The sequence below is a fragment of the Scyliorhinus canicula genome, chromosome 4, assembly GCF_902713615.1.
Source record: "Scyliorhinus canicula chromosome 4, sScyCan1.1, whole genome shotgun sequence".
Taxonomy (NCBI): Eukaryota; Metazoa; Chordata; class Chondrichthyes; order Carcharhiniformes; family Scyliorhinidae; genus Scyliorhinus; species Scyliorhinus canicula.
In genome coordinates this window covers 80,759,216-81,047,573 of record NC_052149.1, presented here as the reverse complement: position 1 = coordinate 81,047,573, position 288,358 = coordinate 80,759,216, and the positions used below count along the sequence as shown (strand labels likewise).

General features: G+C 45.1%; 1 protein-coding gene across 4 annotated transcripts; it reads left to right on the top strand.

Moving 5' to 3' along the window:
* Positions 1–86,040: 86,040 nt before the first annotated feature.
* On the top strand, positions 86,041–276,237 carry smg7 (SMG7 nonsense mediated mRNA decay factor). 4 transcript variants are annotated; one of them, XM_038794606.1, is made up of 24 exons: positions 86,041–86,422; positions 142,069–142,100; positions 152,100–152,217; positions 165,679–165,811; positions 166,268–166,439; positions 169,388–169,459; positions 184,537–184,687; positions 186,812–186,947; positions 187,760–187,922; positions 194,049–194,205; positions 197,634–197,704; positions 199,591–199,651; positions 208,920–209,039; positions 210,065–210,491; positions 220,450–220,594; positions 224,516–224,859; positions 225,575–225,827; positions 230,033–230,142; positions 231,370–231,519; positions 258,560–258,646; positions 264,725–264,884; positions 265,455–265,628; positions 267,217–267,365; positions 273,925–276,237. In XM_038794606.1, the coding sequence occupies exons 1-24, from the start codon at positions 86,394–86,396 to the stop codon at positions 274,036–274,038; spliced, it is 3,528 nt and encodes a 1,175-aa protein (XP_038650534.1). In that variant the 5' UTR covers positions 86,041–86,393; the 3' UTR covers positions 274,039–276,237. The 4 variants fall into 4 exon arrangements, with proteins under 4 accessions (XP_038650534.1, XP_038650533.1, XP_038650535.1 ...); XM_038794605.1 differs by having other exon boundaries at positions 86,042–86,422; positions 225,566–225,827; XM_038794607.1 differs by lacking the exon at positions 208,920–209,039 and having other exon boundaries at positions 86,042–86,422; positions 225,566–225,827.
* The last annotated feature ends 12,121 nt before the right edge of the window (positions 276,238–288,358 follow it).

Sequence of the window (288,358 nt, the reverse complement as noted above, 5' to 3'; positions counted from 1 at the left end):
ACCTCAGCTCTTATTAACATGTTCTGCACATTGCACCATGTGGACATTTTAATAAAGGTGAGGGGAGTCCAATCAGTAAACAAAATAAGATGTTTATTTGTAAGAACAACTATTTACATGTGGCCCGGCTATACCTCACCAGGTCCACTCTCTGTCTCGGTCGGTTCCTGACTGGCTGACCTTTTAGACAACATGGTCATCGGCCACGTAGTTAGTGGGGGAGCTCATACTCCTCGAGTCACACATGAAAACAATCGATTCTGCCTAATGTTTCCTGTGCTGGTTATTACACCCCTCCCCCCACAATGTCCGAAGACCCCCAAGGAAAAAGATGAGGACGATGAAGACGAGGAGTACAAGAAGAAGTCAAAAACACGGATGGCGAGGAAGGAGCACAAGAAGCCAGTGTGGCCCCGGTGGCGGAGGACGATGTTGACACTTTTGCACAGACACATCGCTGCCAAGCGGTGGGACCGGGTCGGCCAATGTATTCCTAGCCGGAGAGCGACGCTTGTGGCTGGAATGTCTGGGTAGAGAACCATCCAAAGGCAGCCAAACTATGACATCCAAGTCAGAGACCCCAGAAGTCTCTGTCTACATATCAGAAGCAGACGACCAGGCATTAGGCATCTCCCTATCACGAGGCAAAGAAGACAAAGTAACCGGCTGTACGTGCCGCAAAACCGGAGCAACCGGTGGACTACGGTGGAGTTCTCCCGAGGAGCCTTCCAAGTGGCGAACGTCTGGGCATGGTGGTGATCCAGGTGACGTTTCATCAGCAGAGATTGAACATGGACCTGGTATGAAACGGGACCGGATTGACAAACAACAAACTGCAGGGGCCAGTGACGACCTTTACCAAAGTTACAGACATAAACAGCTTTGTCAGGTGCGAAATGCCGAAGGCAATGACACCTAGTCAGGCAACACACTTGTAAATGTTGTGTATGGTGCACTTTTGTGTCAATGTCGGGCAGCAACAAGCTCAACCATCTGTACGGTGCTCTCTGCCAGACATTTGACATCAAATGATAAAGAGCAGTGCGAACATGGCGAATGCCAATTGCTTTTGTGAATGCAGCAAACTGCTCACTGGTAAAAGAGGTCCCTTTGTCGGTAGCGAATACCTCTAGTATGCCGCAGGTCGAAAAAATGGTGCACAACCTTTCGAAGGTTAAGTGGGAGGTGATGGACACCATTTTGTGGACCTCTAGCCATTTCAAGTGCACATCTACCAAGATGAGAAACATAGATCCTAAATACGGGCCAACAAAATCCCGCAGCCGGGTCCTCAGTGTGAAGCTGAACCCTGCACATGGGCCGTTGCCTCGTGTCTCTGTCGATGGTGCTGCCACTGCCTCCTCCGGTGTCTGGCCGCCTGGCCTGCCAGCAGCACCATGAAGGCAACTCCTGCGGAGTCCAAGATATCATCCATCCCATGGAATATCCGTAAGGAATTGGAGAGGGTGACAGACTGACAACCAGCGGTGTCCCCCACCCTGGGACCCTCCATTCCTCATTGCTCCCCCCAATCCCCCATTTCTCCCCCTCCCCCATTCCTCCCCCTCCCCCATTCCCCATTGCTCCATCTCCCATTCCCCTATTCCCTCATTCCCCCATTGCTCTCCGTCTCTCCCATTCTCCAATTGCTCCCTCCCCGCATTCCTTCATTGCTTCCCCCTCCCCACATCCCCTGCCATCCATCACGCCCTGCCTACACACCCCCAGCGACAGGGGAGGCCGCTGTTCACTGGACCCCACACCCTGTACCCCTGACACCTGCACGTAACTTTACCTAGACCAGGCGCTGGTCCCCTCCCCGGTGCACACGCCCACCCTCTGGTTGCCAAAATGGTCCCGGTGCTGAGGCCCAGCCCCTGAGTGTTTGGATGTTGGCCACTGCATCCATTGTGTGGCTTCCCAGAGGGTTCAGGCACAGTGTCCAGGATATAGGAGCTGATCGGGATGCTAGGGAAAAACCTTTTCCCCTTTTCCCTTCCCTTCCAGTCACTGATTCCATTGCTGAAAAAACCCTGTTAAAGGAGAATGATTGCTTCATAGAAATGTTCCATTTTCACAGATGCCAAGATTGGTGTTTCAAATCACTCAACTTGTTTGTTGCAGTCTGCCCACTGATTCTCAAGTCAGGGGATAATGAAATGAAATGAAACTGGATGTATTACACTTTGCAGATATTAAAGGTTGGTCTGCTGTACCTCTGTTTCCAACAGTCACTGAGGGCGCCTCTATTCAGGCCTTCCCACACCCCATTTGGACCCCTCCCCTTCCAGGACCCCACCCTTCCAAAAGCCCCTTCATACCCGCCCTTCACCCCTCCCCCACCATTCATACCCCCCACACCCCTTCTTTCATAGGCATGGCCCTCCTCAGGCCCTGACCCTTGACACTGCCATCCGACATATGGGTACCCAAGCAGTACCGCCCTGACACCCTGGCAGTGCTCCTGTCAGCCTGGCAGTGCCAGCTGAGCACGCTGCCAGTGTCAGAGTGGCAGTGTCTTGGTGCCAGCCTGGCAGTGCCAATGTGCCAGGGGGAGAGCCAGGGTGCCAATGGCCTGAGGACTCCCTCGGTGCTGTTCCACCTGGTCCATGTCGGCCAATTGATGCCGGGAGCTGGTTAGATCTGGCATCAGCATGGTTGTGGATTCTGAAGCCCACTTAGCTGTGTGAGACTGGGTCCCGCCCATTGTGGCTAGTATCCTGAACCCCTGCTTTGCAAGATCTGGTTAGATCTCATGAGGCACTACGGACATCGGGAAGACCGCGGGAGGCCTCTCTCAACATTTACTGGCTGTGTCCCACTCTGATTTCAACGGGACGCGGACGGTAGATCGCACCCCTCATTTTGGTGTCCTTGGAAGTGCGAATAGTTCTTTCCTATCTCCTTAAACTTGGGAGAATGGGAATCGTTTGATGCACTATCAGTTACCACAAAGAAGAGAGTAGTGGAATAATCGAGGCTTTATTGAGCAAAGATGTTGTGCCTCCTGTAGCTGCCATCAGAATGGCTGCAGCACCAGCGAGCACACACCATTTTTACTCCGCCTACTGGGCGGAGCCAGTAGGCAGGGATTTACCCATGTACCTCTATTATACATGTCTTACCGTAATACATATAACACTGCTAGTGGTGACTGCCACATCGTTCAAGTTAATAGCTGATGAGACCATCAATTCACTAGACACGTGCTTTGAGATATGAACAGTGGTTTTAATCTACTTACCACAGAGCCAGCCTGTTACACGTTGAACTCTCGATGAACTGGTCGGCTGGCTCTGGGCATCGATATTTATACAGCAGTCTAGGAGGAGGAGCCGGGGGCGGAGCCAAGGGTGGAGTCCTGTACAAACTCCTAAGCATTCCCAGAGCTACTCCCCCTAGTGGTTGGGCAATGCAACTGCGCTTACAATCGTTCGGTCTCTTATTTATATCACAGTGTGAATTACAGAGTTACATTCACCACAATAGCTGAGGCATATTAAAGGTTAGTTAACTCAGCTAAAAAGCAATGGATGTTACCATGCTCCTCACGCTGAGACTTACTCAGTACTTAATATGGAAGCATGATTCGACAGTGTGGGATAGCAGCCATTTTGAAGTTTGGAACTGTATCAAATCTGAAAACATCCATTTTGCATGCAGAACCCCAGTAAACACCATCCGAGAGGTTATTTGGCCAAGGGAGGACAAAGGGGGATATTAAGAAATCAACTGCTGTTCTGTGGAAACAATCCAGGCAATCTGACAGTGCCATTACTGCAGAATTAGTGAAGAATAGGAAACCTCTCTCTCCCAAAAACCCCTGGTCCACTGAGTCTACCTGAAGAAGGGGATACCGACTGCCATCACAGTTGCTAAATTGAACCTCAAGGTTCAATCCCTTCACTTCAATCCCGGGAAAGAAGGAACTCATGCAACAGGCCTACAGTGATATCACGCGTGTTTGTCCCCTCTGCCATGTGGGTCACGTGACCCAGGTAACCAACAGGGACTGGAGTGGGGGATCACCCTCGCAATATCTGGGTTCTCTATCAGTTCTATCCTGGAAGCTGCTTGAAGCTGCAAGTGTCTGCATGGTAATTTTCTGTAAATAAACTGTAAGATCCAGGCAAGCGACCACAAGGAAGTGATGTTGGTTTGGAACAAAAGGTTTAATAAGACTTACTTAACTACACACTCGACTCCCCGAAGGGTTTTTCGCAACCGGTCCTCAACCGGGCTCCCCGGTTATGGGTTTCATTCAGTCCGCCCACCTCATCGGGGAAGATCATATTCTAGTGAGGCCACGGGGAATCTAGTGGTCCAAACCTTGTGGCCGCCAGTCAGGTTATAACATAAACATTGCAGTTGTTATTTACCAAACTGGTGAATCGGAACTATTATAGATTTGAAATGTCATCTTTTGCGTTATCTGCATTTTAAACTTTATACCTGTATTTTAGTTAATAACTATCAGATTTTTACTTACAACTTTCAATAGTAATTTTTAATAAACTAATCTTTACCAGGTTTAAGACTAAAACTTGTCTGCTGAGTTATTTTTAAGTTGAATCACTCATAAATTAAATTGAGTTTAAAAGGCACGCACACACGTGGTGCATGCCTTTTACATGATAGTAACAGGGATATTGCTCTTCACTGCATCTGTGCATTGCAGTCCTCATTCATACATATTCTTTGTGCACCTGCATGAGCTGCAAATGTATACAATCATCAGTGCTGAAGCAGAGGTATGTGCCATACACACCTTAGCTGCAGCATGCAGGTATAAGCCTTTTCTCAGAGTTCTCAGCCAAGCTGTTCACCTTGTCAGAATGCAGCAGGACATTGAACCTTTTCCTCCACTGAATCCATGTGCACTGATGGCCTCCCACTGTGCTCACTGCAGCTGGAATTTGAATCCAGGCCTTCGAGGTTGCCCCAGGTTCAATTCCCCGCTGGGTCACTGTCTGTGCAGAGGCTGCACGTTCTCCCCGTGTCTCCGTGGGCTTCCTCCGGGCGTTCCGATTTCCTCCCACAGTCCAAAGATGTACAGGTTAGGTGGATTGGCCATGTTAAACTGCCCTTAGTGTCCAAAAAGGTTGGCTGGGGTTACTGGGTTATGGGGATAGGGTGGGGTGTGGGCTTAGGCAGGGTGCCCTTTCCAAGAGCCAGTGGAGACTCGATGGGCCGAATGGCCTCCTGCACGACAAATTCTATGATGTGTTTTAATTTTCAGAAATTCCCTGGAATTCGAGGAAGGTTCCATGAGATTGGAAAATAGCGAATGTAAGGCTATTGGTCGATAATCTAAGCACAAATATATTTTCAAGGTGGGATTCTCCGTCAGCCGTTGCCGGAATCAGGAAATGCAATTGGGCAGCAAATTGGTTCCGATGCCGAATTTGCAGCAGACGACAATTTCACCACAAATTGCAATTCTCCGTCGCCTCGGCCGTGGCGTCAATGCATTCCAGAACGCACGTATAGTAAACACCCTTGGCATATCATTAGCGGGCCTGGCCCAATATTCACCAGGGCCTCCATGATTCTCCACCTCTAATGAGCAGAATTTCCAACAGCGAGGTTCACTTGTGCTTTCAATAACCATGAAACAGGCGCTGTGGCTGATGGGGGAGAGAGAGGGGGTATGAAAAGTGTCCAACATCGCCATAGTTTGCTGACAGTTGTGCCGCTGGCAGGGGGGCTTCTGCCAGGGCCGGGGAAGTAGCGGGGGGAGGTCGGGAGAACATAAGAAGAACATAAGAACAAAAGAACTAGGAGCAGGAGTAGGCCATCTGGCCCCTCGAGCTTGCTCCGCCATTTAATAAGATCATGGCTGATCTTTTGTGGACTCAGCTTCAGTTTCCGGCCCGAACACCATAACCCTTAATCCCTTTATTCTTCAAAAAACTATCTATCTTTATCTTAAAAACATTTAATGAAGGAGCCTCACCTGCTTTGCCGGGCAAGGTTGGCTGGGGGGTTGGGGTGGACGGACACAGAACACCATTGCCGTCACCTGCAAGGCAACCACACAGCTGCCTGACTGCCCATTATGAACTTTAGACCTGGGTGCCCTCTGGCCCCAGCCGACCCATCAGCTGGATGGGCGCTCTCCAGCACAACCTGTGCCATCTTGTTTGCTGGGATGGTGTGTGTGGGGAGTGAAGGGTGTCTATGCAGCAGCAGGTTGTCGGCCTCATGAGTGTCAATTGCGAATACGGCGAATCCCGCACCGTTTCATATTGGAATCGATTGTGTTCCACGTGGCACCGCTTAGCCCCTTAACAGTTGCTGAGTCGGTCCAGTTGCGGCGCCAGTCTTGCTGTCGTGGAACTCCACGAATCCCGTGTCAATTAGTCTCAGGAACGGAGAATCCAGCCATCAGTCTTTTAGGTTTCCATGCAAAACACAGTAAACAATTTATTGTTATCGAGGTTAATTGCTAAACATAGACTACATGGCAAAGAGATGGCAATGTCGTTTTAGTGACTATTTGGACTCGTGGGACTGAATTTGTCTTCAGAAGTCCAGCAGCTGGGTCTGAAAATGAGAGTTGGCCACAAGATCTGGGAAAGGATAGTCTTGGTAACAGCCAATGAAGTGGTTGCTGTCAGGGCTGCTGTCAAATTTAAGGATAGTCAAGAGCTGTCCGCTCAGTTAAAGGGCAGAGAGCCTGCAGCTCAGCAGTGTAGTGATATGCATCACTGGATATACACAAGGGGTTAATGTAAATACACTACAACTAAGTAACCACTGGAGGGAGCACCAGAGATGTATATAACAGACAAACAGGAAGTCAAGGGGCGCTCTTCACAGTGAGCAGGACACAGACAGGCAGCTCAGATGTAACATCTAGTATAAGCGCTGAAGAGAGGACAAACTCACACAATAAAGCATCCACTTCAACTGTAAGACTACGAGCTTTATTCAGACACAAGGAATAATACATGGTACCAGGGGACTCCAGGAATGCTTACTAGAAGATTACACAAGATACAGACAAAGAAAGATTGAAACGACAAGAAAACACGTACCGGACATTCGACGAGGAGAGACTTAGCTGATTTGATGGAACTCGTTGGAACTCCACCGCAGCTGAAAACAACTGGTAATTTAAGTCATAGATGGAAAATTTTTAAACAAATGTTCAAAATATATATCGCAACTAATAATTTGAACACGGCCTCTGAAGAAACAAAAATAGCACTGCTACTAGCAGGACATGAAGCTATAACTGCTTTGATTACTTGAAAGGTGACGACAACACCAAATTAGAAATAATACTCCAAAAATTTGAGGATCACTGGAACACCAATAACAATGTTGCTTTAAGACATTCAATGCTCGAGGACCAAATTTCACAGGGAATGAGTGATTCGAAACTCAAAAAAAATCATTATCAGAACAGAAAGGTTTAATGCTAGAAATCGCAATTGAAAAGTGCAGGTCACAAGAAAAAAATAACAATGAGTGTTTACCTAGAAAGAATGCCAAAGAATTTCTTCTCCACGGGTCTAAAGAAGTAAAAATGGCGTCTGAGCACATTTTAAACTGCTCGGGGAACAAAAGACGCAAATCTGCTTCTGCGCATGCACAGTTGAAAATAGCCATTTTGTGCGAAGACCGTTCTGCGCATGCGCAATTGATAAAAGACGTTTTGGACGCAGATCATTCTGCGCATGCGCACCCGTGCATGCGCAGTCAGAAGAAGATCGAACACCGTTCGAAGATGGATCTGTGCATGTGCAAGACGCGCATGCGCAGTTGAAGAAAAAGCGCACAGTCAAGGAAAATCAATTTACTTCACGAGCGTCAAGACATCAGAAGGTTTAGACCATGCCCACTTAAAGGGAAATGCCCGAAAATCACAAACAAGACTCTTAAAGGCACAAAACCAAAATATTCAACCTCAAAAGGCACAACATTGCCTGCACTTTTACAGCAGTTGAAAATAACTTTTGCAACACCCTGGAACAAGCAGTTTGCACCACCCAAAGTGAAGAGCACAATAACAAATCCGAAACAAAAAAAGATGATTGGCATATTGAGGACTACTACTCAGACATGGCTGAGTTGTTCAGATATGATCATAATAGCATCAGCAACACGGTTGAAAAGCTCAACACAACTCTACTCATGGTAGATGAATCCAATACCATGATGCAATGGCAGATTGTCGATACATTGGATGACAGCAACCTGTCAAATACCCAAGAAGAAAACGACGCCACACAGCGAGTACTGACCGACTCCATTGAGAGAGCACAGATCAATTCCACAGAGTGAACACTGCACGACTCCACACAGAGAGATGAAAGACTCCTCAGAAAGAGCAACAAAAGCCTCAACAGAGAGCTTGTTGACAGACTCCAAAGTGGAAGCAACTAAAGAGTCCATACCGAAATCCATGCATGAACAAGACCGTGAAGGTCAATCCACCTTATCTGAGCAACCAGAAGCAGACTATGAAAGTCTACCAAGCTCACGTGAACAACAAAAAGAAGACTATGAAAGTCTACCCAGCTCATTTAATCATGACAACGAATCTCACTAATTCACATTTGATCCAGAACAAACAAGCACACCAGCTTTCAAGGCAGATGACACACTAAGTCGATACCACAAGCACAGAAAAAAGTCCACGTCAGTCAACATCAGTAGTTCGACCATTCGAACACCTCGTGATGACTTGTTGGTTACTTAAATACAAGAACATTGACTACTTTCACAAAGAAATTACAATATCAACATCACCACGTCTACAACGGAAAAAAAAGCTCAACCGAATAAATTCATAAAGTTGAACTCATAAATTTTTTAATTAAGATTGGACTCATAAATGTTAATTGTCTTTGTTCTAATCATCAATATCATCACAACTTGTACATATCATCATTTATCTACCTGCTTTGTACAGTTTACTTTAACAAAGTACAGAAAATATGTAAAAAGAAAAAGGGGGGATGTAGTGATATGCATCACTGTATATACACAAGGGGTTAATGTAAATACACTGCAACTAAGTAACCACTAGAGGGAGCACCAGAGTTGGATATAATAGACAAACAGGAAGTCAATGGGCACTCTTCACAGGAACGGCATCTAGTGAGCAGGACACAGACAAGTAGCTCAGATGTAACATCTAGTAAAGTGCTGGAGAGAGAACAAACTCACACAATAAAGCATCTACTTCAACTGTAAGACTACGATCTTTATTCAGACATATGGAATACCACAAGCAGCACTACAGCGAGTACCAGGCAGGCAGATCCCAGCAATCGGAGAGAAGGTATGGGGGACTGGTGGTTGGTCAGTTGTTAGGTACAGGTGGCCATTATTTCCAGAAGGCTCCTATGTGAGTTATGAAGCACCCAAAAAGGAGGGGCAATCTGTCCACTAGCAGTGGCAACTCATGGCTAAATTTTATCTCTGGTACGGTACAGATGTGTAAGCACTCACTTTTCCTCATGTTAAATAGGGGCATGAGGAATGTGTCAGTGTTTGTTTGGAGTTAGGGAATCTAAATCTTCCATTGGCAGAATTGGAACTTCAATTCTAGCTTCAAGTGTGCTGCAAATTATTGGCTGAAAGCATGAAGACTGTAAAAATATAGAACATGTCTTCCTATAATGCTGTCTTTATACAGCAGTTTATGGATTGGGACTGGTAGCTGCAGTATTGATTCAGAGCTGGCTGGAACTATTATTCTGCTGTCAACAAGAGGGTTCTCCACAGGATTGCTTGCATTCCTAAGAGGAAGGCCTTTCCCAATGGTTGAAATATCTGAAGACTGCAAAACCATTTTCTGCTGTCAACATTTACACGAATTGCAGATTTTAAAAGGGTCTTGAAGTCAAAGAGACCCGTGAAGGACTATGAAAAGTACATTTAATAGTACGCTAGAGTGACACTAAAATTTAAACAGTGTAAGGCTGCCCCCTCCAGGAAATATATCACTGCTTTTCTCCAGAGTTTACGCAATAGAAAGCTGAAATATCTACCTACCCCGTCCTCAGCTAGGCACTCCAGTTGCACCTGAAAAGGACTAGGTACCAGCATATAATCTTTAAATAGCCTATTCTGGGATTTCTGACAGAGTCAGCGTTCTCAACAATAGCTAGATGGAAGCTCCAAAGTGCAACCCAGATCTAGCTTCCTCTTGTTTCACCAGGAATATTAGCATCCAAACCCAACCCCATATTTTCATCTTTAATTTTAGGGGCAGCACGGTAGCACAGTGGTTAGCACAGTTGCTTCACAGCGCCAGGGTTCCAGGATCAATTCCTAGCTTGGCTCATTGTGTGTGGAGTCTGCATGCTCTCCCCATGTCTGCGTGGGTCCGCCTGGGTGCCCCGGTTTCCTCCCACAAGTCCCGAAAGACGTGCTGTTCGGTGAATTGGTCATTCTGAATTCTCCAAACAGGTGTCAGAATGTGGCGACTACAAGATTTTCACAGTAACTTCATTGCAGTGTTAATGTCAGCCTACTTGTGACAATAATAAAAAGATTATTAATGCACAGCTGATGGTCACACACCAGCTGCACGTTCATCGAGTGGAACCCCTTTTGGTTTGTGAAGACCGGCCTGTCATCTGTAGGTGCTCGTGGGGCAACATGCATCCTGTCAATCACCCCCTGGACCTAGGACATCTTGGAGATGGTGGAGAACCCCACTGCCCGGGCATTCTGGTGGGCTCGAACTATATTACAATAGATGTATTGTGCCGACTGGGCATATAGCGCACGTGATGGCACGGCTGCTCCTGTGCACAGAGCTCTGTGAGATCCCGGACAGATCCCCACTCAGCGCCTGGAAGGACCCCGTGGCGTAGATGTTCAGGGCGACCGTCACCTTGACAGCCACCAGGAGCATGGGACCTCCCCCATTCCCCCGCTGTGCCAGGTGCGCCATGATCTGTCCGATATGTCGCACTGTCCGCTGCTCAGCCAGAGTCTTCAACAGCATGCCCAGTCCAGCAGGTCCTCGAATGACAGGCACATGGTACACATGAGGCCTCATGTGGCGCCTCCTTTGCACCTCCTCCTCCTTGGCCTGTTGGGCGGCCGCCTCCCATCCTCAGTGACTGTCACCTGTTCCCCTAGGGCAGGCTCCGCTGCTGCAGCTTCCTCCTCCTCGAGCAGTTCCAGCTCGTATGTGTTAGCATGGTGTGTACCCCCTTGCCCAACCAGGTCCACCAGACTACACAGTGGCCCCAGTTGTCACTGCGGACTCTGCGCCCTGGATGTCGCCGCCCCCCCCCCCCCCCCCCACCCCCCTCCCGACACTGCGGGGGTCTCTGGGCTGGCGCCTGTCCCTGCTGCCAGGGTTATCGTTGGTTCGCAAGGCCCTTGCCAGCAGTAAGCTCCATGGCTCCACAGCCGGTGTCATTCTGCAGAACCACAGGCCGTGGTGGGTGGTCAGTGGTGTGCACAGCAAGATGGCTGCTGTGCAGGCTGCGGCAATGGCAGTCCATGCCCTGACCGGCCCAGTCTTGTGAGGGAAACACCCTGGCCCCATGGCCTGTCCCCTGGTCACAACCCCCCTCCCCCACACCCGGCCAGTCCGGCCACTGTCAGGACCAGCAGCCCACGATCGCGCCTCTGCATGTCCTACCTCCCCTCTCTCCCTCATTAGCCGTGGCGCTCTTTCCCAGTTTTTGAAAGCACAAGTGAACCTTGCCGTCGGGAATATGCTCCGGTGGAGGTGAAGAATCTCGTAGGCCCTGGAGAATACCAGTTTAGGCCCGCTAATGATCTGCCAACGGCGTTTACTGTACACACGGAGTGGAACTCAGTGAGGCCACAGTCGAGGTACTGGAGAATTGCAATTGCGATTTTGGTGTCAAAAACAATTCTCCACCCAATTGCATTTCTACATCATCCAGGATACTGTTCCGATTGGTCTATTTGGGATCCACCTCAAATGGTCCCTGCTTCCTTTCAGTCTTTTTATTATTTTCTGCTGGTACTTTTGAAACAACCCCAGCTCACCTTGCTGCTCTTTCAGCCTATGGTTCCTTCTAATGGTTCCCTCTTCTGCTCACCAGTTCCTCTGAAACTTCCCACACCTGACTGGAGCCACGTTCACATTCCCTGCCTATGCTTTAGTCAATTCATGATGTTCCGGCTTGCTGCTAAACTCTCTGCTGACTGCCAGGGCTCAAACGTACAAAGTAAATAAAGCAGTAAAACAAAGACAAATTGTTTCAAATGTAATATACTGCAGGAGTTGGAAAATGAAACAATACAGAAATTGCTGGATAAAACACAGCAAGTCAGACAGCATCCATGAAGAAAGAAACAGGGGGTGCGATTTAACAGAAACATTTCTAAGTATCATTTTGAGCGTGATTGGCGGAATGTTTGTCAATGGCCACGTTGGCAAGACCATGGCCTGTATTTACCAGCACTTAGTGCCGGAAATGAGCCCTCATGAGCTTCTCGCTATTACTGGCTGCCTCGCCAGACTCATGTCCCAGCAGCTCCGTCACTGCTCACTCCCAGTCAACATACAAGCATGGCTGTGCACAGACCTGCTCCTCGCTTTGGAGATGCCGACCGGGCCAGGCTTCTGGACGCTGTGGAGGTGAGAGGGGAAATCCTGTTCCCCCAAGGGGGTCAGAGGGCCAGCAGCAGGGTCAACAATGCTGCCTGGGAGTCAGTGTCTGTCAGTTCCGGCAGCCTGACCTGGAGGACCGCAGTCCAATGTAGGAGGAAAACCAACAACCGTCACCCAGCTGCAAGGGTAAGTTACACCTCTCTCCTGGCATCAACTCCACCTGTCACCGCTAAATTCCCAACACCCCTCAGAACAAATCACTGGCTGACACCTCGCACCCTCCCCACATCCTCAGCATCTCCGGCACCTGCCAGCACAATCCCTTTGTGTCCAGTTGGGGTGCCCACACATGCCACTTAGCATAGACCCCCACTGATCCATCAAGCGTGTGGCTCACAATGCCCTCTCTTTGTCCCCGCAGGAGAAGATAGCCCATAATAGGCATGAAAGGCCAAGATAGGGGGCAGGGTACTTGAGATCCAAGTCCTCACCCCTTATGAGGAATGGACCCTGGAGGTCACGGGGCTGTCCGAGGAGAGAGCAATGACCAACAGCGAGGTTGACCTACGTCACAGAAGTTGACAATCCACAGCCCCTTCACCCAGATGACGTGTCTCAAGTCAGTTGTTCATGTCAGCAAGATGATCCTTCCGTCTCACTGGCCACATTCTCTCGCAGGATCTCCATCTGATGGGGCGGGGCCATCCAGAGTCATTCCCCCCCTTGCCACCCAAGAGAACATGTCTGAGGAAAGCTCCAAGGAGACCACCATCAAGATGTCACAGCTATCAATCCCACCTTCCACCAGCACAGAGACAATTCATGGACAGGCTTCTGGGGCACAACTGGTGAGCACCACACAGTTATTAATGCACATCAGGTGGAAGCAGCAACATCCAAGGGAGACAGCAGTCAGAGGTCTTCTGGATCCCAGGACTCAGCTGGGTCCCAGTCAGATGCCAAGCCTCTGGACAAGGTTATCCCAGAGCATATGCAGGTGCCAGCACTCGGCTGTGAGATTCAGGAGGATTTGTCAGTGAAATTCTGGTGAGTACCGAGCCGATTGGAAGAGTCTCAAACTCTCCGGGCACAGGAGATGATGCGGACAATGTGTGGAACCGAGGCCAGCACTGCTTGGGTGGCGACCGCAGTGGAAAGCCTGGAGCATGACGTCAGTGCCTCGAGTGGTGGTGCCCAAGGCATGGCTCAGTCTGTGATGACCATGTCTGAGGGCCTCAACATCATGTCCCAGTGATGAGGGACATATCCCAGGCGCAGGTGAATATTGGCGTGACACTCCAGAGCATGTCCCAGATACAGATGGACATTGCCGGGTGTTACAACACTCTGGGCGAGTGCACAGTCGATTCCAGCCACACAGGCCCCGAAGTCCAACGCAAGTAAATTAACTAATAATTTGAACAAAATTCCCAAATTCTGTGGCCCTTGGCTGCCCAATAATTTACAATCACCAGGTTTGTAAGTTTAAAGACAATTACTGTTTATTTATAACAGAAATAAAGATGACATATGCAGTAATTACAATGGAATAATGGCAAGCTAACCTACAGCCCTCCTTTTAACCACCCCACCCTCTATCCACACACAATACAAGTAAACACAGAGGGGTGGAAAGGAGTAAATATAATAGAGATTAAGGTCAAAATAAATCTATAAGTCCTTTCTTTCAATGTTGTATTCTTTGCAGTAGGCTGCCCTCTCAGCACACTGAGTGATCAACGCCACCGGTGTACAGTTGGTGATGGTCTTCCAGCAGAAACATTCATTCAGTACTCACCGGCAGTAGGATTATGTCTGGAGAGACCCTTTAGCCTTTATTAAACTGGGCTTTCCACGCAAAATGTCCACCTTTGAGTCTACTTCTTTCATAAGACTCTTGGTCTCGCATCAGACCCAGTGCCCAGTCTGTTTTTTTAATTATCAATCCTTTGCAGTTTCACTAAAATTACCTCCAGCCTTACTGGCGAAAGAAAAGAGTTCTTCCACTGTATTTTTCAAAGAGATTTCATTATATCAGAGAGGGAAAATCAGAGAAGCTACTCCCAGTTTCTGAACTGAAAGCAAAACTAAAACCCAGCCTTACTGGGAGAAAGACATTCCAGAGAAATCAGAACCAATCACCATGGGCTATCTGTAAAGCCCAGCACCTTGAGCCAGTTCATTGGCTGCCAGCCAAGTCCATCAATTTGAGTCATCACTGATGTCAGTCAAATCGTCCTGGAATCTGCTGGTTTGAATTAAAGGTTGCTTCATGCAGACTGCTTTCTTAAAGGTTGCTGCTTCTGCTTCAGTTAAAGATACAGGTTGATTTCAAGACACATATCCATAAATCATCCATAGGTCAAAATAGTAATAGCAAATAATATAAGGGGAAAACAGGAAACAAACAGGGTTCCAACATTACTAGGGTACTGCAGAGTGGCACAGTAACTGAGGAGCTCCGCTGAGGGCATTGACATCATGGTGCAGTCAATGGAGAGGGGCCAGGACCCATGAAGCCAGATGACACAGAGCCCTCTGGAGCCCACTCCAGCTGCCCCTCTATCCCACCGAGTCCCCCAGGGACATGCATGCACCGGTTTAGCTCTGGGGGCCAGTTTAGCTCACTTGGCTAGATAGCTGGTTTGTGATGCAGAGTAAGGCCAGCAGCATGGGTTCAATTCCTGCACCGGCGGAGGTTATTCATGAGGCCCGGCTTCTCAAGCTTGCCCTTCACCTGAAGTGTGGTGATCTTCAGGTTAAATCACCGTCAAGGAGGAGGTAGTTCTGGAGGCCAAACAGGCACCTGGCACCAAGGCGACGATGGTAGTTTCCAGTTCTTCCGAAACCCCTCCCCCACCCCCCTGACACCTGTGCAGCTCAAGGGTAGCAGGGTGTCAAGAACAGGGTGCCACGGCAATGCCAGTGATACTGGTAAATCGACCGGGGCCCTCTGGCTCCAGACCCTCCAGAGTAGTGTTTTTCAAACTTTTTTCCCGGGGACCCATTTTTACCAACTGACTAACCTTCGCAACCCGACCTTCGTGACTCACGCGGGCCGACCTCCGCGAACCTCGCCGGCCGACATTCGCGACCCATCATTTTCTCTTACCTTTAATGTGAGAGGTGAGCCTGCTTGGTCCTCATTGTTTGCTGCTGACAACATGAAGGAATCACAATCGCACCCAAAGCACGTGACGTCAGCGTTCGGGGCATGTGACCTGCTCTCTGCCTCACTTCAGGCAGGAAGATTACAATGAATTTAAAAATAAATCTTGTTAAAAGCCGGCTGCTGTGGCCGTTGTGCGTAAATTTGCGCAATCGAGAGCGGCGCGACAAACGGCTCTGTGACTCTCCCTACACCTGATACACGTGAAACCTCTGTCGCGTGAATATTCACAGTGAGCCTGCCTCCACACCACCTCCTATTGCCCTCCGCTCACCCTGCTTCCTGGGCACAGTGGTCCAAGATCAAACACCCCTGATGCAGACCCCGTTCAGAGGATGGGTGTGGGAGTCAGATTTCGGCATAAACTGAGGGGCACCAGAGCTTACCTCACTCTCCTGCCATCGCCGTGTATATTGGCCCATTGACAGTGCTAACAGAGGCACATCATCCTGGGATGATGTAACACAGACCCTGGAGGTTGGAACAGGGTAATGGGGGGGGGGGTGCGTATGGGGAATGGGGGGTGCAGGAGGAGATGGGAAGAAAAGGGGGGTGAGACGTGGTGGGGGGGGATTCAGTGAGCTAACGGGCAATAATTTGTCCTATGAAAATCCGGTGATGGTGGTCCACAGCGCATGCCACAACCTTGTCTCTGCCTGTCCACCATCCTCCGGCTCCTCCTGCACGTCCTCCCAGGGCTGGTGCATTATCCCCTCCTGGCCCACCTCCTCCTCCTCAGACGATGCCGCATATCCCCCCTCCTCCTCCTCCGCAAGCATTTCACCCCGCTGCTGGTCTGCAGCCTCCGCACTAGCATCATGAGCCAGGGCCTTAGCAGCTACCCCTTATCCCCCAAGAGCCACCCCATCATCTTGGGGTGGTGCTCGAAGACGCGGGGTAATCTCCGAGTGTCCCAGGATGTAACTGTCATGTACGCTCCCTGGGAAGCGTGCAGACATGTGCATGTTCCGGAGGTGGTGGTCAAACACAAGTTCAACATTCAGGAAGTGAAACCCCTCCCTGTTAATGAAGGGCACTCCCTGACGCCCAGCTGGGTGTAAGGTGACATGTGTGCCATCAATTACCCCCAGGACCTGGTGCATCGCTGTGATGAGAGAGAATCCTCCAGCCCAGGCATCTTGGTGGGCCTGGTCTAGCTGAAACTTAATTTGGTCAGTTTCCCGGGCATACAGGGCGTTCGTGACGTCACAGGGGATTGTGACCTTGGGAAATGGCTCGCAGGCCCCACTCAAGCTATGGAATTAACCGTTGCATAAAGGTCCAGGGCTGTGGCAACCTTCATGGCCACTGGGAGCGGGTATCCTCCTCCTCCAAGGTGTGCCAAGTCTGCGAGGATATGGCACAGTTGCCACACTGTCTCTTTGCTGAGATAGAGTCTCTTGCAACACTTGCTATCCGTCATCTCCTCGAAACATCAATGACGCCTGTACATCTTGGGCCGTTGCCGGCGCCGCCCCCCCCCCCCCCCCCCCCCCGGGTTCCTCTTCGGCCTGATGGGCGGTCAGGTGTACAGGATGTGTGGAGGCCCCTGCACATGGGGTGCTGCTTCCAGCCTACGTCGACACTGCTGCCGCCTTCTCCAGTGACTGGCCACCTCGGCTGCCACCAGCACTGCGAGGTGCACACCACCATCCATTTGGTATCTGTAAGGAATTGGAGAAGGGGAGGGATCGACAATCAGTTAGGGCTTCCACCCCGGGACTCTCAAATCCCCCAAGCGTCCCCATCATTACATGTCCCACCTTCTCTCAGAGTGTCATCCACCAAGCCAGTTGTGCTCGAAAATCTCGCTCTGCACACTCACCCCCTCCTACAGCATCAGCACCGAGACCCCAGACCCCTGCCAGGAACATTAGGGAGACCATGCTCAGGTGCTGTCCCCTGATCCACACACTCGCCCTTTGGTAGCAAGGGTGCTGAAACCCAGCTCCTCAGTGTTTGATTGTTGGCTGCTGCCTCAATGGTACTGACGCCTCTCGAGTTCAGGTAAACTGTTCAGGCTTCACAGTGTGATTGAAATGCTGAGCAATAATCATCATCTGAGATATGGCTCATGCACCCACAAGAATACACATGAGAATATTTTGTGTATGAAATGGTCAACAGTAACAAAGATATGAAAATCAATTGTGTAACATTCCACATATCGCACGAACCATTAAACAACAAAGAATGTCACTGTTCCATATTGGTATCAATACAAAGCGAGATCAGCTCATTTTCACAAAAGAAAACATACGGTATCACCCCTCACAGGTTCCTCAACAGAAACGGAGGATAAGCCTGAGATTTTTTTAAAACATATTTTTATTGGGGCATTTGTAGTTTTTATAATAATAATAACAATAACAGCAACATAAACACAATAAACATTTCCATCCCCATCACATTCTTCACACCCCCTGTCGTGGAAATCATAATAAAGACAAATTCCTCGAAGCTCGATTTAAGGAAATTTATTTACACAAATATATTTGCGGAGAGAGAGTATTCTAGCTGCAAAGCCATTGCACCGCACTCTGAGATTCGATTGAAGACAGCATGTTTTTATAACCTGAAGTAAACAGGCATGTTTATATTAAATAGACCTTGGAAAGTACATACGATGAAATACGAGTACATATGTTCTTGCCCTTGGTTTTGTTATCTTTCGGAGGACAATATATTTTCATAATAAGGCTGAAAGCAGAATATTTCAGCAGCATTTCATTTATGTTAATTATCCTTCCACACCCCCACCAATAAAGCAGTAGTCTAGCCCTCCCTCCCCCCCTTGGATTTCTGCTTCGATAAGCCTGCAATTGTTATCAATACAGAACCTTGTCATTGAAATGATCTGTCCATCAATGTGTTAATTGTTCCACGTATCAGTACCATTCTCTGTCCAGGAGCTGCAGCTGTGCAGACCCTCCCACACGGCGCAATCTCACCAGAGCCAAAGCCTGGCATCCACATATTGCAACTGCGCAGTTGAACATCCTTGACTTCCAGAGTGTTTAACCTGCGGTGATGTGCCAGTTACATGCAGCACTCACCGCATCAGCAATCTGCAAAAGCATTTCTTCAACGTCGTTAGCACGTGGCCCATTTGGAAGTGCCATACCAGGTCCCGCAGCGTCGTCTTGCTTGAAACCTGATTGCCTTCTGGACTCATTCATCGCCCTGAGCCCAGTGTTCCAGTACCCAGCTATAGAAAAGGAAGGAAACAGCAACAGCAGCCTCCAGGCATTTGCAGCCACCAGCAGGAGTAAGCAGCAACAACAACATGCAGCAGTGAAGTGCTATCATAACTAACAAGGTCAGTTCTTCATTAGCAATAGCCTTCAGCTGTAAAGCTAGAGGCTGCTCACAGTCAAAGGGAGTTAAAGTGGCCTTGAGCATGGAGCCAAGAGCTGGGCTCTGTTCTGAAAGGTTTGATAGGACACACAGGCAACAGCTGTAATTGCCCGTATTATGAATATCCACAATGTTTATAGATGGCTTGACGGCCTCACAGATGAAAAGCCCCTCAACAGCTACCCCACCCCCCAGCCCAGGGAAAGCTTCAGCCCCCCAACCAACCCCCCCCCCCGAGGGGTCCTGCACCCCCCCACCCCCCCACCGCTCCCCCCTCCCCCCCCCCACCCCTGAGCACTGGGGCAGCAGCTCCAGTGCCTTAGTTTACATGCCAGGAAATGGAAATGGCTACTTCGCTCCTCAGATCCCATCAGCAGCCATTGCGCCAGCTTCAAGTATTTAAAAAGGTGTACTAAACAATGCCCGCATGATTTCACGCTGGGGGGAGCCGGTTAATTCCTGGGAGGCTGTTACAGTCAACGTCAATCTCACTAATAAGATGGAAATTAGTGCTAATAGGGGTCAATGATATACACGCTATATTTGGGCAGGATCCGGAACTCTATCAGGAACAGGCCGGTTAGACAGTGACGGAGCGAATCTCGCTTTCCGCCTTTCCTGCTATTTAACCGGCATGCCCAGATCCGGGCCAGGCGCAACGCAGTGGTTAAATCGCACCCAGGGTTAACGTTGCAGGTCAAAGAACAAAGAACAAAGAAAAGTACAGCACAGGAACAGGCCCTTCGTCCCTCCAAGCCCATGCTGACCATGCTGCCCGTCTAAACTAAAATCTTCTACACTTCCTGGGTCCATATCCCTCTATCCCATCCAATTCATGTATTTGTCAAGATGCCCCTTAAATGTCACTATTGTCCCTGCTTCCACCACCTCCTCCGGCAGCAAGTTCCAGGCACCCACTACCCTCTGTGTAAAAAACTTGCCTCGTACATCTCCTCTAAACCTTGCCCCTCGCACCTTAAACCTATGCTCCCTAGTAATTGACCCCTCTACCCTGGGAAAAAACCTCTGACTATCCACTCTGTCTATGCCCCTCATAATTTTGTAGACCTCAATCAGGTCGCTCATCAACCTCCGTCGTTCCAGTGAGAACAAACTGAGTTTATTCAACCTCTCCTTATAGCTAATGCCCTCCATATCAGGCAACATCCTGGTAAATCTCTTCTGCACCCTCTCTATAGCCTCCACATCCTTCTGGCAGTGTGGCGACCAGAATTGAACACTATACTCCAAGTGTGGCCTAACTAAGGTTCTATACAGCTGCAACATGACTTGCCAATTCTTATACTCAATGCCCCGGCTAATAAAGGCAAGCATGCCGTATGCCTTCTTGACTACCTTCTCCACCTGAGTTGCCCCTTTCAGTGACCTGTGGACCTGTACACCTAGATCTCTCTGACTTTCAATGCTCTTGAGGGTTCTACCATTCACTGTATATTCCCTACCTGCATTAGACCTTCCAAAATGCATTACCTCACATTTGTCTGGATTAAACTCCATCTGCCATCTCTCAGCCCAAGTCTCCAAACGATCTAAATCCTGCTGTATCCTCATCGCTATCTGCAATTCCACCTACCTTTGTGTCGTCTGCAAACTTACTAATCAGACCAGTTACATTTTCCTCCAAATCATTTATATATACTATGAACAGTAAAGGTCCCAGCACTGATCCCTGCGGAACACCACTAGTCACAGCCCTCCAATCAGAAAAGCACCCTTCCATTGCTACTCTCTGCCTTCTATAACCTAGCCAGTTCTGTATCCACCTTGTCAGCTGACCCCTGATCCCGTGTGACTTCACCTTTTGTACCAGTCTACCATGAGGGACCTTGTCAAAGGCCTTACTGAAGTCCATATGGACAACATCCACTGGCCCACCTGCATCAATCATCTTTGTGACCACTTCGAAAAACTCAAGCAAGTTAGTGAAACACGACCTCCCCTTCACAAAACCATGCTGCCTCTCACTAATACGTCCATTTGCTTCCAAATGGGAGTAGATCCTGTCTCGAAGAATTCTCTCCAGTAATTTCCAGGGTCCCAGGTTCGGTTCCCGGCTGGGTCACTGTCTGTGCGGAGTCTGCACGTCCTCCCCGTGTGTGCGTGGGTTTCCTCCGGGTGCTCCGGTTTCCTCCCACAGTCCAAAGATGTGCGGGTTAGGTGGATTGGCCATGCTAAATTGCCCGTAGTGTCCTAAAAAGTAAGGTTAAGGGGGAGTTGTTGGGTTTCGGGTATAGGGTGGATATGTGAGGTTGAGTAGGGTGATCATTGCTCGGCACAACATCGAGGGCCGAAGGGCCTGTTCTGTGCTGTACTGTTCTAAATTCTAAATCTAATTTCCTTACCACTGATGTTAGGCTCACCGGCCTGTAGTTTCCTGAGTTATCCTTGCTACCCTTCTTAAACAAAGGAACAACATTGGCTATTCTCCACTCCTCTGGGACATCACCTGAAGACAGTGAGGATCCAAAGAAATTTCCTCTCTAGCCGCCTTCAGTATTCTGGGGTAGATCCCATCTGGCCCTGGGGACTTATCTACCTTAATATTTTTCAAGATGCCCAATACCTAGTCTTTTTGGATCTCAATGTGACCCAGGATATCTACACACCCTTCTCTAGACTCAACATCCACCAATTCCTTCTCTTTGGTGAATACTGATGCAAAGTATTCATTTAGTACCTCGCCCATTTCCTCTGGCTCCACACGTGGATATCCTTGCCTATCCTTCAGTGGGCCAACCCTTTCCCTGGCTACCCTCTTGCTTTTTATGTACGTGTAAAAAGCCATGGGATTTTCCTTAACCCTATTTGCCAATGACTTTTCGTGACCTCTTCTAGCCCTCCTGACTCCTTGCTTAAGTTCTTTCCTACTTTCCTTATATTCCACACAGGCTTCGTCTGTTCTCAGCTTTCTAGCCCTGACAAATGCCTCCTTTTTCTTTTTGACGAGGCCTACAATATCTCTCATTATCCAAGGTTCCCAAAATTTGCCGTATTTATCCTTCTTCCGCACAGGAACATGCCAGTCCTGAATTCCTTTCAACTGACATTTGAAAGCCTCCCACATGTCAGATGTTGATTTACCCTTAAACATCCTCCCCCAATCTAGGTTCTTCAGTTCCCGCCTAATATTGTTATAATTAGCCTTCCCCCAATTTAGCACATTGACCCTAGGACCACTCTTATCCTTGTCCACCAGCATTTTAAAACTTACTGAATTGTGGTCACTGTTCCCGAAATGCTCACCTACTGAAACTTCTACCACCTGGCCGGGCTTAATTCCCAATACCAGGTCCAGTACAGCCCCTTCCCTAGTTGGACTGTCTACATATTGTTTTAAGAAGCCCTCCTGGATGCTCCTTACAAACTCTACCCTGTCCCAGCCCCTTGCACTAAGTTAGTCCCAGTCAATATTGGGGAAGTTAAAATCTCCCATCACGACAACCCTGTTATTTTTACTCGTTTCCAAAATCTGTCTACCTATCTGCTCCTCTATCTCCCGCTGACTGTTGAGTGGCCTGTAGTAAACCCCCAACATTGTGACTGCACCCTTCTTATTCCTGATCTCTACCCATATAGCCTCGCTGCCCTCTGAGGTGTCCTCCCGTAGTACAGCTGTGATATTCTCCCTAACCAGTAGCGCAACTCCGCCACCCCTTTTACATCCCCCTCTATCCCGCCTGAAACATCTAAATCCTGGAACGTTTAGCTGCCAATCCTGTCCTTCCGTCAACCAGGTCTCTGTAATGGCAATAACATCATAGTTCCAAGTACTAATCCAAGCTCTAAGTTCATCTGCCTTACCCGTAATACTTCTTGCATTAAAACATATGCACTTCAGGCCACCAGCCCCGCTGTTTTCAGCAACATCTTCCTGTCAACTCTTCCTCAGAGCCATACTGGCCCTATTCCCTAGTTCTCCCTCAATGCTTTCACCTTCTGACCTATTGCTCCGGTACCCACCCCCCTGCCATACTAGTTTAATCCCTGCCGATGACATTTCAAATGTCAACGGCAAATTGTTCTGGCATCTCGTGGAGCACATCTTTGAATGGTTTTTCAACGCAATTGTCCTTTTTCATTCAGAAGGTGTCTGTGGCATATAATTGTTGAATGATTCCAGAATCCTTGCCCTCACAGTCCTACTCAAAAGTCTACTCCACATTTTGATTCCGTTTTGTGTGAAGGACTTTGTGACAGCAGTCTGGAATTGGCTATTCCTTAGTTATTTTTGACTGTCAGTGTTTCGTATGAAGTAGTGTTGTGGGCTCATCTATGCTAGATGGCTGTGGCTGACGCATGCACAACACAGCTGTTAGGTGGCACAGCTCGCATGTGGGGGAGGGGCGTTTGATGACTGCTTCATTGTAACTGACATATGTATAAATTATTTATAACCATCCTACTGACGAGCAACACATCCTTCTTTCATATGGTAATAGTAAAAAAAACAAACCAAATAGCAATATTTAAGTCCGGTATCGAGGCCAAAGCTTTGAGTGTGACGGTGTGGATAGCAGCAAGTGAATTTTCTCTGAGGGGAGTCTTCAATTATGTGCTTCAGAGTTCTGCAGCTGCATTATCAGGGTGCTTTCATCTTCCATTTCTGAAGGAGGTGGCAGCATCTATCATGACTGGTTCTGTTCTCAATGGTAGTTGTTGACTGCAGAGAACATTTGATTCTACAGAATGCTGTGTCCTCCAAAAGAAGTCCGCTTCGTGTAGAATCGTAGACTAGTGTGGCACAGAGGGAGGCTGCCACTGTAGCATAAAGGGTTAACAGCTGGGATATGCTAATGTGTGGCGTAGATGATGTTGTACCACTGACACTAGCCTATCATGTGTTAGATTCACGAGAGGTTGGAATCATGCCTAAAAGCTCAATGGTTATTCTGTAACCTATTTAAAATGTGTACTAATAAACAAGTGTGTCAGACAGATATCAGAGTACGTCTGCAGTCTGCCTAAGAACCAGGTTCCACGCCGAGAGTACAAGAAAGAAGGATCCAATCTCAGAGCATGGTGGCAGCGATGGAGACATTGATATACAAAGAGACATTGGTGTCAGAGTGAAGAAACATTTGAAGCATCTTGAGAATTTCCGATGGTAGAAGGAGGCACAGTGGAGAGAGGTAACAATGACGGTACTTAGTACACAGTCCCTGCCTTTTTCCTACCTCGGCCGCTGCCCTAGACTCGACATGTATGCTCAAGCCGTCAGAAGTCGTGTCAATGCCAGATTCATCACTCGCAATCACAAGGCAGCCTCAAACGTCACCCAAGCACAACGCAACGCCATCCGCACTCTCAAGACCAACCGCAACATCGTCATCAAACCAGCAGACAAAGGAGGGGCCACCGTCATACTGAACAGAACAGACTACTGCAAAGAAGTATACCGACAACTCGACAACCAGGAACACTACAGGCAGTTACCCGCAGATCCAACCAAGGAACACATCCGCCAACTCAGCAGACTGATCAAGACCTTAGATCCAGACCTTCAGAACACCCTACGTGCTCTCATCCCACGTAATCCCCGCATTGGAGATCTCTACTGCCTCCCGAAAATACACAAGGCCAACACACCAGGCCGTCCTATCGTTTCAGGCAATGGGACCCTGTGTGAGAACCTCTCTGGCCACATCGAGGGCATCTTGAAACCCATCGTACAAGGTACACCCAGCTTCTGTCGCGACACGACGGACTTCCTACAGAAACTCAGCACCCATGGACCAGTTGAACCAGGAACATTCCTCGTCACAATGGATGTCTCGGCACTCTACACCAGCATCCCCCATGACGACGGCATTGCTGCAACAGCCTCAGTCCTCAACACCGACAACTGCCAATCTCCAGACGCAATTCTGCAACTCATCCGTTTCATTCTAGACCACAACGTCTTCACCTTCGACAACAAATTCTTCATCCAGACGCACGGAACAGCCATGGGGACCAAATTTGCACCTCAATATGCCAACATCTTCATGCACAAGTTTGAACAGGACTTCCTCACCACACAGGACTTTCAACCGATGCTATACACCAGATACATCGATGACATTTTTTTCCTTTGGACCCACGGCGAGACATCACTGAAACGACTACACGATGACATCAATAAGTTCCATCCCACCATCAAACTCACCATGGACTATTCTCCAAATTCAGTTCCATTCTTGGACACACTCGTCTCCATCAAGGACGGTCACCTCAGCACCTCGCTTTACCGCAAGCCCACAGATAATCTCACGATGCTCCACTTCTCCAGCTTTCACCCGAAACACATTAAAGAAGCCATCCCCTATGGACAAGCCCTCCGTATACACAGGATCTGCTCAGACAAGGAGGAGCGCAACAGACACCTACAGATGCTGAAAGATGCCCTCGTACGAACGGGATATGGCGCTCGACTCATTGATCGACAGTTCCACCGCGCCACAGCAAAAAACCGCACCGACCTCCTCAGAAGACAAACACGGGACACCACTGACAGAGTACCCTTCGTCGTCCAGTACTTTCCTGGGGCGGAGAAACTACGACATCTTCTTCGCAGCCTCCAACACATCATCAGCGAGGATGGACATCTTGCCAAGGTCATCCCCACACCCCCACTACTGGCCTTCAAACAACCGCGCAACCTCAAACAAACCATTGTTTGCAGCAAATTACCCAGCCTTCAGAACAGCAACCACAACACCACAAAACCCTGCCAGGGTAATCTCTGCAAGACATGCCAGATCATCGACATGGACACCACCATTACACGTGGAAACACCACCCACCAGGTACGCGGCGCATACTCGTGCGACTCGACCAATGTAGTCTACCTCATACGCTGCAGGAAAGGATGTCCCGAAGCGTGGTACATTGGCGAGACCATGCAGACACTGCGACAACGAATAAACGGGCATCGTGCGACTATCAACAGGCAGGACTGTTCCCTTCCAGTTGGGGAACACTTCAGCAGTCAAGGACATTCAGCCTCTGATCTCCGGGTCAGCATTCTACAAGGAGGCCTTCAGGAGACGCGACAACGCAAAATTGCTGAGCAAAAACTTATAGCTAAGTTCCGCACGCATGAATGCGGACTCAACCGGGATCTGGGATTCATGTCGCATTACATTCGGCCCCCACCAACAAGCCTGGACTTGCAGAGGCCTACCGACTGAACTGGCTTGGGACAATTCACACCTCTTTAACCTGGAGTTACCTCTCTCTCTGCATCTTTGATGATTTGATTGCCTGCAGGTGCTCGCATTCCGGGCATCTCTGACTGTGTCTATATAAACATTTCTGGAACAAGCCTTTCCATTCACCTGAAGAAGGAGCCGTGCTCCGAAAGCTTGTGTTTGAAACAAACCTGTTGGACTTTAACCTGGTGTTGTAAGACTTCTTACTGTTTTTCCTACCTGTTTGACTGTTTCAAGAGCCTGCAGAGAGGCCAGCAGTGTTAGTTATGGAAATACAATGGCCGTGATTCTCCGAGCCTCCACGCCGAAATTGTGCTCGGCACGGGGGTGGAGAATGGGAATGAAAAACTCTCTGAATTTCTGCAGACCAAAGATGATCTTACTTTGGAGCAAGTAGTCCAATGTGCAAGGAAGGCGGAGTTTTGAGTATTTAATTGGGCAATAATTAATGGTGACACCAAGGTTTCACATGACTCCTTGGATTGGATAGGCTGGTGGGCAGTGGCCCCATCCACATAAAAGCCTGCAAAACAAACCAAAAAAGGTGGAAACTGCACGCCAGAAGCTAACATAACCCCCACGAGGACCATGGGGAAATCATCATTGATCTTCCTGGAGATTCGTGGTGTATGAGCTCCCAGATAGGGGATGGAGGCCAATCACCAGGAACACATTATGGACAAAGGTTGAAAGCAGGCCCAGGTCAGGGCCTGGTGAGATAAATCTTCTCAGCTGTGATTGCACTGGGAGTGAGAAGCTGTGTTAGGATCACCATTGTAAACACATATAAATAAATCTGTTTTACATTTCCTGTCAGCCTCCTCTATGTCATTACATGGCAACGAAGATCAACGGAAACTCCGGACTCGCCCACCGGTCCACCTAGCTGCCAGAAGTTCCCTTGGGGAACGTCATGCCATGCGGAATTAAAATTAAATGCTGTCATTCGGGAAATTGAACACCTTCGATGCAGGTCTGCAGGATTGGAATCAATATGCAGAATGCATGACATTGTTCTTCCAGGTAAATAGAATATCGGGGCGCATCCACGAAGTAAGTATGGTTGCCCCACAGGAAGGAAGGGGGACAGAAACCGCCTCATCAGAATAGTCACCTGGAACATCAGGGGGCTTAACGGCTCAGTGAAAAGATCCAGAGTCTTCGATCAGCTAAAAAGTCTGTGGGCCGATATAATCTTCCTCCAAGAGACGCATCTGCGGGAGAAGGACCGACTGAGGGTAAGAGAGAGCTGTGTAGGACACACATACCAGTCGTATTATGGGAGGAGGGCTATGGGGGTGACCATACTGCTCAATAAGAGGATGGCATTCAAGCAATGAGGACGATTACGGACTCAGGAGTACGATATGTCATGATTAGCGGTGTCATGGAAGGGGCACCAGTGGTCCTTGTAAAGGTGTACACTCCCAACTGGGAGGGCGCAAAATTCATAAAGAAAACATTGGCAGAAATCCCCGACATAGACTCCCAATGATTCTGATGGGAGCTAGACTTTAACTATACAGGACCCATAGACGGACAGATCCAGGCCCAAAGCAGGAAAACAGTCAAACATGGTGAGACAGCTGAAAGCCTTCATGGAACAGATGAGGCAGTGGACCGATGGAGGTTCACCCATCCAAGGGAGAAGGAGTTCTTCTTCTCCCAGGTCCACAGGGTCTACACAAGTATTGACCTCTTCGGAGTGGGACATCAGTACTTCAGTGAAAGTAGGAGCGGCGTGCTCCGCAATCGTAATCTCTGACCATGCTCCACATTACATGGATGTGAGGTTAGAGACGGGCAGGGTCAATGTCCCCATGGAGGCTGGACATGGCCCTCCTCACTGATAAGGCATTCTGTGAGCGGATATCACAAACCATTGATGGGTAACCTGCAATCAAAATGGGGATGTCTCACCCTCCGCATTGTGGGAGGCACTGAAGGCGGTGATAAGGGGGTAAATTATTGTGGTCAAGGCGCACAACGATAGGAAGGAGAGGGCAGCAAGGCAACAGCTGGTCGACTCTACACTGGAGGTGGGTCAGCAGGTACTCCACGGTCCCAACTGGTGGAACTACTTGTGGAGAGGAAAAAGCTACAATAGACTTTGACCTGCTCTTCACTGGGAAAGCAGTGCACCAGCTCCGCCAGGCACAGGGAATCCTTTATGAGCATGGAGACAAAGCTTGCACCTGCTGGCTCACCAGCTGAGAAAGCAGACCAGGATACGAGGGAAATAACTGACGTAAAGGATACGAGCAGCAAGCTAGTCGCTGCGCCAGAGCAAATTATCAAAGCCTTTGCAACCTTCTACTGGGAACTTTACATCTCCAAGCCCCCAGATGGGGACTCGAAGATGCAACAGTTCCTCGACAGACTGGACATGCTGGTCTTGGGGAAAGGTAGGAGACGGGGGCTGGAAGCACCAATAGAACTGAGGGAAGACATGGAGAGCATTAACTCCATGCAGGCGGGAAAAGCACAGGGCCGTACGGATTTCGAATGGATTTCTATTTTTTTAAATCACACCTGTACTGGCACGAGATGTTCGCTGACTCACTATCGAGGGGTACCCTGCCATCAATGCGCCTGCTGAATGTGACCATGATCCCCTTCCGGGGAGAGAGAGAACATCAGAGGAGCAGAGAAGGTCTTCGACTGAGTCGAATGGAAGTACCTCAAGGAGTGACTCAAAGGATTTGGGTTTGGGCCAGCGTTCACCTCGTGGGTAAAACTATTGTACAGTGCCCCATGGTGAGTGTACGGACAAACACTACTAGCTCTGAATACTTCTGGCAGCACATAGGCACTAGGCAGAGGTGCCCATTGTCCCTGCTACTGTTTGACCTGGCAATTGAGCGACCTGGTGATCACTCTCAGAGTGGCGAAGGAGAGACAGAGAGCATAGAGTCTCACTCTATGTGGAGGAACCTGCTCCTCTACATCTTGAAACCCCTGGTCAGAATGGAAGGGATAATAAAACTCCTAAAGTAGTTCAGAACCTTCCCAGGCTACAAACATAACCTGAGTAAGAAAAAAATCTTCTCTGTGGATCTACAGTGGGAAGGAGCAGAGCTAGGGGGACTGCTGTTAAAACTGGCCCAGACCAGCTCCAATACCTGGATAGCACATGACTGGACACAGATCCACAAATCAAAGCTGATGAGTCTGGTGGAGGAACTTAAAAAGGACCTGCAGAGGTGGAGCACACACCCACTCCTCTCGCAGGGAGAATACAAATGATCAAAATGAATGTACTGCCCAGGTTCTTTCTGTTCAGATTCCTCCCGATCGACATCCCCAAGGCCAGTGGACAAACTAATCATAGCAATTGTTTAGGAATGAAGAGCCCGAGATTAGGAAGAAGGTCCTACAAAGGAGAAGAAATGTGAGAGGTCTGGCCCTCCCAAACCTCCAGTTCTACCACTGGGTGGCTACCACAGAAAAGGTATGGGGATGGGTCAAGTAACCAGGAGTAGATTAGGTCAACATGGATGAGAGCTCCTTTACGGCCTCTCCCTCCCCCCCCCCCCCCCCCCCCCCCCCCCCCCCCCCCCCCACTCCAGATACTCAAAAAGCCCAGTGGTAATGGCCACACTCCAGTCGTGGAACCAAATGAAGCAGCACTTTGAACTAACCGAGATGTCCACTATCATCCCATCTGCAAAAATCACTCCCTGTAACAATGGGCACCTCCTTCAAAAGGTGGAGGCAGGACAAGGGGACACTGATGGTTAGTGACATGTACACGGATGGTAGAGCAGCAACCCTGGGGGTGCTCACTGGAAAGTTCCATCTCCCGAGAGGGATTGACCTAAGGTACATACAGGTCAAATACCTCCTCTGCAAAGAAACAATGACGTACCCTCAGATATCAGGATACTCATTACAGAGGATCTACTGAACGTGGGTGAACTAAGAAAGGGGAACTGTACTGATATGTATGGACGACTATTATGAAAATGAAAATGAAAAAATGAAAGAAAATCGTTTATTGTCACAAGTAGGCGTCAAATGAAGTTACTGTGAAAAGCTCCTTGTCACCACATTCCGGCGCCTGTTCGGGGAGGCTGGTACGGGAATGGAACCGTGCTGCTGGCCTGCCTTGGTCTGCTTTCAAAGCCAGCGATTTAGCCCTGTGCTAAACCAGCCCCTTTATTACAGGAGGTACGCTCAACCCCGGATGAGACAAGAAAGAAGTGGAAGAGCTAGGCAGGGAGATAGGAGGAGGACTCTGGATCAAAGCACTACACAGGGCAAACTTCACCTCCACGTGCACGTGCGCAGGGCTGGGCTAATGCAGGTAAAGGTGGTGCACAGGGCACACCTAACCAGAACACAAATGAGTGGGTTCTTCCGGAGATGGAGGGCAAGTGTGAATGGTGCCAGGGGGGCCTGGCGAACAACATCCACTTGTTCTGGTCCTGCCCTAGACTTGTCAGGTACTGGACATCCTTATTTGAGGCCATGTCCAGGGTTATGGGAGTGAGGGCAGAGCCCTACCCACTAGTGGCGGTCGTTGGGGTATCAGAAGAGCCGGGGCCCTTCATGGGGAGGGGGTTTATCGCCCTGGCCTTTGCCTCCCTAATCGCCTGCCAGAGGCTCCTGCTCGGCTGGAAATCAGCACCACCACCCAAGGCTGCAGATTACCTGTCTTAACCTGGCGGAATTTCTCAGGCTCGAGAAAATGAAGTACGCCATCTGGGGATCAGAGGAATGCTTCCACAAGACATGGAAGCCAACTTTATCCAAGACCTGCTCGTAAACAGCAACCAATAAAGTAGGAGGGGGGGGGGGAGAAGGATCCAGGACAAGTCACAAAATAAGGAAGGGAAAGGAAGGGGGGTGGGGGGTGAGAGGGGACGAAAGCACCCAAGGAAAACACAGGACAGGCAGAGGAGACGAAAACCGCCATGGACAGTTGGCTTGTAAATTACTTCCTGAACCACAGTGGCTGAAAATTTTTGTAAATACATCTGTTGGTCCTGTCTTGTTATGTAAAGTTTGCAATGAAATGCCAAAACCCAAATAAAAATATTTTAAAAAAATATATACAAACCTGTGGAACTCTGTTTCAGATCAATCATAGGTGTTAATATTGAATAACAAGTTGCCCAGACAGAACCCTATGGGAGTCCATTGTTCGGTCTCCTATGTCTACTGTTCTGAGTGCCACTGTTCAAACTTAAGGACAGTTGCAGAGCACGGAGTTGAGATGGATTGCTATCCTCAAGGTAAAATTGTAGAGGTTTTGTAAAGCAGTCCATATATCAATTTTGTGTAACACGCTGCTGTCAAATCCACAAGTGACATAGTGGTCTTGAGCTAATGCTGATTACCTGCTTCATTATTTGTTGTTAATACTACCACTTGGTCCCAGCAGTTACCAACCCTATGGAAATCTGCTTGCTCCTTGGAGATTGTTGTCGCGATGCTGAGGGTCTGTGAATTAGAAGCCTTTCTAGCACTTTGTAATAAGTGAAAAAGAAGGACCTTAGGCAGTAGATGGAAAAGGCAGTAGCTAGAAGCCTTAGAAGCACTTTTTCCTTATCTTACGAAGGCAATTATTTTAGCCCCCTTCAGAAAGTTGGAATTTTTCTGGTTGCCAAGATACCAAAGAGGAGGTCAGCCATCTACTGCCTAAGGTCCTAATCTTAGGGTCCTAGTGTTTTTAAGAATTCTGAGTAAAATATCATTTAGACCGCCAGTGTATTCCAGTATGGTTGTTGACAGGGTGAAGGGATCAGACATAGTTGGCGATCATCAAAAGAACCATAATACTTGGCATTGAAATTCTATGTTGACTGCAGTTTTTCACATTTGGATCAATTAGGATGCAATAGTCTCAGCTCTGGTGGTTTGCCTGTGATTATAAATAGAGTTTGCGCCATCCACTTGATGAAGCATGAAGCTCATACTTCCCTGCTGGAGTGAGAGAAGTTAATCTTATACACAAGGCTCTTCCACTTTTCATGTCTTGCCAGGTTCGAGGGCTGCAGTATTGCAGTGGATGTGGTTGGCTTCTTGTTCAGCAAACACTCCCGATAGAGAGCCTTGTTTTCTTCTGTCTTTCTAAACTCCTATGATGCATTGTATTTTGTACCAGTTTTAATCGATCCTATAAATCTGTTGAAGGCCGAGGAAGTTGGCAGAATTCACCTGATGTGGTGTCGATTAACTTTTGGAAGCTTTCCCAGTCTGTTTTTTTGAATTTCCATTATGGTTCTGATGTTGACATAATGATAGGAATTTCAATGCCTGTGTTGACTATTGGGGAAGTCATCATGGACAATTCTGGATGTGATGATTGACCTTTTTTTGCTGTTTATAGAGGAAACATAGGTATCAATTATAGTCCTTCTGTCACCTTGCTGAACGGAATGTACCTCAAACTTTAGCACCAAAAAGAAAAAAATTATTCTCTAGTGAAGCCCTTCATACAATTGTTTCTCTATTATAATTGATGCCTTCATAGGCACACATTGTATGTTGGCTATTACAAGTCCAAAAAGGAAAATGTGAACAGGAGTAGGCTATTCAGCCCCTCAAGCCTTCCTCGCCATTTAATTAAATATTGTCTGATCTTCTACCTCAATGCCATTTTCCCGCACTATCCCCATCTTCCTTCATGTCATTGGTATCTATCCTCTGCTGTGAACTTACTCAGTGACTGAGCATCCACTGCCCTTTGGGGTAAGAATGCCAAGGAAATTCCTTCTCATCTCGGTCCTAAATGGTCTACCTCTTATTCTGGGACTGTGTTCCCTGGTTCTAGACACCACAGCCAAGGGAAACATCTTCCTGCACATACCCCGTCTAGCCCTGTAAGAATTCTGTAAAATTCAATTAGATCACCTCTCATTCTTCTAAACTCTAGAGAATATAGTCCCAGTTCCATCAATCTCTCTTTATAGGACATTCCTGCCATCCCAGAGATTAGTCAGGAAATCCTTTGTTACACTCACTCGATGACAACTATAACCTTCTTTGGGTAAGGAGACCAAAACTGCAGACAATGCTTCACGTGCAGTTACACCATGGTTCTACACAAATGCAGTAAGACTTCCTTACTCCTGGACTCAAATCCTCTTGCAATAAAGCCTAACGTAGCATTTGTCTTCCTAATTGCTTGTTGTACCTTCATGTTAGCTTTTCTTAGAATACTGGACTAGACCCCAACTTTTGTTAGGGCACCAGACCAGACCCCAATGTTTTTTTTTTGTAAAACTGTGAGGAAAGGATACCTCACCCCAGGTGTGATGGCTCTGACAATTAAGCATCTCAATGATTTATGAATAAGAAAACCCAGGTCCCTTTGGACATCAACACATCCCAGTCTCTCCACATTTAAAAGATATTCTGCATTTCTGGTTTTCATACCAAAGTGGATAATTGACACTGTTCCACTTTATATTCAATATACTTTGTTCTTGCCCATTCACTTAGTCTATCTAAGTATTCTTGAAGCTTCTTGGCACCCTCAGAACTCATATTCCCACAAAGTTTTCTGTTATCAGCGAACTTGGAAATAATACATTTGGCTCCCACAACCAGATTATTGAATTAGGTTGGGAATAGCTGGAGCCCAAGCATTGGCCCTTGCAGTACCCCGCAAGGTTCAGCCTGCCAATCTGAGAGTAACCCTTTATCCATACTTTGTTTTCAGTCCATTAAACAACTCTCAACCCACGCCAAGTGTAATAAGTCCACGGAGGCAGACGTCTCATCACCAGAATTCCTTTTATTTACAAACACAACAGCTGACCATTCAGTTTGCTGTCTATACTGGGAGTGTAGAGGAGCTGACACTCCCTGTTTTATATACAGAGAAAGGGGTTCTCTGATTGGACCACTAATCAGGGAACTCGTATTCTAATTGGCCAATCTCAAAGGCCTGGCCTAAGTCATTACACCAAGATATGTCCCCCAATCCCATAAGCACCAGTTTTGCTTTCTAACCTCCTGTGTGGGAGCTTATTGAAAAGCTTCTGAAAATCCAAATGCACATCCACTGGTTCTCCTTTATCTATTCAGCTAGTAACATCCTCGAGAAACTGCAACAAGTTTGTCAAACATGATTTTCCTTTCATTAAATCTATGTTGACTCTGCCTAACCTTACCATTATTTTCTGGGTGAACACGTCATTTAGAATGGATTTCCAGCATTTTCCCTACTACTGATGCCAAGCTGACAGGTTCCATGTTTTTTCTCTCTCTCCTTTCCTAAGTAGTGAGGTTATACTTCCTACCTTCCAATCTGCAGGCATCGTTCCCAAATCTATAGAATTTTGAAAGGTGGATGGACGGTTGTTGACTAAGAGGAAGCAATACGTCAGGACCACTGAATGAGTGGTGATCTATCGACATGGAGATCATTAGCCCTCATACCATTATTGTTATAGTGGAAACTCCAGCAATACTGGTGTGCTTGAGTTTCATGCAATCTTCAATGTATTGTTTGATATAACCTGCCAGGCAACATTTAAGATGGTTACTGCAAACGATTAGGTAAAAACCTGTAATACTTCTTTTTTTGTCAAATTGGTCATGTGTTTCCTCAAGAGCCAGAACATCGACCCTGTTTTTTGGGTAACATTTGAGATATCTACGTTTTGAGCAAGAAATGTCTTTGATGTTTAATTGGCATAATTCGGTGGTTGGGCTATGTGTAGTTTGTTTTAGTACTGACAAGGACTGATTTTTGCTTGATTTGATACCCTCACCGGGAGATTAATGTAACAACAAATATAATGTCCTTTGAGATGTCACTAGTTCTATCTAAGATCATGTAACAGTGTAAGCAGTGAAAGGCTGCCATCATCCACAATGGCCAAAAATATTCCACAAAAAATAGAAAAAAATCATTGAAATTTTGTTTCAATATTGCAAAACAAGATTGAATGTTGGATACACCTGTAGTGTGTTAGGATACGCTCTATTGCACTTTCATTCCTCATGTAGAAAGTTAGATCTTTTGGAGTTTCTGAGGCATTCACTTAGAGTCATAGAGTCATAGAAGTTTACAGCATGAAAACAGCCCTTCGGCCCAACTTGTCCATGTCGCCCAGTTTTTAACCACTAAACTAGTCCCAATTGCCCACATTTGGCCTATATCCCTCTATACCCAGCTTTCCCATATAACTGTCTAAATCCTTTTTAAAACTTTGCTGTTGGACAGTATTAGCATGTAACAGGCTAGGGATGGGACAGTTTTCTCAACAAAGAAATTTTATTATGATAAACAAGTTTTTCCATTGGTCCCATTGTCATTCACAAGTGCACATGACTTGTTCCTGTATACGCCCATGCCATTGGCTGCAATAGTGTCACTCTTTGGCATCTTCCTGCAACTAGCTTTAGTCTGACCGAGGGCAAGTGAGACAAATCAAATGGGTACACATTTATTTAATGAAAGTATTCTCTTCGCTGATATGAAGGTGTTCATAATTTGTTTGTGATCAAAAGCATTGTGAAAGCTTGTGTTTAAATTACATTCAAAGATTAGTCTGTACAAAGTCTGCAAAAGAGTGTCTTATGAAATTATTCCTCCCTGTTCCTTTGCTTTACTTTTCCATTTTGTTTTGCTTCATCCACACATTTGTTACGGCTAGGGAAACATGCAAGGTAAATGAGAAGTTGTGTACTGGAATCCCACTAACAAATTATAGCAAGTTACATATTGCAGGGTGCATGAAAAGCAGACAGGATGTGTACTTCCTCCCTGAACTGTAAATAGGCATAATCTAACTGGCATCCATTGGAGTCATTGCAGATATGACACTTGTGAATTTAATCAACTAATCCAGTTTCACACTGGTGCATGATTCCTGTTTATCATTTTGAAACATTTTTAACATTTAAATTATTTCTACTCCGCTGTAGGTTTTTGCATCTCTGAACAGAAAGGAAATATAGAGATAACTGAGTGCTGTTCACAAAGCAAGTGAAACGGAGATCTGGAAATGTTGTTTCGGTCCACAGGATAATGGTTTTCTTCCTTTGGGATAATTTAATTTCCTCCTGTAAACATTGGGTGGAATTTAATGCTCACCCCATGGTGAGTTTGATGGTTGGGAGCCACTTAAACAGTGGCCCCTGTCCTGGCCCCATCCCGATTTAAGTCTGTGGCGACTGCCTTGCTGCCAACTGAGGCTTTTACTTGGGCAATTAATGCCATTGGTTTTAACCCAATAATATGCAGGGAGCTCACCATGCAGGAAGCACAACAAGTAAACCATGTGGCTGACAGCACTGTGGGTGTACCTGCCCCGTATGGACTGCAATGGTTCAAGAGGCTGCTCACTAATACCTTCTCGAGGGCAATTAGGGATGGGCAATACGCTGGCCTAGCCAGCAACAGGCACATCCTGTGAAAGAGTTTAAAAAAGGTATGTACTTGACAAGTATAGTCCTATAGTTGAAAGTGAAATGCGGACTTCCGGGTGCGGCTATGACTAGATAAGTCGCACACTTGGAAGCTCCTGCGACAAAGGTGTTTTCGGGCCAACTGGAGGGCCCCAAAGGTGCAGTAAAGACGAATCCCGGTGGGGGAAGGTCCCCTGAGGAGAACTAGACCGACTTTATGGTCGGTACCCGGAGTGGAGCGGCAAGAAAAACGGCAGCAGCTCCCCAAAAAAAGTGGGGGAAGAAAATCAAAATGGCGGCCGGCGGCGCACCGGAGGGGTGGAGGAAATGGGCGGAGGAGCAGCAGGCCGCTCTCCTCCGTTTTTTCACGGAGCTGAAAGTGGAGCTCTTAGAGTCCATGAACGCGACGGCCACCAGGTTGGTGGGAGCCCAGGCGACCCAAGAGGCGTCGATTAAAGAGCTGCAGCAGGAGATGACCGCGAGGGAGGAGGAGGCCACAGTCATCGGGGCAAAGGTGGAGGTGCACGAGGCACTCCACATGAAGTGGCAGAGCCGCTTCGAGGAGCTGGACACTCGGATGAGGAGGAAGAAGGCCTGGAGGGGTCGGATCTCCCGGGATATGTGGCGGAGATGTTGAGCTCCCTGATGGGGGAGGGGGCCGGTCCGGCGCCCCTGGAACTGGAAGAGGCATACCGGGTCATGGCCAGGAGGCCTAGGGCAAACGAGCCCCCGAGGGCGGTGCTGGTGCGGTTCCAGCGGCTAAGTGATCGAGAGAAAGTCCTGAGGTGGGCAAAAAGGGAGAAAAGCAGCAAGTGGCAGAACTCGACGGTAAGGGTGTACCAGGACTGGAGTGCGGAGGTGGCAAAGCGGCGGGCCCGGTACAACCGGACAAAGGCGGTGCTACACGCGAAAAAGATCAAATTTGGAATGCTGCAGCCGGCGCGCTTGTGGGTCACCTACAAGGACCAACATCATTATTTCGAGTCCCCAGAGGAGGCCTGGACCTTTGTACAAGAGGAAAAGTTCGACACGAACTAAAACCTGGGAGCACCGGCGGTCGTAGCCGCCTGGGGACTCTTGATTGAGCAAGTGGCCTTTTTCTTTTTCAGGCCAGGTCGGAACTGGGTAACAGTTTCGTGGATTGTTTGGGGTGATTTTTTTTTCTCGAACGGTTGACTTTTCTGAATATCTTGAAGGTTTCGAGTTGTTGGGTGTTTCTATATATTTGAACTGTTGAAATCTCTATTGTGGGTCGTTGGCTTCTTATGGGGTGTTTCTTCCCGTTTCCAATTTCCCTTAGTTATTTACCCCTTTTACCCTTTTCCTTTGGGTGCTTGTTTTTTGTTCTTTCTTTCTTTTCGGGTTATGGTTATTTGCGGTTATTTATACTGTTTGATGGAGGGTGATGGTTGAGCACACTGTTAGTTGATAGCTAGTTAATTATTTTGTTATTTAAGTATGTAGTTAAGTATTTATGTATTTATTTGCCATTGGGTATTTATATCGTTAAGTTGGGGAGACGGGACGGGGGGGAGTGGGCTGATCATGCGGGTCTTTCTCTGGGGTTTTAAGGGGATCTTTCACGGGCGCAGATGGGGTGAACCGGGAGGAGTCGGAATGTGGCAGGAGCAGCCGGGTCAGCGGAGACCAGCTGACTCTCGGGAGTACGATGTTGGGTACATCGCGGCTAGGAGGGGTCCTAGCCGGGGGGGGGGGGGGGGGGGGGGGGGAAGGGGAGCGGGGAAGGGGGGGGGGGAAGGGGGGGGGGGGGAAGGGGGGGGGGGAGGGGAGGGGGGAAGGGGGGGGGGGCTGGGGGGGGACACCGGGTTGCTGCTGGAAAGACCAGGGACGAGAAGGGGAGAGCCGGGGGGGTGGGGGGGGGGGGGGGCCATCGCTATGGGAAGCGGGTCAGAAAAGAAGGGATGACCCGGGGCGAGCAAGGGACAAGACATGGCTAATCGACAGGGAGTAGGGACGGGTCGCTCAGCGATCCGATTGATCACGTGGAACGTAAGGGGGCTGAATGGGCCGGTTAAAAGATCAAGGGTCTTCTCACACCTGAAGGGACTGAAGGCTGATGTAGCAATGCTGCAGGAGACTCATTTGAGGGTAGCAGATCAGGTCCGCCTGAGAAGGGGGTGGGTGGGACAGGTGTTCCACTCAGGCTTGGATATCAAGAACCGGGGGGTGGCGATTTTGGTGGGAAAGAGGGTGTCGTTTGCGGCGGCAGAGGTGGTGGCAGATAAGGAGGGCAGGTATGTGATGGTGAGGGGTAGGTTGCAGGGAGAGAATGTGGTACTGGTAAATGTGTATGCCCCGAACTGGGACGACGCGGGTTTTATGAGGCGCCTGCTGGGCCTCATCCCGGGACTGGAGGCAGGGGGCCTGATCATGGGAGGGGACTTTAATACGGTGTTAGACCCTGGGCTGGATAGATCGAGTTCCAGGACGAATAGGAGGCCGGCAGCGGCAGAGGTGTTAAGGGGGTCATGGAGCAGATGGGAGGGGTAGACCCATGGAGATTTGGTAGGCCTAGGGCGAGGGAGTATTCTTTTTTCTCCCACGTCCACAGAGTGTACTCTAGGATCGATTTTTTCGTATTGAACAGGGGGCTGATACCGAGAGTGCAGGACACGGAGTACTCGGCCATTGCGATATCGGACCATGCACCACATTGGGTGGACGTGGACATGGGGGAGGCGCGGGATCAACGCCCGTTGTGGCGCCTGGATGTAGGGCTGTTGGCGGACGAAGAGGTGTGCAGAAGGGTGAGAACGGGCATTGAGAACTATCTGGCTACGAATGACACAGGTGAGGTGCAGGTGGGGACGGTCTGGGAGGCCTTGAAAGCAGTGATTAGAGGAGAGCTGATCTCCATAAGGGCACAGAGAGAGAGGAAGGAGAGGCAGGAAAGGGAGAGGCTGGTGGGGGAGCTCCTAGAAGTAGATAGGAAATATGCGGCGGCACCAGAGGAGGGGCTATTAAGGGAGCGGCGTAGCTTGCAGGCCAGGTTCGACCTACTGACCACTAGGAAGGCGGAAATGCAGTGGAGAAGGGCGCAGGGTGCGGCGTATGAGTACGGGGAAAAGGCGAGCAGGATGCTGGCACACCAGCTTCGTAAGCGAGATGCAGCCAGAGAGATTGGGGGAGTGAGAGAGAGGGGTGGGGACGTAGTGCAGAAGGGGCAAGAGGTGAATAGGGTCTTTAGGGACTTCTATAGGGAATTGCATAGGTCTGAACCGCCGAAGAGGAGAGGGGGAATGAAGAACTTTCTCGACAAATTGGGGTTCCCAAAGGTACAGGAGGAGCTGGTAGAAGGGTTGGGGGCGCCGATAGAGCTGCAGGAGCTAATTAAAGGGATAGGCCAGATGCAGGCGGGGAAGGCGCCGGGGCCCGGATGGGTTCCCGGTGGAGTTTTACAGGAAATTTGTGGACTTGGTGGGTCCAGTGCTGGTGAGAGCCTTTAATGAGGCGCGCGAGGGGGGGGTTCTGCCCCCAACAATGTCGCAGGCCCTGATCTCCTTGATTTTGAAGCGGGACAAGGACCCGGTCCAGTGCGGGTCCTACAGGCCCATCTCCCTCCTAAATGTTGACGCCAAGCTGTTAGCAAAGGTCCTGGCAACCAGGATAGAGGACTGTGTGCCAGGGGTAGTCCATGAAGACCAGACGGGGTTCGTGAAGGGACGCCAACTTAACACAAATGTCCGGAGATTGTTAAATGTGATTATGATGCCAGCAGTGGAGGGGGAGGCGGAGATAGTGGTAGCGCTGGACGCGGAGAAGGCATTTGACAGGGTGGAGTGGGAATACTTGTGGGAGACGTTGGAAAGGTTTGGGTTTGGGGAGGGATTTATCAAGTGGGTAAAGTTGCTCTATTCAGCTCCGATGGCGAGTGTGGTAACAAATGGGAGGAGGTCAGAATATTTTGGGCTCCATCGAGGTACTAGGCAGGGATGTCCCCTATCCCCCTTACTCTTTGCATTAGCGATTGAGCCGTTGGCGATGGCACTGAGGGGTTCAGGGGGGTGGAGAGGACTGACAAGGGGAGGGGAGGAACATCGGGTCTCGCTCTATGCGGATGATTTGTTGTTGTATGTGGCAGACCCGGAGGGGGGAATGCCGGAGGTAATGGGGATACTAGCGGAGTTCGGGGACTTTTCGGGGTATAAATTAAATCTGGGGAAAAGTGAGGTCTTTGTAATACACCCGGGAGACCAAGGGGAGGGAATTGGGAGGCTCCCCTTCAAAAGAGCAGTTAAAAGTTTTAGGTACTTGGGGGTGCAGGTGGCAAAGAACTGGGGGGCCCTCCACAAGTTGAACTTTTCCAGACTGGTGGAACAGATGGAGGAGGAGTTTAAGAGGTGGGACATGGTGCCGCTGTCGCTGGCAGGGAGGGTGCAGTCAGTTAAAATGACGGTCCTCCCGAGGTTCTTGTTCTTGTTCCAGTGTCTGCCCATCTTCCTCCCCAGGGCCTTTTTCAAGAAGGTAACGAGTAGTATCATGGGGTATGTGTGGGCACATGGCACCCCGAGAGTTAGAAGGGTCTTTTTGGAGCGGAGTAGGGATAGTGGAGGGCTGGCGTTACCCAACCTTTCAGGATATTACTGGGCGGCAAATACATCGATGGTACGAAAGTGGATGATGGAAGGGGAGGGGGCAGCCTGGAAGCGCATGGAGAGGGCGTCCTGCGGCAACATAAGCTTAGGGGCACTGGTAACGGCACCATGGCCGCTCCCTCCCACGAGGTATACCACGAGCCCGGTGGTGGCGGCCACCCTCAAGATCTGGGGGCAGTGGAGGCGACACAGGGGGGAAGTGGGAGGTCTGATAGGGGCACCACTAAGAGGGAACCACAGATTTGCGCCGGGAAATACAGGAGGGGGATTCCAGAGCTGGCAGAGGGCGGGTATTAGACAACTGAGGGACTTGTTTATAGAGGGGAGGTTTGCGAGCTTGGGAGAGCTGGAGGAGAAATTTGGGCTCCCCCCGGGGAACACGTTCAGGTACCTCCAAGTGAAGGCATTTGCCAGACGACAGGTAGAGGGGTTCCCCGCGCTTCCCGACAGGGGGGTGAGTGATAGGGTGCTATCAGGGGTCTGGGTCGGGGAGGGGAAGATCTCGGACATCTATAAGATTATGCAGGAGGTGGAGGATGGTACCAGTAGTGGAGCTGAAAGATAAGTGGGAGTTAGAGCTGGGGGAACAGATAGAGGACGGGACATGGGCAGACGCCCTGGAGAGGGTCAACTCGTCGTCGTCATGTGCGAGACTAAGTCTCATTCAATTTAAGGTACTGCATAGAGCCCACATGACGGGGACAAGGATGAGTCGGTTTTCGGGGGTGAAGACAGGTGTATTAGATGTTCGGGAAGCCCTGCGAATCATGCACATATGTTTTGGGCATGTCCGGCACTGGAGGAGTTCTGGAAGGGGGTGGCAGGGACGGTGTCGAGAGTGGTGGGGTCCAGGGTCAAGCCAGGATGGGGACTTGCGATCTTCGGGGTTGGGGTGGAACCGGGGGTACAGGAGGCGAGGGAGGCTGGAATATTAGCCTTTGCGTCCTTGGTGGCTCGGAGGAGGATCTTGATTCAGTGGAGGGACGAAAGGCCTCCAAGTGTTAACACCTGGTTAAACGACATGGCAAACTTCATCCAATTGGAAAGGATCAAATTCGCCCTGAGAGGGTCGGTGCAGGGGTTTTTCAGGCGATGGCAACCCTTCCTGGACCTCTTAGATCAGAGATAGAAACTGAGGCCGTGACAGCAGCAACCCGGGAGGGGAGGGGAGGGCGGGAGGGAGGGGGGGGGAGGGGGGGGGGGGGAGGGGAGACAACAACGAAGGAAGTACGGTAGCGGTGGTGGCACGGGCAAGGCCTGCCCGAGGACACTGCCAGAAATGATAAGTTGGTCTGACTGTCGGTTCGCCGGCGGGGGGGTGGGGTGGGGGGGGACGCGCGATTAGGGGGTGGGGGGGACTTTTTTTTTTTTTGTTAAGTAGGGGGGTTTGACTTTGTTTTGCTATAATTTAAATGTAAATGTAGGGGGGGTTAAAATGTTTGTATATTGAAAAATTTCTTCAATAAAAATTATTTTAAAACGAAAGTGAAATGCAGACTCAATCTTGTGATGTTAGCTAATAGTTTAAATGGCGAAGACACGGGTTTGTGGGCATTGTTAACGGCGCCTTTGTCGTTCTCGTCAGCCAGGTACTCCACAAGCCCAGAGGTAGTGGCGGCCCTGAGGGGCAGTGGTGGCAGCACCTGAGGCTGGAGAGGGCCTCGGTTTGGGCACTGATTTGTGGGAATCACCGGTTTGGTCTGGGTGGGCTGGATGGGCGGGTTTTGGGAGTGGCAACAGGTGGGGATTGAGCGGTTTGGGGATCTATTCGTTGAGGGCAGCTTTCCGAGCTTGGAGGGGTTGGTCAAGGAGTTTGAGTTGCCCACCGGGAATGGGTTCCGGTGTTTGCAGGTGAGGCATTTTGTCCGGAAGCAGGTACTGTCCTTTCCTCACCTGCTGCCCCAGGGGCTGCAGAACAAGATGGTGTCAAGAACAGAGGTAGGTGAGGGTAAAGTGTCAGAAATGTACAAGGAGCTGGTAGTTTGGGAGGGAGCCCCGATAGGGATAGTGAAGCATAAGTGAGACGAAGAGGTGGGTAGGGATTTGGAGGCTGGGCTGTGGGAGGAGGCTCTGAGGAGGGTGAATGCATCGTCATCATGCACTAGGCTTAGCCTTATTCAGTTTAAGGTAGACCACAGGGCCCACATGACGATGGCCAGGATGAGCTAACTTTTTTGAAGGGGTGGAAGATAGGTGTAGGTGTTGTGCAGGTGGGCCTGTGAATCAAGTCCACATGGTTTGGGCCTGTCTGAAGCTTGCAGGATTCTGGCAGGGGTTGCCGACATTATGTCAGAGGTCCTGAAGGTAAAGGTGGTCCCGAGTCCAGAAGTGGCGATCTTTGGAGTATCAGAAGATCCTGAAGTCCAGGGGGCGAGAGACCCGATTTTTGACTTTTGCCTCCTTAGTAGCCTGGAGACGGATATTATTAGAATGGAGGGACTCGGGGCCACCGAAACCAAGGGTGTGGGTGAGTGACCTGGCAGAGTTTCTCAGGCTGGAGAAGATAAAGTTAGCCTTGAGAGGGTCTGTGGAGGGGTTTGCCCAGAGATAGCAGCCATTCATCGACTTCTTTGAGAACAGCTAAAATGTTAACCACTAGGGTGGGGGGGGGGGGGGATAAAAGGTAGGTAGGGGAGCTGGGGAGTGGGGTGTGGGATGGTGGGGTGTTAGGTATTCAGTTGATTTGGCTATTTGCAGCCCTGTTGTCTTGTTTTGGTTTGTGATTGTGTTTGATGTGTAAATGTATAAATGCCTCAATAAAATATTTTTCAAAAAAATAGTTTAAATGGCCAGTGTGCAAGCGGTGACCATGAGGTGCATCACAGGTAACTCTGATTCTGTTCTTGAATGATATTAGTCATGAACATTTTCAGTGTAAGATCAATGGATGACAATCAAGATTGGGATTTGTGATGCATTTATGTGCAGTGGGAATAATTGTAGCTCCACTGAGACTAAGTAGCTTAGTGCAGACATAAAATGTTCATGGTGTGTGACGTTCAGCATTTTATTAACTCTCATCGAGCCATGGTTCTGAATACAGTTTACTAAACTGGTGGAATAAGTTATCCGATAAGGTCAGCATAGATTGTAGTACAAATGTTTTAAAAAGATAATAGATGGCTTTCTAAAGGGCACAGCTGTGGCTCAGTGATAACCAACTGAGTCAGAGGTTGTGGGTTCAAGTCCTATTCCAGAGATTTGAGCTTGTAATCCAGGTTGCCGATCCAGTGCAGTACTGAGGGAATGCTGCACTGCTGGAGGCAATGTAGCCTTTTTTTTGTACTGTGAGGCCATTTCAGATAAGTGCAGGGTCCATTAAATCTTTTTGCTTGGTCGCACACATGAGGTAACGAGGGGAGGCAGTGGCATAGTGGTATTGACACTGGGCTGGTGATCCAGAGATCCAGGGTAATAACCCAGGGGAACCAGGATGGAATCCCCTCATGGCAGGTGGTGGAGACGGAATCCAATAAATATTTGTAATTAAAAGTATAATGATGGCCACAAAAGCATTTTAATTGTCATTAAAAAAAACAGGGGTTCACTAATGTCATTTAGAGAAGGAAATCTGTCATTTTTACCTGGCCTGGCCTACTTGTGACTTCAGATCCACAGCAATGTGGTTGTCTCTTAAATGCCCTCTGAAATGGCCTAGCAAGTCACTCAGTTGCACCAAACCGCTGCAAAGTCAATAAAAAGGAAAGAAACTGGACGGACCACCCGGCATCGACCTAGGGTCTGGAAACGACAACAGCAAACCCAGCCCTGTCGACTCTCAAAGGTCTCCATTACTAACATCTGGGGGCTTGTGCCTAGGTTGGGAGAGCTAATTCATAGACCAGTTAAGCAACAACCTGATATTGCCATACTCATGGAATCGTACCTTACAGATTATATCCCAGACACCACTTTCACCATCCCTGGGTATGTGGCACAGTACTACACAGTTGTGAGGGAGTTGCCTTTGGTGTCCTCAACATCGACTCTGGACTCCATGAAGTCTAATGGCTTGTACTCAGCCACAACCTGTAACCTTAAGGCTTGGCATATCCCCCCACTCTATCATTACCACCAAGCCAGGCTATCAACCCTGGTACAATGAAGACTGTTGGAGGACATGCCAAGAGCAGCACCAGGCATCCTGAAAAATGGGGTGTCGACCTGGTAAAGATACAACACAGGACTACCTGCATGCCAAACAACATAAGCAGCAAGTGATGGACTGTAAGCAGGATGTCAGGAGATAATCTGTTCAAATGGATCAATTGTCGTGTATTACCCAGATGAAGCTAGACTTCCTGGCACCCAGATCTCCCACCGTAACCATATATGGAGTAAGATTCTGTGCGGATAATACCTGGTGATGGGCACCTGGGGGTGGGTTCCTAGTGTCCTGCAGAGGTGCAATCGACAACTCTATTGGGTGTTGTGACCCCCGCCCCGAGAACCTATTGGCTGCGGACCAGAGAACTTTCTGGAAAGGCGCGAAGAGGAATATAAGAATCGATTATAAGGACCATCTCCAGAGAAGACATGGCACAGAGGCGGCAGAGGAGGTTCAACGATGGACCGGAGGATGGAAGGAAGCAGCGTGCAAGACCCACCTTTGCGGCCGGAAGCCTTGAGACAACCGAGACTCAGAGAATTGGATCCGCAGCTCAACTAAATTAACCAGCACGGGTAGTATTAAGAATCTTGGGATGATTGTAATTGGGATAATTTGGGAGAACTGTTCTTACTGGGTTTCATAATAAATTTGGTTGATTTGTAAACTTGTATTTGTCCTTTGTCATCTCTCAAATAAAGGCACCTGGTTAAAGCTTTTGAATAATAAACTGGTCGAAGTGTCTGAGACTTTTACAGATATGGGGCGGGATTGTCTCACCCGGGCCGGAGAATCGCCGGGCCGGGCGCGAATCGCCCGACACTGCCCCGACGCCGGTCTGCCGATTATCCGGAGAGCGGAGAATCCGCACCATTGGTGCCGGCGCGGTCGGCGCGGCGCTGATTGGGGGCCGCATACCAATTCTCCGCCCGAGATGGCCGTAATAAAAATCCAAGTCCTGCCGCCGCCGTCCATGTGTGGTCTTACCCAGCGGGACCTCAGCGTGCATCCATCCAGGGGCGGCCTGGTGGGCGGGTGGGGGGATCCGACCCTTGTGGGGAGGGTCTCTGCTGTGGCCTGGCCCGCATTCAGTGCCTACCGATCAGCGGGCTGGCATCTCGGGCTGGGGGCCTCTTTTGCTCCGTGCCGGCCCCTGTAGCCCTACATCATGTTGCGTCAGGGCTGGTGCAGAGAAGGGAGCCACCGCGCTTGCGGCAATCACGCTGGCTGCACTGCGCATGTGCAAACCCACGGCGCCCATTTGACACCGGTATCGGCAGCTGGAGCGGCGTAGGTCGCTCCAGTGCCGTGCTGGATCCCTGTAGGGGTCAGTATCGCTGCTCCTGAGAGCATGTTGACGCCAGCGTAAAAAGTGATGGCGTTTACAACGGCGTCAACACTTAGCCTCAGGATCAGAGAATCCCTCCCAACATTGCCCAGGTATGTCCTGTACATGAAAAGTATGACAAAACCAACCCAGCCAATTACCGCCCTATCAGTCCATTCTCAATCATCAGTAAAGTGATGGGAGGAGTCATCAACAATGCTATCTAGCAGCTCCCACATAGCAAAAATCTGCTCATGGATGTTCAGTTTGGGTTCTGCCAGGATCACTTAGCACCTGACCTCATTACAGCCTTGTTTCAGCCATGGAAAAATGTGCTGAACTCCAGAGGTGAGATGAAATGAGAGTGACTGCCCTTGACATCAAGGCAGCATTAGATTGAGTATGGCATCAAGAAGCCCTAGCAAAACTGGAGTCAATAAAAACTCCATTGGTTGGAGTCATATCTAGCACAAAGGAAGATGGTTGTGCTTGTTGGAGGTTAGTCATCTCAGTCCAAGCATATCATTGCAGGAGTTCCTCAGGGTAATGTCCGAGGTCCAATTATCTTCAACTTCTTCATTAATGACCATCCTTCCAACATAAGGTCAGAGGTGGGAATGTTCGCTGATGATTGCACAATGTTCAGCACCATTCTCGACTTCTCAGACACTGAAGCAGTCCACATGCAAATGCAGCAAGACTTGGACAACATTCAGGCTTGGGCTGACAAGTGGCAAGTAACATTCGCACACGTGCCAGGCATCTCCAATAAGAAACAATCACACCATCGCCCTTGACATTTAATGGCATTACCATCACTGAATCTCCCACTATCAATATCCTGGGAGTTACCATTGACCAGAAACTGAACTGGACTACAAAGAAGAACAAAGAACAAAGAAAAGTACAGCACAGGAACAGGCCCTTCGGTCCTCCAAGCTTGCGCCGACCATGCTGCCCGTCTAAACTAACATCTTCGAAAAGAACAAAAAAATCTTCTAAAAGAACAAGGTTCTGAGATGACTAGCCATATAGACACTACAATAGCAGGTCAGAGGCTAGGAATCCTGTGGTGAGTAACTTGCCTCCTGACTCCCCAAAGCCTGCCCACAACCTACAAGGCACAAGGCAGGAATGTAATGGAATACTCCCCACTTACCCGGATGTGTACAGCTCCACCAACACTCAAGAAACTCAACAGCATCCAGGACAAAGCAGCCCACTTGATTGGCACTCCTTCCACAAATATTCACTCCTTCCACCACCCGTGATCAGTGGTAGCCGTGTGTAGGAATTCACGAAGGCTCCTTAGGCAGCACCTTCCAAACCTATAACCATAGCATCTAGAAGGACGAGGGCAGCAGATACATGGAAACACCACCACTTGGAAGTTCCCCTCCAAGTCATTCACCATCCTGACTTGGAAATATATCGCCATTCCTTCACTGTCACTGGGTCAAAGTCCTTTGTCATGTCCATGTCATGATTAAGTGAGGCATTAGTCTCATTTAAATTTTTCGGCTCTGTTTTCTCCCAGTGCCCGGGGACTAACAGCCCCACAATGGTGCCTTGTAGCACTGGTTTCCATAAACTTGGACCAGGGGGCGGGCCTGGAGGTGCCTTGCTCTTAAAAGGTAGAGTGAGGGGGGGTCTCGAGGACTGTGTAAGGGATGAGTTGGGTGCAGTGGGGGCGGGGGGGGGGGGGGGGGGGGCGGGGTCAGGAGGCTGCGGTGGGATAGCTGAGAGGAGTTGAAAGATCGGACGGTATTTAGAAATGGCGCCCCAATCTGTGAATACTCGTCCTTCACTGGCGAGCTGAGCTTGTCAGTGTAGGAAATGATGTAAATACAGCCTTGGCAGGGCGTTCCGCGCCAAGGCCTAAACGACTGACAAAGTGTTGTTAAATAGAGGTGTCATTCTTGGTGCTGTAGGCTTCGAGAAACACCCCTCTAAACGCACCCAAAACGGGACTCTGTTTCTGTCCTGTTAAATCGTGCCCAGAGTTTCAGTGAGACCGGTTGGCTCATAGTGTTACAAGTGTCTTGCTGGGTTGTTGAGAAATCCATAGAATCTGCTTTGGTCGCATCTGTCATTTACATTGGAGTGTGGTCTGTCTGTCCACAGTTTGTTACTTCGTTCACATGTACAAAATACATGCCCTGAATATAAAAGTATTCAAAAGATATATTGTTTTATCTTTCTGAATTTGTACGTGCTTATGAAGAGAAAGCTGGGGTGAAGGAATACTGAATCTGTGAATCGTTTTCTTGTCCCCGGTAATGGGCTTGTAAACAGAGCCAAAGAAATTGCCATTCAGAGGGTGTCCTGTGTTTATTTCAGAAGGTTAGAGTTAGAAGGGGAAAAACAATGACTGGCCCCATTCTGAATTTCTTAGTGTAGGTAAGATGTCTACAGTTGTTTTCGTGAGGGACTTAAATTATTCATGTGGTTCAAAGGGATGTTTTGGAAGATGAAATGAATATATTGATTAAAATATCTAAATGGGATTCCAGGTGTGCCACGTTACCATGAAGATAGTTTGCTGGGTCATACTTGCTTTGTTTTAGGTTTATCTACCGGCTTTATCACAGAAAACAGGGGGCAGGATTCTCCGCCGGCGTGATTCTCCGATTTGCCGGCTCCCAGGGATTTCCCGACGGCGTGGGGCTGCCCCACAATGGGAAACTCCATTGACCAGCCAATGTAACGGAGAATCCCGCCGGCGGGCCAGGGCAGATATGTCTCGTGGCGGGGCGAAGAATCCAGCCCAAACATTTTACATCTGGGCCAAAATTCTCCAGCTGGTGCAATTCACTTTTCCCGCCAGCAGCATACTCTCACCCGTAGGTTTCCCGACAGCGTGGGGTGGCTTTAATGGGAAATCCCATTGGCAAGCGGCGGGAAAACAGAATCCCCACGCCAGTGTACAATGTACTGTTGAGGAACACATGGCTGGGTAACCGGAGAATCCAGACACTGGATCTGGAACAGCTTGGAAATAGGCAGAGAGAAAGATGCCAGCAATTGTGGTTAGAGCCTGGGAACAACTTTGAGAAGCAGAGATAAAATTTGCAAGAAGTTGTAGATCTATAGCAAAAAAGCAATCAGATGTTTTCTGATTTTGGATTCACTGACTGTGAGTGGAGGGAGGCCCACACTTGAACTGGGTGTCAACAGTCATGAGGTGTTTCAGAAGAGTTGGATTGTCGCCTAGTTGCTTTCCAGTAGAAGACCCCAACAAATCTCATAGCTTGGAGAATAGCAGGAACACTGAAGAGAATCAAAGTTAAAACGTGAGAGGTGTGGCAGACCTTGATTTGGTCCCAGGAGAAGTGAAGTGACCCTCAAGATCCTGTAAAGTGTGGGGGAATTCTTAGGTAGAAATAGGAGTAGAGTGGTGAGTACTTTGTTGAGATTTTCAGAATTAAAGAATAAGTGTTCACAAAATGTAGTGTTAATTTACTAGTACTTGTTTTGTTTAATTCTTGTACAGTATTAGTTTTCATTTAAAACATAAAACCTTGCGGCATAATTCTTTCAGGTTCAATTGGGAGTTCAAATTTATTTTTTAAAGTTACTAGTCTCCACCAAGATCACAACAGTGGCTATGGACAATAAGGGCAATCTGCTGACCTCCTGGTTTATGACTCCAGTTTACAACCCATGCACATGAAGCATTGTATAATAAGAGCTATGGTGCCACATGGAATGCCATCTAAGTGGAACATTGTGATGAGTAATATTTCCATTGCCTGGACCACTCCGGAGGTGCCCTGTAGTACACACCAGAGCATGTGTCGTGATTCATCATAGTCTGCTGTGTCCTGCACAACCTTGCCATTATGAGGGCACAACTCCTGCCACCAGCAAGCAGCTCCAGAGGAGCATGATGAAGAAGAAGAGGAACTGGCAGAGGAAGAGAAGAATGAGGAAGAAGAGAAGGAGGAGGAGGGGGGGAGGACCAATCATTGCAGCCCGTTAGTGGGCAGGTTGTCTGTGATTGGCTCATCAAACTGTGGTTCCAGTTACCATGACGCCAATTCCCCGTACATCAACAGTCTCACACTTTACCATCCTTCTTCCGCTGACTATCAGAGCATGCTCTGGGCCACAATGCTGAATTTAAAACAACCACAAAACAAGCATTTCAAACTTACTTTATCACACAAACTTTGCAATAATTCATACATAAAACTGATAACACGTATCATTCCCTTAGTGTCTGTCTTCAGTGAGCCTTTGTTTGTGTGAGCGCTCTAACTCTGTGACTGCAGTGAAGGTTGCTGAGCTTCTGTTGGAGAGACTATACAGATGGCCTTGCAAAATGGCATTCAGCAGCTCTAAGCCTAGTAGGCCCGACTTTAGACACCAACATCTCAGCATGGACAGCAGCAGTCCGAAATGTGTTGGAGCACAGATCATTGGATTGTTGTGCCAGCCAGCAAGCTCATTTGAATAGTGATGTCCACAGCTATGATAGCAACAGTGACGAGAGAAAAAGATTTAATGTTTTGAGTATTTTAGGGCTGTTCAAAACATTAACGTTGGATGTTATCTGCTTGTGCTGCAGTGGAAGCTGAGACATCAGATTCTGTGGCATGGTTGGGACCATGTGTACTCATTAGTCACTAATTCCACACCAGAAATGATGAATTCCATGTTCTTCCTCTGCAAGGTTGATGCCAGAGTTCTCCATGCTCCTTGACAGTGACAGCTGGCTTTCTGACAGGCCTGTCAATGCACAAAGCATTTCAGTGTGTAAAGCCATCAGCCATTTTCCCCTGGAGCAGAATTCACATTTGGTCTTGGACTCTTGGCCAGCTGAAACCCATACCATCCTTCTCCCCTGCCCTGGCTGCAGGCTACTCGTGACACATGCAGATTCTGCCTCAAAGGTAGAAAAGGAGGTATGATTGATTTTGACGATGTGAGGCTAATGGTGTAGTTGATGAGACGTGGCTTTTGGAGATGCATTCGCTGACTTTGACCACGTGTGTGAAGGTTTTTGCAGCACTGTGTCCAGTTCTCAGGGTTAGACTGTTGGCATTGAGAAGCATCTGCTCCCGCTGCCATCACATGGTACAGCTGGGGGGGCATCCAGACCATTTGTGAATAACGGACCTCTCTCTTATCATTTAGTCCATAAACGATTTGATCTCTTATTAAAGAGATCCTGCATAACGATCTTCAGTGTTGTGTCAGAACACCTTGGCACCCACCCCTGTTGTGCCATCTTCATTCTTCTTGCAGGTCAGATACTCTACCCCTACTCCAGTCAAAGTGCATCGCCTCTTTAAGAGCTAAAGACTAGCTTTAAATAGTGCAGGCTAGCAGCCTAAACTAATGCTAGCCTCTCCCAATTTTGTGCCAGCTACTCAGAGTACAGTCTTTCAACCGCATTCTGCAATCATGATGTAAATGATTAAGCAACATGAAGTTTATATGCTGCTTACATCAGAGGAGCAATGGGCATGGGTTAATCATCCCTCATAATTTCTGCATTTTTTTTCACGCTTTATCAAATTTCATGAGTGTTGAGAGAAGGACGGTTAGAAATTTGTCAAAAATTAAGAGGTTTGTCAGACCCATTGGCATTTTTCCTAAGTATTCTTGCTATGTTCATCAAGGTTCAGCAAAACTCTAGATTCTTTTCTACACAGCTGATGAGGTAATAATGAATTAGATTGTTGACAACTATTCATAAGAACTTTGCACATTTCAGTGATTTGCAGTTCTTTTCTCTATGGCAGTGTTTCCCAAACTTTTCTGGCCACGGAATCCTTTTGAATTCAAAGAGTACTGATGGAACCCCTGAGAAACATTTTTTTAAAAATTTTTTATTAAGGCATTTATGATTTTATAACAACAAATACAAATGTAAACATAATTCAGTACATAACACACCCCCAACCAACAACCATACCCGACCAACATGGCTTATACACACAGTCCCTCCATCTCCTCTCGCTGATCCCGCCTAAACTAAACTAAACTATCTTCCCGACCCACCCCGCCCCGCCCACGTTCCCTAACCCCCCCCCCCCCCCCCCCCCCCCCATATTGTATCTGCTAACCGTTTAGTTTTCTCCGGAGAAGTCGATAAACGGCTGCCACCTCCAGATGAGCCCCATCATTGATCCTCTTTGGGCGAACTTAATTTTCTCAAGCCTGAGAAATCCAGCCATGTCGTTGACCCATTCCTCCCCGATTTCGGGGGCTCCGGGTCCCTCCAAGCTAATAGGATCCGTCTCCGGGCTACTAAGGAGGCAAAGGCCAAGACGTCAACCTCTCTCGCCTCCTTGACTCTCAGGTTTCCGACGCTCCAAAAATCGCACTTCTGGACTCGTTGCCACCCTCGTTTTTAGCACTGTGGACATGACATCCGCAAATTCCTGACAGAATCTTCTAAGCTTCGGACATGCCCAGAACACGTGGGCGTGGTTTGCGGACCCTCCCGCACATCTCCCACACCTGTCCTTCACCCCAAAAACCTGCTCATCCGGGCCACCATCATGTGTGCCCAGTGAACCACCTTGAATTGTATCAGGCTGAGCCTGGCACATGATGAGGACGTGTTGACTCTGCTCAGAGCATCCTCCCACAAACCCGCCTCGAACTTCTTACCCAGCTCATCTTCCAACTTGCGCTTTACCTCCCCTATCTGGGTTTCCTCCCACTCCATGAGCGCTTTATAAATTTCCGTGAACATCCCCTCCCCCACCCCCGTTTTGGAAATTGCCTTATCCTGTATCCCCTGGGGCGGTAGAGGCGGAAAGGTCAAAACCTGCCTTCATACAAAGTCCCTCACCTGCAGACAACGAAACCCATTCCCTCCTGGTTGTTCAAACTCCTCCTCCAAATCCTACAAACAAGGAAAGTTCCCATAAACAGATCAACCAGCCTCTCATTCCCTGCTCTCTGCCACCTCCGAAACCCCCCATCCAACCTCCCTGGCACAAATCGGCGGTTGCTACAGATTGGAGCCCACACTGACGCCCCCTCCACTCCTATATGCTTCCGCCACTACACTCAAACTCTCAGCCGCCGCCACCACCGGGCTTGTGGAGTACCGAGCTGGCGAGAACGGCAGAGGTGCTGTTACCAGTGCCCCTACACTTGTGCCCCTACATAATTCCGCCTCCACCCGCTCTCATACAGACCCCTCCCCCACTACCCATTTCCTGACCATTTGACACCCAGTAGTAATTCCTAAAGTTCGGTAGGGCCAACCTCCCCCCCACCTCGGCTCCGCTCCAACAGCGCCTTCCTTAACCACGCATACAAACCCGGAGATCACCTCATTAACCCGCTTAAAAAGGCCTTTGGGATAAAAATAGGGAGACACTGGAAAACAAACAAAATTCTCAGGTGAACCGAGATCTTTATGATCTGTACCCTCCCCGCCTGTAACAACGGGAGCTTATCCAACCTCCAAAAGACCTCCTTCATTTGTTCAACTAACCGGGCCAGATTTAATTTATGTAACTGCTCCCATTCCCGTGCCACCTGAATTCCCAAGTATCAAAAACACCTTCCCACCACTTCAAAAGGCAGCTCCCCCAGTCTCCTCTCCTGCCCCCTCGCCTGGATCACAAAGACCTCACGCTTACCCATGTTCAATTTGTACCCCGATAACCGGCCAAATTCCCCTAAGATCCGCATAATCTCCCCCATCCCCCCTAATGGGTCAAAAATACACAGGAGTGGATCGTCCGCATACACCGTGACCCTATGCTCCACCACTGCCCGGACTAACCCCCTCCAGTCCTTTGACTCTCTCAACACCATCGCCAATGGCTTTATAGCCAAGGCAAATAACAGTGGGGAGAGTGGACATCCCTGCCTCGTTCCCCCGGCTCAATCTAAAATAGTCCGAACTCACTCGGTTTGTTCGCCCACTCGCTACCGGTGCCTGGTATAGCAACCGGACCCAGTCTACAAAGCCCTGCCCAAACCCAAACCGCCCCAGGACCTCCCACAAATACCTCCACTCCACCTTCTCCATGTACACTGAGAAACATTCTTATTGTGTTGAAGAGTTAAACAACAAAACGTTAATTGTCTTTGCACAATAGGTACAAACATATAAAAAACTAGTTTATCAAAGCTTCTTCTATTATATACGTGTACATTTATTGTAATTTAAAAGTTCTCGGGCGGAATTCTCCCCTACCCAGCGGGGTGGGGGTCCCGGCGCCGAGGAGTGGCGTGAACCACTCCGGCGTCAGGCCACCCCAAAGGTGTGGAATCCTCCGCACCTTCAGGGGCTAGGCTGGTGTCGGAGTGGTTTGCGCCACGCTGGCCGGCAGGGAAGGGGCTTGGCGCCACAGTGCGAATTGGTGCATGCTCGGGAGCACCAACGTGTGCTGACGTCATCCCAGCGCATGCGCTGGGGGGGATCTTCTCCGCGTCGGCCATCGCGGAGGATCACAGCAGCCGACGCTGAGGAATAGAGTGCCCCCACGGCACAGGCCCGCCCGCAGATCTGTGGGCTCCGATCGCGGGCCAGGCCACCGTGTGGGCACCTCCCGGGGCCAGATCCCCCCCGAGGACCCCGGAGGCTGCCCGCGCCGCCAGGTCCCGCCGGTAAGGACCTACTCCGATTTACGCCGGCGGGACCGGCAAAAAAAAAAAACGGACGGCCACTCGGCCCATCGCGGGCCGGAGAATAGCCGGGGGGGGGGCGCTGCCAGCAGCCGCCGACCGGCGCGGCGCGATTCCCATCCCCGCCAAATCCCCGGCGCCGGAGAATTCGGCAGCCTGCAGTGGTGGGATTTACGCCGCCCCCCTGGTGATTCTCCGACCCGGCGGGAGGGGGGGCCAGAGAATCCCGCCCTTCATATTTAAAAAAGTACTTAAGTCATATCTGTTTGTCATTTCTAATGGGAAAAGTGAGGCTGCTGCTTGGGTTCAATTGGTTAATGTGAGGAGTGCTGTTGGAAAGCTGCATTCTCATATTGGACACAGACACAAGCACACGTACACTCCCACCTCTCTCTGAGACACACACTTACTCACTCACACAGATACATACACTCATTCTCACATATCTCTTCCTCACACGCACTCATCTCTCTCTCTCCCTTTCTCTCACACACAGCACACACACCATCACCTCTCACACACTTTCACGCTGTCACCTTTTTCTCCCTTACACATACTCACCTCTCTCTCGTACACACAAGCTCTCACCTGTCAGACACACACACACTCACCCACTCACACAGGTACATACACTCACTGTCACAAGTCACTTTCTTTCAAACCTCTTTCTCATGCACCTCTTTCGCACACACATGCTCCTCTCTACCATGGCCGAGTGCCCTGGCCACTAAAGCCACCAGCGAGCCACCCCCTGGGCTGCATGCGTCGGACTGCATGCTTCGCCTCCCACTCCAGCCAGGAGAAGGTCCCCCATTACTGCCGGGAGCGGAAGAAGACTGATGGGGGGACCACCTGACCTATGACCCCCCTCACTGCAGCAGTGCAGAAGGCCCTGGATGTGGCCGGCAGCCCGAGGAGAGGGCAGTCGCCGGGGTGGAGATCGGCGGCGAGCAAGGAAATAAGAGCCTGCTGGGTTCCCTGTGATATGTGTCTCACCCCCCACCCCAACACCATCCCCACACACCGGTTCCACCACCTACCAACCTTACTACCCCCTCTCAGACGCACCCCCCACCCCACCCTTCCCAGACACACCCCCCACTCCCACCCCCTCCCGAACACAGCCCAACTCCCCTCTCGGCCTGCAGTCTAATCATGAGTCTTGTCTTGTGTCTTTTAGGAGCTGCTGGTGATGGGCCGGGGGCCTTCTGGTGCCCCCTGCCCACGCTGACACGAATGGGAACCATCGTCCCAAGACCCAGGACACCCAGGCTCAAGTCCAAGGATGACAGAGATTTACCCGTCACAGCTGTCTCCAAGACCCTCCACCATCCCAGTGACACTCACCTCGGTTGGGCACTTAATGAAGAGGTTCCTGGGACCTCTGATGCCCATCTGATGTGCACCAAACACCGGTACAGCAGATGGCGGTAGGAACACCCGAGTGGTGGACGGTCAGAGAGCAGGCCGACTCCAGGGACTAGCTGATGTTCAAAAAGGGGTCTGCGCTTCTGGAACGGGCAGTCCCATCGATCATGGAGATGCAGAAACAAAGCCAGGGACTACAAGTGGGTGTCAGCAAGCATCCAGCACCTGCAGGTGCAGTTGGAGGAGTTGAACCACATGCGGGAGCAGGAGGTGGTGCCGGCCATGCGTGCCACCCAGGCCAACACCGCACGGGTGGCATCTGCATGAAGGTCTTGTGGGCGAGGGTTTCAGTCATGGTTCAGCGTCTGCAAGGCTTGGGGCACTCTGTGCAGACGGTGGCCAAGGCCCAGGACAGAGCTGCCCTCTCACGGGCAGCCATGTGCCAGAGCCACCTGGATATTGCTATGGCACTCCTGAGCATGGCCCAGTCACAGCAGGCCACGGCTGAGAGCACTGGCAGCATTGCCCAGGCTCTGGCCGATGTGGCACAGACAAAGAGGGAAGTGGCCCAGTCCCAGAGGGAGATGGGCAGTCACTGGCTGATGTGTAACACACCCAGAAGATGGTGGCACAGCCGCAGCATGATGGGCGCAGTCTCAGATGGACGTGGTCCACTCCCTATGCTCCATGGCCGTGAGCATGCAGATACTGGTCGAGACAGCGGCAGGCATCCAGGACTGGCAGTGCTAGGTTGTGGGGGAGCCACAAGAGTTAGCTCTGCTTGCACCCCCATCCGATAGAATAGCACAGGAGGCATCGGGCACCCCGAGGAAGGAGGTGATTGGGCCTGTGCTGGTGACTCTTGCAGGAGAGATGCTGGAGAACCGCAGCACCTCTGATTCCTCCCTCCTGTCCGTGGCACATCCCATGGGCAGCGGACAGGACAGGGCAGCACCACGCCACCTGGGACTTCCTAGCAGCAGCCAGGCCCATCCAGGCCCCGTCGCCCCAGAGGACGGTGGCCAAAGGGGACCCAGGTCACAGGGCAGGAATCACAGCAGGCTGCCTCTACTCGTGGCGATCCACCAGAAAAGTAGACACCAGTTAAGTTGGCACGGGTGCAGGGCACAGTTTAGTGATAGCGGCTAGGGAACAAATCTGTATATATGGTTTCACATTAAACACCTGTGCACAATGTTAAAATCCTGCCTCGGCACTCTGTCAGAACGGTGTGAGGGGCAGGCTGGCCTGGGCTGGCCGCATTGGGGGTGGGCTTGGATCAGGGACCGCAGTTCAGCCATGCTGACCGCTCGAGTGTCCCACCCTTGCTTCCTCCCCACCCATCACGCCTGTGACATTGTGAAATGTTCTGAACACAAAGGGTTAATGTCATATCATAATTAACCACTGGATGGAGCTAGATGCAGAACAATATAAAGCACTGACTTTCAGACTTCTAGGGAGAGCTGGAGAGGAGCAGCGAGAGAGTGTAGAGTATAGTTACAGATAGAGTGTAGAGTCTAGTGTTAGTAGGGTGTATATTGTAGATTACTAGATTATTGTTTACTGTAGGAGTAAATGGTTGATCTTGAATAAGTAGTGTAAATAAAAGTTGCCTTTGTTAATGAACTTAGCTTCTTAGCGACACAGGAACAGGTTGCAACAGTTTATTCAAGATTCCAAAATGGAGGGAACCACCCCAGAGAAACCTCTGGAATAGCACATTCCTTTAACACAGCTGTCACTGTCAGAGCATTCTTATACCACTCCCTTTCCCAAGTCTCTAATACAAACTGCTGTACAGTTAGTCACTCTACTCTCCATGTCATTCTACTCTCCATGTCACTCTACTCTCCCTGTCACTCTCCTTTTCCTGTCACTCTACTCTCCCATCACTCTACTCACCCTGTCACTCTACTCTCCCTGTCACTCTACTCTCCCTGTCATTCTCCTTTTCCTGTCACTCTACTCTCCATGTCACTCTACTCTCCCTGTCACTCTCCTTTTCCTGTCACTCTCCTTTTCCTGTCACTCTACTCTCCCATCACTCTACTCACCCTGTCACTCTACTCTCCCTGTCACTCTACTCTCCCTGTCATTCTCCTTTTCCTGTCACTCTACTCTCCCTGTTGCTCTCCTTTTCCTGTCACTCCACTCACCCTGTCACTCTACTCACCCTGTCACTCTACCCACCCTGTCACTCTCCTTTTCCTGTCACTCTACTGTCCCTGTCACTCTCCTTTTCCTGTCACTCTACTCTCCCTGTCACTCTCCTTTTCCTGTCACTCTCATTTTCCTGTCACTCCACTCACCCTGTCACTCTACTCACCCTGTCACCCTGAAACCTCTGGAATAGCACATTCCTTTAACACAGCTGTCACTGTCAGAGCATTCTTATACCACTCCCTTTCCCAAGTCTCTAATACAAACTGCTGTACAGTTAGTCACTCTACTCTCCCATCACTCTACTCACCCTGTCGCTCTACTCTCCCTGTCATTCTCCTTTTCCTGTCACTCTACTCACCCTGTCAGTCTACTCTCCCTGTCACTCTACTCACCCTGTCACTCTACTTACCCTGTCACTCTCCTTTTCCTGTCACTCTACTCTCCCTGTCACTCTCCTTTTCCTGTCACTCTCCTTTTCCTGTCACTCTCCTTTTCCTCTCACTCCACTCACCCTGTCACTCTCCTTTTCCTGTCACTCTCCTTTTCCTGTCACTCTCCTTTTCCTCTCACTCCACTCACCCTGTCACTCTCCTTTTCCTGTCACTCTACTCTCCCTGTCACTCTACTCGCCCTGTCACACTCCTTTTCCTGTCACCCTCCTTTTCCTGTCACTCCACTCACCCTGTCACTCTCCTTTTCCTGTCACTCTACTCTCCCTGTCACTCTACTCACCCTGTCACTCTCCTTTTCCTGTCACTCTCCTTTTCCTGTCACTCTCCTTTTCCTGTCACTCCACTCACCCTGTCACTCTCCTTTTCCTGTCACTCTACTCTCCCTGTCACTCTACTCACCCTATCACTCTCCTTTTCCTGTCACTCTATTGTCCCTGTCACTCTCCTTTTACTGTCACTCTACTCTCCCTGTCACTCTCCTTTTCCTGTCACTCTCCTTTTCCTGACACTCCAGTCTGTGTCACACCGCTCTCACCCTGTCAATCCATTGTCCCTGTCGCTCTGCTCTCGTCTGTTGTTCCACTCTCCCCAGTTGCTCCGCTCTCACCGTTGCTCTGCACTCTCCTGTCACTCCGCTCTCACCTTCGATCTGCATGCCCCATCACTCCATGTCCTCCCGTCGCTTCACTCTCACCACTGCTCTGCACTCATTCTGCTTTCCCCATCATTCCGCTTGAACTGTCACTCCCCATCACACTGCTCTCCCCCATCGCGCCACTCTCACCTTCACTCTGCACTCATTCTGCTCTCCCCAATAACTCCGCTCTAGCTGTCGCTCTGTTCTCCCAATCACTCTGCTCTCCCCCATCGCTCCACTCTCCACGTTCATCCGGACATGGAAATTTGAGTTTTGTGTTGTTTCCAGCTCGTCCAACCTAATTGGATAAACAACTTTGCAGCATTTTTCAAATTTGTTGTATCAGTCTTGCTTGCCTCAGACCCCAGCTTGGAAAATCCTGCTCGATGGGAAATATCATGGGTTAAATATTTTTCTTTCGATTATGGCTGCATACATTCTAGATCAGATTTTCTTCTCCAGTAACTAAATCAAAGACAATAGCAGAGTTGAGCAGCTTACTCAAACATGAATTGTTCATGGTTTACCATCTACTGCATTGGAATTTCCCTGGGTGTTCTTCCAGTTTCCCACCATAATGATGACAGAGGACCATGTTGTTGTAAGTAGGATTTCCATTGATTTTTAGATCTTCAGAGTAAACGACTGGGAAATCCCCACGAATTCCAAACGAAGCATCCTAAGTTTTTATAACTAGGACGGAAAATAATGTTTCTATGTTTTTGATTAAATTGAAACCTAATAGCATTTGTCAATGGTTCCTCATTGGGTGGCTTAGAACTGACCAAAAGGATACCTTTTAAAATGTAAATGGCAAAGTGGGTAGTGGGGGAGGGGTCGGTGTGGCAGCGGGTAGAGGCAGCCTCATGTAAGGGCACATGTTTCGGGGCTTTGGTAACAGCTCCTCTGCCGTTCTTCCTGGCCCAACACTCCACAAGCCCATGGTAGTGGCAGCCCTGAGAGTTTGGGGACAGTGGCGGAAGCATATGGGACTAAATGGAGGGTCGGTGTGGGCTCCAATTTGTGGTAATCACTGGTTTGTCCCGGGGAGGATGGATGGGGGGGGGGGGGGGGGTTTCAGAGGTGGCAGGGAGCAGGGATTGAGAGGCTGTGGGATCTATTTATTGGCGGGAGCTTTCCCTGTTTGGAGGATTTGGAAGAGGAGTTTGAATTGCCAGGAGGGAATGGGTTTTGTTATCTGCAGGTGAGAGATTTTGTGTGAAGGCAGGTTTCTACCGTGCTTCTACTGCCGCAGGGGATACAGGACAAGTTAGTCTCTAGAACGGGAGTGGGGGAGGGGAAGGTAACGGAAATCTATAGAGAACTTATGGAGTGGGAGGAAACCCAGATAGGTGAGCTAAAGCGTAAATGGGAAGATGAGTTGGGAAAGGAGTTAGAGGCGGGTTTGTGGGAGGATGCTCTGAGAAGAGTCAACACATCCTCATCATGTGCCAGGCTCAGCCTGATACAATTTAAGGTGGTTCGCCGGGCACACATGACGGATGAGCAGGTTTTTGGGGTTGGAGGATAGGTGTGTAAGGTGTGCAGGAGGTTCACAATTCATGTCCACATGTTTTGGGCATGTCCAAAGCTTTGGGGATTCTGGCAGGGATTTGCGGATGTCATGTCCATGGTGCTAAAAATGAGGGTGGCGCTGAGTCCAGAGGTGGCGATCTTTGGAGTGTCGGAAGACCCGGGGGCCCAGGGGGCGAGAGAGGCTGACGCTTTGGCCTTTGCCTCCTTGGTACCAGGAGATGGATCTTATTAGCATGGAGGGACTCGGAGCCACCGAAGTCGGGGGTATAGGTTAATAATAATAATATTATTATAATTATTATTATTAGCATGGAGGGAATTGGAGCCCCTGAAATCGGGGGTATAGGTTAGTGACATGGTTGGGTTTCTCAGGCTTGAGAAAATTAAGTTTGCCCCGAGAGGATCAATGTTCGGGCTCGTTCAGAGGTGGCAGCCGTTATCGGGTTCTTCGGGGAAAACTAAACTGTTAGCAGATTCAATAAGTGGGGGCGGGGGGTGGTAGGGAGTAAGGGGGGCAGAGGGAGTTAGGTTTGTTTGGTTTGTCTTAGGCGGGAATAATGAGAGATGGAGGGGGGGTGTTAAGCACTGAATTATGTTTACATTTGCATTTGTATCTTTTGTTGTTATAAAACAATAAAATGCCTCAATAAAATGTTTCTTAAAAATTTTTTTTAATGGCATACAACATACAAGATGGAAGTAGAAAAACTGGATTAATAACTAAGATAAATTGGGTAGTTGGATGTTTAAGTCCGCAGTGCTTTCACAGGATTATGCATTATATTTATATTTAACTAATTATTTTCTGATTAGCAACTATTTAAACCTGAAGCTAACGCATCAGAATTATGGTGTCATATTGAGCTTCTGACCGCACAAGCACACCATCATTAAGACCATCCAATTCCAGCTTATAATATACCCCGATTCCATCCCTGCCTCAGCTCATCTTCTGGTGATACCTTCATCCATGCTTTTAATTTCTTTATCAATAAAATTATTTTTTTAAGTTCGTTTTTGCTGAGATCTATTCCCAACCCTGTCCTCTGTTCAGTTTTGCATCTGTCAATCTTATACAGTTGGCTGAGAACTGGTGCCAAGTGAGAGGCATTTTCAAAGCATTCAGACTGGGAATCGTACTGCACATTAATACTGAGACTGAAATTCAACCTAGATGCATTTCTCTTTCCAAACTGGGAAAATAATCTGTGTGGATATGTGTAAAAGATATTAAGTAAAATAAAATGTAAATTTACAATAGTAATTGTGATTAATTTGACTTGCTTTCCACTTATATGCCAGGGTGTTGGAAAGTGATACCAAATGATTTCTTCAAATTCTATTATTAAATGAGGGTATTTGAGAATTTGTTATTGGGATTAATGTTTCATAACAAAATGCTAAGGAGGGGATTGATCGCGATCTTCAGGGGTGCTTTTCCACCAAGTATCACCTTCAATTACAAATAATGGATGCACAGATCACTTAACTAGTGTAGAAGGCAAGTTAAAAGTCTGGTCTGTAAAAATTCAAGGTAATCATTTTAAATCCTTTTTGAAGCATGCCAATCAGTGACTTCCCAGATGATTTCACAAAAATGAATCCATGTCCAGACAGTTATTTGTATGTTGAGCTCAGTTGGAATCCATGGACTGTGATGTGACTGGCAGCTTGAAATTGAGTATTTGAAACTGCAATCAGTCCAATATATGCAATTAATATATTTTGGAATAGGTTTTGCAGGGTTTGTAATTGTTTTGCAATATTGCAACAATGAATTCTGTACGTATAAACAAGTAAGCAAAATTCCCCAAGAAAGAGAGTATTAATTAAACTCCACCTGGAAAGGGGTAACAAACTGTCACGAATCAGACGCACCAGGCTGTCTGTTTGAACCAGTCTGAACAGCACTAAAATTAATCGAAAAGGGAATCATGGTGAAACTATTACATCAGAGTACTAATGTTTTCATGTAAAGTCACTTCAGTGATGCATCAACAGACATATCTCAGCATATTGTGCTGACAACTGCAACTTGCATTTTTATAATATCTTCAATGTAGTAAAATATCTCAAGGTGCTTTGTGGCAGAGTTATCAAACAGAATTGGATACCGATCCACATTAGGAAATATTAGGGCAGATGACCCAAAGCTCGGTCAAATTTAAGGAGCATCTTAAAGGAAGAAGGAGAGAAAAGAGGTTGAGGGAGGAAATTCCAGAGTTTGGCACCCAGGCAGCCAGTGGTGGAGCGATTAAGATCACGGATGCTCAACAGGCCTGAATTGGTGGAGCAGTTTTAGGCTGGAGCAGATTACAGTTAGGGAGGTATGAGGCCATGAAAGGATTTGAATTCAAGGGTGAGAGTTTTTAAATTGACGTGCTGCTTAACTGGGAAAAAATGTAGGTCAGTGAGCACAGGGTTGGGGAGTGAGCAGGACCTGTGGATCTGCAGCAGAGCTTTGGATGAGGGTTTATGGAGGATAGATTGTTCAATGTCAACCAGGAGTGGAAAGAATAGTCAAGTCTAGAAGTAACAAAGGCGTGGATGAAGATTTCAGCAGCAGAGGAACTGAGACATAGATGAGTTGTGTGATTTTTACAGCGGGTGAAGTAGGTGTTTTTGTGATGGCACAGATGTGTAGTCAAAAACTCATCTTGGAGTCAAATATGAAACCATAGCTGCAAGGGAGATGGATGGAGTTGATGGTGGAAATAGAGTTTGTGGAAGGAACCAAAGACAATCACCGGAACTCTCCAGTCGTTATGATTCAACTTTCTCACCGGTAGCGCAGCCCCGCAGCACCATGGGCTGGTTACTGTGGGAAATCCCATTGACAAGCAGCAGGAAGATAGAATCCTGCCGCCAGCGAACAGCGTGCAGCGAGAAACATGCGGCTGGCAGACCGGAGAATCCCTCCCCAATATTTAGCTGGGGAAACGCTCTCCTCATTCAGTACTGTTTGTCAGACAAGCAGTCTGACAATGCAGAGAGGTGATGGTGAGGTAGAGCTGGGTAGAGAAATAGGAGGGAGTCTAAAATAGATCCATGGAGGATACCAGAAGTAAGGATGTGGAAGTGGAAAGAGAGCCAATACAGGTGATTCTCCAGTTAAAAATAGACTCAGATGAATGCAGCCCCAGCCAGCTGGACGACAATGGAGATGTGTTGGAGAAGGATAGTTTTTTTTTTGGAAATGTTTTTTATTGAGTTTTCATATTTTATATCTAACAAATTACAAATTATTAGAAAAAAAAACACGCAAAAATTAACATGTATATTTACAGGTAAGCATCTTCATAATAACAATTGTGGCCGTCCCCTTTAGCCGGCATACATATTTTACATTCCCCAATATGTCCGAGGCACATGTTTATAGGCATTTATTTACAATTTGGTTTTGGGCCTTAGCTTGCCATCAGACTGTCGCTTGCGGCTTTGTCCTTCCTTTTTTTTTGGAATAATTTTTATTCAAGTTTTCAACAACAAATTTTATCACAACAGAGAAAAACAGTAACCCCTCCCCTCCAATACAAAAACAATAAATTAACAAGAAAAATAAATAAGCGTAAAACCATGCGAACAAACCCCCATAATGAACCTGTAGCCCCCCCCCCCCCCCCCCCCCCCCCCCCCTCGGCTACCTTCCTCCGATTCCTGTCCATTTTCCCCTGATTCTTGGCCACCCGACTATTCTTCCTCTTGTTCGTTGCCCACAAACAGGTCCCCGAACAATTGCATGAGTGGCTCCCACGTTCTGTGGAAGCCGTCGTCTGACCCTCAGATGGTGAATTTGATTTTCTCCATTTGGAAAGATTCCGAGAGGTCGGACAGCCAGTCTGCAGCTCTAGGTGGTGCTGCTGACTGCCAGCCAAACAGGATTCTACGTCGGGCGATCAGGGAGGCAAAGGCAAGGGCGTCCGCCCTCCTCCCCAGGAATAGATCTGGCTGGTCTGAAACCCCGAAGACCGCCACTATCGGGCATGGCTCCACCCTCACCCCCACCACTTTGGACATAGCCTCGAAGAAGGCTGTCTAGTACTCCACAAGTCTGGGGCAAGACCAGAACATGTGGGCGTGGTTGGCCGGGTCTCTTTGGCACCGTTCACATCTGTCCTCCACCTCCGGGAAGAACCTACTCATACAGTTTCTTGTTAAGTGGGCTCTATGTACCACTTTTAGTTGCGTCAGGCTGAGCCTTGCGCACGTGGAGGTGGAGTTGACCCTATGCAGTGCTTCGCTCCAGAGTCCCCACCCGATCTCAATCCCCAGGTCATCCTCCCATTTCTTTCTTGTTGCGTCCAGTACGGTGTCGTCCCTTTCTACCAGTCGGTCATACATGTTGCTACAGTTCCCTTTCTCTAGGATACTTGCGTCCAGTAGGTCTTCCAGTAGTGTCTGTCGTGGCAGTTGTGGGTACGTCCTTGTCTCCTTTCGTAAGAAGTTTTTGAGCTGCAGATACCGTAGCTCGTTCCCCCTGGCTAGCCGAAATTTCTCTGTCAGTTCGTCCAGTGTTGCGATCCTGTCGTCCGTGTATAGGCCCCTGACTGTCAGCGTCCCTCCGTCCTGCCTCCACCTTTTGAAGGTGGCGTCAGTCAGTGCTGGTGTGAACCTATGGTTGTTGCAGATGGGAGCCTTGTCCGACATTTTGGTCAGGCCAAATTGCTGCCGCAGTTGGTTCCAGGATTGGAGGGTGGCTGTCACCACTGGGCTGCTGGAGTGTTTTTTGGGTGGGGATGGGAGTGCTGCCGTGGCGAGGGCCCGGAGGGAGGTCCCCATGCAGGAGGCCTCCTCCGCACGCACCCACTCGGCCTCTGGCTCCTGGATCCATCCCCTTACTCGCTCGGCTGTTGCCGCCCAGTGGTAGAATTGTAGGTTTGGGAGGGCTAGCCCCCACCCTGGATTTTGTTTTTTGTAGGACCTTTTTTGGGATCCTAGCATTTTTACTCCCCCATACGAACGTCATGATTAGTTTGTCCAGGGCTTTGAAAAAGGCATTGGGGATGTAGATCGGAATGGATCTAAACAGGAAGAGGAACCTGGGCAGTACGTTCATTTTGATCGTCTGGACTCTCCCCGCGAGGGAGATTGGGAGTGTGTTCCATCTTTGCAGGTCCTTTTTTACTGCCTCCGTCAGACTGGTGAGGTTCCATTTGTGGATCACTTTCCAGTCATGGGCTATTTGGATCCCCAGGTAGCGGAATTTGTGTCGGGGAGAAGGATAGTTAACCACATCAAAGGCCACAAACAGGTTGAGGGGGACAAGGGGAGATAGTTAACTTTGTAACAGTCACACACAGGCTGTCATTTGTGACTTTGATAGGAGATGTTTTGTTACTGTGTCGGGGCAGAAACCTGATTGGAGATATTCAAACGCTTTGGAGAGGAAAGGGAATTTGGAGATGGGGAGGTAATTTGCACGGACGGAAGGGTAAAGAGTTGTTAACTCAGGGGCGGCACAATGGTGCAGTGGTTAGCACTGCTGCATCACACCACCAAGGACACAGGTTCGATCCTCACCCCGGGTCACTGTCCGTGTGGAGTTTGCACATTCTCCCTGTGTATGCGTGTGTTTCACCCCACAGCACAAAAAGATGTACAGGGTTGGTAGATTGGCCACGCTAAATTGCCCTTTAATTAGAGAAAAAAAAGAATTGGGCACATTAAATTTAAAAAGAGTTGCTAACTCGCGGGGGTGGTTGGGTGACGATAGCAGATTTGAAGGAGAGAGGGACAATGCCTGAGCAGAGAGAATTGTTAACAATATCAGCTAATATGGGAGCCAGAAAGGAGGTTGAGTAGTCAGTAGTTCAGTGGGAATAGCGTTGAGGAAGCAGGAGATGGGACTCATGGGTAGTGATATCATGGCTGTATTGTAATTCACTGACTGACCACTAGGGGTCTCATTAGTATATAAGCAAATGTTAGAGTCAGGTGACCTCAAACTGACTGAAGAGAGATTGCTTGTACATGTTCATACTGTTATTTATCTGTTGTTTTGTATATATTTGACCCACAGTTAATGTTAATAAATCATTTATAGCTTTAGCTACAAGTGTTCTTGTAATATAAATGAAATGAAAATCGCTTATTGTCACAAGTAGGTTTCAAATGAAGTTACTGTGAAAAGCCCCTAGTCGCCACATTCCAGCACCTGTACGGGGAGCTGGTACGGGAATTGAACCATGCTGCTGGCCTGCCTTGGTGTGCTTTCAAAGCCAGCGATTTAGCCCTGTGCTAAACCAGTCCCGAAAATTAGGCCAGCCGACAAGAACACTCCTTGGGGATTTAGAGAAGGTGTCAGAGGAGCTGGAAGAAAAGCTGGAGAAATGTGTTAGTTCAAAGCTAGGATCGGGGAAAGATTAGTGGAGTTTGGCATTGGGGATTGTTAAACGAAGGAAAACGTGAAAGCCAGCTGATTGGATGGTCCCAATCTTAGTGCCAAAGTCATCTTTGAGCACTTTGTGTTTGTTGTTGTAATTTGAAGGAGGCAGAGGATAGGAATTTAAGACAGCTTGCAGTAAAGAAACAAAGCTTGGAATTATAGAATCACTGAGGTGGTAGCCGAAGCCACCAAGGATAATGGTTTGTTCCTGTCTTGTGTACCTTCTCAAATCCTACTTCATCTTTGTCTCAGGATCTGTTCTGGTACCATTGAAGAACCATAGAATCCCTACAGTGGTCCATCACGTTTGCCCCGACCCTCTGAAAAAGCACCCACCTCGACCCACTCCCCCATCCTTTCCCGTAATCCCACCTAACACGCACATCTTTAGGACACTAGGGGACAATTTAGCATGGCCTATCCACCTAACCTGCATATCTCTGGACTGGGGGAAGAAACTGGAGCATCCAGAGGAAACACACACAGGCACAGAAAGAACGTGTAAACTCCACAAACTCACCCAAGACCAGAATTGAACCTGGATCCCTGGTGCTGTGAGGCAGCAGTGCTAACCACCGTGTCACCGTGCCAGCCAAATGTTATGATGTACAAGCCAGATGATGCAACCATGCCCACTTCCCCCAGCCAACCCAGCCATTCTGTGCTTCTGCTTTCACATACCTAAGCACTGACAAGAGGCCAGTCAGTAGTGACAGAGGCTTAAGGAATTGTCATTCCATCTGACAGTCACAGCCATCAGCTCAGATACTGACACTGCATAGATTTTAGATGGTGGCAAAATATAAATTTAGAGTACCCAATTATTTTTTTCCAGTTATGGGGCAACTTAGCGTGGTCAATCCACCTACCCTGCACATCTTTGGGTTGTGCGGGTGAGACCCACACAAACACGGGGAGAATGTGCAAACTCCACATGGACAGTTACCCGGGGCCGGGATCAAATCTGGGTCCTCGGTGCCGGAGTAAGCAGTGCTAACCACTGTGCCACCCTGCCGCCCGAAGGACAGTACATGTATCAACTCCCCAGAGGGTGAGGTCTCACATGAATTTTGCTGCAGAGAACTCAGATGAAGACTTCAAAGAGGCAGCATACAGAAAAAGCCTAGTGAGCATGCAGACAGAAATGTTTGGTGCATTGACAGTCTTAACAGAAAGCTTGCTGTCTTTGTCAAGGAGAATTGAGGACACAGGCAACATCTGCTCTTTGTGGTTTTTATAAATGACTTGGATGAGGAAGTGGAAGGGTGGGTTAGTAAGTTTGCCGATGACATGAAGGTTGCTGGAGTTGTAGATAGTGTTGAGAGCTGTTGCAGGTTACAACAGGTCATTGACAGGATGCAGAGCTGGCCTGAGAAGTGGCAGATGGAGTTCAACCTAGATAAATGTGAAGTGATTCATTTTGGAAGGTCGAATTTGAATGCTGAATACAGTTTTAAAGGCAGGATTCTTGGAAGTGTGGAGGAACAGAGGGATCTTGGGGTCCACGTACATAGATCCCTCAAAGTTGCCACCCAGGTTGATAGGGTTGTTAAGAAGGCGTAAGGTGTGTTGGCTTTCATTGACAGGGGGATTGAGTTTAAGAGCCTCGAGGTTTTGCTGCAGCTTTATAAAACCCTGGTTAGACCACACTTGGAATATTATGTCCCATTCTGGTCGCCTCATTATAGAAAGGATGTGGATGCTTTAGATCAGCACGGTAGCATTGTGGATAGCACAATTGCTTCACAGCTCCAGGGTCCCAGGTTCGATTCCGGTTTGGGTCAGTGTCTGTGCGGAGTCTGCACATCCTCCCCATGTGTGCGTGGGTTTCCTCCAGGTGCTCCGGTTTCCTCCCACAGTCCAAAGATGTGCAGGTTAGGTGGATTGGTCATGATAAATTGCCCTTAGTGTCCAAAATTTCCCTTAGTGTTGGATGGGGTTATTGGGTTATGGGGATAGGGTGGAGGTGTTGACCTTGGGTAGGTTGCTCTTTCCAAGAGCCGGTGCAGACTCGATGGGCCGAATGACCTCCTTCTGCACTGTAAATTCTATGATCTAAAAAAAAAAAAAATGATCTTTGGAGAGGGTGCAGAGGAGATTTGCCAAGATGCTGCCTGGACTGGTGGGCATGTCTTATGAAGAAAGGTTGAGGGAGCTAGGGCTTTTCTCACTGGAGCTAAGAAGGAAGACAGGTGACTTGATAGAGGTGTACAAGGTGATGAGAGGCATGGATAGAGTGGATAGCCAGATACTTTTCCCCAGGGCAGAAATGGCTGTTAAGAGGGGACATAATTTTAAGGTGATTGGAGGAAGGTATAGGGGAGATGTCAAAGGTAGGTTCTTCACACAGAGAGTCGTAGGTGCGTGAAGTGCACTGCCAGCAGAGGTGGTGGAGTCAAAGTCATTAGGGACATTTAAGCGACTCTTGGACAGGCACATGGACAGCAATAAATTGAAAGGGTGTAGGTTAGGTTGATTTTAGATTAGGATAAATGGTCGGCACAACATCGTGGGCCGAAGGGCCTGTACTGTGCTGTACTGTTCTATGTTCTGTGTTCTATGTTCTAACTTAGCACAGGGCCTTGAGCAGAGTTTAGAGGCCCATACTTTCTAGCATGGAAGTAGTTGCCAACTCCATTAGCACAACTGGAGACCCAACCATGAAGTAGCGCCTGATGTTTCAGCTTGCATTGAAACATAAATAAAAACCACCCAGTGTCGGAGTACTGCAGTGCAAGCTAAACTGAGGTCATGAATTCTCTGCTTGTCATCATACAATCCCAGCTGGGTGCCACAGTCTCCCTTACTGAGAGTCAAGAGCTTCCACCAGCCAAGCTACAGTCACTGGGGAGCACTGCAAGGAGAACAAGGACAGTTAAAGGAATCTGTGAGCCAGGCACTAACAGAATGGATAAGGCAGAATAGTTGATTGTTGTATGAAATATTGGAGGTGTTTTTGGATAAGGTCAGATATGGGACGGTTGCTATGTGGTAGCTTTTATGGTGGTGGGCTGCTCAACAATATTCCATCATGATTCTCATTGTACAAGTGCAGGCCACATTTGGTGGGAACTTGAAGGGCAGACATCAGACAGTGGACATCCCTTATCTCTAAGCAGCCACATGGTAGATCAAAGATTGCTAGAATTACAGATAAAAGCATTGTGAGTCCTGCCAAGATGGTGGACATTCACCAACATGGTGTTCTGGGCATGGTCACACACCAATTGCACATTTAGTGACTGATATCCCTTGGTGTTTTAGTAGCTCATCCATGGAGCTGCAGCATACACAAGGCCGCATGCATGCAGTTGATGTTCTCTGCATCATGGGGGTGTTTGCTAACCTGGCAAAACCATTTGCCTGCTCCTCTTCCTGTTTTTCTCTGCTTAGATAGAAAACAATTTCCCCTTCCCTGGTGTAAAGAGCTTCTGTGGCCTCCCAAATGCAGTGATAGACTGCAAATTGCAATATGTTTTCAGTGACACCTGCCAGGAAGGATCCTCTGGTGTAAAATTTCAGGGTTACTGTCACCTTGACACCCACCAGAAGGGTCATCCACACTCAGCTCTGAGGCAGCAGGTCGGGTTCGAAGAGATGGCACATCACGTTCGGTGAGCACCTCCAGGTGAAACATTGCTGTTGGACACGCTGCTGTTGGCATTAGTGCAGGAAGACGAAGCTCCCTAAAGATCCCAGGTTGGTAAGACTTCTTGCTGAGAGCCTTCCTCATATTTCCTTTACGAGCAGCTTGTCTTCTCTCCCTCCTCTGCTCCGTCTCCCTCTCGTGCTGGAGCGCAAAGGGGATCACAGCTATTGCCTCAAGACTTGGAGCACATTGTGTGTTCAGCTGCCTTTCAGAAGCCCAGAATGGTTTCAGCATATCCAGCACCACTTCATGCTGACTTGATCAACTTCTCCCAAATTCTCCAAAAACTCAATACTTGTATTAACTCACAACAGCAAATAAATAGTCAAAAGTGACTAACCAGTACATTGGACGGTGGCGCTTTTAAATGAAGGGATCTCTTGTTTAGCTGAGCACATGTTCAACTCTGCCTGCTTAAGAGGGTGATCAGCCTGAGCCGCAAATAAGTAGTTGAAGTACTCTTCCCACAGCCATTATCATTTCCACTGGCTTCCATAGCACCCAAACCTAAAGAGGACATATCAGAGGCGAGGAATATCAGTCACCAGACCAGAGGTGCTGAGGTGTGAGGGGAAGGTGTCACCATGCACAGAGATGAAGTCATCATGGGCATCCCACCCACAAGCCTGCAACTACAAAATGCACCAGAACCACCGTGTTTTATGAGTATAATGGCTTAATTTCAAGTGAAAAATGTTAATAGAAACAGCATACTGTATCCTTGGTTAGTCATTATCTTTTAGAGTGCTGTATTTTGTGAGATTTTAGGTGCATGACCCTTTAATAATAATAATATTTTTATTGCCACAAGTAAGCTTACATTAACACTGCAATGAAGTTACTGTGAAAAGCCCCTAGTCACCACATTCCGATGCATGTTCGGGTACACAGAGGGAGAATTCAGAATGTCCAAATTATCTAACAGCATGTCTTTCGGGACTTGTTGGAGGAAACCGGAGCACTCGGAGGAAACCCACGCAGACACGGGGAGAACGTGCAGACTCTGCACAGATAGTGGCGCAAGCGGGAATCGAACCTGGGACCCGGGACCCTGGAACTGTGAATCAACAGTGCTATCCACTGTGCTACTTTGAAATGATTCATCCATCCTAACCCTAATGTTATGGACAAAAAGGCTTTCTGTACTGGGCAGTCGATAGGCCAACTAAAAACGGGACTGGCCGGTTTAAATGGGACAAATGGTCTCCAGGCACCGGGACTGGATGAGATGTCTTCAAGAATACCAGGTTCGATTCCCGACTTGGGTCACTGTCTGTGTGGAGTCTGCATGTTCTCCCCGTGTGTGCGTGGGTTTCCTCCGGGTGCTCCAGTTTCTTCCCACAGTCCAAAGATGTGCAGGTTAGGTGAATTGGCCATTATAAATTGCCCTTAGTGTCCACAAAGGTTAGACTGGGTCACGGGGTTAAAGGGGACAGGGTGGAGGCGTGGGGCTTGGGTAGGGTGCTCTTTCCAAGGGCCGGTGCAGATTCGATGGGCTGAATGGTCTCCTTCTGCACTCTAAGTTCTATGAATGTATGAATACGGAGGGAAGGGAGGTGGAAATTGTGCAGGCACTGACTCACAAGTGGTGCCGTCAGAGGACTGGCAAATTGCAATGTGACACCCTTGTTCAAAAGTGTGTAAAAACATGCACAGCAATGACAGGACAGTCAGCTTAACCTCAGTGATTGTTGTTTCACTTCCCACTAGTGGTGCACAAGGGAAACTTGCATCTGTTCCCTTGCACAGGTCACAAGCCTGTTGCCTCAGGCTTATAGCTTGAGGGGGGCGCCACTCTGCAATTATCATGGCTGACCAGGAGTCTCAACTGCTCTTACTCCCTGCCATTGGTGTGTTGGAAGGATTTGTGTGTTGATACTCAACCTGTTAGACCACGTTATGAACAGACCATTCAGTCCTGGGGTGGGACTTGAAGTCAAAGCTTCTGTCTCAAAGGCAGGAACACTACTCACTGTGTCAAAGACCTCCTTAACCTCACTGGTGGGGAAACTTGATTCAGGACAAAAATAACAGTAACTTCAGCTAATGATGGTTAAATAAGGAAAGCAGTACTGATTTGTTAAGGACAAACCATGTTTAACTAACTTGCCTAGGTTTTTTGATGAGGTAAGAGAGGCCGATGAGGGTAAATGCTCTTGATATGGTGTCCAGTCTTTCAAAAGGTACTTGATAAAGTGATGCACAACGGACTTGTGAACAAAGTTAGAGCTTATGGAATAAAAGGGACAATGGCAACATGGATAGAAGTTAGCTCAGTGACAGGAAACAGAGTGCCTAGTTAATGAATATCTTTGGAGTTCCCCACGTTTTTAAAAATTTATTTTTACAGGATGATCCGGCCCATCGAGTCTGCACTGACCCTTTGAAGGAGCATCTTATCTAGGCCCACTCCATGCCCTATCTCTGTAACCCCGCAACCCAACTAACCTACACACCTTTAGACACTAAGGGGTCATTTTAGCATGGTCAATCCATGGTCAAACCGGAGCACCTGGAGGAAAGCCACATAGATATGGGGAGAACGTGAAAACTCCACACAGTCACCCAAGGCTGGAATCGAACCCAGGTCCCTGGCGCTGTGAGGCAGCAGTGCTAAGCACTGTGCCACTGCCGAACATTTTATACATTTCAATATTTTCATTGCAGAGAGTACAATTCTTTTCAAAGTATATACATCGGTCCTGTTGCACTCTGTGGTGCTTCAATACAATTACATACAGTTAGAATTACGCGCACAGTCCGAGAGGTTTTACACGGTTATCGGCCCCTCGGTAAACACTGGCTGAAAGGCCTTACCCAGTGGCCTACCCCATTGCGCCTTGCAGCAGCTGCCCCAAGTTTCAGTATGTCCCTGAGCACGTAGTCCTGGACTCCAGAATGTACCTGTCTGCAACACTTGGTTGATGATAATTCTTTGCCCTGGAAAATCAATAAATTTTGGGCAGACCAGAGTGTCTACTGATGTGTTATCTGTGTTGGTCTAACATCGACTGCAACTGGATGCAGTAAAATGAGAAACAGGCTTCCGACACAGGAGATGGTCCAACACTATTTTATTGAACCTGTTGATTGCTGTACATAATCTGCTGTGGGTTGACACTCTATTAACCTAACTGATAACCTCCTACTGGCGTGACCAGACTTGCTCTCTATCACATGGTGATGATGTTCATTGGCCTGTGCACTGCGACTATCTCCCTGGCCATGTCCCGTGAGAAAGGGAGAGCCTTAATGCCCTGTGGGCTTTATAGTGGTGGTGTCCTGTCTGGTGATTGGTTGTTCTGTGTCGTGTGTGTTCATTGGTTATCCTGTGTGCCAATTACTGCCTGTCTGCATCTCATGATATACATGAGTGGATATTATGACATCTACCACCGAGTTGATGATCCTCTAACAGCAGTTGATGACCCGACAAAGATTTCTGTCAAGGCCCCAGCAGTAGATGTTTATTCAGTTGTGTGTCCTGTGGAATAGCCCCTCGCAGAATCCTGCATCACAGAGCTGCTCGGGGTGAACCTCGGCAAATACCACTGTATCTCTTGACCTGCTTAGCAAAGGCACATTCCGAAATGGGCATGGATTGTTTTTATAGATTACAAAAGCAAGTTATGGTAAAATTCTGGTCCAGCCTCAGCCGAATATTGCATCCAATTCTGGGGGCCACACTTTAGGACGAATGTGAAGGCATTATCGGGTGCAGAAATGATTCATAAGAATGATTTCAGGAATGAGGAATTTCAATTATGTGCAGAGAATGGAGAAACTGGGACTATTCTCCTCAGTGAAGGGAAGGTTAAGAGGAAAATTGATGGAGGTGTTCAAAATTCTGGAGAAATGCACAGAGTAGATGGGGAGAAACTGTTCCCATTGGTAGAAGAACCAGAGGGCAGAAATTTAAGAAGTAATGGCAACATGAGGAGAACAATAGTCCTCGGGTGAAGGTGTCAAATTGGGAAAGGCTAATTATAACAATATTCAGCAGGAACTGAAGAATTTAGATTGGGGGCGGCTGTTTGAGGGTAAATCAACATCTGACGTGTGAGAGTCTTTCAAGCGTCAGTTGATAAGAATTCAGGTTAGATATGTTCCTGTGAGGAGAAAGGATAAGTATGGCAAGTTTTGGGAAGCTTGGATAATGAGGGATATTGTGAGCCTAGTCAAAAAGAAAAAAGGAAGCATTTGTAAGGGCTAGAATGCTGGGAACAGGTGGCGCCCTTGAGGAATATAAAGAAAGTAAGAAGGAACTTAATTAATGAGTCAGGAGGGCTAAAAGGGGTCATGAAAAGTCATTGGCAAACAGGATTAAGGAGAATTCAAAGGCTTTTTATACATATATAAAGAGCAAGAGGGTAGCCAGGGAAACAGTTGGCCCACTCATGGACAGAGGAGGGAATCTATGTGTGGAGCCAGAGGAGCACGGTAGCATGGTGGTTAGCATAAATGCTTCACAGCTCCAGGGTCCCAGGTTCGGTTCCCGGCTGGGTCACTGTCTGTGCGGAGTCTGCACGTCCTCCCCGTGTGTGCGTGGGTTTCCTCCGGGTGCTCCGGTTTCCTCCCACAGTCCAAAGATGTGCGGGTTAGGTGGATTGGCCATGCTAAATTGCCCGTAGTGTCCTAAAAAGTAAGGTTAAGTGGGGGGGGGGGGGGTTGTTGGGTTACGGGTATAGGGTGGATACGTGAGTTTGATTAGGGTGATCATTGCTCGGCACAACATCGAGGGCTGAAGGGCCTGTTCTGTGCTGTACTGTTCTATGTTCTAAATGGGCGAGGTACTAAATGAGTACTTTGCATCAGTATTCACCAAAGAGAAGGACTTGCTGGATGATGAATCTGTGGAAGGGTGTGTAGTCTGGGTAATATTGATATCGAAAAGAAGGAGGCATTGCGGGTTTTGAAAAATATTAAGGTAATTAGGTCCCTGATATGACCATCAATTCACAAAACACGTGATTGGAAGTGAACAGTGGTTTTAATAGTCTTACAACAGAGCCTGCCTGCGATGAGATGAACTGGCAGCAGGCTCACGACTGCAGAGCTTTATACTTCTGGTTAGTGGGAGGAGCTATGGGCGGTGCCATGGGCAGAGCCAAGGGTGGAGCCCAGTACAAACTCCTCATCTCCCCCTATCGGCAGAGCCGTGCAACGGCTCGTATACAGAGCCCACAAGGGCACAATACATATAATACAACACAGTGTGAATTACTAGGTTTATAATTCACCACAGTCCCTAGGGCCTGATGGGATCTACACCAGAATACTGAGGGGGGCAATGGAGGAAATTGCTGATGCCTTGATAGAAATCTTTATATCCTCACTGGCTGCAGGTGAGATCCCAGAGGACTGGAGAATAGCCAATTTTATTCCTTTGTTTAAGAAGGGTAGCAAGGATAATCCAGAAAATTACAGGGTAGTGAGCCTTATGTTAGTGGGAGGGAAATTATTGGAGAGGATTCTTCGGGACAGGATTTACTGTGATTTGGAAACAAATGGACTTATTAGCGAGAGGCAGCATGGTTTTGTGAACGGGAGGTCGTGCTTCACGAACTTGATCGAGTTTTTTGAGAAAGTGATGAAGGAAGGGCAGTGGATGTGCCTACATGGACTTCATTAAGGCCTTTGACAAGGTCCCTCATGGCAGACTGGTACAAAAGGAGAAGTCAAATGGGATCAGAAGTGAGCTGGCAAGGTGGATACAGAACTGGCTTGGTCATAGAAGACAGGGGATAGCAGTGGAAGGTTACTTTTCTGAATGAAGGGCTGTGACTAGTGGTGTTCTTCGCGGGGATCAGTGCTGGGACCTTTGCTGTTCGTAGTATATATAAATGATTTGGAGGAAAATGTACCTGGTCTGATTAGTACGTTTGCGGGTGACACAATGGTTGGTGGAGTTGGGGATAGTGATGAGGATTGTCAGAGGATACTGCAGGATATGGATCGGTTAGAGACTTGGGCGGAGAAACAGCAGATGGAGTTTAATCTGGATAAATGTGAGATAAAGCATTTTGGAAGATCTAATACAGGTTGGAAAAATACAGTAAATGGCAGAACCCTTAAGAGTATTGACAGACAGAGATCTGGGAGTACAGGTCCCCAGATCACTGAAAGTGGCAACACAGGTGGAAAAGTTGGTCAAGAAGGCATATGGCATGCTTGCCTTCATCAGTCAGGCCATTGAGTCTAAAAATTGGCAAGCTATGCTGCAGCTATACAGAACCTTAGTTAGGCCGCACTTGGAATATTGCATACAATTCTGGTCGCCACACTACCAGAAGGATGTGGAAACTTTGGAGAGAGTATAGAAGAGGTTTACCAGGATGTTGCCTGGTTATGGAGTGTATTAGCTATGAGGTTGGATAAAATTGGAATGTTTTCACTGGCATCACAAAGGTTGAGGGGCGACCTGATAGATGGTTACAAAATTATGAGTGGCATGGACAGATTGGATAGCCAGGGGCTTTTTCCTTGGGTGGAAAAGTCAATTACTAGGGAACATAGGTTTAAGTTGTGAGAGGCAAAGTTTAGAGGAGATGTGTGAGGCAAGTTTCTTTTACACAGTGGGTGGCAAGTGCCTGGAACTCGCTGCCAGGGGACGTGGTGGAAGCAGGTACGATAGCGATGTTTTGAGAGGCATCTTGACAAATATGTGAATAAGATGAGAATAGAGGGATATGGACCCCAGAAGTGCTGAAGGTTTTAGTTTAGACAAGCAGCATGATTGGTGCAGGCTTAGAGAGCCGAAGGGCCTGTTCCTATGCTGTACTGTTCTTTGAGTGAGGGTGTTAGGCTCCAAGTCTGAATATCTTTCCAATTCAGGAGTGGGGTAGTGTTACTCTCTGAACCTGAATGTCTTTCTAACTCAGTGTGGTGAATCACTGTGTGCACCTGTATTAGGGAATGTAAGGTAGGACCTGCACTACAGGTTTGCCGGTAGCCCCTGCCAGCTAGCTCCGCCCATAAGGAGCCGTATAATTATGCGTGTCCTCCGTCTGAGCAGCCATTTCGCCAGCTGCAGTAGGAGGCCACGCATCTGACTGTAATAAAGCCACAGTTGTACCAATCTGAGTCTTTCGTGCAATTGATCGTGCATCAATTTATTACAGTCAGATTTCCTAAGGCATGGATATCAGAATCAAACCAGATCGCCTGCAGCTGGATCCGCACTCGCCCAACGCCAGAAAAGACTTTAATCACTGGCTAGCTTGCTTTGAGGCCTACATCAACGCTGCGACCCACGCGCCGACGGAAGCTCAGAAGATTCAAGTTTTATACTCCAGGTTGAGCTCCAGCGTGTTCCCGTTGATCCAGGATGCCCCGAATTACGCGGAAGCAATGGCACTCCTAAAAGAGAACTATGTGCAGAAATCAAACACGATCTTCGCCAGGCACGTACTCGCCACTCGCTCTCAACTACCTGGTGAGTCTATCAAAGACTTCTGGCGGGCCCTAATCCCACTCGTTAGGGATTGTGACTGTCAGGCTGTTACGGCCACCGAACACGCTAATCTCCTGATGAGCGACGCGTTCGTAACAGGGATTGCGTTGGACTCCATCCGACAACGACTACTGGAAGGGGCCACGCTCGACCTTGTGGAGACCAAAACTTTAGCGCTCTCCATGACTGTCGTGTCTTGTAATGTTCAGGCCTACCCTGCTCGCCACGCGGCCCACCCGTCCTACCCCTCCTGGACCCTGCAAATGACCCCCTCGGCTGGGGCCCTTTCTAGTCAATACGCCTGCGCCGCCCGCTAATCCGTGCACCCTGGGGGTCCCCGCTGCTACTTCTGTGGTCAGCAGAAGCACCCCCGCCAACGCTGCCCAGCCCGCGCCACCACTTGCAAGTCCTGCGGTAAAAAGGGCCACTTTGCAGCTGTGTGCCAGGCACGCGCAATCGCTGCTATTGCCCGCAATCGCCCCCTCCCCCCTGCCAAACGCACGATGGACGCCGCCATCTTCTCCTCCCAGGGCCACATGCGGCCAGTGGGCGCCGCCATCTTCTCCTCCCGGACCCGTGTGCAGCCAGTGGGCGCCGCCATCGTCTCCTCCCAGGGCCATGTGCGACCACTGGGCGCCGCCATCTTGTCTCGCCTCCGCAATGTGCGCCCCATCGGCGCCGCCATTTTGTTCCTCACAGGACCTCTGGACGCCGCCATCTTGTCTTCCCCACGGGGCTGGAACGCCAACTACACATCACGATCTGAGTCCATCCGACACCTCTGATGACCACCCACAGCTCGCCTCGATGACGCTGGACCAATCTCGTCCACACAACCTGGCCACCGCTTCCACAACGGTGAAAATTGACGGCCACGTGACCTCTTGCCGGCTGGACTCCGGGAGCACCGAAAGCTTCATCCACCGGGATACGGTAAGGCGCTGCTCCCTCGCGGTCCACCCCGCCAATCAAAGGATCTCCCTGGCCTCTGGATCCCACTCTGTCCCCATCCGAGGGTTCTGCACGGTCACTCTCACGGTTCAGGGCGTAGAATTCACCGGCTTCCGCCTCTCCGTCCTTCCTAACCTCTGCGCTGCACTATTGCTGGGCCTGGATTTCCAGTGCAATCTCCAAAGCCTCACCCTCAAATTCGGCAGGCCCCTACCTCCACTCACCGTTTGCGGCCTCGTGACACTCAAGGTTGACCCACCCTCCCTCTTTGCCAATCAAACGGCGGATTGCAAACCCGTTGCCACCAGGAGCAGACGGTACAGCGCCCAGGACAAGGCCTTCATCAGGTCCGAAGTCCAGTGGCTGCTTCGGGAGGGTATTATCGAGGCCAGCAACAGCCCCTGGAGAGCCCAAATGGTAGCGGTTAAAACTGGGGAGAAACACAGAATGGTTGTGGACTACAGCCAGACCGTCAATCAGTACATGCAGGTTGACGCGTATCCCCTCCCACGCATATCTGATATGGTCAATCAGATTGCACAGTACTGGGCCTTCTCAACAATTGACCTGAAATCTGCCTACCGCCAGCTCCCCATCCGGAAATCAGACTGTCCAGACACTGCCTTCGAGGCGACGGTCGATCTATCACTTTCTTAGGGTTCCTTTCGGCGTTACTAACTGGGTTTCGGTCTTCCAAAGGGAGATGGACCGAATGGTCGACTGGTACGGTTTGCGGGCCACGTTTCCGTACTTAATGTCAGTATCTGCGGCCATGACCAGCAGGACCACGATACCAATCTCGCTAAATTCTTCCGCACCGCCACTCTTCTCAACCTTACGTATAATAAAGAGAAGTGTGTGTTCAGCATGACCCGCTTAGCCATCCTCGGCTATGTGGTCCAAAACGGACTTCTGGGGCCCGATCCCGACAGCATGCGACCCCTCATGGAGCTTCCCCTCCCCCACTGCCCCAAGGCCCTCAAACGCTGCCTGGGGTTCTTCTCCTACTACACCCAGTGGGTCCCAAACTATGCTGACAAGGCCCGCCCACTCATACAGTCCACTCAATTCCCCCTCGCGGCTGAGGCACAACATGCATTCGCCCATATTAAAGCAGACATAGCCAAGGCCAGGATGCACGCAGTAGACGAGACACTGCCCTTTCAAGTAGAAAGCGACGCTTCAGATGTCGCCCTTGCCGCCACTCTAAACCAGGCAGGCAGACCCGTGGCTTTCTTTTCCCGCACACTCCGCGCCTCTGAAATTCGGCACTCATCCGTTGAAAAAGAGGCCCAAGCTATCGTTGAAGCTGTGCGGCATTGGAGGCATTACCTGGCCGGCAGGAGATTCACTCTCCTCACTGACCAACGCTCGGTAGCCTTCATGTTCAACAACACGCAGCAGGGCAAGATAAAAAATGATAAAATCTTGCGGTGGAGAATCGAGCTCTCCACCTATTATTACGAAATTTTGTAATCCCCGGCAAATTCAACGAGCCCCCAGGCGCCCTATCCCGAGGTACATGTGCCAGCGCACAAGTAGACCGACTCTGGGCCCTACACAACAGCCTTTGTCACCTGGGGGTCACACGACTGTACCACCTCGTCAAAGCTCGCAATCTGCCCTACTCCGTTGAGGAAGTACGAACAGTCACCAGAGACTGCCAGGTCTGTGTGGAGTGCAAGCCGCACTTCTACCGGCCAGACCGCGCGTGCCTACTGAAAGCCTCCCGCCCCTTTGAATGCCTCAGCATGGATTTCAAAGGGCCCCTCCCCTCCACTGACCGCAACACGTATATCCTCAGTGTGGTCGACGAGTACTCCAGATTCCCCTTCGCCATCCCATGCCCCGATATGACGTCTGCCACCGTCATCAAAGCCCTAAACACAATCTTCGCTCTGTTCAGTTTCCCTGCCTACATCCACAGGGACAGGGGATCCTCATTCATGAGCGATGAGCTGCGTCAGTTCCTGCTCAGCAGGGGTATCGCCTCCAGCAGGACGACCAGCTACAACCCCCGGAGAAACGGGCAGGTAGAGAGGGAGAATGGGACGGTATGGAGAGCCGTCCAGCTGGCCCTACAGTCCAGGAACCTCCCAGCCTCTCGCTGACAGGAGGTCCTCCCTGATGCATGTTGCTCGTTCTGGGTGAGTGGGCTTAACACTCAATTTGGCTCGGTTTCTTTACTTAGCTCTGGAGTCAGCAGGTATCGTTAAGATACCGCCACAAGTTTCAAGGTGAAGTTCAAAGCAATAAAACCATACACCAATTAGTAAGTTCAAACAACTGAGTTTATTATAATACAATTATAAAACTACCCATGCACACGCTAAAAGGATTAATCTATTCCTACCGCTAAATAAACTAATACTTATCTCGAAGGAACTGCCGGATCAGGGAACAAGGTCTCTTGCTCTGTTCTGGTCTGCAGACTTCAGGTTGGTATAGGTTAAAAGGGGTCAGGAGTGTCTATCTCTGGTGGCGATCGTTGTGAGACACTTACTTGCTGGCGGCTGCTGTCCCAAACCTCTCCTCCCGCTCGTTCAAGGTCTTCTTGGCAAAAGCTGGTCGAGGTGCTGGTCCACAGGGGAGGGCTGGTCAAGGAGAGAGGAGGGCTGGACAAGAAGAACGAACTATGTGTGGGACTTGTCTTTTATAGGTCCCAGGGATCTGCGCCCCTTTGGGCGGACTCCATTACCTGCTCGGAATCGATTGGGTCTCTTCCCAATCGATATGTTTGAATCCCCCCAATACTGAGGCTGTTCCTTGGCTACTGGGCGGGCTTTCAGGTTCTTTGTTTTTGAACCCCGCTGGTGCCGGGGTGTCTGGTTTTCTATACAATGTTGCAGTTACTTCCCCATTTGTGTCCATTGTCTCTGGAATCGTTCCATTAATATGCTAACTATCCCGGAGAGTGCCTCATTAGTATGCGGAATGTTCGTTTCGGTGCTGTCTGCCCTCTTAGCAGACAGAATCCACATTTGCTAGGTGCAGCCTGCTGGTGCTGCAAACATTGTCCATTTTATCCTGTATGCTTTGCGTTCCTCCATTTTGTATTTAGGGAATGACCAACTTCGGTGGCTACATGCATTACACTCCATCCGGTCACTACTGTGCACTGCAACAAATAGCACACCTCATGAACGTGTTTTTACCTTCCCTAGGAAGTCCACATCCAGGGTGTCGCTCCCAACTTGGCTCGCAGCTCCAGGACCGGTCCTTTTACGTAGACATGTCCAGCTCCACAAGGCGGACCCCTTGGTGGACCTAAGAACATAAGAACTAGGAACAAGAGTAGGCCATCTGGCCCCTCAAGCCTGCTCCGCCATTCAATGAGATCATGGCTGATCTTTTGTGGCCTCAGCTCCACTTTCCGGCCCCAACACCATAACCCTTAATCCCTTTATTCTTCAAAAAACTATCTATCTTTACCTTAAAAACATTTAATGAAGGAGCCTCAACTGCTTCATTGGGCAAGGAATTCCATAGATTCACAACCCTTTGGGTGGAGAAGTTCCTCCTAAACTCAGTCCTTAATCTACTTCCCCTTATGGACAGGGTACACTTGCTCCACGCCAACCCCCAGTATGCCTACGTGGAGTTCCCCAACGGCCGCCAAGATACTGTCTCCCTCAGGGACCTGGCTCCCTCAGGTTCCACTCCAACACACTCCCCCACCCACGCGCCACCCTCCCCTCCCCCGGCAGCCCCAACATTAACCCCACCAGGTCCATCCCTCCTTCCCCTGCAAGAGGACGAGGAAGACTTCGGCACGCTCCCGGGGTCATCAGACTACTGGCCAGCACCAACACCGGCAGCACCGACATTGGCGACGCCAGCACCGCCATCGCTGCCGCTGTTCCGTCGCTCCCAGCGAACCATCAAAGCACCGGATCGACTTAACCTCTGACAGGCACCGGACCTTCAAAATGGACATTGTTTTCCCCCCACTGTAAATTATTTGCAAAACTGTATATAGTTCCACGCCACCCCCGCCGGACTCATTTTTAACAAGGGGTGAATGTGGTGAATCACTGTGTGCACCTGTATTAAGGGATGTAAGGTAGGACCTGCACTGCAGGCTCGCCGGTAGCCCCTGCCATCTAGCTCCGCCCATAAGGAGCTGCATAAATATGCGTGTCCTCCTTCTGAGCAGCCATTTTGCCACAGTTGTAACAATCTGAGTCTTTCGTGCAATTGATCGTGCATCATTCAGTTTCTAATAATAATAATGTTTATTGTCTCAAGTAGGCTAACATTAACACTGGAATGTGAAAAGCCCCTAGTCGACACACTCTGACGCCTGTTCGGATACACTGAGGGAGAATTCAGCATGTCCAAATTACCGAACAGCACGTCTTTTAGGACTTGTGGGAGAAAACTGGAGTACCCGGAGGAAACCCACGCAATTGCAGATTCCGCAGTGACCCAAGCCGGGACTCAAACCTGGGACCCTGGAGCAGTGACACAACGGTGCTAACCACTGTGCTACCATGCCACCTGTGTTACCATCTGAGCCTGTATGTCTTTCTAACTAATAATAATAATAATCGTAGATTATCATAGAATTTACAGTGCAGAAGGAGGCCACTCGGCCCATCGAGTCTGGACCGGCTCTTGGAAAGAGCACCCTACCCGAGGTCAACACCTCCACCCTATCTCCATACCCCAGTAACCCCACCCAACACTAAGGGCAATTTAGCATGGCCAATCCACCTAACCTGCACATCTTTGGACTGTGGGAGGAAACCGGAGCACCCGGAGGAAATCCACGCACACACGGGGAGGATGTGCAGACTCCGCACAGACAGTGACCCAAGCCGGAATCGAACCTGGGACCCTGGAGCTGTGAAGCAATTGTGCTATCCACAATGCTACCGTATGAAGTTACTATGAAAAGTCCCTAGTCACCACATTCTGGCGCCTGTTCGGGTAAGCAAATTGAACCCTCGCTGCTGGCCTTGTTCTGCATTACAAACCAGCAGTCTTGCCCACTGAGTTAAACTCAGGAATGAGTGAGTGTTACCCTCTGAGCCTGAATGTCTTCCTAACTCAGGATTGAGTGAGTGTTACCCTCAGAGCCTGAATGTCTTTCTAACTCAGGAGTGAGTGAGTGTTACCCTCAGAACCTGAATGTCTTCCGAACTCAGGAGTGAGTGTTACCCTCAGAACCTGAATGTCTTCCTAACTCAGGAGTGAGTGTTACCCTCAGAGCCTGAATGTCTTCCTAACTCAGGTTAAAGTCCAACAGATTTGTTTCAAACACGAGCTTTTGGAGCGCAGCTCCTTCCTCAGGTGAGCTGCGCTCCGAAAGCTCGTGTTTGAAACAAACCTGTTGGACTTTAACCTGATGTTGTAAGACTTCTTACTGTGCTCACCCCAGTCCAACGCCGGCATCTCCACATCATGACTACCATCGACAAAAAGGAGGAAGGAGCTGCGCTCCGAAAGCTCGTGTTTGAAACAAACCTGTTGGACTTTAACCTAGTGTTGTAAGACTTCTTACTGTGCTCACCCCAGTCGGCATCTCCACATCATTCCTAACTCAGGAGTGTTACCCTCAGAACCTGAATGTCTTCTTAACTCAGGAGTGAGTGTTACCCTCTGAGCCTGAATGTCTTTCTATCTCAGGAGTGAATGTTACCCTCTGACTCTGAATGACTTTCTCACTGAGGAGTGAGTGTTACCCTCTGAGCCTGAATGTCTTTCTATCTCAGGAGTGAGCGAGTGTCGCCCTCTGAGCCTGAATGTCTTTCTATCTCAGGAGTGAGTGAGTGTTACCCTCTGAGTCTGAAAGTCTTTCTAACTCAGGATTGAGTGAGTGTTACTCTCTGAGCCTGAATATCTTTGTCATGCAACGACTACAGATCAAACATGTACTGACAACCACTTAAAAAATAATGTATTCGAATCTTCTGGCCGTACAGCTCTTGATTTCTCTTTGTCCACTTTTAACATGCTACTTCAAATCCCAAATGAGCAATTCCACGACGTTGCTTGTGTATTTTTGAGGTGGGAGAAGTATGCAGTTGGTGGAGTATTTCCGCCGGAGGGCAACAGGAGTTGCACCGGTCGTGAAGCCGGAAGTGTACGACGGGAGGGGGTGGATGGTTGAAGAAGGAGGAGGAGGGGGGCCGATATTGGCGGTGACACAGGTGAATCCTCCGCCGAGTAGCGAGCGGAGCGCGAGCGGCAGACGGTGGCCTGGGAAGCAGCGCGCGGAGAGCCGCGCTCTCTGAGGAGGCAGCGACGGCCCAACAGAAACAGCACAGGCTCCACCGCACCGCCTGCTCGCTCAGCCGGCTCCGCGGTCGGCCGCTCACCTCCCCTTCCTTTTCCTTGAAGGTTTTTTTTTCGTCCTCTATCCAAGCGCCGAGCTATGAGTTTAACCTCCTCCTCGCCGACGCCATCCGGATCGTTCAGCACTCGGGAGATTACATGGCGGCTGCTGCTAGGCTTTAGCGAGGAAGAATGAACCCGCTCTGCGCACAGTATTTACGGTGAGAGGCTGGAAGCCCCGGGCCTGCTGTTAATGGCGGCCTGGAGCAGTGGGAGGTGTGTGTGTGTGTATGGGGATGGTGGCCTGGGTTATTATTTATCTCCACCGGGTAAGGACCAGGCCCTGGGCCCGGCTCTCGGTTTCCGCAGTGCGCGAACGTAGCGTCTCGGAGCCGCTTGGTTGCTTAGTGTCCCCGTCTCCTTCCACACCCCCCCCCCCCCCCGGCCAAATAATGAGCCATTATATCCGGCTCCAGGTCAGGACATGCGCGCAGTGCCTTGCCAGATAATGAACTACTGTTCTTTTCCCCCATACCTCCATCCCAAACCTTAGTTTGGAGATGGGTTTCGACTGTTCTCCTGGTGCATAGTCCTCGTTAACTCAAGCTTTCTATCAACCACAAACATTATAAACACGCAGGTTTCAATAGCAAATGTCTTCTGTGGTATTCCTTGCACGCCTCCACTTACTACAGGAAGCTCTAATCTCTGATTAGCGAGTTCCTTGTTTGAAGAGTGGTTCAATATTGTCGACTGCGTTGACTTAAAACTACCATGTTTTTGCTGTTTGAAATGGTCAATCAGTGATAATTACATTTTGACAAGTGCAGATTGAGATCATTTGCAAGAGGAGTAATGTGCATTTTATTCTAATGTAAAGTCAGACTAATACAAGTCTATGTTTCAGTTTCATTAGGATTTTTCTTTTACAGGAAATGGGTTCATTCAATGCTTTTCACAAGCTATTATGATGTGGGTTTGATTAACTTCCCCATGTTTCTGTGCTGCTAGAAATAGGAGGGACTTTAAGTATCATTGTGGGCTTCAGATAAGGTTGCTGAGAATGGAAGTGGAAAATGCATAAAAACATGCAATCCTTCATTATGATTTTGATTGTCAATGTAGCTCTGTTTCAGTAGTAAATCCTGTTATGCACTTCACTTCCTTCAGAATTAACTCTACACTTGCAAGACCATCTGTTTTAGTCAGTAATACAATGGAATCCAGTCGCTTCTATGTATATACTATCTACACTTAAACTGTAGTGAAATTTACTATGAGTAAAATATATTCTGTTATTTCGGTACTTGGATAACGGAAATTGATTATTGGGATTTGAGTAATGTTTGTAGTTATGAGTTAATGGACTGGGACTAAAGTAAACAAGTATTCATGTTGTGGTTTGAATTTCAGAGAATTTTACTCTTAAGCTTCAGATACCTAAAATATGCTGCTTGTACATGTACAGTGGTTGCACCATAAAATGTAATGCTGACCGAGAGCTCAATGCGAAGTGCTAGATAGAGCAATATCAAGTGCTCCACCAGCAAGACAAATTGTTGTACTTTTTGGCTCACTGACATAAACATTGTTTTGTAGAAACTTGGGTCACCTTTTTTGTGGAAAGTGCAGTAAGTAAAGCTTTTTTTGTTTAAAAAGATAGTGGCCTTGCTGTAAACCAGTAGCTTTTGGTAGCTGTTGAAACTCTTGTCTCATGGTTTGTGACCTTGATGTGAAAGGCTGAGATGTGAATGGGTTGTTATGTTTATCAGAAGTCATATAGATTTTCAGATATCTTGCTAGTATATGTATTTGTGTTTAAAAATACTGCAAGACATGGTAGATATTTGGGTTCTGTGGTATCAGTGGTCTGAACATGGTACCAAGGTGTTGCACTGTATTTGTATGATAGCATAATTTGAGGGTGTAACAATAATTAAAAATAACACTCGCATTGCCTTGCTGTGTGGATCTCATATGTTTTGCACATATGTTTCCTCGATCTCCAGAATTGTCAACACTAAATGAGGTGAAATATGATATAAATTATGCACTGCTTTATTCCACAATGTGGTGAAACGTAAAGAACAATGGGTAGGATCAGAATCAATTCGTTCAATTGATGCAACTTTGCTTTATGACAAAATAAAGGGGATGTGACATTGCCCCCCACTTCAGTTGATCTAGTGACTTGAACACAGCCCCCCCCACTTCAGTTGATCTCGTGACTTGAACACAATCTTGTACTGTAGCCATGACCAGGCCACTATCCCTGAAGTCCACTGCCTGTTTGAGTAGTATCTCATCATATGCCTTATCGCCACCTTTAGTGTATGCGTTCTGTGCTTTAAAAAGCACATTATATTGTGGCAAAAGCTTGTCCCTCTCGTCAGCAGCGATCAACATTTTCCAACAATGTTGAGAAGTGTCTATCCAACTACCCAGACAAACTAAAATTGCTTATTGTTTACCTTCTTGGAGAAACAATTTCCAATTAACATATTAACCACCTTACATCAGGCAGTTAAAAATTATCCTTAAATAGGCATTGCTTTTAAAAACACAGCATTAGAAGTAACCCTCCTTCCAGTCCCATTCTGTGGGGGAAAACGTCTTAAATCCAGAAATAAGATATGAATAATGCTTGTTTTTTGAATCGTGCTATTTTATCATGTATACAATGAGTGCACTTGAATTTTAGTAGATATTGTGTTGCTGCCTTAGCGGGCAGTACGGTAGCACAGTGGTTAGCACTGTTGCTTCACACCATCAGGGTCCCAGGTTTAATTCCCAGCTTGGGTCATTGTCTGTGCGGAGTCTGCACGTTCTCTCTGTGTCTGCATGGGTTTCCTTCCACAAGTCCTGAACGACGTGCTATTAGGTGAATTTGACATTCTGAATTCTCCCCCTATTTACCCGAACAGGCACCAGAATGTGGTGACTAGGGGCTTTTCACAATAACCATTGCATTGTTAATGTAAGCCAACTGTTGACAAAGATTATATATTAAAAATTATATATCTACCAAATTCCACAATATAGGTTTAAAATTCCTTTTGATTTATTGATGATCAGAAAATTCTAGACTTCTTAAAAACTCAAATGTTGAATAACGGAGAAGAAAATATTGGAATTTCCTTGGCTGTATTCAGAATTGATGTATTTTATAGAGCTTTCCTTCAGGAGCACAAATCTGTATATCTGTCGGTTATGTTCTAAGCTCTGTCTGGCTTTAAAAATAAATAAATTTAGAGTACCCCAATTTTTATATCCTCCAATTAAGGGGCAATTTTGCTTGGGCAATCCACCTAACCTGCACATCTTTTGGGTTGACTCATGTAGACATGGGAAGAATGTGCAAACTCCACACAGACAGTGACATGGGGCTGGGATCGAACACGGGTCCTCGGCGCCATAGGCAACTGTGCCACCGTGCCACCCAGCTCTATCTGGCTTGATAGACTGAATAACCACTTTTTATACAGTGCCTTCTCAATTTCGTATGATTGTCAAACCCTGTGTTAACAACCAGTAGGTATCAGGTTTGTGTGTAGATCAGTACATTTTACAATGATTATACCAATGATGGTTGTACCAGAGAAACCAATTTTTCATAGGATCCAGAAAAACAATGCCACACGAAATTACCAGCATTTTTTAAAACCAATGTGAAAGCTTGGATTTCAACTTTTAACAATCTTCTACTTATGAAGGATGTTAGCTACGACAGTGCTGCTATGGTTTGGATTTGTCGTAGTATGAAAATTTGACCATTTATTTCTGAATGCTCAAATTGGGTAATGAATCCTTTGCTTTCACACCCCCCCCCCCCGGCCAGCAATGTAAATAACGTTGAGGATTGATTCTGCTACACAGTTCTACAAATAGAATTTACAAATTGGTTTTAAGGTGATGCCCACTTAAATACACTGACTTGGGATACTCTGTTCAGAAATATACCTTATGCAGTCTCTATAGTCAAAATGAGCATTGAATTTATTCAAGAACAAAGAAAAGTACAGCACAGGAACAGGCCCTTCGGCCCTCCAAGCCTGCTCCAATCATGCTGCCCGTCTAAACTAAAATCTTCAACACTTCCGGGGTCCGTAGCCCTCTTCCCATCCTATTCATGTATTTCTCAAGATGCCCCTTAAGTGTCACGATCGTCCTGCTTCCACCACCACCTCCAGCAGCAAATTCCAGGCACCCACTACCCTCTGTATAAAAAAAACTTACCTCTTATATCTCCACTAAACCTCGCACCTTAAACCTATGCCCCCTAGTAATTGACCCCTCTACCCCAGGAAAAAGTCTCTGACTATCCACTCTGCCCATGCCCATCTCCGGGCGAACCCTAACAGAGACCCTCTCAAGGCAAACTTGATTTTCTCCAAGCAGAGAAAGTGAGCCATGTCATTTAGCCAGGTCTCCGACTTCGGGGGCTTTGAGTCCCTCCAAGCTAACAGTATCCGTCTCCAGGCTACCAGGGAAGCAAAGGCCAGAACGTGTGCCTCCTTCTCCTACTGGATTCCCGGATCTTCCGACACCCTAAAAATCGCCACCTCCGGACTCGGTGTCACCCTTGTTTTTAATGCCGTGGACATGACGTCCACAAACCCCTGCCAAAATCCCCTGAGCTTTGGGCATGTCCAAAAATGTGGACATGGTTTGCTGGCCCCACGCACCCCCTGCGCACCTATCTTCTACCCCAAAGAACCTGCTCATCCGGGCCACTGTCATGTGAGCTCTGTGAACAACCTTTAACTGTATCAGGCTGAGCCTGGCACATGTTGTGGACACGTTGACTCTACTCTACGCCTCCGCCCAGAGACCATCCTTTATCTCTCCTCCTAACTCCTCCTCCCACTTGCACTTCAGCTCCTCAGTCTGTGTGTCCTCTGACCCCATGAGCTCCTTTATAGATGTCGGAGACCTTCCCTTCTCCCACCCACATATGGAAACTACCCTATCCTGAATCACCCTTGGTGGTAGGAGCGGGAAAGTTGAGACCTGTATGTAGGAAGTCCCGCACCTGCAGATACCTAAATTTGTTTCCCCTCGCCAATCCAAATTTCTCCTCCAGCTACCTCAAGCTAGGAAAGCTCCCTTCTATAAACATATCGCCATCCTCTCAATTCCTGCCATCTCCGAAACCCCCTGTTCATCCTTCCCAGGGCAAACCGATGGTTGTTACAGATTGGAGACCAGAGCAATGCTCCCTCCGCTCCCACATGCTTCCTCCATTGCCCCCAGACTCTCGGGCTGCCACCACCACGGGACTGGTGGAGTACCGTGCCGGCGGGAACGGCAGAGGCGCTGTTACCAACGCCCCCAAACTGGTGCCCTTGCATGTTGCCACCTCCATATGCTCCCATGGCGACCCCCCCCCCCCCCCCACCCCCACCCAATCCACTTCCTGATCATGGCTATATTTGCCGTCCAGTAATAGTTACTGAAGTTTGGCAGTGCCAGCCCACCATCTCCCAGGCTCTGCTCAATCATTCCTTTTTTTACTTGGGGGGGGGGGGGGGGGGGGGGTCTTGTCTGCCCATACAAAACCCTGGTGATAATTTTGTTAACCCGTTTTTAAAAAAAAAGACCGTGGAATAAAGATGGAGAGACACTGGAGCACAAACAGGAATCTCGGAAGGACCGTCATCTTTACTGTCTGGACCCTCCCAGATAGTGACAACGGGAGCGCGTCCCACCTCCGAAAATCATTCTTTATTTGGTCCACCAGATGGGCCAGTTTAAGTTTGTGCAACCGTTCCCATTCCCGTGCCACTTGGATGCCTAGATACCTAAAACTTCCCCCTACCACTCTGAACGGCAGTTCCCCTAATCGTCTCTCCTCTCCCCTTGCCTGGATCGCTAGCATCTCACTTTTCCCCATATTTAGTTTGTACCCTGAATACCGGCCAGAATCCTCATGATTTCTTTCATCCCCTCTGCTGGGTCCGATACATACAGGAGCAGGTCGTCTGCGTAAAGTGAGACTCTGTGTTCATCTCCCCCTGGACCAATCCCTTCCAGCCCCTCGAGGCTCTCAGCGCAATTGACAGCGCTCTGTAGCCAGCGCGAACAACATTGGGGAGAGGGGGCACCCCTGTCTGGTCCCCCGGTGTAAGTCTAAAATCGTCCGATGCCGTCCTATTCGTCTGTATGCTCGCCACAGGAGCCTGATACAGCAACCTGACCCAGTCAATAAAGCCCCGCCCAAATCCGAACCGTCCCAGTACCTCCCACAGATAATACCATTGTACTCGATCAAAAGCCTTCTCTGCAACCATTGCGACGACTACCTCCACCTCCCGACCTTCTGGGGGCATCATAATCGCATTTAGCAACCTTCTTACATTGGACACCAATTGCCTTCCCTTAACGAACCCCGTCTGGTCCTCCCTAATCACGTCCGGAACACAGTCTTCAATCCTAGAGGACACAATTTTGGCTAACAGTTTGGCGTCCACATTCAATAGGGATATTGGCCTGTAGGACCCACACAGCTCCGGATCCTTATCCCACTTCAGCATCAGTGAGATCGTGGCCTGTGACATCGTCGCCAGAAGCACCCCTCTCTCCCGTGCCTCATTGAATGTCCTCATCATCAGCGGCCCCAATATCCCAGAGAACATTTTATAGAACTCCACTGGGTACCCATCCAGCCCCGGAGCTTTACCCGCCTGCATGATCTTCAGCCCCTCCGCTATCTCTTCGATCCCGATTGGGGCCCCCAGCCCTTCTACCAGCTTCCCGTCCACCTTTGGGAAATTCAGCCCCTCCCCTAGGACGGACCTCATCCCCTCTGGCCCTGATGCGGATTCCGACCCATACAGCCTACTTTTAAACACCTTAAATGCCTTATTCACCCCTGCTGAGTCTCCCACCAGGTTCCCGTCTCCATCCTTTACTTTCCCTATCTGCCTGGCTGCCTCCCTCTTTCTAAGCCGCTGTTCAAGCATTCTGCTGGCCTTCTCTCCATGCTCATAAATTGCCCCCCCTCGCCTTTCTCAGCTGCTCTACCACCCTCCCTGTGGTTAGCAAGCCAAACTCCGCATGTAGCCTCCGCCGCTCCCTTAAAAGCCCTACTTCAGGGGTCTCCGCATACCTCCTGTCGACCTGTAGTATCTCCTTTACCAATCGGTCCGTCTCTGTCCTGTTTAGCCCTGTGCTAAACCAGACCCAGTGACTGCACCTTTTGCACCAATAAGTCTGACTGATCCTTCTTTGCCTCTTAACCCATTTGGAAAGTTTAAAATTTTAGATTTGGGAAAGTTTTCAACTTCAAATATTACTTGTTCTGCATGGTGAGCAATAAAAGATTTGAATTTTTTTCCACGCAGTGTGTCTTTCAATGTCTTTCAACTTGTTTAAAGCAATTTTTTTCCAAGGAGGCATTTATTATTTGTCACTATTTCACCACTGAAAGTGATATAACTCATGGAGTGATTTACATAGAATTTACAGTGCAGAAGGTGGCCATTCGGCCCATCGAGTTTGCACCGGCTCTTGGAAAGAGCACCCTACCCCCTACCCAAGGTCAACACCCCCACCCTATCCCCATAACTCAGTAACCCCACCCAACACTAAGGGCAATTTTGGACACTAAGGGCAATTTATCATGGCCAATCCACCTAACCCGCACATCTTTGGACTGTGGGAGGAAACCGGAGCACCCGGAGGAAACCCACGCACACACGGGGAGGATGTGCAGACTCCGCACAGACAGTGACCCAAGCCGAAATCGAACCTGGGACCCTGGAGCTGTGAAGCGATTGTGCTATCCACAATGCTACCATGCTGCCATGATGGTGTTAGAGATCTCCAGGATCTGGACTCATTAGGAAACAGTATATGATACAAGTTAGGAAAATCAATGATTAGGATCAGAATCTGAGATGTTTCCATGATGTTAGTGCTCTTTGTCCTCTGGTAAAGGTCATGGGACTGGGGAGTATTGTTGAAGAGGTGGATGGACAATCGCTTATTGAAAATGGCTGCTTAAAAGGTGTAAATGTAATCTGGTTGTCAGTCTGTCTTATCTGGTTATTTTCTTCATCCTACTGAACGATGGTTGGGGCGGTCTATTATTGGAGGTATTGTGGATGGAATGATACAATAATATTGTAAGTGAGCAGTGCTGTTCCTGACCTTGTGGCAAGTGGCAGATAAAACAACAGGATCTTCAGGTCAAGACACTGTCCTCGTGAACTCTCGCTGTAATGAGTGGCATGATGATGACAATCTTTCTCTGTGTTGGACTGCAGTAACTGGTGTGTATTCACATTCAAAAATATTCTTAGAGTATCCAATTCCCCCCCCCAATTATTAAGGGGCAATTTTAGCATGGCCAATCCACTTAACCTGCACATCTTTGGGATATGGGGGTGAAACCCATGCAGACACTGGGAGAATGTGCAAACTCCAAACGGACAGTGACCCAGGGCAGGGATTCAAACCCGGGTCCTCGGTGTCGTAGTCCCAGTGCTGACCACTGTGCCACGTGCTGCCCTTGGTGTGTATTCACATTGACTCGCTTTGCTCTTTGGTGCCTTGCTTGGTGAAATCCTAACTTAATATGGAGGGCATCTGCTTGATTCCTTCCCCTGGCATTCAACTGACTCCATATCCAGAGCAAGTCTGCTGATGAAGCCTAGAGCATGTGATTCATATGTGATTTTAAAACTCAGAAAAATCCTTCCAACAGTGAGGGTTGACTTATAAGCCGAGTATAAAATGTGAACCACTGATGTTGGTGTAGAAGGACCCATTTCTTTTTGGTGGTCACGTGTGTTTTATACCCGTACACCTCGTTGGCAACATAGCCCATATAACTTGCTTGATCCCGTGCACGGACTGATGGGTGCAGAATGAATAGAAGTAGAATCCTTACAGTGCAGAAGGAGGCTATTTGGCCCATCGAGCCTGCACCGACCCTCTGAAAGAGCACCCTACCTAAGCCCACACCCCCACCCTATCCCAGTCACCCCACCTAATCTTTTGGGCACTATAAAGGGCAATTTAGCATGGCCAATCCACCTAACTACATCTTTGGACATCTTCTAGCCCTAGTTATAGCTTTTAAAATGGGAGATCAACTAGCATGCTGAGTACAGGCCTAAATAAAGTTACAAACCTCTTCATCCTTCTATGAAATGTGTATGCTAATTTCATTCCTGAACGGCCTAGCTCTAAATTTTAGCTGGTACTCCTATTCGTAGACTCGCCAACCAGTGGAAAAAGGATCAGTGGAAAAAAACCTACCTGTTCATCTTAATACCGTAAAATCATCACTTAAAGGAAGATAAAAGTAAACTTCCATTTATGTCACACCTTTCGCGATCACTGGATGTTCTAAAGGCACTTTACAACCAATGAAGCACTATTTTGAAGTGTAATTTCTTCCCCCCCCCCGCCATGTTCAATGTAATACAATTCTCGAAAGTGCATAATGAAGAACCCCTCCATCCTTCCCCTCAGTTCAAATTTGACCTTTTCAAGCATCAAGAATTCCAGCAGGTCCCCATGCCATGGCACATGGTGGAGAGGTTGATCTCCACCCTAATAGGATCCGCCTTCAGGCAATCAACAAGGTGAAGGCTACAACATCTGCCGTTTCCATCCCCGGCTGGTCCGGCATCCCGAATATGGCCTCCCGAGGGCCTGGGTCCAGTTTCACGTGCACCACTTTAGAGATTACCCTAAAAATCTCCTTCCAGTAATCCTCCAGCTTTGGACAGGACCAAAACATATGAACGTGCTCTGTGCCCCCGCCCCCGCAACGTTCACACACATCTGTTACCCCCTCAAAAAGCTGGCTCATCCTCCTCCCTTGTAAGGGAGTTCTCTATACTAAGGTGTGCTCTATGCACCACCTTCAGCTGTGTCAGCCCCAACCTCGCACACGAGGTGGAGGCGTTCACCCTCTGGAGCACCTTACACCAGAATCCCTCCTCCATACCTGCTCCCAACTCTTCCTCCCACTTTGCCTTGATCCCTTCTAGTGGCACCTTCTTCTTCTCCAAAATAGCCCCGTAAACCGCCAATACTACCCCCTTCTCCATTCTCCCTGTCATCAGCACCTCCTCCATGAAATGTGGAAGTCGCCTCTACTGGGAAACTCTGTATCTCCTTTCTGGCAAAGTCTTGAACCTGCATGTATCTAAATATTTCCCCTACTGTAGCCCATACTTTGCTCCCAGCTCTTTCAATCCTGCAAATTGACCCCCAAGAAGCAAATCTTTTTGTATCCTAATTCCTTTCTCCTCCCCTCCGAAAATTTCCATCCCACTTCCCTGGTTCAAATCTATGGTTTCCCCGAATCGGCATTTCCCTTGACCCTGTCCCCAACCTGAAGTGCTGACGAAACTGCCTCCAAATTCTCAACGAAGCTATTACTATCGGATTCCCCGAGTATCTCCCCGGGGCCATCGGGATGAAGTGTAATTTCTGTTATAATTTAGGAAATGCAGCAGCCAATTTGCTTAAAGCAATCTCCCAAAAATAGCAGTATGATGACCGGTGTCTACTATGTATGTACTATGTACGTTCCTTGGCTGCAGAAAAATACATTTCACTGTACTTTGGTGCATGTGACAATAAATCAAATCAAGATAAAAAAATTTTGTGATGTAGTTTGAGGGATAAATATTGACTAGAACACAGGACAACTCAGTGGTCGTATATCCACCTGAGAGGGCAAGCTCTCTGTTTAATGGTTTTAAAGTCTGCACCTCCAATAGTGCAACAGCTGCCTGGGGCTGCAGTAGTGTCATCCTTGATTTTTGTTACGTGCTCAAGTCCTGGAAGGAGACTTGCCTGAGTCACAAGTTTGTAAATTCAAGAGTGCTACCCACTGAGTGACCTCAACCCAAATTCTAGCGAACACAACCTTAGTTTGTTTAATCTTCCCCATAATTTAACCCTTGATATCCAGATGTTATTCTGGTAAATCTATGGCGCATTCTTTCTAAGACCAGTTTATCCTTCCTATGGAGTGGTGCACAGTACTGCTCACAGCAGTGCAGACATCCAACCACAGTTTCGGAAGCATGACTTCTATCTCCTTGTATTCTAATACTCTACAAACAAAAGGTCAGCATTCCATTCACCTTCTAGATTAGTTTCTGTGCCTGTTCATGACACTTTAATGATTTATATACATGGACCTCCAAGTCACCACAGTTTCTAATTTTTCACTATTTGTTTTAAGTCCCCAATTGTTTTCAATAAGTAATAATCGCGCCTCGGTTAAACCTCATCGCCTACGATACTGCCACTGCGCAAAAGCTAATTCCCCAATTGAATGACCTCATTTGCTTACATTGAAATGCATTTGTGCCATGGTTTTGCCTATTCATTTAATCGATCAAAATCTCTGTAATTTTTTGCTTTCGTCTACATTTCTTGCAATGCTGCCATAAGCAAATTTGGATATTTAGCTTACTATTCCATCATCTAAATCCTTAATAAATTCAAAGAATGTTTGAGGCCCCAAACACCGACCCTTACAGTCCACCACTAGTAACATCCTGTCAGCTGGTCTTCCAGTTATTATTACTATCGGTTTTCTGCCACTCGTCCGATTTTCATCTGATCAATAATATGCCTTAAATTTCATGTGCTTTGTCGTTAGCTAATAGTGTCTCATGAGAAACTTTATCAAATGCCTTCCTCTGTCCATTACATTAGTCACCTTTTCAAAAGAAATTCAAACAAGTTCTTCAGACACGGCCTATCCTTTATAAATCCATTCTTGTGCTCTGGAGTTGAACATTGTCAAGGTGTTCAGCCACCCTCTCCTTGATTATATACTCCAGCAATTCCTGACTCGCGTTAGGCTAACTAGTCTATAATTCCCTGCTTTTCCCCGCCACTTTTTCTTAAATAGCGGAACAACGTGCAATTTTGCAATCTAAAGGAGTAATTCCCAATTGGGGAGAACTTCGGAAAGTTGCATTTTGGGCATAATGTCTTTTAAAGTTCTGGAATAGAAACCATCTGAGCCTGAGGGTCTATCACTCTTTCATGCAATTATTTTATTCATTACTGTTATGTTACATATGTTTATTTTGATGAGTTTCAGTTCCTCATCACATATTAGTTTCCTTGGGATGTTGTCATCCTGTCATATTGTCTGCCATTTCCTTATTTTCACTGGCGCTATCAAATTACCGGCTTTCAAGGGGACACGTTGCTCTTGATTGCCAATGTTGATTTTGATGTCCTTTAAAATGTGTTCTTCATGCTCCCAGTTATACATGTTTTGACACCCCTCAATGTTCTTTTTTTCATTTGCTGGAAATTGTGCTTTTTTATTTTGAATTTCCGTCTGCTTTTTCTTTGTTTTATGTTGCCTCCTTTAGTTGTCCTTGGCTGTCTTTTATGGCACTGAGAGCTCTTGTCTCTTAGTGGTGTAAACTGGTTCTGTATCACACTCAATTCTTTTTTTTGAATTCCTGATCTTGTCATTTTACTCATGAACAGATTTATTCAGTTTGCTATGGATAGTTTCTGTTACGTCCTATTTAGTCTAGCCTAAATCTAAAATCTTGCGACTCTTTTGTGGTTCTCCTGTTCAAACACAAAGTTGAACTCTGCGATAAAGTATTAGATAAATGCATTGCACCATTAGGCTGTTGACTAAATCCAGTTCACTAAATCTAATGTTATTGGTTCCATAACCCCCTTGTTGGTTATGGAACATATCCGTGGCTCCGTTTTATTCCTCATCTGATGACACCATATTGGATATCATGTGCATGATGATCCACCCAGCTCTATCTCACCAGCATCCTCTCTCAATGTCTCCATTGTCTCTACTGTCAGCCTGTTTGTCCTGTCTTGGATATAATGCAATTTTTCTCCAATTGGCAAGACCGAGCCATTGCCTTCACAACATTTTCTGCAAGCTTTCTGTTTCCTCCCATTCACTTTTCAGGCTGAACCAGACTAGTTACATCATTGGCGTCATATGTGATCCTGAGCTGCTGAGCTCATATCCTTGGTGAAGTCTGGATCTTATATTTCTCAGGATAGTATTTGCTCTGTGACCTTCTCTGTCCTTATCTCGGTAACCTACTCCGGCTGTACAATTAGCAGAAACTGTTGTCTCTTATGTATCCCTCACTCCTTTTCCACATTTGATGGCTGTACATTCTGCCATTAAGCTTCTATTCTGGAGTTCCTTGCCTAAACTTCTCTCTCTCCTACTTCACGAATCTCAAACTTACATCTTGTTACACCTTTTGTGTATTTTCTTGTTTGGATTAATGTTATGAATATACCCCATCCCCAACGGATATGCTGCCTGCTCATCTTGTGTAGATAGAAGGATGTTGACAATGACAACAGCTTATTGTCAACATTTGTCTGATTATGCTTCTCTTGAAACACCTTGCGACGCTTTTCCAACTTTGTGATATCTTGTCTTGCAATATTTTGACACTTGAAAGTGCTGCTTTAAGAAAAATCTTTTTGATGTATCTGATATAAATGGAATGATATGTCTTTGATATAAATGGAATAATCAGTGGTCAGGAGTGGAGGTAAAGCAATCTGCAGTTTCATTCGAACTCTGTGGTTTGATGAGAATTGGATTTTTAAAAAGTATCACTGCTCCAAAATTTACCAGTAGTATTTGCATTTGCATGTTTGTATATACATCACAAAAAATAAAAGCTTGTGTTTCTCAACTGAAATCTCTAGAAAAAATGACGGCCTAGACACTATCTTAATGACTTAATAAGCTTACCTTATCAATGTTTTATTTTTTGTGTATTGTTTATATAATTGGTAAATGCTTAGTTGGCAGTGCAAACTATTACTGTATCTACTTATGATCTTCAATTATAATTGTGGACTTGTTCCAGTTAAACATCTTTATTCTGCCACTTTAAAGTTTGATCTGAGTGTACCGTGCCCCCTTGTATCTAGATTGAACATTGCAAATAAGCACTTTTTGTATATACTGGGGTATCGAGGATAAATTTTCTTTGCTCCCATCCTCATCAGCATCCCACTGGTTCCATTGTTAAAGCTGATGAGCAAACACAAAGCATTATGTGAGAGAAAAGACAGTTAATGACTGCAGTAGGAATTCTGCAAAAGTCTGCATTGCATTTTCACCAAATTCTGCCACAATGGAATTGGTTCCTGAAGTAAATTCTGTTTCTTAAGGGCAGGGCTAAAAGTGCTTAAATTGCAGGCAAATGATTGTAATCGTGAAAGATGTACAACACCTAGAAGAACTTTCATCTCGTTGTGGACAGATGTGTCTAAGCAACTGGTCCTGACGACACTTCTAGACTAATACTTAAATGTGGGCTCCTTTCAATCATACCTAAACTTGGTGAGATTCTTGGTTGTAAGTAGAGGCACAAGGATATTTCCTGAAGTGCTGTTTTGTAAAAGCAAAAGCATTATACCATGGAAATCAGTGGGTAGTTCTTGTGTTTGGAGCTGTCTGTTGCGTAACCACTAACATACTATGCCAGCAGCAGCAATTTACCAAATCTCCTTTGACCAAACTGTGACCTCTACTACCCAAAAGAACAAGGGCAGCAGATGCATGGGAACACCACCGCTTGGATACTCCTCTCCAAGCCCCACACCATCCTGACTTGGACTGTATTGAATTATTGACCTATTGCTGGGTCAAATATTCCTGTGCATATACCTACACCAGATGGACTACAGCAGTTAAAGAAGACAACTCACCACCATTTTCTCCAGGAAAATTAGAGATTGGCACCAAATGCTGGGCTTGCCGGCAATTTTTAATGGAATGTTAACTAAGGCCCTCTCTGCATATTCTGATGCATGTATAAGATCCTGTTTGCAGTTTTTGAAGAAAAAGGGGTTTGTCTGATGTCTTGGCTACAACATGCTACAACATCTTGCTGAAGGCATTGAAGTCTTTATTCGGGTGGTAGCAATCTCACCTCTGAGTCAGAAGGTTGTGGATTTTTGTTCCTCTGCAGAGATTTGGAACTCTAGGCTGATGCATCAGTGCAGTACTGAGGGAATGCTCTGCTGTCAGGCTTGCGCTTTTTCAGATATGGAGTTAAACAGAAAAACTGTCTGCCTTCTCGTCTGGATGGAGAATAACCCATGGCACCTGTCAAAAAGGGCAGGGGAGTTATCCTGGTATTCTGCCCATTATTTCTCCCTCCATTGACACTGAAAACGGATGATGTCACTTACCTCATCCTTGCTTGTGGGACTTTAGTGTCTGCAAATTTATGGCCTCGTTTCTTAAAACAGTGACTAGACTTGAATGTGCTTTATTGGATGTAAAGTGCTTTGGGGTGTCCTGTGATCATGAATGCAAGCATATGTGTGGAACTAAGCCATATAAGCTAAGCAGTGTCGTGATTCAATTCCTGGTTTGTGATGAGCTGATCTACATCAGAATAATCGTGGTGACATTAGAATTGGCCTGAGTTAAGTTCGCAGAAAAATCATTTGGGCTTTCTGCTGCTGCTTGTTATCTATTGTTTCATTCTGAACTGCATGTCTGTATGTCAGATGAGGACAGGATTTGGTGTTATGTCCTATTTGGTGATTATTGGTAGGCTATTAATATCTACTCGTGGAGAATAGATCAATTAATGAGCCACTGAGATGAGAACAGCCATTCTGATGAAATAGCTTAGTGCTAAACCAAATGTGCTATAATAGGTGGTCAGCTGAAGATTGGTATAATGAGTTATTCCAACCAAATATAAAATCATGTATGGCACTTATTGAGAAAATAATTCACAGTACCTGAAGTTTTCATTCAGCAACGTGCTGACTGGGATATTTAACTAAACTGTTTGTAGAATTTTCTAACATTACAGATCGCTACATGCAATTCAGGATTTGGGTTTTAGCACTGCATGGTTTTGAATCCAAGCCAGAGCCTTGTGTTTATAAAACACCTGAATAGCTCTTCCAAAATACTTTCTATACAATTTACTTTGAAGTACAGTGATTGTTCTGTTGGGCAATCTGGAAGCAAATTTGAACAGTTGGATGAATGACCAGTTAGTTTCCTTTGGGGTTGATTGTGGGTTGGGTATTCACAGATCTTTGGGAGATCTCTACCCCAACAATGCCACAGATCTTCAGTGCCCACTTTAATTGCAGGAGAATGCAGACGTTACCATGATTGAACGTTTCATCCAAAAGGTAGCACTTCCATTAATGCACCACTCCTTCAGTGCTGAAGTTGAAATTGTTCATAATCTTCTGACTCAGGAGGGAAATGTGTTTAATAATATTTTTAATAATCTTTATTGTCACAAGTAGGCTTACATTAACACTGAAATTAAGTTACTGTAAAAATCCACTAGTCGCCACATTCCAACACCTGTTCGGGTACGCAGAGGGAGAATTCAGAATGTCCAAATTACTTAATAGCATGTCTTTCAGGAATTGTGGGAGGAAACCGGAGCACCTGAAGGAAACCCACATAGACACAAGGAGAACGTGCAGACTCCACACAGGTGGTGGCCCAAGTTGGGAATTGAACCTGGGGCCTTGGGAGCTGTGAAGCAGCAGTGCTAACCACTGTGCTACTGTACAGTACAACCAAGCCAATTTCTGGTGAAAACTTAATTTCTTTGGCTGTGTTTTAAATTTTTTTTTTGTAAATTATCCCTCATTATTAATATGCCTCCAGCATTTCTGTCACGTAGAGTGCGTTGCTTCCCTGTTCTGGGATTAGATGCAAGATCCCTTTATTCTCTCAACACCAAGGGCTAAAGAAATTTTCCCTCTATATGTTTCCTGTCTCCTTTTACAAAGTGGAACTATACAGGAGCCCCACTTGGAAGAGTGCAGATTAGGAACTGAATTGATTGCAGTTGATACAGAGCATCAGTATTGTAAATGCATCTCACCTGTTGGCTGTATAAGTTCTTATGACTCCTCAAAGTCTTCACGCCAGTTAACAATAAAATTTTGATGAGAGTTAGCTAGTTTTACAGTTGTGATGTATGTATGAATATATATATTTATATACATTTGGCGCAGTAAGGGTTAAACGCCTGGGTTAAGGTCTATATGAGGTCTGCAGTAATCTTTTTTTTAAATCCTGGTTTGAAAGGTCGCAGGCGTTTTGGAAACAGGTACAATTAAAACATTGTAAAAGTTGGGATATAGAATTCTCTTTATAAAAAGAAGGTTTCCTGGGAAGTAAATAATTAGAGACATTGTGTTTACCTTAGTAAGATGTAGTTAATGGAAGGAGCCAGCGGCTAAAGCTGTCAGATGCTGAATTTTCAGTTTTGAAATTTAGTTAAAGATTTGACTCTAGACAGACCTGCAGCTGCTGTCAAAACAGAGTTTTGATTGGTCTGTGGGCAGACTGGAAGTTTCTCAAAACAGCGAGTTAAAGATTTTCCTGTGAACAGGACAGGAGCAGTTTCTCAAAGGCTGGCAGTTTAACCAGTACTCTTGAGACAGGCAAGATCCTGCAGGCTGTTTCCTGACTGGATTTCTCTCCCTCCAATCAGTCTTTTTAAAGGATCTCTATTAAGCAAGTATTTCGGGTCTACTAACTAACTAAAAGTGGATTTTGACTTGAGATGGGTTTTGCTTGAGTAGAGATAAACGATAGCAGTTCGGATTTGTTTCATTGTATTGTTAAGCATTGTTTAATGGGTAAATGTAAATTATTTTCTTTTGAGTTCAAGGTATTTTCATCCTGTTAGTAATAAAGTTTGTTTTAATATACCATATCCCTATTTGTGTGTGAAATCACTTCTGAGCAAAGTATCCTTTCCTCACAGTCTTGCAAATTAAATAAAATGTTGGGGTTTCTGCCCAGTATCCTAGCACCATTATTATGTGGGAAAATTTATTCTAACTGCATATTTGTTTGAGCTTAAACCGACAAACTTGAAATACTCTTCAGATCAGGCAGCATTATGGAGAGAGAAACATTTCAGGTCTTTTGTCAGAACAAACTTGAAGTGACAATTGTTTTATCTTTCACAGATGCTTGATCTGCTGAGTATTTCCAGCATTTTTATTTATATTTCAGATGTTCAATATCTGCCATATTTTGACTTATCTAGATTTGCTAATTATTGAGATATGTTAGGAATTGCATTCACTTTGCTTCGCCCAATTGATTTTGGATTTGATTGGGCCATAGTAACTGCAGCCTGATCTAACTACTAGTAATCTAATTTAATTAGCCAAAGTAACATGGCTGCTTATAAATTCATTCCAAGATAAACTAGATCTGTCAGACTGCCACCTGGCAGCTTTGTTTAACTTGAGTTTTTCAGTATTGCCAGCTTAACTTTGTTACAACTTTTAGACGATTAATGTTATTGACTCAGATTTTCACTTTCCTCTAACACTGGTGACCGTCTTCTATTTGATTCTGCAATCTGTTGCTGCTCCCGACAGTCATTTGATGAGAGATGAACACTACCAATATCAGGAAGTTCTTTGTGAGGAACAATTACACTGGGCTAGTGTTGGTGAAAGTAGCATCCTTAGTCAGTGAAGAGGCAGTTGGACGCTGTTATAGGGAACAAAATAAATGAGCTAAAGTGGGATTACAGTTCTTCTTGAATAGGTTTTATCTTATGAATTAGTAGAACGATTTTCAACCATTGTTACAGATGCTGGGAAAATTTGAAACATAACTCTATGAACTCAGCTTGGGGGTGGCAATGCTTCTTCACAGCGCCAGAGACCTGGGTTTGATTCTGACCTTGGGTGACTGTATGGAATTTGCACGTTCTCCCCCTGTCTAAGTGGGTCTCCTCTGGGTTCTCCGGTTTCCTCCCACAGTCCAAGGATGTGCAGGTTAGGTAGATTGGCCATGCTAAATTGTGCTTTAGTATCCAATGGTTAGGTGGGGTTACAGAGAATGAGCCTAGGTAGAATGCTCTTTCAGTGGGTTGGTGCAGATTAGTTAGGCCGAATAACCTCCTGAACTGTAGGGATTCTATGATTTTATTTTGTTCTATTCTAACCTTTGACTCAGTTAAACTCAAAACTGGTTGTCTGACCATCTCAATTATATGCAGTTCACACCCCATTCTTTCTAACCTCAAAACCTCCTTGCTCTAATTGTATATTAGCCTGTAGTGATTGGCAGTCCTGCAAACAAAATCCCGCGTGAATGAATAGAAAGCTCAACTTTTTCAATTTTGCTGCAAATCTTTTTTGTACATATTTCATTTATTTGTTCCCTACACTCGGGCGGCACGATGGCGCAGTGTTCATTACTGCTGCCTCACGGAGCTGAGGACCCGGGGTTGATCCTGGCCCAGGATCACTGTCCGTGTAGAGTTTGCAGACTCTAAATTTATAGAGATAAAGGAAAAATATTTGTTCTCTATAGTCATTCATATGGATTAGAAGAAAGCAGTTGTGCATATTTTTTAAGTAAGTGTTATTTAAATTTACAGAAGTGACTACTGACTTGGGATGGTTATTATTGGCTGGCAAGTTTTTGTTTTGTTGCACAAATCAAGGAGGAATCAACTTAATTAGTTTCAGCTGATCTTGCCCGCATATATAATCCCGTTAATTGTTGAGCATTAAATTCTGCTTAAATATGTCTGCATTTGTTTGTATGATATTGATTTCAGAGCTCATGTGCTTGGGCTTTGTTTGCAAATCAGTCTTTACCGTGAATTTGCTCTACTTCATGTTCTCTTATCAAAAAGATGCATCTGTAATAAATGGACCATCTAGATAGAACTTTAAAAGCTTTCTAGGCGCCACTAAATAGAGGAAAATTGAGGTATTGGTTGTCCTGTGTTTCAGGCTGTGTTAGTTAAAGCAGTGGTTCTGCAAGCAGTTTGCCTACTGCCTACTTAGGTATGTAAAACAACTTGTGGGCCACCTATCTGGCCGTTGTAACAGCCAGGCTGCTTTAATCGAACTGGGTGGGGGGGGGGGGGGGGGGGGGGGGGGGTTGGGGAAGAGGGGCTGCAGAATGAGTGAGTAGCTGGGGGATGAGGGCTGGATAGAGGAACTGCTCAGTGAGTGAGATGAGGGGGCTGGGAAATTGAGCTATTGGTGATTTTGTACAAATGCATTGGCCCACAGTCTTGATGGTAATAGAAGATAAATGGAAAACAAATGTTATTATGCTCGTATTTGAAGTGACCTAGCAGCATTTAAATTCTCTACAGGTCACAAGTGCTACAATTACATGATTCTTTGGCGACAAAACATTTTCAACCTTTTTTGGCTTTTGCCATACTCCATAGAATCACTACAGTGCAGAACGCGGCCATTTGGCTCATCGAGTCTGCACCAATCCTCTGAAAGAGCACTCCAGCTGGCCCACTCCCTGGGTCTATCCCCACAACCCCAACTAACCTGCACACCCTGAACACTTCAATTTCTATCACAGCCAGCTCACCTAACCACATCTTTGGACTGTTTTGGGGGGGGGGGGGGGGAACTGTAGCACCTAGAGGAAACCCACACACACACTGGGAGAAAATGCAAACTTCACACACAGTCACCTAATTGAATCCGGGTCCCTGGCACTGTGAGGCAGTAATGCCAATCACTGCTGCCCCAGTCACTGTGCCGCACATCCCTGTAAAATTTATCAATTCACCCCAGGAACAAAGTATAGACAGTTATTCCATTGTGTAAGCATGAATATCTTTCATCTATGGTAATTAAAATTCACAGTAACAAATAACTGACTTGTAAAACTGCATTCCTGTTGCCCACGCGCATGTGTGATAGCACAAGTGGTGGGGTTAAGGGTCCCGGCCTGTGTTCTCTCATGGCCTTAGCTATGGTGTTGTGAGTCACTGACTTGCATTTTGGACTAGCCCATGGGCCACGCTTGGGGAACCATTAAATTAAATGTAGTGATTTGGAAGCATTTTTTGCACTGTGAATTTTTTAAGTGCGTAATGCTGCATCTAAAATAAATAAGAGGCAAGTTTATGCAGATAAAAGGCTCGTACATGCCTGATTTTATTTAAGTATTATTATAAGGACATAAGAACTAGGAGCAGGAGTAGGCCATCTGGCCCTTCGAGCCTGCTCCGCCATTCAATGAGATCATGGCTGATCTTTTTTGGACTCAGCTCCACTTTCCGGCCCGAACACCATAACCCTTAATCCCTTTATTCTTCAAAAAACTATCTATCTTTATCTTAAAAACATTAATGAAGGAGCCTCAACTGCTTCACTGGGCAAGGAATTCCATAAATATGCAACTATGGAGCTTGTTCTATTTGGCTACCCTTGAATGCCATTGGCCATATGAATCATGGAATCTATGCAGAAGGAGGCCATTCGGCCCATCAAGTCTACACCGGCCCATGGAAAGAACACCCTGCCCACACCTCCACCCTATTCCTGTAACCCAGTAACCCCACCCAACCTTTTTGGGCAATTTAACATGGCCAATCACCTAACTTGCACATCTTTGGACTGTAGGAGGAAACCGGAGCACCCGGAGGAAACGCACGCAGGTATAAAGAGAATGAGCAGATTCCGCGCAGTGACCCAAACTGGGTATCGAACCTGGGACCCTGGCGCTGTGAAGCAACTGTGCAACCGTGCTTCCCCCAATGTGCATTTGAATCTGAATTGTTTTAGGTTCAGGATTGCTGTAGGTTACAATGATACTTTGAAAAAGTAGTTTTATCCAGTTTGTCTTTTCTGTCAGTGAACACCCATCTATGCAAGGATTCCATTTTGCTTGAGGCATCACATTAATTACATTGAAATATTTGATCCTATACATTGCTTGGACTTGGCCTCAATCACACCTGTTTTTGTATTGTGAAATTTGTCATGGGTTCCATCATAAAAATGTCTTGCATTTATTAGCACCGAGTTTAAAAAGTGGATGCTAGTACTCTGAAGGAGACAGCTGTTAGACTTCCAAATTGTTCTGAGAATTATTTCCACAGTTGGCACAATGGCTATCTGAGGCTGTTTTGTTCTTGGTGAGATGTTACATGTGGGTGGTATGGTAGCACAGTGGTTAGCACTGTTGTTTCACAGCGCCAGGGTCTCTGGTTCGATTCCCAGCTTGGGTCAGTGTCTGCGGATTCTGCACGTTCTCCCGGAGTCTGCACGGGTTTCCTCCCGGTGCTCCGTTTCCTCCCACAAGTTCCGAAAAACATGCTGTTAGGTGAATTGGATACTTCTGAATTCTCCCTCAGTGTACCCGAACAGGTGCCGTAGTGTGGCGACTTGGGGATTTTCACAGTAACTTCATTGCAGTGTTAATGTAAGCCGTCTTATGGCGCTAATAAAGATTATTATTATGTAAGACAGTGGGCTGATGAAAATGAATTATTTGCAAATGCATATAGTTCCATTTGAAAAAGTATATATGCATAGCAATTTGTAAGTTCGAATTAAAGTACTTCTAAAATGTTCTTGCTGTGGGACAGCGCAGCATAATTAAAAGTTTATGAATGCTGATGCAAACTGATACTGTCCATTTTTCTGTGTACGTCTTATCAGCAGCCGAATTATGGAGCATTGTTTTGGTTGTCTTGTTTTACTAAATTGATACCGTGCTACTCTGCAGCTGAAATTTGGTTTGTTTAAATACAAATTAATATAAATCAAATGCATGATATAAGAACATGTATCACGCAGTGCCTTTCTCAACTGCAAGCTTTTCATAATCCTATTAGCTCCTTTTCAACTCTAGGCACCGGTGTAATTTAGGGAAATGCATAATTATTTGATTTGTTAAATATATCCTAAGATCTCTTTTTAATGATATTGACTGACAAATATTGGCTGGGCACTAGAAGACCCTTGCTACAACTTCAGATAGCACAATAAAATATTTTAATTTCAGCTGAAGACAGCTGAGCCTTGGTTTAAAGTTTTATCCAAAAGACTGTAACCCTCAAAGCACGCTCCCGCTGAATTGCACTGAAATGTTAGGAATGGAACTAAAACCTTCTGACTTGGAGACAAAAGTGCTGCCACTGAGCCATGGCTGACAGAATAGAATCATAGAAAAGTTACAGCACAGAAGGGGGCCATTGGCCCATCTTGTCCATGCCAGCCCGATGACACCCAGGTCCCCTTTCTAATCCCACATTCCTGAACAGGGTGCAGATCCAGGTATCTTTTTTAATTGGTGGGCCTGCACCACCAATTCGAGTAGTGAGTTCCAGATTCCCACGGCCCTCTGCTTTAAAAAAAAATTAATGTTCTTCCTCATGTCCCCTCTGCCGCTGTGGTTGTAGTGCACATTATGAAGAAACCCAAACTGAAATTTGGGTCAGAATTGTTTTTTAAATTTGTTCATTGGCTATGGATGTCTCTGGCTGGGCCAGCATTTATTGCCCATCCCTAATGGAATTTTAAGAGTCAACCACATTTTTGTAGATCTGGAGTCGCATGTAGGCCAGGCCAGGAATGGATGACCGATTACCTTCCCTAAATGACATTAGTGAACCACATGGGTTTTTAAAACAACCAGCAATGGCTTCATGGCCACCATTGGACTTTTCACAGAATAATACAGCGCAGAAGAGGCCTTTTTCCCATCGAGTCTGCAGCGCGCATGAAAAACACCTGCCCAGCCTACCTAATCCCATTTGCCAGCGCTTGGCCTATAGCCTTGAATGTTATGACGTGCCAAGTGCTCATCCAGGCACTTTTTAAAAAGACTGTGAGGCAACCTGCCTTTTCCACCCTCCCAGGCAGTGCATTCCAGACCGTCACCACCTTCTGGGTTAAAAAATGTTTTTTGCTCAAATTCCCCCTAAACCTCCTGACCTTGCGCTTGTGTCCACTCGTAACTGACCCTTCAACTAAAGGGAACAGCTGCTCCCTATCCACCCTGTCCATGCCCCTCAATCTTGGATACCTTATTCAGGTCACCCCTCAATCTTCACTGCTCCAGCAAAAACAACATAAGCCTAACCAACCTCTCTTTATAACTTGTTCCATCCTAGGCAACATCCTGGTGAATTGTCTCTGCACTCACTCCAGTGAGTGACGACCAGAACTGAACACATTATTCCAGCTGTGGCCTCACCAAAGTTCGAGACAACTCATGACCTCCCTGCTGTTGTCATCTATGCCTCAATTGATAAAGGCTGTGGCCCATATGCCTTTTTCTTTACCCTATTAACCTACCCGTTCAGAGATGTCAAGAGGGCTAGAAGACAAGGCTAGGGATGTACTTTTGAGGCTGTAAAAGGCCCTGCTTTATACCCCATTTGGAATATTGTGAGCAGTTTTGGGCCCCGTATCTAAGGATGTGCTGACCTTGGAAAGGATCCGGAGGAGGTTCACAAGAATGATCCTTGGAATGAATGTCGTATGAGGGACGGTTGAGGACTCTGGGTCTGTACTCGTTGGAGTTTAGTAGGATGAGGGGAGTTCTTATTAAAACTTACAGGCTACTGCGAGGCCTGGATAGAGTGAACGTGGAGAGGATGTTTCCACTTTGTAGGAAAAACTAGAACCAGAGGACACAATCTCAGACTAAAGGGACGATCCTTTAAAACAGAGATGAGGAGTAATTTCTTCAGCCAGAGGGTGGTGAATCTGTGGAACTCTTGCCGCAGAAAGCTGTGGAGGCCAAATCACTTTGTCTTTAAGACCGAGATAGATAGGTTCTAGATTAATAAGGGGATCAGGGGTTATGGGGAGAAGGCAGGAGAATGCAGATGAGAAAAATATCATGATTGAATGGCCGAGTGGCCTAATTCTGCTATGCCTATGTCTTCTGATCTATGGACAAACACCCCAAGGTCCCTTTGTTCCTCGGAACTTCCAAGTGTCGTTCCATTCATTGAATACTTCCATGTCACGTTACACACAGTGGTTAGTACTGTTGCTTCACAGCGCACGGTATCTGGGTTCGATTCCCAGCTTGGGTCACTGACTGTGCGGAGTCTGTACGTTCTTCCTGTGTCTGCGTCGGTTTCCTCCGGGTGCTCTGGTTTCCTCCCACAAGTCCCGAAAGACGTGCTGTTAGGTAATTTGGAAATTCTGAATTCTCCGTGTATGTACCCAAACAGGCGCAGGAATGTGGCGACTTTTCACAGTAACTTCAATGCAGTGTTAATGTAAGCCGACTTGTGACAGTAAAGATTATTATTATATTGGCGATTCTGAACATCAAAGTGGAACTCAGCCATATTTGGGGCTTGGAACGGCAGATGGGATCGGGGGCAGATGTTCTTGCCTTCACCTCACTGATTACTCAGAGGCGAGTCATGCTGGGATGGAGGTTGGCAACTCCGCCCAGTGCCTCGGCTTGGCTAGGTGACTTATGGGAGTTTCTACACCTGGCGAAGGTGAAATACACCGTGAGAGAGTCAATTGAAGGGTTATACTGGAGACGACAACCATTTATCATCTGCTTTAAAAAGTTGGTTACTGTTAGCTGCTGGGGGGGTGGGGAGGGGGGGGTGGGGGATTGTTCTTGTCGTGTCCATGTGGGGAGGGAGTGGTTTATATAATTTAGCTTGTTTTCTTTAATGTTTTATTGTAGTTGTTTCTATTTTAGTACTTTATAAACTGAAAAAGGTTAATAAAAATATATATTTTAAAAACACAGATCCCAATAAGGAGTTCTGATCTGTAGAGTTGGATCCAAGGATCCTCCCATTTCTTTCTTGTTGCGTCCAGTACAGTGTCAGCCCTCTCTACCAGTCTTTTATACATGTCGCTACAGTTTCCTTTACCTAGGATGTTTGCGTCAAGTCACTCCTCTAGTAGTGTCTATCGTGGCGGTCATAGATACGTCTTTGTCTTCTTCCATAGGAAGTTTTTAAGTTGCAGGTACCTTAGTTCGTTCCCCCTAGTTAGCTGAAATCACTGTCAGTTCGTCCAGTGTTGTGACCCTGCTGTCTGTGTATAGGTCCCTGACTGTCAGTGTCCCCCCCCGTCCTGTCTCCACTTTTTAAAGGTGGCGTCCAAGGAACCAGAACAGAATTTAAACTGGTCACCAGGGCTGGGGCTACAGTCTGGTTTCAAACTGATTTTAAGGGAGTAGAATCTGAAAGCTACAGGGACCAGGACTCACAACTAGCACACCTCAAAGTGAAGGGCCAGTTCACTACAACCTTTAGTCATGAGGCAGCACAGTGGCAAGCACTGTTGCCTCACAGTGCCTGGGACCCGGGTTCAATTCCAGCCTTGGAAAACTGTGTGGGTCACGGAATAGGGTGGGGAATTGGGACTAGTCAGGGTGCTCTTTCGGAGAGTCAGTTCAGACTCGATAGGCTAAAGTGCATCCTTATGCACTGTGGGGATTCTATGATCTATTCTTCTATGATGATGATAAAAGAAATTTAAGAAACTCTTATTATCTTACAGAAGCAGCAAATTTCTCTGCTTAGAAGTCCTTGATTTTCTACAAAAGTCTGAAGATGTAGCAATAGACGCTAGTGGAGTAGTACTCGGGGATGAACTTCCAAAATTGTCCCAAGGACTACAAAACGTCAAACCTGCAGCAGAAATTGAAGTCCATTCATTATGCAGCGAGCCAGTCTTTATTACAGAAACACCATCCATTAAACCAAGGGAGGAGATTGTAAATCTCTCGCTTCTCTTTGAAGACAGGCTAGAAGAGGCAGAAAACAGGATCCACAAACAGAGTGACCATCTTCTGGAGGAGGTTCTAGACCTTGATGAACTCTGTCTCAAAAGAGTCAAAGTAAATTAAGTCTCCTCAGAAGCAGATGACCTGTTGGAAGCAGCGGTCCCAGATTTTACAACACACTGACTCCACTAACAATGCTTGTGAGGCCTTTGGTGTCCCTTTTGGGGATAATCATCCTTTTGTTAAATAAGGTAATAAAGGTACATTTGTATATTTATTCCACTGAGCCCACCGATGACATGCGATCAACAATTGCATGCAGCCAGCATAAAGCTAGCCAGGAAGAATGATATGCTTAATTCCAAGTAGGATCAAACCAATAGAGGAAGTTCAGGAGATTAATTCGTACAAATTTAAGCTGCAACTAACACCTGGAACTCACCAGCAAGTCATGGATGCACTCAAATCTTCTTTCAGTAAGGAAGCAGAGGCTCAAACTACAATTCTTCTACAGGATAGCACTGTAATGTAGTGGTTAGCTCTGCTGCCTCTCAGCGCTGAGGACCCGGGTTCGATGCCGCCCCCCTGTCCGCGTGGTGTTTGTATGTTCTCCCCGTGTTTGCATGGGTCTCACCCCCACAACCCAAAGATGTGCAGGCTAGGTGATTGGCCACACTAAATTGCTCCTTAATTGGGAAGAGAAAGGATTGGTTAGAGTCTTGGAATCAGATGTTTACAGCAAGGAAACAGGCCCTGCGGCCCAACTTGTCCATGCCGCCCAGTTTCTTTCACTAAGCTAGTCCCACTTGTCTGCATTTGGCCCATATCCGTCTACTGCAAATTTATTTTTAAAAATACAAAGCTTTTACATCTGAAGAGTACTATGCAGAAATTTCATATAAATCAAGGTCTGGAGATTCATTCCATTGTTGATGGTGCAATCCAATTTCTTATGTTGGCCCCCTGACCCCATTATCTATAGCAGCCTTCCATTCAGCCTTGTGCTGAAGTGTGGAAATGTCACCAATACCTACTGAAAGTGAAATTCCATCCCCAAGAGATGCAGAGAAGTATTCCTTTCCTCCTATCCTGCAGGATCCTCAGGATGTTCATTGTTTTGTCTACCAGATTCAATCATTTCTCAGGTATTGAATACTTCTCGCCATCGCAGCGTTCTCTTCCTTTTCAGGGGGCTATGATCATTCAAGGCCTGAAGGTTTCTCTCTTGAATCAGATTTTCCTTGATTGGTTTTCACTGCCGTTACACTTTGGTCGTTGTGTCACAGCCCAGGAGCCAGCAGCCATGAGAAGTCCCCCAATGTGTTTGCCTTCCAAGGACAAGATAATGGGAAAGCCATGACCTACACATTAGTCATTTTCAAACTCAGGGGCGCGGACGTGTCGCGGGAGGGTCGGGAAACGATCGGTTGCAGCATTCCGAATCGTTGGATGAAATGCCCAATGGCTTTGGCCGGCTTTTAAAAATGCCAGCTATCTGCGCATGCATGCCCCCTCGGCTGGATGTAGCAATGCATAGGCCCGGAGTCCAGCAGGCCAGACCACCACCTCCATAAGTCATCGCACTGTTCCAGGAGTATATTTTGTTTTAAAAATAGACTAGTCTTCCCGCCAGAAGCAATGGCAGAGAGGTCACACGCCCACTACACTGATGTTTGCACACTCGGGGAGCTAAATTACAGAGGAGAGCTTCCTCTGTTTTGTAGGTGTCAGCAAGCAAGCAACAGGACTGGATCTTTTTGGACTCGGGAGCAGGGCCAGAGACACAAACAAGCCAGGATCTCACAACTGAATCTGCTGGAGACAGCTTCACAGGAGAGTCCACGCCAAGAAAATGCAGTGCTGATGTGAGCTCCAGGACCTCTGATGAACAATCCATACAGAAATGTAACATTGAATGAAAAAACAAGTGAGATCGTGAGGACCAAGCAGGCTCACCTGTCACACTAAAGATAAGTGAAAATAGTGGACCGCGAAGGCCGGCCGGTTGATAAAAATGGATCCCCGGGGTAAAAGTTTGAAAAACAATGCTCGACATCCTTCATTGAGAACACTGTTGGGGATTGACACCTTGAATGTAATGTAAATGGTTTAACAAATCATGTAAGCATGACATCAGGGTCAGATGGCCAAGAGTCCCCAAGAGAGAAAGACACAGAAGTCTATGTCCAGAGAACAAACTAATTACCATGAGGTCTTTGTAAATAGTTTCAAGAAAAAAACTATACATTGACTTTAACCATGTAGTAAGTGAAACCTCAACAAAACAGAACTCGTGACTAGAACTTTCAGTATTACCCATGCACCTACCCCAGCATTGGGCACTACATGCCAAAAAGGTGTGAAAGGTTTTGATATTTAGGCATTACTAAATTCACATGTTAAATTCTTATGCAGGAAAGGCAAATATATGTTCTCACTCTGGAACACTAATAGAGATATTTCCTCTCAATAACAAAAGAAAAATTATTGGGAAACAAACGTAGGCACATTATCTATTTGGAGCAATGAAAATGAATTTGTGCAATTTTCTACTTTTCTGAGAAATATACTCTACCCGTGTAATTATGTAATCCATGGAGGGAGGTGAATCAAATCATAAAACACTGGTTCCACAGTCAGCATATTAGGCAACAAGAGTGGGGGGGAAGGAGATTTTTTTGAAGATGTGGAAGACTGTGCTGTTTAGGATATCATTATTCTGTGCAAGAGCAAGCCACATTTGCACTTCAACTGACCTTTCTGATCTCGGTTCCTCCAGAGGAATAAATTGAAACAGGTGTTTAATAAATATGGTCTGGATGCTTTAGCTAACATCCTAGCAAACAAGGTCCAAAGCTTCCTTTATGAATTGGTTAACTGTAGTATGATTGAAATGAAATATCCTTCAACCTCACGGGCATATTCTGCAAATTATGAACAACTTATTCTCCCCCCCCAAAACCAAATAAGTTAACGTGAGACACCAGTAAGTGGAAATTATTTAAAAAAAATAAATTTAGAGTAAGCAATTCATTTTTTTTTCCAATTACAGGCAATTTAGCATGGCCAATCCACGTACCCTGCACATTTTTGGGTTGTGGGGGCGAAACCCACGCAGACACGGGGAGAATGTGCAAACTCCATACAGAGGTGCAAACGCCACACGGACAGTGACCCAGAGCCAGGATCGAACCTGGGACCTCGGCACCATGGGGCAGCAATGCTAACCACTGTGCTGCCCCAAGTTTAAATTATTTTGATCGAAAAGTAGAATACTGCAGATGCAGGGAATCCAAAATACCAGCCAGGCAGCATCTGTGGAGATGAACCTGGAATGTTAACTCAGTTTCTCTCCACAGCTGCTGCCAGACCTGCTGAGTGTTTCCTGCAGTTTGTGTTTGTAAAGGATTGGATTCCCTGGCATGCAACAAATTAACCTAGGCAGGGACAGGGAGTGAAGGCTCATCAACGGGCATGATGAAGGATGCCAAATTCTTAGTGTAAAACAGATTAAAAGATCTCCAAGATTATCCATATAGAAATTGCAGAACTCCATGCAATATTTTACTATATCCTATTCAATACCTTGTACAAGTTCAACATCATTGATTTGCTTTTGTTTTATCAATCTGACCATGACAGCAAGAAACTGCTATCTGTTGAATCTATGATTTCTATTTAGTGATATAAATTTCAGATATTGCTTTCCAGTTACAATTTCATCACTAGGCCTGTGCAACATACTGTTACCAAGACACTAAAAAATTAATCTTATGCCAAAGCTCTACAATACGGTGCCAATTCTCCTTTTCCATTACACAAATTAGTAACTTTTCAATGAACATTCTGTGGAAACTGGCGCTCCATTATTGTTATTAAAAGTGCTTTCAATGTTAAGAACTAGCTCATGTGTCTCTGAAATGACAGACCACCACCTGGCGAAGTTCTTTATTCCTTGCCCTGCAGCAAAGCTATTGATACAATCATGACCAGTGATTGCACTTGTGGATCAATTTTAACTCCACTGCCCAAGAGGGGCAGGGAGAGGGAGAAAATCCAGGCTAACAGCTAATTCACTTCTGACATCCACTTTCATCTGAATTCTGCATCACCAGAGGCAACTGAAAGGTCCCTGGTGACTAAGTATTGGGGACTAAAGATTTTTCACTAGCACTGTTTCTGAAGTGAAAGGGCAAAATTAGTGTCGCAAGCAGGCTTACATGAACACTGCAATGAAGTTACTGTGAAAATCCCCTAGTCGCCACATTCCATTGCCTGTTCGGGTACACTAAGGGAGAATTCAGAATGTCCAATTCACCTAACAAGCATTTATTTCGCTACCATGCATGGTGTTGAAAAGGAAGATTCAAAATCCACCAGTTTGGGACAGGACCAAAACAATTGCGTGTGGTTAGCTGGCCCATCGACCAACGATTGTGCTGGTCCTCAACCTCTGCAAACAAGCGACTCATTCTAGCTGGTCAGATGTGCCCTCAACACTACCTTCAGCTGGATCAAGCTCCGCCTCGCACACAAGGACGTAGCGTTTGCCCTTCGAAGGGCTTCAATTCACACCTCATCCTCCAGTTTGGGCCCCAGCTCCTCCTCCCACTTGGCTTTCACCCCCTCCACCGAGTGGTCCACCAGAATCCGCCCATATATACCGGATGTACAACCCTCCGACGTTGCACGTGAAAGGATCCTCCCCATTAAAGTGGATGGTGGCGCCTCTGGTAATGCCAGGAATGTTCATCTCTCAAAATTTCGTACCTGAACGTACATAAACTAATCGGGGCTGGAGAACCCAAACTTCTCTTTCAATTCCTCCAGGCTGGCAAACCGCCCTTACAGAAATAGATTGCATAACCTCTCCAACCCCATCTCATTCCACACTCTAAATGTGACATCCAACCTCGCTGGCTTGAACAGGTGGTTAGCACAAATGGAGGGCAGCCTTGATGTTGACCTCAGTTTTAAATTGTCGACAAAGTTGCCTCCATATTTTATTTGGAGACAACCGCTGGATCCGGGTACTTTGCTGGTGCGAACAGCAGAGAAGCTGCCACCAGTTCATCCAAACCCCCTGCACGACCCCAAATCCATTTGCACCCAGGTAGATCCTGGGTCCCCCACATCATCCCAATACCTTCTCTGCACTGGCAGCCCCGTAATAAAATATCATGTTTGCCAGCACACGACCGTTCGACTGTCTATCCCTCTGTAAAACAACCCTCCGAAATAGAAATCTTGGCAAATGTTCATCATAATTGACTGGACCCTACCCGCCAGAAACTAAAGGAAGATTTTATTTTATTCCCCAGGCTGGTATAATTCAGTTTACGGAGTCGGGCCCAATCTCGAGTTGCTAGGACCCCCAGATACTGGAAGATGGATCTTGCCAAGAGAAAGGCAAGTACCCCCAGACTGGCTCCATTCTCTGGGGTGTTGAAAGGATCCAAAGCTCTTCAGTATCCTCATTATGTCTCCCATGGTGGGCACCAGGTCCTTCACATATAACAAAAAGATCATCAGCATACAGGGACACCCTATGTCTCTGTGTCTGTCTCTGTGTGTCTCTCTGTCTCTGTCAGTCTCTCTCTGGCTCTCGCTCTCTCTGGCTCTCGCTCTCTCTGGCTCTCGCTCGCTCTGGCTCTTTCGCTCTCGCTCTGGCTCTTTCGCTCTGGCTCTTTCGCTCTCGCTCTGGCTCTTTCGCTCTCGCTCTGGCTCTTTCGCTCTCGCTCTGGCTCTTTCGCTCTCGCTCTGGCTCTTTCGCTCTCGCTCTGGCTCTTTCGCTCTCGCTCTGGCTCTTTCGCTCTCGCTCTGGCTCTTTCGCTCTCGCTCTCGCTCTTTCGCTCTCGCTCTGGCTCTTTCGCTCTCGCTCTGGCTCTTTCGCTCTCGCTCTGGCTCTTTCGCTCTCGCTCTGGCTCTTTCGCTCTCGCTCTGGCTCTTTCGCTCTCGCTCTGGCTCTTTCGCTCTCGCTCTGGCTTTTTCGCTCTCGCTCTGGCTCTCTGTCGCTCTCGCTGTCTCCGTCTGTCGCTCTCGCTGTCTCTGTCTCCCCTTTTTTCTGCCGCTCCTTCCTAGCCTCCATATCCATGTGTGCCTTGTTCATAATTTCCCCTCCAATCACCCCCTTCAACGCCTCCCATAGAATAGAAGTACCCTTTGAATTCCACATATTCATCGATGGCTCTCTCAACCTGCCCTCAAAACCCACATTTGCCAAAAGCCCCATATCCATCCTCCATCCTGTGCGCTGCATCAGGCCCACCTTCAGCACTAAGTCTACAAATGCAGAGCATGGTCTGAGACAACAATGGTCAAGTATTCTGCTTTATTCACCCTGGGAAGAAGAGACCCGCTCATAGAGTATACCTTGTGTACTGGGGAGAAGAACGAGAACTTTTTTCTCCCAGGACGCAAAACCGCCATGGGTGCGCTCCCCCTGCCTGCTTCATAAACAGCAGCAGCACCGTATAAATATTACATCATCCCAATTCCGGCCATACATGTTTACCAAGATCACCAACTTACCCTCCAGCGTACCTGTGATCATCACGTAGCTACTCCCCTGATCATCCATCACCCTTCCCTCTAGGAAGCGGACCCTCTTAGTGATTAAGATTGCCACTCCCAGGGCCTTACTACCAAAGCCCGAGTGGAATATTAGGCTCACCCAACTCTTCCGAAGCCTGGTCTAGTCCCACGCTTGCAAATGGGTCTCCTGTAAAAACACTCACATCGGCCCCATGATTCTTGAGGTGAGAGAAAACTGTCCCTTGTCACGGGACCCCGCACCTTCCAGGTAACTAGTCTTGTCTCGCGTCTCTCTCACCACCTCCCCCCTCCCAATAACCCTTAAGTCAGCCATTTCCACTGCAATGAATCATCTCGTCCTCATTACTAATTCCTAGGTTGCTGACCAACCTAGGATGGCCACCAGCCCACTCCTAAGGACAGAACAAAGAAAATTCCCCACTGGTCACTGTAAGCCCTCTGTCCCTTCCCCCATGGCTCACAGACTGCCAGCCACCCCAGCTAACCCCCTGCCCCAACCAAACCCCCACCAAACCAACAGGCTAGCCTCATTGAAACTCGTCTAATCATAACCCAGCAGTATTACTGTTCGACTTCCTACTAGGGGCCATACAGTTCACATACCGTTTTAGTTACTACCCCACCCCCCTCTCCACCCCAAGAAAAATACCCCCACTGTCCAGAAACCAAAGAATTAGCACACAGTACCATAATGTCCCCAACAAACCTTTCCCCCTGTCCTCTATAAAAGTTCCATTTGGCCCTCTTTAGTTGAGCCCCAATCCTTTCTCTTTACTGAAGGCCCTCGCCTCTACCGTGTCAAAGTAGTGATCTTTCAAGTCCATTGTGCCTCACCGTTTTGTCGGGTGCACCACCCCTTTCTTGCATTGCGCAGCCTTCTCCTTATTAAAGGCCCCATGGCTCTTTGGTAGTTTGGCCCCGATGTTCTGGTGAATTCAAACTGTGTTTCCCTCCCAGTCAATGTTACGATTTTTCTTTGTCCACTCCAGGACTCACTCCTTCCTCCAGAAAGCTCTAGAAACGGATTATTAATACCCTTGGCGGCCAGTTAGCCCGGGGCTTCTACCACAGGACCCGACGGGCGCTATCCAACTCTGGACGGGCGAACACTTCACCCCCACATCACCACCAGCCTGGAGAACATCTCCGAAAGCACTCAGTTTGTCTTGAGCCTTCTACTCCCTCTGGCAGCCCCATTGTCCTGAGGTTCTGTCATTTCGACCTATTTTCCAGATCTTCCACTTTTGCGCTCAGGCCCTTGTTCGTCTTCCATGAGCAACATCTCTTCTTCCAGCGAGGCGAGCCGTCCTTCTGACGCAACAAGGAATCATCCATGCCCTTGGATTTTTGCCTTCACAGCTTTTTACACCTTTTCCAACTGTTCTTGGATCGGGCCCAATGCTTCCTCAATGGTAGCTTTGGAGGACTCCCTCAGCTCCTGGCCTTGCTGCGAAACTGCTTGTCCTTTTGTTTCTCAAACTCCTGCGCCATCACCACCGTCTACTGTGATGGGCGTGTCTGTGCCACCATCTTCCCTCCTTTTGTCTACCTCACCGGTCTTTCGGTCTGCGACTTCTTTCCAGCAGGCTTAGTCGACAATATTTTCTACATAATTCGCCAGTAATTCTTTCCAGAGTCCTCTGAAATCCCTTGAATACCGGGCAAAAAGGATTGAACAAGTAGGACTCTGGTGGGAGCTACCTTTTGTCTGATTAGCTCTCTCATGACGTCACTGGAGGTTTTGGATCTGTTTTCTTTCAGAAGCCATTGGGTTGAAATATTGTTTTTCCAATTTCTTGGATTTCAAAATGGTTGGAAGATGGTGGGTTAACCTGAGGATCATCATGCCTCAGACGAGGGGCAAGATTGGGAAGGCAGGCCTTCAAGAACAACCTCAACTGAACACAGTACTTAAATGTTGAGACTTTTTTGTTCCATAGATTTCTTATGCTTTAATTCTTTTTCAAAAAAATATATATATTCAGAGTACCCATTTTTTTTTCCAATTGAGGAGCAATTTAACGTGGCCAATCCACCTACCCTGTGTCATCTTTGGTCTATGGGGGAGAATGTGCAAACTGCACACGGACAGTGACCCAGAACCGGGATTGAACTCGGGTCCTCGGCGCTGTTGAGGCAGCAATGCTAACCACTGTGCCACGTGCTTCAATTCTTGATTTGGTTTTTAAAATGCTATATAGTAGAAAATCACTATTTCCACGCTACATTCTGCAAGTCTGCGATGCAGTACACAATGCAAATCAAGCAATGAATGTGTATGGTTTAATGTAATCAAATGTTTCTGGTCATTGAATTTCTCAATCTTGATTTTAGTTCAAAACTATGAGACGGTAGCTTCCAGTTCTAGATTTTTGTTCCTACTGCCATCAGTATTTATAAACATGCTGATTGATTAGTTTCTTGAATGCTCTTGTTTCCAGTATTAGCAGACTATTGACCATGTTGCGAATTACATTCAATCCTGATGCTAACGTGCACTCCGGCAGAAGTAGCTGGACAGTGATTTAGTCTTTCGTCCCCCACTGCCAACTTCATTAAAATTGACTAATTCAACCCAAACTAGGATTGAACTTGGAACCTGCCTGGGTCATTTGCTCATAACCTGATCTATTGGTGCGGTCATAAGCTGTCATCTTGAAACAAACAAGCAAACAGGTTAGGAACCTACTGACTGGAGTGAGAAATCAATTCCTGCCCATGATAGCTACTGTATTCAGTAATTTGAGTTTTAAGTGTGTATTGTGTATTAGAAGATGAAAATGGGATCAAACTTGCAGTTGAGTAATCAACTGAAATTATTATAATTGACCCTGTGTGAATAACAGCCACTTATGTGCAAGGTACTCCTGGGTGATCCTTGGGAATGTACTCGGTGAAGCAGGACAGAGGATAATATTGTGTGGAAGAAGAAATTGATAGAAACAGTACAACTGATAGAAATTTGGATTAGTATTCTGTGGGCTGCCTTTAATCTTAGCAAAGAGATGAGTGAGTTAAAACTGCATTCCATAGCACCTTTATAGCACAACACAAATATGTTTAAATTAAATATCATGTAATATTTATATGTTGTGAACTGCTCTCGATAGGCTGGTATGAGCCAGCTAGTGCAGAAATATATGCCATGTGGAGTGGTTTCCATTGAAGTAGCATCAAAATGTGTGAAAAGAAATGCTTATGCTCTGCAGACACCCTGGGTGGCTGTATTCAGAGTTGAGGATCTTACCAGCTATTTTGGCTCTAGACACTAGAGTAATGTGACTTGGGAAAGTGGTGAAGAATGTGCCCTTGAAAGGTCTGGTTTATTCTCAGGCCATGGTACATTAGAGTCATAGAGAACTGAAAAAGTCCTTCGGCCCATCGAGTCTGTGCCGGTCAAAAACAACCATCTAACTGTTCTAATCCCACTTCCCAGCATTTGGCCCATAGCCTTCTATGCCTTGGGATTGCAAGTGCACATCTAAATACTATTTAAGTCTCCACCTCCAACACCGTTTCAAACGGCAAGTTCCAAACTCCCACCACCCTCTGGGTAAAAAAAGATTTTTCTCACATCCCCTCTTACCTTAAATGTATGCCCCCTGGTCATTGATTCTCCTCTGCTCCCGAGTTTAACTTTATCCCGAGTTATCCTTTTAGCTGTTGGGCATTAGTGACTTAACTTGGTGTTAAGTTAAGATTTAAGTTAAATTTATTGGTTGTTGGGAGTTATGTCACAAAGCTAATTATAGATGAAAGAAGGTATTCAACTCGTGTAACTCCTCCTTCCCTAGAAATCCATGGATCTGTCCATTAGAGGACTGGATAATTCCAGTTTTTGTGTGTTCCCCCTGTCCAGGAGTGTTCCCCCTGTCCAGGAGTGTTCCCCCTGTCCAGGAGTGTTCCCCCGAAATTAATCGTTCTGCATCAAGAAGCGCATACCAGAATTTTCCTTGCATTGGTTTCCTACTTGCCTCTACAACACACTTTACTTTAAAATAGTGCTTGCTAATAACTTACATTTAATAGTGCCTTTAACATATAAAATGTCCTGAGGTGTTTCGTAGGAGTATTTTAGACATAAAAGAATGGCAAGTAAAGTAGGAGCTTTTAGGAAAGATGGCCAAAAGCTTAGTCAAAGAGTTCTAGGAAATCTTGGAGCCAGAGTAGGTGGAAAGGTAGAGATCCGCACGGCTTGGAGCACGTATTCTAAAACAAACAGCCTGTATAGCTGAAAGTTACTGTTGCTGGTGTTTGGATGAAGGGGCAGGAGGTGCACAAAGAAGTCCGATTCAGAGGATTGAAGCATTTGGGTGGTGTTGTATAGCTGAAGAAGGTTACAGATATAGATGGGGGCAAGCCTATGAAAGGTTTTAAACAAAGGATACGATTTTAAATTTGGAGGTATTGGGCAACCAGGAGTAAATGTCGGTCAGCAAAGTGAGAAGTATTGGCTGAGCCAGGACTTGGTGTGGAGTGGGTGAACTGAAGTTTACAGAGCATGGAGATCAGCCAGGAGAGCATTTGGATGGTCAATTTTGGAGGTGACGGAGCCGTTAATAGGAATTTTGAGTGTAGAATTCCTACAGTGCAGAAGGAAGCCATTTGGCCCATTTAGTCGACATTGATCCGCTGAAAGAGCCCTCTACCTACGCTCACTCCCAGCCCTATGCCCGTGCATTGATCATGGCCATTCACCTAATCTGCACATCTTTGGAGTCGCAGGCGAAGAGGTGGGTAATGCTCCAATGGTGGATGTAGGTGATCCTTGTGATTGAGATATGAGCTCAGCATCTCCACCTGGGCGAATCCTCTTGCTGAGAATTCAAACATTCTGCTTCAACCTGAGATGGGAATGGAGAGAGGGATTGAGTCAGTAGTGACAGCAGGAGATTGCGCAGGGGTGGGGAGGGTGACACCAAAGCCATTGACTTTCTCTTCCCAGCATTTAACTGGAGATTTTGTGGCTCATTCCAGCAGTCTGAGAGCACAGGTGGTAGTAGAAGAATTGGGGTGTTGGATAGGTAGCCGGCGCAGATACGATGGGCCAAACAGGCTCTTTCAATGCTGTAAAACTAATTGTATGACTCTACAAATGTATACAGCTAATGTCGTCATGTTCGTGAGGGGAGAAAAGGGAGGTGTCAATTTTTCTATTCCCTCTGTGCCTCGATAAATTTCTCTCTTATGCACCTCTTCTTCAGTTGTATTTTTCTGGCCTATGCACCTCTTCAGTTGTATTTTTCTAGCCTATGACCCCAATTGCATCTTCCAACAATATAGATCGCTGTTCTGTTAGTTTAATTGAAGAGTACCCACTGGGACAAGGACCTCAGTGGGTTACACATTATTTTACAACGCCTATTGCACTTTGGGTTAATGCCTTAAGGAGGGTAAGGAGAAAAATCTCAATTTGGATATCTTTCAGTCCATGGACATGAATATTGTTATGAAAGTATTTTATTTCTGGTAATTAAATCAATTAATTAAAGCTGTAGTAAATACATTAGCTGAAAGGAGATTTGATTAAACAGGAAAAACAGGAGAGAATTACATTTTTGGTATTGGAGTGATATTGTGACACGTGGCTGACTTCTTGATTCAAAAACAATTTGGGTGTTGTCTAGACTTGCTTTTGCATAAGTCACAAAACAGAAACAGATAATTTGACCCAACTAGTCATTGTCAGTGCTTACACTTCATATGAGCAAATGGTTTTAATCACATTTATTCACCTTGTTCCCATATCCTTCACCCACCTATCTAATCTTGAATGTTGATACAGTTTCTGGCCAAACCACGAACCAATAAGTGATTTTCACAGCTTCATAATCTCTGAGGGTTTTCTTGTTTCTCTTATAAATCTCTTATACTTTAATCTTGCATCAATGGCACCTCATTCTTCATCCCTTGAATAATGGGAATTATTGCCCATGGAGCCTGGGTTATCTTTTCTAATTATAATACTGCCATTCTGTCATAAATCTCCATTGTTCAACAGTATAAGCCCAATATTGCCAATCCTTACTCTTAACTGAGATCTTCAGACTTTGTATAGGCTCATTGTTACTTGTTGCCTTTTTGTCTTCTATACCTTGTATAAAACCTAGAATTCTATTTTTTTAAACCAGTCTTATTCTGGAAATACATTACTTCTCTCAAGAGATTGTTGAGGTTCATGGAATTGAACATAAATTACTGACCTGGTTAGGAAATTGACTGAGAACAGAAGAGGAGGATAATGGGTAGGTATTTTAATTGGTAGACTGTGGCAAGTTCTGTCCCACAAGGGTGTTTGTTGGAGCACAGAACCAAATACTTTCTAAATAGTCAAAAGCTCCAACCAACACCAAAGAGTCCAAAGAGATTTGAGGTCCAAGTGCATTAAAATTTCATAAACACGTACAGACATTGAACAACAAGGCCTTTCTACCTAGAGGACAAGAATATTGGGGTTTAGATGTTGTTCAACCGCTGCACGAAACCCTGGTCGATCACACCCAAAGCAAGTAAAAAGGTTCTGGGCATCACACTGAGGCGTAAATATGTTAGCCTTGAACAGAGTGAAGCATAGATTTACCAGAACCCTACCAGGATTCCAAGCTTTAAATTATGAGGAGCTATTGCAAAATCTAGTGTTGCATTCCATGGAATTTGGACTTTGTGGCGTGGTTTTGATCAAACTTTTCAAGGTATTCTAGGGAAAATATAGAGTAGGTAGAACTATTTCTGTTGATTGGAAAGTCGAGGACTAAGGGACAGATTCTAAAAATTAGAGATCGATCCTTTAGATATGAAATTAGGAAACACGACAAACAGCAGTGGAGGTTTAAAACATTATTTTGCAGGTGGTAATTGATGCCGGATTAATTGTTGTTTTTAAATCTGAGATTTAGACTTTAGCCACTATGGATAAGACAAGCATGACCTCAGTGGCAGAACAGCTTGAGGAGATAAATGGCCTATGGTTCCCATGTTCCCTATATTAGCAAATAATACAGCTAAAGCAGCAGGAAAAAAAATATTACAGGTCGAGTTAGCTGCTATATTCAATGCCTCATTTGAACCTTTTAGGTTTGCAATGAAGTATTTCATTTATATTGTGTTGAGTGGTATGATGTATTGAGATATGGCACCCAAGAAATGCAGAAGACAACAGTGACAATGAGAAGAATTTATAAGCAGCGTCAGCTTTATTGTAAGACAGGAACTTTGCAGTAGTAATCAGGTCGAGCAGTTGCTGTGAAAAAGGGAGACATCTGTAGCATAATATTTTAAAGGACTAGATGCATATACATGGATGATTGGTTAAAATTTTCAGAGGACTTTGAAGTGTGTGGAACCGGCAGGGGTCTGACTGGTATGTCCCCACTAGCTTTCAGTGTACAGGAAACCAAACTGGTTGATACCGCAACCAGGAGAATTCTTCACAAAGAAATTCAGTGTCTCTTCCTCTATGATTTAGTCTGATCCCAAACCAACAGCAGCATACAACCAATCAGAGTTTCCAGGTCACAGTCTGGATGGCGTAGATCCACCAATGTTGTTATCTTCAAGTAACAAACAGCTGCAACAACTGTATATTTGCCTATTCTCAGCTTCTGGATCTAGCTTCGATCATCTTTAGCCTGCTTGTACATCTGAACTCTGATGGCTGTGTGTCTTTTCAGCCATTTCAGTCTCCCCTGAAGTTTTGATTTCCCTAGGAAACTGATCTTCCCAATTTCTTAGTTTCTTTTCAGTTTCCCTTTTCAGTTAGGGACTCCCCCAAAAAAATGCAAGTGTTTAAACCACGGATTCCATCACCGTGCCTCTGTGCATTGAAGGTCGCAGGACAGGTTGAGAGCACGATTAATAATCCTGATCTTTACCAATAGGAGTGAGAAAGCTATGTTTACATCCATGTGAAACACTACTTTGGCCTCAACTGGAATAGTGTCCGGTTCTGGGCAGCACACTTTAGGAAGAATGTGAAGGCATTAGTGGGTGCAGTAAATATACGCAAGAATAGTTCTTACGCAAGAATAGTTCTGGGAATGAGGAAGATCACTTACATAGAAAGATTGGAGAATTAAGACTTTTCTCTTTGGAGGAAAGAAAATTGAAAGGAAATTTTATAGAGGTATAATCGTAAGAGGTCTGGACAGAGTAAATGGAGGGAAACTGGTGGAAGGATCAAGAACCAGCAAGCTCAGATCGAAGGTAATTGGGAAAAGAAGCTTTTGTGACATGAAGAAAACTTTTTTATGCACAGAGTGGTTAGGATCTGATACATTGCCTGAAAGTTCTATGGAGGCAGACAGGCCCATTTGAGGCTTTCAAAAGGGATTTGAATCATTATCAGAAAAGGAAAGAAAGTGGAAGCATTCTATGATACCCATTAAGTATCTGCCAAGGGTCAAACACTATCATGAAAATTACAGACACGTTGATGTGTATACCCACTATTCATATTTTGAGTTTCATCCATTTCAGAGAGGGGCTAAAGCCAGGTAGCTGAGCCAATCAGCTCTCCTGCTTTTTTCTCCCAGAGTGCTACTGCTCCCAGTTATTCTGTCACTGCCATCCTTAATCCTTTCAGACAATTTTCAATAATTGAAAACCGCGATGATAGAAACCTGTCTGGATTGTTAGAAGTCTGTGTGATTGGAGTCTCAAAGGCAGGTGATCCAGAAGGTGGAGGGGACGGTGGGGGAGCATGAGGAACATCTTACTTTGTTGGTGGCCGAGATGGGGGTGATGCATGGTATCCAGTAGCAGCATCAGGAGCTTCAAGGCAGATGTGGCCTGAAGATTGGAGATCAAACTAGCTCAGGAAAGGGCGGGTAGGCAGGGCTTTCATTCAGGACTGGTTTTGAAGACGAGGGGGTGGTGATCTTGATAAATAAACGGATAGCTTTTGAAGTGGGGAGCATAGTGGCGGACACCGGGAGGGGGAGGCTTATTATGGTGAGTGGGAAATTGGAGGGGTGCCGATGGTGTTGGTGAATGCCTATGCCCTGAACTGGGACGATTTAAAGTTTGAGGCGGGTACTGGGCAAGATCCCAGACCAGTTGATAATGGGTGGGATTTTAACATGGTTCTGGAGCCAAAATTGGATCGGTTGAGCCCGAAGTCGGGGAGGGTGTCGGCGGCGGCAAGGGAATTGAAAGGGTATGCGGGGAGTGAACCTGTGGAGGTTTAGTAGGCCATGGGCGAAGGAGTTCTCGTTTTTCTCCCATGTGCATAGGGACTCCTGGATCGGCTATTTTGTGTTGGACAGGACATTGTTGGCAGGTGTGGTCGGTTCGGAGTACTCTGCAATTGTGGTTTCTGACTCGTGCGCCGCATTTGGTTGACTTGCAGGTGAATCGGGAGATGGGGTGGGACGGGGGACAGTGCGTGCAGTGGAGGTTGGATGGGGGGCTGTTGTCAGATAAAGTTTGTGAGTGGGTGAGGGCTGCCATTCGGGGATATGTGGAGCTGAACGACACGGGTGAGGTTTGTGGGAGGTACTGAAGGCAGTGGTGAGGGGGAAGTTTATTTCAATACGAGCGTACAGAGATAAGGCGGAGCGGGCGGAGATGGCGAGGTTAGGGGAGGAGATTTTGCAGGTGGATAGGAGGTATCTGAAGGCCCCAGAGGCAGGGTTGTTGGGGGAGCGACAGAAACTTCAGATGTAGTTTGGGCTGATATCCACAGGTATGGCAATAGGGTAGTTGAGAGCTAAAGGTTCGGTCTATGAAGACCGGGAAAAGGTGAATAGGGTGTAGGCGCATCAATTGAGGAAGCAGGAGGCGGCGAGAGAGATCGGAGAGGTGAAGGAAAGGAGGGGGAATACGGTCTTGGACCCGGTGGGAGTGAATGGGGTGTTCGGGGACTTGAACAAGAAATTGTACGAATCGCAACCCCTGGCCAAGGTGAAAGGCATGAGGCGTTTTTGAATGGGTTGGAGTTCCCTAGGATGGAGGAGGACCTTGTGGAGGGATCCCCCCCCCCCCCCCCCCCCCCCCCCCCCCCCCCCCCGGTCTGATGTATGGGGGCGATGCAGGTGGGGAAGGCCCGGGCCCAGATGGGTTCTTGGTCGAATTTTGTTAAACGTTTTCGGGAGACTTGGGTGGGGGGGGAGGCCTGCTGGTAAGGGCATTCAATGAGGCAAGGGAGCAGGGGTGCTCCTCCCTACTCTGTGGCAGGCCTCAATCTACTTCATTTTAAAGAGGGATAAGGATCCGGACCTGTGTGGGTCCTACAAGCCAATTTCATTTTTAAATGTAGACACTAGGATGTTGGCCAAGATCTTGGCCTGAGGGATTGAGGACTGTCTACCAGGGGTGATAGGGCAGTACCAGATGGGGTTTGTTAAGAGGAGGCATTTGTTGGCTAAAGTCAGGCAGTTATTAAATGTTATAATGATGCCCCCGGAGGGAAGAGGTATGGAGGTGGTAGTCGTCACCATGGATGTGGAGAAGGCCTTCGACCGGGTGGAATGGGACTATATGGGAGGGAGGTGCTGGGGCGGTTTGGGCATGGGTTTGTGGATTAGATCTGGCTGTTGTACCGAGTGGCAATAGCGAGTGAGTGAGCGAACAACCGGATGAGTTCGGAATATTTTAGTCTGCCTCGGGGGATGAGGCAAGGATAGTCACTCTCCCCACTGCTCTTTGCCTTGGCTACAGAGCTATTAGCAATGGCACTGAGAGCTTCAAGGGATTGGCATGGATAGGGGGGGGGGGGACACATTGGAACATAGGGTCTCGTACGCAGCTGCTTTATACATCAAACCCTATTAGGGGGATTATAGGCATATTGGTGGAACTTGGCTGGTTCTTGGGATATAAATTGAACATGGGCAAGAGCAAGGTTTTTCTGACTTAAGCGGGGAGGAGAGAAGAGGCTGAGGGAGTTGCCGTTCAGAGTAATGGGGGCGAGTTTTCAGTATTTGGGTATTCAGGTGGCATGGGCGTAACAAAAGTGACATTGCACAATGTCTCAGATGTGGGAATAGTGCTGCCATGATGTCTCGTGGGTAGGACAGCCTGAAGTTACCAAACAGCAACACCAGTATGCGCACAAAGTTATGCATGCCCATATCCCTTATACCCAGCTTTCCCATATAACTGTCTAAATGCTTCTTAAAAGACAAAATTGCATGTTTTATTCATCAAGTTAACATGTTGCACTATAGTTTCCTCTTGGAAACACTACTGAAATGCTTTGTAATCTACCTCTTCAGATAGTTTTCTTTGGAGAATGACATAGTAAAGTACATTATGATGTTGGAGTAAAGGTTAATCACTTTTACAGTCTATATTGAGTTGCTCCCCTCCATAAAAATCTGAATTTTAGGATATCTATGCAGGGAGCTGGAATTTCTTCCATAGTTTTCAGTCGCTTCTGTAAGCCTACTTATTTCAGTTTCTTGAGATAATGAAATTATTTTCCGTACTATAATTTGATGTAGAACATGTTTAGTTGCTTTTGAATTTTTTTTTTCATTTGAGTGCAATGTATTATTCGTGCAGAGTTGCATATTTAATATTAAAATTGAAATGCACCATAAACAAAATTATTACATACTGCCATAGCAATGCCACTTGCATTTAGGTTGGAGCCGCTCACAGCTGCAGGCCATCTGTCATCTTCCCTGGATGTGAAAGCACAGTGAGGAAATTGACTGGCTCATAAAAAAAACTAAATTCATTAAAGTTGGACATCAAAATGGGATGTTTAAAATGGACAGTAAATTCATGTGATTATAAATTAAAATTTCCTTTTGTTTTTAAACTCATTTGCATCAAGACTACAGTGGATTATGAAAAGACTTCTGTTTTGTCTATTGGCACACGGGTGCAAATTTTCCAGGTTGTTGTGTGCTTTTAACAGTCAAGCAACTGTCATGGATAAAAATTTCTGTGAATACACTCAATTCCATCTCCTAAAGTACAGTAATAATCACATTCACATGTCTTCGAAAGTGAACATATTTTCTGCAGTATGTATTGCTTTAAAGGTAGCACTAATTATATAAACTATTTGTCTGCAATGGCATTTGTCCACCAGATTAAATACATTTGGGTCAATTTTGCGGTTTTATATACACTTGATTCATACACTTAATTCATTTTACACGTTTTGAAGAAAAGCATTTTTCATTTGCAGTATTTAAAAATTCAGCAAGTTAATGTAAAACAAAGCTGCCCTTAATTTATAGAATTAATTAACTGAATCAATAACCTTGTTCATAAAGGAAATAAAAGGATCTGGGCTGAGAGCGAGCGGGGATTTTCGGCTAAGAATTCTAATGAGTTTGCATCAGGGAAACTTGAGATTGTTATCTTTAGGTTGGGAGGGAAGGTGAACTGAAAAGAAACTTATTCCTTGGAAAGAATACAGAAACTGAGACTGATGTTGGAAACACAAGAAAGAGAAAAGAGATGGAGTGGAGTCTTAAGACTTGAGTTGGGAATGACCAATGAGGATCCAGCAAAATAGGATAATTCATGGGACACTTTTGGCTGAAGACTCTTGTAAGCATATAGCCTCCCCGAACAGGCGCCGGAATGTGGCGACTAGGGGCTTTTCACAGTAACTTCATTTGAAGCCTACTCGTGACAATAAGCGATTTTCATTTTTCATCATACGTCCTGCTGGACGTGGCCAAATTGAGAAGAGGATGCTTGTGGAGCCACCTGTCCAGTTAGTTGGCTGGTTGTCGTCCACCATTTGTGGTTGGATATGTTGACTCGAGAGAGCTTTACTCTGATCTCTTGGTTATGGACCATGGAGCTCTGTCTATTGTTCACTGCTTCTGATAAGCTTGAAGATAGCCCATATTGTGCCATCACCAATTCTGATAAATCCAAGTCCATCTTTTCTGTCGGTCCACGTTTGAATCATTCTGGTTAGGCTTCAGACCCTGCCACAGTACCAACGTTTCATGTCTACGAGATGTTTGTTTTGGACCAGCTTGTGGTAGAGCCCACTAGGGAACAAACAATTCTGTATTTGGTGATGTGTAATGAGGCAGACTTGATTAGGGAACTTAAGGTGAAGGAACCCATGGGGGGCAGTGACCACAAAATGATAGAATTGTCCCTGCAGATTGAGAGGGAGCGGTTGGAATAGGGTGTTATGTTTTTACAGTTGAATAAAGATAACTACATGATATGAGGGAGGAGCTGGACGTAGTTGACTGGAAGGGGAGTCTGGCAGGGAGGACAGTTGAACATCAATGGCAGGAGTTTTGGGATGTTATTCGGGGAGCACAACATAAATTTATCCCAAGGAGGAGGAAACATGCCAAGCGGAGGACCAAGCAACCATGGCTGACAAGGGAAGTCAAGGACAGCAGAAAAGCAAAGGAAAAAGCATACAATGTGGCGAGAATTAGCAGGAAGCCAGAGGATTGGGAAGCCTTTAAAAGCAAGCAGAGGATAATTAAAAAAGCAACAAGGGGGAGAAGAAGGAATACAAGTGTAAGTTAGCTAGTAATATAAAAGAAGAAAGCAAGAGTTTTTTTTGATTTATATAAAAGGTGAGAGGCAAGAATGGTCATTGGCCACTTGAAAATGAGGCTGGAGAAGTCGTAATAGGAAACAAAGAAATGGCTGCAGAACTGAATAGGTACTTTCCTTCAGCCTTCAGAGTGGAAGGGCACCAGTGGCATACCAGAACTTCAGGAGAGTCAGGGGGCAGAGTTGAGTACATCACTAAGGAGAAGATGCTGGGGAAACTGAAAGATCTGACGGTGGATACATCCCTGGACCAGATAGAATACACCCCAGGGGTCTGGAGGAGCTAGCTGAGGCGATTGTGGAGGCACTGGTGGTGCTCTTTCAGGAATCACTGGAGGCAGGGAGGGTCCCAGAGGGTTGGAAAATGGATAATGTAACATTCTTCATCAAGAAGGGAGGGAGGCAGAAATCAGGAAATTATAGGCCGGTTAGCCTGACTTTGTTTGTTGGTAAGATTTCAGAATCCATTATTAAAGGTAAGATTGCGGAGTACTTAGAAGTGCATGGTAAAATAGGACTGAGTCAGTACAGATTCGTTGAGAGGTCATGCCTGACAAATCTGTTAGAATTCTTTGTGGATGTAATGAGTAAGTCAGACAAAGGAGAACCAGTGGACATGATCTATTTGAATTTCCAGAAGGCCTTTGGCAAGGTGCCTGCAGGAGGCTGTGAAATAAGATAAGAACACATGGTAGGGGCATAGTACTGGCATGGATAGAGGATTGGCTGACCGGCAAGGTGGCGATAGAGAGGTCCATTTCAAGATGGCAGCCGGTGACTAGGGGTATTCTGCAGCGGTCAGTGTTGGGACCACAGCTGTTCAGGATATACATTAATGATCTGGAAGAAGGAACCAGGTGCATTGTTGCTAAGTTTGCAGATGGTGCAGATTTAAAAAAAATAAATTTAGTGTACCCAATTACTTTTTTCCAATTAAGGGGCAATTTAGAGTGGCCAGTCCACCTAGCCTGCACATCTTTGGGTTGTGGGGCAAAACCCACGCAAACACGGGGAGCATGTGCAAACTCCACACAGACAGTGACCCAGAGCCGGGATCGAACCTGGGACCTCAGCGCCATGAGGCAGCAGGGCTAACTCACTGCACCACTGTGCTGCCCTACAGATGGTACAAAGATATGTGTTGAGGAAGCAGAAGGACCTGGACAGACTAGGAGAGTGGGCAAAGAAGTGGTAGATGGAATACATGGAAAAGTGAGGTTATGTACTTTGGGTGGAAGAATAGAGGAATAGACTCTTTTCTAACTGGGAAAAGGCTTCGAAATCAGAAGCACAAAGGGACTTGGGAGTCCAAATTCAGGATTCTCAAGGATAACATGCAGATTCAGTTGGCAGTTAGGAAGGCAAATGCAGTGTTAGCATTCATGTCGAGAGGGCTAGAATGCAAGAGCAAGCATGTGCTATTGAGGCTGTATACGGTTCTGGTCGGAGTCCATTTGGAATATTGAGAGCCGTTTTGGGCCCTGTATTTAAGGAAGTATGTGTGGGCCTTGGAGAGGGTCCAGAAGAGATTCACAAGAACGATCCCCGGAATGAAGGACTATATGAGGAGCGGTTGAGGACTCTGGGTCTGTATTCGATGGAGTTCAGAAGGATAAGGAGGGATCTCGTAGAAACGTACAGAATACTGAGAGGCCTGGATAGCATGAACGTGGAGAGGATGTTTACACTAGTTGGAGATAACCGCAGACTGAAGGGACGATCCTTCAAAACAGAGATGAGGAGGAATTTCTTCAGCCAGGGGGTGGGGAATTTGTGGAACTCATTGCTGCAGAAAGCTGTGGAGTTCAAGTCATTGAGTGTCTTTAAGATAGAGATAGGTTCTTGATTAATAAGGGGATCAGGGGTTATGGGGAGAAGGCAGGAGAATGGGGATGAGAAACATATCAGCCATGATTGAAAGGCAAAGCAGACTTGATGGGCCGAATGGCCTAATTCTGCTCCTGTGCCTTATGGTCTAAAGCAGCTGTGTTTGAATGTAACAAAGGTTGACTATCTCTCATCCTAACTGTCTGGGACATGGTTGATCGCACTGTCCTTTTCCAACACCACTTGTTACAATCCAAGTTGGTATTGATTCCAGAACGGAGCTCTGTCTTAAAACACCGTAACTTCATAAAACATGGAGGAGCAGAGTTGCAGGATCGCTAGGTAGGTGTAACAAGAAAAAATTAATTAAACATTGAAAGAATTGGATTATGGTACAATACGCCTTTACTCCTCCATTAAGCTTAACAAATACACACAGATTGCAAAGTACATCTTGAGCTTCAATGGTTGTATTAACACAAAGTCCCTTTCACGCTCAGAAGGTGACTGTGGACAACTACACCCTCCACCCCAAGTGAATGTGGATGTCTCCTCAGGATTTCTCTTCTCACCCCCGGTATGATTGTCATGTGAGTGATTCCAAACTCCACTCCCAAAAACACCCGTTAAAATCTTCCCTTGTAAGTATGCTTCCGCTTAGCAGTTTGCATTCCAAAATTCAGACCAGATTTTCCCAAATGACACTTTTAAACAAAGCTTCTGCTCCGCTTTTAATGGCGAATTTCGCCCAGAATTTCACACCAACCCCTTTAGGGTTTCTTTGTCTCGACTGTTGTGCAAACTGCACACAATTGCTTTAACTCTTGATTCCAAAACTCTATTAAAATAGACTTTGTTTTACTGTTGAAGGCTGTTGTTCCACTTTAAATCTGGTTATTAAAATTGTCTCTTTAACTCAACACTGTTTACTCTTCCTTGAAATCTTCTGAACAATACTTTGGTCTCTGTTTACTTAATTCCACATTACTTGGACACTCCTCTTCACTTCTCTAGTTTTCTGAACTAGCTGCTCTTCAGATCTCTGCACTTGTTTTCTTAACCATTACCTCAAGGTATGGCTTTTCGTCCAGCAAAGCTGAGAAATGTTCCCCCTCTAGCCTTCTAAACCAAATGCTTCCAGCAGAGCTATGAGAACTGCCTTCTCTCTCACTGCATATCTCCAACTGCAGTCAGATTAAATAAATTAAAACTTAAAAGTTTCTTTACTTTCCAAGGCTCTGGTTGCTCAACAACCACTGCTGGTTTATTTACCCTTCACAGGGTAGCCTTCTGTCTCAGCACAATAGAATCACTTGGAATTGAAAGCAACCCCCACACATACAAACACCGTTGTCCAGCATGATTCTTAACTACAGGTTTTACCTTTAAAGGCACACGTTAAATACGCCCACTTAAAACTATACCTTATTTCTAATGTTTAAAAACACAAATTTTCTTACACTCTTCACTTTCGTCCTGTTAAGTGGGACTGGATTAACCTTCTTCCATTCATGTTTATCCAGACATAATCAGAGGATCACTTGCAATGGTTTCTCTTCTTGCTTTGCACTGTTACCTCTGGTGTCCTCCAAAAAGCTGTCCCATACACGTACTATTTCTCATCCACATGCTGCCCTTTGATAACATCATCCGAAAACACACTGTCCGGTCTCACATGCACACTGTGGCATCTAGTTCTACTTCATCGTCGCTTTTAAATCCACTTGGCTATAAATTATTACGCTCCTTGCCCAATATCCAGTACTGCATGAGGAGAGATTCCTTCCAAGTAAATATTGGGAAATTCAAGCCATTTTCTTCAGTTCCTTGTGCAAACTCTGCTCCCTAGCTATTTACTCAACCGCTTTACCTGGCAACTGTGAGTTTGAACCAGACAACACAACCATGGTGTCATGTTTGATCCTGAGATGACAGTCTGACCACACACACTCATGTCATAAGACTACTTATTTCCACCCATGTAACATTGCCCAACACCACCTTGACTCCGTTTATTTGCTGAAACCCTCATTCGTGCCTTTGGTATGGCCAAACTTTTTTTTCCTTTATTTTTTAATAAATTTAGAGTACCCAATTCTTTTTATTTCCAATTAAGGGGCACTTTAGTGTGGCCAATCCACCTAACCAGCACATCTTTGGCTTGCAGGGGTGAAACCCACGCAGACACGGGGAAAATGTGCAAACTCCACACGGACAGTGATCCAGGGCTGGGATTCGAACCTGGGTCCTTGGGTTCTCAGCGCTGTAGTCCCAGTACTAACCACTGCACCACTGTGCTGCCCTGGTATAGCCAATCATAATGATTCTAGTGCGCTCCTACTCTCCCTCCCACATTCTAACTTCTGTAAGCTTGGGGTCATCCAAAACATTGTTGCCTAATTCGTGCCAAATCTCTTTTACCTGTCACCGCTTTTGCTGGCTGACCTATATTGACTTTTGGTTAAGCAACCTCTACTTTGATTTCACCCTTAATAATAATAATAATAATAATAATAATAATAATAACTTATTATCACAAGTAGGCTTCAATGAAGTTACCGTGAAAAGCCCCGAGTCGCCACATTCCGGCACCTGTTCGGGGAGGCCGGTACGGGAATTGAGCCCGCTCTGCTGGCATTGTTCTGCATTGCAAGCCAGCTATTTAGCCCACTGTGCTAAACCAGCCCCTGGCACTCCTCAAAACCAACCTCTTTAACCAGTTTTTTGGTACTGCTCTAATATCTCTTTATATGGCCTGGTGTCATATCTTGCTTTATAATGGTGTTGTACAGTGTCTTATGAAGTTTTATTACGTTGAAGGTGCTATATAAACACTTTGCTTTTGGTAGCTGATCTTGAGGTATGCTTGATGCTATTCCTGACATTCTTTGTTATACTCGCCATTGAACCTAGATTGATTTCTTAATTTCATAGGAATAAAAGAGCAATGGATGTGCTGAGGCATTGGATTACAGATTTTGTCCTTTCAAATCTGTTCTGGCTGATGGCTTCATGAAAGTCTGGTTTTGGGCTGCTTTATTGGTCCTTCATCTGTCCCACTTAGCACATCAATAATACTGCTGTATGATAGTGGGCAGCACGGTAGCACAGTGGTTAGCACAGTTGCTTCAAGGCTCCAGGGCCCCAGGTTCGATTCCCGGCTTGGGTCACAGTCTGTGGAGTCTGCACGTTCTCGCCGTATCTGCGTGGGTTCCTCCGGGTGCTCTGGTTTCCTTCCATAGTCCAAAGATGTGCAGGTTAGGAGGATTGGCCATGCTAAATTGCCCTCAGTGGCAATGGGTGGGGTTAGTGAATTACAGGGTTACTGGGATACGGCATTAGTGGAGCGCCCTTCCCAGGGGCTGGTACAGACTTGATGGGCTGAATGGCCTCCTTCTGCTTTGTAAATTCTATGATCTATAGAAGAAGCCCTCACCAGAGAAAAAGAACTGTGCATGGATAATCAGTACTACTTAGATGATCTGTGTTATGTGGATTTGTGAGGATGGGATCAAGTAAGTTACTCTATCCTGTTGTTTCCTTCATCATCTGTTGGTGATCCAATTTGGCAGCCATAGAGTTTTACAACATGGAAAGAGGCCCTTTGGTCCATCGTGTTTCAGCCATGTTTTTCAGAACTGTTTAAGCTTTGGTCTGTGCTGGTACTACTGAACCATTCTTCCTAGTCGCCATTAAAGGCCCCCACCCCGAGCTCGTTCTGTAAATTTTGCTTCTCGTACTTCTCAAGTGTGGGGCAGAAAATAAATCCATAGATAGAAAAGGCATGTAAAAAAGGCAATATTACAATAATCATGGGGGACTTCAATAGGCAGGTGAACTGGGAAAATCAGGTTGGTAGTGGATTCCAAGAAAAGGAATTTGTGGAATGTCTAAGAGATGGTTTTTTGAAGCAGCTCGTGACAGAGCCTATGAGGGAACAGGCAATTCTGGATTTGGTCATGTGTAATAGGCGCACTTGATTGGGGAACTTAAGGTGAAGGAACCCTTGGGGAGCAGTGACCACGATATGATAGAATTTACCCTGCAGCTTGAGAGGGAGAAGCTGCAACCAGATGTAATGGTATTACAATTAAATGAGGGTAACTACAAAGACATGAGGGAGGAGCTGGCCAGAGTTGATTGGAAAGGGAGCCTAGTAGGGAAGACAATGGAACAGCAATGGCAGGAGTTTTGGGGGGTTATTAGGGAGGCACAACAGAAATTCATCCCAAGGATGAGGAAACATGCTAAGGGAAGGATAAGGCATGATAGGCTGACGAGGCAAGTCAAGGACAGCATAAAAGCAGAGAAAGTGGCGAGGATTAGTAGGAAGACAGGGGATTGGGAAGTCTTTAAAAGCGAGCAGAGATCAACTAAAAAAAGCAAGAAGAGGGGAGAAGATGAAGACGAGTGCAAGCTAGCTAGTAATATAAAGGACACGTTTTTTTCAATATATAAAAGGTAAGAGAGGGGCAAAAATTGACATTGGACCACTGGAAAATGTTTCTGGAAAAGTAATAATGGGAAACAAAGAAATGGCAGACGAACTGAATAGTTACTTTGCATCCGTCTTCACGGTGGAAGACACCGTTGGATGCCAGAGCTCCAGGAGAATTAGGGGGCAGAGGTGAGTGCAGTGACCATTACTAAGGAGAAGGTTCTGGGGAAACTGAAAGGTCTGAAGGTGGATAAATCACCTGGACTGGATGGACTACACCCCAGAGTCCTAAAAGAGCTAGCTGAGGAAATTGTGGAGGCGTTGGTGATGATCTTTCAGGAATCACTGGAGGCAGGAAGGGTCCCAGAGGACTGGAAAGTGGCTAATGTAACACCACTATTTAAGAAGCGAGGCAGGCAGAAGACGGGAAATCATAGGCCAGTTAGTCTGACTTTGGTCATTCGTAAGATTTTAGAGTCCAGGCTGGGTCACTGTCTGTGCGGAGTCTGCACGTCCTCCCCGTGTGTGCGTGGGTTTCCTCCGGGTGCTCCGGTTTCCTCCCACAGTCCAAAGATGTGCGGGGTAGGTGCTGTGCTGTACTGTTCTATGTTCTATTATTAAAGATGAGATCGTGGAGTACTTGGAAGTGCATGGTAAAATAGGACTGAGTCAGCACGGCTTTGTCAAAGGGAGGTTGTGTCTTACAAATCTGTTAGCGTTCTTTGAGGAGGTAATAAGGAAGTTAGACAAAGGAGAACCAGGAGACTTGATTTATTTAGATTTCCAGAAGGCCTTTAACAAGGTGCCGTATAGGAGATTGTTAAATAAGTTAAATGCCCATGGTGCTAAGGCTAAGATCCTGGCATGGATCGAGGATTGGCTGACTGGCAGAAGGCAGAGAGTGGGGATAAAGGGGTCTTTTTCAGGATGGCAGCTGGTGACTAGTGGTGTGCCTCAGGGGTCTGTGCTGAGACCCTTTTCACAATATACATTAATGATCTGTTGCTAAGTTTGCAGATGATACAAAGATCTGTAGAGGGACAGGTAGTATTGAGGAAGCAAGGGGGCTGCAGAAGGATTTGGACAAGATAGGAGAGTGGGTAATGAAGTGGCAAATGAAATACAATGTGGAAAAGTGTGAGGTTATGCACTTTGGAAGGAGGAACTTGGGCATAGACTATTTTCTAAATGGGGAAATGCTTAGGAAATCAGAAGCACAAAGCGACTTGGGAGTCTGTTCACTATTCTCTTAAGGTTATCGTGCAGGTTCAGTCGGCAGTTAAGAAGGCGAATGCAATGTTAGCATTCATGTCAAGAGGGCTAGAATACTAGACCAAGGAGATACTTCTGAGGCTGTATAAGGCTCTGGTCAGACCCATTTGCAGTATTGTGAGCAGTTTTGGGCCCCATTTCTAAGGAAGGATGTGCTGGCTATGGAAAGGGTCCAGAGGAGGTTCACAAGAATGATCCCTGGAATGAAGAACTTGTCGTATGAGGAACGGTTGAGGACTCTGGGTCTGTACTCGTTGGATTTTAGAAGCATGAGGGTGGGATCTTATTGAAAATTACAGGCATACTGCAAGGCCTGGATTGAATGGACGTGGAGAGGATGTTTCCACTTGTAGGTGAAATTCAAACCAGAGGACTCCATCTCAGACTAAAGGGACGGTCCTTTAAAACAGAGATGAGGAGGAATTTCTTCAGCCAGAGGGTAATGAATCTGTGGAACTCTTTGCCGCAGAAAGCTGTGGAGGCCAAATCACCCAGAGTGTCTTTAAGACCGAGCTAGATAGGTTCTTGATTAATAAGGGGATCAGGGGTTATGGGGAGAAGGCAGGAGAATGGGGATGAGAAAATATCAGCCATGATTGAATGGTGGAGCAGACGCGATGGGCCGAGTGGCCTAATTCTGCTCCTATGTCTTATGGTCTCATGGTCCAGACCCTTCATATTTTTGAAAGATTTATTTTTTCTAACTGGGTGATCTGGAATAGAGGGCCATCTATTAGAATTAGAAAGGATGGGGCAGCAAGGTGGTGTAGTGATTAGCACTGCTGCCTCATGCCACAGAGGTCCCAAGTTCGATCCCGGCTCTGGTCACTATCCATGTGGAGTTTGCACATTCTCCCCGTGTTTGCCTGGGTTTCGCCCCCACAACCCAAAGATGTGCAGGGTAGGTGGATTGACTCTGCTAAATTGCCCCTTAATTGCAAAAAATGAATTGGGTACTCTAAATTAAAAAAAAAGAAGAATTAGAAAAGGCATTGGAGAGTTAACCCAGAAAAAACATTCTTACTGTAAAGTCTCATGGGAATATAAAAGGCACTAACACAGAGGCCATTGATACCAATTTATTTAAGTGATTTAGAACAGGGTAAATCATTGGATTGTGAATATATTAAGTGATATAGAGAGAGCACCAGAAAGGAGATTCCAAAGGTGGAATCACCATAAGATCATAAGGAATAGAAGCAGGAGTAGGTTATTTGGCCCCTTGAAACTACTGTGCCATTCAATAAGACCATTTCTGATCTAATTGTGGCCGTAACTCTAATTTAGACCTAATTTAGTTGTTGTTTTCCAGTTAAAACCACCTGTTCCTGGTGATAACTTTAAACCAATTTTTGCGCTACTATTTTTCACATTTCGTAGTTATGGAGACTATTATCTGATTTAACTCTGCGCAACCAATGCTTTTGTGGCTCACAAAGCTGACTACTGCAGTGGACATCTGATTTTTATTTGTATTGGCGTTCAGCTTTTTTTTAAGCCACTGTTTCCATCTTGGCGATGAATTGACCGTCACAACTTGTTGCATCTTCCATTGAACCACCTTACTGAGTGATTGTAGACTACACAATTCAAGTTATTGTCTCAGGTTACCCAGTATGCTACATAAATATATTCTGGATGTGAATCAAAATGGGTGTAATGCTGAATAATTATCGTAATGAGAAACAACTCTAAAATATTCAGTCAGATTGATTATTTTTGTATTTATGTATATTTTTCTCCTCTTTTCCCAGACAAGCAGAGGCCCTAAAGGCTGACATGACGGGTAAGATTGACTTTCTATTTTTTATCGTGTACCATTTCTACAAACCTCATTTGAATGGGATTTATGCCTCAGGATTATTAATAACCTCCAGATCTAATGACTGTTAACTGTCACAATGGCAACCAAAATGGCAAGTATGTATTGAAACAGAAAATGCTAGATAAAAACTCAGTAGGTTGGTATTGATAGGTTGAATCACAGCATAAAATATTGCGCTGTCTGACCTAGGGTGATTCATGGGGCATCTTGGCAATTTCCTTTGCCCCGAGACAATATATCCTCCTCATCATTCTCCTCCTGTGTTTGATCACTGAAGAGGTTTTCTGCTGCCCTTTCCAAATTTGTCTTTTACTATTTGTGTGTCCTCCTGTTCTACTTAAAAATTACCTTTTCCGTACTTAGTATTTCTCACCATTGATGTATCTTCAGAAGATCAGCCCACTGGCACCCTCTTCAAGGTGAAATATAAATGCCTTCAGTCTTTCTCATAATTCATGCCTTTGACACTAGGAATCAGCTTCATGCACTGCAACCAGCACTAAAATATCTTCATTGTGCCTTACTGTGGCCACAGTATTCAAGGTGTACTGTGGAAGTAAGACCAACACAAGACTATTAATCAAATTTGTGTGTCGGTTAGATGCCCAAAGAATGTTTTGCAACGCGCTGCAGTCACCGTTGCAATGTCGGAAATAGATGCCAGTTTGATGCCAGAAGGGCGACTAAAATCTTGGTCTGAAAGATGCATTTGGATGAGTTGGAACTTAAGGAGAATTGGAAGACCAGAAGAGAGAGCATGAGCAGAACTGAATTTGGGGGTAAACATGGATAGTGACTCATTGATGAGATACGATGGAAACTGGCATTGTTGTAAAAGTGGAAATCTGCATTCTTGGTATGATATAATATGGTGTTTTGAAGCTTAGATTCAGGTCAAGGACAAGGTTAAAAGTTTTGTACAGTTTTGGCTTAGCTCAAGTGAGTGGCCATGGAGGCAGGTAGAATTGATAACAAGGGAAGGAGTTTATGGCAGTAGCCTAAGAAAACAGTTTTCGCAAGGTTAAATTGAAGTCAGTATTGGCTCCTCCATTACAGTAAACTCCTGTTTGAGACCTCTTTTGTGAATTTGTTTAGCCCTGCAAAAGGGTCTATGCGCCCACTCGCTTATCGCAGCCCTAAACCTTCTCCCATCCATGATATTGGTCCCAAAGTATCTTACAAAATTGGAAAGACTCATTTTAAAATACCTGTTTATCATCATCAAGGGATTACAAATGAAGGAAAGAGCCTAAAAGAAAGGCTTTGACTTCCGAGATAGATCGTTGAATTTGAAAACACAGTATTGATTGGGGTGAGGAGGGCAATGGTGGGCAGTCAGCTGGTGAGCTATTTCATAGATTAATGCTTTGCAGGTTTTAATTAGTTGGAACAGAAACGTAGGCCAGAATTTTGAATTGTTCAGTTGCGCATCCTGATGCCATCACACATTCACGCAATATTTCTGTCAGCTGGCATGCACGAGAGCTTGGAAGTGCGCCCAACAGCAATCAAGCCAATGACGTAGCCCATTAAGGGCTCAATTTAAATTTTCTTTTAACTGGCCCGCCCAGTTGGTGGGCGGGCTGACTGGCCAGACAGCCGTTAGGTTTTGGCTTCAACCTTGATCCGGGACGGGGTGGATTGTCCAGGCTGAAATAAAATTTTAAAAGTGTTTGGGGACTGAGGTTTGTGTCTGACACTCTTTGCATAGGATTTCTGTCGCTATTTAATTTTCACTGGCTAGCAACTCCCGAGACAGCTCTGCAGCAGCTGTCCCCCTGAGGGGAGCACATTAGCAATGCCTGCCTGCGCTTTCACATTTCTCAGTGCCTGCCCTCCCCAGCATTGTTCAGCCTGTCACAGAACGCGTTTCACGCTGCTGCCCGTTAATGGGCCAGCCAGTAGTGAAATTTCATTCTGGGACTTGCATGTTGGTAACATGTTTCATGCCACTTCCAGGCCCGCAGAGCACGTGTGCCTAAAGATTCAGGCCATAGATTTGTTTGGGTAATTGTGCATCAAGCTTCTTTATGAAGTGTGAGTAAGCTCAAAGCCAAGCTGCTAAGTAACATGCTGATACTGCAGAGCAGTTATATTCTGGGTAAAGTTCAGTCTAATTACCTGTTGTGGTAATGGAGTTTTTGTTTAGGATAACTGCATCCAAGAACATGCTTTTTTACATTTGAAGTCTTAATTTGTGGGATGTCATTGCTCAGAAGAGATAGGTAGAGTTGGAGAAGTTTCCATATCTGCAAGAGCAAAGCTCAAATATACTGAAGGCAAATAATTGTGCGATGACTGGAACCTATCTAATTCAGTCCCATTATAAAGTATGTTTGCCGTTCGAGATATCAACCTTTTGTGGGAAGGTAACCCCCATGACCTGCAGGACTTTACTGTACTTGATCAAGCAAAAGGGGTTGAGGTGTAACAGGTTGGTGGAGAGGGAGAGCTGGGCATCAGAATAACAAGCAGGTGATGAGTGCCTGCCAATGGATGATGTCACTGAGTGCAGTTTGTTGATGAGGAAGAGAAGTAAGCCAAAATAACTATGATGATGTAGGAATGAAGGAAATCTTTTAGTGGTGGTGTTATGCTTGATGCATTTGAAGAGGTGTAGATAAAATTGCGCAACAAATTGCATTTAGCGGGAGAACAGGACAAATCATGGGACAGGTTGCAATGGTCCACCTTACTAAATGTTACTTCCGAGAATGGTAATGGATAACACACAATCACATCACTGTGGATGTTATTTGTAACTTTGTGCAAGGGCACCTTACTGTTATGAGCAAACCAGTTCGAATGAGGGGTTTCCAATGGATCTTTTAAGTGCATTTAACTGTAATCTAGATAGCAGATGTAACAATGATATTAAAATGATTACATGTATGCTCCTATCAAACTTTCATTGTGCTGTAAAGCCATATTTGTTCTTGACACAAAAGTACAGCCCATCAATTATTTTTTTAGTACCATGACTAGCCTGTTCTACATAACCTAATTGTACAACCATGAGACATAAGACATCGGAGCAGAATTAGGCCACTCGGCCCATCGAGTGTGTTCCGCCATTCAATCATGGCTGATATTTTTCTCATCCCCATTCTTCTGCCTTCTCCCATAACCCCTGATATCCTTATTAATCAAGAACCTATCTATCTCTGTCTTAAAGACACTCTGGGTGATTTGGCCTCCAGAGCCTTCTGTGGCAAAGAGTTGCACAGATTCACCACCCCCTGGCTGAAGAAATTCCTCCTCATCTCTGTTTTAAAGGATCGCCCCTTTAGTCTGAGATGGTGTCCTCTGGTTTTAGTTTTTCCTACAAATGGAAACACCCTCTCCACGTTTACTCTATCCAGGCCTCGCTGTTACCCTGTAAGTTTCAATAAGATTCCCCCCCTCATCCTTCTAAACTCCCAACGAGTTCTCATCCGTTCCTCATACGATAAGCTCGTCATTCAAATGCGGTCTACAGAGCCTTGTACGGCTTCAGAAGTATATCCCTGCTCTTGTATTCTAACCCTCATGACATGAATGCTAACATTGCATTTGCCTTCCTAACTGCCGAGTGAACCTGCACATTACCCGTAAGAGAATCGTGAACAAGGATTCCCAAGTCCCTTTGTGCTTCTGATTTCAAAGCAATTCCCCATTTAGAAAATAATCTATGCCTCCAGTCCTCCTTTCAATGTGCATAACCTCACACTTTTCCACATTGTATTCTATCTGCCTCTTTGCCCACTCTTAGCTGGTCCAAGTCCTTTTGCAGCCCCCTTGCTTCTTCAATACTACCTGTCCCTCTGCATATCTTTGTATTATCTGCAAATCTTGCAACAGCGCCTTCAGTTCCTTCTTCCAGATTGTTAATGTATATTGTGAAAAGTTGTGGTCCCAGCACCGACCACTGAGGCACACCACTAGATATAGATAATGTTTCTTTAATAATGATGAAGCTTTCGGCCCTCAGTTATTGCAAAGTAAATCTGCCAATTCCTAGTGTGTGCAGTTAAATGCAGAAATCCTGAGATGGTTGTCAGTGATGCCATATTCCTCCAAAGGGTGTGCTATTGTCTTCATCATTGATAGACTCTGTTTTCAATGACTACAGCGGCATGAACGTGGGGTACTTCCTATATTTTCTTTAAGCTGTTGTTAAGAATCCTGCTGATGTTACCTGTGAGAGCACCTCAAAACCCCGGAGGATAACTTGGTTCTTAGTGGTGTATTTTTGTTTGGAATAAGGTGAGGAATCATGTACAATCCAATGAAGAACCAGGCCAATCATTGTATAAATCACTAACAAAGATTATTGATTGAAGTAAAAGAAACAAAAGACTAATATACACTGACACTCAAGTATATGAAGGAATAGCTAAGCACCATTTTTTTTTATCTGGTTACCACTTGGTCCCAAAATCTACCTGAGGCACCCGTTTTCCTAAGCAACATCCAATTTTAGTAATACTATAGGTTAAATCCAGTTAATAATTACCACACAATACCGTTTAGATGATGTCTGCAAACACGTTTCTTTCTGGTTCAGCGAACTCACAAAAGTATGTAATTTCAAGGAGAATATCTGCAGTCTCCCGTGGCTTAAACGTTAGGTGGAACAAGCCTCCATGGCTTGCATCACATAAGGAAGTGGTCTCTCTGGCTGTTGGATGGAAACTGGCCTCCCTCCCCAATAAGGGTGCTAGTAGTTTTACAGTTTTGTCTCTTTGATATTCTGGTCTGTGGATTCTGCTGTCTACCGTTCAAATTCCTTGCCTTTAGAAGTTACCATTTGTACAGCCCGACTGATCTCTGGCAAACAATGTTTCTGATATGGCTATTTTTACATAGAATTACATAGAATTTATAGTGCAGAAGGAGGCCATTCGGCCCATCGAGTCTGCACCGGCTCTTGGAAAGAGCACCCTACCCAAGGTTAACACCTCCACCCTGTCCTCATAACCCAGTACCCCACCCAACACTAAGGGCAATTTTGGACACTAAGGGCAATTTATCATGGCCAATCCACCTAACCTGCACATCTTTGGACTGTGGGAGGAAACCGGAGCACCCGGAGGAAACCCACGCACACACGGGGAGGATGTGCAGACTCCACACAGACAACGACCCAAGCCGGAATCGAACCTGGGACCCTGGAGCTGTGAAGCGATTGTGCTATCCACAATGCTACCGTGCTGCACTATTTGCACCACAATGTCTCTAGACTCCTACTAATCGTGTTACTGGACAAGTCACATCTTATTTATTCCTCTAGATGCCTCCTAATCTTGTTATTTGTCTGCTATTTTATTTTCTTTCAAGTTCACTTAATCTCATTAACATCTCAAATTCATAACTGTAGACAGCTATGCAGCAATCATGAAGGTACTATACAACCCAGCTATAAGCTGAATAGAAAACAGGCTATGCACAATGAAGAAAATTTAGAGAGATCATCAGTTGTTGCCCACTAGTTTTTCACTAAAACAACTGGAAAAGTTGGGGCTTGGTGCATTCAAGAATGAATTTTTACAGGTAAAGTAAGTGATAATTACTTTTTTACGGCATCTCGAGCTCTGAAAATGTAATTTTACAACTATGGGGATTTTGAAATTAATACTGGAGATTTGAAATGGTTTTTGTATTTCTATTGCCCTTTATCTCTCTCCCTTAATCCCATATGTATGTCTTGCCCTCTCTTCCTTAATCCTGTCTATATTTCTTGACCTTCAATTTGTTTTCTATATGTGAATTAATTCCAAATTATATTTTCTATTTCCTCTTTTATATTCCTGATTTGGACATTGCCTCATCGAGAAATCTTTAATCTGATTGGTTAAAGAACCTCACTTTTTTTTGCTGCTGTCACAGACCCCTCAGCCTGCCACATTGGAAAAGATGCTGGATTAGTGTAAATCGCCACTGACAAGCCCGCAAAAGAGACTGTAGGCAACTGTCAAGGAGGTGAACAGCATGTGATATTCCTTAGCCACTGAACATAAACTAAGCCTTTATGATGTAGCTGGACTGAGGGTCAATATAGGGTGCATTGAATGGTTGAACATTTTGAATTGTTGAGTAGTTCATGGAAAAGTTAGTTTGAATAAATTAGCAGGCCCAATATGCTTCAATAATTCTTCTGACCCATGGCAGTGTTCTTTAAAATAAAATTAGGAATTTCCTATACCACTTGTTATTGATTACTACTGTTTAGATAGCTCACACTTGATTTGCAAAACATTGAAAATAGATGGTTCCAGATGCATGGTAATGAGCTACATAACTTGAAATTCAGCTGGAGTTTTCTGAGATAATGGTAGTGAGAAAAGCTGAGCACTTTGTAGTTCATGGCAAATTAATGCAAGTATGTTCTTTGTAAATATACATTGAATAGTCAATCTTTCTAGGAATAGACATAGTAGAGCTACTTTCATTGAGCTGCTTAGCTTTTGTTGTACTTGTTGACTGACTCACAAATGATCTCTCTGGAAACCTGCCTAGTCTCTGGAGAATAGGAACACAGAACAGTTGTAATGATACCAAACTTTAGCTGATTCAAGAGCAAAATTTGCATTCCTACCATGTTACTTAAAAATTGAACTCCTGTCTGGAGAAATGTTGAGCTATTTCTTGGAGATAGTTCAGATAAATTACACATTTTGAAAGTAAATGCGAATGTGTATTTGAATACATTTTTGAACAGTAGTGGACACATTATGGAACATGACACTGTTGCTATGCACCTGGTTGCGGATCTGTTCATTTGAGAATATAAATACCTCGCCATAACATAAACCTGTAAATGCGGTATCTACCAAATTTAACAGTCAGTGTTTTAAATTTATCTTTTTAATTCAATATATTGAATATTTTGCCTCCAGGCTTATCAAAGATAGAAGATTTCACATACAGTTTCATAAATTAATATATATCTTTTGAACTCCTTTTTAAGACAGCCACAGAGAATTCCTGTCTTGTTATACACGCACTAATTTTATTGGGCAAAAGTGAAAACACGAAGTACTATATCCTATTTGCGAGAAGGCACTACAGATATGTTTTTAAGTACAGAAATGTAAATGGAATTAAGTTTGTGTAATATTTTATTAAATGTAACTTTATATGAAGTTAGTGAATGGAAGAAATTTGTGTCTGGAAGATTTTTGGTTGCCCCTATGCACCAAATTAGTGTTTCTAATAATGCATATATACCTGATTTTACACTTGCGCTTACTTTTAATGAGCAATTTGCTCCAGTAAAATGTTTTTTTAGGGCTTCACTATATTTAAAATACTTCTATTGAAAAGGACTGTGATTTGCAGATTGCTTTCCCACCAAAACAGCATCACTATAGGCAGGGAATTTGTTTTCAATGTACTTAACAGCACTCAGTTTCTGGTAATAATAAATCCACTTTTTTGTAACCACCTTCAGCTAGCTGAGGGTGATTTTTTCTTTCTTTCTTATCAACCTTTGTATAAAACTGCCAACATTGGTATGAAAGTATATCTATGACAGTGACTATTTACATTGATTTCCTTTCCGCTTTTCACATTCTTTTGCCACACTCTGTCATCTTTGCCTCCTATTATAGAATCCACAGCACGGAGATGGGCCCTTCAGCCCAAACTGGTTCATGCCAACCAAAAAGCCCATCTAAGCTAATCCCATTTGCCTGCATTTGGCCCATATACCTCTAAACCCTTCCTATCCATGTATCTGTCCAAATGCCTTTTAAATGTTGTCAATGTCCTTGCCTCAACCACTTCCTCCGGCAGCTCATTCCACCTATGTACCACATGTGTAAAAAAGTTGCTCCTCAAGTTCCCATTAATTCTTTCCCTCTTAACTTAAACCTATGCCCTCTATTTCTCGATTTCCCCAACCCTGGGAAAAAGACTGCGTGTGTTCACCCTATCCATGCCCCTCATGATCTTGTACACCTCTATAAGATCACCCCTCAGTCTCCTACGCTCCAAAGAAAAAAGTCCTAGCCTGTTCAATCTCTCCCAATGACTCAGTCCCTTGAGTCTTAGCAACATACTTGTAAATCTTTTCTGCACTCTCTCCAGTTTAATAACATCTTTCCTATAGCAAGGCGACCAATACTGAGCACCATACTCCAAGTGCGACCTCTCAAACATCCTGTACAACTGCAACATAACTTCCCAACTTCTGTACTCAATGCCCTGAGTAATGAAGGCCAGCATGCCAAAAGCCATCTTCACTGCCCTATCTACCTGTGACTCCATCTTTAGCGAACCATGCACCTGAACTCCCAAGGTCCCTGTGCTCCACGATACTCCCTAAGGTCCTTACTTGATTTGGCTTTCCAAAAAGCAACATCTCACACTTATCTGTATTCAACTCTGTTTGCCATTTCCTGGCCCACTTCCCCAGCTGATCAATTTTTGGTAACCTTCCTCACTGTCTGCAATACCATCTATTTTAGTGTCATCTGCAAACTTGCTGATTATGTCTTGTACATTCTCATCCAAATCGCTGATGTAGATAACAAACCGCAATGGGCCCAGCACTGACCCCTGAGGCACACCACTAATCACAGGCCTCCAGTCCAACGAGCATTACCCTGTTTCCTATCACAAAGCCAGTTGTACACCCAATTTGCCAGCTCTCCCTGAATTCCATGTGATCTAACCTTCCAGAGCAGCCTACCATGTGGAACTTTATCAAAGGCCTCACTGAAGTCCATATAGACTATGTCTACTGCTCTGCCCTCATCAAACATCCTGGTCACTTCATCAAAGAAGTCTTAACAAATTTGTACGGCATGATCTCCCATGCACAAAGCTGTGCTGACTACTCCTAATCAAACTCTGTCTTTCCAATTGCGTGTATATCTTATCCCTCAGAATCCTCTCGATTAATGTACTCACCACAGATGTCGGGCTTACCGATCTATAATACCGAGGTTTTTCTTTACAGCCCTCCTTAAATAAGGGCACAACATTTGCTACCCTCCAGTCTTCTGGTACCTCATCCGTGGCTAACAATGATGCAAATATCTCAGCTAGGGCTCACGCAGTGTTCTTGGATATACCTGATCAGGGCCAGGAGATTGATCCACCTTCATACATTTTAATACATCCATCATCTCCTCTACTGTAATGCGAACTGTCCCCAATATATAGCCACTAACCTTCCCAGGTTCCCAAGTCGTCATATCTTTCTCTACGGTAAATGTGAGAACAGAGAACCTCGCCCATCTCCTGCGCTTCCACAAGTGTCCACTTTGGTCCTTCAGGGGTCTATTCGCTCTCTAGTACTTTTTTTCCTTTAATGTGCTTATAGAATCCCTTTAGATTCAACTTAATCCTCTCAGCCAAAGCTACCTCATACCCTCTTTTTGCCCTCCTAATTTCCTTCTTGAATATACTCCTGTATACCCTGTACACCTCCAGGGAATCCTTGATTCCAGCTGCTTGTACCTATATATTAGTTGCGCCTGTCCTGGTTTTGTCATCAAGACCCAATTGTGAGCTAGTTGATTTCCACTAAATTCAACTCGTGTCAAAGGGATTCTAAATAATTAAATCTAGAATATTAGGTTCTCATTGGGTGGGGTGATTAGTATATTAGCATGGTCATCTCAAAAGGCAGGCATAGGCATGCTATCGTGGCTTCATTAAAATCCATGTACCATACTAGATCGCATTTAGAATAATGTCACTACTTCGCTCATTTTCTATCCAATCAACATAGTGTTGCATAGGTTGCATATTTAAGTTGTACTCGGTCTGGTTAATTGGTAGATGTTCTATTATTTTCTATTTTCAGATAGTTTTAGTTGAAAAAACTTGTTTTAAATGTTGAAACCTTTACTCTTAACATTATTTTTATAATTTTCTTCCTCTTCAAAAGAGCAGGAAAAGAATGCTTTTGACTGGAAAGATAGCTTCTCTTCAGATTAACATGCCATTGCATTCTGTTTCTGTGAACAGATTCAAAGCTGGGTCCAGCTGAAGTCTGGACTTCCAGGCAAGCTCTACAGGACCTTTACCAGAAGATGTTGGTCACAGATTTGGAGTATGCACTGGATAAGAAGGTGGAGCAGGATCTGTAAGTATGCAATAAGTTTTAGTGAAGTCGCTGAAATGTTACTTGCTTGTCTGTTTCATTTTCAATTTTCATTTTGGGTGATCATATTTTAAGGATGTAAATTGGACTACTCACCTGTAAAAGCAGGAAACAATAAAATGGTTGTAGGCGAGGGCTAAAATGTAAAAAATATTTTTGCTTGGTTTCTGTTCTAAATTCACTTTGATCTGTTAATATCTTATAATAGTGATGTGGTGTCAGTTACTTCAGAAAGAAACTGCTCTGAGTATGACAGTACTCATGGAAACTAGTCTTTGACACTTTTCTGATTCTTCAAATTGGCATTGTGTTGAGGTGTTAAAGCTTTAAAGCAAATTTACAGTGAACCAAATTATCTTTGAAGACGAATTTTGCTCATAGATACTGACATGATCTAAATATTCATTGTAGAATAATTTCCATGAAAGACCGGTTAAAGTTAGCACTTGTATGTGCTAATGTTCATTGATGTGTCTCTAACTGCATTTACCCATGCAGGCAACTATTAAATTTGTTTCATTTATATAAACAGTGACAGTCTGGAAAATCTGTTTATTAATACATTATCTTTGATATGAGTTGATCTCCTATGGCAAATGCACACCTCAAGTTGAAAGATGGTTATTCTTTGATATCTGTGTGTTGCCCTTCGTCTTTGAGTCTCCTCTCTCCATTTCTCTCTCTTTCACCTGTCCCACCTCTTCCTTTGACTTAACAGTGGGAGGTATTGTGTGGCTGGTAAAGGAGCTGCTTCGCTTTATGTGCCTGACAAGAGATAATCTCCACCCTTAATGACCGCCGTTGGCTACAGGCTGCTTTTAGATGTAGAGTTGTTGGAAATTCCAGTCCTTGGCACTCCTGATTACCCATGCAGTACTCCTGAACCATCCATTAGCTTTGAAAAGATTATCTTTCGTAGTGAAGTAACATATCTGCCTTTGAGACATGTTTTTGAAGTTGATGTGAAAGACTTAGTACTTAATCTGAACTGTCAGTTTACTACAATGCTGAGGAACTAATATCACCAAAACAGATCATCTAGTCATTTCATAATCTTTATTAGTATCACAAGTAGGCTAATATTAAATATTGCAATGAAGTTACTGTGAAAATCCCCAAGTCGCCACACTCCGGCGCCTGTTCAGGTACACAGAGGAGGAAATCAGAACGTCCAATTCATCTAACAAGCAAATTATTCGGGACTTAAGGGAGGAAACCGGAGGACCTGGAGGAAACCCATGCAGACAATGGGAGAAAGTGCAATCTCTGCACAGACAGTGACCCAAGCTGGGAATCAAACCTGGGTCCCTGGTGCTGTGAAGCAACAATGCTAACAAAGGAAGTTAAGAATAGTAGTAAAGTGAAAGAAAAAAATACAATGTGGCAAAGATTGAGTAGTTGCTGAATTACCCCATATGGTGGGAATGACTGACTCTGGATCAGGGGAGGGGGTTAGTTGACCCCCTGTTTGCTGGTCACTTGGAATGTAAGGGGATTGAATGGCTCGTGGTGATTTTTACATCCATAGAACATAGAACGATACAGCGCAGTACAGGCCCTTCGGCCCACGATGTTGCACCGACATGGGAAGTCAAAAACTAAAGGCCATCTAACCTACACTATGCCATTATCATCCATATGCTTATCCAATAAACTTTTAAATGCCCTCAATGTTGGCGAGTTCACTACTGTTGCAGGTAGGGCATTCCACGGCCTCACCACTCTTTGCGTAAAAACCTACCTCTGACGTCTGTCCTATATCTATTACCCCTCAATTTAAGGCTATGTCCCCTCGTGCTAGCCACCTCCATCCGCGGGAGAAGGCTCTCACTGTCCACCCTATCTAACCCTCTGATCATTTTGTATGCCTCTATTAAGTCACCTCTTAACCTTCTTCTCTCTAACGAAAACAACCTCAAGCCCATCAGCCTTTCCTCATAAGATTTTCCCTCCATACCAGGCAACATCCTGGTAAATCTCCTCTGCACCCGTTGCAAAGCTTCCACGTCCTTCCTATAATGAGGCGACCAGAACTGTACGCAATACTCCAAATGCGGCCGTACCAGAGTTTTGTACAGCTGCAACATGACCTCATTGCTCCAGAACTCAATCCCTCTACCAATAAAGGCCAACACACCATAGGCCTTCTTCACAACCCTATCAACCTGGGTGGCAACTTTCAGGAATCTATGTACATGGACACCGAGATCCCTCTGCTCATCCACACTGCTAAGAATTTTACCATTAGCCAAATATTCCGCATTCCTGTTATTCTTTCCAAAGTGAATCACCTCACACTTCTCTACATTAAACTCCATTTACCACCTCTCAGCCCAGCTCTGCAGCTTATCTATGTCCCTCTGTAACCTGCAACATCCTTCCACACTGTCTACAACTCCACCGACTTTAGTGTCGTCTGCAAATTTACTCACCCAACCTTCTGTGCCCTCCTCTAGGTCATTTATAAAAATGACAAACAGCAACGGCCCCAGAATAGATCCTTGTGGTACGCCACTCGTAACTGAACTCCATTCTGAACATTTGCCATCAACCACCACCCTCTGTCTTCTTTCAGCTAGCCAATTTCTGATCCACATCTCTAAATCACCCTCAATCCCCAGCCTCCGTATTTTCTGCAATAGCCGACCGTGGGGAACCTTATCAAACGCTTTACTGAAATCCATATACACCACATCAACTGCTCTACCCTCGTCTACCTGTTCAGTCACCTTCTCAAAGAACTCGATAAGGTTTGTGAGGCATGACCTACCCTTCACAAAACCATGCTGACTATCCCTAATCATATTATTCCTATCTAGATGATTATAAATCGTATCTCTTATAATCCTCTCCAAGACTTTACCCACAACAGACGTGAGGCTCACCGGCCTATAGTTACCAGGGTTATCTCTACTCCCCTTCTTGAACAAAGGGACCACATTTTCTATCCTCCAGTCCTCTGGCACTATTCCTGTAGCCAATGATGACATAAAAATCAACGCCAAAGGCTCAGCAATCTCTTCCCTGGCTTCCCAGAGAATCCTAGGATAAATCCCATCAGGCCCCGGGGACTTGGCAATTCTGGACAAGGTGAAAATAGATAACACTTCTTCCCTACGCACCTCAATGCCATCTATTCTATTAGCTTCGGTCTCAGCATTCTCCTCCACAACATTATCTTTTTCCTGAGTGAATACTGACGAAAAGTATTCATTTAGTATCTCACTTATCTCCTCAGCCTCCACACACAACTTCCCACCACTGTCCTTGACTGGCCCTACTCTTACCCTAGTCATTCTTTTATTCCTGACATACCTATAGAAAGCTTTTGGGTTTTCCTTGATCCTACCTGCCAAAGACTTCTCATGTCCCCTCCTTGCTCGTCTTAGCTCTCTCTTTAGATCCTTCCTCGCTTCCTTGTAACTATCAAGCGCCCCAACTGAAACTTCACGTCTCATCTTCACATAGGCCTCCTCCTTCCTCTTAACAAGAGATTCCACTTCTTTGGTAAACCACGGTTCCCTCGCTCGACCCCTTCCTCCCTGCCTGACTGGTACGTACTTATCAAGAACATGCAATAGCTGTTCCTTGAACAAGCTCCACATATCCAGTGTGCCCAACCCTTGCAGCCTACTTCTCCAACCTACACATCCTAAGTCATGTCTAATGGCATCATAATTGCCCTTCCCCCAGCTATAACTCTTGCCCTGCGGGGTATACTTATCCCTTTCCATCACTAACGTAAAGGTCACCGAATTGTGGTCACTGTTTCCAAAGTGCTCACCTACCTCCAGATCTAACACCTGGACTGGTTCATTACTCAAAACCAAATCCAATGTGGCCTCGCCTCTTGTTGGCCTGTCAACATATTGTGTCAGGAAACCCTCCTGCACACATTATACAAAGAACGACCCATCTAATGTACTCGAACTATATCTTTTCCAGTCAATATTTGGAAAGTTAAAGTCTCCCATAACAACTACCCTGTTACTTTCGCTCTTTTCCAGAATCATCTTCGCCATCCTTTTCTCTACATCCCTAGAACTATTAGGTGGCCTATAGAAAACTCCCAACAGGGTGACCTCTCCTTTCCTGTTTCTAACCTCAGCCCATACTACCTCGGAAGAAGAGTCCCCGTCTAGCATCCTTTCCGCCCCCGTAATACTGTCCTTGACTAGCAGCGCCACACCTCCCCCTCTTTTGCCTCCTTCTCTGAGCTTACTAAAACACCTAAACCCCGGAACCTGCAACAACCATTCCTGTCCCTGCTCTATCCATGTCTCTGAAATGGCCACAACATCGAAGTCCCAGGTACCAACCCATGCTGCCAGTTCCCCTACCTTATTTCGTATACTCCTGGCATTGAAGTAGACACACTTCAAACCACCTACCTGAACACGGGCACCCTCCTGCGAAGTCAAATCTGTGCTCCTGACCTCTATACTCTCAATCTCCCGTACCCCAAAACTACAATCCAGGTTCCCATGCCCCTGCTGAATTAGTTTAAACCCCCCCAAAGAGCACTAACAAATCTCCCCCCCAGGATATTGGTGCCCCTCAGGTTCAGATGTAGACCATCCTGTCTATAGAGGTCCCACCTGCCCCAGAAAGAGCCCCAGTTATCCAGAAATCTGAATCCCTCCCGCCTGCACCATCCCTGTAGCCACGTGTTTAATTGCTCTCTCTCCCTATTCCTCATCTCACTATTACGTGGCACGGGCAACAACCCAGAGATAACAACTCTGTTTGTTCTCGCTCTGAGCTTCCATCCTAGCTCCCTAAAGGCCTGCCTGACATCCTTGTCCCCTTTCCTACCTATGTCGTTAGTGCCAATGTGGACTACGACTTGGGGCTGCTCCCCCTCCCCCTTAAGGACCCGGAAAACACGATCAGAGACATCACGTACCCTTGCACCTGGGAGGCAACATACCAAACGTGAGTCTCTCTCGCTTCCACAAAATCTCCTATCTGTGCCCCTGACTATTGAGTCCCCAATTACTAATGTTCTACTCCTTTCCCCCCTTCCCTTCTGAGCAACAGGGACAGACTCCGTGCCAGAGGCCCGTACCCTATGGCTTACCCCTGGTAAGTCCCCCCCCCCCCACAAGTATCCAAAACGGTATACTTGTTACTCAGGGGAACGACCGCAGGGAGTCCCTGCACTGACTGCTTCTTCCCAGTCCCTCTTACAGTTACCCATCTATCTCCAGTCTTTGGTGTAACTACTTCCCTGAAGCTCCTATCTATCCAAGTGAGAAGGACTTTTCTTTTCTATGTGTCCATCAGGTCTACTCTCTGATTTACTTTTTTGTTGTAGGTATGTCTCTCTTTCTGTGGTGATGAGAGTGGGATATTCAGCAATGGCTATTTCGGATCATGCTCCACATTTTGTGGATTTGGTTTGGGGACGGGTCCCGCTCAATGCCCCCCCTCCCCTGTGGAGGCTGGATAGGACAGTGCTGGCGGACAAAGGATTCTGTGAGCAAGTGTCTCCGGCATTGGGGAGTGCTTCGAGTTTAATCGGAGTGAGACTATCTTGCCTTCTACGTTGTGGGAGCCCCTGAAGGCGGTCATTAAGGGTGGAGATTATCTCTTGTAAGGCACATAAAGCGAAGAGTGAAAGGGCAGAGAGGCAGACGTTGGTGGACTCCAACCTTGAGTTGGACTGGCAGTATTTGCTAATCCCGGCACTTAAAGTTGTTGGAGGGTAGGAAGCAGTTGCAGATGGAATTTGAGCTGCTTTTGACGGGTAAAGTGGTGCACCAGCTGCTACGCCTGAGGGGGGAATTTTATGAATATGGGGAAAAGGACAGTTGCCTGTTAGCGCTCCAGCTGAGACAGGCTGCCTCCTGGAAGATAGTGCAGGTGAAGGATGCGAATAGCAGGTTGGTCTCTGCCCCAGGGAAGGTCATTGCTGCTTTTGTGGCCTTTTACTGTAGCCTCTATAAGTCGGAGCCCCCGGAGGTTAGGTTGCCCATAAAGGAAGTTTTGGATGGCTTCTTGATCCCAGTTGTGGAGCGGGATAGAAGAGAGGAGTTGGAGTCCCCTTTTAGCCTAAAGGAGATCATGAAATGTATGGGTTTAATGCAGTGGGGTAAGGCTCCGGGCCTGGATGGATTCCCGATTGAATTTTATAAGACATTTGTGGGTCAGCTGATCCTATTGTCGTTCGATATGTTTAATGATTCCATGTCCTGGGGGTATTACGTTCACATCACACAGGCATCGATCTCCTTGATTTTGAGGAAGGATAAGGATCCGGGAGTGTTGATATCATCCTATTTCGTTATTGAACGCTGTCGCTAAGCTGTTGGCGAAAGTTCTGGCAATGAGCTCGGAGCTCTGCCTTCCAGGGGTGATCTTGGAGGGCAGGCAGCGATTGGCCAATATATGTTGTCTACTTAATATCATTTTATCCCCCCCTCAAGTCCCCGAGCCAGGGGTGATTTTTTTCAATGGACTCTTAAATAGCATTTTTATAGGGTAGTGTAGGTGTGATTGTTCAAGATCCTTGGAAGGTTCGGTTTTGGGCCTAAGTTTATATCTTGGATCTGTCTTCTATACCGGGCTCCCACCACGAATGTTCATGTGAATTCCCTGAGATCGGAATACTTCCTTTTGAATAGAGGTACAAGGCACGGTTGCCCATTGTCGCCGCTATTGTTTGTCTTGGCAATTGAGCCTCTGGCCATAGCATTGAGGTCATCTCCGATGTAGAGGAGATAATAAAACTACTGAGAAGTTTTGGCTCCTTCTCGGGGTTTAATTTGAATCTGGACAAAAACAAATATTTTCCGGTGAATTCCCCGTGGAGGGGAGCTGACTTGGGGACATTGCCCTTTCACTTAACCAGGTCTAGCTTTTGTTATCTGGGAATCCGGATGGCCTATCACTGTGTCTCGCTTCATCGACTTAATTTTGCTATCTTACTGATGCCCACTCTGAGGATATGGAGACAGTTCAGGCAACATTTTCAGCTGGGTGCCATGTCCATGTTAGCCCCAATCTGCAGAAATCATCTTTTTACTGGCAGGTGTGGACTCATGGTTTCGGCCATGGGAAAGAGGGGCTGGAGAGGTTTGGGGATAGGTTGATTGAAGGGAAGTTCACCAGTTTTGAGGAGTTGGATGAATTCCAACTTCCAAGGCCTAATATTTAGGATTTTTCAGGTTTGTGACTTTTTGCGCAAGGAGATTTCTTCCTTTCCCTTGGCATCGTCGCCTCTCTTTTCATAGAATTTACAGTGCCGAAGGAGGCCATTCGGCCCATCGAGTCTGCACCGGCTCCTGGAAAGAGCACCCTACCCAAGGTTAACACCTCCACCCTATCCTCATAACCCAGTAACCCCACCCAACACTAAGGGCAATGTTTGACACTAAGGGCAATTTATCATGGCCAATCCACCTAACCTGCACATCTTTGGACTGTGGGAGGAAACCGGAGCACCCGGAGGAAACCCATGCACACACTGGGAGGATGTGTAGGGTCCTTTCGCTGGTTGAGTCGGAGGAGGGGAAGATATCAGATACTTATGGTCGGATCTTGTTGGAGTAAACTCCATTGCATGAGGTAGAAAGGAAATGAGCTGGGTCCAGGAGGATTGGAGTGGGCGCAGGGATGGAGTGAGGCTCTTCACAGGGTCAAATCTACCTCATTTGTTAGGCTCAGTTTGATTCAGTTCAAGGTGGTGTATGGGGCACATCTGACCAGGGCGCGGATGAGTGGGTTTTTCGGTGAGAGGATAAGTGCGAGCATTGTTCTCGGCAATCATACATGTCCTAAACCTGTTAGCTACTGTGTCTCCTTCAGCACGGTGTCAAGGATTCTTAGAATGAGCTTGAGCCTTGCCTGCAGGTGGCCATATTTGGGGCCTCTGACTCGCCGGAGCTGCAGACGGGTGAAGGTGCACTCTCCTTCGCCTCGTTGATTGCCCGAAAGCTAGTTCTGCTTGTGTGGATGATTCCAGTTCTGCCCAATGTTTTGTCTTGGTTGAGTTTTTCAACTTTGAGAAGATTACGTTCATCATGAGGGGGTCAGCAGAAGGGTTCTACATGAAATGGCAGCCTTTTAATTCCTATTTCAGGAAGGTGGTCACTACCAGATGTTGGGGGAGGGACCTGGTTATCTGGCTATGTTTTGTTTGCTTTTTGGGGGGTGGGTTTGGGTGGGTGGTTATGTTTCGAGTTGTATTTATGTGTTGTGGTTTTACTGTATTATAATGGTAAATTTTCTCAGTAAAAATAGTTTTTTAAAATAACGGAATTGCCCACTTGACCTTGAAACCCACTTGATCCACTGTCCCTGGCCTCAGCCGTAACGTTGCACCCGCTCAGCTACTCCGCAACAGCCCAGTAAGTGGCGATGAGAGATTGGTGTCCCCCTACCCTCTATTCCTTTTGTTTCCTGACAAAATTTGTATGCTTTTTCATGAGAAGTCACTTTAAGAAATGGTAGTCTGCTAAAGTTACAGCAGTGATGTCAGAGTTTGGGTGGAGCTGAACTCTGGCTCTGATTTTTAGTTTCATTTTTATAAAAGCTTGGGTGTGTCTGTGTTTTTTTGGTATTGTTTCGTTGGAGCTGCAGTCAGCCACAGAAGGTGCAATGTTGTTCTCTGTACCATGTAAAGACTATCTCTTAATCATTTGGTGAATTCAGAGTGATAACTGTTCTCTGTAGTGAATTTAAACCGGATGTGCTTCTGTTAAAAAGTTTTTAAAAATGTCTTATGGATGTTAAAAGGAAAGTAAGGATTACTTAGTGTTGTATTCTTTGGGGGTTGTATTTGAATTGATGGTTGCTAAGGTGTTCACTGTATGTTTTAAAAAGGTTAACTTGAGTTCTTAAAATAAACATTGTTTTGCTTTAAAAAATACTTTTCCATTTCTGCTGTACCACACCTGTAGAGTGGGCCGTGTGCTCCCCATACCGCAATCTATTAAAAGTTGTAGGTCAGGTGAACTCCATGATACACTTTGGAGTTCTCTGAACCCTGGCCCATAACAGCTTTCAAAATTGAAATTTTGTTGATCCAACCAAAACAAAATCATATTGATAATTTTGTGGTCAGCGGCAAAGCAACAGTGCTTTCAGCTAACTTGAAGAAAATCCATGTAGCACTGGCTTCCTGCTTTCCAATGGCATTTTAATTATGATGCAAAGTCAGGCGATCTTGAGTTGAGCAGCAACAGCAATGCTAGCAAGCAGAGAAAACAGACAAACATAAAGTGTTCTCGCAAACGGCAAAGTCACAAACACTGCTCATTCTTCACTTCTTATGTTTTCATATAGAAAAATAAATGCTTATGATTGGATGTACATAAAAACTAACATACAAGTTTGGTGGAATTATTTTATCCTGTAGAAATTTAACGCTCCACGGATATAATATTAGCTTTTCAGGGTCGGCATTTCAAAGTAATTATGAGCTTATTACACTTAAAAATCCAGTAATACACTATTCAACAAGTTCTAACTTTCCATGGATTTTTATAGCAAGATGTTGTAGAAGTGAGAAGTTTTCCTCAATTTCCTGATTCTTAGTTGCATTCTTGAGTCTGCAATAGTGCAGTAGAATCACCACTGACATTATTCTACACATGTGCAGACTCAGTCTCCATGGGGTTGCAATGTTGAATGCTAACAGTTTTGTTGTCATTATTGCAAAATCCAGGCCATAATTTGGAAGAAACTGTTTTTCTTTCTGTTTTTATATTTCATATGCTTTCCTTCTTGCACTTTCAGTCATGTAGATACACTCCCATTGTCTACATTGATGTCCCCAAACTCCCCCTTCCTTTGGGTTTCATAGTGGAATTGAGTATTTAAAATTGGCCATTCTGTCAGATGCCAATTACAGTTGGAGTTAAAAATGTTTATTTCTTTTTTTTAAATGGTTCCATCAAGGTCGGGTGATCCAGGTGCCCCCTTTGCTGTTAGTGGGCGGCATGGTAGCACAGTGGTTAGTTGCTTCACAGCGCCAGGGACTCTGGTTTGATTCCCGGCTGGGCCAAAGAGGTAACTCTTTAAGGGAGTTGCCCCCAAAGTCCATTGGAGAAACCCCTTAAATAAGAAGACAACCCCCCCCCTCCCAAAATCTCCTAAATAAACAGACCCCCCAGAAGCGAGACCATTGTCTAGAAACTAGAGAGCAGTCTAGACGCATGCAGTTTTTTTTAAAAAAGCTGTTTTAACACGCACCTGCTGGCCACAGGAAGCATAACCTGACAATTTCTGGAAAGAGAACACCAGAACACCAGTCAGCTGGATTTAAACCCCTTCAGTTCTTTGATCTGCAAACTATTCACTTGTCACTGTCTGTGCGGAGTCTGCACATTCTCCCTGTGTCTGCGTGGGTTTCCTCCAGGTGCTCCGGTTTCCTCCCATAAGTCCTAAAAGACGTGCTTGTTAGGTAATTTGGAATTTCTGAATTCTCCCTATATGTACCTGAACAGTGCCGGAATGTGGCGACTAGGGGCTTTTAATAGTGTTAGTGCAGTGTTAATGTAAGCCTACTTGTGACAATAAAGATTATCATTATTTCATTTTATAATGGAGAAGTTGGGGGAATTGGAAAACTTGATGAAATGAAACTGAAAAAGTCTAACACTAAAAGTGAAAGAGTCAAGACAAGAATTGAGATTGTTGAATGTTATGCTTGCATGATTGCAAGCTTTGAGTCTTTTATTGTATCATCTTGAAGCACTAAATTTTGGAGAGATCATCAGACTAAAAATAGGAACATATTTGTGACAATTCTGATGGTCCTTTTGAAAACTATATACCAGTTAATTTTCGTTAGAATATTTTATTCCCAATCTCTGCCTAGTAACTTTTGTTATTGCTCCAAACAATTGCATCACTGATTAGTATGGCTTTGTTAATCTATCCATATAAAAGTTCGAAGAGCATCGGCTGGATTCCCCACCTCACGCCGCCGGTAGCAGAGTTCCCGATGCGGCGGAGAATCCAGCGCTGGGAGAAAAAACGAGATCAGCACCAGATCGAGATTTACACCCCATTTGCATCCTATTAACAGGCCGGACACCATATTCTCTTGTCCTGTATTTGGCACGTTGGGCCAAAGAGGTAACTCTTTAAGGGAGTTGCCCCCAAAGTCCATTGGAGAGACCCCTTAAATAAGAAGATGCCCCCACCGAGATCTCCTAAATAAACAGACCCCACCCCCCCAGAAGTGAGACCCGTGTCTAGAAACTAGAGAGCAGTCTAGACGCATGCAGTTTTAAAAACAAATCACAGTTTTAACACGCACCTGCTGGCCACAGGAAGCAGTACCTGACAATTTCTGGAAAGAGAACACCAGTCAGGTGGATTTAAATCCCTTCAGTTCTTTGATCTGCAAACTATTCATTTGTTTCTCTTTGATATTAATTTTACTAGGCTGTGATTGGCAGCTTGTGCGCACGCCCAGCTGTCAGTATTGTTCTATTCATCTCCCTTCATGGTGAGTAACTTTGAAGTGGTCAGCTGTGAAACTAACTGGAATGTTTATGAACATCATGCTTTGATTGACAGCTCCTGGACCACTTCAAACAGAGTTCAGTGTTAGTTTAACTGCTGACAATTTCAAAGCCACTCAACCATGAAGGGAGATGAATGGAAAGCATTTGTGTGGTCCAGGGGGGTCTCTTTATTTGGGGTGGGGGACTCTTCGTCTGGGGATGGGTGTGTGGGGGAGTGGTTCGGTCAGGTCACCCCTGTACTGGGGATTACCCAGAAATTCCCGTGGGGTGTTGGTGAGTGAGCTGAAGTGTTTTTCGGGCTGACGGGGACCCAGCCTCAGAATGCTGCAATTGGGACACCCACTTTAAATGGTGTCCGGATAGCAGAATTCCCTAGGGGATCCCTCGCAATCCTCGCCATGCAAAAATTTGGAATCGGGAGTGCATATCGGGTGCAATTCAGCCCTGGCGGGAGAACATAGTTTCCAAAACGGAAAATTCTGACCCAGATGTCACACCTCAGAGAAAGGACTTTCTTTCTGACCTGGAGCTGTAAAATTTAAATTCATAAACTCCCTGAGCAAGTAAGGTACACTTGTTAGGCTGTGTTTGCTTTCAATACTTAGTCTTTGCAGTTTTTAAAGGGACAGACAGATCATGTTAACAGACAAATAACACGTGATCATACCTTGAACAAAGAATTAGAAAGATGTCCATGTAAAGCAGTACATCATTGAGTTGCTGCGACTAATGCCACCAAAGGGCAATTACCTTTAAGAAGTGCTTTGCCATATACCAACAAAATGTGTTTTGCAAGAAAACAATTGCAGTTTTAAGGGTGATATTTAATTGCTACCAATGTCAGAAGGCAAATGGAAGTTCTCAATGCTTCCTGTTGTGTTTAAAGAACTCCACATGAAGGGACACATTTATTGGACTAGCTCTAAATTTGCAACTAGAATAATTTAGGAGAAGTATTGTAAATTAAATGAATGTAAAATCAGTTTTCAACAAATGTTAGAGGCAGTTTCCCTCAACTTGTGAGATGTCATTTCCTTTATCTTTTGTAAAACAGCTTTGACCAATTTCATATTAGGTGGTTTATCAATCTTAAAAATGCACATTTATTTTTCACATTTTGATTCTTGGGTATCAGAGGGAATGATGCCTTTGAACAAGACTTATCTACCATCAAAAGCTTATTTTGATGTATTATTCTTCTAGGAAAACGTAACTTTATTTTTAATCCGTAGAGCCTGCTTTAAATGTTCATTGGCACCTGATCTTTATAAGCACACTGTATTAAATTAACCTGATAGTAAATTGCTGTTCGTTTCCATGCTAAGGACACATACAGTTTTATTTTCATTTTAAATCATTTATTACCATTTAGTTTGAGCGAAAACTGTTAGCTTGTAGACATCTTCATGACCTAATTTAAATTATACTGTGCACGTTGTTGTTGGGTTATAGTGCTGAATCAAACCGACTGATAGCATTTTGTTTGTAAGGTATTACAATGCTTTTTCAAAAAATCATTTACGATTTCATGAGAAAACATTTATATTTTCTTCAGTACTAAATTGGGATCAATATTGAAGCTTTCATTTAGGGTTGATATGGTAGGGTGAAGAATAAATTATTATTTTACACCATATCGTTTGGGATCAGGAGGCTGCTGTGAATAAGGAAGGCCCTTTAGCTCATTTAGTCTAAAACAGCCTCACTACTTCCTCCAACCTACAGTCCAGCAAGGGTTTGCCCTCACCATTCTAACAAAACTCAACAAAAACCATGTGCTGATGGAAAATTAGTTAGTGTAAGGTATAGGAAATTAGCTGGTCTATGTCAAAACTATCTAACTTGCTCAAAATGCTATGGCCGTTCTACAAACTATTGAAGGAAATTAGTGTTTTCTCGATGTGCTTATGTAATAGTCTTTTGCAGTTGATTCATCTCAACGATCAATATTTCATTATTGTAGCTGGAATCACGCCTTCAAAAATCAAATTACAACACTACAGGGTCAGGCCAAGAACCGAGCCAATCCTAATCGCAGTGAAGTCCAGGCAAATCTTTCACTCTTCCTAGAGGCAGCTAGTGGCTTCTACACTCAGGTGAGTCCTCAAGAAAAGATGGTGTTTCACTGGCAAAATGAAATGACTGATCTGATCTATTCTTTGGCGGACTGGTCAGCTTAGTTGTGTGGTAACCTAAATTGGGCTGATGGCTTATTTACATTTAAGAATAAATTTGAATGGAACTATGGAACCCTGAAAAACCATGTTACCAGCTGGGTAATGTGCCTTCTGCTCTTCGGGGAAGCCTAAACTTCGGATCCCTCGATGATCAATGATGTGGGAAGATGTTCTCTATCTATAACTTCACAGGAGCAGTGTAGTAGAGGAGACTGAACGAAACCAACTGAACTCTTCTTGTCAGCAATAATAGTGACTATGTTTGTGAAGAATACATAAACCTTTCATAATTATATTTCTACATCTTGGGAAGAGCTTTCAATTAATTTACCCGTTTCAAGTGTGTTTTGGGAATTTAATATTTTTCCATTTCAGTTGTTGCAGGAGTTGTGCACAGTCTTCAATGTGGACCTTCCTTGTCGTGTTAAATCTTCACAGCTAGGAATCATCAGCAATAAGCAATGCAGCACCAGTGGAATTGTGAAACCCCAACCCAGCTCTTGCTCTTATATCTGCCAGCACTGCCTTGTTCATCTTGGAGACATAGGTACATTATTTAAAGGTTTAACAACATCACTTGGCCAATGGTAGTTCAGTCAAATGACTTTTTTGTTCAATCCTGTTTAAATTGGTGTATATTTCAAACAAATGTTGTTTATCCCTGATTCTGGATCTATGGATGTCCTTTCTGAAGCACCCATCTCAATTCTGGCTTCAGACCCAACTATTAACACGTAATGTGGCTTGCACAAAAAGTTTTGCCTATCTAAACGTTGCATCTTCATAAGGATTATATATAACTATTGGACAGCTCCGCATCCGGTGCTGCTCACAAAACAGTTTCCACATTTGTTTCTATAATTTAGTTTTGTTTTAAATTTCTTTTAGTTGCCAATAAGAATCCTTATAACTTAATGAAACCTTCATCTGTTCTAATTTTACACCAGGAGATCCTAAATACCATTTTTAGTACAGAATAATGTTGGGAAGTCAATGTTATAAATACAGTAGAGTATTTGAATGTTCTTGGCCTTCCTTTTCTTTCACATTGCCACTTATGTGGTGTTTTCTGAACTGAGAGGAGCGAGCAGTCCAGGGCACTAACTTTTCTGGAGCTAATTTTAGTGCTTCCTTGTATTGATGCTGCTAATGTCCGTATTCCCCCGAGTTTGCTTCTTTTGGATAGTATGCCAACTCGTGGCCTATTCCAGGGTTGACAAATCTCTCAACGAAGGCTGATATCTGATTATCAAAGCAGGCAAGCTGGTTGAAAGTTGTTGGAGGAGAAACACATTATGATAATTGCCTTCACGAGCTCATTTATATTTTCCTATCTAAAAAGAAATGTGATATTTATTAAATAGTAAAATGGAGAATACTCTAGCCTAAAAGCATTTCCCTCTTTCTCTACCTGTCATCTCTTCAGACTTATAATATAGCCCCAGTTTAGCCTGTCAAAATGATGGTGATGCTACTAACACTAATCGTTATTTCTGTGCAAGCAAATACATTGCCTATCTAACAATGTTGTCTCACTTCAAAAGCACATAATTGGCTAAGTCCTTTTGGGATGCCATGAAAGCCACCACTATATAAATTTACACCAATTGCAGGCAAGGCACAGATGGGAGGTTAAACTCAAATATCTCAGAGTTGCTATCGTAGTCGCACTGCTTTGCTGCTACCTTTGCAGAAACTGGATCTGGCCATCTGTCTTATTTTTGCAGTGCACCGCGGGGAGGCGGTGGTGTAGTGTTATGGTCACTGGACTAGTAAACCAGAAACCCAGGGTAATGCTGTGGGGATCTGGGTTTGAATCCCGCCACTGCAGATGGCGAAATTTGAATTCAATAAAAATATCGAGTTAAAAATCTAATGATGACCACGAAATCATTGCAAATTGTCGGAAAAATCCAATGTCCTTTAGGGAAGAAAATCTGCCACCCTTACCTGGTCTGGCCTATATCTGACTCCAGACCCACAGCAATGTGGTTGACTTGAGGGAAATTGGGGATGGGCAATAAATGCTGGCCCAGCCTGTGATGCCCATGAACAAAGTTTTTAAAAAGGCACAACATTTCTGTATTTTCACGCAGATATGAACTAAACTGGTCACAGGAAATTCTGTTCTTGTGTCCCCTTTTAATGAAAAATTAAATCGCTTATTGTCACGAGTAGGCGTCAATGAAGTTACTGTGAAAAGCCCCTAGTCGCCACATTCCGGCGCCTGCTCGGGGAGGCTGGTACGGGAAACGAACCGTGCTGCTGGCTTGCTTGGTCTGCTTTAGCCCTGTGAGCTAAACCAGCCCCTATAAATGTTATGTTAATTACTGACACTACTCTAGCATAAAAAGTATTACAAGTTTGGAGTCTTATTCTTTCTGGCTTTCATTGTTGGAGATCTTTAAAATATATATTTTTTTAATTTTAAATTTCCCTTTGTCCTTTTCTCTCCCAATCTAATCTTTCCTCTATTCTGATTCTAAATTGATATTTGCACTATTAACTTCACAATCTTTTAATCTGGTTAAGGAGTCAGATCCTTGCCCTATTCACTCATGTTCCAGCTGTCTAGTTTTTCTTCTTGCAACATTATCAGCGTAGTTTTCAGCACCTTAGCATGCAAAAAATATAAAAATCTAACTACAGATGCTGTGAGATGCCTGCCACACCATATGACAAATTGTGTGAAATAAGAATTGGGGAAACTTGAGCGATCAAGTTGATTAGCATGTGCTTCTTCTTTTGAATCCAAAGCCGGATGAAGACCATCACCAAATGAAACTAATTGTGCCAGTTTTTGCTGTAATCTGCTTGACAAAACACCCATTAGTCTACACTAAATTGATGTGCTCTGTCAGAGACCATTGATGATTAATATGGGCAATGAAAAAATTAGATTGGTCATTATAGGCTGAGTTTACTCTTTTATAACAAATGTAAGAAAATCCCCGATATGGAAAGAACAACAGGTCAATTTCAGTTCCGTGCATGTCCAATGCTTTGTACTTTACATCGAGTCTCATTATCTCCAGGTACCATGTTGTCTCCTGACAAAGGTGAAAACAATATCGGGATTGCTCAGTACATGAACAATGCTATAAGGGACTATTAACATATTGCTGCAAATAACCCGTCATTATTATGTTGGGAGTAAATCTCGTCTGTAAATTTATGCTAATAAGATTAATTCCAAGACTGATCAGGTGTAGTACTAATTTTTAATGCTGTGCTCGGTTTTACTCAACAGGCAAACTGATGCCGTAATAGAGCAGCATATCCTCTTTCTTTGAGCTTCACTGCAGTAGATCTGCTGGTGCATGTAAATAAAACAATCTCGGTTCTGATAGTGAGTGTATTCCTGACTGTTGGGTGGGAGTTAAAACTGCATAGGTGGGGGTTAAAGTAGATGAGCCGCTATTATAGGATACCCTTTTTTTTATCAGATGCGTGATTTAAAAAAAATCTCTAATGTATTTGCTCTTTGGCCTGCAGCTCGATACAGAAATCAGACTAGCCAGGCTGAGTCCTACTACAGGCATGCAGCTCAGCTTGTTCCATCAAATGGTAAGATTGATCAGTAATTCAATTATGTTCTGAAATAATATTGATAATATTAGTAACACTATGGGGTGGTGCTGTTTTTATTTTCCATTTTAATTTGTCCTCATAACTGGTGACCCACACTGCTATGGTCATTTTTGAACTAGTTTAAATATCATAAACGTTGTATTCAAGCTTAAATCAAACGCATTTACTAGGAAGGTGTAAAAACGTTGAGAATAAATGATTCATTTCTGATAGAAAAATGTAATTAAACTTGTTTAAACTAAATGTCCTAAAGACTGATGCACCACAGTTTTATTATTGACATTGAGCGACCTCACTTGTGGTTCGAAAATGTGTTTCACGTTGGTTTTAATAGTCAAAACTTCTGTAATATGGAGGTTGTTGAGGAATCCATTGTTTTTATTTCATTCCACATGATGCTATTTCTAGAAAATATTATTTCCTATTTCATGTATTTGAATTCATATTATAATTGCTGAACAGTTTCCTTTGAAAATCTATTTGATGGAAATGAAATGTTGAAACTAAACATTCTCAAACCACACTGCATAATGGAACAGTTAGTGTTCCAGCTACGCCATCATCAAACTATTTATTTGATTTATTCTGTCTTTATTGGACACTAGTTTAAAAAGTGATCTGCGGGTTTATATTTAGAATGCCCAAGATATACTTTTCTTTTACTTGTGAATTTGTTTAGTTCTGTCCGCTCCAACCCAGGACACTGGCTGGTGACTGTGTATCACAAGTACACGGTAAGAAGTCTTGCAACACCAGGTTAAAGTCCAACAGGTTTGTTTCGAATCACAAGCTTTCGGAGCACTGCTCCTTCCTCAGGTGAATGGAGAGGTAGGTTCCAGAAACATATACACAGACACAGTCAAAGATGCAAGATGATGCTTCGAATGCGAGTCTTTGCACGTAATTAAGTCTACAGGTCCAGACGGAGCAACTGGAGAGAGGGATAATCACAGGTTTCAGAGGTGTGAATTGTCTCAAGCCAGGACAGTTGATGGAATTTCACAGACCAGGCCAGATTGTGGGGGGTGACTGTAATGCAACATGAATCCAAGGTCCCGGTTGAGGCAATACTCGTGTGTGAAACTTGGCTATAAGTTTCTCCTCGGCGATTCTGCGTTGTCGCGCGTCCTGAAGGCCGCCTTGGAGACTGCTTACCCGAAGATCAGAGGCTGAATGCCCTTGACTGCTGAAGTGTTCCCCGGCTGGAAGGGAACATTCCTGCCTGGCGATTGTCGCGCGATCTCCGTTCATCCGTTGTCACAGCGTCTGCATGGTCTTGCCAATGTACCACGCATCAGGACACCCTTTCCTGCAGCGTATGAGGTAGACAACGTTGGCCGAGTAGTACGAGTATGTACCACGTACCCGGTGAGTGGTGTTCTCGTGTGTAATGGTGTTACCCATATCGATGATCTGGCATGTCTTGCAGAGATTGCCATGGTGGGATTGTGTGGTGTCGTGGTTGCTGTTCTGAAGGCTGGGTAGTTTGCAAACAATGGTTTGTTTGAGGTTGCGCAGTTGTTTAAAGGCAAGTAGTGGGGGTGTGGGGATGACCTTGGCAAGATTATCGTCTTCATCGATGACGTGTTGAAGGCTGCGAAGAAGATGTTGTAGTTTCTCCGCTCCAGGGAAGTACTGGACGACAAAGGGTACTCTGTCGGTTGTGTGCTGTGTTTGTCTTATGAGGAGGTTGGTACGGTTCCTTGCTGTGACACATTGGAACTGTCAGTCGATGAGTCGAGCGCCATATCCCGCTCACGAGGGCATCTTTCAGCATTTGTAGATGTCTGTTACGCTTCTCCTCGTCTGAGCAGATACTGTGTATATGGAGGGCTTGTCCATAGGGGATGGCTTCTTTAATTTGTTTAGGGTGGAAGCTGGAAAAGTGGAGCATCGTGAGGTTATCCGTGGGCTTGCGGTAAAACGAAGTGCTGAAGTGACTGTCCTTGATGGCGATGCAACCGATTCTGGAGAGTAGTCCATGGTGAGTCTGATGGTGGGATGAAACTTATTGATGTCATCATGTAGTCGTTTCAGTGATTCTTCACCGTGGGTCCAAAGGACAAAAATGTCATTGATGTATCTGGTGTATAACTTTGGTTGAAGGTCCTGTGCGGTAAGGAGGTTGTGTTCAAATTTGTGCATGAAGATGTTGGCATATTGAGATGCAAATTTGGTCCCCATGGCTGTCTGGATGAAGAACCTGTTGTTGAAGGTGAAGACGTTGTGATCCAGAATGAAGCGGATGAGTTGCAGAATTGTGTCTGGAGATTGGCAGTTGTCGGTGTTGAGTACTAAGGCTGTTGCAGCAACGCCTTAGTCATAGGGGATGCTGGTGTAGAGTGGCGAGACGTCCGTCCATTGTGAAGAGTTCCTGGTTCAACTGGTCCATGGATGCTGAGTTTCTGTGAGACGTCTTCCTTGTACGATGGGTTTCAAGATGCCTTCCATGTAGCCAGAGTGGTTCGCACACAGGGTCCCATTGCCTGATACAGTAGGCCAACCTGGCGTGTTGGCCATGTGTATTTTTGGGAGGCAGTAGAGATCTCTGACGCGGGGAGTACGTGGGATGAGGGTGCTCTGAAGTCTGGATCCAAGGTCTTGATCAGCCTGTTGAGTTGGCGGGTGTGTTCCTTGGTCGGATCTGCGGGTAACTGCCTGTAGTGTTCCTGGCAAGTACACTGACATTAGGTTTAGAAAGCTGCATCAGAAATTCAATGCAACATGTATTTACCAGCAATTTAAATTGTTTCACCTTGAATTTACTTTGCCCAGTGTGTTCACCCGGTGTGTCCATAGATGCAGCAACTCGTGAGCTAAAGGTCTAGCTCTTTCCATTATTATTCACTGGCTGATCAGAGCCCCCTAGAAAATAGCATCAATTAAAAAATTTTTTTTTTTTAAAGAAACTACGCTTCATAGTAAATCCATACAAATTCAAACTATAACTGATACAGAAAGTATCACTTTTGCAAACAGTTTTAGTAGGGATATAGCCAAGAAGGGAACTGTTTTGAATGGGAACTAAACTTGTCAGTGGCTAGTTGAATGTGCAATTTGCTGGCAAGGAATGAGCTACCAGAAGGATTTTTCTTGTCAGTTCTATGCACAAGTGAAAAATTCTACACTAAATGCAAAGCAACATCCTAGAGCCAGGCATTTTCTTGGGCTCAGGACGGACTGTGGTCTTGAGTAGTCCGAACAGATGTGGATAGTAAGCTGCCACTGGGAACCCGTGCCAGGTTTTGTATTTGTTTCTGTCAGAGGTGCCTTTCTTTTTTTTAAATACTTTTATTTTATTTTCCACTGTTTCATCAAATATACACCCAACAAAACATAACCAACAATAGCAATCCCCCAACCAGAATCTTCTTCAACATACACACACACATACACACACACACACACACACACACACACACACACACACACACACACACCCCCCCCCCCACCCAAATACAAAAGAAGAAAGACCAAAAGAGAATCCATGGTCATCCCATACATAGTAAACAATACACACAAACTCCCCCCTCCCCATCCCCTAGTGTTCGATGGCATCCAGTTCTTGAAAGTGCAGGATAAACAATGCCATGAATTGTAGAACCCTTCCATCCTCCACCTTAACTCAAACTTCACCTTCTTGAGCGTCAAAAATTCCAGCAGGTCCCCCCACCACACTGAGGCACAGGGCGGATAAGCTGATCTCCACCTCAACAGGACCCGCCTTTGGGCGAAGGCTAAGACATCTGCCACCGCACCCGCCTTCAGCCCAGGCTGGTCCAACACCCCTATTATGGCTTCTAGGGGCTCTGGTTTGAACCTCACACATACCACCCCCGAAATGACATTAAAGCCCTCCCTCCAATACCCCTCCAGGGCAGGACCAAAACATGTGAACATGGTTAGCGGGTCTCCTCCCACAGCGCTCACACACATCCTCCACCCCCCTCAAAGAGACGGCTCATCCTCGCCCTCATGAGGTGAGCTTTATCAGCCCCAACCTCATGCACGAGTTTGAGACGTTTACCATCCGGAGCACCTCACACCACAGTCGTCCTCCATTCCCTCCCCCAAATCTTCTTCCCACTTTGCTTTAATCCCCTCCAATGATATCCTGTCCTCCCCCAGAGTCTAGCCATAAATCGCCAACCTCGCCCCCTTCTTCATTCTCCCTGTCGTCAATACCTCCTCCGGAGGCCGGCGCTATCGGGAAGCTCTGAACCTCCTTCTTGCAGATATCTAATTACCTCTCCCTGCCCCAGTCCATATTTCTCGCCCAACTCCTCCAGCCTCGCAAAGCAGCCCACCAGAAAAAGTCCTTTAATGCCCTACCTCCCCTCTCCTCCCATCGCCGAAATTTCCCATCCCACTTTCCTGGCTCAAACCTATGGTTCCCCTAATTGGCATCTCTCTTATCGAGGTGCCTTTCTAACTAAAATATTTTGGCTTTCAGAGTCTCCTCCTAGATTTCACACAAATTTTGCCTATTCCGTTGCTGATTCAACATTAAGCCTGTGTTATGATCCCAGCTGATGTTACTACTGGATAAGTCAGATCCCAAGGTGGACCCCGGCTTGATAGATCTTGACCTCTCATTTTTTGTTTAAATATGTGAAGGGTGGCTCTTGAATGGAGTCCCAGGAGTCAGCTGATGTACTTTTAACAGAAGAATAAAATGTTTATTAACCAAGAAAATATTAACTATAATATGGCACTCTGTCACCCAAGTGATATAGATATATACAAATATATACAAATAGTGAAAGTTACAAAAGTTACCTGGTAATGTTCACATGTAAACCAATGGGCAAACTGTGGTCAGACACCATACACTTTGAAGCCATGTGGCAGATGTCATCCAAGACGACCTCATCAACTCCCCCCAGATGCTCATCACACTGTGAGCCAACTGGTCTCGTTTGTCTTTCACATGAGGGTTTCCAATCTTCACACTCAAACACGCCTTGGTATCTTTTCCCAAACAACGCTTTCTCTCAGATGTCTTAATGAAGAGTTTCAGCTTCTCCTTCAGGTGTTCCTCTGCTCTGGAGTGCCACGTGCATTCACGCTTCGTCGTCCATGCAATCTCTCATATCCAGCCGTGCCAGCAGAACACCTCTGCTTCACAGGCCCGTACTGAGGAGACACTAACCTTTGGATCTCCTTGAATCGCTGGCTTCTCACAAGTCATGTTAGAATGTCTGGCTTCTCACAAGCCCGTGTTATCCCAGGTCTGTACCTTGCAGCCTTGTCCTTTAGCCTGGAGCCTCTGCTCCTTACTCTTAATTTAGCAGGACCGTTTCCAGATTCCTGTCCTTTCCCATTGACAAGAAGGTTTCCTTGGAACTTCCTTCTGTCCATCTCCCTGGTTTTGGGACCATTGTTCTTCAGATTGGGGCCTGCTCTCTGCAATCTCCCTTAATATCCTGCTAGAGAGATACTTCCCAAACTGCACCCTGCGCCTCAGCATAATCGCAACTGAGTCTTAAACTGCTCTGTTCCCCTGTGGCCATTTGTTCCGAGGCAACATTCAGTTTTTGATATCCTATGTTCCTCATTAAAATGCAGGCAACCTTTAAAATGAAATTAAACTGCGGTTTTCTTAACATTCAAGTGCAGAAAATATAAATTAAGCTCAAACTTAAAGCCATATCTTATTCCTAACATCCACAAATACAAGTATAGCTTACTTAAAACTATCTCTCTTTCCTAACAACTATTATCCCCTCAGTATCTCGCCTGATGCTTGCTTGGAACTATTAGCTAACTTGATGCATATTGCATCTTTTGCATTATGAGTTGTGGTGCTTGCTGCAGGTTATGAGCTTAGAGTACTTCCAGAATTAGGCATTGATATCCAACATTATCAGTTTAGGCAGTATAGAGAAATTACCAAAATAAATCAGAATTGCCAAACGTTTTAGTGACTTTACCCATGTTCTTTACCTTGGATGGTGGAAATTAATGTTTTGGACATGCTGTTCTGTGTGAGGCATATAAGCAACACGGGACTAAATTAAAAAGCCGAACCTGAACGGTAGTAATCTCTGGATTATTATTTGAGCCGTGAATAAATTGAGCTAGTGTAAACAAAATTAGAGTTAAATGTGTGGCTCAGAGTGGTGTAGAAGAAATGGCTTTTAATTCATGGGACACAAGCATCAGTATTGGAGGAAGTGGGAGCTGTCTCATTGGAACGGTCATCACCTGACCTGTGCTGGGACCAGTGTTTTGATGACAATAACTGGCGCAGTGGAGGGAGTTGTAAATTAAGTTGAGGGATCAAGTGAAGGAAGCTGTGATTATGTGATTCATCAAAAGAGAGGATGATATAAGAGAGCAAGGTAGCAATAAGGGAAATTAGGCTCACAGCATGGCAGAAAGGGATAATGTACAAACTAAAATGTGCCAGCAGATAAGGCTAGAAGTTGCAAAAGTAGAAAGACTGAGCTAAAGGCTCTGTATCTATGTGTAGCATTCGTAACAAAATGACGAATTGACAGCTTGAATAAAAATAAATATATATGATCTGTTAGCCATTACAGAGACATGGCTGCAAGATGACGAAGGCTGGGACTTGAATATTCAGTGGTAAATGACATTTCAGAGGCTTGGAAACTTGGGAAATGTGGAGGGGTAGCTCTGTTGATTACGGATCACATTAGTACAATAGAGCGATATGACTTTAGTTATAGAGATAGAGTCAGTTTAGGTAAAGATGATAAGTAGTGCAGACTCGATGAGCCGAATGGCCTCCTTCTGCTCTGTAAGTTCTATGATTCTACGGTAAAGTCACTTGTGGGAGTAGTTTATCGGCCCACTAACAGTGACTACATTGTAGGATGGGCTATACAGGAATAAATCATGGGAGTTTGTGAGAAATGAATGGCAATTGTCTTGGGTGAATTTAACCTATGTATAGACTTTACAAATCCGATTAAACTCCTTGTTCAGGCTACCTTTGCCATAGTGTTCTCAGGACAGTTTCTTAGAGCAGCACGTTCTAGAGTCAAGCAGAGAGCAAACTATTCCAGATCTGTTTTAAAATTTGCAAAGTCAAGCAATAACCTCATTATTAGTTGAGTTTAAGGTGATTAGCCTGATTACTCCCCGGTAAGGTGCTGGATTGTTTGTCATTCCACAAGTGCTTAAGGGTCTTGTACTGAGGCCCCAATTGTTGAGGTCGGCTGCGTAATCAATCATGAACCGGTTTGGCATGGACCACTCTTATTAGTTCAAATTCTCCCGTTCAACAAATGGGGTTTGTCACAAGAAACTTATAATTGACTTCCTGTGTTTCCCATTTCTTGATCCAAACTGTATTTGCTGGTAGATCTTGCTCAGGAAGGATGTTCCATATGGAGCACTGAGATGGAAGGTAGACGACAAGTGCAACATGGATGGTTTAGATCCTAGTCCCTGACCATCCATGTGGATATACAGTTCTTTTTTCGACACTGGTATTGCGGAAGGGGAGTATACTGGATATAGTTTTTGAGGGATTCAAAGTGAGATGCCATATGCTGTGTGATCCAGATCTGGTAATTTGCAGCAAGACAGGGTTAATCAATGACCTAATCCTAATAGTAAAGGTGCCCTGAGGTAATGGCTGATTAGTTTCACATTTAGTTTTGAGGAAGAGAAGGAAGGGTCTATATCTAGTGTATCAAATTGAAAGAAAGGAATAGTGGCTGGTTATAAATTGGACAAAACCAGGGCAGCAAGGTGGCACAGTGGTTAGCACTGTTGCCTCAAGCGCAGAGGTTCCAGGTTTGATCCAGGTCACTGTTCATGTGGAGTTTGCACATTCACCCTTTGTTTGCGTGGGTTTCGCCTCCACAATCCAAAGATGTGCTGGGTAGGTGGATTGGCCACGCTAAAGTGACCCATGATTGGAAAAAATGGATTGGGTACCCTAAATTTATATTGAAAAAACAATAAATTGGACAAATATTAAAAAACAGAAGAATGACTAAACGAATGAGGGAGAAATAGAGTACGAGTGAAAGCTAGCTATAAATAGAAACATGGATAGTAAAACATTCTACAGTTATTTAGAAGAGGAAAACTTGAAGCAAAGTGAGCCGTGGCCCTCCAGAGAGAGAGTTTGGGTAATTAATAATGAAAAATAAGGAAATAGATCAGTTGAACAGGTATCTTTAATCTGGGAATTACATTTTAACAGGAGACACAAATAACATCCCAGAAATAATTGTGAACCAAAAGTTGAAAGGTTGAGAAGAACAAAAAACAATTAAACTGAGAAAATTATTAGATCTGAAAGTTGACCAATCCCCAGGGCTTGATAGACTTCATCTCAAGGCTTTAAAATAAGTGGCCGCTGAGATGATGGATACACTGATAATTTTCCAAAATTCACTATACTCTGGAAAGATTCCATCAGATTGGAAAATAACGAATGTAACTCCTCCATTGAAGAAAATAGAAAAACAGAAAGCAGGAAACTACAGGCTAGTTAGCTTAAGATCAGTCATAGGTAAAGTGCTGGAGTCTATTATTAAGGAGGTCAGAGCAGTAGGGTAACCTCGGTGCAGTCAGGCAGAGTCAATGTGGTTTTGTGAAAAGGAAGTTGGTTAACTAATTTATTATAGTTAATTGAGGACGTAAAGAGCAACCTGGAACCTGTGGGAGGCATTTGACAAGGTGCCACATCAAATGTTTCTAATCAAAAGTAAGAGCTCATGGTGTAGGAGATAACATATAGTATGGATAGAGGATTAGTTGGCCAACAGGATGCAGAGAACGGGCATAAATAGTTGGGTTGGCAAAATGTAACAACTCCGCAGGGATCAGTACTGAGACGTCAAAGTTTTGCAATCTATATCAGTGGCTTGGATGAAGAGACCACATGTACAGTTGTTAACTTTGCTGATGACAAAGATAGCTCGTAAAGTAGGTTGTGGAGAGGACGTAAGGAGGTGCAAAGGGATACAACGAAGTTAAGTGAGTGGGCAAAGGTTTAGCAGATAGAGCATAATGTGGGTTAGTGAAACTTGTCCACTTTGGCAGGAGGAGCTGAAACTCTGGATCCAGGTGAGCTTGTACAAGAATTGCAATAAGTCAGCATGCAGATACGGCAAGTGATTAGGAAAGGGAATTGAATGTTGGTGTTTATTGCAAGGGGATTGGAGTATAAATGTTGGGAGGTTTTGCTACAGTTGTTGATGAGACCACATCTTGAGAACTGTGCACAGTTTTGGTCTTAACAAAATATATAATTACATTCGACTGATTTTTGGGATGAGGGTGTTATTTCATGAGGAAAGGTTGGATTTATGTCCATTGGAATTTAAGAGAGTGAGAAGTCTTATTGACAGAGTAGATGTGGTACGGGTGTTTTCCCATGGGAGAAACTGGAACTAGGGGACACAGGTTAAAAATGGGCTCTTTCCTACCAATGTGCTTTCATTACTTAGCTGGAAGAAGGAACTGAGGGTATTGTTGCTAAGTTTACAAATTATACAAAGATATGTAGAGGGGCAGGTTGTGTTGAGGAAGCAGAATGGCTGCAGAAGGACTTGGACAGGCTAGGAGAGTGGATGAAGAAGTGGCAGATGGAATACAATCTAGAAAAGTGAGAGGTTGTGCACTTTTGGTAGAAAGAATAGAAGCATTGATTTTTTTTCTAGATGGGAAAAGGCTTTGGAAATCATAAGCACAAAAGGGAGTGCTTATGTGTTCGAGTTCAGAATTCTCCTAAGGCTAACATGCAGTTGACAGATGCAATGTTAGCATTCATGTCGAGAGGGCTAGAATACAAGAGCAGGCATGTACTATTGAGGCTGTATACGGTTCTGGTCAGACTCCATTTGAAATATTGAGAGCAGTTTTGGGCCCCGTATTTAAAGCAGGATGTGCTGGCCTTGGAAAGGGTCCAGAGGAGATTCACAGGCATGATCCCCGGAATGAGGGAATTGTCATATGAAGAGCAGTTGAAGGACTCTGGGTCTGTACTCTATGAAATTTCGAAGGATGAAGGGGATCTCCTTTACACTTAACAGAATACTGAGAGGCTTAGGTAGATGAACGTGGGGATGATGTTTCCTGTAGCAGGAGAAATTTTGAGGGCACAGCCTCAGACTGAAGGGTCGATCCTTTAAAACAGAGATGAGGAGGAATTTCTTCAGCCGGAGGGTGGTGAATATGTGGAACTCATGCCGCAGAAGGCTGTGGAGGTCAAATCACTGAGAGTCTGAGACAGAGCTAGAAAGGTTCTTGATTAATAAGATCAGGGCTTATGAGGAGAAAGGGATGAGAAACACATCAGCCATGAATGAACGGCAGAGCAAACTCAATGGGCCGGATGGCCTACATCTGCTCCTATGTCTTATGACGAGTGACTAGTTCCATTTGCTGGTGATGTCAGTGTGTACCACCCTCCTGATTTCACTTTTTTAGTGAAGGAACCTATTGTGCTTGCAGCCATTCAAATTTAAGTTGTCCAATCTTTCTTCAAAGGTGCATAGAATTTTCTTCTGGGATTCCAATTTTTATGTGATTTCCCAAAGCAATGCAGAAGCAAGCTGCCGTCTTGTGTATCACAAAAGGCTGTCAAAAAGCAAGCAAAGACAGAATATAGGGTTATTTTCCCTTGCAAACTTCAAAATGCCTAATTTTCTTTCTTGCTAAATGTGATAATAAGATAAAGTTAGTAACATAGCGTTTTATAGTTGTCGAAAGCTGGTGACAATGGGAAAAATAGATACCGTATATACTCGCGTAACATGCGACTTTTGAGCACCTAATTTGAAGCCTAAATTTCGGGGGTCGCATGATACGCGAGATACAAAAATTGCGGGTGTGAAGTGCTGGCCAAGATAAGTCAAATAGCATCCAGTAGTCAATGAAACTGTTATACAAGTATTTATTTTTGAACATAATGATATATGAAACAGGAAAACATTGGTTATTTAACATTTATTAAAATGTAAAAACATCATTAAAACAAACTAATGCAGGTAAACTAAAATCCTTTGAATTCGCTTTCATTGTCATCGTCATCGTCAAATAAAGCTTGGAATTCTTCTTCATCGAGGCAGTCGTCATACTGATCATCTTCCAGGTCTTCAATATTTTCATCCTCTTCTCCTACATCTTCGAATAAAGCATCATCTTCACTTCCATCCAAAGCATTTGCCATTCCACATTTGTCACCTGTTAGGTACCGTGACTGTTTATTATCGGGTTTAGTTCCGTGATTAGAAACAGCAAAACAGCTGTTTCTCATTCGGCAGTTTTAGGCGGAAAGCTTACCTGAGTGTCAGCTGTCATGTCAAAAAAGTGACTCGCATGATACATGAGGTATACCATAAAAGCATGTTTTTGGGCCGAAAATTTAGGGGTCGCATGATACGCGAGATCGAAGGTTACGCGAGTATATACGGTAATTCCAGAAACTGATGAAACTCTGGCGATAGTAGATTGTGAAGCACTGCTTGGAGGTTTGTGTGGCACTACTCAGCTCTCATTGTGCTACATGTGAATTTACATTCAGAGTTTCTTTTTCTTCAGTATTTGAAGGAAACTGCATGTAACATGAGTTGGTTTGAGAACTGAACTGTTTTCTATGCATATGTGGCAAAGTAGAAAATTTAACCACCATGGTACAGAATATGCAAAAGTTTAGTGGCACTGCCATCGTGCTAAATGGAGTAGACTTCAAACAGATCTAACAACTCAAGACTGGGCACCCTTGAGCCGCTGTGGGCCATCAGCAGAATTCTACTCAACCACAATCTGCAACCTCATAGCCCAGCATATCCCCCACTCCACTATTACCATCAAGCCACGCAATCAACCCTGGTTCATTGAAGAGTTCAGGAGAGTATGCCAGAAGCAACACCAGGCATACCTAAAAATGAGGGGTCAACCTGGTGAAGCTACAACACAGGACTATTTGCGTACCAAACAAAATCAGCAGTAAGTAATAGACAGCTAAGCGATTCCACAACAAATGCATCAAATCTAAGCTCTGCAGTCCTGCCGCATCCAGACAACTCACTGGATGAAGAGTCTCCACAAATATCCCCACTCTCAATGATGGAGGAGCCCAGTACACTGCAAAAGACCAGGCTGAAGCATTTGCAATAATCTTCAGCCAGAAGTGCAGAGTGGATGATCCATCTTGGTCTCCTCTGGAGGACCCCAAATTCACAGATGTCAATCTTTAGCTAATACGATTCACTCCATGTGACATCCAAGAAATGGCTGAGGGCACTGGATACTGCAAAGGCTATGAGCCCTGACCATATTTTGGCAATAGTACTGATGATTTGTGCTACACACCTTGCCACACACCTAGCCAAACTGCTCCAGCACAGCTGCAACACTGATATCTACCTGGCAATATAGAAAATTGCCCAGCGTGTCCTGTTCACAGGAAACAGAAAAAATGTAACCCAGACAATTACTTCCCTCTTAATCTACTCTCCATCAGCAAAGTGATGAAAGGAGTCATCAACAATACTATCGAGCGGCACTACTCAGCAATAACCTACTCACGGGTGCTCAGTTTGGGTTCCGCCTGGGTCACTCAGATCCTGACCTCATTACAGCCTTGGTTCAAACATGGGCAAAAGAGCAGAATGCAGAGTGACTGCCCTTGACTTCAAGACAGCATTTGACCAAGTATGGCATCAAGGAACCCTAGCAAATGGAGTCAGTGGGAATCGGGGGGTGGGGTTGGGGAGAGAAGAGAGAGACTCTCTGCTGATTGGAGTCCTAGGCCCAACCACCTTCAGCTGCTTCATCAATGACCTCCCTTTCATCATATGGTCAGAAGTGGGGAAGTTCTGCACCATTCCCCCCTGGCAAAAAAAAGCCTGTCCGCCATTTACATGGCACAAGTCAGGAGTCTAATGGAATACATTCCACTTGCCTGGATGAGTGCAGCTCCGACAAGAACCGTGACACCATCCAGGACAAAGCAGGCCCTTGATTGCTACCGTTCCACAAAAATCCAGTCCCTCCACCACCGACAAACAGTGGCAGCTGTGAATACCATCTACAAGATGCACTTCGGGAACTGGCCAAGGTTTCTTAGGTAGCACCTTCCAAACCCAAAACCACCACCATCTAGGAGGACAAGAACAGATTCCTGGGAACCACACTACTGGAGGTTCCCCTCGTCACTCACCATCCCAGCTTAGAAATATATCACCGTTCCGTCACTGTTGCTGGATCAAAATCCTGGAACTCCTTCGCTAACTGCAGCAGTTCAAGAAAAAAAAGACAGCTCACCGCCACCTTCTGATGGGCAATAAATGCTGGCCTAACCTACGACGCCCACATCCTGTAAATTACTTTTTAAAAAGAAAGGTCCCCTGCTTCCTGCACTGTGGCCATAAATTCAAAGCCATACACTAGGGTGGAGCAGCATTGTTTTTTTTTTTGCACACCTTTTTAAAAAAAAAAAATTAGTGTACCCAATTATTTTTTTCACAATTAAGAGGCAATTTAGCGTGGCCAATCCACCTAACCCTGCACATCTTTGGGTTGTGGGGATGAAACCCATTCAGACATGGGGAGAATGTGCGAACTCCACACGAACAGTGACCCAGGTACGGGATTTGACCAGGTCCTCAGCGCTGCAGTCCCAGTGCTGACCACGGTGCCACATGTCACCCTGCATTTTTTTTTTTGCACACCTGTGGACCAGTGCACATGCGCAAATGTGTATTGGCGGTCAGCTTTGCAATCAACATGCATTGGCAGGAAACAGTTTTAAAAATAAGGGACCTCCCATTTAAGACAGAGGAGTGGAATTATTTTCCGAGGGTCATGGAGTCTGTGGAACTCTTTCTCCTAGTGAGCAGTGGAGGGGGGTGGGAGGGTCATTGAATATTTTTGAGATAGATAGATTCTTGACTAACAAGGGAGTAAATAGGTATTGGGATATGCAGGAAAGTGGAGTTGAGGCCACAAACAAATCAGCACTGATCTTAATAAATGGCAGTGCAGGCTTTGAGGCCAGATTTCCTTACCCAAACTCGTATTTCATATATTTGACGTGGAGATGCCGATGTTGGACTGGGTTGGGCACAGTAAGAAATCTTGGCGTTGTAAGACTTCTTACTATTCATATATTTGAGTCAATAAACAAGGCGGTTTGTTGCAATATGTTTAGTTCAGGGTCCGTGCATATAGGGAATTCTATTTTCATTTGAATGCATCAAAATCTGGTGAATGATTCAGGAGGGCTTACAAAGGCGCATCCATCTTGGGAACCCATTACAGGATTTAAGTTTTCAAGTTGGGATCCTTTAGCAAAAGGCACTTTGATTACATTGGACTCTCAATTTCTCCCTTTGTGATCAGATTTCTGAATATGAATAAAACATCAGAAATTCCACCCGAAATAGAGGATCCTGTGCCATCTGCCCTATGTTGATAGAATGTATTAAATGCTATTTTTTAATGATGTGGAGATGCCGGCGTTGGACTGGGGTGAGCACAGTAAGAAGTCTTGCAACACTAGGTTAAAGTCCACCATGTTTGTTTCAAACACTAGCTTTCGGAGCACTGCTCCTTCCTCAGGAGTGCTCCGAAAGCTAGTGTTTGAAACAAACATGTTGGACTTTAACCTGGTGTTGCAAGACTTCTTACTGTGCTTTTTTTTAAGATCAAGTAAAAAGGCAGGAAATGTTAGAAATACTGTAGTTAAGTTAGCATGTTTGAAGACAGCTGGTTAATGTTTCAAGTATCGATATTGCAACTGACAATTGTCGAAATAGCTTCAATTGCCTACCAAAGGAAGCACCTGACCGAAAATAGATGGTAACGTAAGGCATGAGTAACCAGTGAGACCTAGTGTAATCATTCTGATGAAATGTATGCACAAAAGAATGCCATCACTGAAATTTTCTGACTGGTTCTGTATCTATAACGTCGTAAGACTTTCCAGCTAGAGGATTGTAGCTGACATTAGAAATTGAGTTTTGATGGGGGAGTCGCAATAATGGGTTATAGCCCACGGGCAAGCTTTTGTAGGAAAGTGCTATATTTTGAATTAAATGTTACTTTTTCCATTTCAGGTCAACCATACAATCAGCTGGCCATTCTTGCTTCCTCTAAAGGCGATCATCTTACAACCATTTTCTACTATTGCAGAAGTATTGCTGTCAAATTTCCTTTCCCAGCTGCTTCTACAAATCTACAGAAAGCGCTTTCTAAAGCTCTAGAAAGGTGAGCAAAGAAATCCACCAATAACATCATAGACTAGAATTTACTCTATGCTGATAAATGAGCACGGCCCACTGCTTGAAAGACCTGTCCTGGCTTGTTTAATTTCTATATAACATTTTACACTGGAAGTTCAAGATCAAAATGATGCAGTGCTCTCTAAAGGACACCCAGGACCTGCGTGAACAGGACAAGCAACTGTGTATTGTAGTGCTGAATCAGGAAGTGTAAGTTCAAAGATTCAAATGTCAGATCAGGAACAGAAAGCAAATTAGAGGGAAAAAAAATATATCAGAAGAAAAAGGAAAATGCATGATTTTTTTTGAAAAGAAATGTCTACAATTAAAATCTGAAGAAGAATAAGACTCCGCACCTGTGAAAGTTTATTTTCCATGCCAGCGAGGTTTGGCTGTAATTAAGATTTATCATGTCATTAACTATGGCATTTGGGTTCAAATGAATAAACCCTAGTTCCCTGTAGTTAGTTTTTAGTCCAGACCTAAAGGTGTAAGTACAGGAACATGACAGCATTCAAAATTATATTGGACTTCTCAGCAACATCTTGATTTTTGTGTTTTAACTGGGCATCTGTGCTTGGCGGAGGTTACTGTCCGATTTTGTGCACTTATTGTGGTGGCCACTGTTGACCTCATTATTTTTGCAGTAAATTATATGGATTAAATATTGGCCCAGAAACAGTAAACTGCAATATACCTATTTTCAACTATTTCTCCAATGTTACAAAGTTTATTCAAACTATATATCCCATCACATTCTAGGCTTTTCTGCATTTTAATGCAGAAATTTAAATTTTTTAATTTTAATTTGTTTATCACAAAATAACTCCATTGCGCTTGTTTATTAACCACTTAGTACGAAGAATTTTTTTATCTGCTTTCAATTTTGACAAAAACAATTCCTTGGCTATAGAAATGTAAAAGTTCTAGCATAGAAAGAGGCCATTTATCCATATTACTCCTCGCTGGAGAAATTTTTACATAATTCAAATGTATTTCTTCTATGCACTTTTATATTCAAGTGATTATGATTTTAATTGTAACCAAAGTATTATTTGCCCCAACTTCTGGTGAAGTATTTTAAAAATAATGTTTCAGAAGCTTTTGCTTTCTTTCACGCCTCTACTCTCTTTCTCCTCTCTTCCTCCCCCCCCCCCCCCCCCCCTCCCCCCCCCCCCCCCCCCCCAACCCAAAGAAAACCTCTCACTGGTGTAGGAAGCTAGAAATATTTAACGGGAACAGGAGTAGGCCATTAAACACCTTGAACTTGACCCACAATTCAGTGAGATCATGGCTAATCGTGGCCTAACTCCATATACCTATCTTTGGCCTCCTTAATATCTTTGCTTAACAAAAACCCAGCTATCTTAACAACTGTTCTAGCTTCAGTTGATCTTTGTAAGAGAGTTCTAAACCTCTACCACCCTCTGAGTGAAGAAGTTCTTCTAACATATCAACAGTTTAGTCCTAATTTTTAGACACTTCCCCCTAGTTTTAGAATCTCCAACCAGTAGAAATAGTTCATCTTTATCTTCCCTATCTTTTCCTGTTAATATCTTGAGCACTTCAGTCAGATCTCCCCTTAACCTTCTAAATTCTAGCGGAAATAGGCCTAAACTGTGAAATCTCTCCTAACTCAACCCCTGTAGTCCGGGTATCATTTTATAAACCTGCGCTGCACTCCCTCCAAGGAATAAGTCAATCTCTTAAATATTTCTAACTGTTCTCCCACTGTTTTTCTCATTTACGTTTTCCTTCGAATTTATCCAGCTGAGTATATTATGAAAGCATGATCTAAATCTCCAGATAAACATCTCTCATGTTCTCCCAAACCATCTGGATAGTTGCTTTCCACAACTATTCTGAAATATCTGATAAATTACTCTCCCAATCTTTATCAAAACTAGATTGAAGGCTTTTTGAGGAGGCTTTTTGAGGATTAAAAATATTGAATGTACGGAATTACTTTCAGTACAACTAATTATGTATGAATTGCACTAGAGATGTTTGGAAATGTAATACTTTTATTAGCCAATTATTTTACTTTGCAAAAGTAATTCTTCAGTTGTATTACATTAATGTTTGTTTTTCATGGTTTGCTATTTTGCAGCCGTGATGATATGAAGATGAAGTGGAATGTTTCTGATTTCATAAAAGCTTTCATTAAGTTCCACGGTCATGTATATTTGACCAAAAGTTTAGAGAAATTGTGCACTCTGAGAGAGAAGCTGGAAGACCAGTTCAAGGTAAGAAAGATGCATTTTAACAGTGGATACTGGTTTCACATTTTAAGTTCCCACTGCTACAAAAATTAGATTGTTCATGAATTTCGCTGATTTATCGTCGCCACTTTTGAAAACAAGTGTGTGAAAGTAAATCGAGGAATTTACTGTATTTGATAGATCATTTAATTGGAATTGAATTAAATTTGGGAAGAACGTTACATAGTTAAAAAAACCCTAACAATTTAAGCACAAGTAAAGTAAACATTGTGTTATCCAGTGCTCTACCAATTTGAATTCTCTACAAATCAGATTTTCTGATGTTTCCCCAATGCAAATCATAGTTTTGACCAATTTTGAAGTTACCAAAATTCCTTCTTTTATACTGTATTAATTTGTACTTGAGTTTATATTTATTGTTGAAGATTAGAAGTAAAATGAGTACTGTTATTTCCTTGCTGAGTACTAGAGAAGCTGCCACATAAAAACAATCATATTTCAGATCTATAAATTTTACTACAAGCCCAGGTATACATTTAACAACCAGTTTTGTCTCATATAGTTTTCAGTTGAAAAGAATACAGTTTACTTTAAATAAAATTTGAAAAGATATTTTCATGGTAATTATCTTTTGAGATATTACTTTCCTATTTTTCTCGTTTTCTATTGTTTAATTCAAATTACAGGATAATTCCATCCTTGCCAGATGCATCCTTAAGATATCTGTTCCCTATGATTTACAGATTTGTTCACTTTGTAATTTTCAATTCCTTCATTCTTCTTTTGTGGAGTTTTGTGTCTCAACCATAACTCTGATTTAAATTTGATTTTTTCAGAGACTTCTTCCTCAGAAGGCATTTAGTTCTCAGCAACTTGTGCATCTCACAGTCATTAACCTGTTTGAGTTGCACCATCTCCGTGATTTCAGTACTGAATCCGATGACCATAGTTATAGTCAAGAAGAACTGCTGTGTTGGACACAGCTCCTGGGTCTCTTCAGTAAGTGATCCTTCCTTTAAAACAAGTTTCTGTTTTAGTAAAATAGTCATGTTTGAAGCATCTGTTACACATGGTAAGATGATCCGAAGTATGAAATGGTTTTAAACTACGATTTCAAAGTCTGAAATGGGATTTAAATTATTTTCTAGATTAGATCAGGTGCCAAATGGGGCACTATGAAGTAATTACATTTTGGAAAACTAATTTTTTTGGCAGTGAAAGCAGTTGGTCTGTGAAGAAAGCAGTTACTCAGAAATCAATTAACTTGTCTTGAAGAACTGCAATTTTGAAGACATTTTTTATTAGTCAGGAAAGTTGCCGTCTCTTTATCATAAATTGGTGATCAAAATTGCAGCCAAATCTAATTAACTGTTGAAAAAGCATATTGAATGCAAATGTATTTCTCAAAGTTAGCATTTAATAATTAGTGGCTTTGTCATAACTCAACATTTCTTTAGATGACGTCGCTTAGTGACATTTATTCATGCTGTATGTTTGGGTACATTTCTGCAGCCCCTCGCCCTATCAAACTTCTAACACTGCAAAATAACTTTGGAATTAGTAATTTTGTTCAAACAGTTAATTTTGTTTTGAGGAAAGAAAGTTGGGCAACTTCTAACCAAACCATTGAAACCAGAGCTTGAGGGTTTGGTGTAATTCATCAGGCCATTACATTCTACTTAACACTTACAAATCAGTTTTTCCCCCTTGCGTGAAGTAAGCATAGGACTAGTTCTGTTGGGGAGTATTTAAACTAGTGTGGCAGGGGGATGAGCTCCCAGGAGTAAGATCAGATCGGTCAAATTCAGATCGGGAATATGGAGGTAGACCATTAGCTGATGATGGAGAAGGTGTAGCAATAGGCACAAACATGTTGGACTTTAACCTGGTGTTGTAAGACTTCTTACTGTGCTCACCCCAGTCCAACGCCGGCATCTCCACATCATGGCTTACAGGAGAAGAACGTTTTTAAAAAGTGTCCAGCAAGGGAAAATGGTGGGGTTAAACCGTTTATACTTCAACACAAGGAGTATTGCAAAGATGAGTTAAGGGCACAGGTAGATACATGGCAGAAGGATGTCAGTGCAATAATAGAAACCTGGCTAAATGATGGATAACCTGGATAAATACAGGGGAAGATTAAAAAAAAAGAAAGCGTACAATCGGCACAAAGAACAAAGCACTGCAGATGGTCTAGATGAGTATAGGAAGTGCAGTGATGAAGTTTAAAAATAAGAAAATCAAGGCCTTGAAACACGATTAGCAAGTAAAGATAAAGAAAACCCAAAGATGTTTTACAAATATATTAATGGAAAACGGTTAGTTAAGGAAAAAGTGGGATCTATCAGAGATGAAGAAGGAAACTTGTGAATAGATGATACAGCGGCTGTGGGAAGGTTTTTCAATGAATATTTTGTTTCCATGTTTGCAAAGGAAATGAAGGATGCAGATATAATAGTCCAGGAGGAACAATGAGATATTGGATGGGATCATCATAGAGAGAAAGGAAGTACTTGAAGGGTTGGAATCCTTGAAAGTTGATAAGTCGCCAGGGCCAAATGGATCATTTCCAAGGCTACTGAAGAAGGACAGGGATGAGGTAATAGTTGCTCTGAGGATGATTTTCCAATCCTCATTAAATACAGGGCAGATACCGGAGGGTTGGAGAAATGGAAATCTGGTTCCATTGTTTAAAAAGGGACTGAAGGAAATGCCAAACAATTATAGCCGGTTAGTCTTAGTGGTGGGTAAATTAGTAGAATCAATCCTGAGAGATAGGATTAATTATCATACAGAAAAGTATGGACTAGTCAGGGATAGTCAGCATGGATTTGTTAAAGGAAGGTCTTGCCTCACAAATTTGATTGAATTATTTGAGGAAGTGGCAAGAAGGGTTGATGAAGGTAGTGCAGTGGATGTGGTATACATGGATTTTAGCAAGGCGTTTGTCAAGGTCCCACATGACAGATTGGTCAAAAAATAAAAAGCACATGCAGGGCAATGTGGCAAACTGGATAGAAAATTGGTATAGTAACAAGAAAGAAAGGTAATGGTCGATGGCTGCCCTTGCAAATGGAAAGTTGTTTTGAGTGTTGTTCCAAAGGGCTCTGTGTTGGGGCCCTGACTGTTTGTGTTACATATTAATGACTTGGATGTAAACGAGGGGAGCCCATTGCAAAATTTGCAGACGACACAGAGATTGGCCGAGAGATGAACAGTGTAGAGGATAGCTATAACCTCCAAAATGATATAGATGGGTTGGTGGAGTGGGCGCTAAAGTGACGGATGGAATTTTCACACAGGTGTGTGGCCATTCATTTTGGGAGGTCAAACAGTTTTAGGGAAAACACAATAAATGAGAATATACTAAGACGGGTAGATGAAGTGAGAAATCTTGGCGCAGACGTACACAGGTCCCTAACGGCAGCAGTTCAAGTCGACAAGGTTGTAAAGAAAGCATTTGGAATGCTGTCCTTCATTGGCCGAGGTGTAGAATGTAAAAGTAAGGATACACTGTCGAAATTGTATAAACCACTGGCGATGCCACAATTGAGTATTGTGTGCAATTCTGGACACCACATTACAAGAAGGAATTAATTGCTCTGGAGAGAGTGCAGGAGATTTACGAGAATGTTGCCAGGGCTAGAAACGTGTAGCTACGAGGAGAGATTGGATAGGTTGGGGTTATTTTCTTTGGAACAAAGAAGGCTGGGGGTGTGACTTAATTGAGGTGTACAAAATTATGAGGGGAAGACATAGAGTGGACAGGAAAAAAATTATTTCCCAGGGGACATAAATTAGCACAGTGGTTCGCACTGCTGCCTCATGGCACTGAGGCCTAGGTACGATCACGGCTCCGGGTCACTGTCCGTGGGGAGTTTGCATATTCTCCCTGTGTCTGCGTGGGTCCTCCACAACACAAAAAGATGTGCCGGGAAGGTGAATTGGCCACGCTAAATTGCCCATTTATTGGAAAAAAAGAATTCGACAGGAGAAAATTGTTTGTCCTGGTGGAGGATTCTAGAACCCGGGGCATAGGTTAACACAGTGCCTCAGGTGGCACGGTAGCACAGTAGTTAGCACCGTTGCTTCACAGCGGCAGGGTCCCAGAATCGGGGCTCGAGTCTTTTTGCGGAGTCTGCACGTTCTCCCCGTGTCTGCGTGGGTTTCCTCCAGTTGCTCCGGTTTCCTCCCACAAGTCCCGAAAGACGTGCTGTTAGGTAATTTGGACATTCTGAATTCTCCCTTGGTGTACCCGAACAGGCGACTAGTGGATTTTCATAGTGACTTCATTGCAGTGTTAATGTAAGCCTACTTGTGACAATAATAAAGATTAGTATTCGATTCAAGATGTGGCAGAAGGTGTAAAGGGGACATGAGGAAGAACTTTTACGTAGAGGATGGTGAGAGTCTGGAATTTGCTGCCCGTGGTGGAGGTAGAGACCCTAAACTCTTCTTAAAAAGTATCTGGATCTGCACCTTTAAATGCTGCAGGAAGGTGGGATTAGAAAGGGCACCCAGATGCCCTCGGGCTGGCTGGACAAGATGGACCGAATGGTTCTACGGACTTCAAAGCAATCTGTTGCCAGAATGTGAAATCAATGTTTCCTTCAGTGCAGTGTGGTTTAAAGACTAGCTATACAGGTGTCCATGCATTCTTTATATTTTTATTGCCATTGGGTCGCATTGGAGTGAGGGGAAGCATTTCAGGCACACAGTGCTGGTGGTTTCATATAGATGCAAAAGTGCAGTAAAACACTAATCTATTTCTGGCTTGTGTTTTAATTAGTATTTCTATTGAGGCAATATGCTTAAATCAGAATGTAGACATGCAATAACTTTGTATTTGGACATACTTTATAAGTGGAAATTAATGTTGCTAAATTTCTTAGGAATTTATAATAAATTTATAATAAAGATTTCACGTTTCAATTAGCCAACTGAATGTTTTTCTCTCCCTTTGAAGGTTAATTGCAAACATGCAAATTATCCTGCAGGTTTTGGGGGAAGAGAGAAATAATTGATGAACGGAAACTTATTAAAGACGAAACTACATGCAACTTGCCAATTTTCCAAATATTAACTATAATTGGAAATTTCAGTGGCAACTATTGATCTGAAAACTCCAGAAATGATCTTAAAAGTCACCTTGCTCACTTAGTTCTACAATTAAAGGGCTAGTGATATGCCTTCTAATTGATATTTGTTTTATACTGAACTCGCCCATTGTTACATCTTTTGCTTTGCAAAATAAGATCATGAAAAATCTTTATTGTCACAAGTAGGCTTACATTAACACTGCAATTAAGTTATTGTGAAAAGCACCACATTCCGGCGCCTGTTCGGGTACAGAGAGGGAGAATTCAGAATGTCCAAGTTACCCAATAAGCACGTCTTTCAGGACTTGTGGGAAGAAACCGGAGCACCCAGAGGAAACACATGCAGACACGGGAGGATGTGCAGTCTCCGCACAGACGGTGACCCAAGCTGGGAATAGACCTGGAACCCTGTTGCTGTGAAGCAACAGTGTTAACCACTGTGATACCGTGCCGTCCAACACTGCTTGTTAGACAGCCATGTTGTATTTTAGTCTAAAGGTGTCTTTTGAGTGCCACAAGACCTGAGATATATTAGAATGTGTCTCAAGAAAATAATGCATGTAGTTATATAGTGTGTTATCCAAGCTCAGGACAACCCAAGCAATTGAAAATCAATATGCTTATGAAGTGTAATATATGTAAATGCATTGAACAAAATTACAGAAACAACAATGAGGTAAATGAACAGGTAATCATCTTTTTTATATATTCTGGTTGAAGGATGAATATTGACCAAGACATCAGGAGAACTGCCTGTATTTATTCATTTAAAAAAAAAGTATTTTGATTCAAAGTTTCAGCATTTTAACATTTAACAAAACAAAAACATTACACCCCCAATACAATAAACTCTGCACTAACCCCCCCCCCCCGCCCGCCAAACAGTTGACAGTAACTAGCTCTCCGAAATGTAAAATAAACAAACCCCATCTTTTTTGGCCCCTTGTTTGCCCCCTTTTGGACAAATTTACCTTCTTGAGATGTCAGAACTCCATTAGATTACAGAACCCGCCTATATGCGATCAACAAGGCGAAGCCTAAAACATCTGCCCCCATCTGCAACTTCCGACACCCCAAATATGGCCCACAGGAGACCCGGCTCCGACTATATGCAGGATTGCTGACATGGTGCTGAAAAACGATCCCAGAATTTCTCCCAACTTTCGACAGGACCAGAAAATGTGCACATGATTAGCTGGGCCCCTCCCACACCGTTCGCAAGTATCTTCTACCTCCTCAAACACACCTCAAACAGCCAGTGCATCCTCGACTTCGTCAAATGTGCCCTTTGCACCACCTTCAACTGTATCAATCCCAACCTCACGCACGAGGTTGAGGTATTCACCCTCCGCAGCACCTCATACCACAGTGCCTGCCCTGTACTCATTCATGTAGTTCTTTTACATCCATGTGAAAGGACAGATGGGATTTCAATTTAACATCTTTCCTCAAAGACAGCTCAATTTGTAATTGAACTTGCTCAATACTGCACTGAGGTATAAATTAGATTGTATGCTTAGATTTTGCAATGAGGCTTTAACGCTATGATCTTTGGACTCTGATGAGAGTGCTACAACTGAGCCCTGACTGATGAGTCTGTCTACAAGATTAACTGAAATGTTTTTGGTACGTAGGCCAAAATTGTAAAAGCAGTCTGGAGTGTCTGATCATACCCAACGTAGTCAGAAGTTTCTTGATGTCAAATTTAAGACTCTGTACGTGAAGCCAGACTTTCTGGAAAACTGGCTTGCTGGAAATCTGAAATTAATCTCCTCCGAACATAATTATAAAAACTTGGGAAATGGAGAAAATATATATCATTCATTGTTTTGTTGCCCTTGAGGCTTGTAGTTTAGGGACAATCTAGGCTTTGCACCCACTTGAATCACTTAATTTCATCACTTCACCAAGAGAAGCTTATATTTAATTTTGTTAATTTAAATTATTCCAATGAAATCAGCATAAAATGAAGACAAGTGTGATTTTCAATTTTTTAAAGAGCATCAATTTTCCCATAATTTTCCAGTGTCTTTTCTTGGAGTCATGTGCAAGTGTGCATTACAGGATGAGAACCTTAAAGAAACCTTGGGTGAATGCCCACTACCTGCTGTCAAAGTTTCGTTGGATTGGCTGAAACTGAGACCCAATGTCTTTCAGGAGAGTGCATTAGAAGAAAGACAGTAGTAAGTATTCAATTTGAAGAACTAGTCAAATTTAATATATTCAATAATAAGCCTTTTAAGTGATCTGAAGATAGAAAATACACCCTCTTTTCCTCTTCTCCCCCAACCCTCTTTGTCTTGCATTGATGATGTACAGTTTTCTTCTAAACATGTTTTAAATGTAGACCCATATTATGGTTCATGGATTAATATTTAGACCCATATTATGGTTCATGGATGGAATATTGAAGTCCACCTTTCTGCTTATGCATTCATAAGTTGATTTATGAATCTGTTGGGAGTTTCATCATGCATGCAAGCATTTTGGTAGTTAATGGTTTCATTTGGAGCAATATGTTCTTCCACAGACCATCATTATTTATTTTGTCTAATAGTGTTTACGAATAATGGAAAGATACAGATATTCATCGGGAGTTCATATTCAGCTATTTCACTTCTAGAACTGGCTGTAACAGTCCCATGTGAAGTGAGTTTAGATAGTCACAACCCTGTTCCCAATAAGAGCAGCACAAAGATGTTCACATTTCTCTATAAATTACTGCTATTTAAATTTTTATGTTCCTCATAAATTGCTGATATTCACATTTTTGTGTATGTTGGTGTTAAATTGTGAGCTCTGAATATCTGTAAGGATGGCTAATGTGGGAAATAAAATATTCCACAAGCGCAGTATGGAAGTAGTTGTTTGAAGACGAGATGCACTTTGAGAGTTTTACTACTTTAATTTGTTCTTGGCATAGGTAACATTGATGGGACTGAATTTAATGCCATCCATAATTGATCTAATAATTTGGTGGCTTGTGAAGCCATTTCATTAGGATTGGGACTGGTGTTGGCAAGTCTGAGTGGGTTCTCTTTCCTAAAAGATAATCCTGATCCAGTTAGGTTTTCAGAACAATGCAACCGCTTTTGTTTTTGCATTTTTATACACCAGCCCACGAGTTACAACGTGCCATAGTGAAATTTAAACAGGGTCAGGGTCCATACCATAACCACAATACTATTGTGCCCGTATCTGGTCTGTGCTATACCTGTTTTGGTTGTTTAGAGATAAGGAATAATAATGGACAGAAAACACTGCTGAGAAAAAATTTACAGGCCTCTAACGCAAGCTGTACAATTAGATAGACTATTAATCAGAAAATGATGAAAGATAATGCAATAATCATGGGAGAATTCAATCTTCATATAGATTTGGAAAAGCAAATTGACAAAAGTAGTCTGATGGGCAGATTCATAGAATGCATTTGAAATAGCCTCCTGGTGAAGCCAACCAGGGTTAAAGATTTGTAAGAGGTCTTCTATTGTGTAATGAGACACACATTTTATTGGTATGGGGTCGAGTGACCATAATATGATAAATTTCACATCACATTTGAGAGTGACACACTTGAAGCCACGTACATGTATATGATGTGCAAATTGGCTAATGTTGAGGGAAAATATATTAAAAGGTATTGAGGTAAATGAGCAATGGAAAACATATTTTAAAAATGCAAAGTTTTCAACAAAAATACATTTCATTTCAATCTATATGGGAAAAGTGATCTACCAGTGGTTGACTAAAGAAGTTAATAATATCATTAAATTAAAAGAGAGATTTAATAATGTTGTGAAGAATAGTTGTAAGCCTGAGAATTGATATATTTTTTAGAAACTCGCAAAAGATGACCCAAAGATGTCTAAAAGGGAAAAAAATGAACATGAAAGAAAGCTAGCAATAAAAATAAAAACATTGCAAGGGCTTCCACACATTTGAGAGAGTAGCAAACATAAAGGTTGTCCCCTTCATGTTCACAATAGAAGACACAAAAAGCTCACCAAAAACAGTGAAAGCAAGGGATCATGAGTTTGAGGAACTTAAAAGTAATCAATGTCAGTGGAGAGGATTGGCAAGTAACAAATGTAACACAACTATTCAAGAAAAGGAGGGAGAGAGAAAATGGGAAACCATGAACCAATTAACTTGGCATTAACTGTTGGGCAAATGAAGGAATTTTATTAAAGAGATGTTAACAAGGCACTTCTTCTCTGCATAATCATAAGGTTTTATGGAGGGGAATAGTGTCTGAAAGATTTTTGTGACCTAACTGATGCTGGATAAAGGAGAATCAGTAGATGATGTATATCTAGATTTCTGAAAGGTATCCCATAAAGTGACACACAAGATTGTTGGATAAGATGAGGGCTTCTGGGAGAAAGTGGAGGGGTAATATATTAACATGAATAGAATACAGATTAATGGACAGAGAGCAGGAATAAATGGGCAATTATCACTAAAACTGGAAAATTGTCAAAAAGCTCAGTACTGTGGACACAGCTTTTTACAACTAGATTAATGACTTAGATTAAGGTATAGAGTAATATGACCAGATTTTGTGGTGATACAAAGCTGAGTGGGACATTTGATATGAGGACACAAAGGAGTTGCAAAGGAATGTAGATAGGTTGAATAAGTGGATATAGTGACAGGTGGAGCATGATGTGGGAAATACATTTTGCTTGAAAGAATAGAAAAGCAGAATATTTTTTAAATGGAGACAGACTGCAGAATTTGGTGATTCAGAGGGATCTAGATATCCTTGTATGTGAATCACAAAAAAGTTAACATGTAGGTACAGCAAGCAGTTAGGAATGCAAATGGAATGTTGGCCTCTAGTGCAAAGAGCTGGAATGCAAGGGTAAGGAAATCCCGCTGCCAAGTGCACAGGAGTTTGCTGAAATTGCACCTGAAATACAATGCACAATTTTGGTCTCCTTGCCCAACGAAGAATATACTTCAGAAGAAGTGCGGCAATGGTTCACTAGATTGGTTCCTGGGATGAGTGCGTTGTCCTACGAGAAGTTGAGTCGATTGGGCCTATACTTGCTGGAGTTTAGAAGAATTAATATTGATCTCATTAAGGAATCTGCAGGTGGGTTGAGAGTTTAGAACCAGGGAGCTTTGTCTCAGGAGAAGGGGTTGATCAATTAAGACTGAGATGAGGAGAAATTCCTTTACTCAGAGTGTTGTGAATCTTTGGAATTCTCTGTCCCAGCGAGTTATGGATGCTCAGTCATTGAGTATATTCAGGACTGAGAGCGATAGATTTTTAGACCCCTGGGAAATTGAGGAGCAGGGGAATGAGGTGCAAAAATGGAATTTGGATCAAGGATCAACTATATCTTATTGAAAGCAGTGGGTTTGAGGTGCCAGAGCGTTGTCTACTACTCTTAGCTTTTGTGTATCACCTTAGACAGGGTGGCCAAAACATCCATTCAACATTGGTATTTTTCCACTTAATGTGATAGTCATTTTTCTCTTCCTCGATTCTAAGACTTTCCCATGTTCTTTCTCAAGAACGGACTTGCCAATCTGGATGGTAGTAGGATGTGTAACACCCGGAATTGCAATTTCATTTCATTACAATTTTGCATTTTTCCATCAGCATTTGGCCCTGGATTGTATCATTGCTGAACAGCTTTCATCCGCAGGAAGATGACCTTTCTGATTTAAATGGTAAGGTTTGTTGCTTTTGAAATTATGAACAATTAATTCTAAACATTAAGGGAAAAAATTGATGCATTGTGTAGACTCTACACTGTAGAGCCTAAAAAACTTTCATTGGAAGGTGAGGTAATTTTGATTCCGTATGTTTTAAAATTACTGAGCAGTCACAAACGTGGAAACATGTCTGCATTGAAATTTAATGATTCTGAGTAAGGCCAAACACTTGAAGAACTACTGTGATAATATTGTGTTTCAATCTTTCAGACGTAAATGGTATAACTTTATTTTGAAGCACTTTGTTTTCCTCCACCTTGGGTTATTTTTTCTTTGAAACTTCTTTGTTGTCCAGACCAAACACTTGAGGGCTGAGAGGCAAATATGCTCTTGATCTGATTGATTAGAGATGGCCAAGAACTATTCAATGGCAGTTTTCCCCTCAAACGTTGCAATTCTGTATTGGGCCGTTTTCCTTCAACATTGTAACTATTTTGAAGAAGAAAATGTAGTGACATAGTCTGTCCTTGCCTCCACAATGAAAATTTAGGGAGAAGCTCTGAAGAAATATCAATCCTGACAAATTAATTTAGGAGGGAAGATGTATGCATTTTTTAACCTGTCTAATAACATGCACAGTGGGCTAAACAGCTGGCTTGTAATGCAGAACAAGGCCAGCAGCACGGGTTCAATTCCCGTACCGGCCTCCCCGAACAGGCGCCGGAATGTGGCGACTAGGGGCTTTTCACAGTAACTTCATTGAAGTCTACTTGTGACAATAAGCGATTATTATTAACACTAAACCACCTCTTTTTCGCTGTTTGCAATTAAAGAAACCCTGTTCCCTGGATTATTGGATACTAAATTAAAGGGGATCTTGCCTATGACCAGCTTGAGCAGCTTTTGATGTTCTCAGCATGTGAATGCTCTAGAACCGAATGCACGGTAGCACAAGTGGATAGCACTGTGGTTTCACAGCACCAGGGACCCAGGTTCGATTCCCCACTGGGTCATTGTCTGTGCGGAGTCTGCACATTCTCCCCGTGTCCGCGTGGGTTTCGTCCGAGTGCTCTGGTTTCCTCCCACAGTCCAAAGACTTGCAGGTTAGGTGGATTAGCCATGATAAATTGCCTTTAGTGACCAAAAAGGTTAGGATGGGTTATTGGGTTACGGGGATAGGGTGGAAGTGAGGGGTTAAGTGGGTCGGTGCAGACTCGATGGGCCGAATGGCCTCCTTTTGCACTGTATGTTCTATGTTCTAACTGAGAAATCCATATAGAAGAGTCTTTCCCAAAATATGTTGGATATTCCTATTGGCTTTGGTAACATTGCCATTAGCTGCATCTGAGTAGAACTATACTGCAAGAGAGAGATTAAGTAAAAGTTTGTTATCCCTTCTCTGCCATGACACAAATGTTCACATAAATGTTTCCATAATTACTGAGTGAAATTCTTAAACTAATTCATGGCTTGGGTCACTGTCTATCTGGAGTCTGCATGTTCACCCGTGTCTGCGTGGGTTTCCAATCGGGTGCTCCAGTTTCCTCCCACAATCCAAAGATGTGCAGGTGGATTGGCCATGATAAATTACCCTTAGTGTCCTAAAAATGGTTAGTTGGGGTTACTGGGTTACGAGGATAGGGTGGAGGTGTGGACTTATGTAGGGCGCTCTTTCCAAGAGCCGGTGCAGACCCGATGGGCCGAATACCCTCCTTCTACACTGTAAATTCTATGATAATACATGTTTGAAATTCTTTAAGAGTTTCCAGTTGATTTTTATAATCTGAATAGGAGACGATTCTGCAAATGTCCAAAACAAAGGTTAAATGACTAAACTTTGAAAATATTTGCCTCATACTATTATTTCCCCTTTTTTTTTCTCTTTCCAATCCCCTTTACAGCAACTCCTCTGCCTGAAGAATTTGAACTGCAGGGATTTCTTGCACTCAGACCTTCATTAAGGTAAATACACCTTTTTTTAATAAGTGTATTATAACATGCACTTGATTGGCATGGTCCTTTTAAAGAAAGCCTACTTTGTTGTGACTAGTTTCATAAGAATGTACAGGAAAAAGATGAAAAATTTTGGCCCATCAAGGATCTCGTACCAACACAACCAGCCTAAAATCAAACTATATTTTGAACAAGTCCCTGTCCTCCACAGTTTTAATCTACTGCTATCACAAATGAATTATTTGAAATATTTGAGCACAGAACACCTTCTAAAGACAAGCTTCAAATTAATTATCACACCATAATTTCAATTCCTTGGGTGCTCTGATCTGACTTGAATCATAAAGTTTTGCAGTACTGAAGGAGACCATAGTTTTCAGATAAATTCATTTCTCTGCTTTTTCGCCATACCTTTTCTCGTCCCTTTTACAAAGCTGTTACAGCTTTAGTAATTCTGGCAGCATCTATTGAGAGAGAAAAAGGATTACCATTTCAAGCATGTGAAAACAGCTTCTGATGAAAAGCCTTAGACTGAAATGTTAACTATATTTCTCTCTCTGCCATACCTGCTAAGTGTTTCCAGCATTTTCTGTTTTTTCAGATTTTCAACATGGGCCATATTTTGCTTTCATAAAGATTCTTCTCCCATTGCCTTTACTAGAAAATTCTAGCAACACTCTGCACTTGGAGATTAGAATAAGTTTTAAGTTGTAGACTCGCTGACTAGTGGAGATTTTTTTCCCCCTGTATATCATACAAGTCTGTATTTATCTTGCCTACATATGTGGGTTAATGAACCTCATCTCAACACTTATTTTTTAAGAAGTTAACAGGGTAAAAGTCAGTGACAAACTTCTACACATACAAAAGAATCATGCTGATTTTATTTAACAGTGTTTGAATTCAATGTGTTTTGCTGGTGCAACAATTCATTCACTGAATTGAATGAAAATGTAAGAATCAGAACTAATCTCCCTCCCCAGATTTTATTCTAGGGTTGCAAAATTATAAAATTGCACTGCTTTCATTACTTCCAATGTGCAATTATCACAAGTGAAAATAATTATTAAGGCAACAGCTAAACGTCCAACTTTTATTGGACCTTTTAACTAACCTCTCATTCATAATGTAACATTTCTCACATTCTGGTGAACTAACTATATAAATATTTTCCGACTGCAGAGTCGTCTATCTTCTAATTTATCCATTCAAATTCCCAAGTGTCTTATTTGACCTGGTTTCAGATCTTATAATCACCATCTTGAATGCCTGCCCCTATCTCTAACCTGCCTCTGTCAAGACCTTAACTCAACTGCCACGGACACCCTCATTCATATCTTTGTCATCCCCATTGTTTTCATGGTTCCACCCTCTGTAACTTCAGTTTATCTATAGCTCTGCAACCTGTATTCTATTGCACACCAAGGCCTGCATGTCTGTCACCCCAATTTTTGCTGACCTACGTTGCTTTATGGTTTTCTAGCATCTTCAGTTAAAATTCCTATCCTTATGTTTAAATCCATGCATGGCCTTGGCCCTCCCTTGAAGCTCCTCCAGTGGTACAATCCCATCTCACCAGCTTGCTGTTTCTCTAACTCCCACCAATTGTGCAATCCATCTTTACTTTGTTGATAACTATGCATTCAGATGCCTAAGCCCCACGTTCTGGAATTCTCTGCTTAAATCTTTCTATATTCCAACACTGCAACCTCCTCGGACTTTCTTTAAAATCCATCTCTTAACCAGGCTTTTGATAACTGGGCCTGACATCTTTTCATTAGCTTTACATCTTTTTTTTCCCCTTGGATATCTGATGCCTTGGACATATAGGAACATGGGATCCTCTACACAAAGAGGTATTATATAACTGCAAGTTATGTGCCTTTGGAATAGACCTTCAAACAGTTCATCTGAATGGCACTTTGTGACCATATGAATTGTCCTTCTTGAAAAGAGTGCTTCAATAATATCTTAAATCTTTGAAATCAGTTTTTTTTTATCATTTCCCATCTGAGCAGGTTATTGATGTTTGTAAAGACCTGCATTATTGGCTTGGAGAATCTGCTGCTGGGGAGGCAGCTTCATTTAATGGCATCTTAATGGTGACAACAGAGGTTTGGAATTTTAGCAGATTTGGTTACCAACCTTGGCATGGGGACAAGAAAAAGGAGTGCATGGTTACATTAATCAATAACTAGTCACTGGAACTGTTGCCATGTTTTGGAATCTACCCAGGACTATTTAAAAAAAAAAAATGACATCTCTGTGTAATTAGTTAATGGAAGACAAATCCTGTGTAGTTTTCTAATTGTGTAGTCAAGAAAGGTGTTGCTTTGGTTTTGGTGTCTTTTACTAACAGTTTAAAAACAACTAGACTTCCTTGAAAGAGAACACTGCAGCACTGTTTGCACACAAACATGTCTTTTTAAAGACCTTCTTAAGCCGCTTGCTTTCACCTCCATAGAGAAACTATAGGTGAGTGATGAAACTAGAGCATATATTGTATAGAAAGGGATAGTCATAGAATCCCTTCAGTGCAGAAGGGGACCCATCGGCTCATAGAACCTGCTCATAGACCACCGAGACTCACTCCCAAACCCTATCCCCATAACCCCACCTAAGCGCTGGACACTAAGGGGCAACTTAATGTGGTCAATTCACTTAACCTGCACATCTTTGGACTGTGGGAGGAAACCAGAGCACTCGGAGGAAACCCACACAGGCACAGGGAGAATGTGCAAACAAGGTCAAAATCGAACCCAGGTCCCAGGCGCTGTGAGGCAATAGTGCTAACCACTGTGCCGTCGTATTGTGTTTGGTCCTTTCTGATTTATATTTTGACTGCCCTGTCTGTTTAATGGTGAAACAGTTTAGATAAAAAAGTAACTTACTGGGGTTAAATAAGAGAGTTGGAAAAGAAGACAAGTGAGATTGAGACCTTTTTACATGTCATCCATCGAGTCCAGAATACATTCTTGTTAATTTGTTGCTGCTAGATTACGGTTCAGAGTGATCAAACCTAGATTTATAAACATTTTATATACACAGTGCTAGAGATGCTGAGAAAGTAAGTTGCCATCTGAAAGATTAATATTAACTCAATGTCTCAATGTAAGATAAAATGGTTATGATTTTAAAGGCATCAGTGGAAGCTTGTTTAGCAGATTTATTTAATTTAAAAGAATAGGTTATCGTGTTTGGCAATGACCGTTGACCATTTCAGGTTATATACAAAATAATCTGGCTTCTTCACCAGAACATGAGTAAGACATGTAATCCTTCAAGCCTGTTTGCTAGTTAATTAGATAATGGATGATCTGTACCTTAATTCTATTTACCTACATTTGTTTCATATCCCTTGATGCTCTTACTAATAACAAAAATTATGATTATCAGTCTCAAAGTTTGACTGACCCAATATCCAGTTCTTTTAGAGAATAGAATTCCACATTTTCCCCAACGTTTTTGTGAAGTAAAGTGATTCCTTGTTTCATTCCAGTGCAAAGTTGCTCTAATTGTAAGATTATGTCCCCTTTTTCCTGATTTCCCCACGAGACCACTCCGACAAACCCTTTCAGAAATTTAAGCACCGCAAGTAATCTTAAACTTGAGGGAATACAACCTGTGTTTATGCATCCTGCCCTCTTAATTTAACCCTTTAAACCATGGTATAATTTTCATAAATCTGCACTGGACCCACTCTAACGCTAGCATGCCTTTTTCTGGAGTAGAATGACTAAAACTGAATGTAATACTCCAGATGCAGTCTGACCAAGGCTCCATATAACTGAAGTGTAACTTCCCTTTGTATTGCAGCCTCTTTGAAACGAAACAAAGGCCAAGTTTTTGTTGGTCTTGTTAATAAATTTTTGAATCTCTTGTAGAATTGTGATTTATACATCTAGAAATCCAATTCCCTGTGCTCCTTTGCAATTTCTCGTTCCTTGTCATTTAGAAAATGTAGTGCTTTGTCTTATACCCAATGTGAATACCTCACATTCGTACATATTGAACTCCCATCTGTCACAGCCTTGCCCATACGGTTAATCTGTTTATGTCCCCTTGCAACCTTGTGCTCCCATCTGCACAACTTACTGTTCCTCCTAACTTGGTGTCATCTGCAAACCCGTATATATAACTCTCCTTCAGCCAAGTCATTGATGTGTATGGTACAGATCTCCGGGGAACACACTTGTTGCACCCACATGTCGCACCCTGCCAATCAAGAGTATATTTTATTCTCCTTATTCTTACTGTGTCTCTGACCTCTCAACCAATTTTCAGTCTGTAGCCTCGGGTTACTTTCAATTCGATTTGATGACCTTTTTTATGGAAAGTTATCAAATACCTCTGTTCCCCCTCGCTTTAAATAATAGAATGACATTTGCAATTTCCCAATCCTGAATCTAGAGGACTATGAAAAATTATTACAAACTCAGCTGCAGTTCCATCATTTTTTTTTAATACCTGAAGCTGGAACCGACCAAGTTCTAGCGATTTGTCAACCTTCATATCTATTTAAGCTTATTAAATCTATTAATTTCCTCACCTTTTATTTTACATTTCCTTGTACACGTACACGTAATATTTTATCATCATCCTATACCATCTAAACAGATACAAAATACTTATTTAACAAATCTGTCATTTCGTTATTGTCCATTATAGTTTAACCTGTATTGCTTTTAATGTGCTCCTTGCCACATGCTTTCTCAATATGTTTATCAACATTTTGCTGGCAGTTTTGATATAGTTTGCAAGGTTTTAATTCATATTGCATTTTGCACCATTTTTAGTTATCCCAATCTTTGGATTTCACTTTTTTTGCATTTGCTTCCATCTTAGTATCGTCTCTTGCTGATGAACTGTGGCTTTATTTTTTATTCATTCTTTTATAACATGTGAGCATCACTGGCTGTACCTGCTTTATTGCCAACATTAAGTGCCCTCAAGAAGGCGAGCTGACTTTTTGAACTGTTGCAGGTCATGTCACATAGGTACACCCACAGTGCGGTTAGACAGTCACTTCCAAGATTTTGACTCTTGACAGTTCCAAGTCAGGGTGATGTGTGGCTTTGGTGGGAACATGCAGTTGGTAAGTTCTCGTGCACCTGCTTCCCTGGTCCTTCTAGGTTACGGAAGTTGTGGTTTGGAAGATGCCATCGAAGTAGCCTTGAAAGTTGCTGCTTTGCATCTTGTAGTTAGTACACACTGCTGCCACTGGGTACTGATAGTGGAGGGAGAAAATGTTTAAGGTGGGGGGTGAGGTACCAATTAAGTGGGCTGCTTTGTTCTGGATGATGTCAAGCTTCTTGAGTGTTATTACACTGATCCAGGCAATTGGAAAATACATCTACTTGTATGCAATGAAGTTACTGTGAAAAGCCCCTAGTCGCCACATTGCGGCACCTGTTCTAGTACACAGAGGGAGAATTCGGACTGTTCAAATTACCTAACAGCACGTCTTCCTCGACTTGTGGGAGGAAATCCACGCAGACACAGGGAGAACGTGCAGACTCCACACAGACAGAAATGCATCTACATCAGGCATCTACTTATGCCCTGTAGATACTGGACAGGCTTTGGAGAGTCGAGAGAGAAGTTGCTTGCCACAGAAATTCCAGCATTTGAGCTGCACTTACAGCCACATGGTATTTACACAGACTGGTCCAGTTCCATTTCTGGTCAATGTAACCCCATGGATGACATTGGTGGAGGATTCATTGATGATAATGCTGTTGTAATGGGGAAATGGTTAGATTATCTCATTAGTTGGTACTTGTGTGGTGTGAATGCTAATCCGCCCAAATCTGAATGTTGCTGCATGTGAATATGGACTGCTTCAGTGTCAGAGGAATCGCAAACGGTACTAAGTGTGCAAAGATCAGAAAACACCTCTACTTCTGACCTTATGGTGGAATGGTCATTGAGGTGGCTGGTGTTCGGGCCGAGGACACTACCCTGAGAAATTCCTGCAGTGATATCCTATGACTGAGATGGTTGACTACCAGCAGCATCAACCACCTTCCTTATGTTAGGTGTGATTCTAACTAGTGGTGAGTTTTCCCCTTATTCAAATTTGCTAACTCTTTTTGATGCTGCACTCCATTAAATGCCACCTTGCTGTCAAGGGCAATGGCTGGGTTGGATTTGTCCTACATTTTGTGGACAGGACATAGAACATAGAACATAGAACAGTACAGCACAGAACAGGCCCTTCGGCCCTCGATGTTGTGCCGAGCAATGATCACCCCTACTCAAACCCACGTATCCACCCTATACCCGTAACCCAACAACCTGACAATTTTCCACTTTGGTATTGTAGCTGTACTGGAACAGCTTCGTAGTAATAATAGCTTATTGTCACAAGTAGGCTTCAATAGTTACTGTGAAAAGCCCCTAGTCGCCACATTCTGCCACCTGTTCGGGGAGGCTAGTACGGGAATTGAACCCACGCTGCTGCCTTGTTCTGCATTACAAGCCAGCTGTTTAGCCCACTGTGCTAAACCAGCCCCTGTAGTCGAGCTACTTCTGGAACACAAGTCTTCAGTACTATTTCCAGAATATTGGCATGGTCCATGGCCTTTGCCGGTATCCGGTACCTACAGTTGTTTCTTCATATGCCGTGGAGGGAGTTGAATTGGCCGAAGACTGGCATTTGAGGTGCTGGGAATCTCTGGAGGAAGTTATAATCTTTATTGTCACAGTAGGCTTACATTAGCATTGCAATGAAGTTACTGTGAAAAGCCCCTAGTCGCCACATTGCGGCGCCTGTTCTAGTACACAGGGAGAATTCGGACTGTTCAAATTACCTAACAGCACGTCTTCCTCGACTTGTGGGAGGAAATCCACGCAGACACAGGGAGAACGTGCAGACTCCACACAGACAGTGAACCAAGCCAAGAATCCAATCTGGGACCCTGGTGCCATGAAGCAACAGTGCTATCCACTGTGCTGCCCATCACTTGGCACTTTTGGCTGAAGATGGTTGCAAATGCTCCAACCTTGATTATTGGATTGGATTTGTTTATTGTCACGTGTACCGAGGTAACTACATCCCTCCCATTTTCCTTGTCCTTTCTGAAGATCCTATGGTCTGGAACATTTAGTTCCCAATCATGCCTAGCATGCATCCAAGCCTTGAATGGCTACCAATTCATATCCTTTCAGTTGGATTTGGTCATCTAACTTTTTTTTGTTTTTTATGCTATGTGCATTTGTGCCAATAGTTTTTATTTCAGTAACCCCCTTACGCTGCCTGTGATGTACTTCTCACATTTTTTGACTTGTTGCTTGACTTTCCTGATCTATTTATATCTAAGTCAACCAGCATGTGGCTTGGATTACAATCTTGAGATTGTTCTTGCTATTCAAGTTAATGCCAGACTGATACTCCTGATACACACTCAGCAGGACGACCTCTTGTTCGTATGTCATTTATTCTAATATGGATCATAACTGACATGTCTCCCTCCCCTTGCTATTATGAGATCCAACTTACATTCTTGTGTAATGGGAATAGAGAACTCAAGTCCTGACAGTCTGTGTGGATTTTGTGTGTGTGTGGCTGTCCAGTGTTTTGAAGTTCTTTGGGCTGAATGTGGGCCCAGGACGCTTTTGCAAAAAGGAAAAAAGAGAATGAAAACCTGATCATAGACCCAGGAGTGGAGCACCATAGTCGAGAATTCCAGACAGGGAAAAGGGCAAGGGTACTGGGTGAGGCCCCAGTCAAGAAGCCAGAGGAGCAAATAAAGAAGCTCCAAGAAGAAAAAGGGCTGTGGCTGGCAGATCTTGTGTAGAGGGGGCTTTGGAGATGCCCAAGCAATTGAAGAGAGATCTGGAGAAGCCCTGGTGATCGAAGGAGGCAATAGAAGATTGGTGGCTCCGTACTCCAGGCCGTCAGGAGCAAGGATACCCCTTTGAACATTGGCCTTCTGCTCGTCATGGCCAAAATACTGATGGTGTACTTGAGTTCCTGTTGGAATGCAGATTTAGGAATCCGGCAGAACAAAATCTCAGCAGATGAGATTGAAACCCTCAAGCTGGGCTGTCATTGAGGCCATCAAAATTGGAGCGGCATTTGGAGAAAGTTCAAAGGTCAAGACTGGAATCCTGAGATCCTGAGTCAGAGTTTCAATTAGATTAGTTGACTCAACATTTATGTCTGGGTGGCTTGCTGGGAAATCCATGGGATCTGTCTTGGTCACATCTGTCATTTTATTATGCAGTGAGAGTTCGACCACAATTTGCTTGTTAATTCACGTGTACCTCCTCTTAAACCTTGAATGTTTGAGTGTAAAAAAAATATATTGTAGGTTCTTTTATCTTCCTGACCTTGTGTAGCCGTTTATTTTAATTTGTTCAAAACCTGTGAAATCGTGTCGCTTTATTCTCTTCACAAATCTCTTGGATCTCAAATTTTGTTCACTTTAATCAAAAGGTTATTGGTCCCTAACTGGATCTTACCAAGGACTTGGGAGGGTCTAGTCAAGGATCATAAACACATTTTATCCAGCTGATTGAAACATCCCTTGCCTTGGTAGCTAATACACTGACTAGTCTCTCGCTCAGATCTGCATAGTATATTCTCTCTCAAACCTATAATTATAAATCCACAAAGCTGAAGCTTTTTTATTCTGCCACACGAGCAAAGTATTGCAGATGCTAGAAATCTGAAATAAAAAGAGGAACTGCTGGAAATATGCAGGTCTGGCACCACCTTTGGAGAGCATTCTCTCTCTCTCTCTCTCTCTCTCTCTCTCTCTCTCTCTCTCTCTCTCTCTTCTCTCTTCCCTCTTCCCTCTTCCCTCTTCTCTCTTCCCTCTTCCCTCTTCCCTCCCCCCCGGACCTCTTCCTGCACATGCTGGGTTCCTATTACCTCGTGGACTGTCAGTCACACATGTATCTTCATATGTAGCTGTAGCTTACCCTTTTGGACTTCTTAACTGTGTTCTAATATTTTTCTGACTTTAGAGGATGAGTGGCAGAGGTGTCTTTAAAATGCAATCCTTTTATTTTTTAAAAGAGAGAGAAACAGGATTCTAAAGATAGATGACACATTTCTTGGTTCTTTGCATGGCCTATTTTTTCTCCAAATTTCTCCATTTGCTGCTTATTTTTCCCCCAAATTTCTCCATTTGCTGAAGTTATTTGGTTACTGTATTTTGGTTATCATTTATGCTTGTGTTTGAGGATTTTTTTTACTTCCATTGTTTTGTTTCGTGTAATGAATCTGTTCAAGATGCTCTATACGTTGATGTATTTCATTCTTGTAAAGAAATCTGGATTTCTCGAGCGGGCACCAAGGAATAGTGGGAGACAAGGAAGGGCAGCAACTAAGGACACGCCATCAGCGATTGCTTGCTTTGGGAAAGTGGATAGCAGAAAATCATTCCAGGTATACTGTATCCAATATGAAGATTTAAAATTCACTGTACTTACATGAATAAATTAAATGTCCACCACTTGGATTGGCTGACAGTGGTTTTAACCAAGGAAAGAAGATTGGAATCAATTGCATTTTAACGTTTTAATTTACTTTCATAATTTCAAAACCAAACAATGGCTGCTCCCTGATGACTCAGCAAGTTTATCCAATGGTGTCTGAGCCTTACAGATCAGGAAGGTCTTTAGTTTGATCTCTGATTCGCACTGAGTTATATGATCTAATTGAGATGTCCACAGTTGGCCTCAGTTCCTGGGTGTCAGTTTGCTGATCCTGATCACTATCTAGCTACCCCTGCTGGAATTCCATACCTATGCCAGTGGTTAAGGAGAGCATTGGGCTTGTCCCAGACAAAAAGCCTTCTAGTATTCTCCGGCAAGGCTCACACTGGGTCCAGACATTAAAGGGTTATGGAATTGTACACCAGCAAGGTATCAGTGCCTGCAGGATGGGAAGGTTGAGAAAACAGGAAAAAGTACAATTGAAAGTATGGTGCATTAATGGAAAGGGTCAAGTTTCAATTTGTTTTGTTTTAATGCTGGCTGACCAAGTTGTGACTAGCTCATGTCTCCCAACATATTTTGATTCCACAATACATATTACATTATCTAAGAAAAATCTATCAGTATTATTGAATTTTTCAATTGACCTATCTTCAGTTTTCTTTGGGGTAAGGGTTCCAGATTTTCACTATCCTTTGTGAAAATGTGACTCCTCACATCACCCCTGAATGACCTATCTACAATTTTAAAATTATGTACCTTTGTTTTGGACTCTTCCATCACATGAACTAGTTCTCTGTTTACCCCATCAAATTGTCTTCATCATCTTAGACACAGTTAAATCATTTCTTAATCTTCTATACTCAAGTGAATAAAAACCAAGTCCATACAATTTGTCCTCATAATTTAACCCTTCTAGGGCCCTAAAGCAAGTTCTGTGCAAATATTTGTTCACAATGTATGTTACCTTCTCAGACTTATCCAGAGCAAAAATGAAGAAGGAAAACTACTATTTGTAACTGACATCCCAGAACTGGTTAATGAGGAATCTTCTGAATCAAAGGATAACCTGATCTTGCTGGAACCTCCCTTTTCAGAACCTAGCAGCATCGAAGTTGGTCAAGGTCTAAAATCTGTCTTGTCTTCAGGCAAGACTCAGAGTAACAGTTCGGAAAGTAGTGAAAAACTGGTTACCTTCAAGGAGAATATTAAACCACGAGAACCGAATCGGAATCACCACCTGAAAGAAGGCATGAAGGATAGATGGGACTATAACAAAGGAAATGATATTGCAAACAAAATGGATGTAAAAAGAGACAGCAATAAGAGAAAGACTGAACCAAAGAAAAACAATCAGGAGAAGAACCTGGAACATGCACGGAAACAGAATGTGGCGGTGCAGGTAGGGAGTCACTTCTTGAATTTGAAATCTATGGTTTTTGTAATAGAAGTCATATCTTCAATTTGCAAAAAGATTGCCCTTAAGTATACTTTAAAATTTCAGGGGCATTGGATGAAATGCAGGTTGAAAACCGAAAGCAGTATTAAATTTATCCATGTGGGTGATCTTTGTTTAACTGTAAGAAGTCTTACAACACCAGGTTAAAGTCCAACAGATTTGCTTCGAATCACTAGCTTTCGGAGTGTAGCTCCTTCCTCAGGTGAATGAAGAGGTGGGCTCCAGAAACACATATAGACAAAGTCAATGATGCAAAACGATACTTTGCATGCAAGAACTTTAACTTGGTGTTGCAAGACTTCTTACTGTGCTTGCCCCAGTCCAACGCCGGCATCTCTACATTTTGTTTAACTGGACTGTTTTGAAATAGATTGGACTGTTTTGAAATAGAAACACCCAATTATACTGAAAAGAATACAGCGCTTCTCTCAAATCAAATGTCTCATGATACTTTGTAGCCAATGAATTATCTTTGAAACCCAAGCATTGTGTAGACCAACAGCTGCCACATTTGTGTGCACAGCATGGTCCTGCAAATAGCAAATGAAAAGTGAACAAATCAGCTGTTTTAGTGGCTGAAGAATAACTGGCCCAGGCTATTGTGATCGGGATCTTTTAGGTCCACTTAAGCAGCTAAGATATTGATTTATCCTTTCATGCTAAAGATGGCACCTCTGGCAGTATAGCACTCCCTCTGTTCAATAAATTAGGTGCTTAAGTAAGGCTTTTAATCTCTGCCCTTCTGTCTGTTGGGTGACTGTGCTGATGATTATTGAATGTTTCCTAAGGTGTTTTAAGTTCTCATTACTTTGTGAAATGGATCATAATTGTATGGTGGTAGTATTAAAAGTGTAAATATTGGTGCTAATGCTGGTTCCATTTAATTGGTTTCATTAAAAGCACTATAAATTTTGGGAACATTATGTTTTGCTAGCAAATACAATTTTCATTCCTTGCGCTTTAGACTGAGCTGAACCTTAAAAGTAGACGAGGGAAGACACCATATTCCATAAAGTTAAAAGATAACACTGGGGTAGAACTTAATATTAGTAGAAGACTATTACAAAGTCTAAGTCTGATTTAAAGCGTTAAGAAACATAAAATGATAAACACAATACTCTTAGAAATTCTATGGGGAATATACTTTATAGAATGTTGTGAACTCCCTGTGTTGGCACTCTAGTTTATATTTGCGACAAATGTTGCCTTTTGAAGTGCCCCATTAGATAGATAGATAGATAGAGAAATAGATAGAGAAATACAGCACAGAACAGGCCCTTCGGCCCACGATGTTGTGCCGAACTTTTGTCCTAGGTTAATCATAGAATTTTGGACACTAAGGGCAATTTATCATGGCCAATCCACCCAACCTGCACATCTTTGGACTGTGGGAGGAAACCGGAGCACCCGGAGGAAACCCATGCACACACGGGGAGGATGTGCAGACTCCACACAGACAGTGACCCAAGTTGAAATCGAACTTGGCACCCTGGAGCTGTGAAGCAATTGTGCTATCCACAATGCTACCGTGCTGCCCTTAGAATGTGCTTTCTAAACTTTTTGATTTTCTGTTTTTTGTAAGCTTCCTATGCTATGATTTGTTGCCTTCTTTCAAAAGGTTGTGTATTGAAAGGTTGTGTAGGCAGATGTATTGCCGCAAATACATAAAGAGGCAAAGGGACATGCTCTTTATACATATTTTTATTATTAGTCTGTAAAATACATGGATACTATTTTGTTGAACTTTGTATTTTTGCAGATAGCATCATTTACAGTGCAAATCTGATTAGTTTATGAAACTTATTTGCAGAAACTGTCCTGAAGCTCAGAATTTAGAATTTGAGCAATATCTCCTCTACTATGGATTCACCCTCGAAGGCAAAGATAAATATGTTTATTTTCTAATCTACTCAGCTGTCTTCTAAAACACTTTTCTTCGCCCCCTCCATCCATTTGGTGCAAGAAACTGGTGGATTTCATTGTCATCAAGACTGAGACCATCAGTTCACCTGCCCCTTTTCCTGTTACAGCGCCAAGATCACCGCTAAGTTAAAACTCTCTCCTGGTTTCCATCTTTGCTTTCTAACCCCTTGTTTCTCTCTAGCTTCTGTCTCATGTTGCCGTATGCTCTTTCTGAGTTCATCTCACCCATGAGACCCAGTTCTTTCTACTAAACTGCTGGCCACCCAACTTTCCTTCATGTGCCCAAGCTAGCTGTCATTTAAGCTGTTTTCTGACCTCTAATCCTGGTCCCTTCCTTTCAAAACTTGACAATCGTACAAAAACTGTCCTTTCTGCAGCTTTGTTTGATTCTCTCTGATCACATCTCTGTTGCAGGGTCAAATTGGCTCTACCCAAAGTCGCAGTCTCTGGCCAGAATTTTAGGATGCCCAACTCAGAAGCATGCAAATTTGCACAAAACGATGTCCGGTGCACGTTGCGATGGCATCGCGTACTCGCGCAATATTTCAGTCAGCAGGCTTGCGCACAAGTAGGAAGCCCTCCCACTGGCAATCAAACAGGCAGTTTAGCCCATTAAGTGGTGATCAAATTAATGCAATCAGCCAACCTCACAATTTGGATCGCTATAGCCAGGAAAGTGAGATATTAATTCATGCTCCTGCTAAATTTGGCACGACCTTTGGGGTGCCTATTCCAACAAGTTTCCCGATCTCAAAGCAGCAACCCCAACCCCTCCGCCACCTCCTCAAAGTTAATGTCCAGGTTTATGATGCATTATTTCTTCTTGGTCCCTTTGGGATCTTTGGCGTGGCATTCTTCACCACCCTCCTTTAATACCTTTCATCCATTGCCCATCTTGATGGCATTGCCTTTGCTTAATTATCTGCTGCTGGGTCATGTTCTGCAATAATTTTCCCCATAACTTTGCACAATTACATTTGGAAACCAAAAAGGTTTAGTTATTGGCCCCGTTCTCCTCATGCATGCTGCAGTTAGCAATATCACTAAAAGATTGCTCATTGGATCAGCTTCCACGTGTGTATCAAAGTCAATCTCCAGTACCTTTTCACCACTTCTTTCAACCTCCCTATCTTATTGTCTGACTGCTGTTCTTTTTAGCATTCACCATTCCTGTGCCCTTGCTATTTATTGCGTCCCCCTCGACAACTACTTTCACAGGTTGAACCAGGTGTTCACAGCCTTGGTGTTCTAATCAACACTTCGACAGAGGATATTAGGTTGAAAGCAACTGTGATGTTGTCTCAGCCAACGTCCCACCCTTCAAAAAGTTCAGCTCATTCAAAACTCTGCTGCCCATATCCTAATTGTCCATCTGCCATCTCAGCCATCACTTTTTTTTAATAAATAATTTTTATTGAAATTTTTACAAAATACAAAATATAAACATCTTAACTTTGTTAACATACAACCGCGGTAACCCCCCATGAACAGTACCCCCCCAGCTTCAAGAGCAACTTCAAACAACAGGAAAGAACAAAAACAAAGAAAAAGAAAGAAGAGAAAAACAAAAGAGAAAGAAAAGAGAGAGAGAGATAGCACCCTCCACAAACCCATGTGCACAGTTCTCCCTCCCCCCCAATCCTTACCCCCCCCCCCCCCCCCCCCCCCCGGGTTGCTGCCGCTGTCGGCCTATTTCCCTACCGTTCCGCCAAGAAGTCCAGAAAAGGCTGCCACCGCCTGAAAAACCCTTGTACTCATCCCCTCGGCAAATTTTACCCTCTCCAATTTAATGAACCCCGCCATATCCGAGATCCAGGCCTCCACGCTTGGGGGCCTCGCATCCTTCCATTGGAGCAAGATCCTCCGCCGGGCTACTAGGGACGCTAAGGCCAGAACCCCGGCCTCTATCGCCTCCTGCACTCCCGGCTCCACTGCAACCCCAAATATTGCGAGTCCCCAGCCTGGCTCGACCCTGGATCCCACCACCCTCGACACCGTCCTTGCTACCCCCTCCCAAAACTCCCCCAACGCTGGGCACGCCCAAAACATATGGGCGTGGTTCGCTCGGCTCCCCGAGCACCTAGCACACCTGTCCTCTCCCCCGAAAAACCTGCTCATCCTCGACCCACTCATGTGGGCCCTATGCAGCACCTTGAACTGTATGAGGCTAAGCCTCGCACAGGAAGAGGAGGAATTCACACACTCCAGGGCATCCGCCCACGTCCCCCCCTCAATCTCCTCCCCCAGCTCCTCTTCCCACTTCCCTTTCAGTTCCTCCACCGAGGCCTCGTCTACCTCCTGCATTACCCGGTATATGTCCGAGATCCTCCCTCCTCCGACCCACACCCCCAAGAGCACCCTATCCCGCACCCCTCGTGGGGGCAGCAAGGGGAACCCCTCCACCTGCTGCCTGGCAAACGCCCTCCCTGGATGTACCTAAACATGCTCCCCGGGGGGAGCCCAAACTTCCCCTCCAACTCCCCCAAGCTCGCGAACCTCCCCTCCACAATCAGGTCCCTCAGCCTCCTAACCCCTGCCCTGCGCCAGCTCAGAAATCCGCCATCAATGCTCCCTGGGACGAACCGATGGTTCCTCCGTATCGGGGCCTCCATCGAGCCCCCCATTTCTCCCCTGTGCCGTCTCCATTGCCCCCAAATTTTGAGGGTAGCCACCACCACCGGGCTCGTGGTATACCTCGTTGGAGGGAGCGGCAACGGCGCCGTTACTAGCGCTTCCAGGCTCGTGCCCACACAAGACACCACCTCCATCCTCTTCCACGCTGCCCCCTCCTCGTCCGTTACCCACTTACGCACCATCGCTGCGTTGGCCGCCCAGTAGTACCCACAGAGGTTGGGCAACGCCAGCCCCCCCTATCCCTGCCTCGCTCCAGGAACACTCTTCGAACCCTCTGAGTCCCATGCGCCCACACAAATCCCGTGATACTGCTGTTGACCCTCCTGAAAAAGGCCTTTGGGATAAGGATGGGGAGGCACTGGAACAGGAACAAAAACCTCGGGAGCACCGTCATCTTGACGGACTGCACCCTCCCCGCCAGTGACAGCGGTAGATCTTAGCCATCACTAACCTACAGAAGCCTCAGGTGAATAGCCCGGTGAGGGAGTCGGAAGGAGGAAAGATAGTGGAGGTACCGCAGCCATCACGGTAGACATGCTGACTGGTGATGGTGCAGTGGTTTGAAAATTTGGGGAAACAAATGGACAAGCAGCTTGGTCAGCAAGGTAAGGAGCTGAGGGAGTCCTTCAAAGCCATCCTTGAAGAAGCATTGGGCCCGATCCATGGACAGTTGGGAAGGACATCAAAAGCTGTGCAGAGCCAGTCAAGGGGCTGAAGGGCATGGAGGAGCCAGTCAAGGAGCTGAAGGGTATGGAGAAGGCCTTGTCGCAGTAGGGAGGGTGGGTCGCCTCACTGGAAATAGAAATGCTGCTCGTGGAAGAGAGGAACAAGGGCTAAAGAGCAAAAGAAAATAAGTCAAGGCGGCAAAACCTCAGATTGCAGGGTGTCGGAGAGAGTGGAGAGCATGAGGCCAGTTGCGTACTTTTCAAAGATGTTCTCCAGGTTGGTGGGGGGACGAAGTGTTCGTTCCTCCAGAGTTCGATAGGGCCCATCAGGCACTCCGGCAGAAGCCACAGTAAAATGAGCCACCACGGGTAGTGATCCATTTGCGTTGATTTCCGAGGAAGCAGCGAGTCTTGGGAGTGAGCCAAGAAGAATCGTAACATTGCCTGCATGGGAAACGCTGCTGGTTTGGCCCAAATGTCCTGGTAAATTTACAGAGATGTGCGGCCTTTAACAAGTCTGCGTTATATAGACAGGAGTGCAGTTTGGGGTGGTGTACAGTACACTGCTAGACCGAGAGTCACAATGGGGTCGGAAGATTACTTTGACACACTGGAGCATGCAGAGGGCTTTGTTAGGAGAAAAGACTGTGTCCCGATTGAAGACGGTCGAATGGGACTTTAAGAGAGTGACGGGAAGGGTTTGTTGGGGATGCTTTTGGACAAGGTGTATATATTTTCCGTTTCTGGGCAGCCGTTTTTTTTCATTCTTGACATGATGGGTAGGGGGGCCGAGGCAATGGGGGGGGTTATAACTGGAATTGTTATAACTAGAATTGTAACGTGTGAGGCATATAGAGAAAAGTAAGAAGTCTTACAACACCAGGTTAAAGAATTTCACCTGGTTCCTTCACCTGAGGAAGGAGCAGTGCTCCGAAAGCTAGTGTTTGAAACAAATCTGTTGGACTTTAACCTGGTGTTGTAAGACTTCTTACTGTGCTCACCCCAGTCCAACGCCGGCATCTCCACATCATATAGAGAAAAGAGCAAAAAACAAAGAAAAGTACAGCACAGAAACAGGCCCTTCGGCCCTCCAAGCCTGTGCCGACCATGCTGCCTGTCCAAACTAAAATCTTCTACACTTCCTGGGTCCGTATCCCTCTATTCCCATCCTATTCATGTATTTGTCAGATGCCCCTTTAAATGTCATTATCGTCCCTGCTTTCACCACCTCCGGCAGCGAGTTCCAGGCATCTACCACCCTCTGTGTAGAAACTTGCCTCATACATCTCCTCTAAACCTTGCCCCTCGCACCTTAAACCTATGCCCCCTAGTAATTGACCCCTCTACCCTGGGAAAAAGCCTATGACTATCTGCTCTGTCTATGCCCCTCATAATTTTGTAGACCTCTGTCAGGTCGCCCCTCAACCTCTGTCGTTCCAGTGAGAACAAACAGAGTTTATTCAACCTCTCCTCATAGTTAAGCCCTCCATACCAAGCAACTTCCTGGTAAATCTCTTCTGCACTCTCTCTAAAGCCTCCACATCCCCTGGTAAGGTTGCTGGGGCTCAGGTGCAGATGCAGGGAAGATGGGCCGGGCGGATTAGTTTTTTTTTTCCGTTGTCTTTTGGATGGGGACCCTATTTGGGGCTACCTCACCTGTAAGAAGTTGCAGGCTCGTAGTGGGGAGAGGGCATTCAATTTGTTGGACCTGTTTAGGCGAGGTTCAATGGGTCTAGCTTTGTTTGGTGGTGGCAGGCAGTCTGCCAGCTGTGGGGGGGGGGGGGGGGGGGGGGGGGGTGCATGTGCCATTGAGTAGGGCTAGTTGCCATAGTAGATGGGTTGAAGCCTAGAAATTCATAACGACGAGATGACTCTGTTGCACGGTGAGAGGCCCCCGATAGGATTAGTTACTAGAATGTGTGGTGCCTGGGGGACCGGTGAAAAAGGTGGGTGTTCATTATTTTAAAGCATCTGAGTGCCAATGTGTTTTTACATGAGACCCATTTGCAGGGGCGGGACCAGTTCCAACTTCAGTAGGGTGGGTGAGCCAGGTATTCCACTCGGGCTTTGATAGTAGGACCCTGGGGGTGGCGATCCTAATTAATAAGAGGGTCCACTTCCTCGGGGAAACAATGGCTGATCAGGTGGATAGGTACATGATGATCACAAGTACGCTGGCGGGTATGTCGTGGTTAACCTGTACACACCAAATTGGAATGATATGTTTATAAGGTGGCTATTGGCTGCAATACTAGATCTGGGTACTCATCACCTAATTATGGAGGGAGATATCTAAATTGTGTCTTAGATCCGTGGCTTGATCGATCAAACCTGAAATTGTTTTCCCCTTCGGGGGTGGTGAAGGTGCTGTTGGAGTTCATTGAGGAGGCAGGGGGAGCGGTCCATGGCAGATTATGCACCCTGGGAGTAAGGAGTGTTCATTTCTTTTCCCCAGTACACGGGGTGTACTATAGAATAGATTACTTTGTGATGGGTAGACCTCTTCTTCCAGGGATGAGGAAGGCAGAATACTCGACCATAGTCATCTCAGACCATGCTCTGCATTTGGTAGATTTGGTGCTGGAGGTGGGACAGTGCACAGGACGGAAGTGGGGCTTTTAGTGGATGGTAGCACAGTGGTTAGCACTGTCGCTTCACAGTGCCAGGGTCCCAGGTTCGATTCCCGGCTTGGGTCACTCTGTACAGAGTCTGCACCTTTTCCCCGTGTCTGCGTGGGTGTCCTCCAACAGGTTCTGAAAGATGTGGAGTTAGGTAATTTGAACATTCTGAATTATCCTTCTGTGTACCCAAACAGGCGCCGGAGTGTGGCGACTAGGGGATTTTTGCAGTAACTTCATTGCAGTGTTGATGTAAGCCTACTTGTGACACTAACAAAGATTACTTGGGTAGTGTTTAGGGTGCACCTGACTAGAGGTAGAATGAGTCACTTCTTTGCGGGGGTTGAGGACCGGTGTGAGCGCTGTGCGAGGGTGCCTGCTAACCACATGCACAAGTTTTGGTGTTGTCCCAGGCTTGTGGATTTCTGCGTCTCCTTTTTCAACACCATGTCAGTGATCCTGGATATAAGAGATAGAACCCTGTCCCTTAGTTGCTATATTGGGCGAATTGGACTTGCTGGAGCTGTGGATGGGTGTAGGGCAGATGTCTTCGCCTCCGCATTGCTGATTGCTCAGAGGTGAGTCCTGCTCGGATGTAGGTTGGCAACTTCGCCCAGTGCCTCCGCTTGGCTAGGTGACTTAATGGAGTTTCTGCACCTGGAGGCAGTCAAATAAACAGTGAGGGTGTCAATTGAAGGGTTCTACTGGAGATGGTACCCATTTATTGTCTACTTCAAGGAGCTGGTCACTGTAAGCGGGAGGAAGGGTTCCTTTTTGTGGTGGGCTATGTAAATTAGCTTGTTCTCAGTTATTGTTTTTTATTGTCTGTGTTTCTATTTTTGTATTGTGTAAATTGAAAAAGATTAATAAAAACATTTTTTGAAAAAATTATTCCATATATGGATCCAGGGTCTTGTCAGCTGTTCACTCATCTGATTCATTACAAAGTAGTCTTCTTCCCCTCTCCATCTGAGTGACAAGGCATTGGAATGGTTTAGGTGATGAAAAGGAGGTTCTTTGCTTTTGCTTTGACCATATGGACCATTTGACCATAAAGGGGCTGGTTTAGCTCACCTGGCTAAATCGCTGGCTTTTAAAGCAGGCCAGCAGCACGGTTCGATTCCCGTACCAGCCTCCCCGGACAGGCGCCGGAATGTGGCGACTAGGGGCTTTTCACAGTAACTTCATTGAAGCCTACTCATGACAATAAGCAATTTTCATTTCATTTCATTTTCATATGTAAATAACCAGGGCCAAGCTCTTGGGTCTCGAGTTTCATTGTGCTTCAGTATGATGCGTGTGATTGTTTAAGAATGTGATGTTAATTGTACTTTTTATTTTGTGCTATAATTTGTGCAGTGCAAAGTGTTATACTATGTATATGTTTGCCATTGCAGTTAACAAAAGATAACTTAATAAAACCTCACAAACCTGGAGGTGACTAGTCTAGTCAGTGCAATGTCCAAGCTCTGGATTGTCAGCTGGACGCTTGTGTTCTAGTATCCAGCTGATATTCTATTCTACACAAATTTTGATCAGATTGATCAGAACCCGGGGACATGCCTTGAGGCATTTCAAGGTGCATATGGGTTGGTGTTCCCACCGGGGTGAATCTTGACATGAAATAGAAAATGAATGATTGCTCTTTTATCTGGCTTGTAGTACTGTTTATGGTCATTATCTTTTTTTAAAATAAATTTAGTGTGCCCAATTATTCCAATTAAGGGGCAATTTAGCATGCCCAATCCACCTAACCTGCATATCTTTGGGTTGTGGGGGTGAAACCCACGCAGACACGGGGAGCATGTGCAAACTACACAGACAGTGACCCGGGGCGGGGAACGAACCCTGGTCCCCAGTGCCACCCGTGTTTGTGGTCATTATAGCAGATGAATTGATTTTTAAGGTTTACATGGTCTATCTCATGTTTGATAAACCTGGGGGAAATGGCATTTTCCAGCACCTTATCAGAAATTAGCCATGATTTATTTGAGTCAGAATACAAAGTAGATTATTTTGTCTTGATATTCTGGATTACAATTTATAACTTGTGTTTATCAGGTAAAACCACAGTCAGATTTGAGAAAGACACCTGTATCAGAGGCAAGGAAAACACCAGTGACTCAGTCACAAAACCAAACCAGCAATTCACAATTCATCCCCATCCACCATCCAGGAGCGTTTCCTCCTCTTCCTAGCCGACCAGGTCAGTGAATTTGTATTTTTAAATTTGGAAACATTACTTACAAATGATCATTCAAGCCTTGCAATGTAGCTATATATGGCACTGCATTTTGTTTCTGTTCTTTGTTTTATATTGATCAAACGTATCTGAGGGAAGATTTTAACATGGGTTTGATAGATGCAGTTTAATGAGCTCTCGCTCAACAAATATTGAGCAATATATGGTGCACCTGAGTTTGCAGACTTGGCTTCATTTACCAAATGCCAAGTTCCTAATATAGCTGTAGGCACTCTGGAGAGGCATAGTACATCACAAAAGCGTCCCCCATATCATACTTGGATGGCTATCTCTTTAAATGCAAGAGGCCACCTTTGGCAATAAAACAATTAATTAAGTGACTAATATTTTTTATCTTGATTTTAATTTTTGCATGAATTATTATATATGAAAAATGTCTCGCAAAGCCAGTGTCTGGTGCAAATGTGAAGGCAGAAAATAGATCTTTCGCCAAGCGATGGAACGGCAAAACACTCTGACTCTGTTTGACTAATGAATTGAGAATGAGATGTTGGCAAGGAGGGTGGCCTTTCTCAATCACACAATTGTTACTGTGTAGAAGGAGGCTATTCAGCCATTGTGTCTGCACTGACTCTCCAAAGGAACAATTCACCTGCCTTATCCCCGTAATCCTGCACGTTCTTTCGTTTCAGGTTACAATCTCATTCCCTTTCAAGTATCTCGATTGAACCTGCCTCCACCATACTCGGACAATGCATTCCAGGCCTTAACTACTTGCTGCATGAAAATGTTTCTCATGTTTCCATTGCTTCTTTTGTCAATTACTGTAAATCTTGTAACCTTTCATTCTCGATCCTTCCATGAGTAGGAGCAGTTTCTCCCTATCTACCTTGTCCAGACTGGTTTTGAATACCTCTATCAAATACCCTCTCGGCCTTCTTTTCAAGGAAAACAGCCTCAACTTCTCCAGTCTATCTTCATAACTGTTCCTCATCCCTGGAACTATTCATAGGAATCTTTCCTGCACTTTCTCCAATGCTTTCACATCTTTCCTAAAGTGCGGCGCCCAGACTGGATGCAATACTCCAGTTGAGGCCGACTAGTGTCTTATACAACTTCAATAAAACCTCCTTGCTCTTATATTCCATGCTTTATTAACTGCTCTCAATCTGTCCCACTACCTTCAATGACTTGTGTTCCATATGCACACAGGTTACTCCTGCTCCTGCAATGACTTTAGAGCTGTACCCTTTATTTTATGTTGTCTCTCCATGTTCTTCCTACCAAACTTTTTGAATTTCTTTGCATTGAATTTCATGTACACAGTGCCTGCTCGCTTCACAAACTTGTCTCTGACCTTTTGAAGTTCAATGCTCTCCCCTTCACAGTTCACAATGCTTCCAAGTTTCATATCATTGGCAATTTTGAAATTGTCCTGTACATCAAGATTTAGGTTATTAATATATACCAGGAAGAGCAAGGGTCCAAACACTGACCCGTGGGGAACTCCACTGCAAATCTTCCTCCAGCCTGAAATGCATCCATTAACCACCACTTTATTTCTTGACACTCAGCCAATTTTGTGTCCATTTTGCTACTGTCCCCTTTATTACACGAGCTCTAATTTTGCTGATACGACTGTTGTGCAGCACTGTAGCAAATACCTTTTGGAAGTCCAGGTACACCACATCAACAGCATTTTCCTTAATCAACCCTCTCTTGTTACCTGTTTTTAAAAAAAAACTCCCATGATAGTTGAACATGATTTATCCTTAAACCTGCACTGGCTTTCCTTAATTAACCCCCATTTGTCTAAGTGGATATTAATTCTGCCACAAATTATTATTTGCACAGATTTCTCACCACCAAAGTTAAACTGACTGGCTTGTAGTTGCTGGGCATATCTTTGCCCCACTTTTTCTTTTAAACAAAAATGTAACATTTGCAATTCTCTGGCACTCTGAAACCTCTAATGAGTCTAAGGAAGACTGGAATATTATGACCAGTGCCTCTGTAATTTCCACTCCCTTCCCTCCGTATCCTTAGATGCATCTCCTCTGGTCCTGTTGCCTTAGCAACTTTTAAGTACAGACAGTCTATCAATTACCTCCTTATCAATTTTAAATCGTTCTAGTGTATTTGTTACCGGCTCTTTCACCATGGCCTGGACAGTGTCTTCCTTGGTTAAAAATAGATTCAAAGTATTCTTTTAATGCCATGGCTAGTCCCTCCTCCATGAGTAAATCACCTTTTTGGTCCCTAATGAACCCCGCTGCTTTTACCATCTTTTCCTATTTATATACCAATGGAAGACTTCAGAATTCACTTTATTATGCAGGTTGCCAGTCTCTTTTCCTGCTGCCTTGCTTCTATTTCTTTTGTCTTCCCCTCTATACTAAGCCTGGTTCTCCATTATATTATCCACTGTCACACTTTTTTCTTGTCTTAGAAGACAAAGGTTCTCCACAGCACAACATTACTGAATGCCTGGTAGAAAGCTGTTGCTGACTGTCACTGAGTTTTGTGTCCACATTAGTTACAGGTGTTTTTGCAGCAGATTTCATAGCTTTAAGTCTAGTTGTGTGCTGGCCTGTGGCCTTAACTGAAAGTTTTGCATTCATTGCTGTAAGTATTGGTGAAAGGCAGCACAGTCTTTTGTTGGCAATCTGACTTGTTTTTGCATCCCTCCCTCCTTCGAAAAGCATAAATAAAGAGAATTGTCGTTCCAATGGTCTTAAAATGTTGTGAATATCCAGTTTTTTTTTTTAAATATGCACCATTCTGGTGTAAATAATGGAAAATTGCTTAGGCATCTAAATAATGTAATTTGAGCTTTCTTTGAATTCTTCATATCATCTCCTTTTCCTGGTTATGACAGGTCGTGTGGCCTTCTGATCTCTGCCATGCCTCCTATTTAATCCAAAATCCATCCATCCATATGTGGCATTTTAGCAATTTCTCTGGACCTGAGCACATAATCTCTATCTCACTTTTGTTTTCCCTAGCCCCTCGCCTCCTGTCTCATTCCTTCCTGTATTCCAACCATGCTGCCTCCCATTTGTCACTTCTCTGAAAGCAGACCATTGCTAGTCTGCTTTCTGCCACTGATCCAAGCTTGCTTGAGCCTGCAGCTCCCCATTCTACCTCTTTTCAAATTCTAAAAGGAGACCATTGAGCCACCCATTACCATCTCCTTCACCACCCAACTCGTGCATTTCTCTCCAGAATGCCTGGTCACCTACTGTGGATCTCTACACTGACATCCTAGTTTTTATGTAAACTTGTTTCATGCATGGTGATGCCTTGCTCCTTACTGAATCTGACCTGCTCTCGTCCCCTGCCCCCCGACCCCAATCTGACCGTGCTTGCCATCATCCTGCCAAAGCACTGTAGTGAAGGTGTGGATCATATGTTGCACAAATGTAAACCGTGACTAAATGCTGCTTTATGCTACTTTAGCTGCGGATGATTTGATTTGAAAAAGATGTACACGATTGTAACTGGCTTAGACATGAAAAAACTGATCCAGTTGGCTATTGGTTGAAGAATTTAAGGTCTTGGGCAAGCGATTAAGGGGCAATATGAGGAAGAGCTTTTTTGTGCAGCAAGAAATAATGACCTGGAACTCATTGCTCTTGAGAGTGGTGGAAACAGAACCAATCAGCGATTGTAAAAGTAAATTGGATGGGCACTTGAAGGGAATAAATTTGGAGGGCTACAGGGATTCTATGAAGGACTGGGATTGATTTGATGGGATGCCAGTTTAGGAAACAAAAGGACTCCTTCTGTGCCATTAATAAATATATGCCTCTCTGACTCCAGTAAGCAGCATGTAATTCTCTGTTAATGCAGATTGGTCACTGGCATGCATGCTGTATCATAGTACGTCTGCTAGTGATGTATAATTGTATCTTTTTATTGCAGGGTTCCCTCCACCGCCCTATCTTGTCTCTCCGCCAGTTACTTTTCAGATGACTCCTGGCTATACATTTCCACCTGGAGTTTCCATACCTGGGCCTTTCCTCCAAGCCACTGGTCACCCCCAGTCGGGAAACCAGGTGCCAGGTGGGAAGCAGTCCCATGTCCCTTATAGCCAGCAACGGCCATCAGGACAAGGGCCAATAAACCAAGGACCCCAACAGCAACAACCTCAGCAACATCAGCAGATCGCCCAGACCCAGTCACAACTTCAGATTGTCAACCAACAGTCACCTACTAAGGCAGCACAGCAACTGGGAAAGAATCAACACCACCTCGGACCTCAGCAGGTAAGGCAAGTGCAGCACGTAGTACTGCAAATAAGCAAATTAATTGCACACCGTTTTCTTTTAACGATAAGATCCTGTTTTTTCATTGAAAGTTGTATGTCTCTTCAGTCTGAGCAGATTATGGACTAATGTCAACACTGTCATACTACTAATGTGCCTGGTAATGGCTCTTGGTAATGTGTGATTTAATTACAGGGTTTATTCTGTTTTCTTATCTGGTATATCTCAATTATTTTTAAGAATAATTCTGCATGCAAAAGACTAGATTTTTGCTGTATAAAAATGTAAATAGATTTCTGTGCTAATGTTGTTTGTCAGTCTGCTTTAAACACTCCATGTTTAAGCATGCTTCTGTTACAAACTTTTTTTTAGAAAGCATAATGGGTATGGGAATTGGCTAGTGTCCTCATTCTTTGAACGAGATCCTCAGCATAATGACATTGCCTTTTGAGGTTAATATAAGGCACAAAGCTTTAAGCTGGGTGGAAAAATGAGGCATCAAGAGGCTGGTATTTTACATCAAACACTGGCAGATGGGAAACATTGTGCACCAGTGTTGTAACATATATAAATCAGCCTAAGTATGTTTGTGCCCTTCCATCAAATGTGTATGGAGGATAACTTTTCTAATTCAAGAACCTTTTCCAGCCCAAGTAATCAATCTTTGATTACTTACAATTAAAATATTATATTTTCTCTCATTGAGTATCTGCAGGCTGATCAGACTAACCAGCTTTGGAATCAACATCATGCGATCCCCTCTCAGCATCAAAAGGCATCCATCCAGATATCTTTGAAGCAACAACCTTATTACATGCATCAGGACCCATTAAAGCTGTTTGAAAAGTCACTTCAGCAACAATCACAACAAGTCCAGATGGAAAAGAACCGGAAGACATTCGCTATGGAATCATTTACCCAGAACCCTTCAGATGTGCAGAAACTGCAGGACTTTGCATGGGACTATGGTAGGTTAAGCAGTTTTGATAACTAGTGATAAATGTACTATACTGTTTGGAATTGAGTTGTTCTCAGCAAGAAGGGACTGGGTTCCTGCTGTGATTAATGTCTAATAATCCACCTGTAAAGTTTGCATGTATAGGAGCTGGGAGAGAATAGGATTGGACTCTGTTGTAATTCCCTCTGACCCCTCTATCATTGTTGATACTTAATGTCACAGCTTGCATTCAGGAGACGAAAAAGTAAAATGTATGTGGAGTGGAGCTGACTGAATTGTAGAGATGGTCTACAACGTGTGTTGATTGGACTGTCCTATGGGCTGAAAAGCATTGAGTGAATATGATGTGCTTTCTTTTCACGATAATGGAACATTTGGTATAGTATTAAGAGAATACAAATCTTGTTTATCCCTCATCCTAGCTACCACTTGCAATTTTTAAGTGGCCTATATATATTTTACACTTTTACTGCAAATATATTTGGGGGGAAAATGTTACTTGAAATATTGTCACTGATCTTGCACCCATTATTTTCCATAGAAACCAATCTTTTACTCAATCCTTATAACTTTCATATTGTCATATCCTTTGTTCTAAAAGGCTTTGTTTAACCCTGATATTACTACTTGCATTGCTACATGAGCCAGATTTGCCCTTTATCGCCCTTTAATCTAGTTAAACTTAGTCGGGTTGAAGTTTCATTGCAGCATTCATTAACATTGTTTCTTAATAGGGCGGCACAGTAGCACAGTGGTAAGCACTGTTACTTTATAGCGCCAGGGTCACTTCCCGCTTGGGTCACTGTCTGTGCGGAGTCTGCATGTTGTCCCCGTGTCTGCGTGAGTTTCCTCCAGTTGCTCCAGTTTCCTCCCACAAGTCCTGAAAGGCGTGCTTGTTAGGTGCTTTGGACATTATGAATTCTCCCTCTGTATAGGAATGGTTGTTGCAGGTTCCGGGGTTTAGGTGTTTTAGTAAGTTCAGAGAAGGGGGCAAAAGAGGGGGAGGTGTGGCGCTGCTAGTCAAGGACAGTATTACGGTGGCGGAAAGGATGCTAGATGGGGACTCTTCTTCTGAGGTAGTATGGGCTGAGGTTAGAAACAGGAAAGGAGAGGTCACCCTGTTGGGAGTTTTCTATAGGCCACCTAATAGTTCTAGGGATGTAGAGGAAAGGATGGCGAAGATGATTCTGGAAAAGAGCGAAAGTAACAGGGTAGTTGTTATGGGAGACTTTAACTTTCCAAATATTGACTGGAAAAGATATAGTTCGAGTACATTAGATGGGTCATTCTTTGTACAATGTGTGCAGGAGGGTTTCCTGACACAATATGTTGACAGGCCAACAAGAGGCGAGGCCACATTGGATTTGGTTTTGGGTAATGAACCAGGCCAGGTGTTAGATCTGGAGGTAGGTGAGCACTTTGGAAACAGTGACCACAATTCGGTGACCTTTACGTTAGTGATGGAAAGGGATAAGTATACCCCGCAGGGCAAGAGTTATAGCTGGGGGAAGGGCAATTATGATGCCATTAGACATGACTTAGGATGTGTTGGTTGGAGAAGTAGGCTGCAAGGGTTGGGCACACTGGATATGTGGAGTTTGTTCAAGGAACAGCTATTGCATGTTCTTGATAAGTACGTACCAGTCAGGCAGGGAGGAAGGGGTCGAGCGAGGGAACCGTGGTTTACCAAAGAAGTGGAATCTCTTGTTAAGAGGAAGAAGGAGGCCTATGTAAAGATGAGGCGTGAAGTTTCAGTTGGGGCGCTTGATATTTACAAGGAAGCGAGGAAGGATCTAAAGAGAGAGCTGAGACGAGCAAGGAGGGGACATGAGAAGTCTTTGGCAGGTAGGATCAAGGAAAACCCAAAAGCTTTCTATAGGTATGTCAGGAATAAAAGAATGACTAGGGTAAGAGTAGGGCCAGTCAAGGACAGTGGTGGGAAGTTGTGTGTGGAGGCTGAGGAGATAAGCGAGATACTAAATGAATACTTTTCGTCAGTATTCACTCAAGAAAAAGATAATATTGTGGAGGAGAATGCTGAGACCCAGGCTATTAGAATAGATGGCATTGAGGTGCGTAGGGAAGAAGTGTTGGCAATTCTGGACAAGGTGAAAATAGATAAGTCCCCGGGGCCGGATGGGATTTATCCTAGGATTCTCTGGGAAGCCAGGGAAGAGATTGCTGAGCCTTTGGCTTTGATTTTTAGGTCATCATTGGCTACAGGAATAGTGCCAGAGGACTGGAGGATAGCAAATGTGGTCCCTTTGTTCAAGAAGGGGAGTAGAGATAACCCCGGTAACTATAGGCCGGTGAGCCTAACGTCTGTGGTGGGTAAAGTCTTGGAGAGGATTATAAAAGATACGATTTATAATCATCTAGATAGGAATAATATGATTAGGGACAGTCAGCATGGTTTTGTGAAGGGTAGGTCATGCCTCACAAACCTTATCGAGTTCTTTGAGAAGGTGACTGAACAGGTAGACGAGGGTAGAGCAGTTGATGTGGTGTATATGGATTTCAGTAAAGCGTTTGATAAGGTTCCCCACGGTCGTCTATTGCAGAAAATACGGAGGCTGGGGATTGAGGGTGATTTAGAGATGTGGATCAGAAATTGGCTAGTTGAAAGAAGACAGAGAGTGGTAGTTGATGGGAAATGTTCAGAATGGAGTTCAGTTACGAGTGGCGTACCACAAGGATCTGTTCTGGGGCCGTTGCTGTTTGTCATTTTTATAAATGACCTAGAGGAGGGCGCAGAAGGATGGGTGAGTAAATTTGCAGACGACACTAAAGTCGGTGGAGTTGTAGACAGTGCGGAAGGATGTTGCAGGTTACAGAGGGACATAGATAGGCTGCAGAGCTGGGCTGAGAGGTGGCAAATGGAGTTTAATGTGGAGAAGTGTGAGGTGATTCACTTTGGAAAGAATAACAGGAATGCGGAATATTTGGCTAATGGTAAAATTCTTGGTAGTGTGGATGCGCAGAGGGATCTCGGTGTCCAGGTACATAGATCCCTGAAAGTTGCCACCCAGGTTGATAGGGTTGTGAAGAAGGCCTATGGTGTGTTGGCCTTTATTGGTAGAGGGATTGAGTTCCGGAGCCATGAGGTCATGTTGCAGTTGTACAAAACTCTAGTACGGCCGCATTTGGAGTATTGCGTACAGTTCTGGTCGCCTCATTATAGGAAGGACGTGGAAGCTTTGGAACGGGTGCAGAGGAGATTTACCAGGATGTTGCCTGGTATGGAGGGAAAATCTTATGAGGAAAGGCTGATGGACTTGAGGTTGTTTTCGTTAGAGAGAAGAAGGTTAAGAGGTGACTTAATAGAGGCATACAAAATGATCAGAGGGTTAGATAGGGTGGACAGCGAGAGCCTTCTCCCGCGGATGGAGGTGGCTAGCACGAGGGGACATAGCTTTAAATTGAGGGGTAATAGATATAGGACAGAGGTCAGAGGTGGGTTTTTTACGCAAAGAGTGGTGAGGCCGTGGAATGCCCTACCTGCAACAGTAGTGAACATGCCAACATTGAGGGCATTTAAAAATTTATTGGATAAGCATATGGATGATAAGGGCATAGTGTAGGTTAGATGGCCTTTAGATTTTTTCCATGTCGGTGCAACATCGAGGGCCGAAGGGCCTGTACTGCGCTGTATCGTTCTATGTTCTATGTATAGGTGCCGAACAGGTGCCAGAATGGGGCTTTTCACAGTAACTCTTCATTGCAGTGATAATGCAAGTGTTCTTGTGACAATAATAATAATTTTCTACTCTAGGCTTCCCAATCCTTATAGTTTTCTCATTAAGTTAGTTAAGATTGCTTTCTGTTTTCTGAAAGTGCACCCAGGTGTCTAATCATAATAGGACCACAGCATCCTCGAAGCTTGATAACTCCATTCTACCTTGCATACCATATATGGGTCATATCAAAGGATAGCAATCCCCATGAAATTAATCTTCCAGGTTTACAAAGGAAATCAACAGTTGATTCAAGTGACTTATCTGCCATTATAAAGCATTCAAATATAAATTTGGACACATACTTTAAAAAAGTGGAATTTTGTAAGATGGAAAATTGGGTGAAACATTTGGTGAAATAGTTTACATGGAGGACCTTTGAAGATGGATATTATTAGGTTTCCATTTCTGGACAGAATAAATGAGATGATAGATAATAACCTATGAAATGTTGCTAAAAATGTTTATATTCTTCTGTCAGACATGCGGCATATGATGGGACATCAACTGAGTAATGACCGTATAGTAAAACGACAGCCAGGGGTATACCGAACGGATCAGGATAGCATGTCTAGAATGCAGTCTTATGAGGTAAGGTATAAATGAATTTAGTATAACATGACACTCCGATTATGTGTACATAAATTAGTTGGGTTTGGATTTCAATCTAGAGGGGCTAATTCTCATAACTTTATGCCATGGGATTTTTATAATTGGTGTTCTGTCAGAAATATTTAGATTCACCTTGAAATGTTGGAGATTTTTAATCCTCCTTGTTGCTAGTTTGGTTTTGAACATAAAATAAACTTTTTTCGGATTAACTTTTCCAATTAAATAGTGGAATTTTAGAGAACTTTGTGAAAATAAACTATTCGAAGGAGGCGTGAAATGAAAACAAATTAATTCTTAATACAAGAGGGCATGTGAATTAAAATGGAATGTATCTAAAATATTACTTGATGTGACATTGATTTGGTAGCTTGATATATTTCATTGTCTCTAAATACCTTCCAGTTAGGCTGAAATAATGTTGTCCGCTAAAATTACCAATCCTCATGTCGTACTGCCTCATTACTGATACTCATGACCATTTAGTAATATATAATGGAGCAAGCTTCAAGCAGAATCTTCACATTTTTATCTTTTACAGCTCATTCTGTCTGTTCTATTCTAGCTGCTTTGTTTTGTGCAATTTCAGATCATTTTGCTATTTCAACAGCTTCTAAATCTCATTAAATTTTCTGTTTATATATTGCAATTCTTTCTATTAGCTATTCACTAACAGTTAAGTATATTAATTAAACCTTTCAGTGGTTTGGATGACATCTTTGCAGCAATCCTGTTCAAAATATGCCTTTTAATATTGTTTCATTGTAAAAGTAGAATGGAACGAGATGGGTAGTTTGTAGCTGTGTATTTGTAAATATAAGGATGGGTGAGTTTATAAAAAATATATTGAATGGTCCTCATAAAACTGAGTTCACATAAATTAGGTAAATGGTACACTTAATTGGAAAAGATTTCTCAGTATTTTCCTGAGTGCTATACAGCAAGAACTATTTTATTTCCTCCAATGGACCATTTGTTATTATATTGCTTTAAACCATTTAACATCATGCCAGGCCTTCCCTTGTTAACTCAGCTTCATCACGTCTAAGCAATTTCCATCCCCTCAAGAAAATTTCCAGCCATAGGATAAGTTATATTTTGCCAAGGATTTTCAGTATTTCTGGTTTTGAATCCAGCTCTAAGACTTTGTTTATTTTTGTTTCCTCTCTCTGAGTATGCTTTCTTCCTCTGTTCCTTTTCTGTCTGTAGGATGCCAAGAGCTCACCTCTGTTGCCTCCTGATCTGTTAAAAAGTATTGCTGACTTTGAGGAGGAGGAAGAGCTGGCTTTTTCCAAACCCCATGATTTCTACCAGGCCTTGACTCGCCCTCTTTGCAGCACTTCGGGGCGAGGTTTCTTTGTATGTACCTACGACTTTGATCTTCTATTTTCTGTCTTACATTTCCATTCTTGATAAGTGCATAAAACAAAACATAGTTTTCTGTATAGTAGCTATTCAAGCAGCAATGTCAGTAAATATCTGTATGCTGCTTGGTGTGTCATGTTCTTCATTTAAAGGCAATGTTATACAAGCACCATCAAAAAGGCGGTAATGGGAGCAACAGAATTGGAGCCAGGTAGCAAGTGTGTATTGAGTAGGACGATAAGGCGGGAAAAAAATCATTACTTAGTATTATGGAAGAAAGTGCTGAAGTATTAAAAGTACAATTGTGGAAAGGGAGACATCGCAAAGCCTAGAAAGTATGCTTTCTATAGCTGAGATATAATTGATAGGATCTGAAATGGTACATTACAAACATTAATTGACAAGACTGTCAGCTCAAAAATAATAGTAAGAAAATTGTGCGACCTGTCTGCAAAGCCCAGGCTCCTATTAATGTCATTGTGCTTTAGGCATAAGCTTTTGCCATGATACTGTAATTCTCTCTCTTCTCTCCCCCCAATGACTTCTGGTGATGGGATGTGCTGAGTGGACGCACGAAAGATGGAAACTCAAAATTAGGCACTCTTAACCCAAAATAGCCCGCAAATCCCGGGAGGAGGAGGAGGAAGGGGGGGAAGGGGGGAAGGGAAGGGAAGGGAGAGAGAGAGAGAGGAAGGAGAGAGACCCACCCCTCCAACATCACCACTACGAAAGAAACATGCCAAGCAACAACAAGCCGAAAAGACGGCAGAAGCAGTAAAAGTCAAAAGAGAAAGACTGAGGCGATGGCCAACACATGGGACAACGAGGTCCCGGCCACAACCGAACGGGATGGACCACCAGAACACATGCCAGACTACCTCCTGATGAACACAGGAACTCCAGACCTCAAGGATGCCATCAAACATGAAATGATGGCAACAATGAAAGTGGCGGTAACAGAGGCGCTGGTCAGGCAGCGCTGGAAAAGACGGGACGCAGGAGGCGATGATCAGAGAACTGGAGATGGCCACTATCAACCAGAGCGATCAGACCATCATACTGGAGACTGAGATGGCAAGGTTGGTGGCAGAGCGAGATATACTTGGGTGAGTACATGGTCCAGATTCTGGGTAAACTGGTTGGTGGGTAAAGCTTTCCCAAACCCCCAGAAGTGGACAGAGCCCATGGTCGCTCCGGTCAAAGCCCAAGCTTGGGGAGTAGCCATAGGCCATTATTGCAGAACTGCACTGGTACCAAGGCCAGTGGGCAGACATACAAGGTCCTGTAAATGGGAGGTATACTGGGTGTACCAGGACATTGGGGCAGACCTGCCCAATCTTCGGGCGGAATTTGGCAAAGCCAAGGCAGCCCTTTATAAGAACAATGTGCGGTTCGGAATGCTGTGCCCCCGCCAATCTCTGGGTGACTTTCCAGAGCAGGGAGTACTATTTCACTGCATTGGCAGACGCCAATAAATTCGTGCACAAACATGGACTGGGAAAGCAACAAAATCAGCAGTGAACCAGGCACTTAATCGTATCGGTCAATAAAAAATATTTAGAGACTATTTGCACGGGACTGGACCGTCTTGTTTTCAAATCTGACGAGTTCCAGAAAGGAAGGAATGAGAGCAGTAAGGTGAAGGACTGGTGAGGAGGAGGAAAGGGGGGAAGAGACACATGTCGGTCAGGGGGAGGTGTAGATCGACTCCAGGGACGGGACCACCACACTAGCAGGAGAGCTAGCGCAAGGAAGTACGAGCAAGGGGGGGGGGCAGTTACTGCGGGGAAACTCCCGACTGAGAGGGTGCCTGGCGCGAGGGGCACGCAAATACTCCAGATGGGGGAGGCGGGGGTAAACAGAGGGGGAAAGGTTGTGTGGGGGGGGGGGGGGGGGTGAAAGAGACAGACGCGGGGGGGGGGGGGAAGAAGTGCACTAAGCTAACTACGACAGATCACACATGGCAGAAAGGAGAACAAAGGCACCACAAACAGCCACTTTGGAGAGCCCCCAAACAAAGGGAAACCCCGGAGTGCAGGGGCACATCCACATGTGGTGCACATAGATGGCGGCCATCTTGGGTGACCCCTAGACAAAGGGAAACCCAGGGGCGCAGCCACATAGTGAGATTGATGATCTTGGATGCCCCCCTAACAAAGGAAAACCCCGGAGTGCAAGGGTGCCTCCATAAGGTAAGTATGGTTGACCCCGGGTGGGGGGAACAGAAACCCCCTGTCAGAATAGTCACCTGGAATGTCAGGGGACTTAACTTAGTGAAAAGATCTGGTGTTTTCTCCCTCTGAAAAGTAGGAAAGCCAACATAGTCTTCCTCCAGGAGACCCATCTGGGGGAGAAAGACCAACTGCAAGTAAGAAAGAGCTGGGTGGGACAGACGTACCATTCATGCTACAGGACGAGGGCTAGGGGGGTGGCCATACTGCTCAATTAGAAGACGGCGTTTACAGCGACAACGACAAGTTATGGACCAAGGGGGATGCTATGTCATGGTTAGTGGTGCCCTGGAATGGGCACCAGTGGTGCTTGTAAACGTGTGCGCTCACAATAGGGACGATGCGGAATTCATGAAGAAAACCATGGTGGAAATCCCCGACAGACACACACTGACTCATCATGGGGGTGACTTTAACTGCACGAACAGACAGATCACACCCCAAGTTGGGGAAAAAAATCTAACTTGGCGAAGGAACTGGGTGTGAATATGGAACAGATGGGGGCAGTGGACCCATGGAGGTTCACACACTTGGGAGAAGGAGTTCTCCTTCCCTCAGGTACGCAGGGTTACTAGGATCAGCTTCTAGCAGTGGCGAAATCAGTGCTTCCAGAGGTAGTAGGAGCAGAGTACTCTGCAATAGTAATCTCCGACCACGCGCACGACGTGGAAGTGAGATTGGAGACTGGCCGGGCACAATGTGCCCCCCCCCCCCCCCCCCCCCCCCCCCCCATGGAGGCTGGACAGGGCCCTCCTGGCCAATTAAGGCATTCTGTGAATGGATATCACAAACCATTGACGGGGACATTACCAACAACCAGAATGGGGCGGCCTTACCCTCCACGTTCTGGGAGGTGCTGAAGGCAGTGATAATGGGGGAATTTATTGTGTACAAGGCACACAAAGATGGGGAGGAGAGGGTTGCTAGGAAAACGCTGGTCGACTCCATACTAGACCAGCGGTACTTTCTCGGCCCCAACCTTGGAGCTACTGGCGGAGAGGAAGAAGCTACAAATGGAATTTGACCTGCTCTCCATGGGGAAAGCAGTGCACCGGCTCTGCCAGAAATGGGGGACCTTGTCCGAACACTAACACAAAGCCAGCCACCCACTGGCTCACCAGCTGAGACAACAGACCACTACGAGGGAGATGGGCTAGTCGCAATGCCGGAAAGGGTCAACGAGACCGTTGCGATCTTCGACAGGGGGCTGTACACCTCCGCTCCCGCGAGGGTGACTGAGGGATGAAACAGTTCCTCGATGGACTGGACATGCCGGTTGTGGGGGGAAGAGAAGAGAAGGGGCCTCGAAGAACGATTAGAAGTGGGGAAGTCATGGAGCATATCAACTCGATGCAGATGGATATCCCACGGAGTTCTGCAGAGAATGCTCACCAGTGCAGGCCCTGCTCCTGTGGGAGATGTTTGCAGACTCACTAGTTAGGGGCACCCTTCCACTGGCACAAGCCTCAATATTGCTGATGTCCAAAAAATGACAAAGACCCGATGGGATGCATATCCTACAGGCCCAACTCACGGCTCAACGTAGACGCAAAGGCCCTGACGAAGAAGCTGGAGAGCTGCGTGCCAGAGGTGGTTGCGGAGGACCAGACGGCTTTGTCAAGGGCAGGCAGCTAACATCAAATATCAGGTGCCTGCTGTGCGTGATAATGATCATCCTGAAGTGATCATCTCCCTGGGCGCAAAGAAGGCCTTCGACAGAGTCGAGTGGAGGTACCTCAGAGGTTCTGGAACCGTTTGGGTTTGGGCCAGGGTTCACCTACTGGGTGAAACTTGTGTACAGTGCTCCCATGGCGAGTGTACGGACAAACGCTAGCAGCTGTGCAGAGCAACGAAGCAGGATACCTGCTATCCTTGTCAATCGAGCCAATGGCGATCACTAGGAGCGGTGAAGAGGTGGGGAGGTAGCCAAAGGGGCACAGAGAGCATAGAGTTTCACGCTACACGGATGATCTGCTCCTCTATATCTCAACCCCCGGCCAGCATGGAAGGGATAATGAAACTCAAAGAGTTCGGAGCCTTCTAGCGTTACAAACTTAACCTGAGCAAAGTGAGATCTTCCCTATGACTCCACAGGTGGGAGGGACAGAGCTGGAGGGACTGCCATTGAAACAAGCCCAGACCAAATTCCACTACATGACTGAAATGAAAATCGCTTATTGTCACGAGTAGGCTTCAATGAAGTTACTGTGAAAAGCCCCTGGACACAGATTCACAAATGGAACCTGGTGAGTCTGGTGGAGGAAGTCAAAAGAGACCAGCAGAAGTGCCGCCCACTCCCACTGTCTGGCAGGGAGAGTGAATGTACTGCCCAGGTTCCTCTTGCTGTTCAGATCTCTCTTGATCTACATCCCCAAGGCCTCCTTCAATGTGGTAGACAAATTAATCATGGCGTTTGTTGGGGTGGGTATGTTGTGTGTATGTGTCCATGTGTGTGTGGATGGATCCAACAAAGGAAGTGATACAAGGGAGGCCTGATCTTCGCAAACCTAGGTTCTAGGCAGCCACAGCAGAAAGAGTGAGGGAATAGGTGAAGGAACAGGGAGAAGAATGGGTGAAGATGTAGGAGAATTCCTGCATAGGGACATCCCTCTGAGCCCTAGTCAGAACCGCGCACCCATCCCCCTGACCAAGCACTCTCAAAACCCAGTTGCAATCGCCATGCTCCAGACGTAGTACCAGATGAGGCAGCATTTTGGCCCAACAAAATGTCCACCATGGCCCCCATCTGCATCAACTACAAGTTTGCTACAGCAATAATGGACACCACCTTCAAAAGGTGGAGACACGAACAACAGAGAAGCGCCCCTGGGGGCACTCAGAGGTTCCGATTAACAAAATGAAGCAAGCTAAGACACATACGGGTCAAAAACATCCTCCGTAAGGAAACAACATATACCCAGATACCAGGACATGTGTTAGTCAAAGAACTGCTGGATGTGGGCGAGCGAGGGAAGGCAAACTGGGGACCTGTGCTGGCGACTACTGGAGGGGGTATGCTCCCCCTGGATGAGATGCGAGAAAAATGGAAGGGGGAGCGAGGTATAGAAATAGGAGGAGGACACTGGATCAAAGTACTGCACAGGGCGAACTCCACCTCCACATGCACAGTGCTTCGTCTAACACAGCTAAAGGTGGTGCACAGAGCGCACGTTATCAGAACCCGAATAAGTACGTTCTTTCCGGAGGTGGAGGACTAAAACTGTAGTTAGACATCTGTAAATACGTGCCTGGGACAAACTGGGAGCGGCAATAAAGGTACACCGTTCAAAGTGGGGGTCACGGCCACTGCAGGAGGGAAAGCAATTGTATGTAAATATCTGTACTGACTACCTGTCTTTTTACTTCCTTTTATTTCTTGTTCAATTTTATTACGTCATTTTTGTTTTTTTGCTGGTCAATGCGGTTATGTCAAGTATAATATGTACCATAGGAGTTGTGAAATACAAAATGTGAAAACCCAATAACTTTTTTAAAAAGATACTGTACCCACATTATAACCAATTTATACCGTTGCAATTTTGTCACAGTATAACTGCTGTTTGGCCACGAGATGTCATGAGGAGTGAATTTTGATCTGCCTATTACAGTTTGACTCATTTGAACTATGCTGACACCCCTCACTGTCCCAAAAGACCAATGTTTATTTTCTTCCAATTTCTCGCCCATTGAGACATTCTAGTTTTGTTTTAAATATTTTCCTCCTTCAGGGCTTAATTTTTATTCTGTTTGAAGTGATCACCAATGTCACCTGATGCCCCCACTCCTTCAAACACACTTTAATAATGTTAGCTCCTGTTCATAATCTGTGCTCTTTTCCTCCTGTTATTTAATTGTGTCATCCCATCTTGGAGTTTGTTTTGCATCTATCCTCTTAAATGCCTCTTCCTCGACATGCTACCGTTCAACCTTGTTGCACGTTACCAGTCAGATGCTATGTGGCTCCTTTGTGTTAAATTGAGCTTCAGCCCACATGTGCCACGACATCCATCATCTCTTGAAGGGTTGTTCAATTGAATCAAGATGTTTAAAATGTGCTCAGTAGATGAAATAAAAAGATTGAAAAGATGTGATTACTGACAGTCGGTAACAGGGGAAATCAGTGGCAGTAATTTGCTAGTGTTGCCAATTGGCACCGGAAACGCCAATAATGTTGCTCTTTTAACTGGATACTGATATGACAGTTATTAATGATATTGCTTCGACATGCAACATAAAACACTACAAACTAAATTACACCTAACACTACAACAACCTGTAGAACTTCAGGCACCCGGCTTTATGCAGAGGAACAAGGCCTTTGTTCGGATCTTGCGTGGCTAGGTCTGGAGAAGTGACTTTGTTTCTGCTGAGCTCACCCATCTGGTAGCGATGGTTGGTCTTGAACTTTTCTTAATCGTCCTTTCTTGGAGTACCTTTCAGGATTATTCTGTGCGCAGATTAAGTAATTCTCAACATAATGCATGACGTCTGCTTTTAAATTGGGCCACCAGCACAAAGGTCTTAAATGGGCATTGGTATTGTCTATCCCCTGATGTCTGTGTCCGTCATGAAATTGGTAAATTATCTGGTTTCTGTCCTGGGTGGGTACCACATAATTTCCATTTTTTTCAAAACTACACTGTCCTGTACCGTCAGTGAGTCCTTGAATTTGTCGTAGGGGGCTGGGAAGTTACCGTCTAAAACTTGCTTAAGAGTGTTGTCTGTCTTTTGGGCCTGGGCTAAATCTTCGATATTGGTCTTTGAAACCTGGACTGCGTGTATCGGTTCACTTTCGGGGGGTTGCCAAAAGTGACCGTGTTGTGATCTTGACTTGACTAAGGTGTCTGCCTTTACGTTACCGGGTGGGGAGGAACGATGATGGCTTCTGACTTTGATTATGCCATATGTGCGGTCTTTTGCTGTCTCAAGAATATGTTTCAATAATGGGGCTGTGGGTAGGGATTTACCATCAGCGGATATAAATCCTCTAGATTCCCAGAGGGACAGGAATTCTGTCAAACTATTGCCGGCGTATAAACTGTTCGAATATATATCTGCGGGGGTCGGGAAAGAATCTGGGGGGTGCTGTACTACATATGCTATTGCTGCTAATTCGGCTGCTTGTGAGCCTAAGTGACCTGGCAGTTTTAAAGATATTTCCTCTAATCCACGTTCCTGAGCCTCTTTCACATAAATACCGCATCCTGTTATTCTTTTTCCATTGCCAATGGTGGAAGAACCATTTACATAAGTTTTTAAAGAATTATCCGTGGTCAGGGGATTCTGTGTTCTGATCGTGTGGGTAGTGATTTCGGAATAAAGGGTCCTGTGTGGTGTTTGGCTGCAATAATCTGGCACTCGTGAGGTTCCTTCATACTGCAGGTTGTCCGCTAAAAATGTGTGGGTCTTTGTCCGTTTAACTGTGATGTCCCTTCCTTGTAATAAGTGTCCAGCGAGCTGCTCTGATCTGGCTAACTGAACCGTCCTTTAACCTATCATCTAATAGTAGCTGTGTTGAGGTGTGCTTGGTTAAAATCGTTACGGGGTTGAGGCCTGTGATATATGCAAAATATTGAACTGCCCAAAAGACTGCGAGCAAGTGCCATTCGCAGGCTAAAATTCCTTGCTCCATGGGATCCAAAACTCATGAGGCATAGGCTACGGGTCCTAAACGGTCATGTCTCTCCTGTAGTAGTACTGCAGAGAGGGTTCGGTCGGTGGTTGCTACTTCTATGGCGTAGGGAGTGTGGGGGTCTGGTACCTGCAAAGCGGGGGCTGTGCCTCGGGTGTGTTTTAATTCATCGATGGCATACGTGTGCTGAGGAAGCCATTCCCATGGGGTGTTCTTTTTAAGGAGTTCTGAAAGTGGGGCTGCTTTTGTGGAAAAACCATCTATATGGTTCCTACAATACCCAACTAATCCTAAGAATGATCGGACTGCAGTGACATTGTGGGGCAGATTCAATTCCTTTCTGTTCCATCTCTCTTTTTCTGTATGTGATAATGGTACCTAAGTAAAGGACCTTTTCTTTCAGAATCTGGGCTTTTTTCAGGTTGACTTTGCATCCAATTGATTGTAAGAGACCTAGCAGTTCGGAAAGAAGCTTAACATGCTCTTCCTTTGTGTCCTTCTGTAAGTTGTCCACATACTAAATAAGACATTCGGGTCGGGAAAATTTGGAAAGTCCGTTGGCCAATTGTTGATGAAAGATGGAGGTGGAGTTGTGGAAACCTTGCGGGAGGCATGTCCACGTATACTGCTGTCCTTGAAATGTGAAATTGTATTGACAGGCCTTATCTAAGGGAATGGACCAAAAGCCATTGCTAATGTCCAGCACAGTAAAGTACTTAGCATGTATTCCCTGCTTCAGCATGGTTTTGGGACTCGTGGCAACGGTGGGGGCTGCTAATGGGGTGACCTTTTTGAGCTCTCTGTAGTCAATGGTCAATCTCCATGAACCGTCTGGTTTCTTTACGGGCCAAATTGGGGCATTGTTTGTCGAGGCTACAGGCCGAATTACTCCCTGATCTAGGAAGCTATTGATAACTTTGACAATCTCACCCTTGGCTTGCTGTGGGAAACCGTATTGCTTCTGGGGCTTGGGATCAGGACCTGAAATTGTGACCATGCCTGGGATATTCGCACAATCGTGATGGTGTTGGGCGAAGGATGCTTTATGTTTACTTAGGACCTGTCTTATCTGTACTAATGGCTTGCGGATCAAACCAATAGTTGTCTAATGAGCAGATTCTATGTTCGTAGTCTCCTACTTTGAGCGTGGCGGGGGCTCTTGCTGTTCTGGCCATTTTCCATACACACTTATTCACGGGGTCAAAGGAAAGGTTGTGTGAGCTCATGAAGTTGATTCCTAAAATGTGCTCTGCTGTTTGGGGCAAGGCCACTAAAAGAACGGGGTGCTTGGTGTTTATGTTGCCGATTTGAATATCTACGGGGGCTGTAATGTATTCCTGTTGTACATGTCCTGTAAATCCACTAAGAGTGATGGTGTCTGTGGTGGACCATTCGTTGCGCTGAAACATTGTGGAGGAGTTTAAAGTGGTGTGGGACCCTCCTGTGTCCCAAAGGAAGTCTACTGGGTGTCAAAGAACAAAGAAAAGTACAGCACAGGAACAGGCCCTTCGGCCGTCCAAGCCTGTGCCAACCATGCTGCCCTTCTAAACTAAAATCTTCTACACTTCCTGGGACCATATCCCTCTTTAAGATGTATCTGGACAGATACATGAATGGGCAGTCAGCAGAGGGATACAGATCCTTAGAAAATAGGCAACAGATTTAGATGGAGGATCTGGATCGGTGCAGGCTTGGAGGGCCGAAGGGCCTGTTCCTGTGCTGTGATTTCTCTTTGTTCTTTATTCCCATCCTATTCATGTATTTGTCAAGATCCCCCTTTAAATGTCACCATCGTCCCTGCTTCCATGACCACCTCCAGCAGCGAGTTCCAGGCACCCACTGCCCTCTGTGTGTATAAAAAAAAAAACTTGCCTCATACATCTACTCTAAACCTTGCCCCTTACACCTTAAACCTATGCTCCCTAGTAATTGACCCCTCTACTCTGGGGCAAAGCCTCTGACTATCCACTCTGTCTATGCCCCTCATAATTTTGTAGACCTCTATCAGGTCGCCCCTCAACCTCCGTCGTTCCAGTGAGAATAAACCGCGTTTATTCAACTGCTCCTCATAGCTAATGCCCTCCATACCAGGCAACATCCTGGTAAATGACTGAAGAGTCTCTGCAATGGGGGTTGGCCTGATCTATGTGCAGCCCTGGCCCAACGGGATAGTTTTAAAAGGGGACAGCACGGCAGCTTTGTGGATAGCACAATTTCTTCACCGCTCCAGGGTCCCAGGTTCGATTCCGGCTTGGGTCACTGTCTGTGCGGAGTCTGCACATCCTCCCCGTGTCTGCGTGGGTTTCCTCCCACAGTCCAAAGATGTGCAGGTTAGGTGGATTGGCCATGATAAATTGCCCTTGGTGTCCAAAATTGCCTTAGTTTGGGTGGGGTTACTGGGTTATGGGGATAGGGTGGAGGTGTTGACCTTGGGTCGGGTGCTCTTTCCAAGAGCTGGTGCAGACTCGATGGGCCGAATGGCCTCCTTCTGCACTGTAAATTCTATAATAAAAAGTCTCTTCTGCACCCTCTCTAAAGCCTCCACATCCTTCTGGTAGTGTGGCGACCAGAATTGAACACTACACTCCAGGCCTACACTTGTGGCCTAACTAAGGTTCTATACAGCTGCAACATGGACTTGCCAATTCTTATACTCAATGCCCCGGCCAATGAAGGCAAGTATGCCGTATGCCTTCTTGACTACCTTCTCCACCTGCGTTGCCCCCTTTCAGTGACCTGTGGAGCTGTACACCTAGATCTCTCTGACTGTCAATACTCTTGAGGGTTCTACCAATTAACTGTATATTCCTGCCTGCATTAGACCTTGCAAAATGCATTAGCTCACATTTGTCCGGATTAAACTCCATTTGTCATCTCTCCGCCCAAGTCCCCAAACGATCTAAATCCTGTTATATCCTCTGACAGTCCTCATCACTATCTGCAATTCCACCAACCTTTGTGTCGTCTGCAAACTTACTAATCAGACCAGTTACATTTTCCTCCAAATCATTTATATACACCACGAACAGTAAAGGTCCCAGCACTGATCCCTGCAGAACACCCCACTAGTCTCAGCCCTCCAATCAGAAAAGCACCCTTCATTTGCTACTCTCTGCCTTCTATGACCTAGCCAGTTCTGTATCCATCTTGCCAGCTCACCCCTGATCCTGTGTGACTTCACCTTTTGTACCAGTCTGCCATGAGGGACCTTGTCAAAGGCCTTACTGAAGTCCACGTAGACAACATCCACTGCCCTACCTGCATCAATCATCTTTGTGACCTCTTTGAAAAACTCTAACGAGACGTGACCTCCCCTTTACAAAACCGTGCTGCCTCTCGCTAATACGTCCATTTGCTTCCAAATGGGAGTAGATCCTGCCTCGAAGAATTCTCTCCAGTAATTTCCCTACCACTGACGTAAGGCTCACCGGCCTGTAGTTCCCTGGATTATCCTTGCTACCCTTCTTAAACAAAGGAACAACATTGGCTATTCTTCAGTCCTCCGGGACATTGCCTGAAGACAGTGAGGATCCAAAGATTTCTGTCAAGGCCTCAGCAATTTACTCTCTTGCCTCCTTCAGTATCCTGGAGTAGATCCCATCAGGCCCTGGGGACTTACCTACCTTAATATTTTTCGACGCCCAACACCTCGTCTTTTTGGATCTCAATGTGACCCAGGCTATCTACACACCCTTCTCCAGACTCAACATCCACCAATTCCTTCTCTTTGGTGAAACCTGATGCAAAGTATTAATTTAGTACCTCGCCCATTTCCTCTGGCTCCACACATAGATTCCCTTGCCTAACCTTCAGTAGGCCAACCCTTCCCTGGCTACCCTCTTGCTTTTTATGTACGTGTAAAAAGCCGTGGGATTTTCCTTGACCCTATTTGCCATTGACTTTTCGTGACCTCTTTTAGCCCTCCTGACTCCTTGCTTGCGTTCCTTCCTACTTTCCTTGTATTCCACACAGGCTTCGTCTGTTCCCAGCCTTAAATGCCTCCCTTTTTCTTTTTGACGAGGCCTACAATATCTCTCGTTATCCAAGGTTCCCGAAATTTGGCGTATTAATCCTTCCGCACAGGAACATGCCGGTCCTGAATTCCTTTCAACTGACATTTGAAAGCCTCCCACATGTCAGATGTTGATTTACCCTCAAACATCCGCCCCCAATCTAGGTTCTTCAGTTCCCGCCTAAGATTGTTATAATTAGCCTTCCCCCAATTTAGCACATTCACCCTAGGACCACTCTTATCCTTGTCCACCAGCACTTTAAAACTTGCTGAATTGTGGTCCAGGTTCCTGAAATGCTCCCCTACTGAAACTTTTACCACTTAGCTGGGCTCATTCCCCAATACCAGTTCCAGGACAGCTCCTTCCCCAGTTGGACTGTCTACATATTGTTTCAAGAAGTTCTCCTGAATGCTCCTTTCAAACTCTGCCCGTCTAAGCCCCTAGCACTAAGTGAGTCCCAGTCAATATTGGGGACGTTGATGTCTCCCATCACAACAACCCTCTTGCTTTTACTCCTTTCCAAAATCTGTCTACGTATCTGCTCCTCTATATGCTGCCGGCTGTTGGGAGGCCTGTAGTAAACCCCCCAACATTGTGACTGCACCCTTCTTATTCCTGATCTCTACCCATATAGCCTCGCTGCCCTCGGAGGTGTCCTCCCGTAGCACAGCTATGATATTCTCCCTAACCAGTAGTGCAACTCCGCCACCCCTTTTACATCCTCCTCTATCCCGCCTGAAACATCTAAATCGTGGAACGTTTAGTTGCCAATCCTGTCGTTCCTTCAACCAGGTCTCTGTAATGGCAACAACATCATAGTTCCAAGCTCTAAGTTCATCTGCCTTACCTGTTATACTTCTTGCATTAGAACATATGCACTTCAGGCCACCAGACCTGTTTTCAGCAACATTCTCCCTGCCTGCTCTTCCTCCGAGCCAAACTGGCCCTATTCCCTAGTTCTCGCTCAATGTTTTCACCTTCTGACCTATTGCTCCGGTACCCACCACCCTGCGATACTAGTTTAAACCCACCTGTGTGACACGAGCAAACCTCGCAGCCAGGATATTTATGCGCCTCCAGTTTAGATGCAACCCGTCCTTCTTATACACATCACACCTGCCCCGGAAGAGTTCCCAATGGTCCAGATAACGGAAACCCTCCCTCCTACACCAGCTGTTTAGCCACGTATTTCGCTGCTCTATCTTCCTATTTCTACCCTCACTGGTTCGTGGCACAGGGAGTAATCCCGAGATTACACCCCTAGAGGTCCTGTCTTTTAACTTTCTGCCTAGCTCCCTGAACTCCAGCTGCAGGACGTCATGCCCCTTCCTGTCTATGTCGTTAGTACCAATATGTACAACAAGCTCTGCCTGTTTGCCCTCCCCCTTCAGGATGCCCGCTACCCGTTCTGAGACATCCTGGACCCTGGCACCAGGGAGGCAATGTAGCATCCTGGAGTCTCTTTCACGTCCACAGAAGCGCCTATCTGTGCCCCTGACTATAGAGTCCCCGATGACTATTGTCCTTCTGTGCTTTGACCCTCCCCGCTGAACATCAGAGCCAGCCGTGGTGCTACTGCTCTGGCTGCTGCTGTTTTCCCCTGATTGGCTATTCCCTCAACAGTATCCAAAGCGGTATACCTGTTCGAGAGAGGGACAACCACAGGGGATTCCTGCACTGACTGCCTGCCCCTTCTGGTGGTCACCCATCTCTCTGCCTGCACCTTAGGTGTGACCATATTTCTATAACTTCGATCTATGATGCTTTCCGCCACTTGCATGCTGCACAGATCTGCCACATCTCGCAGTTGGAGCATTGCACCTTGCTGTGTGACATTTAAGCACTAATTAATTAATTTAAAATAAACACTTGAATTCTTGTTAGATTGAGTTAGAATTAAAGATATGACCCTGGCGCTAGATGATTTTTGCTGTAAAATTAAATGCTAAATACCGATCACTGCCCTCCGGTTTAGTTACTCCACTACCTAGTTAATCAATTGGATTTGATTTGCAATTTTGTTGTTCTAATTTAACAGATTGCCAACCAGCCAATCAGGTCACAGCTTTACTGTGATGCCACTTCAGTTCCCCGCCCCCCCCAAGCAATTTGAAAAGGTAATAAAAATAAAAATCACTTACCTTCTCAGGATGCTCCCTGGTTTTCTCCCTGCAGATTAACGTTACAGGCCAGAAGGAAGAGAACAAAACGGTAGGGGAAAAGCACCTTCTCCCACTCTGCACCGAATTACCAAGTTCCAATTCCCACTGGATGTGTCTCACTCACTCAGGATGTATAGAACAGTACAGCACAGAACAGGCCCTTCGGCCCTCGATGTTGTGCCGAGCAAATAATCACCCTACTGAAACCCACGTATCCACCCTATACCCGTAACCCAACAACCCCCCCCTTAACCTTACTTTTTAGGACACTACGGGCAATTTAGCATGGCCAATCCACCTAACCCGCACATCTTTGGACTGTGGGAGGAAACCGGAGCACCCGGAGGAAACCCACGCACACACGGGGAGGACGTGCAGACTCCGCACAGACAGTGACCCAGCCGGGAATCGAACCTGGGACCCTGGAGCTGTGAAGCATTTATGCTAACCACCATGCTACCGTGCTGCCCCCTGAGTGTACCGTCCTGAGTGTCCTGATGTGTCTCCTTTACTTGTGCAAAGCTTCACCGGACTGTGCCTGTGACTACTGGTCTGCCTGATTTGTCCCAGAGTGTGTTGCAGACCCAAGTTGGGGAGTCCAAACACCGTCAATCTGTGCTATTAATCACTGCAGTATCTGATCGGGTGCTAATGCTATGTATGGGCCTAACATTGTCCTAGGTGGGGCGTTGGCTTGCTGGTTCCGTTGCTGGTTCGGGGGGGGGGGGGTTGCATTCCACAATGGAACAAAGACAGTACAGTAGATCAGGGGGGGTGTAATGTCACTTTTGTCCACAATTATAGCAACCTCATGGTGCCTGTGCTGTGAGCTGCTGGCCTTCATTTCTGCCCTCATTTACCCATGCGGGGTCCTGAGCAGTCCTCACTGGGTTCATATTTGCTTCTGCCTTCTCCTGATCTGCCTTTCTATGTATGGATTGTTCCCAAGTTCTAGAGAGTCTCTTTAAAACCCAAACTTCATTATGTGTGGTGTCTATGGGGTCGTAATTTACTCAGGCTTTTTTGACCTGCTCATTATCTAAGTTTGTGTGGTTCAATTCCCCAAATACGGCTTTAAAATGGATCCAAAGGCGACCTGCGTATGCAGTCGGATGCTCTCCCTTCTTTTGTCTACACCGGTTTAAACCTTCTATGGGATCTCCTCTGTTGTATCCAATCGCGTCTAAAATAGCTGCCTTCGGGCTTCTGGTGTGCACCATGGAGTAAGTGGTCACACACAAGGCAGCTCCTGCCCAAGGTTACAGAAAAGAGCTCCTTTTTAAGCAATACGGGGTGGAATTTTGATGAAAAGGCATAGGTGAATGTCGGAGGAGTACTTTCCCCCAGGAATGGTATGTTTCTTGGTTACCAGACCCGCAGAAACAGTGAAAGACTTGGCTGAAGCTACAGCAGAGACAAAATTCTCTTCCAGCATGCAGGCGGGGGAAGGGCGAGCTTAAAGGCCTCAAGCTGACTTGAGAGCCTTTATGAAAGCTGAATTCTAGCAGTAGAGGGAACAACTGTGAAAAGATCTCACAAAGGCCATTGAAGAAGCGGTGACAGCTGACTTCCGGTGACAGCGGGCGGGAGGCAGCCACGCGTTGGAGGGCTCCCGTTCGGGAATGGCATTGTCGTGGATTGACGCCCGGTCCTAGGGGCAGTGAAGGCCAGAAGAAAGTACAGGGAAGGGATATGTCGAGGTCTAGTAAGAAAACGGCTGTGAAAACAGCTGAAAGTTCGTTGGGGAGTAGAAAGGTCACTGCGGGGTCACCAAGGAAAATGGAGGCTGGAGCATCAGGGGAGGCCGCATTGCTTACAGCTGAAGAAATAAGTAAGATAATGGCTGCAGAATTCAAAAGGCAGTTTACAAAATACATGGAGACAATGAGGAAGAGGATGAGGGAGGTTTTGAGTGTGCTGATGGAGGAGGCGATTTCCCCGGCGGTGACGGAGGTGCGGGAGCAAGGGGAGGCGCTGAAGGAAGTTATGGGGACATTATTGCAGCATGGTGATCAACTTGCGTCGATGGAGAAGGAGATGCGGAAGATGATGGAGGTGAACAAGGATCTGCGAGAGAAAATTGAAGACCTGGAAAACAGGTCCAGGCGACAGAATTTGAGGATTGTGGGGCTGCCCGAAGGAGTTGAAGGGCCGAGACCGACTGAGTATTTTGCTGCGATGCTGGCGGAACTATTGGGGGAGAGGGAGGATCCCTCCCGATATGAACTGGATCGGGCTCATCGGTCGTGGAGGCCTGTATCAAAGGCGAGTGAGCCGCCAAGAGTAGTGACTCTGTGCTTCCGTAGGTACTGTATGAAAGAGAAGGTCCTGTGCTGGGCCAAGCAGAAGTGGGTGGTGCAGTGGGCTAGAGCTGGCATCCATGTATACCAGGACTTTACGGTGGAGCTGGCGAGGAGGCGGGCTGCTTTCAACCAGGTGAAGAGGGCCCTGTACATTAGCAAGGCGCAGTGCGGCATTGTATATCCAGCAAAGCTGAGGGTCTCTTACAAACTCAAGGACTTTTATTTTGGAACGGCGGAGGCAGCGGAGGAATTTGCGAAGGCAGAAGGACTGTGGCAGAATTGAGAAATGGCCATGTGCCGATGTAACCTTGTGACTAAATTTTCTTTTTTTTTTTGTTTGTTTGTTTCACTGCGTGCGGATGTATGGGCTGAAGGAGCCGGTGTTGTATATATTTGGACAAGGGAAGTGATGGGACTTTCACTCGAAGTGAGGGCTCTTCGGGGTTTGTGCGCTAAAAGGGGGATTTTTGGGGCTTTCCTAGGGTCGGGAAAGGGACCCGGGCGGGGGCCTCCAAGCTGGCCCGTCTAAGCCAGCCAGTGAACGGGAGTGAGGTGGGGGGAGGGGCTGCGGCCATCGGAGCCTGGCAGAACAGGGTCCGTGTGGTCTAGCCGGGGTGGAAAGTTGGAGGGGAAGGAGTTTTACAAGAGGTAGTGGACGGGAGAGGAGTGTGGGGGGGGGGGGTTTACAACTCTTGGGTATCATGTACGGCACTCTTTCAGAGGTTGGACGGCGTTGTGTGTGTTGGCGGGGGGGGGGGGGGGGGGGGGGGGGGGGGAGGAAAGAGAGAGAGAGAGAGAGAGTGGACTCAATGGTGACCATGAGCAGTCCCGGGCTTTTTTCTTTTTCTCCTTTGTTTTTTGTTTCCACCGTGGGAGGGTTTGTTTTATTGGATGCATATATTGACAGGTGGGTCGTTGTTTGGGGTGGTGGGAGGATGGGATCGTTGTTATTGTTCAGGGGATTGATTTTGTATTTGTTACCGTTTACTGTTTGTGGGTGGGGTGTAAATTTTGGAGGAAAATGGAGAATGAAAACATATATAAAATAGCTGCCTTCATCTCCTGGAGGCTTCCTCCTCCTACATTATGGGGTTCTGGTAAAGCTGAGCTCACGGATGGGTCAAGGTTCATGACTATAAGCTTAACTTCCTCCGGTTCGTCCAAACGGTACATAACTGTTTGCTGTCGTACTCTTTCAAAGAAATTATGCGGGTCTGCTGTGGGTTCAAATGGTTCAATTTTGGCGCATGCATCTCTCAATTGGGTGATGATTAGTGGGGTGGTGTGAAGAAAATCGGTCTCCTTGCGATCCTGTGATGTGCACTGTGTGGTAACTGGATTCATGGGGGTGTGTGCTGCCTGTGCAGTCGGTGATGTGGGTGCTTTCCTTTTCGGGGTCTGGGGGAGGGGCTCTATTCTGATTTTCTGTATCCCCCCACATATCTAATGGCGGTTTCATTTAGTTCTTGCCAATTGGGGCCATTCTCCTGATCTAAATTCGGTCCAAAGATATCTCTGAAGCTATTTTGCACTGAAAGCAGTGACTGTAACTTTACTATTTGTTACCTACATTTGGCATGATCTACTGCACTCTGTCTATGTTCCGTTGTGGAACTATGGAGCGCTTGTAAAGCTGCCTTCAAATCTGTGCATTGTTTTTTTTAGCTGTTCTACCTGCTGTTCCGTCTCTTCTCGTACCAAAATTGCGCGCTGTGTATCTTGGTAGGCCTTATCATACTGGGTCTGAAAGCTGCTACGGTGAACTATACAGGATTGGTGTGCCCGTTTGACATCAGCCATCTCTTTAACTTTAGCTGCCAACTGTTCTCGGAGTTGCTAATTAATTTTCTCACATTCACTAAAGTTTCCCTCATTCTTTTCTTTCTCAACTAGCTGTCTGCGGAGCGTTCTCACGACCTCGTCTGTGCCTCGCAATTGTGCCAAACAGGACACGATTGCCATCGGCTTACGAACTTTCACTGCATTCATTTTGTGTACCTCGGTTAGGTTGTCTCACCAGTTTGTCCTATGATTCCTGGACCAGACTTCATTTGAACAAAACTCTGACCAATGGGGCCATCCTTTCCCCTTCAAATACTTTCTCAATTCCTCTTCCCATATGGGGCACTGCTCTGCTCTACTGGTTGCTGCGCCCTCAGGTTCCTGTGGGTTCATTAGGCGTTCCATTGCCTTTGCTAGCATTGCTTCTATTATCTCTTTTCCTCCCGTTAATTTGGGACGGGGGGAAAAGGCGGCGATTTGAACAGTGGGTATGGCCTAGGCTATTTTCCAGTTCACAATACTCCCAATAGATTTTGTAGCGTAAAACGAACGAGTTTACCTTGTATCCCTGTCAGTACGCATGCAAGTTAATACACACTTCCGAATCTTGGAGATTTGATCGATACGGGCCTTACACTTGTTGTTTCGTTCACTTTTCTCAATTAGGTTTCTAATGCAAAGTTTTGTGGGTTCTCTCGGAGTCACAAAATCGCTTCTAGGTCGAGCCCCGTCAGATGTCGCCAATAATGTTGCCAATTGGCACCGGAGACGCCAATAATGTTGCTCTTTTAACTGGATACTGATATGACAGTTATTAATGAGGATATTGCTTTTCAGAGTTGCCAGGTATCAAATTATACCACCACAAGGTTTTACCGGATATCGATCAAAGACCAAACAACCAATTAGTTAGTTCAAGTTCAATGATAGTTTATTTACACACAAGAATTACTTCGACATGCAACATAAAACACTACAAGCTAAATTACACCTAACACTACAACAACCTGTACTTAACTTCAGGCACTCGGCTTTATGCAGAGGAACAAGGCCTTTGTTCGGACCTTGCGTGGCTGGGTCTGGAGAAATGACTTTGTTCCTGCTGAGCTCATCCGTCTGGTAGCGATCGTTGGTCTTGAACTTATCTTCTGGTCGTGATGCTGCACTTGGTTTTAGGCGTAGGTCAGGGCCGAGAGAGACCCAGCGCCGGGGCCAAGAGAGACCGAACACATGGCAGTGTCTCTCTTTATCCTTCTGAGGTTTCGCACTCTTTTGGGCGGTCCTTAGCTTTGGACCCAATAATTCGGCAGGCTTCCATTACTGCCTTCGATTTTGGCCAATAAAGGGGCGGGTGCCTTGATGGCGGGGCATGTCCTGTGCAGTCATTGACAGTGGATTTTTGGGCTCCCTGAGCAAAAGGAGTGGTGCTGATGAGTCTGTTTCTGTATCTGTTACCTGAGTGCAGGTCTTTTGTTCTGGGGAAATGGGCCATTAGAATGCAAAGTAGCTGGGGGTTTCGATAGCGTCTAGTTATGAGTTGCCAATATACATAAGCTCCGAGCGCCTGAGTCCTGGGTTGACCATATTTCCCATGGTCCTTTACGCGTGGCCATATTTCCCGGGATCCTTTGTAAGTGGCCATCCCAGATGGCTACGCTAGCAAACACATTACTACTGTCATCAATGTCATTGATTGTTATCCCCCCCCCACTGCATCCCTCCATCTCACCACCCTTCCCTCTTTTTTTTTCCCCCCTCTCCCGTCGTTCCCTCACCTCTTTCTTCCTGTGTGTGTCTCCTTGCCCTCCCTCCTACCTCGTTTGGACATAACACTGCTATTTTCCTAGATGCATCAGTACACTTTCCCTCTGCAACAAATTCCATTTCTTTGCTGTTCGAACTTATTTGAAGTAAAGCTAGAAGATATTTTTCAAAAGCTTTGTTCAAGTAAATTTATTTTCAATGAGAGGAAATAACATGCAACTGAACTTTCGTTGTTCAATTATAAATACTGTACAAATTTCTGAAATTATATTTTCAATATCTTCACACATTTTGATCTGAATGTAAATCAAACCTTGTTGGCCTCAAGTTACTGTGAATCAGAGCCTCTGGTGCTCTCCCTGTATGGCTCAAAAAAATAATCTGTTGAACTTGGTAAAGTGCCGGGGAGACATGCTGGCTATCGAACAAGTTGTTGTATATATAACGTGAAGGATTATATTTGCTGGTGTTTAGATAATTGAAGGGGGGGGGGGGGGGGGAATTTATTACAAACCTTTAAAATTCTAACAAGACTAGACAGGGTATATGCAAGAAGAATGTTCCCGACGGGGGTGTCCAGAACCAGGGAACATACTCTTGAAGATACAAGGTAGCCCATTTAGGACTGAGATGAGGAGAAATTTCTTCACCCAGAGAGTGCAAAGCCTGTGGAATTTGCTACCACAAAGTAGTTGAGACCCATGTTTACAAGAAGGAGCTCTTGGGGATAAAGGAATTAAAGGATATGGGGGAACAGGCTATTGAGTTGGATGACTAGCCATAATCATCATGAATGGAGGAGCAGTATGGAAGGGACAAATGGCCCATTCCTGCTCCATAATTTCTATGTTTAATATTTAGTACTCAGAAATGCTATCATACCAGTTGGTGGGCAAAGGTTTCAGCAAAATACTTTCACAAGATGTTACTTTGTACAATTTGGAGGGAACCTTCCGCACTGCAGATTCGCTCCAATGCATCAGGATGGTTGCTGCTATTGCTGCCTTAGATTGGACCTCATGTTGACCACCAACAACACCACCTGCTGAAGCCTACTGCTCACAGATTTATAGCTGCATAGTAGAGGGATGCAGCCGCACTATCAACAAAAAGCCAGAAGATCAGTTTCCTTGAGGTGTCTGAACACAGTGTTTCAAAAGCCTCAAGATGTCAGGTCAGATGGTGGCAGATGCCTGCAACATCTTAGAAGGCTCGCTGCCTGCTGGAACTGGTAGTCACGTGTTACAGGTGACCACAGCCCTCAGCCATTTGACCTCCCAAATCCTTCCAGGTTCCTTCTGCAGACAGATCCAGGATCTCCCAGTTGACACAGATGACCAGTTGTTTGCTAAGGCTGGCAATTATGGCAACTTTGCTATTGATGTCAATCAAAATGAGCAGGCGCTTGCTTCCCACAGGTGCAGGATGATGTTGACTGCACAGCGGTGACAATTATTTGCCAACTGCAAGGACTTTCATTTCATTGATGTCTAGCTGGTGTTCAACTGCAAAAAATGTTTATACAGCCATGTGCAAGATTCCCAGCCAACTACGAAAATGCTTTCATCCTGTGGCAGCACAAGCTCCCTGATCTCTTCACACTTGGAAGCAGAATTAACAGGTAGCAACTGCAAACTTGGCTCATGCCACCTTCAAAAAATTGACCACTGAAGCCCTACAGCACAACAATGAATGCCACATCACCATCGGGTATGTAATTGAACAGGCCATCAGCACAATAAAGGCGTAATGTAGGTGCCTGGACACATCAGCCAGCTCCTTAAGTATGCACCAACTACAATTTCCAGAATGCTTGTTGTTTGCTGTACACTGCGCAGCATTATAATAATCTTTATTAGTGTCACAAGTAGGCTTACATTAACACTGCAATGAAACTACTGTGAAAATCTAGCCGCCACACTCTGATGCCTGTTTGGGTACACAGAGGGAGAATTCAGAATGTCCAATTCACCCAACAAGCGTGTCTTTTGGGACTTGTGGGAGGAAACCCACGCAGGCATGGGGAGAACGTGCAGACTCCGCACAGTGACCCAAGCGGGAATCGAACCTGGGGCTCTGGTACAGCAAGGCAAAGATCTGTAGGAGGAAGGTGGCAAAGCGTTCTAATTCTCTTTGAATGGTTCATTGGGGGATATGGAAGAGCAGGAAAAGAGTGATGAGACATTGCACCTCCCAGCTACTGTCATTGCTGTTTCAGAGATGCCTTTATTAATGCCAGGTTCCCTAGATGACACCAATGGATCCATGTCAGCAGAAAATGAAACCACCACTGTTTCCCCTCCCTACCTCTGACCCTAGTGACAAACTGCAGTCTTGAAGCCAGCCACAGTTTGAATATGAACTTATGAACTTAAATTATTGTCATGGCACCTGCCACACTATTCAGGGAAGCACATATCATCTAATTGGCTTGTGACATAACCCCTTTCATGTTTTGAGGTGGATTCCTTCAATCACTCTCTCCAGCTGTGTGAATTCCACTTTGAAAGCCTGTCAGTGCATTGCACATTCCTGCTGTTCAGTAGGTTTCTTCATGGAGACCCCTGCGTTACTGTTTTTGTATTGCGGACCGACCAATTTTGTTGTCCTGGTCTCTATCATCTGTTTTGCTCACTTGCGAATTATGAGTCATTAAGTGAAAGCACAACTCTCATTACTGGTCCTATCAAAACGTGAGGAACAAAGTTGTATGCCCTGAATTCAGTGTAATAACTTGTCAGATACTGCTACTTAAGCTTGTATTGTAAGCGTAAATCCAGGTGCAGGATGTCAAAACTCGGCATCAGTAATAGAAGTGTATAAGGGCATAATTGCTTGTACATGCAAACTTCAGTGCAGCATCCAAAATGGAAAAACTTCAACGCTTTTGCATTCTGACAAAGTGATATTATTATTTTTTTTTTTTTATAAATTTAGATTACCCAATTATTTTTTCCAATGAAGGGGCAATTTAGCGTGGCCAATCCACCTAACCTGCACATCTTTGGGTTGTGGGGGCGAAACCCACGCAGACACGGGGAGAATGTGCAAACTCCACACGGACAGTGACCCAGAGCCGGGATCGAACCTGGGACCTCAGCGCCGTGAGGCGGTTGTGCTAACCACTAGGCCACCGTGCTGCCCTACAAAGTGATATTATTGATTGCATCTTTCAATCCTACAAACTGTAGGAATCGGAAAAAGTTTTGAAGAATATTTTCTTATATATATTACTTTTTTAAGCACACTGATCTGATCCCTGCAGTTGATACGAGTCACACCTGGCACAAAGGAAGATGATTAGAACATAGAACAGTACAGCACAGAACAGGCCCTTCGGCCCTCAATGTTGTGCCGAGCCATGATCACCCTACTCAAACCCACGTATCCACCCTATACCCGTAACCCAACAATCCCCCCTTTAACCTTACTTTTATTAGGACACTACGGGCAATTTAGCATGGCCAATCCACCTAACCCGCACATCTTTGGACTGTGGGAGGAAACCGGAGCACCCGGAGGAAACCCACGCACACGGGGAGGACGTGCAGACTCCACACAGACAGTGACCCAGCCGGGAATCAAACCTGGGACCCTGGAGCTGTGAAGCATTTTTGCTAACCACCATGCTACCCTGCTGCCCCATGATTGTGGTTGTTGGTGGTCAATCATCTCAGTTACCTGACATAACTGCAAGTGTTCCTCAGGATAGTATCCTTAGTCCAACCATCTTCAGCTACTTCATCAATGATCTTCCCTCCCTCATAAAGTCCAAAGTGGAGATGTTTGCTGATGATTGTTCAGCGCCACTCGCGCACGACTCCTCAGATACTGAAACAGTCTATGTCTAAATGCAGCAAGACCTGGCACGTATCCAGGCTTGGGCTAATAAATGGCTAGTAACACTCGTTCTACACAAGTGCCAGGCAATAGCCATCTCCCGACAAGAGAGAATCTAACCATTTCCCATTGATATTCAATAGCATTACTTTTGACCAGAAACTGAACTAGACTAGCTGAATAATAATAATAATCTTTTATTATCACAAATTTGAAGTTACTGTGAAAAGCCCCTAATCGCCACATTCCGGCGCCTGTTCGGGGAGGCCGGTACGGGAATTGAACCCGCGCTGCTGGCCTTATTCTGCATTACAAACCAGCTGTCTAGCGCACTAATAAATACCATGGCTACCAGCGCAGGTTAGAAGCTAAGAATCTTGCAGCAGGTAGCTTAACTCCTGATTCCTCAAAGCCTGTCCACCATCTGAGCGGCATGGTAGCACCGTGGTTAGCACTGTTGCTTCACAGCACCAGAGCCCCAGGTTCAATTTCTGGCGTGGTCACTGTCTGTGCGGAGTCTGCAAGTTCTCCCTGTGTCTGCGTGGGTTTCCTCTGGGTGCTCCGGTTTCCCCTGAGCCAAGTTTTGCCACAGTCATGTGTGCATAGGAAGTATAGTAGGGGGCAAAGTACGCATCCTTGCGGGGCCCTGGTATTGAGGACTATTGTGGAGGAGGTGGTGTTGTTTATCCTTGCTGATTGTGATCTATTGGCCCGGAAGTCAAGGATCCAGTTGCAGAGGGAGGAGTCAAGTCCTAGGTTTTTGAGTTTTGATATGTGCTTGGCTGGGAATATGGTGTTGAAGGCAGAGCTACAGTCAATGAATAGGAGTCTGACATAGGAGTTCTTGTTGTCGAGATGCTCCAGGGGTGAGTGTAGAGCCAGGGAGATGGCGTCCACTGTGGACTGGTTGTGGCATTTGCAAATATACCGATCAGGCAGAAACTGTGGACGGAGAATAGCAGTTGACAATTCAGATTATGACTTTTATACAGTTTAAATACATTGTTTTTTGAGTTGCGTGAGTAAAATTGTAGCAGAGATTGACATACATGTGATGGTGTAAAATTTGAAAGAGGGATTTCTTTAGAGGCTTAAATTAGTTTTGTCACTTAGCATATTGTTGTGTTTCTTGGCTCCCACATCAAATAAATAGATGTTTCAAAATTAAGTCTATTAAAAAATCTACTTGTATGTATTAAGTTTTTGCTATGAAATCTTTTGTCTGTTCATACTTTTGCTCTCTACTAATAGAAGTTGAATCCAAGTAAATAAGTGCCTGAATACAGAGGTGGAGATTGAGGTTTGGTACTGTGCATACTTGAGCCCTCGGTCCTCAAACTGACCTGCAAAATGTTGAATCCCTTGAGGGTGGAGAGTGAGAAAGTTGCTAGTAAAATAACTTCTGTTAGCCATTTTCCTGCATCCAGCAAGAGTATAGCTGCAAACATTCCAACATAAACCATTTCTCCATTTAAGGCAGCCAAGTCATAAAAGAAGTATAATGAATTCTCCAAACATGGGCCAATTTGAATCTTTTTAGCCTGCAAAACTAAATCATAAATTCCACGAATACAAATACATCAATGTTACAAAATATAAACCGACATGCACAGTGACCTCTTGGTATGTGGGGGAAATTATATGGGAGCAGATAGTCACCGCTGTATATTAAACAGGTTGATTGACTTAATAAATCCTATAATCCCCTTTGTTGTTACCATCGGTTCTGTTGTTTCTTTGATAGCAGTATCGTATTGTTTTACATCTTGGTATTAAACATTTGTGAAGTGTGAGGCCAGAGTAACTGCCCTTTATGCCAAGGAGCCGAGAAAAAAATGAAGAAAATGGGAATCAAGAGGCAAAGTGGCTGGAGATGTTTTTAGCATAAAGAGAGATAGTTGTGGTTGTTGGAAGTCCATCATCTTAGTTCCAGGATATTGATGTAGGAATTCTTCCATGTAGTATCTTACGCCCAACCACCTTCAGCTACTTCATCAATGACCTTCAACCAGCATAAGATCAGAGGTGGGGATGTGAGGAATCATCTTTAGTACCATTTGGAACTCCTCAGAGTGAGGCAGCGCATGCCACAAATAGCAAGATCTGGACAACACTTGGCTAATAAATGGCGGGGTCATTCGCACCACACCAGTATCGGGCAGTGATCATCTCCAACACGAGAGAATGGTGGCACATTGGTTAGCACTGTTGCTTCATAGCACCAGGCACCCGGGGTCGATTTCCGGCTTGGGTCACTGACTGTGTGGAGTTCTCCCCGTGAATGCGCGGGTTTCCTCCAGGTGCTCCGGTTTCTTCCCACAAGTCCCGAAAGACATGCTTCAGAGTATCCGAACAGGCGCCGGAATGTGGTGTCTAGGGGATTCTCACGATAACTTCATTGCAGTTTTAATGTAAGCCTACTTGTGACACTAATAAAGATTATTATTATTGATGTTCAGCAGTGCCCAACAATCAACATTCTGGAATTGCCATTGACCAAAAACTTAACTTGACCAGCCAAATGAATTCAGTGGCTACAAGAGCAGATCAGAGGCTAAAGATTATGGTTAGTAACTTACCCTGAAGCCTGCCCACTCTACAAGGCACAAGTCTCGAGTATGATGGAATACTCCCCGCTCTCCTGGATGAATGAAGATTCAACATTCAAGAAGCAAAGCAGCCCACTTGATCAATGCACCATCCACCAATTTGGACATTCACTCCCTCCACCACTGGCACACAGTATCAGTAGTGTGTGGCATCCATAAGATGTGCAGCAACTTGTCAAAGTACCTTCAGCAGAACCTTCCAAACCCACGATTTATCCGAGCAGGGCAAGGGTAATAGACTCATGGGAACATCAGCTGCAATTTGCCATCTGAGCCACACACCATCTTACTTGGGACTATATCGCCACTCTTATACTGTTATTGGGTCAAAAACCTGGAACTACCTCAGTAAAAGCACTATGCATGTACCCAGACCAGATGGACTGGAATAGTTCAAGAAGGTGATTCATCGCCACCAGCTCGCAGGCAAATAGGAATGGGCAATAAATGAGTAAATAAAACAAATCAAGGTTGTTTGATAAGTTAATTGTTTTCTAGATCCCTGCTCACATGTAGGAGCTAATGAAAATGTCAGCAAATATTAAGAGGTCTGATGTGACTATGTTAATTTTGTTATATAAATGTACAAGTTGTATTGTACTAAATTACTATCGAGCAGTAGATATGGTAAACTTTTTAATGTAAATGTTTTTGTAATGTATTGAAATTACTTTTCCTTTCTGCTTTGTTTCATCTAGATGCCAAACAGATCTCGACTTGAGAGACCTTCCGAGCTAATTACCTCTTCTTCCTTACTGTCTTTGCCGCCTTTTTCACTCAATCAGGTACGTTTAGCAAAATTAAAACCCATTTCTAGAAATTGACTTCTAAAACTTTTTTATTGTGATTATATTTATAATTCTTTTGATGAATTCTAATAATTTGAATGCAGCGGGAATACATTTAATTATATTTAATTTGTATTAAGATATGTTAATTAAGTAATCTAGTATTGGTTATACAAGTCACTGCATATGGTCACCAGGTTCTCCTATGGGTCCGAGATTAAAAATCTGAATGAACGAAGGCCAATTTTTGCTATCATTTTTTGTTGTGTTTCCTATGTTCCAGTGGTGCTTTTATGATGAAGTCAGAGATGTAATCATTCCTCAGTACCCTAATTCAGTTTTTGGTTTTAGTTTATGCTGTTGGTCCCTGTAGACAGAGGTAGCAATAGACACCTATGAGAAAACTTGTAAATCTATAAAAATCTTTTACGTAGGGAAGAAGCGGTTTTAAGATATGTTATCCAATTTTAGCTTGATTTTATTTTAGTTGTTTTAAACTGTCAACTCAGCCCAGTTGCTAGCATGCTCGCTTCTGGCTCTTAATTCAAGCTGTGCTCCCAAGATTTAAGTATGTAATCTGGCCTGGTAATTCAGGGATTATTGCATTGTTGTGAAGTGGTATTTGGATGAAATGTTGAACCAATGTCAAGTGGATGTTAAGATCATATGGCATTATTTTCCAGAAGGATGGTAAGTGTTCATCCCTCTATCAACACCATCAAAAATGTTCCTATTTGCTGCGTTTAAGGATTTGCTGTTCACTGACTACTGTGTTTACCAACAAAACAAGTGACCGCATTTAAAAGTAAATTGTTGGCTGTGAAGTATTTTGTAAAGTATTAAGGAGCGACTGAGACTATTAAAATGCATTTTTGTTTTTGGTATTTTGCAAAAATATGCTTTATTCATAAAATATCTAGAAGAACATTACAAACATTTCAAAGTGGCCATTATACAGTGCAATAATAGTCATGTTTTATGCATAAATCATGTTGCATTCTGGGGTGCTTCAGTACAGTCAACAAAACATTACAGATATTTCAAAGAGTCATTACAAATGGTACAAAGATATTTTGGTTGTCTACATGGATCAAGTTGTAATCCGAGGTGCCTCTATACAATTGTGATACATGTAATCTTCACTGCATTCATTCAGTGTAAATCATACAGCCTGAGGGGTTCTATACAATTCCCCAGCCCTCTGTTCATTATGGCTGAAAGGTCTTGGACAGTGACCTTTCCCCATTGCACCTCTGCGGCGGCTGCCCCACCCCTCAGCATGTAGTCCTGAGCTTTATGAATATGCCAGTCTGCAACACATGGTCAGGGACAACTCTTTGCACTGGAGGACCAAGTTTCGGGCCGACCAAAGAGCATCTTTCACCACATTGCTGATTCTCCAGCAACAGTTGATGTTTGCCTTGGTGTGTATCCCTGAAAACAGCCCATAGAGCACAGAGTCCTGCATCATGGAACTGCTTGGGATAAACCTTGACGAAAACCACCTCCTCTATCCTGACCTCCTTTGCAACAGCACAATTCAATAGGCTCTTCTCTACCGCAGTTAGCTTGGGGGCAATGTACTGATGGGGCGAGGCTCCGGGCATGTCGGAAGGATCTGACGGGAGAGCCTTTCTCACCACCTGCCAAGTCTTGGTGCTTGTTTGAAAGATTTGGTGATGAGGAATTTTGCTAAATAACCTTCAGAATTTGTACTGCTGTTGGACACCCCTTTGGTTACTAAGTACACTGCCTTTGAAAGAAAAAGTTATTCATCCTGTGACAATTAACTGATTCACGTTACGTATAAAGATGCTAGTTTTGACTTGTGCTTATAGCAAAACAGCAACTTCCATTACTGTCCTACAAATCAAAAGTGTTGGGAGAAAATCCAAACTTTAATCACATTACAGACGGGAACCAGTGGATTTTTTTTTTTTAGAAGCCAAGTTATCTGATGAAATGGTTCTAACAGTTGTTGTCTCATCTGCTGGCAAAGTCCTTTTTCTCCCATCTATGGGAAACATCTAGTAAAATGTCTAACCCACCGTAGAAGAAATCTGTAATGCCCTGGTACTGTTGCTGGACTAGTAACCCAGAGATCCAGGATAATGATAGAATCATAGAATGCACAGTGCAAAAGGAGGCTGTTTGGCCCATCAAGTCTGCACCGGCCCTTGGAAAGAGCACCCCACTTAAGCCCACACCTCCACCCTATCTTTGTAACCCAGTCATCCCGCCTAACCTTTTTGACACTAAGGGGCAATTTAGCATGGCCAATCCACCTAACCTGCACATCTCTGGACTGTGGAAGGAAACCGGAGCACCCAGAGGAAACCCACAGGGGGGGGGGGGGGGGGGGGGGGGGGGGTGGAAAGTGCAAACACCACACACAGTCACCGGAGCTGAAATTTAAACCGGGACCCTGGAGCTGTGAGGCAACAATGCTAACCACTGTGCCACCGTGCCGCCCTAATTTGGGGGCCCGGGTTCGAATCCCACCGCAGCAGGTGTTGGAATTTAAATCCAATAAAATATCTGGAATTAAAAGTCTAAAGATGGTCTTGAAACCGATCTGATTCACTAATTTTCTTAAGGGAAGGAAATCTGCCATCCTTACCTGGGGTGGCCTACATGAGACTCCAGACCCACAGCAACATGTTTGACTCTTATGTGCCCTCTGAAATGGCTTTGCAAGCCACTCGGTTGTATTGAACCACTCCAAAACACAGAAAGGGAATGAAACTGGACGGACCACCCGGCATCGGCCTAGTTACTGGAACTGAGAACAGCAAACTCAGCCCTGTTGACCCTGCAAAGTCCTCCTCTCTAATATATCGGGGATTGTGCCAAAATCTGGACAACTGTCTCACAGACTAGTCAAGTGACAGCACTATCCACCATTCCTGGGTATATCCTGTCTCACTGGCAAGATGGACCCAGCACAGGTGGTGGTGGCACAGTGGTATACAGTCGAGAGGTAGTTGCCCTGGAAGTCAACGTCTACTCTGGACTCCATGAAGTCTCAAGACATCTGGTTAAACATGGGCAAGGAAACCTCCTGATTACCACGTACCATCCATTAGCTGATGAATCCGTACTTATATTGAACACCAGTTGGAGGAAACACTGGAGGGTGGCATGGGTGCAGAATATACTCTAGGTGGCTTGGTAGTGCCACCACAGACTGAGCTGGTGGGGTCCGAAAGGACTTGGCTGCCTTGGTTCAAACATGGACAAAATAGCTGAATGTCAGAAGTGAGGTGAGAGGAACTGCCCTAGACATAAACGCAGCATTTGAGGGAATATGGCATCAAGGAGTCTTAGCTACAGACCGTGAAAATGACGGTCCTCCCCAGATTTCTGTTTCTCTTTCAGTGCCTCCCCATCTTATCTCCAAGGCCTTTTTCAAGCGGGTGGATAAGATTATTTCAAGCTTTGTGTGGGCGAGTAAAACTCCGCCAGTGAAGAAAATGTTGCTGGAGTGCAGTCGGGGGGAGGGTGTGTTGGCGCTGAAGAACTTCTGCAATTACTACTGGGCGGCGAATATAGCGTTGATCAGGAAGTGGGTAGTGGGGAGGGATCAGCATGGGAGCAGATGGCAGCGGCATCATGTAAAGACACCAGTCTGGGAGCATTGGTAACAGCACCTCTGCCGTTCTCGCTGGCCCGATACTCCACAAGTCCGGTGGTAGTGGCGGCTCTGAGGATCTGGGAGCAGTGGAGGAGATATAAGGGAGTGGAGGGAGTATCGATTTGGACCCCGATTTATAACAACCACAGGTTTGTACCTAGTAGGCTAGATGGCGGGTTCCGGAGTTGGCAGAGGGCAAGAATTAGAAGGATGGGGGGGATTTATTTATAGACGGGAGCTTTCCCAGCTTAAAAGCTTTTAAATTTAAATTGCCAGCATGGAATGGTTTCAGGTATTTGCAGGTGCACAACTTCCTGAGAAAGCAGGTGTCGGCCTTTCCGCTGCTGCCGTCACGGGGGATACAGGATAGAGTAGTTTCCAGTACCAGGGTGGGAGAGGGGAAGGTATCGGATATTTACCAGGAGCTTTTGGAGGTGGAGGAGACTCCGGTGGAGGAGCTTAAGTACAAGTGGGAGGACGAGCTAGGAGGAGAGATAGAGGCGGGTCTATGGGCGGATGCCCTAAGCAGGGTTAATATCTCCTCATCGTGCGCCAGGCTTAGCCTGATACAATTTAAGGTAGTCCACCGGGCACACATACAGCGGCTAGGATGAGCAAGAATAGGTACGCGAGGTGCACGGGAAGCCCAGCAAATCATGTCCACATGTTTTGGGCATGCCCGAAGCTAGAGGGTTTTGACGGGGTTTTGCTTCGGCAATGTCCACGGTGCTAAAAACACGGGTGGTGGCGAGTCTGGAGGTAGCGATCTTTGGAGTGTCAGAAGATCTGGCAGTTCAGGGGGTGAAAGAGGCCGGCATCCTGGCCTTTGCCTCCCTGATAGCCCAGAGACGGATCTTATTAATGTGGAGGGACTCGAAGCCCCCGAGTGTAGAGACCTGGGTTAGTGACATGGCTGGATTTCTCAGTCTTGAGAAAATAAAGTTTGCCTTAAGAGGGTCAATGTTCGGGTTTTCCTGGAGGTGGCAGGGGGGAAAATTAAAAATGTCAACAGATGCAGTATTCCGGGGGGGATTGCTGTTGTATGGTTGAGGTGTGTGAAGATTGGGCTGGGGAGGGGGGGGGGGGAATGATTATTTTGCCATGTTGATGTCATTTTTTTGTTACTGTTATAAAAATTTTCAAATACCTTAATAAAATGTTATTTTTTAAAAAAAAATCAAGAACACTTAGCAAAACTGGAGTCAATGGGAATCGGGGGAAAACTCTAGGCTGTTTGGAGTCATACCTGGCACAAAGGAAGATGGTTGTGGTGGTCGGAGGTCAATCATCTTAGCTCCAGGGTATCACTGCAGGAGTTCCTCGGTAGTGTCCTAGTCCAACCATCTTCAACTGCTTCATCAGTTGCCTCCCTTTGATCATAAGGTCAGAAGTGGGGATGTTCGCATATGATTGCATAATGATCAGCACCATTTGTGACATCTCTGATAATTAGCAGTCCCTATCCAAATACAGTAAGACCTGGGCAATATCCAGGCTTGGGCTGACGAGTGACAAGTTACATTTGTGCCAGGCAATGACCATCCCCTACAAAAGAGGATCTACCCATCGGCCCGTGTCATTCAATGGCATTACCATCGCTGAATCCCCCACAATCAACATCGGAAACTGAACTGGACTAACCATATTGATACTGTGGCTACCAGAGCAGGTCAAAGGCTAGGAATCCAAGGTGAGGAACTCACCTCCTGACACCCCCACCCCCCAAAGCCTGTCCACCATCTACAAGGCACAAGTCAGAAGTGTAATGGAATACTCTCCGCTTGCCTTGATGAGTGCAACTCCAACAACACCCAAGATGCTCAACACTATCCAGGACAAAGCCCGCTTGATTGCTACCCATTCCACATTCAATCCCTCCACCACCGACGAACAGTGGTAGCTATGTGTACCATCTACAAGATGCACTGCACGAACATGCCATGGTTTTTTAGGCAGCACCTTCTAAAACCATGACTACTACTATCTAGAAGGACAAGTGCAGCAGATACCTGGGAACCTGGTATCCCTGGAGGTTCCTCTCCAAGTCACTCACCACCCCGACTTGGAAATATATCGCCGTTCCTTCACTGTTGCTACGTCAAAATCCTGGGGAACACCCTCCCAAACGTAGTGGGTGGACCTACGCCTCTGGGACTGCAGCAGTTCAAGAAGGCAACTCACCACCACCTTCTGAAGGGCAGCTAGGGATGGGCAATAAGTGCTGGCCTAACCAGCGATGCCCACATCCCGTAAGTTAATTTTTTAAAATGTTTTTAATTTGGCTCTTGCCAAGATGGGTACACCATGTCTGCAGTAGCTGTTCACTATCCTGTTTGATGTTCTACTTTATTGAACACCATTGGAATTATGTTTTAACTTGATACTTGTATGTTAGTGAGCCATTTTTAACTGACTTATTGCATCCATGTTGTTGCTTTCAGGAGAACTCTCAGAATAACAGCATTTTCAGTGAGGTCTATGGCAAAAATCTAGCACCAAGTGGGAAATCAGAGAATGCACTACCACAAGCATTCCATGAGGCCTCCTGTTACTCATTATTTGATGGCAACCCTTGGTCCCCATCTCTTCCTGCCAGCTCAGGTTAGTGCTCTAAAATATAGTCTTTATTTACCATGAAAACTTTATAATGAGACATTCCACCATGGAAAATGTTCGTTTCAGAATGAACAGCTTTGTGTGAAGTCCTGTTTGCTGTACCTTTATCTTTCAATTTGAATGGATGCCAATCTACCTCAACTTTTATTGGCATCTTCTAAGCAAGGTTATGGACATCTTGATCAAGGAAATGTCATCATTTATGTTTATTATTTTGTACAGCAAATTGTTTACAAAAAGCTGGGCTGCAACAAAAGAGAAAATATTCATTTTTGTTTTTGTTTGCCACAGTCGTAACACCTTATTCGTAAATAATTAAGGGGCACTGATTTGTACTTTTTCCAGAGAAAAGTAATATCAAATATTTTAAAATTGCCCAAAACACCAGTAAAAAGATTTTGGTAACTGGATGCACAGTGGGACCTAGATTCAAATCAGCCCCTTAGTTCACTCTGGTGGGATGACGAGCACTTTTATTTCAATTGGGCTGAACAAATACAGATCTAGATGAAAGGAACTTCACATTTTTTCTTCATGTGCTTCTTCAAATAATAGATCATTCAACACCAGCAAGCCAGTCACCGCACTCCTCTAATCCCAGTAGCCTACCAAGTTCTCCTCCAACTCACAACCAGAATTCATTTTCTGGCTTTGGACCGATTGGAACACCTGACAACAGTGAGAGGAGGCTAACAGACCGTTGGAACATGAAACGCACAGACAAGCCAGGTAGAGTACCTAGCATCCTCAAATATTGGCATCTCTATGCCTATTTATTAGGTCGTTTAGCCATGTGCAGAAAATGATTCTTTAAATTAATTAGAATGAATTCCAGTATCCTTTGTAAAAGTCTAAACTTTCTAAAGAATTTCCATTGCCTGTAAGTTGTGAGTGTTTCTTTTTAAATGGTTCACTATAAAGTCAGAACTGTCCTGTATGAGTAATTGATGAGCCTGATGCCGTTTGCGTATGTGGTTGAACTGACAAAACAATTCAAGTAAGAGGAATGGGTTCTTTGTCAGGCTCAGTATTTACTTCAAAACAGATGTCCCAAAATTAAACCCTTTTTTTTTAAGATCAGCAAATGGTTCATGGAAAGTGTAAAACGTTCAACAGAATTCTTAATGTTAATACAAGTTATCGATAAAACTGTTTTAAAAACAAAAGCTATCCAGTTTGCTTGACACTGACAGTGGTTAAAAATTGAACCGTATCTCTCGCCACCCTAATATAAACTTAACTTCTATAATGAGAGATTATCCATCTGCCTGGTGATTTGGATGTTGAACACACGCTGCATTATTTAAAAAAGAATAAAGAATTCTCCTAATGTCCTGAACAGCATTCTTCTAGAATCACCAAATTTTGTATTTATGTATATCCTATGTTTTTTTTTCATGTATGGAATAATCTGTCTGGACTGTACGCAGAACAATACTTTTCACTACCTTGGTTCACATGACAATGAAACAAAAACAAATCCTAAAAGACCCAGATTATTTAATCATTCATCTGGTAGCTGTTTATGCAATGTAGCTGGTACAGAATGGGTGCCATGCTAGCTTAAACACTAATAGTGTTTGTACTTCCAAAATTAATCCATTGCATGAAGGGCATCTTGATGGTGTAATATGCTGCTATATAAATAGAAGTCTGTCTTACAGGTGCATCAGTTAATAAGAGCACAAACAGGTCAAGGAGAGGAAAATCCATAATGGAATAATTATACTTGAGAATGGATAAAATGCCATTTTCATTCGCAGCATTTCTTTGTCATCTTACTGTTTCACCTTTAATAGATGCTCCATTCTTAAATCTTGAATATAATTTCTAATGATAAAGATAGTCTATCACAACTGATACTTCCAATCTTCCTAAAATGTGTATTGAAATTGTTTCTCAAGATAAAATTCCAGAGATGAGGGGTTTGTCCTATGAAGAGTGATCAGGCTTCCCCTTCTGGGGCAATCTAAAATGAGAGGTCATAGTTTTAGGATAAGGGGTAGCAGATTTAAAACAAAGATGAGGAGAAATTACTTCTCTCCAAGAGTCTTAATCTGTGGAATTCACTATCCCAAAGTGCGATAGATGCCGGACATTGTGTAAATATTGAGGCGACAAGACAGATTTTTAATCAGCAATAGGTTGAAGGGTTATAGAGAACGGGCAGGGAAGTGGAGTTGAGGTCGAGATTAGGGCAGCTATGATATTGAATGGTTGAGCAGGCTCGAGGGACTGAATTGCTTACTTCCGCTCCGAGCTCTTGTGTTCTATTTAGTCTTGACCTTTTATTTTGTTTCTTTTATAAAAAAAACAGTAATGAGTGGATTTGGCCTGGACTATCTACCTGCCGCATCTTCCTCCTCGGACAATACCTGGCATCAGGGTGGTACTCCGAGCAACACGTGGGCTGCTCCAGACACCACACTGGATGACTCATCCACATTGCTCATGGACAGTTTCAAGGTATGATATCTTACTAGATCGCTTTCCTTTGCCTTTCAGATTCCGATTTTCCTTTATTGTTCTGAGAGTGATGATTAATGCTGAGATATGGTTCTACTGGTAGCCCTCTCCCATTTTCCTTAAGTATATATTCCTGAAATGTAAAATTGTGTACTTTGTGTTGGGTGAACTTGCTTAATCATGGGGACCGCAACAGAAAAGTCTTGAGAAGGGTCACTGGAATTTAGGAACAGGAGTAGGCCATTTAACTCCTCAAGCCTGTTCTACTATTCAGTGAGATCATGGCTGATGTGTCAATATCCCAGATCCCTTGTAACATTTGGTTAAAAAAAAGTACCAGTCTCCGTTTTAAAATTTAAATTTGATCTAGCTTCAATTGTCATTTGTGGAAGTAAGTTACAAACTCCTACCACTCTTTTGTGTGTGTGTGTATGTATTTAACTTCAATCCTGAATGGCCTGGCTCTAATTTTCAATCTATGCCCTTTGTTCTAAACTCCCCACCCATAGAAAAAAGTTCTCTAGATGTTCCCCTTCGTATCTTGAAAGGTTCAATCGAATTACTCAGTCATCATAATTCCAAGGCTGCAATGTTACCTTGTATAATCTGTCGTTGTAATTTAACCCTTAGAGCCCAGGTATCTTTCTGGTAAATCTATGCTGCACTTGCTCCAAGACCAATATATCCTTCCTAAGATGTGATGCCCCGATTGCTTTCAATACTCCAGGCGTATGCTTTTTATAGCTGAAGCATAAATTCCACCATTGTATTCTGGACAACAATCAGGAACAGGGGCCTGGCTCATTTAAGTTTTTTTTTTCTTTTATCATCCCTGATACAGAGACACTGACCCCAGACAACAGCATAATCAGAGATCAGTGAAACAGGCATTAAAACTCACTGTAAAAGATAATGAACTAGACTAGTGGCTGCAGGCTGGCTATTGCTTGTCTTACACTACCGCCCAAATCTAAAAATGAAAGGCATGAATGAGGGTTTCGGCAGCAAATGGGCTGAGGCAGAAGTGAATGGCTTTAAAAGGGTGAAAGTATGTTGTCTCTAAAAGAGAGGATATGGAGCTGAAAATTGAACTCGAGATCAAAGAAGATGCCGAGATTGCAATTAGTTTAACTCATCCTGAGACTGAGCCTGGGGTGAGGATTAAATTGATGGCAAGGGTATGGAGTCTATTGTGGCTTCAGCCTTGATAGTTAGCGAAATTACAGTGCAGAAGGAGGCCATTCGGCCTGTCGAGTCTGCACCGGCCCTTGGAAAACTCTCCCTACTGAAGCCCACACCTCCACCCTATCTCCATAACCCAGTAATCCCACCAAACCTTTTTGGGCATGAAGTGGGCAATTCAGAATCGCCAATCCACTTAACCTGCACATCTTTGGATGGAATTTACAGTTCATCACAGCCTGGATGTCTGATAACAGGCTGTGGAGAGGTCAAGAACCATGTTGGAGAGATAATGGGGGTTTCAGAAGCATATGCTTGGAAGCTTACCCCATGTCAATTTAGTTGCCATGTAGACGAGGTACAGAAAGAGGCAAAAGGAAAATCCACAGATAAAGGTATGGGAAGGCAAGCCCTTGTTAGAGATACTCTGGCTCGATAGCTAAAAGCTAAACCAAACAATGGAAGTACCACTGAGCTGCGTAATAAACTGGGGACATTAGAGGAGAAGATGTAGTTGACCATGTCAACAGTTGCAGAGCAATTGAGGTTTAATGCACCACAGCCACAAAAGCAATCATTTTTGACTTTATTCGGGTCATGCGGCAGGATTGAGAGCTTAAATTGGGGGAAATTCAAACCGGAAGTTGCAGGAAAAATGGGAACAAAGTTGGAAGGCAACAAGATGTTCAATTACTTTGGAGACATAAATTTGAGATGGGAATGTAAAGTACAAGGACAGAGGGGTCATGGGTGGTGGGATCAATTGAAGTGAACGAGGGAGGGTGGAAAATAAACTAGGGATGTGAATGTTCAGAGCTACAGGAAGAGGATGTCTGATGAGGGGTTTAGCTTGGTGCTAAATGGAAAGGTGGAAGCAGCAGAGGCAGCTAAATAGAATGTCTCCGGCTGAATGACAAAGAAGTTCATGACCATCTCACGCTTGTTAGAGATGAGAGTGGAGGTGGCCGTGGTTTAAAGAGACTACTGGTAATGGAGGGTTGTTTTTACTTTCCCGGGTGATCCTGAAGTATTGCATGGATTTAGCTGAAGAGAATGTGACCTGCTGGCAGCTGATATGGTGCAGCTAGATGTGATGATGGATGGCCAAAACTATTAGTGCAACTACACTGTGTGTTGGATTTAAGGGAATAAGGGTGGAGACCATACCAGGAAGAATGTCTGGGATTGGGAAGAATAGTCAAGGCCATTAAAGATGACAACTATGGAAGCATAATTGTGAATGGAAGGTTTGAAAGTACTGTTGCAAATGACTGAGCATTGTCTTACAAGGATGAATGTAGAAGAAAGTTAGTTGCAATGGATTTTGGGTAGTTAACATTTATTTCCTCAATCAACAGTATCAGCATCAAGACATATTATCTGATCATTTATCTTGTAGCTGTTTGTGGAGCCTTGCTATGTGCAGATTAGCTTCTTCATTTTCCTTCAACATTGGCCAGAATAAAATAAGTACCTTTTTCGCTGTGAAACTTTTTGTCCCGGGACATGAAATGTTAATTATAAATACAAGCTTGTTCCTTCCTTCTGGAAAAAAGTTACTGATAATAGTAGTCTCTTAAGAGTAGTTAAATAATGAAGTGATTAAGATTGTAATTATATTTCAATTTAACGTAAAACAGCACAAAATTAATATAGTGGGTATGACAGTTCAGTGGTTATTTTACTGGACTGGTAATCTAGAGGCCTGGATTAATAATCAAAGAATAAGTGTTCAAATCTCACTGACAATTTGAGGATTTCTATTCCAGTTTTTTTGTTAAATCGGAAGTAAGGCATAAAGGAAACTATAGTTGTTGGATTGGCCTAAAAGCACTGTGGTTCACTGATGTTATTTATGGATAAGAAACCTGATGTTCTTGCATGGTCTGACCTATGTGTAAGTCTCGTCACACACCAGAGTGGTTGACTCTTAGTTGGTCTCTGACGTAGCTTAGCAAGCCACGTCAGTTGTATCAAACTCGGGGACTAAATTACTGGCCTTGAGTTACTCCCACCACCCAAAATGCATTTAAAAAATATATAGCTGCACTAAAGGCAAGCTGAATATAAAAATGTTTTCATATATTTCATTTCTGTTTGATATTTTCTAGAATGCAAAGTTTCTTGCAATCTTTTGATAATGAAATCCAACACGGGGCTGAGAGGGATCGGTTAGTTGAGGAGATAGTCCAGGTGGACAGGAGATACTCGGAGGCCCCGAACGTGGAGCTAATGAGGGAGCGGCGGAGGTTACAGGCGGAGTTTGGGCTGTTGACTACAGGGAACGCAGTAGAACAGCTGAGGAGGGCAAGGGGGTGGCGATTTATGAGTACGGGGAAAAGGCAAACAGAATGTTAGCGCACCAGCTCAGAAAAAGGGAGGCGGCCAGGGAGATGGGGCGAGTAAAGAGTAGAGGTGGGAATACTGTCCTGGACCCAGTGGGGGCGAATGAGGTGTTTAACGACTTTTGCGGTAAATGATACGAGTCGAAACCCCCGGCAGGGGTGGAGCGGATGAGGCAGTTTTTGGATCAGTTGAGGTTCCGAGGGTTGATGAAGATCTGGTGGAAGGGCTGGGAGCCCCCCATTGAGATTGAGGAAATATATGCGAGGGGCTGGAGGGCATGCAGTCGGGCAAGGCCCCGGGGCTGGATGGCTACCCGGTGGAATTCTATAAGAAGTTTTCATAAGTTTTCAGAGGTATTGAGCCACCTGCTGGTGAGGGCAGTTAATGAAGCAAGAGAGAAGGGACAATGTCACAGGCCTCGATTTCACTGATCCTGAAATGGGAGAAGGATCCAGAGCAATGCGGGTCATACAGGCCAATTCTCTACTGAATGTGGATGCCAAACTGCTGGCTAAGATACTGGCCACGAGGATAGAGGATTGTGTCCCGGGGGTGATAGGGGAAGACCAGACGGGATTTGTAAAGGGCAGGTAACTCGAGGCCAATGTTCGAAGGCTTTTAAATGTTACTATGATGCCCTCAGGAGGAGTGGAGGTGGTGGTAGCGATGGAAGGCTTTTGATCGGGTGGAGTGGGATTACCTGTGGGAGGCGCTGGGAAGGTTTGGGTTTGGTGAAAGCTTCATTGACTGGGTGCAGTTGTTCTATCAGGCGCCAGTAGCGAGTGTGGGTACGAACCGGCTGAAGTCGGGGTATTTTCATCTACACCGAGGGACGAGGCAAGGGTGCCCCCTCTCCCTGTTACTGTTTGCTCTGGCCATAGAGCCATTGGCCATGACGTTAAGAGCCTCCAGGAACTGGAAAGGGCTGGTTCGGGGGGAGGGGTGGAGCACCGAGTCTCGCTTTACGCAGATGACCTCTTGTATATTTCAGACCCGTTGGAGGGGATGGGGGAAAGTAATGCGAATCCGTAGATTGGATTGGATTTGTTTATTGTCACGTGTACCGAGGTACAGTGAAAAGTATTTTTCTGCAAGCAGCTCAACAGATCATTAATTACATGGGAAGAAAAGGGAATAAAAGAAAATACATATTAGGGCAACACAAGGTATACAATATAACTACATAAGCACCGGCATCAGATGAAGCATACAGGGTGTGGTGTTAATGAGGTCACTGCATAAGAGGGTCATTTAGGAGTCTGGTAACAGCGGGGATGAAACTGTTTTTGAGTCTGTTCGTGCGTGTTCCCAGACTTCTGTATCTTCTGCCCGATGGAAGAAGTTGGAAGAGTGAGTCAGCTGGGTGGGAGGGGTCTTTGATTATGCTGCCCACTTTCCCCAGGCAGTGGGAGGTGTAAATGGAGTCAACGGATAGGAAGCAGGTTTGTGAGATGGACTGGGCGGTATTCACGACTCTCTGAAGTTTCTTGCGGTCTTGGGCCGAGCAGTTGCCATACCAGGCTGTGATGCAGCCAGTTAGGATGCTTTCTATGGTGCATCTGTAAAAATTGGTACGGGTTAATGGAGACATGCCGAATTTCCTTAGTTTCCCGAGGACGAATAGACGCTGTTGTGCTTTCTTGGTGATAGCGTCGACGTGGGTGAACCAGGACAGAGTTTTTGAGATGTGCACCCCTAGGAATTTGAAACTGCTAACGATCTCTACCTCTGCTCCATTGATGCTGACAGGGATGTGTACAGTACTTTGTTTCCTGATGTCAATGACCAGCTCTTTAGTTTTGCTGGCATTGAGGGAGAGATTGTTGTCGCTGCACCACTCCACTAGGTTCTCTATCTCCCTCCTGTATTCTCACTCGTTGTTATTCGAAATCCGGCCCACTATGGTCGTATTGTCAGCAAACGTGTAAATGGAGTTGGAACCAAATTTTGCCACGCAGTCGTGTGTGTACAGGGAAATTCCCTGGGGGAATTTGGCAATTTTTGGGGTATAAATTGAACATGGGGAAAAGCGAAATGTTCGCGATCCAGGCAAGAGGGCAGGAGAAGAGACTGGGAGAGCTGTCGCTTAACTGGTAGGAAAAAGCTTTCGGTATCTGGGAATCCAGTTGGCCCGGGAATGGGAGGCTCTGCACAAGTTAAACCTATCCCGGCTTGTAGAACAAATGAAAGGAACTTTAAGTGATGGGACATGCTCCCGCTATCACTGGCGGGCAGGGTACAGACCGTGAATATGACGGTCCTCCCCAGATTTCTGTTTGTCTTTTAGTGCCTCCCCATCTTCATCCCAAGGGTCTTTTTCAAGCGGGTGAATAAGATTATTGCAGGCTTTGTGTGGGCGGGTATAACTCCGCGAGTGAAGAAAGTGTTGCTGGAGCGCAGTCGGGGGGAGGGTGATATCTTGGCCTTTGCCTCCCATCCGTGCCGTAGCCCGGAGACGGATCTTATTAATGTGGAGGGATTCGAAGCCCCGAGTGTAGAGACATGGGTTAGTGACATGACTGGGTTTCTCAGTCTTGAGAAAATAAAGTTTGCCTTAAGAGGGTCAATGGTAGGGTTCACCCGGAGGTCGCAGCTGTTTGTCAACTTTCTCGGGGAATATTAAAATGTCAGCAGAAGCAGTATTCCAAAGAGGGGGGGTGGGATTGTTGTTTTATGGTTGTGGTGTGTGAAGATTAGGGTGGGGGGGGGAAATGTTTATTGTACCATGTTTATGTCATTGTTATTGTTATGGCTATAAAACTTGCAAATACCCTAATAAAAATATTTTTAAAAAAGAATGAAATCCAACATTCCACAGTAAATTTACAATCTTGGGCTAAGTCAGCAGATGTGAAATTAGTCGAACAGCATTTATTTACTAGGTCTCGGGAAAGAAAGCTTGTTCTCCTAATCGGGGCAGACATGCTCAGTGTCCATACTGTTACTGCTTTCCTCAAAATTATTTTTCTCTTTAGGCTTTTCAATTTCCATAATAAACAGGTTTCTTTATTTTTCTCCCCTCCCTTTTCAGTCAATCTGGTCAAGTTCAATGATGCATCCTGGACCCTCTGCACTGGAACAGCTGCTGATGCAGCAGAAACAGAAGCAACAGCGAGGACTCGGCACACTGAACCCACCACACTGAGAGGCACAATGGCATGACCGGTGAATCCAGGTTACACAACTCAAGGCATGTTGGGTTTGCATTACAACCCACGGTCCCCTGCAGGTGGCAGCCCTCTCCCCTCTGTTTTCTTGCTGATGAGAGGGCGTAAGCACTCCACCAGTGCTGCGTGTGCACAAAGCTGCTGCTGAGGAAAAAACAAAAAAAGAACATTACATGCTTCCTGTCACTTCCAGAGGAAGGTCCATCACCTGCCTCACTCAGTTATCTCCTAAACACTTGATTCTGCTCAAAGATCTCCTATGTTCCTCTCCATTTTATACATCTCTAATATGGTTGGGCAATGGAGGGAGATGAGATGGGGAAGGAAAAATCAAGTGGGCTGAAGTAGTGTTGCATTGTAAAAAAAATATAAAAAGAGGAGAATCAACTAATGAATGCTCTGCTAGTGAGGACATGGTTACGTTTTTAAATCCTCTATCATCTTGGTTTTTGAGAGTGATCATTTTCTGCTCTGTTAAGGAACAGGTGTGCTTGTAATCTCTAAATGTAGTGACACTGGCCCATTTGTCAGCTTTCCTCAAACCTATTACATTAAGGATGTGTGGAGGCATTCTGTTAGTGAATTTATATGAAGGCAGCTTTTCAGACAAGCAAGGGTTTTGTGTGTTTGAAAACAGCTTCACATCACTGCACCTTTAGCTAATAGATTTTTTAAAGGAAAAACTAGTCGTTAATGTCTATAGCTGCAGTAGTAATTACAATATTAAATACTTGTGATACTGTTCTGTAGCAGTCCTAGCTAAAATGGTGAGAAGACGTGCAGCAGAGAGCTCTGCTTAAAACAAAAAAGCAGTAATTGCTAAGGATTTTAAATTAGTGGTTTTTGATTATAACAGTAGCTATAAATTTTACTATAGCATACCAACCTTGAAAGGGGTTAATTTATCTATTTAGTTCTAGTTCAGGCTTCTTTTAATTACTAGATAAGAACAGCTTTTGTCGGCTTCTGTCTGATGGTAATTTTTATTCCCAATTTGGCAGTGTCTTTCAAAGTGGAAAAAGGGTCCAGCAATGCTGCTGGTTCAGCAAAACGGGACACAAAGCAGGTGTGAGTGAGTGAGTATGTGGGCCACTTGTACTTGTGGGTGTGTGTTGATGCTTGTGGCCACCTGCTACTCCCATTTACAATTTAAAAAAAATATATGAAAAGCATGGGTCATACACTGTGGTCACCATATCAGTAAAAGTTTCAGGCTCTTGAATGTAACAAACATTTCTGTCCTTTTTGAGCTTTGTGGAAAGATCTGAATGTATCATTTACAGACTCATGGAAAATGCCGGTTAAAGTCATTCTTTAAGTCGCAGTAATGAAAATATTTTCAGTCAAAACTCGATTTCAATTGAATTTCTAATGGCAAAAGCTGATGTAACTGTGTAGGAACACGTTTCTTTCTGTTCTTATTTAGGGATGGAAGAGTTACATGTCTGAGTAACTGAGAACTGTTCAAAACCAATGTCTCATGCTTGTGGGGAAAGTATGGAACTCAGGTGGGTACTAGGACAATTCAGGCCAGGTTGGAATGAAGTGCAACACTAGGAAGAAGTGGAGAAAAGGATTTTTTTTTAGGGAAATGGTGTATTACAACCTCTGCACATTAGTAAGACTTAGATTGAAAACAACAAAGACAACTCCCACTCTTGAGTTTTTTTTTGAAAAAAGTCAAACAGTGCTCTGCACCACAGTTAGAAGCGCAGCTCCACAGCCAACCCACTGAAACATTCCACCGTTCTGGTCACCTAACTCTAAAACTACTCTGGTACTGAATCACCTTGTCTCCCCCAGGTCTATTCACTGAGCTGACATGTCCCATACGGTTAGCAAAAGTACCACATCCTGCATGCATGTATGCTGTTCGGAATAATTATATTTCTGGGGAACAGGAGCACTGCAAGAAAGATTATAGGGCCCTTGGAAAAAAATGGTTTCTGTTCTAAGCTTTTGTGTTCATGTCTTTTTTGTGTAAGAACTTGTGCAGCAATTGCTGGAATCAGCTTTGCCTTCAATAAATGAAACCATGTTCTAAATAAAACTGTTTATGTTTAATCACTTGTTCTTCTGTGCACAGTGTTTTCCTTTAAGGATGATCTTTGAAGGAAAAATCTACAAACATTGGTGTGGTGCTAAACTTACATTAAATACTGTTAAAACATGCAAGATATATTGTGTTGTGTGCTACTTAAAATTTCATAATTGTCTTTTTTTTAAAGTCGTACGGAGCAGAAGTCAGCAGGATTCCTGGCTGCTATGTGGTGAACTCTGCTCGGAATGGTTGAGCATTAGACTTGATTTTATGCCTCTGGTATTGAATAGCATAGTAGAACACCCCCATACTTGTATATAAAGGATGGTCACTTAGTTGAAGTATCAAAACTAGCTGCCATGATCAGTATTTCAACTGTGACTGAGTTGGTAGCACTGTCTCATCTGGATCAGCAGGTTGTGGGTTCAAGCCCCATTCCAGAACTTGCGCACAAAAATCTAAGATTCTCCAGTACCGTGCTGGACAGCTGGAGGTGCTGTCTTTCAAATGAGATGTTAAACCTAGGTCCATCTGCTCTCAAGTGGATCAAAGGTTCGTATGACATAGAACCCCTACAGTGCAGAAGGAGGCCATTCAGCCCATCGAGTCTTCACTGACCCTCCGAAAGAGCACCCTACCCAAGTCCGCTCCCCCATCCATCCTGCCCTATTGCCGTAGCCCCGTAACCTAGCCGGCACATCCCCTGGACACAAAGGGACAATTTAGCATGGCCAATCCACCTAATCTGCACATTTGTGAGAGCACCCAGAGGAACCCACTCAGACACTGAGAGAACATACAAACTCCAGACAGACAGTCGCCCAAGGCTGGAATTGAACCCAGGCCCCTGAAGCTGTGAGGCAGAAGTGCTAATCACTCTGCCACCATGCTGCCCATGATTTGTCCTGGCCGATATTAATCCTTAATAAACATCTTTTTAAAAATTTATTCTTCTTAAGCTGCTTTTTGAGAGAGCCTGTTGTCTGCAAATTGATCCCCACTTTCCCTACATTGCCACAGTGACTTCACTTCAAGTGTATTTAATTGACTACGGTACTTTGAGATATTTTGAGGTCATGAAAGGTGCTATCTTTTGCCAGTAGAAGTAACATATTGAAAAAAGAAAATAGCATTCCAAAAATACTCACGAAGGGTTGTAATGTTCAGCAATGATTTGAATAACCAAAGATGTTGAAACTTCATGATCCATAACTTCCGGGTACCCCAATGATGTGCTGGGGAATCCCTCTAGAAAGTTCCTACGTACAGCAATTGCCCAGAAGTGCTAGCTTCAGCTGGGCTGGGAACCATATGACAGAAGCAATTTTTAAATTACTAACTTTGGATGGTTCTGCAAGTTTTACTCTTGATAGTTAATCTGAAAGAATTAGAAGGAAAAAAAATCACTTCTAATTCCAGAGTAACTATTTTTTTTAAAAACAGACCCAGCCTCGCTGCTCCTGTCACACCTAGCCTGAGTAAAGAAGGTTGGGTGTGACACGACTTCAGACATTCCATCTGGTCCCCCAGCCAGGCTGAGGTCATAAGTGGCACTGGGTGCCTCCATCCAAGCAGAACATGCTTACGTGCTATTAAGGTGGCGAAGGAGCACTGGTGAGTCCGAAATGCCAAAACAGCCACCAAAGGGCATTGCTCCAGCTGAACACCCAGAATCCCCAAGACCAATACATGTGCGTGTGATTCACCAGCCTGTTTGAGCACTGTTCACACCTAACCCCATCCCTCAGAAGAACCCACTCACTTTGCGACCGGCTTTTAAATGTGAACGGCGCCTTCCCGGCAGAAGCAGCGGCAGGCCCCATGCCTAGCACTGCACTGACGCCACAAGCCCTGTACGTCCGTGTTTTTGGCATGAAATCACTGAGGAGAGATTCTTCCATTTTGTAGCTGTGACCAAACAAGGCAACGGGCCTGTGAAGAACTGAAGAAGGATCATTTTGTTATAAGGAAGAGTGCCCGAGGCACCATCAGGCCAGGATCTCTCAACTGAATCTGTTGGAGAGCGCTGATCGGGAGAGTCCATGGTGGGACAAAGTAGTGCTAGTGTGAGCAACATACAGAGAACCAGGGCCTTGGGTGAACAGCCGACTAAAAAGAAACTGAAATCGGGAACAGAGCCGTATAAATATGATTTCTTGAGGAATGGCTTTGTTAATTGTGCCAATGCAAATCAGGATGCAAAGCCCATGTGTGTTATATGCAGGGAAATACTTGGAAATGAGAGTTGGATGCTATGTCGTACCTTGCAGACATCTTCTCAATTCTAAACTAACTGGGCCTCAAATTGTGAGGGAAGGATGATGATTGCTTTCGGCACTATGAAGAAAAAGATGCTTTCCAAAAGTAATTGAAAGTTTGGCAAGTGTTGAGTATAAATCACATGTTCCCCACACTGCTACGACACATTGAAGAAAACAGTGTTAGTGGGAACTGTCAATAGAATGGCAAGCCTAATTCAGTTGCATCTGGCTGGGCAGATAAAGTTGTTGGCACTACTTTCCAGAGGAGAAGTTTCAGATTTTGAAAGAAGAGGTGGGTGAAAAATCGTTTAGAGTTTGAGACCCAGAGTCGATTATTAACTTACAGCTGACTCTAAATGAGGAGACTGAACTTCTGTGTGTCACCTTGACAGCACATTAAAAACACGCCACAAGTCCATGAGGCTGTCAGCATTCTGGAGTAGCATCTCCGAGGAGTATGTTGAGTACAACCAGCATTTTGTTGCTATTTCCCTTCACAACGACCTACATGTGCGAGGTTGGATTTTCTGTCCTCGCAAAGATGAAGACAGCACAAAGGAACCGGCTGAATTCTGCACCTGATATGAGTATTGCCCTCTCCTCCTGTGAACCTGATTGGAGTAAGATTGTGAGGACCAAGCAGGCTCGCCTGTCGCATTAAAGGTAAGCAAAAACTGTGTTGCAAAGTTTGCGAAAGCTATCTGGCATAGGTCCTGAAGGTCGGCTGGTCGGTAAAAGTGGGTCTCCGGAAAAAGAAATTTGAAAAACACTGTTCTAAGAGACTTGATTGTATCCCAGAGAGCTGTTAAGTGGCAAGAGGGTTAAATGCTATACAACCTTTTTACACTGATCCTCAATCTTAACATTACTTTGCATTGAGTGACAGTATTAATATTGACAAAATGCAGGCAGAAAACGTGCTGCAGATTGCAAAATCTGTTAGAATCGTCATCTATTTGTGTAACATTAAAACTATGGGAAAAAGGAATTATAAGGACAAAATTAACAATTTCAACAACCGATTGTATTTGGTGCCTTTAATGTAGTAAAATGTCACATACTTTCTCAAACAGCAGAAGCATTATAAAAATAAAGAATACAATTCTTAAAGGTTCTGTTCAGGAGCATAGGGACCTGGGAGTATATGTGCACAAATTATTGAAGGTGGCAAGGGAATTTGAGAAAGCAGTTAATAGGTATCCTCGGCATTATGAATAGAGGCATAAAATACAAAAAATAAGGAGGTGAACCTTTTTGGTTTAGTTTCAACTGAGTTTTGTTTCCAAATCTGGACACCACACTGCTGAACCTGAGGGTGCAGAAAAGACTGAGAATGGTTTCAGGGATGCGGAAACTTTAGTTATGCAAATAAACTGAAGAAGCTGGGGCTGCTCTCCTTAGAATAGGCTGAGAGGAGATTTGATAAGAGGTGTTCAAAAACTTGAGGTATAAAGACAGAGTACAGTTAGAAACCCCTCCCATTAATAGAAGGGTCAAGAATTAGAGCACACCAATTTAAGATGAATGGCAAAAGAACAAAAAATGACATGAAAAGCTTTGTTATGCAACAAGTGGATGGGATCTGTAATGCATTGCCTGAGTCTAGTGGAGGTGCATGGTTTCCAAAATTGAATTGGATAATTATCTGAAAAGGGAAAAAAATATAAGCCTATGGGGAAAAGATGTAGGAGTGGGACTCAGTTCCTCTTGCAGAGAGCTGACATGATATGTAAAGCTTGGTCAAACAGGTAGGTTTTTAAATGAGTGTTTTCTTTTAAAATATTTTTTTCAGGATATTTTCCATTCTATAAATTAATGCAACACTCATTAAACATGCAATTCTCGTTATAAACAATCCACCAACCATACTGCCCTTTATGCCCCATTTTATATGTACAATACAAACCCACCCCCTCCCACTAACGACTATCAACAACTGTTGAAGGAGATGAGCAGCCTCTACCTAGAATAGAACCTCACCTTTTTAGAACCAATATGTTGAGGTACCAACTAGAGAGCAGGCCATCCTCGACTGGATAATAAGAACGGAATCATTGGCAATCTATTTGTGTAAAATGCCTTGGTGATGAACAACCGTGATATGATAGACTTTTTCATCAAGATGGAGAGTGATGCAGTTGATTCTGAGACTTAGGGTCCTGAATCTTAATAAAGGAAACCACAATGGCATGAGGTGCAAGTTGGATGTGATAGATTAGGAAACGTTACTTAAAGGGATAACAGTGAATAGGCAATGGCAAACATTCAAGGAGCGCATGTTGGACCTGCAACAATTTTGTTCCTGTCTGGCACAGAAGTAAAATTGGCCAATCCATGGTTTACAAGGGAAATTAGAGATAGTAAGAAGCATATAAAGCATATGGCCAAGAAAAACAACAGGTCTGAGGATTCGGAGCAGTTTAGAATTCAGCAAAGAATGACCAAGCGATTGATTAAGAAGGAGAAAACAGAGTACAAAAGTAAGTTTGCAGGGAAAATAAAAACTGACTAAAGGTTTCTATAGGTACTTGGAAGAGAAAAAGATTGGTGAAGATGAATGTAGGTCCCTTACAGTCAGAAACAGGGGAACGTATAATAATGGACAAAGAAATGGCTGAGCAACTAAACATGTACATCAGTTCTGTCTTCACAAATGAGGACACAAATAAGATGCCAGAAATGTTGAGGAATGCAGGGTTTAGTGAGACTGAGGAACTGAAAGAGAATATTAGTAGAGGAATGGTGTTGGGGAAATTAATGGAATTGAAGACTGATATACCCCCCAGGGCCTGATAATCTGCATCCCAGAGTACTTAAGGAAGTGGCTCCAGAAATATTGGATGCATTGGTGGTCATCTTACAGGATTCTATAGACTGGAACAGTTCCTGCAGATTAGAGGATAGCTAATGTAACTCCACTATTTAAAAAGGGAGGTAGAGAGAAAACAGGGAATTATAGACCAGTAAGCCTGACATTGGTAGTGGGGAAAATTCTAGAATCCATTATCAAAGATTTTATAATAGAACACTTAGAAAATAAGTGGCAGGATCGGACAGAGTCAGCGCAGATTTATGAAGGGGAAATCATGCTTGACAAATTTATTGGAATTCTTCGAGGATGTAACTTGTAAAGTTGACGAGGGAGAGCCAGTCGATGTGGTATATTTGGACTTCTAGAAGGATTTTGACAAAGTTCCTCATGAGAAATTAGTGTATAAAATTAAAGCGCATGGAATTAGGGGTAGCATATTGAGGTGGCTAGAAAACTGGTTGGCAGGCAGGAAACCGAGTAGGAATTAATGGGTCTTTTTCAAATTGACAGGCAGTGATTAAAGATGTACCGCAGAGATCGGTGCTAGGGCCCCAGCTATTCACAATATATATTAATAGATATGGGAACAGAATGTAACATCTCCAAATTTGCAGATGACACCAAGTTGGGTGGGAGGGTGAGCTGTGAGGAGGATGCAGAGATCCTTCAGTGTGATTTGAACAAGTTGAGTGAGTGGGCAAATGAATGGCAGATGCAGTATAATTTGGAGAGTTGGAAAAACGAGACGGCAGACTATAATCTGAATGGTCATAAATTAAGGGAGGGAAATGTGCAATGAGACCTTGGTGTCCTCGTACACCAGTCACTGAAGGTGAGCGTCCAGGTGGTAAAGAAGGCAAATGGTATGTTGGCCTTCATACCAAGAGGATTCGAGTACAAGAGCAGGGATGTCTTGCTGCAATTATACAGGATCTTGGTGAGGCCACACCTGGAATATTGTGTGCAGGTTTAGTCTCCTTATCTGAGGAAGGATGCTCTTGCTCCAGAGGAATTGCAGCGGAGATTTACTGGACTGATTTCTGCGGTAACAGCAGAAATGTGGCCTACTCCTTCCTCACAACATTCCTAATTTGCAATGACCGTAACCGGTTCCCAATCGGAAACTGAAAAGTTTCTACCAGTTCCTCCAGCTTTCCAAATCTACCCTCCACCAACAAATCTCTAAACCTCTGTCCACTTCTGTTCCCAAACCCTATATGTCGAATCCAGCCCCGTTGGAATAAATCTATGATTTCCACATATCTATATCCACAGTGGCATTGCCTCCATCTTTAAAATGTTGCCTAAACTGGTTCCAAACTCTTAACGACGCTACAACTATCAAGTACTTGGCCGGCGAGAAAGGACGCGGAGCCATCACCAGTGTCCTCTGACTCGACCCTATACATCCCATCCGCCCCCAAACCGACCGACCTCAATGACCCATTTCCAAACCTTCTCAACATTTGCCACCCAATAATAGTTCAACAAATTCGGCAACGCCAACCACCCCCACCCGCCCTCCTCCCCGCCAACCACCTATTCCCCCGTAAAAGTAAATATAACTTTTGCAAGGATCATCATTTTCATGGTTTTAATCCACCCTACCAGCAATAGTGGAAGAACATCCCAGCTCGTTAAATCCTCCTTCACCCCTTCTACCAAGTTGACACCATTCAACTTTTGCACCAGAGCTCAGCTATATTCCGCCCTGGGAACCCATTGGGAATACTTCATTCTTCCCTATGTTTAGTCTGTACCCCGAAAAGGAGCCAAACTTACTCAGCATCTTCATAATCCTACTCTGACTTGGATCTTGTCCGTCACAAATAGCAATAAGTCGTCTGGGTATAGGAACACTGTACTCTATTCTTCTCCATGCTGTCAATGACCTTAGTGCGATTGCCAGTGGTGGGGAGAGTCGGTCTTCCACTTTTTACCGCTGTGCAAACGGAAATATTCCGAACTTAAATATGTTGGTGCGAACACTAGCCATGGGGCCCTACACAACAGTCTAATCCAGGCAATGAACACCAGTCCAAACCCAAACTGCTCCAATACCTCGAACATTCAACCTGGCCAAATGCTTTCTCCGCATCCATAAAATTATTGCCTCTGGTTCCTGACCAGTCAGGGTGTCATCACTACATTCAATAACCTTATATTGTCCTAAAAAGTTAGGTTAAGGGGGGGGGGGTTGTTGGGTTACGGGTATAGGGTGGATATGTGGGTTTGAGTAGGGTGATCATTGCTCGGCACAACATCGAGGGCCGAAGGGCCTGTTCTGTGCTGTACTGTTCTATGTTCTATTGTCGACCCTTCACAAACCCCGTCTGATCCTCAGCTATAGCCTTTGGCAAATAATCCTAAAGTGTTGCCAGCACCTTAGCCAGCAAGTTCGTATCAGCATTTAATAATGATATAGGCCGATGAGACCCAAGCTCCTCTGGATCTTTATCCCTTTCCACATTTGGGAAATCGAAGCTTGTGCTCATGTAGGCGGACGTTCCCCCAGGCTGAAAAGTTATTGAGCATTTCCATTCGATTAATAAATTTCCACTGGGAATCTGTCCGGACCCGGAGCCTTCCCAGACTGCTTTAAAATGATGCACCTCATCACTTCCTCCACTACCTGTGTACCATGGGTGTGAGCATGCAAACCCTGGTCGAGACCAGAGTGGGACTCCAGGACTGACGATGCCAGGTGGCGGGAGAGTCTTGGGGGTTAGCTCTGCTCGCACCTACATGCTTTCGAGTAGGCCAAGGGCCATCGGGCACCCCGTGGGAGGTGGTGGTGATGGGGCTCGTTCTGATTGGCTCGTGTGATGGAATGGACAGCTTGCATGAGGGGATCACCCAGGTGGAGGGTGAAAAACGCTATGGTGGGCAGGAGTCGGACATTGTCAAACAATGCGGAACAGCAGAGCTCATCGCAGAGCGGGTTTTCATCATCCTCCAACCCTTGGACCATGCCCGGTGTTACTGCCAAACCCCAGGGCCCGCACCCCATACTGTGGCAGGTATGTATCATAGAGGGAGTTGCAGACGAGGGTGTGGCCGGGAGAGAGAGAGTGTGTGTGTGTGTGTGTGTGTATGCGGTGCCCCTGCCTCTGGCCAGTCTCTTTTTCAACCCCCCCCCCCCCCCCACACACACGCACACAGTTGGTGAACCTGGAGGCGATCAGAGCGTCCCCATGCATGTTGGCCCTGGGCTCACAGGATAGAATTTCTTATCAAGATGGACAGTAAAGTAGTTGATTTGGAGACTAGAGTGCTGAATCTTAATAAAGGAAACTATGAAGGTATGAGGTGTGAGTTGACCTTGATAGATTGGGGAGAGTTACTTAAAGGGATGACAGTGGATAGGCAATGGCAAACATTCAAGGAACGCATGGGGGAACTGCAGCAAATGTTCATTCCTTTATGGCACAAAAGCAAAATGGGTAAGAGGGCCAATCCATGACTTACAAAGGAAATTAGAAATAGTATCCGATCCAAGGAAGAAGCATACAGATTGGCCAAGAAAAATAATAGACCTGAGGCTTGGGAGCAGTTTAGAATTCAGCGAAGAAGGACACCGGGATTGATTAAGAAGGGGAAAGTACAGTACGAAGGTAAGCTTGCAGGCAACATAAAGACTGACACTAAGAGTTTCTAAAGATATGGGAAGAGAAAGAGATTGGTAAAGACAAATGTAGTCCCCTACAGAGAGAAACCGGGGAATGTATAATAAGGGCCAAAGAAATGGCTGAGCAATTGAATACATATTTTAAAAGGGGAAACAAATCAGATACCAGAAATGTTGGAGAATGAAAGGTTTAGTGAGAAGGAAGAACTGAGGGAGATCAATATTAGTAGAGAAATGGTGCTGGGAAAATTGATTGAATTGAAGGCGGATAAATCCCCTGGGCCTAATAATCTGCACCCTAGAGTGCTTAAGGAGGTGGCTCTAGAAATAGTGGATGCTTTCCAGGATTCTATAGACTCTGGAACAGTCCCTTCAGATTGGAGGGTAGCTCATGTCACTCCAATATTCAAAAAGGGAGGTAGAGAGAAAACAGGGAATTAGACCAGTAAGCCTAACATCGGTAGAGGGGAAAATTCATGAATCCATTATCAAAGACTTTATAGCGGAACATTTAGAAAGCAGTGGCAGGATCAGTCAGCATGGATTTATGATTGGGAAATCATGCTTGACAAATCTGTTGGAATTCTTTGAAGATGTAACTAGTTCAGTGGACAAGGGGTAGCCAGTCGAATCAGAAGGTGTTTGACAAAATCCCGCATAAGAGATTATTGTGCAAGATTAAAGCGCATGTGATTGGGGGAAGTATATTGAGGCGGATAGAAAACTGGTTGGCAGAGAGGAAACAAAAGAGTATGAATTAATGGGTCCTTTTAAAATTGGCAGGCAGTAACTAGTGGGGTGCCACAGGGATCGGTGCTGGGACCCCAGCTATTCACTATATATATTAATGATTTGGATGAGGGTATAAAATGTAACATCTCAAAAGTTTGCAGGCGATGCTAAGTTGGGTGGGGAGGTGAACTATGACAAGGATGCAGAGATCCTGCAGCATGATCTGGCCAGGTTGGGCGAGTGGGCAAATCAATGGCAGATGCAGTATAATTTGGATAAGTGTGAGGTTATTCACTTCGAAAGCAAAAACAGGAAGGCAGATTACTACCTGAATGGTTGTAAATTAGGAGAGGAAGTGTGCAGTGGGACCTGGGTGTCCTTGTGCACCAGTAATGGTAGGTTGGCCTTCATACCAAGAGGTTTCGAGTACAGGAGCAGGGATGTGTTGCAATTATACAGGGCCTTGGTGATGCCACACCTAGAATATTGTGTGTAGTTTTCATCTCCTTTTCTGAGGAAAGATGTTCTTGCTCTCGAGGGAGCGCAGCGAAGGTTTACCAGACTGATTCCAGGGATGGTGGAACTGTCGTATGAGGACAGATTGACTAGATTAGGATTGTTCTTGCTGGAGTTCAGTATAATGAGGGGGATCTCATAGAGACTTATAAAATTCTAACATGACTAGACCGGGTAGGTGCAGGGAGGATGTTACCAATGATGGGTGTGTCCAGAACCAGTGGTCACAGTCTGAGGATTCAGGGTAAACCGTTTCAAACAGAGATGAGGAGATATTTCTTCACCGAGTGGTGAGCCTGTGGAATTCATCACCACAAGAATTCTCACATGTCAGGAATCATCGAGGGTACCAGGATGAAGGTGTCGTGTAGACTGCCCGGATATCGGGCACAGATGTGCATGATGCACAGCTGATGGTCACATCAGCAGCATGTTCATAGAGTGGAACCCCTTTCAATTTGTGTCGAGTGGCCTGTTATCTGCAGGTGCTCGTAGGGTGATGTGCATCCTATCGATCACCTCCTGGACCCGGGACATCCCGTCGATGGCGGTGAACCCTGCTGCCCAGGCATCCTGGTCGGCTCGATCCACATTGAAATGAATGTATTGAGCCGCCTGGGCATATAGGGCCTCTGCGGCAGCATGGATGCAACTGTGCACTGAAGTCTGTGAGATCTCGTACAGGTCCCCTCGGCGCCTGGAAGGATCACATCGCGTAAAGGTTCAGGCCGACCATCACCTTGACGGCAACCGGGAGCGGGTGTCCTTCCCCCATTCCCCGCACTGCCAGGTGCATCATGATCTGGCAGATGTATTGTCTGCCTGCTCAGCCGGAGTCTTTGGCACGAGGTTGAGGCATTTACCCTCCGGAGCACCTCATACTACAGACCATCTTCTATAACCTCCCCCAACTCTTCCTCCAACTTGGCTTTAATCCCCTCCAAAGATACCTTATCCACCCCCAAAATCCTCCCATAGATTGCCGAAACCACCCCTTCTCCATTCCCCCTGCCGTCAATACCTCTTCCGACAACATGGGGGCCAGCGCATGTACCTCGATACGTCCCCCTGCACCAGTTCATATTTCTCCCCCCAACTCCTCAAGCTTCCCAAAACGACCTCTCAGGACCAGGTCTTTTAATACCCTGACTCCCCTGCTCCCATCTCTGACTTATCCACCTTGAAAAACACATTCGGTAAAAAGATCGGCAGGCACTGAAATGCAAACAAAAAACACGGCAGCACATTCATTTTAATTGCCTGCACCCGACTTGCCAGCGACGGAGGAAGATCATCCCATCTTTCCAGATCGGCCTTCACCCTCCCCACCAAGCTAGTAAAATTGTACCTATGGAGGCACCACCTCGGTCTCCTTTCCCTCAGCTGGCATCATAACTACATTTAGCACCCTCCAGTGTTCACGAATAGCTGCCTCCCTTTCACAAACCCGGTCTGGTACTCCCCTATCACCTTCGGGAGGCAACCATCCAACCTAGCCACCAGAACCTTCGCCAATATCTTTGCATCCACATTCAGTAGCGATATAGGCCTGTATGACCCACACTCTGTCGGGTCCTAATCCTCCTTCAACAACAAGGAAATTGAGGCCTGCCCCAAAGTCTGTGGCAGCACCCCGTTCCCTATCACCTCCCCAAACATCCCCACCATCAGCGGCACCAATTTGTCCTTAAATTTCTTCTAATTCTCCACTGGGGGTCCATCTGGCCCTGCCACCTTCCCTGACTGCACCCAATTGCCACCGTCTCCACCTGGAACCTCACTCTCTGGGCAAAACCGCTACCCCCCCCCCCCCCCCCCCCCCCCCCCCCGTGCCCTGCTGTCAAACGTTGAATGAAACACATGGCTTACCCAGCCCTTCCTGAGCCTCACCTGATCTTTTACCCTCAAATGAATCGCCTGTAACATAGCCGCATCGCCCTGTAAACTTTTTAGGTGCGCAAGCACCGTCAACCTCTTCACTGGGCCTCCCAACCCCCTCGTGTTCTGCGTAACTAGCGCAATCGGGGTTCTCTTTCCTCTCTTCCCCCCCCTCTTCTCCCCCCCATTCACCATCATCATAACTCCGAGCCCTGCCCACTGGACCTGACCCACCCTCTCCCATTGTTACCATCGAACCCCTTTCTCCCCCCAGCCTTTTCACACCTCATAGGCCCATCGAAACCTGCTCATCAGATTCTAATGTCTGCAGCTCCTTACGCCACCACACTTCTGTTCACTAGCTGACAAGCTTGCTAGTGCAGGGGGAGAATTTTTAAATTGAGCTGATACTGGGATCAATTGTACATCA

Bases quoted from the DNA above. Each gene is read 5' to 3' on its own strand.
- smg7 (XM_038794605.1), top strand. From the start codon at position 86,394: ATGAACCCGCTCTGCGCACAGTATTTACG. The intron at 166,440-169,387 runs GTACATTATTTA...TTTGGCCTGCAG, and splicing joins TGTTCATCTTGGAGACATAG to CTCGATACAGAAATCAGACT. The intron at 209,040-210,064 runs GTATACTGTATC...TTACCTTCTCAG, and splicing joins ATAGCAGAAAATCATTCCAG to ACTTATCCAGAGCAAAAATG.